General features: G+C 34.8%; 3 protein-coding genes and 1 long non-coding RNA gene across 7 annotated transcripts in view; 1 reads left to right on the forward strand and 3 right to left on the reverse strand.

Moving 5' to 3' along the window:
* Positions 1-7112: 7112 nt before the first annotated feature.
* Positions 7113-10516, reverse strand: LOC116419344. Its single transcript, XR_004229629.1, has 3 exons — positions 10226-10516; positions 9462-9619; positions 7113-8058 (listed from the first exon to the last, which is right to left on the reverse strand). It is a non-coding gene; the product is annotated as an uncharacterized LOC116419344 (long non-coding RNA).
* Positions 10517-10565: 49 nt separating this feature from the next.
* DLD (dihydrolipoamide dehydrogenase) lies at positions 10566-36872 on the forward strand. Its single transcript, XM_003771506.4, has 14 exons — positions 10566-10742; positions 13604-13682; positions 19217-19296; positions 20430-20498; positions 23210-23276; positions 25232-25332; positions 26253-26396; positions 26730-26831; positions 29066-29256; positions 30132-30302; positions 30616-30805; positions 31696-31833; positions 35770-35859; positions 35956-36872. The coding sequence occupies exons 1-14, from the start codon at positions 10704-10706 to the stop codon at positions 36019-36021; spliced, it is 1527 nt and encodes a 508-aa protein (XP_003771554.1). The 5' UTR covers positions 10566-10703; the 3' UTR covers positions 36022-36872.
* A 1575-nt stretch (positions 36873-38447) lies between these two features.
* On the reverse strand, positions 38448-122499 carry LAMB1 (laminin subunit beta 1). Of its 2 annotated transcripts, none has more exons than XM_023504795.2 (34): positions 122271-122499; positions 121980-122043; positions 120690-120871; positions 117549-117684; positions 113610-113683; positions 107657-107845; positions 107462-107525; positions 102878-103080; positions 97783-97903; positions 96187-96375; positions 95678-95857; positions 95438-95550; positions 93828-93907; positions 87179-87314; positions 85560-85718; positions 85195-85322; positions 84890-85013; positions 84315-84519; positions 83413-83556; positions 81997-82228; positions 78871-79034; positions 77133-77357; positions 75036-75250; positions 71626-71722; positions 53966-54335; positions 50926-51110; positions 49704-49945; positions 46727-46930; positions 45641-45785; positions 43530-43737; positions 43205-43346; positions 40542-40718; positions 39004-39163; positions 38448-38769 (listed from the first exon to the last, which is right to left on the reverse strand). In XM_023504795.2, exons 2-34 carry the CDS (start codon positions 122014-122016, stop codon positions 38633-38635), a joined length of 5367 nt encoding a protein of 1788 aa, XP_023360563.2. In that variant the 5' UTR covers positions 122017-122043; positions 122271-122499; the 3' UTR covers positions 38448-38632. The 2 variants fall into 2 exon arrangements, with proteins under 2 accessions (XP_023360563.2, XP_023360562.2); XM_023504794.2 differs by having other exon boundaries at positions 121980-122096; positions 122271-122374.
* Positions 122500-152565: 30066 nt separating this feature from the next.
* The window catches only part of LAMB4 (laminin subunit beta 4), a 138224-nt gene continuing 2431 nt past the window's right edge, over positions 152566-288358 (reverse strand). The window contains exons 2-36 of one of the 3 annotated variants that reach the window (XM_031938766.1): positions 285755-285825; positions 284298-284364; positions 275620-275777; positions 263932-264067; positions 260865-260938; positions 259551-259739; positions 258451-258514; positions 257485-257699; positions 253947-254067; positions 252319-252507; positions 248538-248717; positions 246032-246141; positions 243126-243205; positions 242323-242473; positions 237269-237394; positions 236015-236185; positions 227730-227851; positions 226157-226277; positions 222249-222423; positions 217750-217893; positions 214151-214382; positions 212949-213106; positions 211201-211425; positions 209430-209650; positions 204538-204634; positions 200471-200846; positions 193801-193961; positions 190917-191119; positions 189862-190065; positions 178768-178912; positions 177421-177628; positions 171075-171204; positions 168092-168268; positions 158093-158246; positions 152566-154142 (exon numbers count right to left, since the gene is read on the reverse strand). In XM_031938766.1, coding sequence (XP_031794626.1) covers positions 154003-154142; positions 158093-158246; positions 168092-168268; positions 171075-171204; positions 177421-177628; positions 178768-178912; positions 189862-190065; positions 190917-191119; positions 193801-193961; positions 200471-200846; positions 204538-204634; positions 209430-209650; positions 211201-211425; positions 212949-213106; positions 214151-214382; positions 217750-217893; positions 222249-222423; positions 226157-226277; positions 227730-227851; positions 236015-236185; positions 237269-237394; positions 242323-242473; positions 243126-243205; positions 246032-246141; positions 248538-248717; positions 252319-252507; positions 253947-254067; positions 257485-257699; positions 258451-258514; positions 259551-259739; positions 260865-260938; positions 263932-264067; positions 275620-275777; positions 284298-284331 — 5391 coding nt within the window. In that variant the 5' untranslated portion in view covers positions 284332-284364; positions 285755-285825 and the 3' untranslated portion in view covers positions 152566-154002. Of the gene's footprint in view, positions 154143-158092; positions 158247-168091; positions 168269-171074; positions 171205-177420; positions 177629-178767; positions 178913-189861; positions 190066-190916; positions 191120-193800; positions 193962-200470; positions 200847-204537; positions 204635-209429; positions 209651-211200; positions 211426-212948; positions 213107-214150; positions 214383-217749; positions 217894-222248; positions 222424-226156; positions 226278-227729; positions 227852-236014; positions 236186-237268; positions 237395-242322; positions 242474-243125; positions 243206-246031; positions 246142-248537; positions 248718-252318; positions 252508-253946; positions 254068-257484; positions 257700-258450; positions 258515-259550; positions 259740-260864; positions 260939-263931; positions 264068-275619; positions 275778-284297; positions 284365-285754; positions 285826-288358 lie in introns of those variants that run through there. The other 2 variants (XM_023504778.2, XM_031938767.1) reach the window with 2 other exon arrangements.

Here is a 288358-nt window from a genome sequence, read left to right on the forward strand (position 1 = left end):
AGTTCTCCTGTACCCCATAGATGGTTTATATAGTTTCATTTAGGCAAAAAATAAAAGGCTTTCCTTACCATAATCAGTTTAGCAAACATCATTAATCCAGGTTTGCAAGGTTAATAAATTTTCCTAATCACAATACCCTTATGATCAATAAGCAGGGAGGAGTTACAATCTGAACCACCCATGGACTAATGTTCCCAAAGGTCTCTCTCTCATTCCCACTTGAGTAGCAAGGTGACACAGGGGATAGAATACTAAATCTGTATCTAGGAATATCTGAATTCTAATCCATCATTAGACATTTACTATTTGTGTGATTCAAAGAAAATCACTGAATCACTGTCTGGCTCAGTTTCCTCATCTTTAAAATGGGGATGATAATAGCACCTAACTCCCAGGGTTGTTGTGAGAGCCAAATGAATCAATAATTGTAAAGTATGTAATATAAATGCTAGCTATTATTATTATTACTCTTAGTCCTTGTGAATCTGTCCAGCAATTAGATCTAAGTACAAAGAGCTAGTGCTCGAGGCTCTTTGGAGCATACATCCTACCATACAATTCACTATAACTTTGTGATTATATGTGGGAGTAAAGGTCTAGAGAGATGTATACCCAAAGGACTGTGTCCTCATTGTCCAGTCCCTGCTCCCATTACCTGTGAAATAAGAAAGTTGAACTAAAGGGCCTTTGAGATCTCTTCCAAATTCTCTGATTCTAAAAATAACGCACAGTGATTTTGCAATAGTGTTCTACAGAAAAACTTGATTCCTCGCAATAACTCAAGGTGTTCCTACCTCAAATTTCTGAAGCAACAGACACAGCTCTGTGCCAAGTATTTGCAAGGTGGAATTGCCAAACACACTTGTTTTCACCTGATATGAATTGAAGCAATTTGTGGTTTGGAACTTTAGCTGAATTGTTAGCACTTGACATCAAGAAAATAGTACAGTTAAAAGAGTTATACAAATTACCAGCGAAGCCCTTTAGTGGATTTTTGGAGAAGAAAGAATGATGACTTACCTGGTTTCTTTATTTAACATATTCTCCCATGTTAAGTATTAATCTTTGCTCATTTTTACAAAATAGAGTCTTTGGAGTACTGAATCAGCACTCCAGAGCTGGATCAGGATCAGGATTGTTAGGTTAGGAGTCAAGTAGACCAGGTTCAAATCCCTGACTTTTGACATTTACTATGTGATTCCAGGAAAGTCATTTAAACGCTTTATGTCTGAGGCAATATTGAAGACTTATCTACTAAGACATAGAATAATTATCCTATGCCTGGTTAAATATTCCCACATTAGGCGTTCCCTATGTTAATGAATATAGATTCTAAGGTTTAGGTTTGAAAGGGAACTAAGGAATTTTTCCTAAGTGGACCTGGACCCATGAGTATATGGAAGCTTATCTACTAAAGTCTCAGTTGTGCCATAGATTGTAAGAAATTCTATTATGACCTTATCCTTGTCTGAAGTCTTTGGTTTTATTTGAATCAGAGATGTAATCCTTTTTTTTTTTTTTTTTTTTTTTTTTTTTTTTTTGAGGAAACAATCAATTTCAAAGAGGGATTTCAATTTCTTAAAACTAAGAAAAGAGAGAGCTTGATTAGTATATGGTAACTAAATTAAGAGGGGAAATATCCTTTGGTTACTCCAATTAAGAGTGGTCTTTTGATCAGTTCAAGTAAGAGCAATCTTGGCTTTTATTTCCCAAAACCTCAGGTAGCCCATCAAAGAAGGACCTGGGCCTTTTGAAGCTTTTCTTCTTAGTTTGACTTCTGTTACTGAATTAGTTATTGAGTAATCCAGCCTTACAGTAGAAGTAGAAACTCACCTTTCCTTCTCCATGATAAAAGTTCGATTCCCTCTAACAAAGATGTCCCTCTAAGCTATGAAAAAACAAACCAACTTCAAACCACCATGGATTTGCATGTTTACACATTCATACATTAGTTTACTCTTTGGTAGAAGACCGCTAGGGGGTACAATGGATAGAGCACTTGACCAAAAGTCCAAAAGATCCCAAATTCAAATGTGGTTTCAGATACTTATTTTGGCCACATTTGCCTCAGTTTCCAAATGTAAAATGGGAATAACAGTTCTCTCAGGATTGTCATCAGGATCAAATGAAATAATATTTGTAAATTGCTTAGCACATAGTAGGCTACATCAGGGTTTCTTAAACATTTTCCACTCATGACCCCTTTTCTCCTGAGGAATTTTTACATTACTCCAAGTATATAGGTATATAAAATAAGCATATAAATCAAACATTTACTGAAAATTAATCTTAATTTTTTGATTCCCTCACATTCAGTTATGGGACCCCATATAGGGTCATGACCCACAATTTGAGAAGCTAGGGGCTACATATTAAGTACAATATAAATACCTATTCCCTTCTCCCTAAAAACTGTTGAGATGCATATATAATTGTAGTCTTGAAACCTAGGTCATGTAAAGTCTAGAGTACAGAGAGATCTATATGATATCATTATGGAGAAGATAAATTCTGAGAGAATATTTATTTGGGGTGGTTTTTCCATGGCACCACCAATCAGATGAATCTTCTAGGACCATCTGGAAATGACTGGGAGAAGTGGAGACTGCATTTCTTGATGAACTCACCAGAACCATCAGGTGAAGGAAACGGTACTTCTCTGGCCACCACATCTCTTGAAATAGAGTTACCTGGTATTTTTTAGGATTAGTAATGTAATAAGGAGATAATTTTGAAAAAGGGTATTACCTTCTACTGGTGATGCTTGGGTATAATGTTAGGCTTTTTACATCTTATGCATTTCTGTTTACCATACTTTTCTTTTTGGTTCTTATAATTACATACTACTAATCATTCATTCATTCATTTATTCAACAAGCGTTTTAAATGCTTAGTTATGGACCAGGTACTGTTTTAAGTGTCAAAGATACAGAAACAAAACATTTCCTGTCTTGCATCCTTGAAGTCAAAGATATAGTCCCTGAATCAATGACTTACATTATCTTAGGGGAAACAAAGATGAGAAAATACAAAAATATACACATTTAATATAAATTTAAAATATATGCTACCCATGTAAGACAACCCCATAGATTGTCTAAATATGGTTTGTGAGAGGTATTGATAGGTATCTTTGTAATCTTTTCTTCCCTTCTTCTAGAAACACTTTGATTCTAGCCTTGAGAAAAACATGAGATAAACTATAAGGCTACCCTGTTTTCTTATCTCTGAAATGGGGACTAGATACAATTGTACCTATCTGCTCCTTAAATATTGTTTGTCTAGGTGAACAATAGGTTAAAAACAAAAAAGCGCTTCCCTGAATACAATCTCTTGAGAGGAGGGTTGTCCAATACTATGTGGTTCAATAAATGGGTATTGATTATATCACACTAAGGAAAACATTAATAGTTTTACTTGTTGGGAGCAGGACATCTTTTTTAATCATTACTGATAGCTCTACTTTAACTGTATATATTCCAAACACACAATATTCTGTGGGAGATTTTTGTCTTTAATTTTCCTAGTCAATATTCCCCTTTCAGCTGCAACGATATTAGGACACATAAAGTGACTAAAGACTGCCACCTTCTGGTTACATGTGGAAAGACAGAAAGAGAAATTACTATAAATAATCAGAACTAGAATAAGAGAATCGTGAGATTTTAGAGCTTGGATTTTTCTCAGCTTTGTTGCAATGGATAATGTGCAAAACTTGAAATCAGTTTCAAATTCTGGTTCAAATTCTGCCTCAGACATTTACTAGCTGTATGAGTATGGACAAGTCACTTAACCTTTAATCTAGTTCAAGTGATTCTTTATCTGTAAAATAGGGATAACAATAACACCTATCTCTTGGAGCTGTTCTGAAGACCAAATAAATATTTGTATTTGTAAATTAAATTTGTCAAGTCCTTGTCACAGGGCTTGGCTTATTAAATGCTTATTTCCTCTCTACTTTTCCCTTTTTTCCTCTATTCTTTCTTTTTTCTTCTTTCCTTCTTTCTTCCCTCCTCTCTCTCCCTCCTTCTCTCCCTCCCTCCCTTCTTTCTTCTTTCCTTTCTCCCTCTCTCCTTCTCTTCCTTCCTTCCTTTATTTTTCATTTCTTTTTCTTTTTCTTCCTCCTTCCTTCCTTCCTCCCTCCCTCTGTCACTTTCTTTCTTTCTTTCTTTCTTTCTTTCTTTCTTTCTTTCTTTCTTTCTTTCTTTCTTTCTTTCTTTCTTCCTTCCTTCCTTCCTTCCTTCCTTCTTTCCTTCCTTCCTTCTGCTTCCTTTCCTCCCTCTTTATATACTTTGGTTACTACAATTAAGAATAGTCTTTTCTTCCTTCCTCTTTCCTTCCTTCTTCTGTTCATCCTTTCCTTCTTTCACTCCCATTCTTTCCTTTTCTTTCTCTTTCATTCCATTTCTCTTATCGTTCTTCCCTTCTTTACTCCCTCCCTCCCATATCTTTTCTCTCTCTCTCTCTCTCTTTTTGGTAGCCTTCTTTCTTTTCTTCTGACACTGTAAGGTACCAAGGAAGCCTTCTGGTTGTTCATGTGCAATTCTTTCCCTCTTGTCATATGACCAGTCCAATTTCTTGTTGGCAAGCAACTCCTTTCTTTACTTCTGCTCTCACGTGTTACATTTGGTAGCCTAATCACATCTATCTTGCATCTTTTCACTGCCCTCTGTGTGGTACATGTTTTTAGTTTTTCATAGGAGAGTGGTGTTCAATGCTATATAATAGCACTAGTAAAGTGTTAGTATTGAAAAAAGAAGCCTTTGTTCTTTTTAAATTTATTTTAAAATATTTTCCCCAGTTACATTCAAAATAACTTTTTTACATTTGTTTTTAAGATTTTTGAATTCTAGGTTCTCTCTCTTATCCCCACCCACATTTTAAAAATTACATATGAAGTTATGCAAAACATTTCCGTAACAGTCAAGTTGTGAGAAAAAAATGTAAATCTCCCACCCTAATGAAAATAAAAATCATCAAGAAAAATTAAGTTAAAAATAAAGAAAAAGAGAGAGAAATAGAGAATGTTTTGATCTGTATTCAGATACAATCAGTTCCTTCTCTGGGTATGGATAGAATTTTTCAACATAAGTCCTTTAGAGTAGTTGTGGAGGATTACATTGCTGAGAATAACTAAGTCATTTACAGCCGGTCATCACAAAACATTGCTATTATTTTGTATACAGTATATTTCACTTTGTACATGGAAGCTTTCCAGGTTTTTTTTCTTTTTCTGAGAGCATCCTGCTCATTATTTTTCAGAAAACAATAACATTTTATCACAAACACATACTACAATTTATCAAACCATTCCCCAACTGATAGATATCCTCTCAATTTCTTTTTTTTTTTTTTTTTTTTTTTTTTTTGCTTTGTGAAGAGAGCTGCTATGCATATTTTTTGCACATATAAGTCATTTTCCTTTTTAAAATCTTCTGGTCTGTTTTTTTTTTTTTTTTTTTTTTTCCGAATCTCACTTGGTTTTCATGCCCTAGTAGAAGTGTTTTAGGTCAAAGGACATGCATGAATTCGTATCCCTTTGAGCACTGATCATATCTTTTGATCATTTATCAGTTGAGGCATGGAAGCCTTTGTTTTTATGGGAATCCTGAAATCAGTAAATGAGCTTGGTGAGTTCTGAAAGTAATACAATTCACTTTCCTTCTGTTCAGCTCTGGGTTATCTGTATTTTCTGTCCTATGTGTTATACACACACATACTATTGTACAAGTTCTTTTACAATGTTCATCCAAAAATATGTTGAAATTTAGCAATAGACATTCTTTATCCACTTGGACTTTCCTGTGTGGATGAAGTCAGATTTTTTTGAGTGATTATAGATCTCTTCTATCAATGTTCTGAAGCTTGATGCAATCAGCACAATGCTATTTACAAAGAACAGCATTTGTAAAACTTTACTATCAATAGGAAATCTCTCTCTCTGACTTGGATTCTGCACTTCTTTATTTACCTTTGGTATCATTCCCAGCTTTCAATAAGATAAGAATTATCTTTGCTTCTGGAAAGAAGGATACTTACCATCTCTGTAATTCCCCAGACTCAAACTTCCTTCCTTGGTTATCACCCCCCAAAAGTGTTGTATCCTCCCATGAAAAATAAGATTCTTCTGGGTAGGAATTTTTGTATTTGTAGCCAAGGTATCTAGCATAGATCTTTGGTTTTTTTGCTAATATCAATTTTATTTTTAAATCTTCATACTCCATTTTCATTTTTGGTATGAGAGAAGTTACAAAATCTGTTTGTTCTTTTACTTTTTTTTTTATTTAATAGTCTTTTATTTACAGGTTATATGTATGGGTAACTTTACAGCATTAACAATTGCCAAACCTCTTGTTCCAATTTTTCACCTCTTACCCCCCACCCCCGCCCCCAGATGGCAGGATGACCAGTAGATGTTAAATATATTAAAATATAAATTAGATACACAATAAGCATTCATGACCAAACCGTTATTTTGCTGTACAAAAAGAATCAGACTCTGAAATATTGTACAATTAGCTTGTGAAGGAAATCAAAAATGCAGGTGGGCATAAATATAGGGATTGGGAATTCAATGTAATGGTTTTTAGTCATCACCCAGAGTTCTTTTTCTGGGCATAGCTGGTTCAGTTCATTACTGCTCCATTGGAAATGATTTGGTTGATCTGATTGCTGAGGATGGCCAGGTCCATCAGAAGTGGTCATCATATAGTATTGTTGTTGAAGTATATAATGATCTCCTGGTCCTGCTCATTTCACTCAGCATCAGTTCGTGTAAGTCTCTCCAGGCCTTTCTGAAATCATCCTGTTGGTCATTTCTTACAGAACAATAATATTCCATAATATTCATATACCACAATTTATTCAGCCATTCTCCAACTGATGGGCATCCACTCAGTTTCCAGTTTCTGGCCACTACAAAAAGGGCTGCCACAAACATTCGTGCACATACAGGTCCCTTTCCCTTCTTTATGATCTCTTTGAGATATAAGCCCAGTAGTAACACTGCTGGATCAAAGAGTATGCACAGTTTGATAACTTTTTGAGCATAGTTTCAAACTACTCTCCAGAATGGTTGGATTCGTTCATAACTCCACCAACAATAGCACAGATCTTCGTAGGTTCTTAAAAATGTTTTTTCACTCATTCACAGATGAAAGATACTAGCCGTTGAAAACTATGGCTGAATAGCTGGGATAACTTTATCATCAGGAATTAAACATTCATTTTATGTACTTGTAAAGCCAGAGCTGGCCCTAGGCAAAACTGAAGTCTAGGTGACATTTATGTTTGGTGCCTCCTCATCTGTTTTTTTTCTATTCACTTCAATGTCCCAGAGACTGACCTTCCCTTTTTGGTCTAACCCTTTGATTCCCTCTCCTAACCTAACCTAACCCAGTCTTGTTTCAAAATGCATTGGGAAGCCAGGCAGCAAGAAGACCCCTCACTATGGGATTTTGGGGAGGCTCTTCCTCTTTTCTTTTCTTCTCACATCAACCCTTGGTCAAGGCCACCCAGAACCCATCTGAGATGTTTAAATGTGGACAAATATAGATGAGAGGGATCACCAACTCTATTGTTTTTGCAGAAAAAAAAGGATCAATAGGGCTTATGTCCTGAAGCTGTTTCCTAAATTCTTCTAGAGCTTTCTTTCTGGCTTGGCTCTAGTAGTACCTGGCACTCTCATCTGATCTTCTGATATAATCTGAGGACTCCTAAGCCTTGCTATGTTGGGAGCAGCAGCCTTAGAACTTCCTGTTCTTGCCATTGACTTGGCAGCTTAACTTTGATGTTTTGTGTCTCCTCCACTGAGAGTTAGAACAGGAACTGAATCGCTTTTTCTATTTGTATTCCCAGTGCTTAGCATGGTCCTCTGCATATAGAAAATTGCTTAATAGGTTTTTTTCCTATTTTATTTATTTATAAATAAATAAATTTAGCAAACAAATTTATTTGTTCATTTTGTTGTAAGGGATGAAGAGCTGGAAAAATTCCATGAAGAACTGAGCAAGATCTTCAAATTAAGCCAATTTACTCTTTGGTACCAGGACTTCAATTCTAAAGTAAGCACAGAGTAAGAGGGTGAAAATTAAAGAAAAATACGGTTCTTGATGATGAAAAATGGGGCCAAAGTCTTTCTGTTTATCAGCTATTTGATATTTATTGTACATTAGACATGACATTGAGAAGGGCTACAGAAGAAATAATGAACATGGCATCTAGTCCTAGAGTTTATTTAGATGATGAATAGCAGAGTCAAAAATGTCTGGGAAGACTCCATAAAATCTGTCCATCTCGAGAAGTATTTTTTAAATAATATTGGCTCAGATTTAGAGTGTTTTCATCACTGGAACCTTTAGATAGTTAGCATGAGTATTATTAGTTCCATTTTATCAAGGCTCTTAGGTCTTCCTGCTATCATAGTCTTTGCCTGCCATCACACAATTAATGAATATCTGAGCCAGGTTTTGAATCCATGATATTTGAATTGTTAGGAATCAATGTCTTAGGCTATCCTGCTGGCATGGAGTGCTTAGTATGCGAGGGTTATTAATTAAAACACAACAAAACAAAACACTATATTCTCCACTTTCACTCCCACCATTTTCTTTTAAAGAGAATAGACAGTGTTGGAAAAAAGAAAGGAGTTTAGAACTCTTATTCTCCAGGTTATTGCCCTTTCGTTCACTTTGGAGAATTAGAAAGGGATGCAACAAATGGAGATTACCTAATATTTAATTACTGCCAACTGAATTTTTAATTAATTGTAATCTTCATATCTCTGCATAAATTATGTCCAAATTATAGAAAAGTACCTATTATTGATCTTTAAGGCTCTTTGCCAATTGGCTTTCAACATAATTAAAGTGCATCATGTCATGTTACTTCCAACTCATAATTTTAATTCAGCTAAGGAAACATCATTCCCAAAGATTTGCTTTCCCAGTGTTACTTGCTTCTTCTATTTAACACACATAAAAAGGAGTTCTCCATGCTTCAATGGGGAAGAGCTTTAAAAACCAAACAGATTTTATATTTGATCTTGGATGTAATAGGGAACCATGCGAGTTATTGAATGTCTGCATGTGTATGTGCACATGCATATTTGTATATATACATATATATACACACACACATATATGTGTGTATGATGGGCCAGCATATCTTTAGGAACTGCCATTCAGTAAGCACTTAATAAATGTTCCATTGTTCTACATGTAGGTATGTGTGTGTGTATGTGTGTATATATATAGATAGACAGATAGATCCATTTATTTATCTATCCTTATTACAACTAAGTCTAGAAAGATACTAGGGATTCTGAAACTGCTAATCAAGAAGAGTGTGCCATGGAATTTGGAGGATGGTTTTGGATATGGTAAAATGAAAGAGTGAATTTATCTTTTTTTGGACTAAACTTATAATTGCTTTAAAATTTCCAAGGTGTAATCTCCCTGTACCTCAGAAAATCATTATCTTCTCAGCAACTTGTCTTGGAGTCTTGGAGAGTTCTCTTGGGTGCCTGATTGTCACACGGTCACTCATCCATTCTAGTCTGATACAGGACCAAGATCTCCGGTATTGCTGACCAAGGGCAGCTCTCTATCTTTTATATCCCCTGCTTTGCAAATGAATGAGAAAGCAGGGAAGTCTGTAAGCAGAGATTTAACTTTTTTCTTTCTTTTCTCCTCTTAACAAATTTAAAAAAATTTTTGGTTTCAGGACCCTTTCACATTCTTACAATTATTGAGAACCCTAAAGAGCTTTTTAAGGGAAGAGGGAAGGGAATAAACATTTACATAACGCCTACTATCTGATAGGAACTGTACTTTATAGATACCTCATTTGATTGTGTGGGTCATAGCTAATAATATTTATTGTATTAGAAATTAAAATATCTTAATATTATTTCCAAAATAGTTTTGACCTCCTGGGATCGTTAATGTTCTACAACTCTTTGTAGCTACCCAACCACTGTTTTTTTTTTTTCTTTCCTATTTTTAAAAAAAATTTTAATAGCCTTTTATTTACAGGTTATGTGCTTGGGTAATTTTACTGCACTGACAATTGCCAAACCTCTTGTTCCAGTTTCCCCTTTCCCCCACCCCCTCCCCCAGATGGCAGCCTTGCCTAAATTAAAGTGTTAAAAAAAAAAAAAAAAAAAAAAAAAAAAGCAAACCAATTTTTGCAAACAGGAGATTCACGATCCCCTTTAGGTACAAACCCCGTCCTCGTGGCTGTTACGGCGGTTGAGCCGTTTTCCAGTCGAGTCCCACTTTTAGGGATCCCAAGGAGGGTTTCCTTACAAATGAGGCAAACGCGGCTAAGTGACAGTCTTAAAACACGTCACTAAAGGTGCGAGGGCGGATTTGGACTCGGAGCTAAGTCTCCCGGACCCTACGGAAAGGAGCTAGGGGATGGGACGGGTAAGAGAAAGGAGGCTTAAACCCCCAGCCCGCCGGGGAAGAGGGAGCGGTTCATTTAAGGACTCGGCCCACCCTCTCCCGAGGAAACGCCCAATCCCGGAGGACTTCACGCCTTTACGTCCCGGGGCGTCTCGGCCAATCGGAGAGCTCGTACAGGGCCGTCCGGATAGGCGCCGGGTGCGCAGGCGCAGCGACCCGAGTCCTTGGTGCGGCGGAGCTAGATTTTGGCGGAGGTGAAAATCGGCGGCGGCGGCGGCGGGGTCATCCGCAAGGAAAATGCAGAGCTGGAGCCGTGTGTCCTGCGCCCTGGCCAAGGTGAGGGGCGGTCCCGGCGTTCGGGGCGGTCCCGGCGTTCGGGGCGCAGGGGTGTCAGGGAGGGGGCAAGCCCGTGGGGACAGGTCGGTGAGCTAACGGGACTAGGCCCCAGGCCCGAAGGGCCAGGACCGCGGCCTGGGCTGCCCTCCCCCTTGGCCTTGCCTGTCCCGGTTTGGGGGTGGGGGAGAAAAGCGCGTCCTCGGCCTAGTTGCAGCAGGCGCGGCGCCCAGCCTAGTCCCCGGAAGCTCTCCGGGCTGCCTCGGGGTCACCCTCGCTCCCCGTCCCGCTGGTCTTGCCCTGCCCTACGCACAGGTGGGAGGAGCAAGGCCCCCTCCCTCCGGTCCCGCCGCCTTCCCGTGGTACCCTCTACCCGAGCTCCCCCGCGCCTCTCCACTCCCTCCCTTTCTCCCCTTTAACTTACTGTCCCCTCCCCGCTTCAGGCTTGGCCGGCCGGGACCGGTCCCAGAGCAGCTCTTCTTATAGGGAACTTTCCAGCAGCTCTCTCACACTATCCACAAAATGCACCCATTGCACAAATGGGGAGACCGAGGCGGAGTTTCCTCGTAGTTTCCCACCCCAGTGAGGATAGGAATTTAGACCGTGCCCCATTCCAACTCAAGTTCTTCCCGTTGTGTTTCTCTCCCTACTACCCACCTGGCTCTCTTTGGTGGGCACTGTTTGCTTCCCTTTGTCGTGTTTTAGAGAGAGATTATTGTTCATTTTCATTTCCAGCTCTAACTTGCTAAATGAACAGGCTTAGTTGTTTGATCTTGTGCTGAGGCACAATGTGTCCCCATTCATAAAACACTAGCTAAAACATTTTAAGAGAATGTTTTGAAAGTTATAATACAATTTGTTAGTGCCGGAAAGTCTTCTGAAGATTTGTGTCCTAGAAATATAAAATTTAACTGTTTAACTTATTTTTGGTTAGATTACTTCAGATGAATACAACCTCATTTCATTAATCTCGTTTTTTAATGCTTCCTCCAACTTTAACCTTTCTGCAACCTCTCCCTGCCTCCCATTTCCCACTTCTTTCCTCCCATTTTTCACTACTTTTGTTCTCGTTTTTTAATTCTTCCTCCAACTTTTACCTTTCTGCAACCTCTCCTTCCTCCCATTTCACACTTCTTTCCTCCCATTTTTCACTACTTTTGTACTCCTTTTATTTTATTTGGACTGTATTCCTTATGCCCTCCCTCTTTACCAGTTCATTAGAGTGAGATATAGTCACTTTTTCCATTAGCTTGATTAATTTCTTGTTTTTTTGTCTGACATAGTAGACACTATTGGGTACTTAATAGAGCGATTCCTCTACTAGTCTTCCTCCTAATTCAATATCTCTTTGTTTTGCTACTCTTTTGCCACAAAGTGTCCTTTTAAAAGTAATGTTGTAATATAGTTGTGTGTTTTACCTAAATTAAACTGAAAGGTGGAAGCCATATTTTGTTGAAACCTGTAGAAATTTCTCTTGTGATTTAATATAGTGCTCTGTACAAAAGTTGAGCTCGCAATGTTTGTTCCATAGCCAAAAAAAAACATGATGCATCTTCATAGGATGTTCTCAGCAAATATTTGCAGATTATATATGAATGACTTATTTAGGGAGAAAAGTCACACACAAAAAAAAGCATTAGGGGCACATTATAGAATTACTTAGGTAAAATGATAAATTAGAGTTTAAAATATTAGAAATTAGATAAATGAATTATTTAAAAAGGATTTTGACTTATCCTTTTAAAAGGATAAGAACATTTGGCTGTACTTCCTAAAATTTTGCCAGTCCTTAAACAATTAAATGCTTACTATGTGCTAAAGAACAGTGCTAGGCACTGAGGATACAAAGATAAACATACTCTTACCCTGAAGAAGCTTATTATATATTATTATTGGGGAAAACAATATGTACAGATATTTATTTATACAGAATAAATACAAAATAATTAAAACACTCAATTTGAGAAATTTAAAAAGGTTTCTTTGATAGCACTATATGGAGTCTGCCCTTCATAATAAAAGACTATAATGTGACAGACTGAGGATGACTTTCAGAAACTTTGAAGCCAGATATTAGTGCCAATTAGCTGATAAGTCTTTTAGGGGAAAAAAGTCTTTCATTTATTTGTTTTGCTAGGGAATTGGGGTTAAATTACCCAAATCACCCAGGATTAACACAACTAATATTAAGTATCTGAACTTCAGTCCTGCCTCCAAGGCCTGGGAGAAATTTAAAATTTTAATTTGGAAGCTTAAAAAATGGCAGGAAGGAAAATTATTATTGTCCGCTGCCCCTCCTCCACTCCTCTCCTTTTCCCTCTCCTTCCTGAGGTAATTGGGGTCAAGTGACTTGCCCAGGGTCACCCTGCTAGGAAGTCTTAAGTATCTGAGTTCTGATTTGAGCTCAGATCCTCCTAACTTCAGAACCTGTGCTCTATCCACTGCCCCACCTCCCTGCCCCTGTATTATTGTTTTTATAGTTTGTAATAGTTTATTACTTTAAAAGAATTAATATTTCAAATCTAGAATACATCACCAAACATGTTCTGACCATTTATATATAGTTTCTCTTTCATAGAGAATTCAATATGTTATTTTTAAGGCTGTCCCGCTTGTCTGTCTCCTGCTAAACTTCCCCACAATTCTTCTCTAAACATTTAAAATAAGTATTTCAAAGATCATTTTTTCTTTTTAAAAATTCTGATTAACCCTATTGTCTTAATGCAATAGAAATTATATTACAATGTAATTGGAAATATATTTGCAACCAATTTGTTGTATAAGTAATCTTACCAACCTTGAACCGTGTTTGAAATAAATATTTACATACTCTAAAATTCATTTTGCTTTTTTCTGTCTTCCAGAGAGGCCATTTTAGTCGAATGCCTCATGGCTTACAGGGGATTTCTGCAGTTCCTTTGAGAACATATGCAGATCAACCAAGTAAGTGCTTTTTTGGGGGGGAAATCAATTTCATATCAGATTAATTGATAGTTTCCTTATGTTCTGAAAATGGAACCAAGAAATATGTTATTATTAACAAAGGAATCAATTTGTGGTATAGAGTTGGCTATTTTAAGTGTTCAGGTTGTTGAAATTAAGCTATTAAACACATGCTGAACATAAGCAAGTGATTGAGAAATTTATTCTATATATCCATTAGGATAATTTTGGGGCAATGATTTGTTTGAGTTTAAGGTAGAATATCATTGATTCTTTCTCAATGTACATTGAATAACATATTGCTATTATTACATGTTTTCATTATAACTGATAGTTACCTATTACATTAAGGTTAAGTGTGTGTGTGTGTATAAATGACATTTAGGGACAAAAGTCACAAACAGAAGAGTAGGAAGGACATTATAATTATTCAGTAAATGATAAATTAGAGCTAAATATAAAAAATGAGATGAATGCACTATTTTAAATAAAGGGGAATAAAGGGATTTTGCATATGTGTGTATAGGACCAGATTTCTTGAGGAAATCTAGCTATATAGACTTAGCTATATCAGATCACCAGCTGTATTTGTAACTTTGTAGCTTTAGATCTCATTTAATTTCATTGTAATGTAAAGAAATTTTATGAGTTGAACATTAAAATTTAGCTTTTACTGAAACAGATCTCAAATAGAGATCATCTATATACATAATAACTATTTGTGGGTTATATCAAATTGAATGTGCTAGACTTAGTAAAAATTGAATGTACAGATTACTTTTTCAAATGTATAAAATAAAATGCACACCAGATTTAAATTTATTTAGTTCTCATATTAAACCTCATTGTTCTGTTTTTCTTCATTTGCTTTTAGAATTGAGAAACATCTTTGTTCAAACTCCAGTAGTACTTACTATCCTAGTTATTTGGCCAAAAAAAAAAAAAAAAATCCTATTACTTTGTGACATCCATTGCTGTTTTGCAATGTTATTTTGTATTGTACTGATTTGATGTTGAAGTATGTTTGTTGTCCAAGGATTTCCTAAATTTGGAGCAGTTCATCATCTGGTAGTGATCTATATCAACATGGGAAATAAATAAACTTATAAAACTGTAGATTTGTGATTTGTTATTTAATTTTTCATGCATTTTCTATGTTCCCTTAGATTGTAAATTCCTTTAAGTTAGGTACCATCTTTTAAGACTATATGTTTCTTTCCTTTTATGAATTCTTTTGTTTCTTAAATGTTCAGGAAATAGTTGATTTTGATTTAGTTGCTAAAACAGCTTCCTGTCCCCTTAATTGAGATTCTTTAATGCCAGAAAATTGTCATTGAAGGATACTTGTGTAATGTTGACTCTGATTTGGATCTCTATTGGTTTACTTTTTGATAAGCTCTTGGTTTCAAGGTAATGTTAGTGAACAAACTTGTTTCAATGGCACAATTACTGAGAACAATGTGTATATTTTCTTCAACTATTTTGCTTCCTCTCATTGATTCTCTGTGTAGTTGTGGTTTTGGCTGCCACATTTAAGAAGATCATTCTTAGTTTTACCCCGTGGACTTTAAAAGAGCCACTCTCCCCCCCCCCCCCCCCCTTTTTTTTCCCTTGGAATATTTTATTAAAGTAGCTTTTTTAGTTGGCTCATTGCCATCTGAAACATTTGATTTTTTCTTCTTTATTGTTTTTTTTTTTGTTTTATTTAAGTTTAAGCTCACATAGTTATGTTGTAGTACTTGGGTTTCCCTAAATGCTTAGTCATAATTATAGATGACATAGTAATTTGAATTGAACATTCCAAAATCTCTGAATTTCATATTGTTGAAAGAGATTAATTTTATCTATACTAGGAAAATGGTGGATGAAAAAAAAATGTACTTCACAGATAATAATAAAGAGTTGGTTAGGTAATCTGTTGAATTAATTGGATTGGATTACATTTGGGAAAAATATGAAGTGCTCTCAAAGTAGTTAGTGTGGTAGTATTTAAAATGAATATCGTTCTGATGTAATTAAAATTACATACAACTCATAGGACAGAAAAACCTCTAGAGGTGGAATCAGGCTGTAGCATGGTACCAAAAAGACTTACATACAAGGCATGGTCATATATTGAGAATGAGAAAATGAGGTGACATACTGTCCTCTCAGGTTATTGGGAGACCAAGAAAAAGGTCTTTGAATGTTTCATAGATCCTTTATGGCGCATTTATGATACAATTTAAGAGTCTTATGTGAGAGAATTTGTGGCAGACTCATGATTTTATTGGTGAAAAGATTATCTACTTCACAGGTAAAATAATTTCTTCATGATATCTTAAGCTCAAGCATCAAAGCGTGTGTTACCTCACTTGTTCTATATTGTCTGTTATCTTGAACAACATTTTTCTCATGATAGCAATATTTGGTGTGTGGATGGCATATTGTGTGCTTCCCAATGAAAATGGGAGTTTTTTTTTTTTTTTTTTTTTTTTTTTAAAGAAGCAGCAGCTGCATAAAGCTCAAAAGATTCAAATATTTTATCCAAAATCAACTAGTAAGTCATACAGCTATGGCGGTCTGGTATACCAATAATGCAGAATTTGGAGAGCCCCCCGGATTGGAATCAGGAGAGGTTATGAGTTCTTTTCCTGGCTCTATTTCTCTCTAGTTTTATGTGACCTTGGGTAAATCATGTGCCTTAATTTCCTTATCCACAAAATGAGAGAGGTTGAATTGTTCTCTAGGGTTCCTTCTAACTAGAATTTGATGACCCTATGAGTCTGTTGCTACTCAAGTACAGTAGGATAAATTTTTTCACAATAGTAATATGTTTTTCAGAGCTTTCAGTTACTAGATTGCAAATGAAACTATATATATCCATTTCAGATTGAAGACTCATAGGAAATTAACCTTTCCAAAACCCAGTTTTCTCATTTTTAATGTAAGAATAATAAATACCTAACTCAACGACTCACAGGTTATTGTATTAATCAAAAACTTAAATGTAGACTCTGTGGTTAACCTTGGGAGTTCTCTGTAAGCATGAAATCATAGGGCTAAGGTCCTCTAACTTTCTCCCTCATTCTTCCAGGATGTATTGTTTTTATTTATATTCATGGAAGGGGAGACAGTTTGGTATAGTAGAAAGAACATTGAACTTGGAATCAGAAGACCAGTGGGTTTTATGACTGGAGCTGATTTTTTGATTAGTAATTTAATATATTGGGGCCTCATTTTTCTTATCTCCAATATGAAAGATGGGTCTAGTTGATCTCCAGAAGTTCTTTACAAATGTGTAATTGATGTAATTAATGTTTTTTTTAGAGTGCTGCATATAATGGAAGAGATTTCTTGCTTTCATTTATTGTATAGATTTTGGTGTATAGAACTATTTTCACTTCAGTGAAGAGCTATATTTCTGGTAAATTAAATGATTACCCATGTAATCAGACAGTAGTCAGACAGCATTCAATATGTACAGGAATGGGATTCTTAACCTGGAGGGCATGGGTTTCTTTAATCTTTCATATTTTTATAGCTGCTTCAATATAACTTTCAGTATGGTTATCTTGGTTAATTATAAATATAAAAGTGTTTTATATACTTAAAAACATTCTTCTGAGACTTGGTTCATAGATTTCACCATATTGTCAAGGGAGGATCCATAACCAAAAAAGACTTAGAGTTCCTATTTTAGAGACTTACCTAGCGTAAAGAGAATGAGACTGTTCCTCCCTAAAAGGATTTATCAGGAGACTGTAAGGTGGGGTACTGAGAAATCTCCAACTTAAGAGGTTGTATTTTTGGGAAGAAGAGAATGGGAACTTATTAGCATTGATTTTTGTTCCTAGAATAAGGATTGTTTGATTAAAAAAAATAGTATTTATATCCTCAGTATCTGGTACATAACACAGTAATTCCCTCTTATCTATGGAAATATGCTTTTTTTTGGGGGGGGTGAGGCAGTTGGGGTTAAGTGACTTGTCCAGGGTCATACAGCTAGTAAGTAACTTTAAGTATCTGAGGCTGGATTTGACCCCAGTCTTTCTTAACTGCAGGGCGGTGCTCTTGTCTCATGCCATCCAACTGCCCTGAGGATGTGTTCTTTTTTTTGCTGAGGTAATTGGAGTTAAGTGACTTGTTTAGGGTCACACAACTAGGAAGTGTTAAGTGTCTGAGACCAGACTTGGGGCAGGTCCTTCCTGACTTCAGGGTTGGTGCTCTATCCACTGTGCCATCTAGCTGCCCTTCTGAGGATGTGTTCTAAACCCCACCCTCCATCTCCCAGTGGATGCCTCATATAACCTCATATAGGACCTTTAACTTTTAACACCTGTGTTAACCTTATAGTAATACTACATCTCTGCTTCTGGTCCTTAACTTGGTGCTCTATTGCCTCCTAATCCCCCCATCTTAACAAAAAAAATTAGGGGAAAAAAAACCCTAAAAAAAAATGAGCCTAAACCCTTCTAATGAAGGCTGAAGAACAGATACATTCTGGAGGGGAGGGGCTTGGCTTGAGACCCCTTAGGCTGAGAGAGGACACTTTTTGCTTTACTCTCTTCACTTGTTAAGTTCTGTGTCTCTTTTGAATCCTCGATGCTTGAGTACTTAATGTCTGGTTTTGGCCCCCATGTGTTCTTAAACCATGTGCTGATCTCTTCCCTCCACAGACATGTGACCCCTTTCCTGCTTTCCTTATAACTCCTGGAATTTGCAGTTGACCTCCTATAACTGAAACCTGGAAAAATAAAACTGCAAATAAGGGAGGACTATTGTAGGTGCTTAATAAATGTTTCTTGATTAATTGATAACCATGAATCTTAAAAATAAGCAATTTCTAATTTGTGATCTTTATAGAACTTCACATAACAAATTCCTCCTAATTTAGAATGCTTGGCATATTCGTTGTTCAGTCATGTTAGACTCTTGGTGACCCCATTTGAATTTTTCTTAGCAAAAATACTGGAGGAATTTGCCATTTCCTTCTCCAGCTTATTTTACAGGTGAGAAAATTAATACAAATTAATTAAGTGACTCATTTAGGGCCATACAGCTAGTAAGTGTCCTAGGCAAGTAGGTCCTTAATAAATGATTATTAAAATGAGTAGAATATTCTTGTTGAGTATTTTGGCCCATTACAGTTTTTATGCCAGACACAAATTACCATCTGTTAGAGAATTAGAATAGCTGTATTAGTGAATTTAAATTTTCTCTAAAGCAGTTTGAGTTTTTTTCGAGTTTTAATGGCATTACAAACACCAGCTATTAAACAGTAATCCTAGATAAACAGAAGATCCTGCCTTTGCAATCTACCTACAGGTTATGTGACCCAGAGTTAGTAATCTTTTCAGTGGTCTTGGCAACTCTTGGGCTAGAAGTTGATGAGCAGACAATACTTGCATTGTTAGAAGAAGCTTCTCAGCAAGAGCTTCTTAGCATAAAAGTACTTGTCTGGTTAAAAAAAAATTAGTAAATGTCTACTCATGGTATTGAATTAAAGAAAACACATTTCTCAATTTTTTTATGCCCACTTGGTTTTATTGTAGTTGATGCTGATGTGACAGTCATAGGTTCTGGTCCTGGAGGATATGTTGCTGCTATTAAAGCTGCTCAATTGGGTTTTAAGGTAAGACTCAGATTCATGTCAAGTGCCAGTTCAATATCAACTATTAATAATTATTAGTGTGATTTAAAAATTTTGAAGATCATAATGTGATAAATAACCTCTCCATTTTCATGAAGTAAATTGGAAGTTTTGAGGTGATGCTCCTGAAAATAAAGTTCTTTTGGGGGGGTTAGCAGTCTCAAAACTATTAAGTAAAGTGTACTTTTTTTTTTTTTTTTTTTTTTTTTAAGATTTTATAAACATACTAAGGAAATGATAGAGTCAAGGCATTCTCTGTTCTGATGTTTCCAAGTTAATGTCATAACATTTTCATAGAATTGATAGAACATTGCTTATAACTGTGGTATTGATAGATAATAATAAAACTGGAAATTTGTATATAGATTAGATTAAGGTTTTTTAAACTTTGTTCATTTGTGGCTCTTTTTTGTCCAAGAAATTTTTTCATGACCCTGGGTATAAAGGTATTTTATAAAATAAATATATAAATAAATCCTAATTTTGTGACATAATTTAGTTAGGAGACCCCATATGAGGCCATGAACTACAATTTAAGGAGTTGGAGATTAGATTATGAACGTATAGAGTTCACAGAATAGTTAGCGCCACCCCCCCAAAAAAAAAAAAAAAGTGTGGGGTGGGCAAGAACTAATTTGTTGAAATCGATTAAGACTATGTTCATATATATTGGTAGCTTTGGAGTTAAGACAAGTTTTCTTTCCAGGTTCTGCCTTTGATACTTCTGACTTCTGTGACTATAGACTTGTTTTATTTCTGATGGTCTAAGTCAACTCTTTAAGAATTAAAATTATAGATGAGTAATTACTCCTTGTTTGCAAAGAAAATTTCCACAATGGGAGTATATCATTTCACTGTGTTGAAGACACAGGTCTTCTTATTTTCACAGATTTTTTTTCAGAAGAACTGATAAAGCTGATGATTTTAAAATTTAATGATCAGTTTTAATTCTTTATGTAAAAGAACTTTACATATTTAAAATAAGGGTTGTTTTACTATGTGACGTACAGAATGAAAATCTGATTTTTCTAGAATAGTTTATGCAATTGTACTTATTTTAGCGAAAATTACATGATGCAAATGTAATCATGAATATTTGTTTCCTTTTATTGTAGACAGTCTGTGTTGAAAAAAATGAAACACTTGGTGGAACTTGTTTGAATGTTGGCTGTATTCCTTCTAAGGTGAGTTCAAATTTTGTATAATATGATAAGTTCCTGAATCTCTGGAATTGTGTACTAAGACAGAATGACTAGATTAGTTTAAAAAAAAAAAATTCTTGTCTGGAAATTTTTTTAAGCTAAAGAGTTTACTATTTTTTAGTTCCCCAAAGTGTATCAAAACTAAATTTCAATATGATGATTGTGCTTTTAAAGCTCTGCTTTTAGAAGACACAGCCTAAGCTACAAATTAAGTAATGCCACATACTAAAGGAACAGGTTGAATCAGAGTAGTCAGAATAGTGGCTAGGATGTTCTCTCATCTTGGTGTTTAGTGAAGCTTGGATGCACCCAACTTTGAGGTGGTGAGAGAAATTTTCTTGGAGAAAAGGGAAATTGGCAGTGTCTGCAGTTTGGGGTAACAGCTCTCAACCTTGGGAAGAATAGGTTGTCTTAGGTAAATTGTAAATATGTAAATACTGATGGTAAGATGTTACCAAGAAAAATGATAAATATTGGTGCCTATGGCCGAGTTTTAGGCATTGAATTACATTAAATAGTTCATGGGTTTTTTTTTTTTTTCTAAAATTTGCATCTATTAATAACTTTCATGACTAGAAAGTAGATAGTAATCTACTTTTGAAATGACAGTTATCCTCTTTAAATCCACTTTTGTATTCCACCTACCAAATTCTCTAGTAGTCTGTTCTGGAATATTATTATACTATGCACTTAGATCCCCACTGATTAGTCTTCATTGAAGTTTCAAAAATTTAACTAAATTAGTCCAGTCACCAAGAGGAAGAAATTTATAGTCTATTTTGAAAATCTTCTTTAGTTACCTTTATTGCATTTTTTTCTTTTTTTCACCCATAATCATAAAATAAAAAAATTAGAGCTAGAACGAACCTTAGAATTGATCTAGTCTATTTCATTTTATAGATTTAAAAAATAAGTTTTCTCAAATGTATCAAAGTTTTCATTGGGATTTGAGCTTGTTTGTTTAAAAATGTAGAATTGTTGTGTTAAAAACAGTTTATAGCAGGAAGGATGGGAAGGGAATAGTAATTTGTTTTAATTTCAGCAAAGAAAACTTTTGCTTAATTATTAGATGGAATAGAAAAAAATGATTTAGTATGTACTGCTAGTAATATACTTCTACTTGGAATTCTGATTAGTTGTGAGATGTTTTTTCAACTGTGAAAGCTATTAAGACCATTTATGGGCGGGAAAAGAGAGGCCTATGAATCAGTGTAGCACAAAGTGTTAAATTAAGATTTAGGAAAAAACTTGTTGATCTTTCTAAAAATAGTAATGATAAAGCTCTTTTAAGAAAACAATTAAAATTTCTTTAATCTTTATGTCATCCTTTAATAAAATTGTTTTTGTATGTTCTTATGCACATGAACATTAGTATAGTATTACATACATATAAATAAATTTACATATTGGCTTTAATTTTTTTACTAATTGACAGTGAACAAAAGAGATCACTTTCCTTTGGGATCAGTATCAAAATGTTCATTGAGACAATTTATGGTTTTCTTCATAAAGATTAGGATATAAAAATATATATGAAAAAAAAATAAGGAATAGTAGGGACTTAGCATTACCATTTCATAAACTATATACAGAGGAGCAATTATTTAAACCATTTGGTACTAGATAAAAACTGAAAAAAAAATCAGTGGAGTAGATAACTAGCACACATACAAGCAAATAAAAACAGCATTCTAGGGTTTGAGAAACACTATTTGACAAAAATTGCTGTGAAAATAAAAAGTCTAATTTTTTAAAATAAGTAGATCTTTACCATTATAGCATTGAATTGATTTACATTGTAATCACAGTGCCTGTTCTTTTGACTCTGGTTTTTGTTTTTTTTACTTTTTAATCACTTCATGCAAATCTTCCTGAGTACCTCTGAATTTGTAGTTCTCATTCCTTAATATACAGTATTATTATGTTGTATTGAAATGCCAGTTTCTTCACTGTTTTCCAGTTGTTAGGTGCATACTTTATTAAGTACATATAAAATAAAGCAAACAATATTTATCAATAGATAGATAGATATAGATATATATTTGTATATTGGACTTCTCTTTCTTTTAGCTTTTTTGGTATTGGAGTCCCAATAATGAAATCTCAGAAGCATTGAATATAAAAATTTAAATGACTTTCCTTGTTGTAATTCCAAACTTTTTCACAATGAATTAATTATTAGCTCAGCCCTATCAGCCTTGTCTTCCCATATCTTGTCCAACATTTAGTTTTGGGTAAGCTCCTTGAAGACAGGGATAGTGTTTTTATTTACTTTATATTCTCTCTCTCTCTCTCTCTTTTTGCTGAAGCAACTGGGGTTAAGTGACTTGCACAGGGTCACACAGCTAGGAAGTGTTAAGTGTCTAAGACCAGATTTGAACTCAGGTCCTCCTGACTTCAGGGTTGGTACTCCGTGCACTGTGCCATCTAGCTGCCCCTCACTTTGTATTCTCTAAGGTATCTAGAATAAATGTACTAAATGAATTTGAGTTGATTAATTAAATCCAACTTCCCTCTCTGAGTCTTCATTATTTTGATACCTTTACTCTTTTCCATGACTAACTAATAAGTCTATTCAGGCAACTCTTAATTGACACAATACTAGGCACAGTTATGAATAAAGACATCTATAAATGCTTTTTATTCTCAACTTTGTAAGTACTATGTTTTTTGAGTTTTTTTTTTCTTTTCAGGCATTATTGAATAACTCATATTTTTATCACTTGGCTCATAAAGATTTTGCCTCTAGAGGAATTGAAAGTAAGTATACAATTTATAGTTTAAAACTATTGTTAACTATACATAGTTTGACAAATTTAAAAAAAGATCTTTCTTTAATAGGGAAAGTTAGCATTAAAGAAAATATGGGGAAATTTTAGCTTTGAAAAAACAATGGCCTTTAAGCTCCAGGATTGTCACTTTTCTGGCCTTTGTCATTGTCTTTTCTGCATTGGCACCATAGCACTAGGCAAATGGTGAGAGATTCTCCATGATATAGGGATTTTTGTGAGAGGGGGCATTAAATTAGGAAAGGGAAGATGGAGGAAGTTAGAAAGTTTTTTTTTTTTTTTTTTTTGAGAGAAGAAACTAATTTTCTTTTCCTAAAGTCTTAATCTTTAGAGAATTAGAAGGGATGTTAATAAAACTACCATGCATCATGAGGAGGGAGCACTGACAAATATTAGAGAGATTTTGTAGGGAGACCAAGGGCTTAGAGTGTATCAGACTTGGTTTTGAGAGCTCTCTAGAGACCTCTGGCATAAACTGCTGCTTCTGGAGCAACAGCCAGAGCAGGTGAGACCTTGAGGCTACAAGGTAAAATACAGACAAGTAACCTCAACTAAGGCATTAAACTATGAAGAGGAGCAGTGGGTAGTTTTGCTGTACAGAAGAATGGCATTTTCACTGAGTTTTCTCTTCATATTTGTCTTCACCATTTTTTTCTCCAGCTAGTATTGCTGATAAGACTTATGTAGGAGAGGTATGTCAGAGAGAGAAAAACCAAATAGCCCAGTACTTTATTCTATCTATTGATCACAGTTGCCTTCCAGAAGTAGAGGCTTCAATCTAGGCAAGCCATGGTGAAGAAGACCTACAAGTATTGAGGCAAATTTCATCAAAGATATGATTAGACATAAACACGCCAGAGCAGAAAGAATATTTAGCTTTCGGTCAGGAGCCTTCAGGTTAAGTTCTGAATCCTAAGTAGAAAAATAATAAATATGACTTAACATTTGTATGCTACTGAAGGTTTACAGAGTTATCTTTGTGAGTCATATAGTATGAGTATTATCTCCATTTTATAAAAGATTAAGTTAGTATCAGTATCATAGAGGTTGTAGAGCTGGAAAGGTCTGAATCCAACTCTTATTTTACAGATGAGAGTTTGAGACCCAATAGATTAAATGATTGGGCAGCTAGGTGGCACAGGGCATTGAATGTTGGACCCGGAATCAGGACAAATGTGATTTCCACCACTAGCTGTGTGACCCTGGGCAAGTCACTTCACCCTGTTTGCCTCAGTTTCCTCATATGTAAGGTGAGCTGGAGAAAGAGATGGCAAACCATTCTAGTATCTTTGCCAAGAAAAAGCCCAAATGGGGACACAGAGTCAGATATGACTGAAAAACATCAAAGATTAAGTGATTTGTAACAAAGAAAATGTCTGAGTCCTACAGCTTGTAATTGAGAGAGCCAGTATTCAAAAAAGGAATTCCAGATTCCAAATGCAGTGTTCTTTCTTGTTATATACCACACAGGCAAATTTTCTTCTAGATGTAAGCAGTTCTTATTTTTATCCTTTCATATATTGGTCCCAGAGTCTCACATGAATGACTGGTGATTAAAACATAGTTGATCGTACTTAGATAAATCTCTACTATATTTTGAAGTTTTTCAGTTTTGCCTTTTTGTAAATATTTTTTACTAAAGTGAGCTGATTTTTTTTTTTTTAAGATTTCAAATATTTGTTTTGTTTATTATCAATCAAGTGAGTAGAGAAATTAGGAGATTGTAGACTATCTTCTTGGTAAATCATATTCCCTGGATAATTGTAATATAGTGTATCGCTGAAAAAATGTTATCCTGTAGTCTAACTTATTCTAAAAATATCATAAATAGAAATATGGTTTTAGGAAAAGGAATTAGTATTTTAATATTTATCTTTAAATATGACTAAAGACACCTGATCTAAATATCCATTTAACAAATTACAGTTGGAGAAATCCGTTTGAATTTAGAGAAGATGATGGAGCATAAGAATACTGCAGTAAAGGCTTTAACTGGTGGAATTGCTCACTTATTTAAGCAAAATAAGGTTTGTTTTATATGCAAGTTTCTTTGCTTTTTTATTTCCTGGAAATAGCTTTGATAAGTCATTTAGCTTTTCATAAAAAGACATGGCTTCAAATAATATATTGAAGAGTTTCATGCATTCAAAAATTTTTTAAATGTCCAATATATGTATTCCACTGTGTGGTAGGTATGAGGATAGATATTATATATCTGTTCTTAAAGTCTTTTTAGTCTAGTAGGAGTGATAGTCTTGATCATGATAAATTAAATGTGTTATATAGGGGGCGGGGAATCACTTCCAGTTGAAGTGATTTGGGGAAGATTTCATAGAAGAGGTATCATTTGAGCAGAATCTTGAAAGATGATTAGATGTCAAATCAAGAAATAGGTGGTTCAGGAATAGAGATGAGAAGGCCTAGGATCTGAATTGGGAATAAAGAATAATACATATTTGGAACCTAGGATATATGAGAGCATAATTTTCTATTTTAAAGGAATATTTAAACTAGATTCAAATTGATGCCTCTGAAATCTTTTATCAGTTATAGTCAATCTATTTTAATGAAAAACCACTGTGTTAGAATTTCATACTTTAGATAAAAGTATGTAGTGTCATATAAATAGACTGCTGGACTTGATCTCAGGAATACCAGCATTTGGATACCATCTTGGATGTTCCCTAGCTGTGTGATTCTGGACAAGTCATTTACTTTCTCTAAGCTATTGTTTCTTCATCTGTAAACTGGGGATCATAAATCACCTATATCTTAGGTTTGTTATGAGAATAAAATGAGATAACTTTGTAAAGTACCTTACAAATCGTAAAAGAAGTATGTATAAATATCAACTATTATTAAGTAATTTCATTTTTTTTTTCCTATTGGTAAATACATACATGCAAGTTAAGATTTACTCTTATATAAATGTTATCTTTTTTCAAAGGTCACCCGTGTGGATGGATTTGGAAAGATAATGGGCAAAAATCAGGTTACAGCAGCAAAATCTGATGGCAGCTCTCAGGTTATCAATACAAAGAACATTCTCATAGCCACAGGTTCAGAAGTTACTCCCTTCCCTGGAATCACGGTATAATTTATAACTATTACTGATCACTTTTACTAGAAACTTTTTCATATATTGTATTCTCTTTGATTTTGTTGAGTAAGTTTGGTCCATTACTAAAGAGTATTCAGAATCTTAGTTAATCATTTCGTTTCTAAACATAATAGCTGATACAAATTTCCAAATGAACTTTTACTAATACATTTCAATAAAATTAGATATATGATTAGTTTCAGAAGAAAGAAAGAAAGGCATTTTAGTGATGGCATTAAGTTATGTCTGTAATTAACAGAACCCAACTTTTTTTTTCATGGGTTGTTTATTTAATTCAGTATCTTTTTTTGCTTGGTTTTATAGGTTGATGAAGAAACAATTGTATCATCTACAGGTGCTTTATGCTTAAAAAAAGTTCCAGAAAAGCTGGTTGTCATTGGTGCAGGAGTAATAGGCGTAGAATTGGTAAGTGGGATGTTGTATGTATGTGTGTGTATGCATAAATGTACACATAAAATACATCATATCTGTATTGCATTGTAAAGAAGAACCTTCACATGATTTGGGAATTAAAGTGGATGACCTTTCTTTTTTTTCCCAACTCATATACATAAATTTTAATCATATATTTATGCATATATATATAGTTACAGATGCAAGACATTATCAGTATCCTACATCCTATTTATACTCAGCCATATCTTTTAATTTACATTTAGGTCACCTATGATTTTGTGTTTTCATAGATTGTAGTATTTCTGAAGATTGTATCATGTCTTGGGAAGACTATTTGGTTACTGTTAAAGATTTGATCTTTCATGACTGAGATCTTTGAAAAGAAACTTTTAGTTTTTTCCTCTTATGGGCCTGACCACTCACTAAGTATTCTTCAGTCGCACCCACCTCCACAGCCCTGCATGTGGTAAATGGGCATTAATGATTTTTTCTTGCATTTTGTTTTTTATTCAGGTATGCATAGTTAAGGTATGGATAGAGACCTTTTAGATATCAATAGAGGTACTGTAGTTTTCTAGGGCTCTGGGGCTTGATATATGTAATTAGTGCAGTGTTATTTATGACTAGAAATATGAATTCTTATATATATACACAGATATACACATAATTATGTTATCGGAAAATATACTTTGATTTTGGAAGAAATATCCATTTCTTTTAGCAAATGAATGTTTATGTAAAATACATATTTTTAAAATAATTATAATGTCGGTACATATTTGTCTAAACTTTATATTTAGCTCTTTTGTATTTTCATATGAAAATGGTCACTTTATTTCAAGTTTCTGGTCACTTTCATATCCCAAACCAGTTCTTGTTGGTGAGAACTAAATCTGACACAATTACCTTCTGAGTATTAGACTCATAAAACAGAGCATGACAGGAATTTTCTTTAGCAGAAGGAAACTTCAAAAAAATAACAGTAACATCATTAAAGTCTTTGCTTGATGCCAGGCCAATTTTATAAAATGAGTTTCTCATTCATAGTCTTTATTTTTTATTATGTAAATTTTATATGAATGTTAAAGTTTTATATATATATATATGTGAATGTGAGTGTATATACCTCAGCATTCTTCGCAATTGGAATTTAATAATTCGACATTCACTTAGCAATAAGATTATGTTAAGTTTGAAGTAAATGAAAATTCTGGTCATCAAGATAGCAAAATCTGGTGATTTATATAAACTGATTTGGGTGTTTTCACTATGGAAGAGGGTAAAGTCTTCTGACTTGTTTTCATGTATTTTAAGACTACAAAGAACTGAAGTCTCTACCACTAACCTTTTTTTTTTTAGGTTGTAATGAAATCTGTGATATAACTGTTCCATCTATCTAATAAGCTCTTAGATCACATTCTAAAAATTCAAGTTCTAAAACTTTCATTTATTGTCACTCAAGCAAATATTTTTCTTTAATTTAGTTGAAAAATAAAACTTTTTAATCTTACAGTTTACTTTTGAATTGTTAGGATAATAATTACTTCTAAATATTTGTTGCTATTTTTTTAATTATTTACTTATGCTATGAAGAATTGTATTCATCTTATTTCTTATGCATAATTTCTTGCACATTTGTTCAAGGTTCTGGGTAAAAATTTTTTAAAATATGATTTCTGTCCACTTGTTAAAAGTGGGAGGAAAAAAATCTTCCCTTTCTAAAAAAAAGTGAGCATAATTTTTAAAAATGTACTATACTCATAAGTTAAATTAAATATAAGCAGTTAACTTTGGGAATTGATTTTCAGTGGAAGTTGTATATTTTTTAGAACAGTCTTCATTAATAAAGTAAGTGTGTGCTCTGTTACAGGCCAGTTTTTTAGGCATAATTTCACTTTGGTAGTGCAACATCAATTGAAATACTGCATGGGAGTGGGGCAGGTAGATGGTACTGTGGATAGAGCCCCAGTCCTGAAATCAGGAGGACCCGAGTTAAAATTTGACCTCAGACACTTAATACTTCCTAGTTGTGTGACCCTGAGCAAGTCTCTTAACCCCAGTTGCCTCAGCAAAAAAAAAAAAAAAAAGTATTGCATAGGCTCAAAAAATAAGATACAAAAATTAAGATTTTGGGCTTCTTTATTTTAAACACACAGTATGTTATTTCCTAGTTTATTTTACCATTGAAATATTAGGGGTTTTTTTTTAGTTTTATATTTGTGTTCATGATTTATTATTTGCAGGGTTCGGTATGGCAGCGACTTGGTGCAGATGTGACAGCAGTCGAGTTCTTAGGACATGTTGGTGGTATGGGAATTGACATGGAAATTTCTAAAAATTTTCAGCGAATCCTTCAAAAACAGGGATTTAAGTTTAAACTAAATACCAAAGTTACTGGGGCTACCAAAAAACCAGATGGGAAAATTGATGTAGCGTAAGTGTGATGCATTTAATTTTATATATATAATATATAGATATATATATATATTGTTCTTTTATAAAGATTTTTGTGTGTCTCAAACATTCAGACTTTAAAGGCATTTTAATGAATGTTGATTTGAACCCTGACTAATGATTATATCATCTCCTAAAAGAACTTTTTAGCTTAGTGTTTTTAGCAAAATAAAATAATTTTTACATTTTTAAGTTTTGGTAATGAAATTAAGGTTTTAGATTTAAAAAAAAAAAAAAAAGAAACTAAATAAAATTAGGTGATAGTTAAGTGATTGAAGCATTTATAAAATTCTGTTAGGAACTAATAAATTTGTATTTTATGTTGAATTTATATAAGGTAATTCGCTTTTAGAAAGCTAAAGTCTCAAAATCCCTAAATGAGTTAAAGTTAGGAATATGTTAACTTAGGTTAACACACATAACACTTAGTGTAAAAATAAGCGTATTTTTCATATGTCTACACACAAGATCTTAGTGGGTATAACTGTAGTAGTTGTCTTGGAGCAAAAATTTCATCTTGGATCATCTCACGTTAATTTCTGTAATGTGTGGAAAAAAAACCAGTGTACCATAATGGATAAATGCTGAAGTAGGAACGAGATTTGGTTTCACATTCTACTGTGAGTCAACCTTTCTGAGCCTCAGTTTTCTTTGACTGACTTTTAAGTCATTGTGAACTATATCTTAAACTAGCAAAATCATTCTAATGATATTTAATTTTCTTACTCTTGGGCAGGTCTTTGTAGTCACAGAACTTAAAAAAAAAAACTAATTTTTAGGCATAGTAACATTTTAGTTAATTTAGTTAATATTTTGGCTCATGTTTACCAGGACTTTGTATTGTCTTTTGCATAGAATTGAAGCTGCTTCTGGTGGAAAAGCTGAAGTTCTCACTTGTGATGTGCTTTTGGTTTGTGTTGGCCGACGACCCTTCACCAAAAATTTGGGACTGGAAGAGCTTGGAATTGAGCTGGATCCCAAAGGTAGAATCCCAGTCAATAGCAGATTCCAAACCAAAATTCCAAAGTAAGTCAGATAGTTGTAAACATTTTCAGTAATCTTTTTAGATTCTATTTCAGACATTCCTATCTTGAAAATGAAATTTGTAATATATAAACATTTTAAAATGATTTATGTGGGGAAAAGTCAAGAATAGTGAATAAGATGTGGGTTCATTAAATGACTAAAATCAGATTTTATGGAATTTGGGAATTAGAAACTTAACCTATTGTAGGTTTTTTTTTTTTTTTAATTGATATGATTTGCTTTTAAATTATGTCAGGGCATTTAGTGCCTAAGATTTCACTAAGCACTGTTTTTCTTGTCATTTGTAATACAGTATCTTTGCTATTGGAGATGTAATTGCTGGCCCTATGTTAGCTCACAAAGCAGAAGATGAAGGTATCATCTGTGTTGAAGGAATGGCCGGAGGTGCTGTACATATTGACTACAATTGTGTGCCATCAGTGATCTATACGCATCCTGAAGTTGCATGGGTTGGTAAATCAGAAGAGCAGTTGAAAGAAGAGGTAATGAGAATTTAACTTCGGTTCCCGGGGCCATATGAATAAACTAAACTAAAATCATACAGTACTTGGGTTGGATAGCTGATATTTAGAAGTAGCAGTTGTGATTATCTACTTTATTTATGGGTATCAACATTATAATTCTTTGAGTAATTTTAAAATTGTTGAAGTTTTGGGGCAGCTAGGTGGAGCAGTGGTTAGAGCACCTGCCCTGAAATTAGGAAGACCTGAGTTCAAAATCTGGCCTCAGACACTTAACATTTCATAGCTGTTGGGCAAGTCACTTAACCCCAATTGCCTCAGAGGAAAAAAAAATTGTTGAAGTTTGGTCTGTAATCATTTTTTTTTTTTTTTAGTATTTTAAAAGTTGTTTCTAATAGATTTATAATTTATTTCACATAGTATAAAACTAGATTATCCAAATGTTATTCATACTTGTGTTTATCTAGTGAGCTCCATAGTGAAGAGCAAACTACAAAGCAGTAGTGGAAAGAGCACTGGCCCAGTGGGTGCAGAAGGGACTGGGAAGGGGGTGGTAAGAATCAAGTAGAAAAATTCTTGCTTTGGCTCTTTATTTGCTTTGTGACTACTTGTGATCACTTGTGTGACTATTTTTCTGGGCCTCAGTTTTCCATTCTGAAATATGTTAGTTTAGACTGGTGTTTAGTAAGATTCATTCCAGATTGAATGTTCTATGATAATATACATAATCATACTCACCAACGTTTTCTACTTGTAGTTTGTCCATTTAGATTTAAAGGTTCCCTTTATTTCATTTCCAAAGAAGTGCTCTGTATGAGCAGTATATTGAACCAACCAATAGATGTTTCGTCATAATCGAATGAGATTTTATAATGCTTACATATGCATTATTCATCGTCTGTTTTTCATAGGGTATTGAGTACAAAATTGGAAAGTTTCCTTTTGCTGCCAATAGTAGAGCTAAGACTAATGCTGACACAGATGGCATGGTGAAGATCCTTGGTCACAAATCAACAGACAGAATACTGGGAGCACATATTCTAGGATCAGTGAGTATTGTGAAACAGAAATTGCAACTGTTTGCAAAGTATAACCTCATTGCAGTTTAATTTTTCAGTCAGTTTAAAAACATTTAAAAATGTCTATTATGTACCAGGCATTGTGCTAGGTTGTTATAAATAAAAATAAAAAAAAAACCCAAAACAAAACAGACATTCCCTCCTTTCAAGTTTACATTTCTGTTAGGGAGATACATGTTAGCAGATAAGTAAAATAAGTAAATATTACTTAAATGTAAATGTGTGTGTATATGTGTGTGTGTGTATAATTTTGGAAAGTTTAGAACTTATAGGAGAAATTGGGAAAGAACTTGAAGGTACCATTCAGATTGATTATTGAAAGGCAGGTTGAGACAGCAGTGGAAAAAGATAAGAATTTCAGGCATGGAGGCAGCCTATGCAAAGGCACAAAGGGCAGAGATGGAATGTTATACAGGGACCAGGAAGGCAGTTTGATTCAACCATTGAATACTTGAAAGAGTGATGTGAAATTATCCTGGTTAAATCCAGATTTCCAAAAGGAGGAATTTGTAATTGTACAGGGAACTCCTGAATCTTGAGCCAGGGGAATTTCAAAATTTTGGAATGTAAATTGGGCAGCTCTTTAGAGAATAGGTTGGTGAGAAGAGTTTGAATGTAAGAACAAATAGATGGTTTCAGTAATTGAGACAAGAAATTTTGAGAGTTTTAATTATGGTGGTAGTGATGTGAGTAGAGAGGAGATGAATATAAGAGATAATTGAGATTGAAGACAAGATTTGGTAACTAATTGATTGGATATGGGGCTTCAAAGTGGAAAAATGAATAGAACTAGGGAGGTTAGGAATAGCTATGTGTTCATAAAGAAATAGAACAATCTATTTTGGACATTTTGACTTTGAGTTGCCTAAGACACCTACTGCCAAATGGAGTCAACCCTGAACAATATGCAGTTGGAAATGCAGGACTGGAGCACAGAAGAAAGATGAGGGAGGGCCTTATATATAGATTATTTAGATCATTTTTATTTACCAGGTGTTTTGACACAGATGTAATGCTGATTATACTGATTACTCATTGAAAATCTTAATCTATATATCACTTTTTTGCTCCATTTTTTTCCTCTAGTCAACTTATTTCCAATAAGGAAGTTTTTCTAAGATAACTCAATCAACAATTTGAGATTTGGACAAGTTTTTACTTAAACAGATGAATCGTAATCCAAATTATAAAATACTCTCTTTGCTTTACAGTTAATTTCCTATTCAAGAAAATTTCAATCAACTTAATTTTTTGTTATGGCTTTAATATGGCTTTCTTAACTTGTATATTTTAAATTCCTTTTTATGAAGTGCATTTTAAATATATCATTTGAGAGAATTGAAACCAGGATAGATAATATGAAAAACAGAGATCCAGAAAAATTGAAGGGAAGGAAGAATGACTCCTGATTAGTAAGGGGCAACAAAGCTTCTTAAACTGTTGGATCAAGACACCTCACATCAGAGTCATGAAATTCCATGTGGTGGTTGTGAAATTATGATTTATTATCAGTAAATGTTTGACTTGTATTCCTATTTTGTATATTTATATATCCTGAGTTGTGTAAAAATTTCTCTGGTGAAAAGGGGTTACAAGTGAAAAAAGTTTGAAGTCCAGGTACAGAGGAAAGGGAATTGAAAGTGAATTTGATAGACTTGGTTTTGAATCTTGATTCTGATATGTGATTGTGGACCTATAACTTGATCTCTGTAGTCTTTAATTCCTTCATTTATACACTCTAAATTAGGACACTTGCATTCTTTACCTTAACTGAGTTGTTATGAAGCAAATACTTTGGAAATGTAAGATTTAATTAGTGATAGTATTTACTACTATTTATTACTAATTTAGCTCAAATACTTAATACTAGTGGGTACTGTGGATATAGTCAATCATTTATTAAGTGCTTAAAGGATATCTAATAATGTGATAAGCCCTGGGAATGTAAAAAAAAGCAAAAGCATGGGCTCCATTAAAGGAGACATCCATGTAAATTATAATTTCAGAAGAAATTTACTAGCCATGAAAGTCTTCTGGGAATGGTCTCTTGAATAAAGTAAGATTTGAGCTAATTCTTGAAGGGAAGCCAGGAGGTGGAAAAGAGTGAGAACATTTTAGGTGGGGGAGAGAGTCATTAAAAAGGTACAGAGTTCTGTGTGAGGAACAGTACAATTTTTGTTGTACCTGGAGGAAAGTAAAATATAAAACTGGAAAGGTCTTTAAAAGCCAGCTGATATTTATAATTGAACTTGGAGGTAATGGGGAACCACTGAAGTTTTTAGAAGGCAACATGATCAGACCTGTACTTTAGGAAGAGCAGTTTGGTGGCTGAATGGAGAGCCTGGTATGGGGAGAGGTTTGAGGCAGGGAGGCCATCCAAAAGACTGTGTGAAATGGTGAGATTAGTGACAATATTGGAGGAAACAACAGGGTGTTAATGAAGATAAAGGGAGTAAGCCTTTGCAATAGATTGGCTAAAAGGAAGGCTGAGCATGGGAAAGTTGCAAGCTTGAGTAAATTGAAGATGATACCAAGTTGTAACCTTGGATAACTGGGAAGACTATGGTACCCCTATTAGCAATAGGGAAATTCAGAAGAATAGACATTTGGGGGGAATAGATAAAGGTATAAGATAATAAGGACTATGGAAACATTTCCTGTCCTATTTACTTTCTTTGGCATTTGCTTAGCTGAGTTAACCAAAACCCAAGATTTTGAAATTTTTTTTTTTTTTGAAGTTAAGTTTTTATGAGTTAGTAGAAGTCAGAAAATGTATATACTTTTAGATGGGAAAACTATCCAGATTTCTTGTAAACTTCTAGTGGAAGTGGGCAGAGGCCTGGGTAAGCATGCAAAAAAGTGGGTAGACCTTTGATTTCCATTGCTTTGCAGTCCCCTTTACTTAATCCCTCCTTGCAAAAATGAAATGCCAGAATATACTTCACAGGATCATAGCTTTAAATCTGGAAACGTAAGAAATCTCTAGTTTAACTAATTCATTTTACAGATATGGAAATTGAAGTTCAGAGATGTGATCTGGATCCTGCAGGTAGAATTCCTAGCTAGCACTCTTGGTGAACATATTCTCTTTCTCAGTAACTGTTGCTTAGTATTATTGTCTTTTTTGTCTCAGTTTTATTGTTATATAAACACTAATGGATATAAGTGAGTTCATTTTATATGTGCATTAGACTGATGGCTGCCGAGATTCCCTCAGAGGTTACTCTTCCATGATGTAAAGGGAGTCAGTTTTAAGAAAGATGGTTCAGTTTAAATAATGTACCTCAACATTTTGTTAGGTTTAAGAAAACAACATTGACTTTGAACATATTCTTTGAAAATTTTAGCAGGTAATTATAAAGTATGCATAAAGTAAGTTGGCAAATATATATAGCTTGTACTTTCTTAGGTGATCCTCTTCAGGCATAACATTTTTTTTTCAAAATTGAGTATAAAACTATAAACTATACACACTGATTCTATAGGATATTATCTTATTTTTAACAGGAGACATTAACTTAATAGCATGGTTTGAAATCAAAAGACCTGGGTCTGAACAAGTCAGCTGCTCTGAGTTTCAGTTTTCTCATCTATAAAAGGCAAGTTAGACTTAAGGAATTCCCAGCTCTCAATCTATGATTCTGTGAACATATTAACTACCTACTGTGTACTACAGTTACTTTTAGGGATATAGACTTGTTTAAATCTCTGTCCTGCCTTTAGGATGCTTAAAATCCAGTTAGAGGAAGAATAGGTACCAAAGCTTTGAAAATTTTATTTTTGAGTTCAGAGGGTATTGGTAAAAAGTTATCAGTGGATTTAGTAGGAAACAAAAAAAGTAAAGTGTGTATGTGTGTGCATATTACTCCCATAGAAATAGAATTATAGCATAACGTTATTTTATAGGGTGCTGGAGAAATGATAAATGAAGCTGCCCTTGCTTTGGAATATGGAGCATCCTGTGAAGATGTTGCAAGAGTTTGTCATGCCCATCCGGTAACTATTTTCTATGTATTTACTTGTAGAACTTTTTTTCTGCTACCACATTATCTTCTGTTCATTTTACTTTTGATATTTCTTTTTCCCTTACAGACTGTATCTGAAGCTTTCAGGGAAGCAAACCTAGCTGCATCTTTTGGCAAAGCAATCAACTTTTAAAATGAAATATACTTCTCTTCTGAAATATCTGAGAGATTTTCGTGGAAGGCTTCTAATGTAGAAGACTCACAGCTCTGAGACTTTTTAGGACTGAATTAAGTCATGTCTTTGTTCAGACAGTAAATATTTAATAAACGGGTTTGGATGAAGCCAAATGATCCCACAGCTATATATTAAATAAATTTAATAATCATTCATTTTCTGTGCATTGAGTACTGCAGAATTAAAACTTTAAAGGACAGCAGGTAACTATGAATTTGGTAAGAATTACATAAGCTTTCTGTAGCATTACAAAAACTGTTTAACTATTTTCACCCAAAAGCAATTGTTTCTTCTCTGAATTCAGTCAGTTGAATGTATTTGCATTGGTGTAGCTGGACTACAGTATGTGAAGTTAGTTACATTTAAAGATAGGTGGATGTCGTGACTTATACTTGGTTTTCATATTGGAAACAAAATGAATAAAAATTTCAAATATGTAAAATAGAACAGTGTAAATATAGGAAATAAATGTTAATCATTTAATTTTTATTTAACTGTTGAATTTTTACAATCCAGAGATAGAAATGTTTGGGGAAAAACTGGAATTTCCAAGGTCACATCATTGTAAATAAGAGCTATTAAGTACATTCAGATGACATTGCTATAATCTAACACCAAGCTTTTGGGGTTTGGGAGTTAATTAACTAATTGAAGATACCAAGTGTATTAGGGCAGAAAGTAGAGAAGAAAATATGGTAATAAAATAAACTTAAAAAGTTTTCATTCACTAAAATGAGTTATTACTATCTCTGGAATGTAATTTTTTTATAAAGTCTTAGATTTTCCAATTAAGTCTTGAAAAAGAACAATTTTCAAATCAAAATGTTTATGCTAAGGGTTGTACCTTCAGTGTTTTGAGAAAATGGCAATCATTCAAATGACCATTTTCTATACATGGATATATGTTCTATGAACAAATCTGAAAGTAGGTGGTAATCTATTGGAGGAAGCCACATTAGCAAATCTCTGAACTTATCTGTTCTCTTTTCTTAGTTATTTCATTCATTTTCCAGTGTATATAGGAAATAGGCAGATAAAGTGTTTTTCTAATTCTTTGTGAATTATTGTTTCTAAAAATGCTATAAAATATTATATTTGTTAATGAAAACAAAATGACCATTTTCCTCTTGTAATGATTACCCTTAGAATTATGCATTGTTAAATAATAGTTATATATTGAATACTAAAGGAGAAATAGGTCTGTACCTCATGTAACAATATAAATTACTGCTGTCTTTAGGGGTGAGAAGGCATTTATTAACTTTGGGGTAAGTCAAGAAAGACCTAGCCTAGGGTCACACACCCAGGGTATTTGAAGTGTCTGAGGCCAGATTTGAACTCAGGTCCTCCTGACTTCTGGCTGGTGCTCTATATCCATTGTACCATCTAGCTGTCCCCGAGACCTAGAAATTTCTAAAAGGAAAAAATTTATAGTGGTGGTTCAGAATGAATACAAACACCCACATAGGTTATTTTTAAAAGAAATATAAAAATGTTAAGATCTAAGATTATTTGCAAATCTCATTACTGAAATGTAAATACTCAGGCTGAGTCTAACTCTTAAATTTTAGTGGCTTAAGTTTAGTTCTTCAGCAGATTTGGAACCTCTGACACATTAATTTTATTTGGTGACATGGAATGGTAAGATATAATTATTAAACATTTATTTCTTTTCCTTTTAGATATGTACCAAGGTTACTCGACTTTCAGCCACATATGGAGTATTGGAACTTTATTTCAAATATAATTAAATCAGTAGGGGAGGAAGGGAAAAATTATTTACTTGGAAGAGAGTTGACACGATTAATTTAGAAAGAAAGAAATCAGAGATGTCAAACTTGGGACTCAAATAAGATTAAAGTGATATTTTAATAAAATAAAAATATAACCTACATAATATTAAACTTGTTTTCTTTATCAGTATGAGACTAACATCTGAGTTTGACATCACTGATAAAGGCCAATGCCATTCAAATTCTGACTCCACATCTAGCACATTTTTTCTAGTCTTTAATGGTCGTGATGGGAAGATTTCCCTTTTCTGACAGGACCTTCATATCAGTACCTTGGTCTTATTTGAGGTATCTTTGGCATAAGGAGGGAGTGCCCAAGTTTTAGTCACTAGTTTATTGTTTTGAACCACAAATTTCTGAATTTGTCCCTTTTAGCAGAGTGGAAAGAAAAATCAGTGTAACTTTTTTTTTTTATATATAGCATAGAAATCCTTATTGCTATTTTCTTTTGAAACTGGAGGTAACAAAATTTTTAAAAAGTTAAGAAATCACAGCCCCCATCACTGAAGTGTTCGTGGTTATAATAAGTTTTATAAAACTAAATGAAACTCCAGTTTGATTAAAAATAACAAATATAACTAGATGCACCTCTATACAAAAAGTGCATTTGTACTTTATTTGTAACTTCATTAAAAAAACATTTGGTAATTAAAAAAAATTAAATAGGCAAAGGTGGACATCATTTCATTTTAACATCGTTGTGTTAGCTACATTTTTAAAAAATACAATTGATGTAATACTTTGGTCTCAGCCATTTCTGTTCCTTCTGGGCTTTGTTACAAACAAGTGCTATAAACAGCAACTTTTTGGCTTATATCCTGTAGAAGAAAACGGACTTCTTCTTCTAGTTTCACCAATTCTTGAGCTTTATCCTCTAGATATTTTTGATTATCTTCATATTTTTGCTCCAAATCTGTAGAGATGGAAAAAAAGTAAGTTTTCCTAAACATTGAAATTAACTAATAATAGTTGTGTATTTTTAGATGAAAACAATCTTTTAGATACTAATTCTTGAAGGTCCTCAAAAATTTGACTTTTTAAAAATTATTTTAAGCATAAGGAGGGAAAAGCTCAGACTTTTAAAAAAAGTAATAAATAATTATCCTTCCCATAGTCCCAAATAGCTCTTTTTTCTAGAAAGATTTACCCTTCAAAAGTTGCAGCTTGCTGTTTGCTTGGGCAAGCAGCATTTTAGCTTCATTTTGTAGCATTTCTGCTTTCTTTCTGGCATCAGCTGATTCTTCTGTTTTCTTGGCTATTAGGTTTTCCACTCTTTTATACTTTCCACTAAGTTCACTGTCAAGGACCTGCAGTACCAAGTTTAGACACAAGATGGTAGTTAGTTGCAAAATCATACAACAAACACAAACATCAGATTCTGCAAGGACTAAGGAAGAAGATTCAGCTTACAGCAAAACTATTACATTAGAGTAAAATTGAGATAATACACTCTTTCTGAACCTGTTCATCTACACAATGGCTGACCGTTTTGGCTGTTAGTGAATCAAGTGGCTTAATAGACATAAATGCTGGGTAAGGTGATAGTACAGTGAAAAAAACATTAAAATAATGGAGGCATAGTTTAGCTTTACTTTGTAATTACAGATTTGGTCAGTTCAGTAGAATGAAAATTCAAAAACTGGGTTCATGGCCTCCTGTGACTAACTCTAGCCTTGAGTTTTGTCAGCTGTAAAATAAGTTGGGCCAAGTCCTATATGGTAAAAGAAAGATGTTTAGGTTTGGTCCTACTCTATATATTTTAACTAGGGAATTGGCGGGGAGGGGTCAGCCAACATAAAAACCATCAATTTTCAGAGCTAGATTTAGACATTAGATATGGGCACTGAATCTCTGAATTCCTGTTAGCTTGAGACTAGGGAGCACTCAAGCTTGGAAACTATAGATCAGGGTTTTTTGGGACTTTGATACAGCCAATCTTTTTTTTTTTTAATTACCAGTGGGTGCTTCTCAAATTCCATTAATTCAAACATCACATCAATGCTAAATTTGTAGAAAGGCACAGATAAGACTGAAACAGTATTTTGAAGATGTGGCAGGACACATGATTTAGGCTAGTAGGAAATTAGGAGGGCTTGAGTTATAAACTCCTTTGAGAAATGCAAACAATAGCTAGGTATATGGAAACGTAATTTTAAAGGGCTGTGTTCCTCACCATTTCATGTAAATAGTGTTTGAGCAAAAATAATAAATCCACCAGCACCTGGCAGGAAACTAAATACAATGAAGAAATCTGTTTTAGAGTGTGCTTTTTTCCACAGTATAATATTTTTTCCAAAAGATCTAGGGAAGCTCTCAAATGTGAAACATTTAAATCTATGTGTTAGTGACACCACTAATAGAGCTTTTTTCCATTAATAAAACCAAAAACTAGAAAAGGTATTAAGGACTTAGAGGTGATAAGTAAATTGAACTGGACTCCTTAAATCTTAATCTTCAAATTTTAGAAAAAAATTACTCTTTGTTGAATTTATAAAACTAAGGCAGCTTCTTTTTATTGTTAGTCTTTCATTTATCACAGTAGTTTTTGCAAAAACAGAAAGAAAGGAATTAAATTCTGCTAAGTAGCCTTAAGTGACAAATTTTTAGGCAGAGTCTAATTAGGGGCTTCTGGGTAATGGCAACTCCCTTGACACCAAAGATAGGAATTTGTAAAACTTTACTTACCTTCTTAACATCATCTGCACTTTGTTTTACAGTATTCACTACTTGTCCAATGTAGTCGGCCTCCCCAGCGTTCTGGGCAGCTTTGCGCTTAAGTTCTTCCACGTTCTTTTCCAACTCGCTTATGCGCTGAGAGGCATTGTATAACGTTTCCTCAGATGCTGCAGTTTCAGACTCAATCTAATAATAAAATACAAGATTCATCACTAATCAGTATAAGTAGTAGGGATATCTAAACATCTTTCACATAATTTTTAAGCATGTAAATACCTCAACACACAAAGTGTGTTAGATTTGGCAAACCTTTGTTAGTATTGTGGTGATGGGCAAACCATTTCATTTCCCAGAGCTTCAGTTTCTTTAATTGCAAAATGAAGTAGTACTAAATGTTTTTTTAAGTTTTATCTAATTCTACATCTAGGTGTCAATGAGACCAATAGCTGTAGACTTCAATATTAGTATGTAGTCTGTTGGCTGAAGGTTATACACTAAAACTAAATTGCATATTTTAAAAGTGCTTTCAGTGTGCCTTATTTTAAAAGATTTGGGGCTTCTGATGGATGACTTAGTCTGAAGTTACAAATGAAATGTTTCTTAGCCAATAAACAGATGTTTGGCAATAAAGGAGCCAAATTATAGGTTGACAAGACCAGAATGTGTCCTGAGAACACCTGCAAACTTTGGATTATCGTTTAAATAGTCGTCTCATGTTTTTATTTTAATGTTTATTTTAATAATGAATGAGGGATTAATTTTGAAATGACCATTCCTTAGAGATTTCCAATCAGTTATTAAAAGTAAAGAGAGTAAATACTCTCCCAGTATCATTCACATGCACAATATGTTCCCTTTCAGTAGCAACATTTCTGTTGCTGTCATAGCTCTACTTAACCCTAACTATGAAGTTTGCTGTAGATACACTTTTTTTAAAAACTTTAAATTGGACTTGCACTTTCCTGGGAGAACTCCCAGGGAAGCACCCTTATTCTCTCTGCTGGCAGATAAGCGTCTGAGAGACATTTAGAGTTGATGGGATATTAAGAAGTTTCATTAGTGACTAACCCAGGAGATACAAGTCAATTTGTTAAAGAATTTGAACTCAGGACTTGCTTGCTTTGAAGCTAGCTCTCTATCCACTCAAACACATCAGAGTGATTTAAATATGCCAAATTTTGCAAAGTTTTAATTAATCACTGTGAAACTAGATTTTCTGACTCATTTGCCAACATATAAAGCAAATTGCTTATGGACATATGAGCTCTACTAAAAATTAACTTTATTACTCTATTTCTAGGGATGATACTATCTAGGGCTTTAACCATTTACAAATTTTGTGCCTGGTAATCATGTGAAAATAAAATAAGAAAAGTAATGTAACTTTCCTGAACTCGGGTTTTCAGATTCTCAGGTTAGAGCTTTATTACAAAATTACCCTGGCCATTTCTAATTAATAGAAGAATCCCTTCTAACAAACTGCTCAAATCGTAATTCCATCTATCTTTAAGCAAATCATTTCACATTTGAATTGCCCTGCTTTGACAAGTAAAGACAATTCTCTTAACTGCTGGCAGAAACTTGGGACTGAAACAAGAACATAGTTGGTAATGAGAACTATTCATTTCCATTGGGAGCAGAATTGATAGTTATAAGGAAGATTTTTTTTTTTTTTGGATTGTTAAATCATGGAATAAGTTATAAAAATATAGCATAAAGTTCTTGGAGATTTTTAATGAAATTAGCTAGAAAGCTGTCTGGCAGAGGTGACTGGCAATTCCTTATAGCCTGTGAATCCTTGGTTGATTGGAAGGTGAACACTTGTAGGCATGGAGGGATAACCATATATCACTAAGTGGGAGGAGGCTCATTGTCCATAGTTGAGCACCCCTAGGTGGTGGACTTTGAGGCAATCTGTTCTAAAACTGGAGGGGGGAAAAGGTTCTGAACACAACTGCTTCATAAAGTAAAAGCCCAGTTAAATGGGATTCATCCTGTTATTTACCACTTCTGGAATGTACTTTGTAAAACTGACTGGAAGAAGGCTAAACTTGTGTAAAAACCAACTTACTAAGGAATCTTAATGCCTATTAACAGTTACCTATCAAAGCACATTGTTAATTAAAAAAAAATCATGCTCAATAAAGAAATTACCATCCATTTTCTCTTTTATGAGTGGGGCAGTTACAATTTCCTTTTTTTCTTCAGAAGCACCTTACTGGCTAAACATTTTATCCATCAAAGATGAGAGCTAGGAAACCAGTGGAGAGATGCTTTGGTCTCTAATATATTCTTCCCATAAGAGTTAGTCTTATGAATCATTCCCAAATGACCTGCATTTTTAGTGCCTTGGCTTATCACTGCCATTACACACCCTTATGTTTATAAAATTCGTTCTTAAAGAGTAGTATTCCTATTTCTGAACTTATCCCCCCAAAAATATCCTCAGAAAAAAAGGGTTGGGCCAACCCAAATATTCCCTGCTCTGGTTTGTTTGGAGAAAGATCAATACCAGTGTCACCAGAAAAACCTGTTAATATTTTCAATACTTTTTTCTTTACCTGCTTACACTGACAGCCTCAAAGTTAAATGGTATAATTCTCTTTTAGGTATTAAAAAACGACCCACTACCCAAAACTCCTGCCAAAACACTGACAATTGTTTTTACTTACTGAAGTCAGTAGGTTCTGAGTTCCTTGGATGTCTTCATCTGCTTGCTTAATGGCCTTTTCTGCAGCAATCTGAGCCTTTTCTGCTTCTTCCAGGGCTTCTTTGACCATGTCTGCAGTGTCTTTAACATCTGAAGCGCTTTTGCTAAAACAACAACAAAAACATCAGATTTTTATATGTATTTCTTCTCAGAACAAATTAAAAGTATTCAACAATAGTCTGAAGATATGTTAGAAATGCCATTGGTTTTAGGCCAATTGCTACAGCAGGATTGTCATACCAGAGATTCAAACTGACTCCACTAAATGCCGTAAGAGTCCCAGTTACCTGGCTCTCTTTGCTTCGTCTAAGAGCATCTCTGCTCTGGCAATGTCCCCAGCACTTTGCTGTAGGATGACTTCCACTTGGGAAAGGCTTTCTACTCGTTCCCGAATATCTTCGGTTAGGTTCTGTAGCTGCTGTGGAGTGCTTGGCATCTCCATCTTCAGTACTTCATTAGCCACAGCCTCAATGCTATCCAGATCAGCACTGTCCTCTGGAAAGGAAAGGAGCCAGCAGATGTGACCATGAGTTCATTTAGTATTTATAGAACGCATACGTATATGTGGGGTTGTATGACCTCCTATATGGCACTGTGTAGCAATTAGACTGTGTGGCCTAGTGTAAAAGAGGTTTAGCTTCAAAGTCAGGAAAACATGGCTTCAAATCCTACTAATGACACAAACTGCTTAACTATTTATCAATGCTCAATGCCAACTCTAAATCTATAGGTTGTAGTTAACTTTTTTTTTTTTCTTACATGACTCTTGGAATGTTTTTAAATAGCTAAAGGAAATGTTAAATTACAATTTTTTTTCCATTCAAGTTCATAGATCACCTGAAGTCTAATCGTGGAACTTTTAGGGGTTTATGGACTCCTGGTTAATAACTTCTGCCTTGCAAGAAGGTAGCATAGTAGATAGAGCACTAGACTTGAAGGCAGGCTTCAAATCCTGCTTTACACTGCCCAGTAAGTAGGCAAGTCTCTGTTACTTTAAGCCTCAATTTTCTCATTTTTAAAGTGATGTGACAGTACTCAAACTTTGAGGTGCTCGTCTCTACCTACCAGAATGAGACTAAATAGTAGGACATCAGTCTGGGAGTTGATGTGGCCCATATTCTGGTTTTAATTCTAATCTAAGAATAAAGAATCTAAGAAAATGGATCCTGAATAATTCTGTTAGCAAGAAGTGAGGAGAACTGGGATGTATACTATATCCTTAAGTCAATAAAATGTAACCTCTTTAAAGGCAGGAATTTTTTCCATTTTCTTTGGCTTTCCCATTACTATCAATGTCTTGCACATAATACTCTGGAGGTGATTTTGATTCAATCAATATGCAAGAGTAATCTATCAAAAATGCCATCTGACATTAAAATTTTGATCCAATGAAGATTATGACATAAAATCTAAAAATACTTTCTCACTGGGAAATGCCCTTGAAAACAATTTAGTACAATTTCTCATCTCAGAGAAGAGGAAACTGAGGGCCCAGAGAAAACAGTTAACAGCTGGATTCAAACCCAGACTCAATAGTATATCCCTTTCCTACTAAAGCCTGAGGTTTCCTTCAGGATAAATGCTATTTATTCAAAATCTTACATGAAACATGAAAAAGATTCAGAGTGCTTCATTAAGCACCTACTATGTGAAAGACACTCTGCTAAGTGCTTAGAGCTTTTGTTACATATGTATATCAAACCTTTTTTGTCAGATAGGTTCTAATGATAGAACTCAGAGTTTCTACTCTTAACAGTGAATCTGCAGGATATTATTTTGACTTCTAGTTTTTCATTTAATGCACATTTTGCTTTTTTGGGACAGTATACAGAAGTATATTTCAGAACAGCAAGTTTTTTTTACTATTTCAACTAGTAAGTTTGTCTTTTGTATATCCAGATATTTTTTTTGGACTGAGTTTCATTGGCACATTGAAATCCTTCTTCCCTCCTTCTCCATGAAAATATTTTCTTTATCAGTGCACATCTGCTACCATTTCTGCAATTTGTGGAGACTTGGAGAATTAGCCAGAGCACTGAGGTATTCAGTGGTTTAAAACCACATAGCTTGTCTGAGGCAAGACTTGCAGTTATATGGCTTTTCCTGGCTCTTGATATTGGTTCCTTAATATCATGAGGACTCACATGTGTGTATCACTGCTAAATAACTTTCTGAAGCTTATCAGTTTAAAGAAAAGGGAGAAAAATTATTATCTAAGTAGAAATGTTATTTTCATTTCTTGTCAAATTCATTTCTTTTTAAATTAATGCAGGCTTAGGTTTGTTTTACATCTCAATCATGAGGTTTTTGTGTGTGATTTATTATTTTAGGATTGGGATGTTTATTTCCTATTCAACATCAAAATGGAAACAAGGAGATAATAAAACATTTTTCTTACGAGTTAGAAAGTTTCGAATTTGCTTGATCAGATTCCTCAGATCCTCATTGCTCTTGTCCACTTTTTCTTTGGTGGCATTAGTTTTCAGTAGAACTGCCTGGGCACTTTGTTTTGCTTCATCTGCCCTTAGTTTAGCTTCAGAGACCTAAATATGGTACATAAAATTAAAAAAAAATCACTCCAACAAATATTTTCTGAAACTGCTGCTTCTTGTGATTTACAGTGGGGTTTGGGAACTAAGGCCAAAACCCCTAAAGCTTAATATCAGCATCTAGAATTTTGGCCTATTTGAAACAGATATTTCCTAATTCTCTAAAGAGTTTTTGTACCAGCAGGGAGCCTTTCTTTGAAGCCTGTTCTTTCAAGTTATTAAAATATGTAACACTTAAGTCACCAACAGAAAATATTGAGGCCTACAGATCAATACCAATTTTTTGGAATTGGCACTTCCAAAAGACAGGAATTATTAAGAATAATTATTAGAACATTAAAGGGATCTTGTCATTGGCGCAGTCTAGAGTTATAAGGCACCATAGAAGCCCTTAGAAATGTGGAAGACATGTAAAAAGAGCATCATTTCCTCTTCATTTTTCTGATGAAAAAACTGAAACTCAGAAGGTTTAAACCCAAAGTCTTTCATGAAGGGAGGAGCAGCACAGAAATTGGTTCTTGTGTGCTGAGACTCCTGTGACCTCAATCCTCTGTGTATTTCCATTGCACCACATTGTCTGGCTTAAGGTAGAGCTAGATGTTCCTTCTTATAAAAATGATTAGCTGGTAAAAACAGTTTCTTTCTGGTCTAGCTAAATGGCTTTGTGCATATTGGGCCTATGTTAAATTATAATCATTGAGATTGTTCTGGAATCAACACCATTTACTTGAGGGAGAGTATTTGAGCCCAGAAACACAACTTCTTCAGCTGCGTGAGTAAAGATCTCACTCACCTACTCATTTTGAGTGTGATACATGGCTGAAAAATGTCCATTTTAATCAATAATCATTTAAACACTATTTTTCCTTCGCCTCCATCTTCTACCAAGTTTTCCTCCAACAATAGCCAAAGGCTGCTCATGCTAAGTTACCTACCGTCTTTGAGAGTTGTTCCACCTCGGCCAGGGCACTGAGGACATCTCTGTCGAAGTCCATGGCCTTCTGCCAGGCATTATGTGCCACAGTGACCAAGCCATCACAACCAGGCCCACCACACTTCTTTTCCCCATCATCTGTCCTGCAGTTTGGCCCTCCACATGGTGTCTCAGCACAAGAAGCCCCTGGAGGAGTTCCACAAGTCTGCAACAAATACAGGTCAGGTAGAATATTTCAGATACTGAATCTTCTGCACAGTGGCTATGTAGATCTTAAACACCTTGGTAATGTCCAATAAGTATATAGAAAAACACTGTTAACAGAATGGACAAAGAAATGATACATTCAGAGATTCTTGAAGTAAACCAAAGAATTCACCAGTGAAGGATAAGGAAATCCCTGTGGCCCACGTTCTAACTCTGTTGACAATTTGCATTCCATCTCCCACCACCCTAAACAAATTCAGTTAAATTCAATACAGAATGACTAACTAGAGGCCTGCCACCTGAACATAAGCTTGGAAATACAAAAATGAAAAATGATAGCCCCTTCAAGGAATTTAAAACCTAAGGGAAGAGGGAAAGAAATTGCTTTGGAACCCAAACAAAGGTTTTTACCTCCAATGCAAATAATCTGTAGTCTGTGCTTAAGGGGTCCTATTTAGATGATGGCTAAGTGAAAAAAGAATAGGACCTCTGTAAATCAGTCAACCAGTAAGTAATCACTGAGGAGATAATGGTTTTTTTTTTCCTTTTCTTTTCTTTTTTTTTTTTTTTTGGACTAAGCTAAAAAGGAGATTCTTGCCTCAATTGTTACATAGCCTTAATCAATGAATGGGTACAGCATCAGTGAAACAGACCTGTGGAAGATCTTAAGTTAAAAAGGCCAAGGTCTCCCACTGCATCCAGGGCTGTCTCCAGTCACACTAATTTATATCTGGCTACTGGACCCAGATGGCTCTGGAGGGGAAAGTGAGGCAGGTGACCTTGCCCAGCCCTTCCTGACTTAAATACATTTCACTTGCAAGTCCTGGAATCACTTCCCTGATGTCATAGCCCTCTTAGGGAACAAAGGACAAACAACAACTTTTAAATGCAATGGAGACTGGAGAATTGAGAAAACACTTGGTTTGGGGAGGTTTCATAGAAGGAAGTGGGATATACTCTGAGCCTTGGTAGGGCTTGATTAGATGAAGGGGTGAGGAAAAGTCACTCTAGGATGTATGCGTGTGTGTGGGGAAGTGATAGCAAATTGCATTATGAATTGACTTATAGATGATATAGCCATAGATCTGGAAGAGAGGGCATCTAGTCCAACTCATTTTGCAGGTGAGGAAACTTAGACTCAGACAGATTGCCCATTGTCACAGAAAGAGTGACAGAATTGAGATGTTGAGCCAGACTTATTTCACTGCATTATATAGTCAAATATATTATTTTCAAAGAGCTGCTTTCATTCCTACCCCCATCCCTCACCCCCATCTACATCTGCCATCAAGGGCAGTGAACATGAGACTCACTTTGACTGCCATTCTTATTCAACAGTGACCAGAATACCCTGGAATGAATGTATTGAGAAAGCACCGCCTGAGTGCTATCACCTTTCTTAAGCCACTTTATTAATATAAGTATGATTCTGAAAGATAATGTGGGCTCATTCTTTGGAGGATTGGAAGTAGAGAAGATAAGTAGTAGGAAAAGAGAAAGTGATGATAGATGGCAAACACTGAAAAGAAGATAATGGAAATCAAGAAAAAGAAGATTCCATTTCCCTCAAAAAAAATTTACAGATCTATCTTTCTTTTGAACTATTCTTTCTTCATTTTAATCATTTAAATTTGAAAAATTTCTAAATATATTTCATTTCTTGGATTCAGGCTGAACCAGTGGCCCTAAAATACATTTGGTTTATTTCACATGAAATGCTTGAGAAATAGAAAACTGAATACTACATAAAACATTAACTTTATTCAAGAGGAGCAAAGAGGCACCAGGGATCCTTTACTGGAAAACAGCCTGACATTTAAATAGCTCACCCAGGTCTGTTTTGTTTCAAAAGACCCTGTGAGACAAGGGTAAAGGGAAAAATAGAATAGAACAGCTCCACTCTAGCCAAATACATGCAGAGATAAAGGACGAGGTGTACCTGAAAAATCAAGAGGAACATATATTCCTGCACTTCATGAGAGGTTCTAGGAATCCAGATTTGTAAGTAAGGAATGTCACACCTCATAAGAGTAGTTTTGAAGAAGAGATAATACATGGTGTTTCCATTGGCACTTAAAAGCAGTAGGAAATAACATATAGTTTGGAGCCAGAGACCCCATATGTCACATCAAAATAAGAATTCTCCAAAGGTTTTGTAGCTTTTCATTATTTTAGTCAAAAGAATGTTGTTTTTATTTTTAATATCTATTATGGCATAGTCAGTAGAGAGCCAGCTCCCTAATCAGAAAATCTTTGCCTTATACCAACTGTGAATCCAAGCATGTTTCAACCCTCAAAACTCTGGACAACTTTCTAAGACTGTTGCAAAGAAGGGACCAATCTAGTTGGTAGAAGGGGTTTCTACCTGGGAATTCTCTGTACAGATGAAATCAAAGCTAACAATCTAGTGAAGTAGGGAGCAAATACTGAAAGGTCACACAAGGATGCTGAAAACAGTTGCAATGTAAAACAATTTATCCAGTTTACTAGTGGATTTGATGAAATTCACAGAAATACTCTGAGTCTTCATTTTCCCATCTGAAACAAGGGTATCTATTTCACTTGGATGTTGCACTAATGTCTGTGAAGCTCAGTGAATGTGGTGTAATTCATCCATGAAAAGTGCCATATTGAGTATAACTTTTGTATCATATCCCCAGTACTTAGTACAATGCATTGACACAAAGTAGCGTTGCCACTTGTCTGTGGAATTGAAATGAATTTGTCTTCTCAGGCAGCACAGACACAAAATCCAAACCTCCAAAGCTTACCTCTTCAGCTACTGCAGAAAGATCCAAACTCTGTAATTTGCCTGCAAGTTCATCTAGAAGGCGAGACTGTTCCTCCTGTTTTTCCCTGAACTGGGCCTCTCTTTCCATCATTAAGTCTTCCACTTTGTTTCGAGTAAGGGAGGACTGTTCTACAGTGCTATTGGGATCTGTGGTGGAAGCATTCACTCTTTCCTCTGCCTCAAGAGACATCTGAAAAAATTTGGTAATACTGTCCAAAGCTCCTATGAGATTAAATGAAAATACTCAAAGTTAATGTTGATTTCTTATATTGTCTTGCCTTATACTTCTTCCAAAAAGAAATGAAATTCTCTTTGAAAAAAAGGAAAAAAAAGTCCCAAGAAGCAAACAGAATCATGTAATTTCCCTTTCATAAACATAATTTATTCTTTCATCCATTCTATCCCTGCTCCCAAACAATGCTCAAGCTGGGCTCACATGATGACGAACATCTGAATGAAAAGTGAAAAATTAAGTCAGTTATCTGGAATAGTTTTATTATGTGATGCTAGATACTGAATGTTTGGAAACATCTGGAGGGCTGGCATGTAGATAAAACATCCGGTTGGTTGACTTAATGTTTCACTTTTCATCCAGATGTTCTGTCGTTGGGTAGACAGGGCCAAAGTTAACATTTGTAGAGACTGATTGTGTACTCAACAGTGATGGGTAATGTGATATAGCATAGACTGGGATTTCTTTTGCTGTTTTTGGCACCTTTAAGTGGCCTGAAAAGTCAATAAGCTAAGGATTTGCAACAAAAAAAATTCCTGACTAAGCAACATCTTAAATTTAAAGTGACTTGGAGAAGTATCAATTTAATTCCAAAGCTGTGCAAGAAGATGCCTACCCCAAAAAAGCTAGGAGGGTGGGGGTAAGCTAAAGCCACTAACCAGAAAAACAGGAAATGTGAGTTTTATTCCAGAAATTGTGCCTCCAGTTGGTCTTTGTGAGGCCTTTGAGAAATCATTTAGACTTGTTGGCCCCATTTCCCACATTTGGCATATGGAATTTGTCATTCTCATCTAAACTATAAGCTTGATGAGAAGAGCTAAGAAAACAGAAAGCTCTTTATGGTGGGGGGTGGGGCAGGTGGGGAGGTGAGTCATTGAAAGGAAAGATTAGTTTGGTATTTAAACAAATTCTCTGTGTTGGATTATTCTTTATAGCAATTCCCTGACACCCCCAAAATCACAATGCTTACCACGAATGTCTGAGTTTTTGATAAACTCCAGTTGTTCAGCAAGTTCTTTTACTGTTTTGTCCAAACTCTGTGCATCCATTTGCAGGGAATCCAGCTCTTGGACTGTGCTGTTACTTTTTGAGGCTGTGTCAGACAAATTTGCTTCAACCTCTGACATTTTTTCTGTAACATCTTTGGTTAGCTTCCTGTGGATAGAAGGTAAAACTGCTCAAGCAAAATAAATACACTTTGATTTCTTTTGTGATAGAATTTCTGTGGAGAAAACATGGCCAAGAGTCATGCAGAATGAGCAGAAGTTGTGGTCTGCACTGTAAGAAGGGGTATCCACACAAATGAGTAATTATGGCTCTCCCAAAATTCTGATGAACATTTTCGTATTTCCTGGTAGTGAGGTTCTTTCAACTTGATAAGGATTAAAATCAACTCAGCAAACAATTAAATTAAAACCAATTCATCTTCCTTGAAATACCAGTTTTGTATATTCTCTCTCTCTCTCTCTCTCTGTTTTTATACTAGATCTAGAATTTAAGGCAGTGCTGTCAAGTAGAAATAGAGGCCACTTAAGCATCCACTGATTTAGAAAACTACATGATAATTATATTTACATTTTATTGCATTTTTGTTTCTCTTGCTAAATATTTCCCAATTACATTTTAATCTGGCTCATACCTCCTTTGTGAGTGTTGTAAATGGTGTGTTTGACACCTTTGATTCAAGGAATTCCTGGCGAGGAACATTCCTTTACACACACAGATCAAACTTGTTCTGCTATTTATTCAAATTTTAGAGAACTGCTTCAGGGCATATAGCCAGTAGGTCAGAAACAGAACTTAAAGTTGGGAAGTTAAATGGCACAAGTAGTTGAATCTTATGTCTAATATTAATGCTAGGATATTAGACAAGTCACAATCTCTCTGAACCTCAGTTTCTTCATCTGTAAAATAAGAAAGTTGGATATAATGACGTCCAAATTTCCTTCCAACAATTTCTTATGGTTCCAGATTCTGAAGATGGCTCTTTCCTTATGCCGTGCTACCTTGCTATTATATAAGATTATTTTAAAATCTTTCAATGGTTTTATTTTCTTCCAAAAAAATGCCATTTCTTTGAAGAAAAAAACAAAATGAAAAGCTCCACCCAGCTGTCTTGTGAAGATTAACCATTTAAGACAAATTCCAAAATACTACTGTCATACTCTCAAACCACAGCAACAGCATAGGTCAGAGTGTGGAATACCCCAAACCATACATAATTTGTTTCACATCCCACATAATTACAAATGCATTTTTTTTATTGCTACAAACTCAAGGGACATAATAGACTCCATTGTTAAACTGTACCCCCATTCCAAAAAAACTCTTCTCAGAGCTCCCAGAGAACTTTCTGACAACAGTGCTTTCAAGATGGAGTATGTGGGGAGGAAGCCATACATCCCACCTCTAGGAAGACCAGTAAGTGGCAGTAAAACTAAACTTTTTTTCCTTCCCTTTAAACAGAGCCCCATATAACTTCCTTTCTTCCTACCCAAACAAACAGCTCTTTAAGGGTAGAAGAATGCCATAAGACTTTACACAGAAAAAAATGTAGTGTTCTCAGATATTGAGATATATATGGCAAAAAGAATGATGAAAAGATTGCTAACTTTAAAGAAAAAACCAATCTTGTCTTATATCTTATTTTCTTTTGAAACGGAAACCTACCTTAGGGTAGGTATGTATATATCTACATGTATACATTTTCAGCAAGCTACCTTTACCAGAGAGTCTATTTATACATTCCTTTTGGGGCCTCATAAGTCTTTGCAGCATGTTTTTGTGAAAACTAATTAATTTTAAATGAATAATTAGCCTTAGTGCTCAAAATATACATTTTTGTCGGTCTAGCCTTGAATAGATTTTTTTTTTCTTGAGAAGATCAGACCGTAACTAGTTAGGCAAATACAGCATGCAGAATTATAGCTGTTAGAAAAAATGTAGTCCTGTAACAGACCTCCTGGCATCCTTTCAAAGAATAACAGATTGTGTTCTTTCCTCAGAGGAAAACTAGAAATCACAGAAGAATCTTTGAGTTCATGGGCTGGCAATGGGAAAGCTGCTTTTCAAAAAACTTGTCACTATTACATTCCAAAGGATAAAACCACTTTAGAAGCCACATTGAAGTAAATTTCTCCTTTACGTGCATTAATGATTTACACAGAACATCTGATGACTCTCTTGATTAATAATCTGTTCCCATAGACAGAATTCTGGTCTGGCAATTCAGAGACCACTGCTCCATTCCTGGATTTCTGGCATGTTATATTTTAACAAGTCAATTAGGTCACTTGGTGATTCAGTTTATTCTCTTATCAAACATATTTCCTTTACTCCTTTTTACTTTTATAGTAAAGTAGACATTATACAAGGCTGAATGAAAAATTATAGAATGAAACCATATCAGAGCTGGAAGGAGCCTGAGAGATTATTTTGTAGATAATGAAACTGGGTTATCATGGGCCTCAAATGAGATCCATATAAAGCACTTTACAAATCTTAAAAGCTTTATATAAATGTGAACTGTGCATTATTTGACATATAGTAATAATAAATGTTTAATCATTGATTGATGAATCATTTCAATCCCTATGTTTGTTTAGGGACACAGATAGAAATGGCCCTAGGATAATCTTCCTCCTTCATACTTAATGATCAGTGGACTTTTGAGAGGTGGACAAATGGCAGATTTTAAGATAAAAATCTGAATAAAAATTTCAGGTTTTCATCTCATCTTTAGGCACACTAAAAATATCTTGGCTTAGATAAGATAGTATATACTTTTATCCTATTCCCACATGATTTGATTCTCTTCTATTAGGTCTGTCCATTTTTTAAAACTTTTCACTCCTGTACTCTGGAGGCAATATGTATTTAAAAGTGTGATACTTATTAAAAATGTGGTTCTTAAAAAAAAAGTAGGTAAAGAGTTTCCTGGCAAGTTTTTGGTCTTTGTCTAAGATTGAAGTAATAGTACGAACTATTACCATCACTCAGAAGTTACTCACTCTGCCTCCTCAAAGAGATTTCCAATGTTCTTCAGGGGTTCTGCAGCTGGGCTCTGGGCAAGTATACTTTTTATCTCATTGACTTTCCTTTCCACAGAGTCAACTGTCTCTCGGTAAGGTCCAATCACACCACTGATTTTCAAAGCCTTAGCTTTCTCCAGGAATTTGTGAGTCCTGTTGGTCAACTCAGAGATGATGACATCCCATAATGCAAAGCACTGGTGGCAGGGAGTGCAATCAGGGAAGATGCCTGAATATCCACGGGTGCACTTGTCACAGCGTGTTCCCTCCACACCTTCAATGCAAACACACTGGCCTGTGGACTGGTCACACTGACGTGTCTCGATCCCTCTGGGGTCACAGTCACAAGCTAGAAAGGGGGAAAAAAGATATCAAAAATTATGTACAACAGCAGAAGGCACCACATGAAATCCCCAAAGGAAAGAAGTGTCTTTACATATGGCTAGATGCAGGACCAGATAAGGAACAATGAACAATAAAGGATTCCTGGAATAATTTCAACACTAAAAATTAATTGGGACAACTTTTTAGGGATACAATACAGTTGAATCATTTCCCTAGGGACTTGAGCACTTTGGTTTTTAAAATTAAGTGTATTTTTCTATGATCAAAGAATCATAAAGATTTAGAGTTGAGAGGGACTTAAAGAAGGGCATTGAGGTCAACCTACTCATTTTATAGATAAGGAAACTGAGACTCAAAGAGATCCAGTTACTTGCTTTAAGATTGCCCTGGGAGTAGGGTGGCAAAGCCAAGATCTGAAGTCCAATCTTCTGGCTTCAAATCCAGTCTTCTTTCTGCTTAGCACACTTGTAAGACTATGATTATAAGAATGATACTGGTACTGGAATGAAGGAACTTACCTGAACTTTAAAAAGCAAAAAAGACTTTCCTTTCTCCTTGACTTCAATATTAAAACAATATTATGTAAAACCTTGTGCACTTTGTTCAAAAAATTTACAGGATAGTTAGCTCCAACCAAGTATCTAGATTTCTTCCACATTTGCTTTTTACTAAGACTTTAATTACTGAGACTTCTAGCTCATCATCTTTGGTAAGGAAAGCCCATTAGCTTTGGAACTCTATCTCTGCCCCTGTGATTGGAGGGTGCAGCGACAAATTCCAAAGCGGGGGAGCTTGGCTCAGAGACTTTCTTGTGTGGCTGTCCTACTCTGGGCCTTCTTCACTATACCTGTGTTGAACATCTTTCTATCTGCCTCTTATTTAGCTTCCTTCTGTGAGTCATCTTTCAATACTGTCACCTGGAAAATGAGGATAATAATAGCACCTACTTCTCAGGATTGTTGTGAGGACAAAATGAGATCATATTTATAAAGTACTTTGCAAAATCTTTACATATTAATGATGCAATCATTTGTTCAGTCATTTTTCAGGAATGACTGATTCTTCAGGACCTCATTTGAGGTTTTCTTGGCAGAGATACTAGTTTGGCATTTCCTTCTCCAACTCATTTTATATAGAAGAAAATTGAGAAAAAGTCAAGTGACTTGCCAGACTCATTTAGCTAGTAAGTGTCTGCAGCTGAATTTGAACTCGGGTCTTTCTGACTCCAAACTCAGCACTCTATCCAATGTGCAACCTAGATGTCATACTACTATTGTGAAAAAGATGGAAGAAAAGAATTAGGCTGTAATACAATCATGTGGATTCAAAATTGGGGTGGATGGCAGGGCTCAAATAGTAGTTGGTAATGGTCTAGTGTTTCAATGTTTTTTTTTTGGCAGGAGATCTTCAATGAAGTGTTCCAGAGATCAGTACTTGGGCCTATTCTCTTTACCATATTTATCAATGACTTGGAAAAAGATTTAGGAGATATTCTTAGGATCTTGACTTACTAGAGCACCAACCTGAATCTAAGAACATGAAATTCAATAGGGATAAATGTAAAATCTTGCACTTGTGTGCAAAAAATAAAAAGAATATTAGTTTCATAAGTATAAAATGGGGGAAGCATAGATAGTAATTACTCTGAAAAAGGTCTAAAGATCTTAGTGGTCTACAAAATCAATCTAAGTCACTAGTGTAATACAGCAGTCCAAAAAAAAAAAAATCAATGTGATCCTGGACTGACTTAATAGGAACAAGAATGGGAAGATTGTAGGAACAGGAATGTCTAATTGTGCACTGCCCTCATTTATCCACATTCCCTTGCCCTTTGGTAATACAGTTCTAGAAAGGAAATTTGATAATCTGGAGACCATGCAGAGGAAGATAACCAGAATGACGTAGGGTTTTAAGACAACACCACATGAGCAACAGTGGAAGGAGCTAGGCAGTATATCTCTCAGCATTGTTGTGAATTTCAAATGAGCTAATCTTAAAGGGTTTAGCACAGTGTCCCGCACACAATAAGCTCTATATAAATGTTAGCTATTTATTGTTATTATTGATTCAGAAGAGTAATATTAACCCGGCAAATAACTCTGAACGGCTATATTACTCTACTAGACTCTACCAGAATACCTGGTCAAAGGGTTACCTATAACATTAAAAAGTCATCTAGAAATATTAACAACAAAGAAGTTTGTTTTTTGGTTTTTGTTTTTTTTAAACCAAGCCAAGGGCTAAAGTCTAAGACAGAATAGTCAGTGAATATTTTGTGGAATATAGTTTAATTGCCCTGGGATCCTTTTGATTCAAAGTCTCTAACTGTGTCCTCTCTGCCAAGAAATCTTTTGCATAGTATTCTCAGCTATTGCTAGGATTTAAATGGAGTTTACTCAGCTTATCTGGAAGAACCTCTTTTTTCCCATCTCTATATGTGCTGCTCTAAATGGCATAATAGAAATAGGGCAGGAGACGGAGGGCTATAGTAGACATTTTAGTCCTGCCAATTAAATAATACCACTATCCAGTATTCTGCAGAAGAATAAGGCACATGATGAGAATTCCATTTTGATGGGTAACATCACCTAGCCTTGAGGTTTGGAAATCACTTCTCCTAAACTGATAGGTTTTAACTAAAAAGCTCTTCTCCCACTTTTCTGGGCTCTTGAAGGTTAATTTTCCCTGTTATCTTTTTTAGATTACATGTCCCCCCCCCCCCACTTCCTAAAACAGTTGTATCTGTGTGAGTGTGTGTGTATGTGTTTTGGGGGGCAGACATTCTTAGTATGGATTAAGGAACAGATTTCAAACCTAACTACAGTCTACAACTCATAATGAAACAAATAGAAAGGTTACTCAATTTGGTTGAAGGAAAAAAAACACCTAGCTCTTTTCTTTTGGGCAAGTCAAGCAAATGAGTGAAAGACACTGTTAATCAATTGAGAAGATGAGGATAATCCTGGACATGCTTCACTGGGGGAGGAGGATGACAGATTTCAGTCATGGTACAGATAATCTTTTGGTGATTAAACAGGAATCTAGGATACTGAAGCCCCCTTGCAAAGGAAACCCATCTTGAGAGAATGATCCCATACATCACATTGGCAGTTGGAAAGAAATCATCCTCTCAAGTGTGACAATACTTAAATAGAATTTTTTAAAATATGAAAATTGAAAAGGCAATGAAATGTGCAAAGGGTTCGGCATTTGATTAAAAACATCTGAATAATGAAAATGACATACTGGTATCTGAAGGAGTGAAGAGAAAAAAGGCCCATTTCTTTATTTTTACAGTAATGTATAAAAAATAAAATAACCTCATCATCATCATAATGAAACAAGAGTTCATATTTATATAGTGCTTTGAAATTTGCAAGCTGTTTTACATACATTACTAGTAGACTGCAAGCTACAGTGGAGAATGAATAGCCTAGTCAATCTCTGACATGAATTTTATATTCTTTAAGCAAATTCCTTGACCTTTTTATATCTGTTTCCTTATCTGTACATTGGGTAGGGATGGATGAGACTAAATGGCCTCTAAGATCCCTATATCTTTATGATCCATGGTCATTATTTCTTTTAAGCTTTTACACAATAACTGTGTAAAACAACTACTCTAATTATTGTTATCCCCATTTTGAAGATGAGAAAACTGGAGAAAGAACAAATGCTTTGTATATTAGTGTGACAGAGATGAGAAGAAAGGGAACTATTATATGATGGCACTGTGTGATAAGTCCTTTATAAATATCTAATTTGATAGGACCTAACTAAAATCACATTATCCCCTGTATTATGCTGCTTTCCTAATTTCTGCTTATGATAAAGCATCACTGATAACAACAATAATGATAACTAGCGTCTATGTGACAATTTAAGGTCTATAAAGTGCTTTATGAATATCACATTTTATGTGGTAAATGCTATTATTATCAACCTTTTTAATTCACTTATTTTACAGATGTGAAAATTAGTTTGGATAGGTTAAGTGATCTATCGTAATCATGTAGCTGTTAAGTATCTGATCCTGAATTTGAACTCAGCTTCAAGGAATAGCATTATTATTAAACAGAGAAAAATCTCTAGAGAATATGATATTAAACAAATAGAGTTTTGTTATTGTTTGGCTGTCATATCCAACTCTTATATAGCACACCAATATGGTCCATGGGGTTTACTTGGCAAAGATACAGGAATGATTTGCCATTTTCTTCTCCAGTGGATTAAAACAAACTGCTTAAATGACTTGCCCATTGTTACACAAATAGGAAGTTTTTGAGGCTGGATTTGAACTCAAGTTTTCCTGATATGCTGAGGCCCAACACTCTATGCACTAAACCATCTAGCTGCCTCAGTAATAATAGTTTTATTACTTTTGGACATGTACAGAAACCATAAATGCTTGGGGTTTCAGCTTTACAGATGTATCAGAATTTGTAATTTAAATGACAGATATATAAAGTAGATGGACACCTCACAAAGTATTAGAGTTAGAAGGGATTTTATTCCTGAGTCCAAACTTTAATTTTACAGATGATGTTAAAGGGTTTTCCTAATATCATATATCTATATAGCAACAGAATAAGGATTTCTAAAGTGCTTATGAAATTTGATCAAGTAATTTAAACAATTTATTTCATTTATAAATTTTTATGCTATTAATTCATATAGAAAATATCTTCCTCCCCCCCTCCCTTTCTCTCTCTCTACCCCCTTCTCTCTTCTTCCTTCCCATAATGTAAAGATTAGCTTTTGCTTACTCACTGACCAATGTCACAGATTCCAAATCCACATGATTGTCTAGTAAGAGGTAGTGATAAAGTACCTGGAGTCTAAGAGGCCTGGATTTGAATCCCAGTTGAGACATTTAAGAACTATGTGAACTTCAGCAAGCCACTTAATATCTTTGCATACAAGAGGTGTAAATCTCTGATCCTATGAATTCCTATGAGTTTAATTACATAGTAGATGGCAGACACTGAGTGAGGGAGCCTGGGGTTCTGAAAATGTGGGCCACATGGCATCAGGTAAGGCACTTCTCAGTGCAGTAGGCATCTCTCTGATTCTAAGTGGCAGAGATGTTACCCACATGCCTTAGTAAAGGGAATTCCCTCACCTAGGAATGGTATGGGAACCACTCTCCACACCATTGTAAGCACAGATTCGGTCCCGGTCTCCAACCTTTTGCTGTCTATTAGCTTGAGTTATGGGGTTTGCCTGCGTGTTGATTTTATTTTTGAATTTTCCCATAAAAGAACTTTCCTTTTGTTACACTGCTTTATGTTTCCATGTTGTCAACTTCTCTAGAAGCTGTAATTCTATCTTTGGTGGGAGAATACCAGTTCAATATTATGGGACTTAAAAACGACGGTTACTTGCCAAGAATGGATTCCTCCCATGAAATGCTGCCAGCATCAAGGATCTATTGCAGCATCTGTTCTGGGGAAGATATGTCTAGGCAAGTATTCCAAAGGGAAGCCAGAGCTCAGGTCCTCTTGAGGCAGCTGAATTCCCTAGAACTTCACACTTGAAAAGTCAGAGTCAAATTCTGCAGATGGCTGGGACACAGTTCAACTAATGTTAACAGTTGATATTGGGCTTATTTTGAGAGGTGACCTAATGACTATCCTAAAAAGTATCATACTTTAATATCATCAGGGACAGGGATGAAAAGCTATTACAGGTATAGAATCATTTCTTTGCTTATCCCATTTCTGGAAATGCCTTTCCAATTGGGTCACTGGGAGGGCAAGTAGTCTTTGTAAGAGGAATGATCACCAAAGTCTTTTCAATGAAAATCATATTTTCATGAAGATTAAGTAGAATGTTTGGTTTACAGCTGGCACTTAAAATACCCCATAGATGCTAAAATTATTCAGAAAATCTTGCTGCAATGGGTCTAAATGTTGTAAATGGGCTTCAATAAGTAGAATGATTGACATAAGTGATTTTCTTCTGTTCTTGGAGTTCATAAAAGGGGCAAAGGTAGGGTAAATGTAAATTAATACACAGCAGGGTGCTTGCTTTAAAAGAGTAGGGTTATTTGGTACAGAATTAAATTGGTTCACTTTGACAAAAAGGAAAATGTCAATATAATGAGCATAGCCCATGGGCTGACTGAAAAAGGACCACTTGGATGTGATGGACAAGGTTAGGTGTAATCTAATGGGGATGGGTTTCATATACAATCCTCTTTTTTATTCTTCCTTGTGGACTGAGAGGTTTGGTGTTTGCTTATTAGCATTTAATCCATGCCACAAAAGTATTATAAAGGGAAAAAAGAGAAAATGAAAGATATATTGATAATATGACCTGAAAAAGAAGAACTGAGTTGAATTTCTTTTCTTTAAGTGTTTCTGAGAGGAAGAAAGAAAAAAAAAGAAAGAAAAGATTACAAAGAGGAAAGAAGGAAGGAAGAGGTTGAAAGAGGAAAGAAGGAAGATGAGAGGGAGGAAAAGATGGAGGGGGGAAATTTTTAAAGCATCTATTATGTGCCAATCATTGTGGCAATGCTTTCCATTTGACTTCCATTTTACAATTAAGGAAACTGAAACAGATAGAGGTTACCTAGTTTTCCCAGCATCATTCAGCTAATAAATGTCTGAGACCAGACACAAACTCAAATTCTTCCTGACACTTACCTAGTCACCTCTAAAGAGTAAAGGGGAATAAAAAAGGAACTTTTAAGGATCAGAGTACCAGGTAACAGTACCAGGTAACTGGTATTTCAATGGGAGACTGCAGCCAAGGACAAGGTGATTTGAATGATGCTAAGGATGAGCAACAAACGGGCTGGCTCAGAGAAGATCCAGATTTTTCCCCTTTGGGGCACTCTTCCCCTCTCCACGCCAGTGACCCTCTCTTACATGGGCCACAGCTATTCTCTGGCTCTGTCCAAAGTAGGCCAAAGATTTATAGTTGAAAGGGAAGTCAGATCATCTGCTTCATTTTATAAATGAAGAAACTGACATGGTAGCAGATGCTGACCAGTTTTATGAAGGAGTCATATCAGATATGGTCTTTATGCTTTTCATCTTTAAAACTGATTGCAAAGATGCTAGTGAATATAGGTATGTAGGAAGGAAACACTGTAAGAAATAACCTTGGGCTCTAAATGATGATGGAAGAGAAGAGACATTATAAAATATTTAATTAAATAGTTCACAAGTTCATAGATTTAGGTCTGGAAGGTACCTCAAAAATCATTAAATCCTAACTTCTACATTTTTATAGATGATGAAATTAAGGTTTTCCTCAGGATCACAATACACGATGGAGCTAAGATTCTGAACATATATCATCTGACTCAAATCTAATTTCTTTCAATGCTGCCTCTCATTTCTCCTTTTATTTTGTTATAGCATTATGTTTTATTTTATTCAACCAACTTAATTAAAAAATATAAATTAGCACATATTATGGGCAAAGCATTGTCCTAAGTGCTGACAGAGACACATTAGGTAAGATATGGTGTCTGTCTTTATGGAATTTACAATCCATTATGTTACAGCAGGGGTGGGCAACATCTGGCCCGTGAAATCATTTGGTCTGGCCCTTCCAAAGCAATTGTAGGCAATGATGAGCTGAAAGCTCCCACTGCTTGAATTTTTAAGTTGATAATTTTGTTTGGCCCACAAATGTTATAAAACAGTTGTGGGAAGAAAAAGGGTTCTCCACCACTGGGTTATAGTAACAAATGTTTGTCAGAAATATGTTATCAGGTGAATTGTGGTGATGGAAGGTTTGCTCTAAATATGACAAATCTAGTATGAGCAGTAGTCAGGTCATTAGTTTGGCCAATGAATTAATGCAAGACATTGGGGAGAAGAGTCATGAAACATTTACAATGCGTATAAGAACACAAAGCCAGAATATCTATTTACAAGTAGAGAAGAGATCAAGATGTTTGGGCAGAACTCTCGGAAAGACTAAACCAGTCAGTATATGTTGTCATTATATTTAAAGGACATGGAAATATATTCTAAGAATTTAGTATCCTGGAAATTCAATCAGGGCATTTGAAGTTGTATCCCGTCTGTCTAAGGTCTATTTATTCCTACACTTAATGTTTGCTGGACAGAAATGAACATAATTATTCAGACATAATATACAAAAATTAATTTCATTTGCATGTTTAGACATATAATCTTTTCAAATTTCTTAAAAATTTTTCTTTTAGTATTTCCAAGTATACAAACATAATCACCAAGTCTCCCTACCCCCTAAAAATGTTATCTCTGTGACATTGGTCAACAGAGCTAATTATGCCTTTAAAAACATATATAAAGAAGGTTCAAGAGCAATGATAGTGGGGAGTGCTAAAAAGTCAAATAACTTACCTCTGGTATTTATTCAATAATTAATATATTATAAAATGTGTTTGCTACCTTCCCCCTGCCCTCACTTCCAGGTCAAGCCATCTTTGCCATTTTGGAAACTTACTGGTCTAGATGACAAAAAAAATCCAAAAAATTCACATTTCTTTCTTTTTGTCAATATAAGTATATTTTTTTCTCTTAAACTACAATAATCACTATCTTTCCTTCTTTAGGGTACTGAGCTGACAGCATTCCAATATGGTATCCTCATCTCATCACTGATAAAGACAGCTTCTGCTTTCTGTCATTCTCTGTAAATGTTTTGTGAATAAATTTGTACTGTAAATAGTTTTACCTTCCATCTCTCTCTGCCTGATGAGATGATGTAAGTGTATGAGACCAGGGCAATAAAAAAAAAAAAAACACTTTCTGCTTCATTTTGGTAGCCTTTTGTAGTCAAATTTCTCTAAGAAGTAATGAAAATCATAGTTGATATTTTTAATTGTATTCATTTTCTATAAGTGATACCTTACTTCAACAGGATGGGATAAAGCTGTTGAGATCAAAAGCACTCACTTCTTTTCACTTTATTATTTTCTATTAAATTGGGGTTTATTTTGATTTTTTTTCTAAATAGTACATGTAATATGATTGCACAATGAAAGCTGATTTATGTAATAACTACTATCTCTTTACTTGTTTCTTGTCAAGACAACTACATTTTAAATTATTATGTCAATAGGTACTTGCCACCTTCAGTGAAGCTGGAGTTTCTTTTTGAATAAAGTATTCATGATGAACAGAAGTAAGTTTTCTGAGTAATTTACATGCCATTAGCCTCTTTTACTCCTTAATTCAAAATCACATTTTCCAACATAGTTTAAACATTTCTTTTCTATGATTATACTTGGGTAGTCCATGACCCTGATGCAAAAATAAGTTGATTTAGTTTGGAGTATCCTTTTGAATTCATAGTTGTGACAACCACGCTAGCACCCAGGATACCTTAGAATCAGCTGGAGTCAGGATAAGCAAAAGTCTTTAGTCTTTATTCTTGGTCTTTAGGGGTAGAAGTGAAGGGGATGGAAGCAGGATCTCTGCAACCGCCTTCTTCCTTGTCCACCTCCAAAGTGACCCTGGCTCGTCTTTACTCCACCCCTCTAGGCCCTCCTACAATCTTTGATATACACCAATCATTGAGCCAGCATAGGATAGTGGGAAGGGCCATTTTCCAAGCAAAGCCCATAGAGTATTGTCCATTTGGTAGTTAGCCTCAAATGCTTGGCTGTCTTGACCTCAGTGCAATGACTCAAGAGTTTCAGCCCTCTACAATAGTGATTGTTGACTTCTCCATCATGGCCTGAGAATCTCACTATTAGCTTTGGTACTTCACACTTCATCAGTACTCTCCATCCTTCTGACTGATGGGCACAGTGGAGAGACTGCCAAAACCTCCATTTTAAGCAGGGTCAGCCATTTCTTCCTTTCATTCTAGCACCCCTGAGTCACAGATACCTTCCCCACTCCACCTCTCTTTTCAGGTTTCTTTTGAGTGTTGTCTTCCCTCAATTAGACTGTAAGCTCCTTGAGGGTAGATATTTTTTTCTTTTTTCATATGTTTTATCTCCAGTGCTTAGTGTGCACAGTGCTTGGCACATAGAAGAACATTAATAAATGTTTATTGTCTCATACAATTTCTTCATTTATTTTCTACAAATTTGAAAACATTAATTGCAATTGTTTCAACAATGGTCTACTAGCTTACTCTCACACTAAACAGTGAAAAATGGTTTCTTCTTGCCTTTGGACATTCAGTCAGGCAAACTCCCCTGACTGCTTTAGTCACTTATCTGGAAATCTTTAAGTCACCTTCCATTTAGCCATAATTTCTTTATATCTTCTGCTTTCATGATTGGGAGAAGTCAATAGAAGCTTTTGGAAAGCAAATACTCTTCTGTTTTGGTCTAGATTGTGGGGCAGCTAGGCGGGGTAGTAGATAAAACACTGGAGTTCCAAAGATCTGAGTTAAAATCCAGCCTCAGATTTGCTTGCTGTATGTTTGTATGTATGTATGTATACAGCTTGCTAGCTGTATGACCCTCAGCAAATTGCTTAACATCCATTTACATCAGTTGCTCATTTGTAAAAAGGGGATACTCTGGAAAAGGAGATTGCAAACCACTTCATTATCTATGCCAAGGGAACTCCTCAAAAGGTCACAAATAGTAAGACATGATTGAAATGACTAAACAACAACAAAAAGAATATCTAAATTCTGGCACAGAGTTTTGCACATAGTAGGGATATAATAATTTAATATTGATTATGATTCAGTTTCTGTAGGAGAGTTGTCAATTCAGTTGTTGGAAGAAAATAAAATGAATTTAGAGACAGTCTAAGATCTCTGTGATCTTTAGTATTATCTGCACTCTCTTTTCGGCTATTTGACCATCATGGAAGATATTAATAGGACTAAGGTACATTTTGTATTTTTTGGCTGTTTTATAGATCAAGTGGCCAGAGTCATTCCTAACCTGGCCAATTTTTTTTTTTAAAGTTAATTTCTATGTTCAAACTATAAAGACCACTGGTTTCCAAACATTTTTGATTGGGCACCACATCAGTAATGTAAAAAATGAGCATGTGTCCTCACTATTTATATATTTACTTATTTATAAATTAGATAGAAATATTACGTGTATAGATAATTATGTGCATTATAAAATATAAACACAAGAGTAATTTCAAGAAAATAAAATAACATTTGACCCTCTAAGGTCAATAGAGAGTCACTGAAGTTTACTGGGTAGGGGAATCACATGTCAGATTTGCTATTTAGGAAAGTCAGTGTGACAGTTGTTGAAGATGAATTGGAAAGAAGAGAAGATTGAGACAGGGAGAGAATAGAAGAATATCTCAGAAATCTGGGCAAGAAGTGATGAAAGTCTGGTGACCATCCAAAGAGAAGGGGAAGGATGAGAAAAATGTTGTGGAGGCAAAAAGGACAAGTTTTGGCAACTGACTGCTCAGGGATGAGAAATAGCACCAAAATTGTCTACCTGGGTGATGATAAGGATAATGTTGCCTTCAACAGAAAGAGGGAAGTTTGGAAGAGTGATTGTTGTTTGTCTCTTCTTCTTGAGGACTATGACATTAGGAGGTGATGTCATAACATGCAAGTGAACCGTATTTAAGGTGGGAAGGGCTATGCAAAGTCACCAATCTACTTTCTCCTCCAGAGCTGTCTAGGTCCAGTGGCAAGATATAGATCAGAAAGAAGAAAGATAGGTTTGAAGAGAAAGGGGCAGATAATATAATGAAATCAGGTTGCTCACATGGTGAGACTTATTAGTCCCACCTAAAATGAATGGGTAAAAAGGGATTCTAAAACTTGAGGTGGTGAGCTTTTAACTCTGCCTTCCTTCTGCTACTTCTTAATCTATGGAGATATTATTTACTGTAATCACTTGACTCCTAAGAAGGCAGAATAAATAAAAAGCCTTAAGCTAAGCTCTTTCTTTAGCACATTCAGTGGTGGGTGGATAAAGTTCTCTCTCTCTACTATAGCACAAGATGGTTTTTGTTCGGACTTGGCACAATTGTCCGAAAATCCTAAACCATTTATACAATAATACCATTCAGCAATTTTTAAATTTGAGGTCTAACGTATTTGTCTTTTGAATAATTATGCTCTATTCCCCATCCCCAAAAGAGAATAATCAACTATTGATTTAAATTCTTCTATAAACATAAAGTTAACTCTGTGGCATCAGAAGTTTTAGGTTTGCACATTAAATACTTAAGATGTAATAAAGAATAGGGGATGAAATTTAAGAACAGAGAATTATATGTGAATGCTTTGGCACAGGAAGACTTTAATAAACATCTGTTGAACTTCATTTTATAATTAATCATAGAATTTAATAAGCCAAGAACAAGTGTTGCTTTTATGTTTTCACCCCTTTCACCTTCTGGCTTCAAATTGCTATCTAATTTATCTATGACAGGCAAGTAGTATATGTCATTCCTTAGATAATCTGTGATCTTTAATGTTTTTTTTTTTTTTTTCATTTCCTTCTCTCTCTTCCTTTTTTCCTAAACCGCTTTCTTTCCCCCTTTTCCTACTTCTACTTTCCAACCATTAGTAAAGGTTTGTGAGCTGTGATTTCTCCAGCCTTCTACATTTTCCTGATGACTAATCAGGACTGCTTTTTCTCCTTTTCTATTCTATATAACCAAAGAAAAGATTACAGTTGCCATTAATGAAATCCAGCTTGGTTGATTCGATTCTCACTGTCCTGCCTTGTGATTTGTAGGCTACCATACTGTATTAATTCAGACACAAAAAGGTGAGTAGTATGTAACAAAGACAAATTGTGACCGAATCATTTCAGTGGCACATTGAATGCTGGACCTGGAGTCAGGAAAACCTCAGTTCAAATGTTGCTTCAGATACTTATTAGTTGTACAACCCCACAGAACTTAATTAACCTCTATCTGCCTCAGTTTTCTCACTGGTAAAATGGGAATAATTACAGTACCTACCTGCATTGTTTTGAGGATAAATTGACAACATATTCGCAAAGCACTTTGTAAATCTCAAAGTACTATATCAATATTACTATTATTATAGCAGCAGAGCAACTTCTAAATGATCTAAGTATGTACATATTTACTCTCATACTTTATAGAAGGGAAAGAGCTTTCTAAAATTTGAAGGAAGAATCATATCCCATATAGAATTGGACAGGATCTCTGGGAGAGTTCTTAGAGTGAAAGACAAATTCTAAATATTCTCTAGCCTACACTAATATCATTGGAGAGATCAATAGTGCCTCACTAGCCTTGAAACTAGGAGTAAGACAGGGATCATGGAGATCAAGACTACTAGGAGATCATAAGTACTAAGGCCAAAGTTATATGTATTCTTCCTGGAATGGGAGATTTTGACTTTTCTGGATCTAATTCATACACATAGACCCAGAAAAAGAAATATTCAATTGATATCAGGCTACTATTTATAATTAAATTAACCTGGATAAATCATTTTGTCATCTACTTCTATATCTGGTTCATTTTTAGGCATGCTTCAAGCAAACAAAATATAATCTGATCTAAAGTGGCAAGACCTCTACATTTAGTGTAAAGCGTGATTAAATACCTTTACAACAATGTCCAGCATCTTCAGGCAAATCTCATTATAACCTTGTAGAAAAAAATTAATTTCCAATCCTATTTTGTGCCTGATGCCTTCTCACTACCAACAGTTGTTTCTCATTCACTTCATCTATTACTAGCGAAATCTCACAACTTCAGAAATTAGTCTCCTTTCTTCATTCATGTGTTTCCCCTTCTCAAATCTGTTTTCCACAGTTTCCAAAATTATATTCCTAAATCATGATCATTTTTTAGGCTAGGATGCTTCAGTGGCTCCCACATACCTCTAGAATCAAATATAAAGTCCTGTTTGGGGCATTTAAAGTCCTTAAAACCCAACTCTAGTCAGCTGATTACATATTACACTTCCTTGTGTACTTTATGTTCTAGTCGGACCTGTCTACTTACCATTCTTTTATGTGTTTTTCCACTTCCTGTCTATATCTTTGCACACATTGTTCACATGTATGGATGGCTTTGCCTCTTCACCTGTGCCTCATTTATTCCTTTTAACATGTAGCTCAAGCGCCACTTCATTCCAGAGGCCTTTCTTGATTCCCCATGCTGCAAGTTGCCTTGTTACTGTTTTATTTTTATATCCCATAGACTTATGAATTCTTAAACATGTTTAATCTCTTCCAATAGATATAAGCTCCTTGAGGGCAGAAATCATTTGACTTTTTGTTTTGGTATGATCAGTACTCAGCACAATGCTAGATATACGGTAGGTGCTTAATAAAATCTTCCCTACTGATTGATTTTATGATCCCAGGTCATTTTTTTTTTTTTTTTTTTTAGCATCAGCTGGCAGACCTGTGGGCTGCCACCATACCCTTGTTAAAGCTCCCTGCCATCTCCCTCACAATGCAACCAGACTGGACTTTCAAAACTACAAAGTTATCCTAGGTGAGCAAGTGATTGTTATATACATGATTTAGCTTAAACAACTAGAAACCAAAGCACTCCCTGAATCCAAAAAACAGTGGATTATTTTTCTCTCTTTGGCTTACTTGCCAAAGTAAGCTTGGCTATCTTAATTGCTCTATTAATCAAGAAGCAACCCAGTGTAATACAAAGAATACAAATACATAGATTTGTATTCTAGTCCTGACTCCTTTATTAACTATGTGAGCTTCAATATATGTTTCTACATCTGCATCATGAAGCTGAACTACATGATCTCAAAATTCTTTTTTGGCTTTAATCTTCTACAATTTCAGATTTTTTAAGCCTTATTTTCAGTTTCGACATAATGGACTGACCTTTTTCCCAAATGGAAGGAATGAATGATCAAAGAAATAAAAGGAAGAGGCCTAATACATACCATAGATCTGCCCCTAAGTCAAAGTTCCTAAAAGAAGGTCTATAATTTTTGACCTAAACAAGTTGGCAGTGTTCCTTTACAATGTCACCCTTCTGATGAATTTATAGCAGGAAGTTTAAAGCAAAGATAAAAGAGGGAAAGAATTCTGAGTAATAAATGAACAATTCTCTAATTCAATCTGACTTGGGGTAACAGGGTTTTCATGCTTTCCAACAAAAGTCGACCTGGAGCAAAAAAGGTCAGAAAATCCTGGCAGCGAACCCAATTTTGCCAATGACACATGCTGATAGAATCTGGAAATAAGTAGTTTTGGAGACAGGGCCAAGAGAAAATTATGCCCTTGGGGGCACTGCAAGGTTCCCCCCTTGCATTAAACACTAGATTGCACAAACTTTAAACATTAAACATTAAAACTAGATTGCAAACTGGACTTTTCTTTCTTCTTGGAGAAACCAATACCATTTGGAACCAACCTTCCACTGGAAGTAGTAGTTGCGTATTTGGGAGGTTCTATCTAGTAACAAATTCACTAACATTTCCACAGGAGGGAGAGCCACATATGAAGAGGAATTCATTTAAAAGCATAGAAAACACATTTTCCTCTTTAGGGAAAAAAAGAGGCTTTAATCTAATCTAAGATATTGCTACAAACACTCCTGGCTAAGTCTCAATTTTTAAAACATATCAGATGTTAAATTCTGGTTTTGTTCACTATTTGAAGAATTCCTGCTGTTAATGAAGAGATAGATTTAAAACAAAGGAACACAGAGTATCCAGTTTCTAAATACCACATCTTAATCACAGTTTAGCATTATGTAAGGGATCACAAATGTCTTGCTAGTTCAAGTCTGTGTTATTTCTTTCTTCACTCAAAACCAAAATAAGAAAAAATTTCCCCAATAAAGGTCAACAAAAGAAAATGCAACAAGTTAGGTATGAGAAACTAAAGAAAATAGCTATATCTAGTTCTGATTTACACTTTTTACTTAAGAATAAAGTTCTACAAATACTTTATTTAATTCTTTCCATAAATTTTTCTCTTTAAAATTCTCACAGAAAATTAATCTAGTAACAACCAAAAAACAATTGCTTAATCCCTATGTTGTTGCAACCATTGTGATTCATTTGGCTTTAATATTTTATCCCCTGAGAAAATGCCATTCTGGTTATGGAATACATTCATTTTTACCCTCTCTCTTTTCTCATCTTTCTGTCCCTCCTTTCTCTCTCCCTTTTATTTTTCTCTCTTTTCTCCTTTTCTCTCTCTCTCTCTCTCTCTCTCTTTTGTCTTCTAACCTCGTTTTTCCCCCTGGGCTTCACTCCTAGTTGGCAAGCTTAAGATTTCCATTATATACATTTCTTAAAAATTCTCACTATTATCATTCAGCCCTCATAATAGGCAAATATTGGTAGAATTAGGGATGGTGAGATTCAGGCAAGGGGATTTGAATTTACAATCTAATCTATATGCCAGTTGCTAAAAGTCACAAGCTAACACAAAAAGACCTTTTATTTGAAAGCTGAACCAAAGAATGAAAGCATTTCATAACTAGAAACAACTTTGATGATTATCTTGTAAATTGAAAAAGTTGGATTAATGAAGAAACAGGCCAGGATCATAGAGCACTCAAGGTGAAACTAAGATTAGCATCTAGTACTCCTAATTTCCATTCAGCAAAACAGTAAATAATAAGAAGTATTCTTCGAATGTATCATAATCTGCTTTTGTGTAGACACATGTAGGCAGATCCCCACTCTCTGAATACCCTACTTATCAAACTGATGAGAAACTACATGGTTCATTCACTCACAAGATAACAAGAAAAATGTATGAGAAACACAAGTTCCAGAAAGGTAAAAAAACAAACAAACAAAAACTTGGTTTGAGCATGAACCTTCACTGGCTCCTCTCTTTTTTATCCTCCCCTATTTTAAGCAACATCCTTTTCATCAATCCTCCTCCCCTTTCCAGCTCAAGTACTGAATACCAGCAAATGAGAAGTTCATTAACTAATTCATCCAAGAAATGTTTATGTTTGAGTGGCTACTGAGCATCTAGCACAGTGGGGGAACACAAAGAATTCTGAGATACAATCCCTGCTTTCATGGATTAGTGGAGAGACACGACATTCATAATTAGAAAAAGTCAAAGTAACACTAACAAAGTAAAATAGGTAATAGTGCAAGAATGTTTCCAAATCTGAATTAATAACAATATCTAATATTTGCAGAACACTTACTACGTGCTAGGCATTGTGCTAAGTGCAATTTGATCTTCTCATTTGATCCTCTCAATAACCCAAGGTGGTTTATGGTTTATGCTATTATTACCTCCTTTGAAAATGCCCTTTGTCCTAGTAAACAGACATAATAAGACATCTTATATCAATTTTATGTGTCCTTATTAGGTCAATAAATGCTTAAAACAAAATACTGCAGATACTGGGCATCTAACACAATGAATACAAAGAAAAGGAAAAAGGAATTACCTTGGCACTCCACATTTGGATCTCCCCAGAACAGCTCTTGGCACTCATTACAAGTTCGACCTCCAAAGCCGGGCATGCATTGACACTGCCCAGTGAACTATTATCAAACATACATACATAAAAAAAAAACCCACAAAAATTTATTTAGATTTTACTATAAAAGGATGTTTTACATTTTGAGTTTTGTGATTAGGTTGGTGAGGAGAAAAGGGGGATTAACCTATCCACAAATAAATAAATAAAAATAATTGTGTTAAGCGGATCCGTTACAGATTTATTATCTAACTTCAATTTGTCCTTCACTTTTTGTTCTTCAGTTGTTTCAGTCAGGGCTGATTCTTTGTGATCCCATTGGGGGTTTTCTTAGAAACAATACTGGATGGTTTGACATTTTCTTCTCCAGATTGTTTTATAAGGAAGAAATTGAAGCAAAGGGGATTAAAAGTGGCTTGCCCAGGATGACCTGGCTAGTTAAGTATCTGAGGCCAGATTTGAACTCATGAAGATGAGTCTTCCTGTCTCTAAGTTTAGCAGTCCATCTGCTGCACCACCTAGCTTCCCTGTCCTTCACTACTGCCAGGTAAGCCTTTTATTCCTGTTGCCCTGTCTCACTCCCAACAGAAGATATTCCAAATGCTCTCTCAAACCTTCTCTTCAAATTTTTCTTATTGCAACCCTCTCATGTTAGTACTTTTCCTCTGACTTCTCTATGAAAATTGAAGCTCTTCAATGTAAGCTCCTTTACGTCCATTTGTCCTCATCTCAAAAGCTCTGGAGAGCTCTCCTTCCTCCATTCTTCCCTTCAACCCAGATGAGGTAACCCTTCTTGCCAAGACCAATCCCTTTCTTCCACCTTTTCTCTTTAAAAAAAGAATTCATGAATCACTCATTCCTTCTTTCTTCTTAATCTTTAGTTTCTCTTTATTGCCTGGTCTCTCCCCTGCTGCTTTTAAATTTCCCCAATCCATCCCTTCAAGGTACTGATCTACATTTAACTCCATTGTCTTTCTCAAACCAAAATCCTAGGGAAAGCTAGGGAAACCAGCTAACACTGGTTTTCTCCATCCTGTTTATTCAATATATTGCAGAGTCTTCTGACTTCTTCACTAAACTCTCTTAAATGCTCATTCTGGTAATTTACTCTTAATCCTCATCCTTCTTGACTTTTCTCCTTTATTTGACACTGCTGACCACCCTCCCTTTTTAGCTATTTTCTCTTCGCTGTTTTTTTTTTTTCTTTGCCAGCTCTCTCCTGGCTTTTTCCCTACTTATCTCACTCTCATTTGCTGTTCCCACCATGTTATATTCACTAACTATAAGCGGACCCTAAGGCTCAATCCTCAGTCAATCTACTCTCTTATGCAGATGAAGCACAAATGTATAACTGATGCTTAATGAATCTTATTAATTTATAGATGAATAAATGGTGCCATCCCAGTCTATTTCCAGAGCTTCAGTCCCACCTATTACTGGACACCTCAAACTAGAAATCCTAAAGACATCTTAAACCTACTGTAGCCAAAAGAAAAAAAACATTATCTTTCCCCAACCCCTTTCCCCCACCCCCCACGTAGCAAACATCCTTTTTTCTCTCATTTTTCCAATCTCCTAGTTCTGTAATCTTGGTTTTAACTTTGACTCTTCACTCTCCCTTACCTCATATCTGACCAGTTACCAAGTCCTTGCCATTTCTCCTTTCACATCTCTTCCATTCAACTTCTTTCTACTTACACAGCCACTGCCTCATAGAGGTCTTTATCATCATTTGTCTAGACCATTGCATTGATACTCTAATTGGTTTTTCTCACTTGAATATCTTTCCACTTTAATCTGTATTCCAGAGAATCAAAGAATTTGAGAATCTAAAAATAAATCAGTAGTTACCTAGTCCAACCTTGCCACACAAACATTCCATTATAACCTCCCTAATAAGTGATCTTCTAGTCTCTGAAAACCTCCACAGTGGAGGAACCTATCATCTCTTTAGGTGGCCCATATTTTTGGCTTAATTATTAGGAAATGCTTATGTTTTGTTTTCTAGATTTGCCTCTTAGAACTTCCACTCATTGTTTCACACAGCTGACAAAACAATTTTCTTTACACAGAGATGTGAGTTCAAATCCAACCTCAGATGTTTATTAGTTGTATGATCCTACACAAGTCAGTTTCCTTGTGAGCTGGACAATGGCAAATCACTCCAATATTTTTGCCAAGAAAACGCCAAATGAGATCATAAAGACTCAAATGTGACTGAACAACAAAAGCAACCACATCACTTCTTTCTCTCCATTCCAGTGGCTCCTTACTGATTCCAGGACATCACATAAATACCTCTGTCACAATCTATCTTTTAAGCCCTGTATATATTACTCTTGTTCCTTCACTTTATGATGTTCCAAATGCCCTTTTCTCTGTCCTCAAATGCAGCATTCCATTTTCCCTCCCCAGACTGACTCAAGTGCTCCATCAAATGCATTCTCCCGCTCCTATCTCACAGAATCTCTCATTTCCTTCAAGATGCAACTCAAGTACCACTTTCTTCTACATGAAGCATTTTTGGACCTAACTTGTATTTTTTATTTATACTTTTCATTCTATTTACCCTACATATTTTATATGCATTTATGCTGTTTATATCATTTTATACTTATTCTATTTTAACATATTTATATATGTACATATTGTCTCCCAAATAGAATCCCTAAGCAAGGATTATTTCTTTTCTTTTCTTTTTTTAACCTTTGTATCCTCAATGCCTAACACAATATTAGATATATTTTTAGTCATATATATAGTCATATATTCAATTGTTTGGCAGTTTCTTGGCAAAGGTACTGGAATGGTCTGCCATTGCCCTTTCCATTAGATACATAATAGTTACTTAATAAACACTAATTAATTAATGGACGAAATATGGAAACATGAATGCTTTTCTTCTCCTGAGAAAGGCATAGCTTATATTAGCTAAGAAAAAAGGTTATTTTCCTTTAAGTGTTAAGGAATCCAAATGGGATCTCAATGGTCAAGGCAGTCTTTCCCTAGTGTGCTGCACTTTTGTTTACATCCATTTTCTGCCATGCTTTTATCTGCATAAATCAAAGCTGGAATTGAAGGTCACCTTTGACTGTATTTGATTTGAAGAGTTTATTTTCAGTGTGTCTCTAGGAAACATGACACTATTTGGCATGACAATGGACACAGATGTTTGGTCCCCTTTACAGCTGTGCTAGAAATCAGATTCACCTGACCAGAATCAAAAAGCAATTCAATTCCATTCAATATGAGGAGGAGCTTCCATTATAGCTCTTCAATACACACCAGTCACCATGGTATTATGATTTAGACCCAAGGGATGGCTCAAATAGGCACCTTCCATGAGCCACAATAATCAACAACTTCTGCCCCCTTACCTCATTGCAGGATGGGCCAAAAGAATGGGCAGCATCACAGCTGCAAGGTTCACATCCCATACCACTGGCCAGGTTCCAGGTGTTGGGTGCACAGTGATCACAGTTCTGCCCAATCACATTTGGAAGGCACAGGCATTGACCAGTTATCTTGTCACATTGACAGTCAGAGCCATCACAGTGCTCCTGGACCGTACCCAGATAATTACAAACACATTCTGCAAGATAAGAATAACAACAGAAAGGCAATAGGGAATAGTACTAAGCTTCAGTAGTATGATTCCTGTCCTGTTCCCCCTAAATTCTTTTAACAAAACCTTTAAGAGATAGGAGAGAAGTGAAGGGACTAAATAAAAAATACCAAGAAAAAAGACAATGACTAGAGTATTAGAAAGATTGTACCTAACATTATAGTCCCTCTGACACCTCCATGTCAACAGGGTAAAGACACTGTAGGAGATGTTAGGGTTCCTTTATGTACGATATAGATGAGATGGCCACTGAGGTCCTATGACAATATGACATTCAGGCTCACTATCACGTCTAAATTTATTATTCTACTGTCCTGTGAAATCTTTCCTAACTACCAGCCAGCTGTCAAAATGATATTTCTAAAGCATAAGTGTAAGTATATCACTTTTCTACTCAAGAAGCTCTAGTAGCATTCTAAACCCTTTAGGATAAAACTGAGACTTGAGAAAGACCTTATCTTAAAAAGGTCGAGGTCCCCCAATCATTCTGATCTATATCTTGTCACTGAGCTCAGATGCCTCTGGAAGAGAAAATGAGACTGGTGAAGGCACACAGAAAACAATTAATAGATGCTTTTTCATTCACTAATTGACTGTGACATGATTTTTGCATAAACAAAGTTTGAAGTTTTGATAAACTGGTTTTGCACCATCACCAGCAAGTCAAAAAATGTTAATTACGTGCCAGACATTATGGTAAAAGAGACAAAGAACGGGGGATGCAAATCAAAAAACAAGCAAATGGCTATTAAAATGTAATTGTGAATGCTTGCTGTAGGTAGCAAAGGGAAGAATATAAATTATGTTTGTTTAAGTAGATAAAAACCTCTCAAGTTAAGTATGTTTTGTTCCATATCTTCAAGGAATCCAGTCCTGCTGTTCCTTAACATACCAGAGATATTTGTCTAAAAGCTAGAGCCTTGGGGGCTTGAGTTTAATAGCAACAGGAAGTGACCATGGATAATCTCTTGATAAGAAGAAAACAATGAATTACAAGAGATGGAACAGACGCAAAGCCTGATGTTCTTTCATGGATGTCAGTCTGATTCTGCTCCTTCAATTGAAAGATTTCAAATCATAAGCTGTTAGAAACCTTAAAAGTTTTTCTATTTGATTGTTTAATTTGTCCAACTCCTAATCAATCCAGTGTCTAACAGTGTCTGGCACATAGTAGGCCCTTACTATACAGTTGCAGACTGACAATCAACAATGATTCTGCTTCTCCAATACATTTCCTTCAAGAACTTGCAAGTTATTCCTTCCTGTCCGTCCTGTGCAAAATTTATCTATGTCTTCCTATAAGTCTGATACTTCCTCGTACATGCTTTTTCACTCACTGATTCAGAGTGATATACATTTTGCATAAAGCAAATAAGAATATCCACCCAATAGAATGGATGACTTCCAAGTCTTCTACTCATATCATCAAATAGAACTCTCAAGTTATCTATCAATTATCTCTCATTTTTGTCTCATGATCACTCATAAATTTATAATCCAAAAGCCTCTTCTTAGCTATTATCTCAGAGGAATCACTCAAAATGAAAACAATAAAGGAGTAGTATATCATCTTATTAAATAGCTACATAAGTCAAGCTGTCTAACTCACCCAATGGGCTGACTGATTCCAGAGTCTTTGAGGTAGACCAGAAGATTAGGGTGAAAAAGGTAGCAAAATATGAGTCGCACAATTCTCCACATTTAAAAGAAATATTACTAGGGGTATTAATTCACATGTGCAAACACATATTCCTTAAATAAATCAGTACTATACAGCTCCAATCACTGAGGTCAGATCAATAACCGTTTTAATAAAAGTAGAGATGAAGATAGTATTCTGGTCTCTTACTTCTACAATCCTGTCGAAGTGCGTCTCCATAATACCCAAATTTGCAAAGCTGGCAGTTTTCACCCTCAGTATGATATAGACACTTGAGGCACCTTCCAGTCCCTTTGTCACAGGATTCTGGGTCAGTTGTGTCGATATTGTTATGGCACTGACATGGTTGGCAAACCCCACCAACATCTCCAGGGTTCCCAAAGTAGCCCGAGGCACACTCATCACATCTGGCTCCTGTTGACAAAAATAATCAAGAGCATTTCAGCAGGTTCCCTAAACTGTTCAAGGAGTCAGGATTGTGTAATGATAAAATGTTGACAAAGACTGAGAAGCATACTTCCACCCTTGAGGAGCTTATATTTTGTCACTGTGAATGTTCCCTTCCATTGAGGCACGGGGCAGTGTAAGCACACTAAGTGTATTTAGTGATAAGAGCACTGGATTTGAAGTCAGAAGGCCTGAGTTCAAATCCTTGCTCCTTCAATTCAATTCATATTCAATTAATATTTTTAATTTTAATTAATTTTAAATGTTTATTTAATTTTTAAATATTTTCTTTAAACTTAATTTTAATCTGATATGTTTAATTTTAGTGGATAGACTATATTTTTATGGGAAAAGACTTCTAAATCTAATCAAATTCTTATTGTAAAGGGAAAAAAAAAAAACATTGCTTAACCGTACCATTCTACTATTATTATCTAAATTGAAATGTTGTGTTTATTTTAACAGATATGCAAAAGGGGACAGGTAAAGCTTAGAAGATGTAGGATCACATGTTATAATATTTTAATTCAAGAACCTGCCAAGTAACTGGGAAACATTTTTACTTAAAAGCTTCAGGATTGTTAACAAGGAAAAGTGACATTGATGCTGAGTGTTTCCCCACAGGTATCTCACAGCTACTAGTGTAAATATTTGCCAAGAGCTACACAAGTACAAAAGTCCTGAGTGAAAATAACTTCAAGGATTAAAAATGGGGAAAAAGGGGGAGTGAAGAATTGATTTTCACAGTGAGTGAGCTAAACATAGGTCTTATTTTAAGTAAGGCAGATGAATTCAGTAAGCACCAAAGGATCATAGGTAGAAAGGACCTGTGATACCATATATTCCAATCTCCTTATTTTGGAGATGAAGTCAAGATCCAGGGATCAGAAGATGAGAATTGATTTGCCCAAAATCACAGAAGCACTTAGTGTCCTGAGTGAGATTTGATCCTAAGTCCTCTGACTCCAGAAGTTGTACTCTTTTCATTAAGATATATAAAACAAAGGTCCAAAAACAATGAGAAAATGGAATATATGTGACACATTGAGGCTGAATATGAGCATGGATGGTCCCAGTCCCTTGCTTTTCCTCTTTTTGCTTTCTATAGTGTACCTGTGACCATTTCATTACTTGTTATCATTATTAGAGGATGACTAGAGATAAGAAAAGTTAATAAAACTAAAATCCATTCCTCTTGTTATTTAATAACCACGGCAAAATATTTGATGGATTTGGGGACTATCCATAATCTCCATGTCACTCCTGTTTTCTGTTATCCATTATTATTATGCATAATCAATGTGTAAAAGTGGTAGAAGAATATGGTTACAACTTCCTATGACCTTAATTTTTATTTACTATGAAAATGAAACTATCTGACTTTTAGACAGGTGTGGTGGGCATATTTCACAGAAAATTTACCATTTTGTTTACTCTTTAGCTTTTCTGGACTACAAAGAAATACATGTCTGCCATTTACCTAGGTATCCAGGATTGCAAACACACACAAGCTGCAAAGTAATAGGATCTTGATAACAGGTATTAGCAAACTGTCGTCCACTTTCTGGACCATCTGGGCATGGGCAGGGCCGACAGTGATCTCCTGAACCAATGATAGGGTCTCCATAATAGCCAGGCAAGCACCTAAAACAAGCATGAACCAGTTAGAAAAATCAACATAGAATTACAGAAACTGAGAGGAAGAAATGGCCTCTAATGCAATATTCTCATAGTTAATACAACTAGTTAAGCACTAATTTTGGCAAATTCACTCTGTAATTTCTTCTTTTGAAAGAGAAGCATATTGGACCTAAACGGCCCAAGAAAAAAATAGATGATGGAGGCTGGTTCAAAGAATAAAAACATTCTATAAAATTAACTGTTGTTCCAAAAGATTAAAGGTATTTTCCTTGGCATTTAGGGTTATACAGTAGGAAAATCTGCCCAGATGCTGCAATTTTATAGTTATTCTTCAAAACTATTTTAAAGAGGACTTCCTAAGTGAAATCTATTCAAATAAAGTCTGGCAAAAACAGAAGTTAGATTTCCCTACATTCCCTACAGGGAAATCTGAGATCAGAGCTTCCCTGTCAAGTTCATAGGATTTGAACTCTGATTAACTTTGAGGATGAGGGGAAAAAAATAATGAGAAATTGGCTCAAACTCGAGCTCAGAATTCCAAACATTTATTAAAATTATATTTTATCCAGGCCTAGGCTATGATCTTCACTCCTCTCACACCCACTCCCAATCTCCCCCAGGCAAAATAAAACCCTTCATTATTTGAACATAAAATGGCAAGCATGAACAGCAACATCACAAATATTCACACAGGATATCCTTTCAAATGCTATTCACAATGTGATTGGCTCTGAACTAGAATTGGAAAAGTCATTGCTGGTTTTCCTTTCAGTGTATCCTTCGATCCCCTTTCCCATCTGCACCCTCCTGCTCTGCTCTTCACCATTTCTCAATAAAATGGGAACAATGAAAGAAACACATGTAGGAAATTTTCAAAAACAGCAGTCTTCCTCATCCGGCCTCTATGGACATGGAGAAATAATTAGCTATAGGCATACATGTGCCTTTGTACACATTGTTGAGAAAATAATAGTGGCAATGATGGTGATAATTAATAACTAGTATTTACATAGTACTTTTAGACTTGCCAAGCACTTTACAATATCTCATTTTATCCTTACAACAATCCTAGCAGGTAGGTGACATTAATCACCAATTTTTACATGAGGAAATTGAGGAAAAAATGTGACTTGTTCAGGATCACACAGCTAGTGCCTGAGATTTGATGTGAACCCAGGTTTTTTCTGATTTCAAGTGCTCTTTCTGCTGTGCCAACAGAAGAAAGGCAAAATGCTTCAGTGAACAAAGAGATGACTTCAGAATTAGGAAGATGTGGTTTCAAGTCTGGCCTCTGACACATACTGACTACGTGACTCTGAATGAATCATTTAACCTTTTACTAACTCAGGTAATTGGTTCTTTTTCTCCCAGAAATTCTTTATACTAATAAATCACAGATACAGAGTCCCCCTAATTCCTATTTCCTCAAAAAGTATTTTGACATGAATAATTTAATTTGAGCCTCACAACAACCCTATAATATATGTGTGTGTATACACAGATACACACACACATATATGTATATGTACATGAAGGATAATTGTTCCCATTTTAGAGATGAGCAAATTGAGATTGAGTTAAGTGGCTTGTTCAAGATCAAATAGTAAATGGCAGAACTAGAATTTAGGTCTCTTAAGGGCAAAATCAGGGCTAGGTCCAAGGAAGCACCTACCACCATGTGATAATGAACCACAAGACAAAAAAAAAAAAAAAAAAAAAAAAAAAAAAAAAACCACCTTTACAATCAAACAAAGAACCCTCAAGTATGATTCAGAGTCAAAGTCAAATGTCAAATCTGACATTATAATTTTAAGAAAGATACAATGAGATCCATTTCCTGGTATTACTTGCTTTTAAAATTTGATATGACAGCACTGACTGCTGTTCAGGAACTCTCAGGGAGGAAAATTTCAGAACGTTATTTTAGCAATTTAGGTTTACAGAGATGCTTGGGACACTGAGAGCTTAAATTCACAAGTAGGTCAGTGATGGTTCTTGAAACCAGGTTCTTCTGATTCTGAAGCCAACTTTCTAGTACACAACAACCATATTCATTTACATGAATCTTAAGTTCCCTATAAAATCGTTTCTGGATACTATGATCTTTAATATAGCATAAATATTATAATTTATATTTTATGATTATAATAATATAATGATAAATTATAATTTAGTATAATACAACGCTATATATTATATAATCATCATATTAATATTTAATATATTATTATATTTAAACTGTAGTCTTTATACTATAATCTTTAAACTATAAATAATTAAAAATATATCTATGTCTACATCTATATCTGTATAATCTTTAAACTATAATCCCTACTAGGCAAGTAGTCCTGTCAAATATCTGTGATGTTCTATATAAAGCAGAAACCAAAAGGCACATTAGGCTTTCCTCCTCATACTTTACAGTGGTAATGAGTTATATGGAGTCATGTAAATTCTTTTTATCTTCTTTTACTTAGTTTGCCAATCACCAAGGAGAGGCAGTGGTCATCCTTAGGTCTTGATTGCATTTACTCAGGAAGAACTAAGTTTAAATCCTTGCTTCAGTCACTAACTATATGACTATGCACAAATCATTTAACGTCTGGCTGCCTCGGTTTCCTCATCTGTAAAATGGGGATATAATAATAGCACCTATCTCTTAGGGTTGTTGCAAAGATAAAATGAGATGTTTATAAATAATTTTGCAATCTTTAATGCACCATATAACTGCTAGCCATATCTATCACCATTATTATTTCTTCCTGGGCCCAAAAATTTTGGATTATTTTTCTCAAGAGTTTTTAGTTCTCTAACAATGAAGAATAGAAATCAATAAAACAAAGAAAATAGAAAATGAATTCTGCAATCTGTAGGGAGATACTATTTGCAGAAAGTTGAATTTAATCAGTAAGTCAGTAATGTTTTACCACTCCTGAAGCTTGTTCAACAGGCAGCTCTCACATACCTTTCACAGTTATGACCTGAAGTGTAGTCCTGACAGCCAAAACATTCTCCTGAAATGGGATCACAATCATCTGCATGCCCGTTACACTGACAAGGCTGGCAGTTTGGAAAGCCCCAATAACCTGGGAGGCATCGGTCACACTGCCGGGCATAGACCCCTTGGAAACAGTGACACTGGCCAGTAACTGGGTCACAGAAGGCATTGATGGAACCTTGCATGTGGCAGTCACAAGCTGAGGAAATAAAGAGGTTAAAAAAATTCAGAAAGAATTAAGTAGATAATGTGAATCCCCAAGGTCATATTTCCCTATAAAAGACCTACTCATGTTGTAAAGCCCCACTAAACTTCTTTAAGAAGTTAGCTCACTAGTCAATGGTATAATCCCCACTAATTCCCTAAATCCTTTTTAGGGTTAACCTGCTTTATGGAGTCAAGGGTTCCTTAGGAACCTGTCATGCCTATTTGCATCTAACTGCCTTTATAGCATCTTCTTCCTTAATGGCATCTATCTCCTGGTTAATTATGAGTTCTGCTAGGGAACTTGTCTTTTCCCCTGTTAACTGCTAAAACCCTTTTCCTTGCTAAAAACTTCTGGATTTAGCTTGCTTTAAGCAGTGTAATAAAATCTTTGCCCCTTGGGGAAAAAAAGAATTTAGACAGAAAAGTTACTAATCCTCATTGTGCCATACTAGGATATATTAAAGGAAGGAAAGAGAATAAGGATTTATTAAGCACCTATCATGTGTCAGATGATTATGCTAAATGCTTTTATGAATATTATCTCATTTGATCCTCACCATTACCCTCTGAGATAGGTGCTATTATTATTCCCATTTTATAACTGAAGAAACTGAGGTAAAAAGCCATGTCACTTAACTTCCCCAACACCATCAAGGACATTTTTACTGGGGAAAATCCAAAACTTGGGGGGAGTTGGAAAGGGCTGAATAGGAAAGCAATTTTCAAATATTTTAAAGGTCATCCTATAGCAGTCATTAGGCTGCTTCTGCTAAATGTGAACATAAAACTAAGCCCCATGACTAGGAATTATAGTCAGGGGGATTTGTGCTTTTACATAAGGAAAAAGTTTCTTACAATTAGAGCTGTCCAAAATTGGAATAAGCTATCTAGTCAATTAGGAAGTTTCTTGGCCGTGGATGATCACTTCTGAGAATCTTGTAGAGAAGATTCATGATTTGGATAGGGGTTAGACTCCGTGAGCCTTTCCAATTATTTTATGGTTCTACCAAAAGCTAGGGTATGTAACTGAATCTGTCTTTGAATGGATTTGGAAACAAATGATGTATTTGGGGAGTGAAAAAATCAGCCTTTTGGAAATACACTGATAACAATATCTGGCATTACTCAGTCTTAACGGAATTAGAAAAAAGTTTAAATCTTTCCCGAATAACCTACGTTTGCATCCATTAGGGCCAAATCCAAAAGTGCCCGGAGCACATCTGTTGCATGTTCTTCCAACAACATTAGGGCGGCATTGGCACTGACCTCCATTAGGGTCACAGACAGAACTTAAGGATCCCTGAGGATCACATTCACAAGCTGAAAAGCAGACAGAGGGAACAATCTATAAAACAAATGAATTGCACTAAAAGAAATCAGCATACTATATTGCAAATTCCTTCTGCTACTCCATTACCCCTCATTTGCCTCAATTTTCATTTGCCTTTTTGGTATCATTAGTATGTTGCATTTCACGACATCACCTCTAAGAGGATGAAGACATAGGGCTAGTCAGACTGATACAAGGCATTCTGGGATAATCCCTATGAGGGCAGCATTTTCAGGTCCCTGGTTTCTTCTTCCTTAATCTGCATAACATCATTGGTTAGCACATGGATCCCTGGAACAAAGGCCTTAAGATACACTGCATTTAACTCTTATTCTGTATTTTTAAAAAATGGATTCCATTTCATTCTTCTGAACATATCTAAATTTTTTAGCATTTTTTCCTTTCCTTTTTTTTCCTCAGTAGTAGAGTTAAATCTTTGAAAATTCACCATTAAAACTCAATTCTGAAAAGTCTTTCAATGGTACTAAACTACTGAAAGACATGAAAAAAAGAAAGAAAAAATATATAAATTTCCCAAGATGTCCCAAGAATCCACCACCTTTACATTTGATATGTGACTAAGTGATAGATGTAGCATTAAGCCTGTCAAGCTGAGAGCTATAGTTTCCCTGGTAGAAACCTCAGTATGCTGAGTATACTATTCAATAGCAGCACAGTCAGCAGCTACTTCCTTTCAGCTAATAGTAAAATGTTTGCTAGCTCAGCAAATGAAACAACTTGCACCTACCCAGTCCTGTCTGGTGTAGCAGGGCAGAAATGCTAAAGATAATGTTCCTACACACATCTGTCATGGGGGTTTTCACCACACTTCTGCTATTCTCCAAACACCGGTATCTTTGAAAGGTCTCCCAAGCACTGTTAGTGATCACACCATCTCCTGAGCCTCCAACAGTGAATATATCCAAGGATTTACAGTACGGCATGAGAACCAGCTGTAGGGGGAAAGAATCAGTGCTTGAAAGATCTTATCTCATTATACTTTATGAATGACTGATATAAGGCATTCTGGGAAAATCTCTATAAGGACAGCATTCTCAGGTCCCTGGTTTCTTCTTACTTATTTTGTATAAAACTCATCTATCATTGGTTAGTGCATAGTAAGCACTCCACTTCTTTCCATAAGATAGAAAGTTTTTAGAATGAATATGAATCTCTGAAGCAAAAGGAAAAATAAAGTACCAATAATTACATAGAATTTAAATCTACTGTAATTGAAGTAAACAACATAGGTTTAGCTTTCTTTCCATTTGCTAGAAATATATATTTCACTTAGGGCAGCTAGGTGGTGCAGATTTCACTTACAGAATCAATGAGGGTATATGGGCTCTCTACTCCAGCATCAGAGGAAGTGTACTGAGGTAATTCCAACCGCACTGTGTAGTTCACACCTTTCTCAAAGCACACAGGACGTGGAAGGACTACATATCTATCAAAGAATAAAACAAATGTTATCTTTAAGAATTTTAAACAATGGTCAATCTGTATGCTTCCCAAACCATTAGTGAAAGTAATAACCAAAGAGACTCTACTACAAGGGAATTAGAAGAAGATAATGAACCAGCATATTACAATTCTATGAAAAAAAATGGCATCAGTGTCACACTGACCTGGATCCCGGCGACAATGATACAACCTGGTTGTCATCATCAGGAACGGTGTTACCACATCGGCTACTTGTGGGAATTCTTCCAGGACGCTGTACAGTGATGACAGCTTTTTCCCAGTGATCTGGCAACTAGAATAATTTTTAATGTTCATATTAGCTCAATGCTATTTATAGGATGTTCTGAACAAAGCATTTGCCAAAAGAAGAAAGATAAATATTTTTAGACACCTACAAGGGAAGTCAGCAAACTTCATTTATTCCAATGGAACATTATGATTCTATGAACAGAAGGAAAATTCACAGTTCTAACAGTATTCCCCTCTTGACTTACAGTATTTAAATGTGGTATTTTTTTTTTTTTTTTACCTGTGGTTCATAGCGAATAAGGATGTCATATTCCATGGAATATGGAATGTTGTCGATGAAAAATTCCAAATAGGCTCCCTCGGGTACTCTGACAAAGCCAGCTCCAGTCCAGGAAGGTATGCGATCTTGAATATACTGCCTCTCCACTATGCTGACTCCCTGAAAAATTGTGGGGGGAAAACAAAGAATTATTTTCTATTGGAAACTGTTTCAGTAAAAACATTCAAGGAGGGCAGAGAAATGTAAACTCACTAAAACATGTTTTCTTTATACCTATCCCTTCACAGTCAGATAATGTCTTTTATTCCTGTTGGCTGGGAAAAACCATTTGCATAAACAGACTGTTCACAAAGTATTAGTGCAACTTAAACTTTAATAAGTTTTGATAAGCTTAAAAACAGCCTGTGTAATGAAAAAAATTGTCTTTAAATCTGTAGTTACAATGGTTTTAGGGGTGGTTTTGGGAACATCTCCTATAGCATAAATTGAATAATATAAGTAAAGGAGAGGCAAAAGGAAAATCCAGCTGCCAGGAGGATTTAGGAGGACAATGTACCTCTTCTACTAATTATTTGGGGGAAAATATAAGCTAGTATTGCTTCGGAATCAGAGCAAGTCACTTAAATTCTCTGTGCTGTAGCTGGGGGTTATCAAATTCAAGTTAAAATGGAGTCTACAAGATTGTATACAAGGTTCCTTCTGGGCTACATATTGACTTAGAATACCACCCATTTTTTATCTCTCTCCATTGCTTCTTTCCTTCTATATCAATATTTTAAAATCAGCTAGGAACTACATTTTAATCTGATTCAGGTGTCATAGCTGCATGTATAGTCTTATATCTGACACCTCTGCTTTAGACCACTCTTTTAAGTCTTTAAGTTTCAGAGAAGGGAGCTTCTCTATTACAGCGGAGGGAGTAGCATTACCTAAGAGTTTGCTATTGAAATGTAATCAGTCTCCACTCCTACCTCTACCCTATAAAACTGCTCCATGAGTCTGGACATTTGTCTGCTTTTCAATTGGATTAGATTATATCTTGCTTTATGACTGGCATCTTTAATTCTCCAAGAACAGTGTGGCACACATCCATTCAATCCAGTAACAATTTTAGTTTTGAAACTCAGTACCAGAAGTTTGGTCAGCGATCAACATGAGCTTTCTCACAACATTTATGGGAAACCCATGGACATGAATGGGATTACTTGTTTGCATGATTATATACATGCCTATTTTGCTGTCAACTCTTCTGTCTCAGAACCTGGGGTGCTATGTTTGTTAGCAATTGCTTTGCAACACAAGTACAGGGTAGTGGATAGAGGCAGCCTCAAATCTAAAAAACCTTGGGCTCAAGTCTCACCTCTGAGGCTTACAATTGTTCCAGGAGGATGTGGGAGGTCAATGTGCCTCCTGATATTAAGAAAAAGTCTTTTAATGTCTCAGTGTTCTAGGCAACTAAGAGGACTAGTTGTGGAGAAGGTGCTAACCTGCGTTGGTACAGGGAATTTCCTACACCAAAATTAGCACAGATCTATTTTTTGTGGGTTATATTAGGTGGTCGCTAGGGCCCCTCTAAGACTTCCCAGACTTCTCCAAATACTAAGTGCTTTCCCACTTACAGGACCAAAGTGAGCTTCTTCTGCCTCATAAATGTAATGATCCAGAGTTGTGAAGTAATAACCAGATTCCACTTCATTGCACTGCCGACCGATCATATGGGACCTGCACAAGCACTGGCCTGATTCTGCTGAGCAACTGAAAGAGAAAATGAAAGTTATATATATTTGCTACAGATTTTCAGACACTGAAATATATTCATTAGAAGCTGTTTTATACTTTTATTAATAATAATAATGATAATAATAGTAACAGCACAATTTATATAGGGCTTTAAAGTTTGCATAATACATATGTTATCCTCGCAATAACCATGTGAAATAGGCGCTTCTATTATTTTTATAGATGATGCAATGGAAGCAGAGAAAAGTTAACACTAATAAGAGTTAACATTTAAATAGCATTTACTATGTGCCAGGGACTGTGCTAAGTGCTTTGAAATTTTTTTTCTCATTTGATTTTCACATCTACCTTGGAGGTAGATGTGACTATTATCCCCATTTTAAAGATGAGGAAACTGAAGCAGACAGAAGTCAAGTGATTTCCTGGGGGATGGATACAAAGTATCTGGGGCAGGATTCAAAATCATGTTTTTGTGATTCTAACTAGGTTCAATCCTCTATCTACTAAACCATTTAAAAATCCATCATAAAATTGATTGGAAAAAGACACATTTGAAAATAATAGCTTTTCAATGACTTTCAATTTTTTTAAGGATTTGTTTTATAAGGTTCTTGAGTAAGTGGCACTCCACCAATTTCTACTGATGTCTGTTCATTTATATATCCTTTTGTTTATCCCTATTACTCCAGGAACAAAGTAAAATTGGATCAGTTCTTCTACTTCCTCTCTTTTACAACCTTCCCCTGCCCCCAACTCAAAAGTTCTACTCTGATGTCTTGCCACGGAGCTGAGAAGACCTTGAGTTTTTGAAGTCTTTGCCAATGGAGGGCAAGATCTGGCAGGTAATAGACTGGGTTTGTTCTTCCATATAGCTCAGTCTAGACTCATCAATAAGTTGGTCTTTATGTGAATGATTCTGTTGGCCAGAGTGACAAGCAACACTCTCTCTTTTTAGAATTTCATTAAAGACATAATTTGGAACTGCCATCTAAAATTTAGGTCAACCTGTAGGAGCAAAACCTCAAGCTCTTTTAAGACATGTTTTAGATTAAGCCATTAGGACAAATTCCTTCTCATGGGATAGCTTATAACTGTGGTTCCTTCAAATGATCCAAAACTGCATTGCCACATTCCAGCTGTGCTCACATTCCTGTGCACCATGTAGGTGGTTGTTTTCCTAAAGGGATACAAGTTCTTAACATCCCTTAACCAATTCTCAGGAGAGGGAGACTTGTTTCCAATTAGAACCAAGGCCTCTTTTGGCACAGAATCCCAAGAAAAAAACATTTATAACAGTTTAGGCATTAGACATTACATCATAAATACAAGACAGAATCCTATTTCCCTTCCCAGCAGATGTGTAAAGAAGGACCAAATGAAAGAAAAAAAAAATTAAGGATAAAAAAAGAGCAACGAAATCCTCCATGAACAACAAGTGAAGCAATTATTAGAATAAAGATACAACAATAATAATTAGCTAGCATTTATGCAGTACCCTTCAAATTTGCAAAACACTTTACACAGATATCTAATTTTATTTTTGCAACACTCCTGAGAGGTAGGTGGTATTATTATTCCCATTTTATGGATGAGGAAATTGAGGCCAAAAAACTAATGAGTATGTGAGGTGGGATCTGAACTCAGGTGCTCCTAATTTAAAGTCAATCACTCTGTCCAATGTGACACCTAAGTACCTACTATGGAAGAGAATTCTTAAGTTGCCTTTTTTTTTTCCTCCTGAAACAACTGGGGTTAAGTGACTTGCCTAGGGTCACATAGCTAGAGGTTGCTTTTTCCCTAATGATCTACTACTGGCATAAACCATGAGAACTTCGTTATGTGGACAAGAATGGCTGGTCAAGAATAACACCAAAAGATTTGCCCTGGATAAATTAAATGAACTTGTCTTAGTAGTCACTCATTTCCTAAGGATCAACAATTTTAAGTCACTGTCCACGAGGACATGCTTTCAAGTCAATCAATACAAACTTTTTGAGTAAACTCAAGCTGTTTCATGACTTTAGCTAAATCTCTATAAGATGACTCCTATATTGACTTCCCTAGTCAGGATCTCTTAAATAAGCTCTAATTCTCCATTTCAAATATCTTCACCTGGATATCTTACTGTCGGCTCAAGCTCAAACAGTTCAACACAGAATTTATTTTCATCCCTCTCAAATGGGCTTTTCTTTATCTACAATGCCTTTTTTGGATAACGACAATACTTAGTATGGTCATAGGATTGGAGATTTGAAGTTGGAAGAGCCATTGAATCAAATACTTTCATTTTACAGATGAAGAAACAGTTTCAGAAGTTACATGATTGTTTAGAATCTCATAGATAAAACTGGAACTTGAATTTTCCTGATTCCAAAGCCAACACTACATTTATTGGCCATCTATCTCTATTGCCAAGTTCTATGCATTATTTGTCCCTTCAAATTTCTCTTGGATTCATCCTTTCCATTCCATTGTCACTACCATAGATAGTTGTTTTCACTTTATGCCTAAGTTATTCCAGCAGCTGCCTAAGTAGAAAAAGTATTATATTTAAGAATCAAATAACCTGAGTTTGGATCTTGACTCTAATAATGACTAGTTAGGTGATTGTCACTTTCATTACCACCAAAATGGGTAGAATGACAATTATACTCTCTATTAAATGGGACTGTCTTGAGCAGACTTCTCTGTAAACTATAAAGGAACATATACATGTATTAGAGAGGGAGTGATGGTAGGATGGAGAGAGAACTAGCCTTAAAGAGCCAGCCAAAGACCTGAGTTCAAGTTCTCTCTTTGACACATTGGTTGCATGACCCTGAGAAGTCAAATGCATCAAGAAAATTTCTAAGACTATTATTTACAGAGAAGGTGCTACTCTATCTGAATTAAGACTTTCCTCATTGAGAATTCCCCATGCCCATGAAATCACACATTTTCAAGCTTCCTGGCTAGAGTGAAAATCTTATGTAAGCTAGTCCCATTTTAGGTCCCACTACTCATCATACTAATTTTCTTGTCTCACAAATATTATGCTCTTTTGTTTATCTCATAATATGCAATCAATCCTTTCTCTCTATTCAAAGTTCACTCATTTTTCAAAGCCTAAATCAATTTCTACTTCATCCCACAAAGTCTCTTTCAACTTCTCTAATATAAATTTCTCCCTTTTTGGACTTGGAGTCAGTGCCACACAATTCAGTGATCCATTATTTTGCAATGCTTTGTAACTTTGATTTTTGACCCATTTACAACAATTAGACTGAAAATTCCTCAAAGGAAAAGACCATGTCTTAATACTCCTCTCTTGTGTTCCACAGTATGTGGCAATTATCAACACTTTTGTAGTAAGCATTCAATAAATATTTAACTGATTACAATTATCTGTTGATGCTCTCTAGTTTCAAAGTATAGTAAATACCTCATTAAGTCTAGACATCACTAATTTAGAAGGAAGGTATTTATACTATTTGAATAGTTATTAAACATTTTAAGAAACATTATTTCTATGCTATAAATCAATAGCCTTTGTTTATTCATTAAAGTTATACCAGAAAAATTTTTATGAGTTTAGTTCAAGGATAATATAAATTATTCTCCTTTAAAAATGTTCCAAAACTGAAATTAACTTTCTCCACAATTAATGAGCTTTCATTGTATTATAATACACCACAATGGGCTCAATATATTAAAATATTTTTAAAAACTTTTTACAAATCAAACTATTAAGCAGGAGCTTTAGATTCTATTCAGAATCTGCAGATTATATATGGGAGGTAAACCATCATCCCAGGTGTTTCCCTTCCTCAATACTATTTTTTCTCAAAGAGTCTGGATAAAAAAAGTCTGATGTTACTAGGATACTCTATAGATTAAATAGTATTAATCAACTGTCTGGGAAGAATCTTTTTTAAATTGGTGCACCTGGTTCCTAGACTAAGTAAAGAATCTTCTTTCCAAAAGAGTCAGTATTGCATTCTGGAACAGGTAACATCAATAAAGATAAACTTCAGAATCATAGAGCTGAAAAAAATGTGAAAGGATTTAGCAACTGTCTTCTATCTTATCCAAAAAGTAGAGTTTCATTTTTAATCATATCAGAGTTAAAAATCTTCCTTCCTTTAAAGGATCTTTACAGGAAGACTTCTTTCACAATTTTTCTTGGTTAACAAATTCCAGTGTTAACCAATCATTCCTCTTCATTGGAGAGAATAGACTAGGGGATAAAGAATAGGGTATAAAAATGACAGAGGAGAAAGGACAGGGGATCAGAGCTAGGAGATGAAAGACTCAAGAGAGAAAAAGCAAGAAGGCATAAGGGTGAGAGGAGAGATATAAAAAAAAAGACAAAAAATTCATGGGATTAAATGATACAAGAAATTGTTGTTAAGAAAGACTCTGAAAGAAGTGTATATATTCTTTTAATTTAAGTAGAAAGATTTTTATGAGACAGCCATTTCATATTGGGCAATCAATTACTAAATTAATGAACATGTGTTCTGGGAGTTTCAAAAGAAAGAAAGCCAGAGAAAGCATCCAGTGTGGAGAGTAGTGGGTAGAGTACTGGCTTTGGAGTCAGAGGCTATCTGAGTTTAAATCCCAGCTTGATGATTTGCTACCTTAAATGACCTGAGACAAGGCACTCATTTTCCAGATCAGCAAAGTAAGAAAGCTGGACTTGATCTCAGTTCTAAAATCTACACTCCTATGTTCCTTTCAGTGGACAAAGAAGTCTGTGGTCTCCCTTCTTTGCTTGGACAGGATTACTCTCATTTTTTTCTCTCCCTCTGTGGTTTTCTAAGAACAGAAGTTCATACTGGACTTTCAGATGCTACATGTTGTACTCAAGAATACTCCATAATCTATAACAGAGCAAGCCCTAATTAAGAAGCCAAATAGAACAAACTCGTCCCTTTCCACTAGACTACTATGAGCCTGAAAAATAAACTTGCAAAGGAGTCAGATTTTGTGGGTAAGTCAAGCTTGCTCAATGAATAGAGAATTCTTCTGGGAGATGATTCCAGAGCAAGAGGGAATTAACATCTGTTTATTCTCTCATCAGTCACTTGCACTATCTTTACCAGATGCTTCTGCTATATTTTCCAACAAGACACAGACTAGACAGAAATTCCCCTTTACTCTCAGAACCCCTTGCTTTTTTTCAGACACCACTTTCTACAAGACACATTTCCTGATCTTTCTAAGATTAAACTTCTCCTTTTGTGGAGATCATAAACTTTTCTTGTATTTATCTATGTATACTTATATTTGCACACATTTTCTTCCAGCAGTATGTAAGTTCCTTAAGGAAAGGAACTATTTAATTTTCTGTCTTTATGTTCTCAAATATATTCCACAGTGTGACACACAGTATTGCTTCATAAAATTCCCATCGATAATTGACCCAGAAATAATTAAGACAATTTCTATAAAGTTAACAATTCGCCAACCATAGCCTTTGGATAATTTAAAATAAGCCTTCACATCCAATTTATCAATATTTAAATATATTGTGAATTCACGGTATACCAAATTATTACAGACATAATTTTCACTAATGGGAGTATGGTTGTCAAAGGAGAATTAGGAGAAAAATACTTAAAAGTTACATTTCATATCTGGAGCTGAAACTAACTGAACTTTGGGCAAATTTAGTTGAGAGGGTAGTCAGGTAAAGCACAGAAGTGGGGTGACATGTAGTAGTCATAAAAAGAACAGTTCCATTGTGGGGGCAGGTTTTGAGAGGCACAAAATGGCATGTTTTGAAGTAGTTAAAAGAATTGGGGGTGTTTATCTTAAGAGAGGACACAGCATAGCACAGAGGCAATAAGAGAGGACAAATGGGGTGAGAATTATTTTCAAGTATTTCAAAGACTGTTAAATGGAAGAGAGATTAGATTTTTTTTTTTTCCTGCTTGGCCTTGAGGCAGAACTTTGCAAAAAAAGAAGCAAATTTAGTTTTGATATACAGGTAGAAAAGCCCACTTCTTAAAACTATGCTTATAGAAAACAGAAGGGGGGGGAGGGGAGGGGGTAGTAGGCTAATGGAAACTTCCCTCATTAAGGTCTTCAGCAAAGGCTAATTGAATACTTGTCATGAATATTATCTTGGTTTTTTTTTTTTTTTTCAGGAAAGGTTAAGACTATCTAGCTCCATTCTAAAATTCTGTGATTCTGTAAGGACCACAGATATGGAGACCAGAGGTGGGAGGATGCATTTTTTCTCCATGCCTTTATTCTACTCTATTTCAACACCATAAGATGAGCCATATTCATTTTGTGCAAATTATTATTGTAGTCCTAAATAATTCTTAGAAGCAGTATAAAAAACTAGATTATTTGTTTAAGATTTCAAAAAGTTATTTGGTAGTCTAATGGGAATTAATAGTTAGTTAATAGACTCAAAGTTTTAAAATATTTTCCTATCAGATGATGAGTTCCCCAGTATTGCTAAAATCCACAAAAATAGATAGCTACAATAATTGTTTATGAGTTGTGGTACAGGATTAGAAATAAAATTTTACTTACTTATTGTTTAATGATCCCCCTACATCACAGTCACAAGGTCGACACCCATCCAGATCATTGCTTAAACCCCAGTGTTCTTGCTGTAGAACAGAAGGATGACATGGTTTAAAGGTAGGTTTCTGTAATCAAACTAATGACTCAGCAAAAGACAGGTTATGATATGTTGTGGTCACCCTTCCAATATATTTTCATTGTGAAAGTAGGAAACCAATAAAAATAATGACTTATTGTTAAAATTAAGGGGAAAAACAACTAATGAATTCTAGATTATGTATAATGGTATGTTATATCGAATAGTTTATCTGACTGATATGAACTAATAATTAATCTAAAGAAGCAATAGAGATGTGAATTCCATTCATTTGTACTTGTGTTTTCCTTTTAAGGAAAAGGAAAAGCTGGTAGGAATTTGATGAACCGATTAAGTTTTTTTTATTTTTTTTTTTATTTTTTTTTAATGTTTATTGACCTCAAATGACTCGCAAATCAGGCTCAGATGTAGTAAGTGGAGGGACTACAGCTAAGAATCATTCCAATGGTCCTCGTGGAATAGGTTAGAGGAGAATTCTCCCTTTCCTAAACCACAGTTAGTAGCTGCTTTGTATTTCCTGTTTAAAGTTGAGGGGAGGGCTACTTGTGACCTTGAGTTTTATCCCAAGCACAGAGCAATGGTTTCCAGGACCCAGAGCTAAATTTTCTTTTTAGTATTTCTTAAGAAGCATACTTTAAAACAAAGAATAGTTGCATCACCACTCAGAAGCAAGACATCATTCAACAAAAGCCAGAATAAAAAGGGGCCCCTTTAGCCAAGGAAGAAAAAAATAGTTCCCTGTCTAATGAATAAGACAAATGGGCTCATTAATAACAGTTTCTTAGTTTCTTCCAGATTCTAAAGAAAGGTCTAGCTCAATTCTAGGCTAGACTAAATCACATTTGGTGTATGGATAATAGAGAATTATAGAGATGAAAGAGATTCTCAAGGTCTTTTAGTTTAATCCCTTAATCAGAAAAGGAGGTAATAACTGAGTCTAAGAGAGGCTAACTGCCTTGTTTAGAACCCATGATGAGAGACAGACCTGAGTCTAGAAATCAAGTTTTAAACTATAATCGTTACACCGGTATGCCTCTTCCCTCTGAACTTGCTACTTTCGTGATGTAATAATTCTGTCAACTATAACATAAGAAGATTTAGATTTCGGCAGATCCGGGTTTATCAGAAACTTACTAGCTATGTGACTTGGAGAAAGGTCACAAGTCCTTTAATTGCCATCTGCCTTAAGTCCCTCCTCTATAAAATGGGTATGATAATAACATCACATGATGTTCTAGCATTGTTTTTGTGAGGATAAAATGAAGTATTTGTAAAATACTTTGCAAATCTTAAAGTGCTGTATAAATGCTAATTGTTATATTAATTATTATTATTACTTGTTAATACTTATTAATATTAATTACTTAGGTAACCAGATATGATCTCTAACGTTGCTTTTGCTCGTATTTATGATTGTATTTGTATACCATTTGATGCCAGTGGATTCTTTAGGGGAAAAATGTTCCAAATTCATAAATTGCACAATTTGCTGTATTTCCCCAAAAACATAGAAACCTACCAGACACTGGTCACAATGTTGTCCTGTCACAAGCCGTTTACAGTAGCAATATCCTGTCTCGGAGTCACAAGGATTCCCTCCAGGGATAGTTCCCAAGGGGTTGCAAGCACAGGCTTTAATAAAAAAAAAATAAAACCAATAAACTGAATGAATGAGAATACACAATTTTAGTAGCCCAAGGTGTTAAGTAAATATTATTCCAAAAGTAAAACTTCTGCTTCCTATGCATGGTATACTTACACTGACACCCAAATGGATCATCAGCACTTAATCCATAGAAACCTTCTTTGCAAATATCACACTTCTCTCCTTCTGTGTATAATTTACACCGACACTGCCCAGCAATGAGGCCAGCAGAGAAATCAGTGTAGCTATCACAAATTCCACCATTTTGAGAACCAGCTGGGTCACAGGTACATGCTTGGGAGGGGGGAACAAACAAGGCATAGATAACATGATGTTAATTATAGGAAACAATATAACCTGGGTGTGCATAAACACATACTTTTCCTTTGTCTTTCCAAATCTTCCAAGTAAACTACTAAAACTAGGGCTTGCTCAAAGTGTGAATTTCATCCATAGGGTTCAAAAATGATTAAAAATGGGAAGGCAAAGCGTCATTTGGAATGTGGCCTAGGATTCTTACAGAAAGATGCTTATTCCTTAGACTAAATCCAGACTTTTAGATTATTCAAAAAGGAAAAAACACCTGAAAGATAGACCCAGAGAACTGACACTCCTCTACCTACCTTCACAGATATTTGGGTCTCGGATATCTCTCTCTGGATGCTGATAGTAAAAAGGTTTGCATTGTTCACAGTTCCGTCCCATTGTGTTATGTTGGCAATCATCACACACTCCTCCACTGATGTTGCCCGTTGCCAAGTAAACGGCCATATCGAAGTGACATGAGCCAGAGTGCTCATTGCAGTTACATTCTGCAGAACAAGACCAATAAGATGATAAGATTTAACTTCCAAAGGAATGAATTCTAAATCAAATTCTGAAAGATATCTTCCCTACCTCTCAACCAGGAGGGGCTGTGTTTGAAATACAGCATTAGATATGGGCAAGAAAAAGCACCCTCCTAAGAGTTTATTAAAATTCTAACAGTGAAACTTAGTTTAAGTTTCTATGTAAGGAGTTCTCTGGAAAGGACCTTTTTTCTACCAATGTGTATGGCCAAGAATAGCTTGGAAGTTCTGCAGCTTAAAGTCTTTCTCTGGGGCACCAACAGGTTTATTGAACCAGCATGCATTAGAGGGGCATCTTGAACCCACATTTTCCTTATTTTAAGACTAGGACTCCATCTACTATACCACACTGCCTCTCCCACAAAATGTACAGTAAGCCTCCATTTACTTTCCTGGGTAGGAGAGACGGGATCATTAGGAACCATCAGAAAATCACCTTGTAGAATCACACAAAGAAAACATATGGGTTTCAGGTTGCCCACTTCATTTAGAGGCATGGCTTTGGAGTAAAAATGCTGGAATTATATTCCTCCTTTAGCATCTAATATGGTATCTGGCAATCTCAATAAGGGATAAGGACTAGATTCCTGATTTTAATTGATCTAAGGAACTCCCAGATGGGGAGATTTCCTTTCCCAATATAAGTTGGCACTATCTCTGAAACTTATAATTTTAAGAGAGTTGCTTAAAGACTGGAGTCAAATTCAAATAGAACTGGAATCCAGTCAGAATCTCTGATTCTGAGCCAGTTCCCTAGTCACTTTGCACATTATTTTTCTATTAGTATATTAATATCATATGATGTATTATTAAAATAACACATGTGAACATGGAAAAATGTATATGAAAGAACAAATAAACAGAACAGAAAAGTTGATTGGGTGGCAGAGTAGATATATCAAGTGATAGCCTGGATTTAGAAAGTCCTGAGTTTGAATATGTTCTCTAGATGACACTTAGCATTTTTGGTCTCAGTTTCCTCATCTAAAGAATGAGGATAGTAATAACACCTACTTCCATGGGTTGTTGTAAAAGATTATAATTACAAAGCACTTAGTATAGTACCTAATATCTAATAGGTGCTATATAAATGTTAGTATTATCATTATTATCATTATTTTTATATAAAGAAAAATGTGTGCAGCTTTAAAAAGACAGAGTTCAAGAGGAAACACAAAGAGGATGTTATGTTAGTTGAAATATTTTTTATTAAATTCTGATTATATTGTTATTGCCCTGATTATATGATATCAATTTCCTTTTGAATCTTTTAACTTGTTTTTGAGGTCAAAGTTTGTAATAAAAATAATTTAAGAAACAAAAACAAAAAATTGAGTCCTACTTTTTTCCGTTGCTCTTTTCAGAACTTACTTTTGCATGCGTTACTGTTACGACCTTCAGCTGGCCTCCATGGTAAATCATGGTAGAAGTCCATACACAATTCACAGTTTAAACCTTTGGTATTATGCCTGCACATGCAGTGTCCATGTACCTGGGATAAAATGAGAGGGAAAAGAATCATTACAGTGGAATTCCTCATAGGATAATGTCTATGAGAACTCATGATAGCAGTAGATACTTCCTCAAATTATTTTCCATTCTGACACAAGGAAGCAAATTCAAACAAAAATGAATTTTTTTAAAAGTCAATATCTTCTTTCATTTACAAAATAGTTGGGATTTTATTTTTTTCCACAAAGAAATCCAACAAAAAATAAGAAAAAAAAAAAAAAAAAAAAAAACAAGAGTACACATTCTCTAATACAGACATATGGGAAAAGAAGTACCTTAAACTTTGTGTATAGCTCTCACGCTTCTAGACTCACTATCATGCCTCACACAATACAATGGAAATTTTGATGTAATTTGGAGAATATTATAAAAAACTCTCTAAACCCATGTGATTAAAATTATATACTTGCCATTTTCATGTTTATGTAATTGAAAAAAAATCAACTTAAATATAGTGAGGAGACCCCAAAGTCTCTAAAGATGAGTCATTTGGGAAGTATAAATAAGTTTGTTTTTGAAGAGAGAAGTCTTGTACTATACAGCAAGGCACATTTTAAACTCCAGGTGTTACACAGATAGGACTGCAATCTCCAGAGCAAGTACATGCACTGGACTTGGATAGCCTCTATCAGTTATTATGAATTCAAGATGGGGGGCAGGTTCATCTTGAACTCTATTCAGGATGGGGTTTGACTTAAAAGGTGAAGGCAATTACAAGACAGCATTCATAGCATCTGCATTGGTCTCTACATTTCCCATTCAAGTTAATATCTTTGCATTTCTCCATCATTTCCCCAGAAACCTCATGATCTGTTCAGATTGAGTCAAGCTTGGAACTCACATCTCATCAGTACCCTTTGAATGAAGAGCATTGTAAAGAGCTCTTCTCGGAGCCTCCAATTGTGAACACACACAAGAAAGCTATTTCTTCATTTCCTACCATGCCGCTGTCCTTTGAATTTCTCCATTATGCCCCTCTGACATTACCTTCTTCTCATCACCCCTTTTCACTTTTCTTTTAGGTGCTGCTTTCTCCAAATACATTGTAAGCTCCTGGAGAACAAGCGATGTCTTTCTTTGTTGTATTGGTAAACCTAATGCTTAGCCCAAAGTCTAGTACATACTTAATACATATTAAGTATCACATTAATAAACTCTGATACATCTTAACAAAATGGATCATTTTCTGCAAAAATTTCAAGCAGATATACAACATTTGCTTTGGGGGAACACATATAGTCTAACTAACACAGGTTTTTTAACCTTTTCTGCATCATGGATTCTTTTTGATTGTATGGTGAAGCCTGTGGACCCTTTCTCAGAAAAATGGTTTAAAATGCATAAAATACTTAGATTACAAAGAAAACAAAATTTGTTGCAAGTAAATAAATATTTTTTTCCTTATCCATATTATGGATCAACTGAAATCTATTCATGGGCCCCTTGGGAGTACATGGTTCCCAGGTAAGGGCCTTTAATCTAATATCAATTTAAAAAACATGGCAGTGGAAAGATTCCACAACTCTCATTAGCCAAAATTTTGCCTAAATATTAGCTCTTACAAACTTATTTCAGTAAAATATAAAAAAATCAATATCAGAATGAAAAATGATTAAGAAATCCATTAAGAAACTAAAGTTAGTGACTCCTTTCACTCTAAAAATTGTACAACAATCAATTATCACTCCACAGACAAAAGAAAAGGGAGCTATACACAAGAAAACGAGCCAGAAGGCTCTCTATAGGCACTGACCAGACAGAGTTCAAGTTAGCAGGGCTCTGTATCCTAAGGCTCCAAGCCAGAGAGCAGGACATCAACAGAGGGATCCTTGGAAATGACCTGAGTGGTTGTAACCAGTGCAGATATGGCAGTGCTTCAGACCTAGACACCTTTGGGCCACGGGTTCTGAGTCCCTAGCACTGACCCAAGGGTTCCACATATGGCTCTGAAGATCTAGCCCTCTGATTTTTCAAAGACCCAGGGGGATTTGACCTCATGACAAGGAAGTCAGTGTAATAACCCAGGTGACAAGGGTAAGAAAAAGCAGAGCCAATTACATCATCCAAAATAGCAGGAAGTAAGACCTAGCTGGCTCTGGAATAAAGCACCCCAATTCAGGAACAGGTGAGTAAACATAAGGTGTGGCTTACCACAAAAAATTATAATAGATTCAGAGATACTCCAAAATCTAACTAAGAAGAAAATAATTCAATTTTCTTCACAAATTCAAAAGGGGAAAAATGGATTTTTTTGCAATGACTATGTGAGCACCTAGAAGAATTGAAACAACAGATAAAAAAAAACCCCACTGGAAAAAAGAATTGGAAGGAGAATAGTTCAGAATAGAAAGTGGTAACTTTATTTTAGCAACAATATATTGGAGAACTAGAATACACCACATAGAAATCAATGACTCTATGAGTCACAGCAAAAACCCAAAAGATTGGGGAAAAAAATACAAGAAAACAAAGGATATCTTCTAATAAAAACAATCTGGAAAAGAGTGAAGGAGAAATAATTAATCATCAGACTTCCTAAAAATCATAATTTAACACCTCCCCCCCCCCAGACACTCTATTTAAAGAAATCAGAAATGGAAACTGCCCAGATTTATTAGCATCAAGGAGCAAAGGAAAAATTGAAAGATTTCACCACCACTTCCTAAAAGAAATCCTAAAATAAAAATTTCTAATAATATTATAATCAAAATCCAAACCTTTCAAATCAAATAAAAAAAAAAAGACTTCAAGCATCTAAAAGAGAGAATTCAAATACCAAAGTCAAGATCACGTACAAAACCTGGAAGTTTTCATTACAAACAAGAAATCTTAGAAAATATTTCAAAAGGCAAAACTTATAGGCTAACAACCAAAAATAACTTATTCTGCAAAGCTGAATATAATTCTACAGGGAAGAAAAAGAGATCTTTAATGAAACAGGATTTTTCAGCATTCCTGACAAATGGAACAGAAACTGAAATATGAGAGTCCAGAAAAATCTAGAAAGGTAAAATTATTCTATAAATTATAAGAAACTACTGTATATAAATAAGGGATAACACCCTAATGGGGTAAAACAAGTATCTCTTTAGAACTTTAACATTTTTAAATAAGGAAATAGATTTTTAAAATTTTATTTTAAATAAGGAAAAATTTGTTTTAAATAAAAAAAAAAAAACATAGGGGCTATGTATGGATTGGTTCTGGTTCTGAGGATTTTAAGATGATAAGTTAAAAAGGAAGTAATAGGCATATACTAATGGAGAAAGGAAAAAAGGGTAGAACTTGCTATTTTTTTATAACTTAGGTATGTGAAAAGAAGTACATACAAACATGGAGGGAGGAGTAGGGGAAATTGAGCATCAGATGAAGTTCTCTCTTACATAAAGTAAGGAAAGATTACTTTCCACAAAGGGCCTGGGGTAAAAAATACATCAAACCGAACAAATAAACAGTTGGGAATGGGTTAAGGGAAAGGGACAAAAAAAAAAAAGGGAAAATAATACTAGGGATGGGATGTTCATAAACTTCTTGATTCCAAAGCTGAATTAAAAATTAAAAAAAAAAGAGGGAGAAAAGAATGGAAAACAAAGGGGGCTGGAGTAGGCAGATCAATTGGAAAATTGCTAAAAAAAAAAAAAAAAAACTGCTATGACTATAATGAAATATTATTTTTCCATAAGAAATGAGATGATTTCAGAAACTGGGAAGAGTAATTGACAAAGATTAAAATGAGCAGAACCAGAAGAATTTTAATTAATGACAACATTGTAAAATTTGAGAACTCTGATCAAAGCAATAATCAACCACAATTTTAGAGGACCTGTAATGGAGCATACCATCTACCTCTTGACAAAGGTACAGAAACATGAACTTTAAATTTTTGTTTACAAAGTTTATTTGTTACAAGTTTTATTTTCTATTTTCTGTTTTTGATTAGGGCTGAGGGGGAAAAAGATTAAAAAAGGAAGATAACTGAAAATATGCAAGGTAGCACAGACAAACAAGGTAATTTTGAAAATAACAGGTTGAATTTATTATATACTTTTAAAATGCAAGTAGAGAGATTCCATTTCATATGCAATTTTCTTTTTTGTGTTTTATTCTGTATATAGAAATTTCATGGGTTTTTTTGGGTATTTGTTAAGTTCAGAATTTCCAAAACATATTTTATATCCTTATTTCCAAAATAGTAGTTATGATGGAAATAAAGGAAAAGGCATAAATCAGAAAAAAGATGATATGTGTTTGATACCTCATTCGATCCTCTTTAAAAACAACAACAAAATCCCCACATCATCATAAAGCTATGTATACACCATTAAATTTGCAGAATCACTTCACCACACTGTTTACCATTTGGAAAACCTCAGTAATTGCCAATTCAGAAAATATTGTTAAAATATCATGGAAGGAGAGAAAAAGGAAGAAGATAAAAAAAGGAAGAAGAGTGGGAGAAACCCAATTTATTAATCTGTAGTATCATATGGGTTAGATGCGCTTTCTCTTTCAGAGAATGATCAGTTTATGGCATCCACAGTGCATATTAAGACTGGGATGCCTCTGGTTTTTAATCCTCCCTAACATAAATGCAAACACTGTTGTAATTTTTGCACCTTTCTAATTTTTGTTGGCTAAAAATGTCTACTTCTGCCATAGCCTGAAGCAGCAAATCTCAAAAGTTAATCTGCTTTTATCCACTAATAAAAAACTAATACTAAGAAACTAAACACCCACCACCAGTCCTATCTGGAAAACAAACACAAAAATCTGGCAGTAGGGAATTGAAAAAAAACCCCATGCAAAGTAAAATGCTTACAAATCACTATAGAAAATTTAAGTTAAATTCTAGTTAAAGGATGAACAAAAAAATCCATCTGTAAAAAGGTTTAAATATTAGTGTTTCCATTTTCAATTTAAAATTAATTGTTTTCGAATGGCAGAATGCACTTACCATTCCTTCAACTTCTTCATTATGACCATCTACTGGAGCACATTCACTGGCATGTCCATAACAGAAGCAATTTCCACGGACCACCATGTCATAAACTGCATAATAGTATTTTTCTCTGATTTCCATTCTGGAATCCAACAGGTTGTCTCCCAAAGTGTGCAACTTGACGAACTTGATTCTTAAGTTGGTGATTTTTAAGAGGTCTGTGATGTAAACCAAGGACACACAAGACTTGGTTGATGGTAATGATATTAATCAGACATTTATGGTTTACAAAATTATGTTACATACTATCTCATTTGGTTAAGAAATAAGATAAGGAAGGAAGAAATGAAAGGAAGAAAGCAAGGAAGAAATAAAGAAGATTCCTTTCGGGGGCTATATTTTTGGCTACCATTTTCCTGACCCTGAAAAGAAAGGAAAACAACTTAAAACTGATATTAAGATTAAGTTTTCTCCCATAATTCATATGGCCACTGTGAGAAAAGCATAACAAAAACTCTCATTGGCTGGCAAAAGAAGGGATTGTCATTTTATCAACCAAACTCAAATGTCTCTCCTAAGATATATGATTATGTAAAAAAAGATGTGTAAAGAAAAGGGTGGCAGAGATCAGAGTCACAAGAATGTAACATGAGGTCCCTAACATTCACATCACTGAATATCTTACAAATGATTTAAACCAAACCAAATAAAAACAAACCAGAGCAAAATAAATAATATCCATTCTCACCAGAGAAGACTTCATTCAGGCTGGAATGTATATGTAGTAAAACAAACATACCAAGATCTGCTATGGCAGCAGAATAAAAAATAAACAATTCTAAGCTTACTTTTATGCAAGAAAATCCATGATACCTATAAGTTGCAATTTTTCTACCCCATAATTAAATCTAAAGGGTTATAAAAATTCTCCACTAAAATTTACTCCTTCAGCCCACTGGGGCACAGTGTATAAGCTCTGGCAGGTTTTATAAACCTGGAGTCTTTGAGAAAGGCCTGACAATGAACCTGGTCATCTAAAATTGGCCTATTAGGAGGCCAGTTACCAAAAGTTTGGCCATCAGGTGATGAATTCTTGGTCACAATGCCTCATTACATCATTTATTAATGGTATGGAAAGTTACCATCAGTGGAGGAAATGCTTACATTGATGAACATCCTAGTTCTTTGGAACCACTTGGACATTTTAAAACAGATTCACAGCATACTAGAACAAACTATCCAGAAATTATTCCAGACTGTCATATTTTTAGAAAGCATTCAGGCTAAAATATTCTGTATTGAATTTTAAAATTTTCTTTGGTTTTCCCCACATTTACCATATAATAAGTCAAACAAAGAGTATTTATCAAACATTGAAACCATCCTAGATATTGGGGATACCAATACAAAGAATAAAAAAATCATAAGATCATTGATTTAGAACTGGAAGGAATTTAAGAGGCCAAGTCCAATCTCTTTATTCTTAAATAACTTGCCTAAGATAATATGGTTAATGTCTAAAATGAGCTTTGAAGCCAGATCTTCTGAATATAAGTCCACTGCCCTTATCCTCTATGCCAGTGATTCTCAAACTTTTGTTCTCAGTATCTTCATGTTGTTAAAAAACTATCAAGGATCTGTTCAAAGAGTTTTTGTTCACATGGGCTTTATTTATAGCTATTTACTATATTAGAAATGAAAAATAATTTTGAATTTGTAGACCCTCTGAAAGGGTGTCAGAGACCCTAACAATTCTTTGGACTACACTTTGAGGACCACTGCTATGCGCCATATTGCTTATTCACAAGCATAATAATGCTAAGGAGATATAGTTATTAGTATGAAGGGGCAGATTCTCTATTTTGGATAAATCTTACTTTCTTTTATCCATATCTCTTTTATTCTAATTCTTTAGATTGGCCCACTACACAAACCCAGTTCTACAGTTTATATACCCATGCTAATTAGAAGGGCAATGACATTAACTATTTTTTAAAACTAGTAACTTAAAAATAACTACCACTACCACTCAATCATCTCCATCAAAGTTTTCTAAATTAATAACTCACTTGTACTCAAGCTGGATTCCAAAGGACTGATTAGCCCATTTGCCCTGTTATTATCCCTAGGTTTTGTGGTCTCAAATTGGTTCCACACTTGAATTGGACGTTGCTAGAGCCCTCGGGTAATAATTCTGAATACAAGAGTCACTTTTGCTCTTGGGTGAGTATAAAAGGTATGTTCCAAATGCAAAAATACCTTAAGGGGCTCATAAGTCACGCCCGGTTTGCCATGTTGATGGCAAAAGTTGGCTGCTGATTCAGGGAGAAAGTTCACACAATAAACTTAAGCTCTTTGTATGAACAGGACTGTGCAAATCCAAAAACTAAACAAAGAAACATTGGTACTACTCCACTGAATGGAATTTCTGAAAACCAACCTTGAAAAACACTGCCCTGTACAAAATTGAACACACACAAGCTTTGATTGAGGAAATAGTGGACAATGGGATAACCTTAAGAGTTGCTGAGTACTTGAGAAGCCCTAAAGTTAACCCTTGTGGAAACACTTAAAAAGACTAAGAGAGCTTCTCCTGCTTTCTTCTCCACTCTATGTTTAATGAAGTTTTGGACAATTAGATTTTACATTTGACTCTAGTATTAATAGAAACATGGCCATTTTTAGCTTTAAAAAAATATTGTCTGGTCCAGAGAATTCTATCTTCACAACATATTTCACAATGCTACCCCCTAGTTCAGGTAGGTAGTCAGGTACACCCTTTACCCTGATTATTGCACTAGCCTAATTGGTTTCCCTGCCTCAAGGCTCTCCCCTAACCAATTTATCCCTCACACAGCTGCCAAGGTGATATACCTAAAGCACAAGGGCTGACCAAATCACTCAAAAATCTGAGGGGCGGCTTCCTACTACCTTTGGATTAAGAACAGACTTGTCTGTTTTACATGTAAAGCCCTTTATAACCTGGCTCCAACCTAGCTCCCTAGCTTTATTAAACTGTACTTTCCTTTATGCACTTTGAACCAGCCAGCTTGGCTTTCTTGTCAGTCCTCCCACAGGGTACTTCATTTTGTATCTCTGTAAATGTACAGGCTATCTGTCTCCCTTGCTCGGATACACACTCTCCTTATGCCCTCCTCTTAGAATCCTTGACTTCCTTCAAACATCAGCTCAGGCACCCTCCTCTAAGTCATCTGTATGAATATTTTCCTCGTTCCCCCAGCTGCTAGGCTCTAGCCCACAGAATGCAAGCTCTGTGGTGGCAGTGATTTCCATTTCTATCTTTGCATCTCCAGTTGCTAGCCAACTATTTGGCACATATGGTAGACGCTTTATAATAGCTAGCATTTATATATATATATATATATCCCTTTAAGATTTGTTGAGGGAGCTATATAAATTTATCTCATTTGACTCAAACCATAACCCTGTGAGGTAAGTGCTATTATTATCAACCTCAATTTACAGATGAGGAAACTGATACTAAAGGGTAGAGGTTAAGAGGCTTGTCCAGAGTTAAAATAGCTAGAAAATGTTTGAGGCAAGATTGAAATTCAAGACTTTCCTGAACCCATATCCAATGAGAGCCCTGTTTATTATGTTACCTAGTGGATCCTGCTAATAACCTGCTAATAAAATTTTGTTAACTGATTAAGACTGAGCTCAATGAGAATGAGAAAGATAAAAGCTACAAAGTAAGTCGAAAGTTCTTTCATTCAAAATTGTACTGAACTGCCTTTACAAAAAACAAAACATATCATCAAGTGATAATAAAACTCTATAGTGGTCATAAAAAGACCTAGTTACCTAAGTCACCTCAGAAAGCATTTCAAAGACTAAGTATCTGTCAATAGGTAGCAGTATATTTTTTTGTTTTGGATTTTCTAGGGTTTTTGTGAGGGCAAGGGGTGGAGTAGACAGTAATCCTTGACAACCAGATTATATAAGCTTCAAATTTCTAGGAGCCTTTATAGTTCAGTACCCAGTATATTGCCAGATATACCAAGAACATTTCAATAAATACTTATCCAAAGAATAAATGAATGAATGAAGAGAATTGTACTTCTCACAATATCTTCTGGATTTCAGCCCATCTCTTCCCTTCTATATTCCAAACTGTTTTAGGAAGACCCATGGTTTAAAAAAGATCTATGTATAAATGAAGATTAAATAACAATATCTGCTCCCACCCTCCATTCTCATCACTGCTTATTGCTTCTGTAGTAGATAAACACAGATGTTTTAAGACCCACATTACAGCTGGTGAGGAGTCAAGATTTCCAGGGATCTTACCCAAATCCAGCTTCTTTCATTTCCTGTAATAATACAACGCCTGAAGTCTTTCCTAACAATATTGGACTAGGTCACTCCAGTTCTACAGGATGACCTAGTCTTCTCATTCCATTAACAAGAACCCTTTCCCACGATGGGAAGCATGGCCATAGTGGCTACTTGAACAGGCTCAAGGAGAACGAAGGAAGTGATTTGGTAGTACTAAGAAGGAAATGCTTTGTTGGTTCATGACTTTACTTATACCCTCAATCTTCCCAGTCTAAGCATTTTATTTTGAGACAAACTTACTCTGAATTCTTGGACTATAAGGATCTTCTATTTTGAAAGCAGGATCAAGAGCACGGAATATCACCTTAAAAAAAAAAGCAAAAGAGATAAATGAAATAGTAAGAATGGTCTATGTATTTAGCATAATCAATATCTGAAAGTCACTTCTCAAATAGATTCCCTACTACAAATAGGAATAAGAAACAATGAGCCAACCTCTCCTTCAGTTGAAGGCTCAATGTCAGAGTAGCGAGAATCACAGATAATATCATCCACTTTTTTCATTGGTCCAGTTGAAACACCTGGGAATGAACTCTCACAGTCGTATGCAAAGTATCTGTACACGCCCCAAGTTTTGCCAAAGTCAGATGATCTTTCTATCAGCATTGCAGCAGGCCGGAATGTCTAAAAGAATTTTTTAAAAAAAGTCACATTTTAAAAGTTGGAATTGTAAGCCTCTCTCTCAAACACCAGAATGAAATAATCCTCAATTCAATAGTCTAATGCTTTACAACTCCCGCTTTTCCATCCTCTCTGTCCCTCACATATTACATATTATCAAAGCTCTCTGGCTAGAATTTAAATCCTCTCCTTGACAGGGCAGAGAAAGAAAGTATGTAGTTTCATGTCCTACCACATAAACCAGCTGACTCTCCTCTTTAGAGAAGCCATGATTAAAGGAAATCTTTTCCATTAAAGAATTTTTCTTATTTGCAAAGAGTTGCTCATACACATACACAAGGCATAGTGAGTAGAGAGACTTTGAAGTATAGATGTATTGTACTGAGGCCCCAAGGCTAAAGGGCTTGCATTGAAATCAGCAAGACCAGGGTTCAAGTCGCATCTCTGACTACATAGTGGTTTTATAACAATGGGTAAATCATCGAACTTCACAGTACACTAAGTCCCAGCTTTTTAAACTGTGAGTTGGGACCCCATATGGGTTTTGTAACTGAAGGTGGGGGTTGCAGAATTATGATTTATTATTAGGAATATTTTATTTGTATACTTATTTTATATACCTATATACTGAGGTCATGTAAAATTTTTCTTTGCTAATATTTTATATAAGATTTATGTATCAATATTCATTAGGGGAATCGGTCTATAATTTTCTTTCTCTGTTTTGACCCTATCTGGTTTAGGTATCAGCACCATATCAGTGTTATAAAAGGAATTTTTCCCCTCCCCCTATTTTTCCAAGTAGTTTGTATAGTAATGCAATTAATTATTCTTCAAATGTTTGGTAGAATTCACTTCTACATGTAAAAATCCCTTGAAAAGGTATTGCAAGTGGAAAAAAGTTTTAAGGAGCACTGCTCTAGGTGACTCTCTAGGATTCAGCTTTGGAAAAGAGGCTGACCTGTACTGGTAGGGGGAGGTTCCTCAACCAGCAATCTCAATAAAACCACAGATCCAGTCCCTATTCCAATCTTATACAAAGTACAAGACACAGGAAAATGCAATAAATAAAATATGAATAAATATATTCACTTCCTAATTAAAAACAAACGGCAGAAAGTTGACAAGATGGTATGGATTAAGCTAAGTGGGACAATGTAACCCTTATTCCCTTCCTTTCCTTCTCTGTTCTTTCAATCTTTAATCTTCACTTTTTAACAAGAAAAGTCACTGGGAGCAAAATGCAGAGGACTGAATATTATCCTAACTTCCTGCCTTTTTTGTTTCTTACACTACTTCAACTTTACCTGCTTTTACATGTTAAAAAAAAACTGTTTAGGTTTATCAGACAATATATTTTAAATACATTTTTTTTTTTAACTCACCTGTTGAATCCTCTAGGAATCATGACTATTCGACATATGGAAAAACTGGCTTTTGTATCAAGTTAGTCTTGAGATATTAGGTTGTATTGCCAAAGGCAATAGCCAGGGAATCAAAACAAAGAAACAAAACATTGAACGGAGAGGGGATCTGGTTTGCCCAGTAAGCTAAGAAAATTCTCATTATATTCTCTGAGGAAGGAATCAGAGAGACTACTGTCATAGGGGGAGATGGGAATGCAGAATTTTGCAATTAACCACAACTGTTTCTCCTTTCCTTGTTTTTGTTCAGAGTCAATTTTCTTTGCTAATATTTTATATAAGATTTATGTGTCAATATTCATTAGATAAATTGGTCTATAATTTTTTTTTCTGTTTTGACCCTACTTGGTTTAGATATCAGCACCCTATCTGTGTCATAAAAGGAATTTTTCCCCTTCCCCTATTTTTCCAAGTAGTTTGTATAATATTGCAATTAATTGTTCTTCAAATGTTTGGTAGAATTCACTTCTAAATTCATCTGGCCCTGGAGACAAAGTCAATTGTCTTGGCTAATGTAGTGCTGGAAATGGAACTAACTTCATGTGTCTACCATAAAAAATGTTTGCAGTCATTTGCCTTAGCTTTTTAATTAGGGGCAGTTAGATGGAGGCTGAAGTCAGTTCAAACCCAGTCTCTGACACTTACTAGTTTTGTGATCCTGAGTAAATCAGTTAACTTTGAAAGTTTTTTCATCTATAAAATGAACTAAAAAGGGAAATGGCAAACCATTTCAGTATCTTTGCCAAGAAAACTCAGAGTCACAAAGAATTAGATATGACTGAAAAATGACAAATATCTTCTTTAAAACAGGTAGGTATGTTTAAATAGGGACCTTTCTTAAAATATTTATCATGAACAATTAGGCAATAAGATTTGAAAGCTCCATTAAATATGAAACCTATTCTGAATCCTCATCCTGTCTCAAAGATGACCCTGCATTTTCAAGAAGCAGTATGATCTAGTTTAGACAATCTTAGATCCAGACCTTAGCTGATCTCTTGATGGAACAGAGGAGGACCTAGCCAGATTAAGTGACATGATCACACAGGTAGGAGCTGAATGTAGTTTCTGACTCCAGGCCCAGTGTTCTTTGTTGTATACTATACTATAGTACTGGCCTTAATGTCAGAATGCCGCCTCCAACACTTACTAGCTACGTGACAATGGGAATGTTGAGAAACCTTTCTGAGCCTATTTCTTCTGTAACATGAGGATAACAATTACCCTAAGTACATACGTTGCAAGACGTTTTTGAGGCTCAAATGAGATAATATTTGTAAAGCATTTGACAAATCTAAATATTGGCTAATATAATTAGTCTTAGTATTATTAAATGGTAAACTAATGAAATACTAGCTCTAGTAATCATCATTCCCTCTTGTAGACTTTTCCTTCTGCCTTTGCCTGAAATAACTTGGGGTGTAAATAGGACTCAAGGGGAACAAAAGAATAAAAGAATAAACCTATCTTCCTTCCAAACCTGTTCCCCCTTCCCTATGTACAAATGTGTATGTACACACACACACACACACACACACACACAACCAATTTACCTTTGTCTACCCCTATTTCCAGGGGGGGAAAAAAACTATTATAAATTATCAACAGTAATTAAACAAAGTTAAAAGATATTCCATTTTTTATTTCCCATGCCTGGCTAACTGAAATACAGCAAAATGAAAATTTCATTTTACTCACTAGCTTTGATCTACTCAATAAAACATAAGCAGTGAGAAGAAAAAAAAGAAACAAAAGGTTTGAATAACCCAGAATTGACCAAATCCCTGGATAATTTTTTTTTGGAAAATGGCTTGGTTTTCATAAGATTTCCCCTTTTTACTCCCCTCTGACAACAAATATTACATAATCACGACCAGATGTGCCATGAGGATGTTCCAAGAACAGTAGAACAAGAAGTATTTCACCAACCCATTTCTTCAGTTGCTTTCAGTTGAACAAAATTAATTCCTTTCAAAAATTAACACAGTTTCTTGTAAAAAAAAAAAAAAAACCCAGAAGATATTGATTTAACCAAAAATCAATGATTGATTGGGAACCAATTTTTGGATGTTTTGAAATCTTTTCTTATTAGGAAAAAAGACAACCCAACCTTAATCTATTTAATGAGAATTAAGCGTGAACAAATAAATTACTAATTTCTCTAAAGTATAAAACAAAGGAAAATGTCAAGAAGCTTTTGTGGATAAGTAGAAAAGTTCCATTAATTTTCTTCAATCGGCCTTGACTTCAGAATCATAAGCAATGTCTGGGAACTCAGAAATTCTCCAAAGTACTTTAGAAGCTACTGCTACCTCAAAAGTGCTTTTTACTGAATTAATTATTTTTAAGGAAAAAAAAAATCCAATCCTATCCAATCCTCTCTTCCCTTCCTTGACTGACTTCTTTTATTGTTTTTTTTTCAAATTTTTTTTTAAAAATATGCATCTCATGCATTATTTTCAATTGTGAAGTTTTATTACATAAATGACTTGCTGCCTCGTTTCATACTATGTATTTCTATTTGAAAAAACAAACAATTCTCAGATTTCAAGGTCAGGGAACCAACTATACACAGGTCATTTCCCACAGAAGACTGTTGTCTCACAGTCTCAAACAAAATGTGTTTGAATTCTTCCAATGGCATTAAATACCTCTATAACTATGGGCAAATGACTTACCCTCTGTAAAATGAAGGTATTAACTTCAGTGACCTCAAGAATCTCTGGGCCCCAATTTCCTTATCTGTTAAATGGAATTTAGCTACAGAGTATATCCCTCACAGGGTTGTGAGGCAGAGATAAAATAATCTACGTAAAGGTCTTTGTAAACTTTAAGGGGTGTCAGCTATAACTACAATTACCCTGGTTGAATACTTTTCTCCTTTAGTATACTGTTATTCCCATAATTTTTTTTTCAATCTGCCTTACTTTTTATACCTAGATGTAGCATTTGAACAACTAAATGGGTATCTATCCAGATGACTTTTAAACAAAAATGTACTGAGATGAATTGCATTTGTAATCAGGCACCTTTCTTTCCCTCCCCCAAAATACATGAAGTAAAAGGTCACCATAGTAATAAAAACATTTCTAGTCTTTGTAGAACAGAACTATGAAAACAGTTTTTATGCTTCACTTGCCATAAAGATCAATATTCAGGGGCATAAGTTTAAATTTAACTTCTAGTCACTGAATATGGCCATGTGTTTGCACGTGGGGGAATGGGAAGAGCTGATCAGGTGCTTCTGGGAGAAGGGGGGCAGGCATGGGGGTGGGATGAAGGTGGAGGACTTTCATTGAGAATCTATCCCGTGACACCTCTCTATTCTGTCATAATTCTCCGTTCTGCCACGATCCAAAAGCTCCTGATTTGCCAGCAACAGCAGGCATAAGTTTATTAGGGAGGGAATACGGGAAGGGAAAGGGTGCAAGGAGGGCTACCTATGATATAGGGTATGGGAATACCATATATATGATAGGAATCATGCAGCTTATGAGTCAAAAAGCAAAACAAAATAAAAACTGCCACAGTCTGCTGAGCCAACTGGCACTGCTTTAATTTCTAAGCCTTAGTCCCTCAGTCACTAAGCAATGGCAGAGGTCATAGGGATAGGACTGATACCTATGGCTACTGGCCCATAAAGAAAATCAATACACATGAGAAGGTGGAGTCAAGGTTCCCAACTCTAATGGAAAACAACTCAAGTAATTTCAATGTACAATATAATTAAATGAGGGGTTTCACGTGCATCAAAATGTACTTTTAACCAAGTTGAAATCTATCATTACTAGACAGCTGCTCAAGGAGAAACAAAGGCACTTTGTATATAGACATTCTCTACTTGTGGAGTCACTTTACATTTCCAAACTGAAGGTAAAGAGAAAATTTATATTTTTACTCTCTCTCTCTCTCTCTCTCTCTCTCGCTTAAAAAGAATTTTCAAAATGTTCCTCAAAAGTTTCCAGAATCTTGAGAATCAAAAGACAACAGATCCTTTTTCTGTTAGAAAACCCAACGTTAAAATGTAAACAGAACAGAAACAGGGATTTAATCTCCAGATGTTTTATTGTGGTTTGGGGCAGAGTCAAAACTGGTTCTATTCATGTGCAAATAGAGATAACTAATTAAAAGTTTTTGACTGAATTACCTTTAAAATGTAGCCTGCTCGGCCTTCCACAGTTATTTGTCAAGTTTCCTTATTACATCCCTTGTTTTATAAGTTGTAATGGCATTTCAAGGTAGAGCAATCGTGATATATAAGCCCAGAGCAGTCATCAATTTGGAAAGGGGGATTACATCATGGCCCTCTCTTCTCACCTGGGAGAAATCTATGGATTCCTTACCTTGAAAGTCATGATGAGATGAGTGAAATGGAATTCAGCTTCCAAATCCAGCTGGATAGTAACATTCTCCACACCTACAGAAGAAGGAAGGAAACAAACTCTTAAGGCTAACAGGAATGTCCAAGAGCAACTTAGCTATTTTTTGTTCTTTTGCTCATTTGCTTCTTATCTATTGACAAGAAATTACAGGAGAACCTCACAACTATACAGTATTGTTAAGTGGCAAAATCCAAATCTTGTGTCACTTCTAGTTTTCAGGGCCATCATTCTGATTATGACTCTGTAGTTGGCTATACTGAATCAGATCACTGCTTGACAGAAATCTGGCATCCAGTTCTGCCAGAACCGTTATTGTTTGTTTAGGAGGAAGAGCGAAACATCTTCCCAACCATCTGTGCCAAGATATTCACAACAGGGAAAAATTCTTTCCTGCCCACTGTAGGTGGTCAGCTTGCATGCTGGAGCACCAAGACATAATAATTTTCCCTCAACTAGAAAGAAACACAGATAGTTCCTTCTTTTAATAGACAAAAGCAAGGAAAATAAATAAAATCTACCACACCCGTTAGTTATCTTCCAGTTTACAAAATTGGAAAAGCTAAGGGTGCATTTCCACAATTAAAAACCAAAGTCAAATTAAAGGATCAGATAGGCCCAAATAAATAAATAAACAAATACCTAAAACGTCCCCATTCAGGACACAGCCTGAACAAATTGACCTTTGCCCTATGCCCTAAAGGTCAACGAGTTCCAGCTATAACACTTTAGAAAAAGTCACTAAATTCCAGAGGTAGAGACTCCCATGAGAACATATTACAGAATCATGCCTCCCCAGAACCTAGCAATAAGAAAAGACCATATATCTGACTGGTGCTTCTAGAGATCTACTCAATATTTCCAAGGAATCTCAAAAGGCAGGAAGATCTCAACATGTCAGAATAAGTCAAGTCACAGCTGGTTGGTTTTCAGGAAATCACTAGGAGCTTTGGAATAAACTTTGTGCATTGGGAAATTGCCAAGTCTATTGAAAGAAGAAGAAGAAAAAAAAGAGTGGTCATTGAAACGGATATGAGTTAATTGAAATGCCAAAGAAAAACATTATAATCCTCTCTAACCAGCCTTATCTAACCTATTAAAAGTGTCTTAAGATAAACTTAGTTGAGATACCCACTTCTTGGGTGAGGTGTTAGTTTAAAGCACTAATGGGACCCAAGACATCAAACATTTGAGGAGTGGCTAGCTTTCCCAAAACTTCAACATAGATGTGCTATATATTCTCCTTTTCATTTTCTCCTCCTTCTCCATGAGAAAAAAGACAAAAAAAATTTTTGAGTCAGAGAAGCATCCAAGAAACAAAGATAATGCTGGTCTTCTATACTCTCAAAACTTCCTTCACACTTACAAATAGCACTACTAACTAGACAGGATCAATCAAAAGTCCTTGTGTAACTAAACTACTTCCAACATCTGGCTACAACAGCTTTAGTTTATCACCCACAAGAAAAATGTTTGCTCAGGGCAACAGAAAGAAAATAAAAATCAAATTCATGAAGATCCTTAAATGTGAAATCTCAAATTACAGGGGAGAAAATCAGGTAATAGTAAAAGTACGATTTACTAAATAGTAAAAATAAATAAATAAAACAAATATTTCTGTAGAAATAACAAAGGCTGTTTGTTATTCATATTTAATGTCCTGTAATACTGTCTCAAATCTACCAACTCTATACTATTTTACTTCTGCTATATGGGCTCCCCTTTGCCCTTAACTTGCAAAACTCTTCATGCATTGGCTGCAAACATGCAAGACTTTCTCAGGAAGAGGGCTATAGAGAAAAGCAAACTAGTTCACTGTTTATTTCATGAACAAACACTGAGGGGACTGTACTTTTGGGAATATATCCCAAATAAGTAAAAAACAGAAAAGACTCCATTTATACCAGGATGTTTATGGTAGCTCCCCTCTTTTTTTTTGAGGCAGTAAAAATGTGGAAACATTTTATCTTCAATATATCTTATCTCTACATGGGGTTCTCCATTAGATGGTGAGTTCCTGGAGAACACAGATTTTCTTTGTACTTCAGGGTTTAGCACAGTCCAAAGCACAGAGTAAGTAAGTGCTCAAGAGATCTTTGGTGACTCAACTATTTGGAGAATGGCAGAGCAAATCGAGGTTTAGGATTGCAATGGAATACTATTGTGCCATAAGAAACAAAGAACAGGAGGAATTCAGAGAAACCAGGAAGTGGCCAAAATGAACTGATACAGAGAGAATTAGGCTAAAGAGAATCTGGATAAGAGAATCATAGAACAATAGATCCAGTGACAATAATGTAAATGAAAACAAGATGAAAAGCAGACAAACTCTGGAATGCAGACTAATTCTATACATCAAACCCAATTCAGATAATAGATGATGAAATGCCCCTCCTTCTCTAGATAGAATTACATTCACAGAATGAAGAATGTAAAGGGTAGACGATATGACAGAAATCATCTAGTTCAACCTTTCATTTTCAAAACTGGGATGCCAAGGGGAGTCATACATAAGTGATAAGTTATTGACAGGCTAGAACCCAAATCTCCTTATTTCTTATCTAAAGCTTTGACTAAACTACATTATTTTCTTGCCCTGAAAACTCAGACTTCTGACAAACAGGGGTCATATAACACTCAATTATAAGCTCTTTCCTTTAGGGAGTATTTTCCCTCACATAATGATAAATGGTTATTTGGATCTCAAAGTTTCTGAGGTGTGGGGGCTGTAGTGCAGGGACTCAGTTAAATCAGGCAAAGCCTGGAAGCATTTTTGATCACAGAAAGCCAGGCCCATGAAATAGGTTTCTTATACACTTATTAAGCTTTAATGTGATTTTCTTTAAGAAAAAAATTTCTTCCCCAAACCAAAAAGGTACCATCATCTCATTTGCTGCCATTATCCATTTCATCATGCTTGAAATTAAAATGTATATTCTTAATATGGGTTTCTCTTTATAATAAGCATAATTCTTCAATGTGGTGAAGCAAATATAATGCAGTCCTTGGAGCCACAAAGATTCGAATTCTAATCCTTCAGAGACTTGCTAACTATTTGTCCTTAAGCAAGCCTTGTCTGTAAAATGGGGCCAATAAAAGCATCTACCTCACAGTAACAGTTTGTAATCTGAAATCGGTGAAACTGTTTTTTTTTAATGTTACAGTTTCAATATAATGTGTTTCTTTGTAATCCTATGAATTTTATTATATGAATTTTAAAACATTATTCTAAGAAGAGGTTCATAGATTTCATCTTTGACACAAAAAAGAGTTAAGAACTTCTCTAATAAGATAATGTACATAAAGTATTTGGCAAACCTTTTGGTTAATTTAAATGAAAATTATTTTTATTGTTATGATGACTAAAAAATAAATTTAGCTTGCAAATAAGTTTAAAGTATCCCAAAGTGGTAAAAGTCCCTGGATTATCTCATCATTGAAGACAGATCCTTAAAATTATCTAGTGTTTTTTCAGTGTTAAAAATTCTAAATTTAAAGAGAGAAAAAAAAGTTGTTAGAGATTGACTAATCTCTAACTTCCTATTTCCTTTGCCTCCCTTATTTCTCCTCTCATTGTCACTCTATTTTAAATTGCAATGCTCTGTATGAGTCTGAGGACAGCAGATAGTATGTAACTTGTTTCCCCCTCAGCCTATGACGAACTCATTTGCTCTATCATGAAAGAGCACTTTTTTTTGAAGAAAATGAAAGCTCCGAGGGGGAAAAAATCTGATTTTACCACTCAGGAATCTGATTTTAGCACTCAAGGCAATAAATCTGCCAAAGGCCATAATTACAGGACAGAGAAACCAAGAAATAATTATGAATACACAGGAGCTCTTAAATCCAACCAAAAGTTCCCATTTTCTCTCTATGGAACTTGTTCCCACATCAACCACATACCATTCTCAGATTGCCACCAAATCTTGAGGCGGTTTGGAGCAAATGTTGTAACCACATTTTCAATGAGATGACTATCAGGGTTGAATGTCTCATGGTAAGGATCCTGAGAATTGCATATGAAACATTTTTTGTCCTCCTGAAAAAAAGTTAAGTGGGTACATCAGTTGGGTGATTCAATTCAATATTCTTTTTAAAAAAGCAGAAATATTAGTGACAAACATAAATGAGCTAATATTATTTTTGTACCTAAAGCATGTCTTTTCATAGCTGGTACATTTTTAAATTAAATAACAGCTGAAAATGCCTCCTCTCCTTGCAAATAAAAGTTCAAAAGTAGGACATGATTTCTACAAACCTAATTTAATTAGAATAAATTTCTTGGCTTAAATTTTAATCCTACTAAATAACCTGAAAAGGTTTATTCAGAGGTACAATTCACAGATTGACTTTATGAACATATTAGACATTTATTAGTAATAGTGATGTTAAAAATAGCAATAAAAAATTAAAACATTTCAATACGTGTGTGTGTGTGTGTGTGTGTGTGCAAATTCACAAATTTACATAGAGATATGGAAAAGCCATATGGAGTAAGCTAATGGACATTGTTGGGCTTGAAATCAGACTCATCTTCCCTAGTTTAAATGTGGCCTCAGACACTTACTAGCAGTGTGACCCTGAGAAAATCACTTAACCCTGTTTGCCTCAGTTTTCTCATCTGTAAAATGAGCTGTAGAAAAAAAAGGGCAAACCCCTCCAATAACTTTGCCAAGAAAACTCCAAATGGGGTCATGCAGAATTGGATACAACTACACAATAACAATGTAGTCAAATATTAAACAACTAAAATGTTTTTTTTTTTAAAAGTAAACTTTAAAAAGAATGACTTATTGGGCTTCTTGAGTTCATAGGAAAGCAAACCAAGTAGAGGGGTGAGAAAGCACTGACTGTCAGTTAAGAAGGTCTGCCTTGGAAAGTCAGTTCATTTTCCATGATTTCCTCAAAAGTAAAAAATAAAAGGGCTGGAATAGATGACACCTAGAGTCCTTTTGAGTTCTGGGTCTACTACTGTATGGTACTAGTTTGATAAGGCCTGGGAACTTCAGAAAAACAATAATTAAATTTTGTTCCGCTCCATTACCAAAGAGTTATGGGAACAGGAGAAGGAAGGCAAATTAAAACCTCAAAAGATAACTGAAATGGTGAAGATAGCTTGGAAAGGGTTTATCCTCTATAGATAACTGTTATCATTAGGTTCATTCTTGGAAAGGCCCAGCATACACCTGGAATTGAAATTAACTTCATGTTCTAGAGTAGAGCACCATTGGGCCCCTTGATTTTTAGTCACCCTGGTAGCTGAGGCAAGAGTATTAAAGGTATAAATGGAAGAGTGAGGTTTGGGGAAATGTTTTCTCTGTCTTCTTTGATCAAATGTAACCTCCTAAAGAGTAACTGCCTTTTAGCAACCATACTGGTAAAAATGGTTTTAAAAAATAAAAAATTCACACAATTTCAAGGTTTACTATTTTAATTATACAGTCCGACTCATGACTGTGACAGAACTTTAGAAAGGTAGTAACTTTTTGTTTTAGAATGGGATGCAAATCTGTTCCCAGAAACTACAGAGGAGAAGCTATTTTATTTTATCATAGTAAAACCAGATATGTCCCAAGGAAATTTATCTTACCTCAAATTTGCATGTTAACAACAAAAAAAGTCAACATCAGTTACAGTCATTACCATGTAGTCAAGGAAATTAGTAATGGAGAACAATTACCAGAACTTTAAAAAAAGGAGGGGTTAATTATAGCCTCACTTCTAATCAGGAAGTGGTCTAGACATCTCTGTATAAATGTGGAAACCAATGAATGAAGTTCACTTTACCACATTCTTTCAGGTCTTTGGAATGGGTTTTTTCTTCCTTTTAAAAGTCGGAAATCTGTGCAAAGCTATAGTCATCTGTTTGTTCTTCTGAAGAGCTAATATGTTCTACTAAAGAGCTAATGTAATATTCAGGTAAGGGAGGGAATTTCTCAAAGTAATAATAATAGTTCAGGATTGAATTTATTCTACATTTGGAACAAGTATCATTTACTTACTGTTATCCTCCATGTTCTTCCTTTAAAAATAATGAAAACAATTTAAATATTTTGCTTTTTGAAAATGTTAAGCTTTTAAAAAATGTTTACCTAAAAATGTGAACTCTACAGATGAAGAAGCATGTTTTCCATCTCCTTGACAGAAAATTCAATAAAAAGATGGACTTCAATTGAAGAACCAGGCATATTTTTGGATACAACCCATGGAGGGATTTGTTTTGCTTGATTCTGCAAATTTGTTATAAGAGATTTTTTTTTCTCCTTTTCCAGTGGGAAAGGAAGAAGAAAAGGGTGGAAAAGAAAGAAAAAAAAAATTAACTTAGAAATTTGAATTAAAATTTATAAATTAAAATATCTCTGAAATTTAAAGTTTGAGAGTTTCTTCAGAAGCAGACTTCAACTTTCTGGCTACATTTTTTTTTATTTCTTGTTAGGGTAGGGTCCTTTTGTCTTCATAGTATAGTATACGGGACACTTTTTTGGAAAAACAAAATAATGGGGTGGTCAGGTAACTTTGGTAGGGGAATATGAAGAATAAATGAGGTATCAAATGCCCATGTCATCACTACCTTGTCACCATCTAAATATGAGTTGAACCCAACTGTGGATTGTTTTCTGTAATGATACATCTAAGGAAGGGGGAAAGTTTGTGTGAAATTTGGCAACAATGAAACTACCAGTACAGTCACTGTTCACCTCCTGACCTCCCCCTCCCCCCAATCAGATGTAAGGAGGAGGGAAGAGATTACTTGAATTCAAATTTTTTTTTTTTTAACTCCAGTTTCTCAGTGTTTCCAATTCAGGGGAAAAGAGGCCAGGCTCTCTTTCCAGTGGGACAGGAAACATTAAGCGGATGCAACTGTGCAAACACATTGAGATGGGGCAAAAGGAAAGGCTTCCCGCCGTACTCTCCCGAGGCCTTCCCAGACCTCCAGCTTCCTATTTAGGTAACTGGCTGGCGGAGGAAACCTGGCCCTTTTAGTCCCGTGGACCATGGGATTCCCAGCCCGGAGAGCGCCGCCTGGCAGATCCCCAGCCTCACCTGGAGGTGGCTGACGATGCAGTAGGGCTCAGGTTTGTGCAGTCCGCACGTGGAGGTCACTGAGAGTTTCTGGGCTCGGCCAATCAGCAGGTCTCCCGTGGCTGGATAGCAGCTGCCCTCGGCACAGCCATAACTGTACTCGGGTTCTTGGGCGTGCACGTAGACTCCCCAGAGAGCTGAGACTGAGGAGTCAGGCCCCCGATAAGCAGGCAGAAGTGAGAGGGGTAGAGAGGAGGAGGGGCGCACGAGAGTAAAACAAGTTAAGAGATCGAGAAAGGAGGAAGGAACGGGAAGGAAAGAAGCATTCGGGAGGGGGGCGCTCAGGTAAGAGGTGAGAGAGAGGGGGCGTAAGGAATGTTGCGGTCCCGGGAGCAGCAGAAGACAGGCAGATGGACGGGAAGAAAGAAGTGAAAGATCGTGGCAGATGAGAAAGAAATAAAACAAGAGATCAGCATTGAGCACCACCTTCCAAACATTCATTCACACACCCTTTTGACCCCCCCCCCATTTTCCAGTCTCTGGGAAAATGCCCTGATCTTGGAGAGTCCCGGTCCCCACCAGAAAGGATATTAATTGCAAACTCATTAAGTCGACTTGCTTACTGCAAAGCGCAAGGAGGCTGCGAATTTGCTCGCGTGTGTTTCCTAGGGACGCCTCGGGGAGCACATTAGCACGGCTCCTTCCCTTTAGCCCAGAGAGATGGACCTTTAAAGGGGTGGAAGAGGTAAAGAACTTCGCAACTTTCTGGTTAACATTTCGCCATAATCCGAAGAAGGAAACGACCAGCTAGTTGCCTTTTGGTACCACCCAGAGGCGAACATCAATCGCTAATTAAAGTCATACGGGGCGCCAGGCTATTCCCAGGATAAGCCTCCTTCGCTCCGCTCTAAGCAGTTTCCCAGGGAAATAAACTACAGGAAGAGGGAGAGAAAAAGATCGCCCTCAGGACCCGAGCTCGGGCTTTCACAGCTGTGTAGGAAGCAAATCTAGAAGTAAGAGCTTAAAGGTAAAAGGAAGAGCCACGAGCGCCGGAGAACCCGAGTTCTGGCTGAAGTCTCAAGCTCTCCACGCCCAGGTCCCGCCGCCTCGCGGCAGCTTCCCTAACTGAAGGAGAGTGAATGGCATTTGAGAACAAACGCTTAATTTCTAACCCAAATTCCTCCTCCGATTCATTTCGACTCCCAGCAAAGCCTGGAAAAAGAGTTTTTCTCCCTTTCTTTCCGCTCTCCCTTTCCCTCCCCTATCTCCACACCCAAGTCCACACCACCAGGTATGAGTCCTCAGAATTACCTAGGAAACCGAAAAGGTGCACCTGGAGTAATCCCATCTCCTCCTCCCTTCTGCTGGAGGGGAACTGCAGAAGAGAAAAGGGGAAAAAAGCCGCTTGTGGATCCGCCTGCCTTCTCTCTGCAGAAGTGGGGGCGGGAAAGCAGAAGACAAATTAAAAGATTAGAATGAGGGGGAAAGGGGCCGCTCTTCCCCCACCCTCCACCCCTACCCGCTGCTTCCAAGAAATGGGAGGAGAAAAAAGAGAGAAGGTGGAAAGGGGAATTAAAAAAAAGAGCACCGAAACTTTCTTACCCCAAACTCAAAGGCTTCTTCTCCCAGCTCCTTCCAGCCCCGGAGCCCAAAGAAGGGAATTAGAAAGTTTAGCCCAGGGAGGAACAGAGGGAGGCGCCTTTGCTCATGCGCATACGCTGGAAGATGGGGGGTGAGGGGGCGGGCTGGCGGGTGGCTGAGGTCTTTAGAGAAGCCTTTGGAGGGCTTGTAGTAGTGTTCCCACGTTGGAATGTTCCCCCTCTTACGGGGTTCGTGCTCCTGCTATATGCACCCTGCCATGGGGTGTCCCAGCTGCCCCCCTGGAGCAGAGGTTTCCGTTCCAGTTTGTGCACCTCTGGGGATGCCCAAGAGGTGAAGAAAAGCAGTCGGGGATAGGAATGAGTACTGTCTAGTCTAGGAGATAGGTCCTGGGATGAGAAGGAGGGGTAGGGGAGAAGACCTACCACGGACTCTTCCATTTACATTTGTAAGAGGTGAGTCACTCAAAAGAAACAAAAAAAACAGTTGGAAGCTAAAAACTCCCTAACAAGTAACTCTCCCAGAGAGATTCTTCTTTACCTTTCTAGAGGAAGGATGGAGCAGGAAATGGACAAAAGGCAGATAAATCTTTTGTCCCGTGAGCCTGAGAACATTTTAAATAACGATGTTATGTGTAATTCTTCTCTTTTTTCTATCAGACCTGGTGTCTGATGTAGAGGGGCACCTCTGTGCACTTTCCTTTCTGTTCTTATTGCCATCATCCCAAAATGGATCCTTTCCCCCATGCTTGTTGGATTACTGCAAAAGCCTCCATCAAGTCTTCCTGCCTACCTTCTCTAATCTATTCAGATGACAATTCTTCCTTCAGAAACTTTCTATGGATCCCAATTGTTTAGGGGCTAAAGTATAAACGTATTTACTTGATACGCAGGACTTTCACCAAGCTGATGCCATCCCTTCCTGCTCTTCTTCAGCCTTCTCTTGTATATTACCCTCCATGCACTGTATGTATCAGTCAATCTGGACTTTCTATCCTTGTATAAAGGCAATTGAGCCTTCAACTCACTGCTTTTGCTCTTCTTACTCCCCACCTATCTACATTTTCCTTCTTCCCATTTTTACCAGCTGAATTCCTAACCATTCTTAAAGCCCAACCTAGACACCACATCTGCCATGCAGCTAGAGATTGCTCTGTAGTTAGTGATTTTCACATTTTAACACCTCTCCAGATTCACTTTTGTATTGTCATGTATAAATTATTGTTGTTTTCCCCCTTCCAGACAAAAAGCTCCATGAAGGTAGGACCATGTCTTAGCGTCCTTTGTCTTATATCTTCCCTCTAATCTATGAAGAGTTGGTGCTTAGTAAAGAAAAAAAAATGTTATATTTATTTACATTTTTAAAAGGTACTATTTATGTATAGCTAAAAAACAATCTAGGTACTTGACAAAAATACACTTTTCCCTCAATTACTTGGCTATTTCAGTTAAAATGAGTTTGCTACGTGATCAACTAAATCATTTCTAATGGAGCAGTAATGAACTGAACTAGCTATGCCCAGAAAAAGAACTCTGGGAGATGACTAAAAACCATTACATTGAACTCCCAATCCCTGTATTTATGCACACCTGCATTTTTGATTTCCTTCACAAGCTAATTGTACAATATTTCAGAGTCTGATTCTTTTTGTACAGCAAAATAACGTTTTGGTCATGTATACTTATAGCGTATCTAATTTATATTTTAATATATTTAACATCTACTGGTCATCCTACCATCTAGGGGAGGGGGTGGGGGGTAAGAGGTGAAAAATTGGAACAAGAGGTTTGGCAATTGTTAATGCTGTAAAGTTACCCACGTATATATCCTGTAAATAAAAGGCTATTAAAAAAAAATAAAATGAGTTTGCTAGTCTTTCTTGCCCATATCAGGTAAGTACATTAGTTCATTTCCACTTCTTTTCAACTCACATTGACATATCTACAGGTAAATGTCTTTTGCTAATAAATGCAATAATTCTGAATTTCACTCTTTGGGAAGGGTTAGGAGATAAGCACTAAATCTGATTTCATTGGTAGAACTTACAGGAACTCACAGGAGAAGAAACTCCTTTCAGTGTAGATCACCTTTTCTGTCACAAGTCCCAAGAAGTTGCCCAAGTCACATGGCTAGTATACGTGAGAGGCTGGCTTTGAGCCCAGGAATTCCGCTTGCAAGGCCAGCTCTCAATAATCTGCCTTTTAAAAAGGGTGATTCTTGTGGATAGCACTTCTTCTCAGAACAGAAATGGCAGTGGGGAAGATAGTGGGTCATGGGAAAGTCCTAATGACCAAGTACCCTCTGGAAGGATTATGCTTATCTACTGACCTTTAGCTTGGTCTTCAGAGTAGGTGGAGCAGAGTGAGGTTGATGATTTTCTCAATTTGCTGAGTTGGACAAATTCTGCTACTTTATCCAAGGAGAGAATGAAAATTCATTTACATTTCATGTATTTTCTTTCCTCCTGCTGCATGTTGCTAAGAGCATTTGTGGGAAAGATAAATGTCTTTTTTTTTTTTTTTTTTTCTCCAACATGAGTTGGTTTGCTTCTTTGTGCATTAATTATTCTGGGAAGATGGTGTTGAGGGGATAATTGGTCAGTTTTTAACTGTATCTTTTTCTTCTGACCTAATTATTAAACTGCTGGGGCTGCAGCTGCAGAATGGGGTACAGGCTGGTTTAATTATTAAACAATACAGTCAAGCTACTATTAACAGAAAAGTTTCATTCATTTGTAAATGTCCATAAGTGGCTGTCTGAAGATACAGCTAATCTAGTGATAAGATGTTAATTATTCACTATATCAACATTTAGCTTGTCTATTTCTCTCTTTATCAATGACTATTTATAGGAATACTCAATTTGAGCACATTGAATACAGAGGATCATATTCCAAGTCAATATGGTGTTATAAAAATAGAGAATTGTTCCAAGAGTGAGAAAGACCAGCATTCAAGACTTGTCGCTGATATATACTTGCTCTGGGACCAAAGATGCATCCCATAATCTTTCAAGGCTGAGGCAACTCTATAAGACTAAAAAATATGGATGAATCCCTCATCAGGATCAATGAAAGACTTCCTACACCAGGACTTTTCTACTGGAATAAATCACAGCAGGAGACTAAAATAAACAAACAAAAGATCATGGCTGAATAAGTATTGGTATATGACTGGGATGAATATTGCTATGCTATGAGAAATGATGAATCAGTGGTTTTAGAAGAACATCTTGCCTGAAGATCAAAATGAGCAGAAACAAGAGAACATTTGTATACAATAACAATATTTTTTAAAGAACAACTTTGAATGACTGAGCCATTATAACCATTGTAAATACCCACATTAACTACAAAATACACATGAAGATACCATCTGCTTCCAGAAAAAAAGGAAATAAGTAGAAATATATGTGGAATAAATTTACATATATGTATATGTGTGTGTTTAATGGCAGGCATCTTTGAACTGTGGGAAAGAGGGAAGAAAATAAAAATAAAAAATACATGTAAATAGAATAATAATTGTTACATAGATTTTCAGTATCATGTACAATTTTTTTTTATTATACTATGTTATAGAAATGCTTGTTCTATCCCATTAGTTAAAAAAAATCAGAACAGTTTGATTCTCCTGAATTGGTCTTATTGCTGACATTGCAATGGTATAGTAAAAAGAGTGTCTTGAACAAGCTGCTTAACTTTTCTTGGCCTTGGTTTCCTTGTGTGTAAAATGAAGGGATTGAAGTAGATAATCTCTAAAATCCCTCTAAATTCTCAATCTATAATTTTGTAAACTTTTGATCTTGAAGATTTTACATGATTTAGGCTCCCAAGGTTGCATTTTACAGTTTCTTATCTTTAGATACTTATAATCACTAGCATCTTTATAACCAGCTTTAAAAGGATAAAAGAAGGGAAAGAACCTGCCCTGGTTTCCACAGGAGACCTGGACACATGTCAAGTTTGGGAGTGGGATGAAGTGGGGCTGTTTCCTTATCATGAGGGAATTGAACTAAATGATCTCCAAATGAACTGCCTGTTCAGTTTTAGGTGGTCTTATACTTTGCCACCACATTGTCAGTTGTGCCCCTTTTTTACTTTAGTGTTTTTTCTTCCCTGGTAAAGTTTCTGAAACTTCCACAAATCTTAGAGTTAAAAGAAATATATGAAATAGGTCACCTAACATCTTATAAGTATTTGACAAAACCTCTGATGACATACCTGACAAGTGATTGTCCAGCCACCATTTGAAAGGTTGTAGTGAAGAAATGCCCATGGCCAAATCTTGAATTCACTTTTTAACTTTTAAATAATTCTAATAGTTAGAAATATTTTTCTTTATATCATGCTTAACTCTACTACTTTATAACTCCCATTTATTTTTCCTAACTCTGATCTCTGGAATCAAGTAGAACAAAATGAATCCTCCTTCTTCAAGGCCACTCTAAGTGTCTGTGGGAAAAAAGCTTACCATATTGACTTCCCCGATTTTTTTTCTTTTTTTCTCCAGATTAAAAACCACCAGTTCTTTCAAATAATCTTTACATGTTCTGTTGATCAGCCTTTTCTGAATGAACTCAAGTTTTTCAGTGTCCTTCTTAAAATGTGAAGTCCAGAACTGAGTCAATATTCTAGATTTGGTTTGAGAGATTTATTTTTTTCTGATACATAAGCCTAAATTTATTTAGGTTTGGGGTTTGTTTTTGCCTGCCATGTTAACACTATTGACTAAGACTGAATATGCAGTCCACTAATATCCCTAATTTTTCCTTCATGTAAACTGTAATCTACTTAAAACTATAGTCGTGCAGTTGATTTGGCCCATCATTTAAGCTTAATGAGATTTGAAAAAAAAAAATAACAGCATTTCTAGAGACATAGATAGGTAGATAGGCTGACAAATATCTATTTTGTGCTAGGCACTGTGCTAAGTGCTGGAAATAGAAATAATAGCAAAAAAATAAAACCAGTTCCTACCTTCGTGGAGCTTACATTCTAGTGGAGGAAGAAGCACTTAAAGAACCAGAAGAAAAAGAAGGGTTGGGAAAGTACTTATATGTGAGAAAGAGAGAAAGGCAATCTGGGCTTCATGAGATGGCCTGAGATTAAAAATGATACGATGCCTTGTTTGAATGTTTATTCAAATAATTTTGATAGGTGAATTTTTGACTCACTTTGCTGGAAACTTCCCGACTATCTCCATACCATGTTATGTGTCAGGGCACATAGCCCAACTCTCTCCATCCCTTTCTAGTTGTCCTTTATGTATTGTCCTCTCTACCTCCTCTTTTAGATTGTAAAGTCCTTGAAAGCAAGAATTGTTGCTTGAAATAAGGGCTTAGCCAGGCACACTTAATTAATTCATCCATTTATCTAACATTTCTGTTAGTTTATCCTGACTAATTTTATGTCACTTACACATTTAATAAGAAGGCAATCTATCCCTCCATCTAATCTGTTCAAGTTGTTCCCAGATTTTTCCTACAGCAAATTTTCTTCTAGCCATAGTCTCAAAGAAACATCCCAATTTACTAGCTCAAATTCATTTTAGGAATTCTAGATTCTTTTCTTTGAACTGAATTCTACCTCTCAATTACAAGCTATATCCTGAGAAGCAGAATGGCATACCAGAAAGTACCCAGAATATGGAGAAGTAGCATCTGGATTCGAATCCTGTCTCAGATATTTCCTAATCTATTGCCCCTTCAGGTCTCAGTTTCCCCCTGTGTAAAATAAAAAAAAGGCATCATGATTAGAGGATGGCAAACCTGATTTAGAGTCAGGAAGACTTTGATTCAAATTCTTTCTTGGACAAGTATTAGCTGTAGGAGCTCAGACAAGTCACTTCGTGCCCCCAGTAAGTCCTTAGGACTATAAATCGCTCAGCAGATGCTGATCAGCATTGGTAAAGGGAGTTAGATTGACCACACAGAGCAATGAAATTAGAAGTCTAATAAAAAAAAATAGAAATAACATTTACATTACCCTGTTGTCATTGTGTATATTATTTTCTTGGCTCTGCTTTCTTTTAGAACCCCTCCTCTCCCCCCTACCCCCAATGAAGTTGAAGCATGGTAAAGAGAAAGCACGTCTTAAGGTCTTAAGAGAAGGGATATTAGAAGACATTCCAATATCATTCTTATTCCCTTTGCAGAAAAACAGATTGAATTTATTTTCCAACTTTTTTGATGTATTAACCATTTACACTGATTCTCCTGTTCTTTTTCTTGGAAAAAACACTGTTTCTTATATGGTATGGTTCTCTGGGAACAGAAAGGAAGGGGTATCAGGGAAAATTATGGAGATATAAAAAAAAAAGACATTAATTAGACTTATTTTAAAAATTGCAAAGTAAAAATATGTCTATTCATTTGTGAGATGTTTTTTACAGACCTTTAAGTTCTATATGTTAGTTATTATTGTTACATTGATTTATGTATAATGAGATACTTTATGCTTTTATTACTAAAACTCCAAAAGGTGTGCTCTAGCTCATCATACAGATTTCTTTTCCTTTCCTTCTGTTCATTTGGATCTGTCTAACAATGATACAATATTTTCATTTAAAGGACTGAAGAATTCTACAACTTATATAATTGTGAAAAAAGATTGCAAACTTTTGGTCTCTTTTAGGTGAGAGTGACTATTATCCCCCTAAAATATTCTTTTCTGGGAGAAGAAACCTTAAAAGAGTAGGAAGAATTTCAAAATCTCCTTAATCTTAATGTTAGAAGAACCAGATATGTCATTGGTGCAACATTTCATATTAATTTCACTTTGAAATAAAAATTTTCATCTTATCTCTATATTCATTACATTATGGATTTTAAAATTGTGATGCAGCTTGCTCTTTTGAGGTATTTTTAAATTCCCATCTTTCCAGTGGATAATATTAGAATGCCAATTAGCATTTCTCACTTCTAAATTGTGAATTCTTCCCTTCTTTAAAAGGGAGCTGTCTACCTTTGAAGCTTTGTTCTGTAGATACATTTGGCCCATGGGGTTTTGCCCTCTTTCCCTTTTATACTGGACTTGGAGTAAAGACTTGGGTTCAAATTATGACAATCTTTTGAAGCCTCAGTTTCTCCATCTATAAAATGTAGATAACAATCCCTATATTCACAGGATGATTATAAGGCTCTAGTTATATAATGGATGGATAGCACTTGGCAGAATTTAAAACACTATGAATTGATTATTAATCCAATTAAGTTAAGTTAAAAACAATTCAAAGTACTAGATACTACAGCAGGGATTCTTACTTTTTTGTATGTCATGGACCCCTTTGATGGTTTGGTAAAGCTTCTAACCTCTTCTAAATAATGGTTTTAAATGCAAAAATAATAAAACTATAAGTAAACCAATTATATTGAAAAACAGTTATCAAAATATTTTTAAAAAATAAGTTCAGAGATCCCCAGGTTAATGATACCTGAATTATAGGTATTTTACAGAGGAAGAAACTGATGCTTACAAAAGTTAACTGATTTATCCAAGGTCATACAAGGACATACATATCTGTGGGAGATAAGATATAAACGTAGGCCTGCCTCACTCCAAGTCCAGAATTTGGTCCAGTACACCATATTGTCTCCAAGCCCCCCTCCTTGAATTACCATGGAGAGGGCCTCATTGGGCCTCCTCAGCTCTCCTGTATAAAATGAAGGGGAAGGACTTAGATGATCTCTCAGATTCTTTCCAGCTCTAAATTTAGGATCAACAATAAAAAAAAATAGAGCAACAGTATTTAAATCTAGGAGGATCTTCAGGGTTTTGGAAATTAAAAAAAAAAATTAGCTCCAACAATCTTATTTCCTGGTTGCAAAAAGATCCTGAATCTGATTTGAGCTGTAAAGAGAGATTAAACATTTAAAAACAGATAACAAAACAATACACCTTTGTCAAGAAACAGCAATGAGCCACTATGTTGTCTGTGCTTTGCCCTGGTTAGACTGAATTGGGAGTATTGTATTCAGTTCTGGGTGCAACATTTTAGAAAGGCAATGATGGGTTGGATAATGTCATGGTCATCATGGTCACCCTGATGGCAAAGAGCCTTAAGATTAAGCCATATATATGGTTTAACTCTCTTTCCAGAGCTGTTCAAGCAAAAGTTGCTTGAGTATTTGTGGACTATAGCTGTGTTTTAACTGGTGTTAAACTCAAATTTATATACTGCTTTAAGGTGTGCAAAATTTTAAATTTTAAACATGTTATTTCATTTGATCTTAACAACACTGGGAAGTAGGTGCTATTATCCTTATTTTAAAGATGAGAAAATTGAGGTTTATCCCCTCCAGGAATCTGAAGAAAGATTTAAATTTTGATTTTCCTGACTACAACTTCCAGACTCTTTTCCACTGCTAGCAAGCTGTACATAAATGAAATAGTGGCCTTGAAGAAAAAAAAGGAGTGAAAAACAAGCAGAATTTCCTTTAAGCCAGTGGTTACAGTCCTGGGCCCCTTTGACAATCTGGAGAAACCTATCAGTCCCTTCTAGAATAATATTTTTAAACAAATGAAGGACATGCTAGACTTTACTTGTTGTTCAGTCACATCTGACTCTCTCTGATTTCATTTTGGGTTTTTCTGGCAAAGATACTGGAGTCATTTGCCATTTCCTTTTCCAGCTCATTTTACCGATGAGGAAACTAAGGCAAACAATCTTGCCCAAGATTACACAACTACTGAGTGTCTAAGGCCAGATTTGAATTCACCAATATAACTCTTGCTACCTTTAGGCCTGGAACTCTATCTACTATGCCATAAACTAAAAATAAAAATGTAATTCCCTATCCCCATTCAAGTTCAAAGACCCTCTGATGGTCATAGAGCTCCCCTGGTTAAAATTGCTTCGTGAAAGTGATTATCATGTGGGAGCTCCTCTAGAGATCAACATTGAATCCATTCACCAATTATAAGAGGGACTACATTTAAATCATCTTGGGGGAAAAATACCCATCCATCTTTTTCTCAGAACTTAAGAGTCATAAAGTAAACAAAGCAATCTCTAAATTTAAATTTGATTTTTTTTCAAAGTTTTGACTAAAATGGAGTTGGAAGATCTCTTATCAGAGAACATTTAGACATACCCTAAGGGTTGCAAAACCATTTTGTTTCTCCTTCCAAATATGCAGCAAGGTGATACCCTAGATCCAAGAGAAGATATGGTGGCAAGCTGTTCCTCCACTTCTCCGCCAGCATTTTCTGAATGTTTTTATAGCTGCATTTTGCATTTAATAGGCATGCCATAGAGACAGCTCAAATGGAGCAAAGGTTTGAGTTCTTTTTCGTTGTTTTTATGTTAAATGGAGTTCAGCATCTGATTGCTAATGTGGAACTTTGAAAATTTGATGGAGAGAGATTAAAATCTAACCAAAGAGTTAGAAAATCTTGGAATAGCTCTTTTAAAGGAAATATTTAGGCTCAACTTAAGTGAAGTCAACAAAGAAAAAGGAAAGTTCCCTCTAAAACCTAAGTATAGTTTATAAATCCAAGTTAAATTGTTCAAATCTACTAAATATTTCTATGGCCTGCTCTTTGATTGCAGAATGAATCACCACTAAGGTATTTAGCCGTCACTAGATTGTGTAAGATTGATTTAGGAATGAAATTTGTAGAACCCTCTCCCCCAATGGGAAATGTTTACTGAAAATGGTGAAGTCAAATGAAATAAGCAATCAGTTACTTGATATTTATTCTTCCAATTCTAAAAAAATATATATTTATTTTGTTACCATACATAAGATGCACTGTAAAAAAGCAAGGAGAGTACTGGACATGGGGCCCAAATTTCACTTGTGATCCTGATCCGTTGTGTGATCATGAGTACTCATTTTAAGTCTCTGAGCTTTTGTCTTTTCATCTGTAAAAAGGGATAATAATTTTTAGGATGTGTATCAAAATTTAGTGTGAGGCTCAAATAATATATTGTATGTATATTTTGCCAGCTTTAAAAGTATTATATAAATAGTATAATAGATTATAAGCTTCTTAAGGGCAAGGACCATCTTTTGCCTCTTGATTTCCCTAAGGCTTAACACCATGGTAGGTGCTGAATACATGTAGATTGAATAAATGAAAGAGTTGTGAAGTGTAATTGTGTTAAATTCAAATAGACCTGGATGCCTGCTAATGAAATATTGACTTGGAAAATCACAAATCAACATTATCTATGTTGTATATATTTTTATTTATTTTGCTAAATATTCTACAAGTACATTTTAATCTGGTTTGGGCCGTATTTGGGAGTTTTGTTGGCCACATTCTGCCTACAGACTATGAGTTTGACCCTTTAGGTATAGTGGATAGAAAGGTGGATTTGGAATCAGGAAGCCCGGGGAATCCTTCCTCTGACAACCACTAGTTGTGTGACCTTTGGCAAATAGTCTAATTGCTCTTAGTTTCAGGCAACTTTTTCTGACTTATTTATTAAATTTCAAATGAGTTATGACCTGATTTGGTAGAGGAATTTCCCATGCAGAGGAAATTCCAGTACTTTATATTATCATCGATTAGCCTTTTCCATTTGACATGCCCCTAGAACGGTTTGATCTTCAGCAAATCACTTTTCCTCAGATTCTTCTTTTGTAAAATAATTGGACTAGAGATCTCTAAGGTCCTTTTCAGTGCTAAAATCCCATGATTCCTATTTTAGCTACTTTTCTTATTTTCCCCAGCTCCACGAGCTAATGTGATTACACAGCCATTTTATAAAGTTGGGATAAAGGGGAGGAGAAAACTTTTCTTTATTCCATCAATTCAATATTCTAATCTCCTTTTCTTGCTTTCCTTCTCCATATTTCCCTCTGTTTCTCTTAATTTGATATCATAAACCCAGTTTACAATAAACCACTTATGTTTTGGACCTGACATTAATCTTCTCTTGCTTTTACTGATATTTTACATCCAAGAGGAATCAGGAACAATGCCATTTGTTGAAGACCACACCATGATTTATTGATGAAAGTAGTTTAGGAAACCTAACTACCAATCCAATGCTTTTATCCTGGGAAAGTGTTCCTTTTAATAAAAACATAGCCCTAAAGTGTCACCAAACTCCAATTATATTCTGCCCATTTCCAATTTAGCAGTTTTTTTCCTCTTCTTTTTTTCTTCTTTCCCCCATGATATGATGTTTCAGATGATTAAATATTCAGGGGAAAAAAGTTTTTTTTTTCTTAAGGGATTAAAACCCATTTTCTAGATTAGAACATTTCATCAAAACTCTTGCTCTTGTTGCTGCCATGGAGTTACATCAGTGTTAAAGAGTCTATCCCACCCATAACTGTGCTTGTATCATTGGAGGCAAGTCAGCACTGGAGTCTCTCACTAGGATTAGGCAGTGCTTTTGGATATTGGGCTGCTTGCCAGACATAGATGTTGTAAAATGTCTTTGCTCCCTTGAAGATTGATGGAGAAACATGACACAGCTGGCAGAGGAAAGGCAAGTATTAACCATCATCCACATAAGGCTCAAGGTCTAGAGATTTCTCATTCTATAAAATAGAAGATTGTCTTCTAATTGTTAGCTTTTCTCTTCACTAATCAGCAAGAAAGAAAGAATTTTATTAGGTAAAATTGGAATGGACTTTTCTGTTGAAGTTCAGATTGGGGAATCACAAAAGGAGTCATAAAAAGTTAGGGGTGATGGGAAAGTCAGAAAATTGAGTGGAATCTGGGCTATAAAATCAAGGGTAAGTCATTTAACATCCCTGAATCTCAATAGTCTTATCTGTAAACTGAATATACTCTCTTGCCATGGTTATTGTGAGGAAAGCACATTGTAAACCGTGATATGCTATGTAAATGAGGATCATTCTTATTTTTAATTTCAAATAGAACTCTGATCATTCTACCATGATATTGCTCTTGATTTACTTCTTTACTCATAAAGTTAAATGATATTCTGCCCCACAGACCATGAAATTAATGTAAAAGATATAATCTGAAATCTAGAACCTCAAACTTTGAGCTTATGTGGATCAAGTTAATTTTTTAGGGTTCATCCAAATGATCACTCTCTCTTTTGGCCTGAGTTTTCTCTCCCAATAAATTTACTTTGGAAAATCACACAATTTAATTTATGTCTCATTTGAACAAATGTAACAGGTCCCATATCAGTACTCATGATAACATGCAAATATGAAGTACAGAACATATTGGTTTTCATTCCACAGAAAATCTGAAGAACTCCCAGAAATATATGCAGAAAATATTTAAAAATACTCATAAAAGCCTATAAACAATTAAAATTCATACTCCACTAAGGTTATGACATCCTTTCTTGCTCCCTTGAGTACAAAGCAGCTTTGAGGAATTCCAGTATTGCTTGGATGTTTAGCTTCTGGAAAAAATGAAGGATAATTCAGGCAAAGGAGCTCAAATACTCAAATAGATCTATGATCTCATAGATTCAGACTTCTTCAGGAACATTAAAATTATTCTTTTCCTTTTCATTGGGGTTTTATAAATTCAACACTACTCTGTGGAACTCCCCAGGAAATTGTACTTCTAGACTATATCTGTAGCTTTTTATGTGGTCTCTTTAAAGGCAGCCTTTCCTTCTCTAGTCCATCATCAACTCAAATACTCAAATGGATCTATGTTATCATAGATTCAGGAATTCTTTAGGAGCATTAAAAACCCTTTGCATAGATGTTTTCTTTCACACATGATTATTATGAAAATATTTTGTTTGACTATACATGTATAAGCTATATTGAATTGCTTGCATTCTCAGTGAAGGGGATAGAGAGGGAGGAAGGAAAAGAATCTGGAACTCAAAGTTTTAAAAATAAATATTAAAATTGTTTTTATATATAACTAGGGACAGAATGAATACTAAATTAAATTTGTATTACAAATTTCCACCTCCCTTTCTTCCATCCCCTCCCCTACCTGGCAAGTAATCCAATATATTCAACAAACATTTATAAAGCATCTACTATGTATCAGGCATCATACTAAGTGCTAGGGATTAAAAAAAAAAGGAACAAACTAGCTCTTGCTTTCAAAGAGCTTACAGTAAAAGACAGGAGCCAGATTGCAAACAACTATGCACAAATAAGATACAGGCAAAATAAAATGAAGATAACTTTAACTGGATGGCATTAACATTAAGGGGATTATAAAAAAAGGAAAAAAGTCTCTATCTTCAAGGAACTCACATTCGAATGGGAGAGACAACAGAGAAGGATGTTACATACTCCAATGTTATTTTCCAATCTCTCCTCTCCATCTATCCCTCAACCATCACCTCTTCATTGCAAAAGTTCATCATATCCTGTTGAAAATCCACTCTCTCTTTCTCTATAGATTCAGAGTCTGGTTCTCACTCTCTATTATCATTTCACTTACCATTTGTAACAATATATTCTTTTATTTCCACATACCATTTTCTCTTATGTTTTAGTGGTCAAGCTGAGTCCTTGTACTCATAAAGCTAGACTTGGCTAGTTCTTCTAACATTTGTGTACAAGTCTTACTCTCTTAATCTGTATTGTATCATTAAGTTCTTTGAGTGTGCGATCTGTCACACACATATTCACCTATATTTAGACCAGAACTTAGCATAATGCCTAACACATAAAAGGTACTTGATAAATACTGAATCAATGGATAAATGGATGCATGAAAAAATACTTGGGAACAAAGAAGAACAATGACATTAACTAATGAATTCTAATTAAGGTTCTGATTATACTTCTGTTGTGAAGGATAGATATCTGGCACACTGTGATTACCTCTGTCGATAGCAGTGTTAACTGAATCTGAATCTTTGCTTTAAAATTCAATTACATAGTGCTAAAATGTAGATATATCATTAATTAGCCTCCTTAGCTACTGAAGTGATCACAGGGTATATCAAGTCTTCACTGCACAGTACCTTGGTTGTCATTTTTCTATTTTTACAGTTGCTTCTCTCTTATATATTGAATTTTAGATTAGATTTTTGAAGGGTTTGTTTTTGTTACTGCTATTGTTTCATTCTTATCTTAATCCATGGAACTCAGATAGAAATTATCACAATCATTATTAATATTATTATTTTTTTTCTTAGCTTTTTAGATGGGTTGTAAATACAAATAGTCCTGGTAAAAGATGCTCTCCTGATATTATACTTATATGATTGATGTCTTTTAGGCTTGAAGAAGATCTTATTGGTATCACCATGTCAGGGTCAAGATGCACTGTGTCTGATTGTGGCTGATTAGATCATATAAGCTCTGAAGACTCTACCACAGGATGAGCACAAATAATCCCTATGAACATTTGGAGTGGAGATGTCTCTAAATTTGCAAATCTATATATTCTTATATATTTTATATCCTATGTCCAGTTACTTTGGTAGATAAAATAACTGCTACTTATGGTTGAATAGATGTGTTAGGATCCTTTGTAGGCAGAGAACATCCAGATTTAGGATGACTCTAGTAAGGAGAGGGTACAACAAAAATGATACAAACCACATCTTCATTACACATTACATCCTCATTAGTCTTATCTCCTTGGCTTGCTCTTCATTCTTTGAAAACTTCTCAATCTATGTAGCTTGGCCATTGTGAGTATTTGGGATGGAAACATCTATTAGCATGGATTTAACTTTGTATGAATTGATGTTATTATATGTAGGTGATTATGAGCAAGAGTTCATTTGGTAATAATGGTCCAGTTCCAATAGAGTTTATTTGTCAAGTTCTTGAGGATGTTTTAATGTCTATATTTGCAATATTAGGATTTGTTATTTTTCAATCCATTAAAAATACAAATTTCTGATATATAATTTTAGCTACCAGGTCATGCTTTGCTAGGTTTTCAATAGGTGCTAAACTTTTACAATCTAGAACAATGTGTATATGTTGCACCATTTCCTTGCATAATTTATCTTGATCACCAAATCCAGGCTCCTTAAAAGTACTCTTCCATAACTTCTAGTGGCAGTGATCTGGTTCTGAATTGCCATAATAAATTCTCCTGTTTCAATAAACATATGGGCCATTATTCAGGCATTTGTCCAGTACTTTGTCATCAACATGTTGTTGAGTGAGATCACATAAACATAACCCATGTAGGCAGAGCCTTTTCATTCCACTCAAGGATCTTAATTGTTGCCTATGCTCCAGTGCAGAGGCAAATGTCTTTCATTTGCATTCAGCAAATCCAGTGACATTTCCATGTTATTAGCATTTACTATTGTTTGATGATATCTGCTTAATCCAAAAATATTCCTATAGGTTTCTGACTCACCTGTTGTGTGCTCCAAGAATATTTATCAGTCCTCTTTTTTGGTGAGGAAGTGTTCATCTTTTTAGTGTTGTTTTAGGATGATGGGCTCTATGCCTGATTAATGTCATGTTGGTTTTTGTTAAGATACTTTCAAAATCTATCAATGATATCAATCTATCATTTTGGAATTCTAAAGATATATCCTTAGATTGGTCTTACATAGAGGTTAATTGTTTTAAATGTGTTTTTGTCATTCAACTTTGATTTCAGAAAACTGATTGTTAGCCACCAGCTTTTCTCTGACATTATTTTTCTCAACAATTCTTGCCTGGAGGAGGCCAAGGTAGATAGGTTATACAGGTACAGCCTTCAGTCATTGGGTCAATGTGATCTTTATATCTCCGCTCAAAGCCTTGAGTCTTTATCTTTCTTGGTATTTGGGCTTTGGTAGTATTCAGTACAATGCTAAGTTCATTGGGTATCCAGGACTGTCTTCTACATGTTTCAATGCAAAGCAGATTGTAATTGTCTGAAACTTAAATTCAAGTCAATTTAGAGAATTTTTTAAGGCTTCAAAAGAATAGATAACTTGCTCATGGTGAGATAGTTAATAAGTACCAGAAGAAAGATTTGAACTCGTTTTTCTGATTCTATTGCTCTACATTCTAATGTAATGCTGTGTACTATTTACTAAAGCACAGTTTCATTTATATGGGTCACTTTTTATTGCTAGGGTTCCAATAAAAAACAAACAAACCATAGGCTGTGTCCAAAGTTGAAAGCTGAATGCCTTTTTTTTTCTTAGATAAAGAGAAATTGGTTCATGTAAACAGCTTAATTCCTTTAAGTGATCCAAGAAAAACACAACTGACCCTGAACTGGGTTGAAAGAAAACTATGTTTTTTAAGGAGAAAAATCAACCCAGTTTACATATTGCTCTCTGTTCAGTGTCTAATCATTTATAAAAATACTTTTTTTGTGCTGCTTCTATGTTGAAGAATGGAAGTAGTAGTTAATGTATAACTGCCATATTTAAGCACATCACATTTCTACCTTTAATGAAGAGAAATTTTAGACACTAACATTTTCACAATGGGAACAATTGTGCTCTTACCTTGAACATTTGATCTTTTCCATTAGCCCTTTTCCCCAGTTTGCCTAGAGTTAAGTGCTCCTGAAAATTGGGACAACCCAGACCTAAAGCAGAGTGCTCTATGGGTCACAAAATGTTTCTTTTAGGCATGGAATGTTTACACAGCACTTCCTTGCACAAGACCATCAGCTATAAAAGCTAATTTTAAAAAATTTCATGGTATGGAAACTTTTGAATTCTCTTTTACATACTGGTTTGGTTGTTAGACCCAGTGGCTCAGCTAAATTTCCATCTCTAATCCTGCCTGGAACATTCACAGAAATTTGATACCTTTAATTGGATCAACAAGCTGAGAGTCAAGATAGAGGTTTGAGCCAAATTAAAAAATTCACTTCAAAGGATAAAATTTGATGAGAAATCTGGACAGCTGTTGGATTGTCAATATAAAGACATAGCATATGGTTGCTTGAGACCAAACCATCATTTTTTTTAAAGTACTCATTTCTGATGTTGTAGTATCTTCCTGTGTAACCAAATATATTTTCATTTAATTCAAAGGTACCATTTCATAGGTCATTCTGGCTAAACAATTTCATTATCTAACAGCCAATCTTAGGATATCCCTTGGCAATCTCCCACCTACCACCTCTCTCAACTTGGTTTCCCTCAGGTATCTGCATTCTTGCCAGTTTTAACTTTAGAATCCTAATTGAGAAGGACCTCAGAGACCATCAAACCAACTCCCTCATTCTACAGATCAGAGGTCTTAACCCTGAGTCTGTGGCCTTATTTTAAAAAAATATGCTGATAACTTTTTTGATATAACTGTTTCCTTTGTGAGCTTATATAATTTACTTTATGCATTTAAAAGCATTATTCTGAGAATAATAACAAAAAGGTTAAGAATCTCTAATTTAGATGAAGAAAAGAGTTAGATCTCTCAGATAAGTATCTAGATGAAGAAAAGAGCTGGGTCTCTCAAGAAAGTATCAAAACTATGTCTTTCCACAAGGAGAGGTTTCATTTATCTATTCAGTGCCATACCAATTAAACAACCAAAAACCTATTTTGAACTAAAAAAAAACAAACTTTGTTGTTGTTCAGTCATTTAAGTTATGTCTGATTCTTTGTGGCCCCATTTGAGATTTTCTTTGTAAAGAATCTGGAGTGACTTGACATTTTTTTTCCCCTACAACTTATTTTCACAGAAGAGGAAACTGAGGCAATCAGGATTAAGTGACTTCCCAGCATCACTTAGCAGATGAATCTTCCTGATTTAGGCCCAGAATTATTCTATCCACTATACTACAAAGCTGTCCCAGAAAAAAAAAGGAGATTCATTTGGAAGAACAAAAAGTTAATGATCTCAAGGATAATAATGGGAGTGGGGGAAGTGGGAAGGGATAGGGGCCTATCAGCATCATGTTTTTTGATTGTTTGTTTTAGAAGAGGGAAAACCTGAGTCTATTTATAAACAAAGGAGGTGATAGTAGAGTGGGTTGGGTTAAAGATACATAAAACGGAGGATATGATTGATGGAGCAAAGTCCTGAAGGAGGCATGAGGCATAGAATCAAGGTAACAGGTAGATGGGTTAGCCTTGGGAAGGAAGAAGAAAATTGATTCTTTAGAGACAGAATAAAAGGTTGAGAGGTTGAGGGAAAAGACAAAGCTGTTTTGAAGTCTGGGGGAGGGGAGTCAAAAGAACTTAATTCTAGTACATAAGAACTATTTCAGCATATTTGTCTATATGTATTCTTTTAAAAAATTATTGCTATCTTTTATTTTTACATCACATTTATTTCTGAATATATCCTTGTCTCTTCCCTCAAAACATCTCTTATAAGAAATGGTTTCCCAGCAAACTATTTCTAGTAAAGAAAAGAGCGAGAAAGCAGTTCACCAAAACCTATCAACACATCAACCGGATCTGATAATATTGTCAATATTTCATGCCCCAGTTCTGCAAATAAGGGGAATTAGAATATAGGCAGTTTTCATTGATTTTTAACATAATTCTAAATTGCTTTCTAGTGGTTAGAGTAATTCAGTTTTACCAACAATAGAATAGCTTACATTTATTCTTAAAAGGTATTCCTCAAAAAGAGAATTGGTTCAATTCTCAGGGATACTAAGATTCAAGTTCCTATTCTGACAAATACAAATGAGACAAATCTCAAGTGAATCTTTTACTGAGAGCCTTACTCTCCCAGCATCTTAAGTAATTCTGAGACAGTAGAGTCTATTGGTAGAGGGATTTTTATCACTGGGAATTTTGTTATAGTAAATAAGTCTTTTTCACTTTCAGCCTACCTTCACCATACTTGGGAATAGTCATACTCTAGGATCTCTCCCATACTCTCACTACTCACCTGAATTTGTTCCAGATGTCAGACCTCTTTCCAGATTTAACTTGATTCTTCTTTGAAGAAAGAAAAATCCAAAGAGAGGACAGACTCAAATTACATAAAATTTGAAAGGGATGAATACAAGTTTAATAACCAAATTTTCAAATACTAAAAACTAGGATTCCTCCTTGAACTAAAAAATAATTAGTTTGGAAGAAAAGAAAAAATTCAACAAAAGGTACTATTTTATATAGATAGTTCCAAATGGATTTTCTAGCAATCCATTTTCTGGGCCCAATATGTGAGTTTCCTCACCTTGTTCTTTGTTCTCTTAAATATTGTTATTCTAGAGGAAATAATTTTTTATCTTCAATCTGTATCCTGATCACTGCCCCTTAAAAGGGAAACTGTGTCTCAAGCTATGTATCCAAAACTTGATTCCCTCCTCACTGAATGCCAGTTCTACAATGAACACACAATGCAAATAGCAAATAAACCCATTTATCTAAATCAATAGTAAAACAAGAATCAGAGAAAATATGCATAGAAGAATATATATCACACTATATATTGATCTCTCACTGGAACTTGGGTTGCTCAGTTCAATCAAGAAAGTATGTCAGATCTCACCAAATGAAAATTCTCTGAAGTCTCTAATGTAACAAGGTAGGAATAGAGAAGTAATGGAGGTGCTGGCTCCTCTACATATTAATTTCTTCCAAGTATTTTTCTCCCTTCAGTGATTTGAAGAGAGATGGAAGATGTCTTCTTTCTTTAAACTGGAAATTAGAAGTCAACCGTCTCTCTCCTCTCTAGCTCTCACCAACTTTACTCCTCACACAAGTGTGGAGCACTATGCAATCAATCTCCACTTGAGGATAGTCTTATGTAATTGACTCTTTGAGTCAAGGGTTATAATGAAAAAAAAAATAGACAAATATGAATGTAAAAAACCCAAAATTTCAAGAGCTCCGAAGAGATAAATGATTACATTGAAGATATCAAAGCTGCAAGGCTTTTTGGCATACAAAAGCAAATTGTTTTGGTTCTATATTCATGTATCTATTATAAAGAGGATAATTTAAAAATAATAAATCTATAAACAATTGGAAAATGAAGTATGATTAAGAAGACCATTTATGTTGTAGGGGAAATCTGGGAAATTGTCACTTTTTAAGTGAAAGCTAAATCACTAAGAAGCAGGAAGCTCTTATTTAAGCACTGAAGACATAGGAAGGGGTTGGACTGAAAAGCTACTCTGAAAACTGTGTCAGAAGCAGTTGACTTCTAGATAGAAGGCTTCGAGTAGGATTCCTTATTGATCAGACAAAAAAATTGACTTTCTTGGGCAAGAGTTTCAGTGACAAGTGCCCATCATCAGTGCAAATGAGAACTGGAAATAGAGGAAACTTAAAAAAAAAAAAAAAAAAAAAAAAAAAAAGAATTGCTGCCTCTGACCTGAGGAGAAAAAGCAGGTATGAGCAGGTAGCTTTACATCTGGTTTGATATTATAGTAAACTATCTTTAATAGTCAGTATAGTCAACCTTATTGCTGTGAGCTTTATTCTAATTGGACAATGCAGTGTCCAGTTCAGTGAATAATTGGCTGGTCTGATTTGTATAGCCTAGAGGTAGCAGGTTTGATAAGCTCTGTAGTAGTTTGGCTTAAAGAAAATTGCTGTTTACATTAAGAGCTAATACTTTCTAAATATCCTTTAAAAGATGATTAATTGAAAGTGCTTTGTAAATGATATATTCTAGTTAATCTCAGAAGATAATTTCTCTAGTTGCAAAGAAATGAGGATTAGTAGTCAGAAGCAGTTATCTGATACACTTATTGTTGAATAAACTTATAATATTGACCTGAACTCTAGTTTTGTGAATTATCCCAAGTAAAATGTTTTCTTTTCTCCTCATCATAGATATTCATTGTATTGATAGGTGTGTATGAGCTGGGTTTATATGTGTATTATGCTATATTTTATTATTTATGGATTTATGTTTTAAACTGTTAATATCTATATTTATTTTCCTTTATAGTTACAAAAATGGGCATATTAAAGATCTTTAAAGTGTCATTACTAGTTAATGGCTAGTTATATTGATAGAAAATGTATTGGGTGGAAATTGAAGTGATAAGTAGGGGAAGAGAATTTCCCCTCAACAGGATGTCCCACAAGACCCTTAGAGAGTTTGAATATCTCTGGGAAATTAAGACTATACTGTGAGCCTACTTGAGAGTGAATGGTTTATCAACACATACCCTGAGGTAGATTTTACACACACACACACACACACACACACACACACACACACACACACACAGATTAGTGACACTGTGAAGGTTTTTATTCTCTACTTTGTAAGCATCCCAAGAGAAAACTTGTACTCAGGTTAAATGTACAACTAACTCAAAGTACCCAGTGATTTTCTGTAAAAAGTTTACTAACAATGAGTCAAAAATATTTAGCTTATAAAACAGACCAGTTTATGGAAGGAATAGTTTAGTCATTTTTAAAAAGTGCTGCAGCTGTGTTTAAGCAAGACATAAATGTTAAACAAAAACATTTGTTTTTTCTACTTGAGGCAACATGGTACAATGTTCAGAGCTCTGGTTGTCAGGAAATTTGGGGCCTCATCCTGGATGTTACTAACTAGCAATGTGACCTTTCCTTCCCTTCCCTTCTCTACATAATAAAGGTGGTCTCTAATGTCTCTCTCACCCTTGAGTTCCTATAACTGTAGGAAACTTGAGCTTTCTCCCAGTATCAGAGCAAAAATTTGTAGGACTAATAATATTTTTACAGATCTTTCATTTCACTCATATGATCTCTCCCTTAACTGGTGCAGATCACAACATAACCACATCTTTTGGTCTCATAATTCTTTTCCAAGTTCTTCCATAAATCTTCCAAGAGAATTTGTATAACATTGTGGCAGTCTTCTTCTAAGTATTTGGATATTTCATGAATATCAATCAACAAATTGAATCGTTTATCTGTTATTCCTCTAGTCAATGCTTAGTCCATTTTTCTGTTTGTTTATATCTCACATATCCTATGTGGTATTTGATACTATTTTTTTTCAGGCAAATCATCATTGGTAATATGCTAACTACTAAGTCTTGAGTCTCTCTTCTTTCCTTTGCATCATCTACAATTTTCATTTCTCTTAGCTTGTGATGTTCCATCATTCATAACCACTTAACATTACTAGAAGACAACAGCTGATAAAAAGATGAGCTCTTGTGATAGTTTGAAGGGGCAATTTTGGAACGCTAAAAACATTGAACAACTAAATGAAACTCAATCCTCTCTCCTCTTATTTAATCTAAGTTCAAGTTGATTGCCCTCTTCAAGGCTTGTACAATATATATGTACTAATGAACCAGCTTAATACGTTATCCTTCATATCACAATTTGAGTAAGGAAAATGAAAACTGAGAGTTATACAGTATTTTAAGATTCAAAATCCTTTACTCAACACAATCCTGTGAAGGAGTACTATGGGGATCATCCCAAATTATAGGTGAAATCAAGGCTCTGAAAGATTAAATGAGTTGCTCAACAACAATGTAAATCTGGATTCTTTGAATATTTTATATGTACTTATTTATCTATATAAATAGATATATTTATGTCTCCACAGAATAAAGGGCCTCTAATTATTTTAATTTTTGCCTTTGTATCTCCAACACTTACCACAAAGTATGCACTCAATAAATGTTTGCTGTTGTTCAGTCATTTCAGTTATGTTTGACTGTTCATGACCCCATTTGAGGTTTTCTTGGTAAAGATTCTGGAGTAATTTGCCATTTTCTTCTGCAGCTTATTTTACAGATGAGGAAACTGAAGCAAACAGGGTGATGTGACTTGTCCAGGATTACATAGCTGGTAAATGTCTAAGATCTGACTTGAAATCATGAAGATAATTATGCCTTCTTCACTGCAGTTTTTGTTAAGCTTGTTAATTGACTTCAAATCTAATACTCTTCCCATTAATTAATATGTAATAATAGCACAGAGGTTATCACTATTTTTGCTCTTTTAAAGTTTCCCCATTTTATAGTCACTTCTTTGACATTATTTTCCCCTCTAAATCTGCATTAATTTTTAATTTTTAACTGATTGGATTTTTTTCCCATAAGATCATAGATTTGGAGCTGGGAGAACCTTAAAGGGCATCTAATAAGTCTCCTTGATTTTGCAGTTGAAAAAAACTGAAGTTCAAGGAGGTTTGATGATTTGCCCAATATTATACCTATAGCAAGCAGAAGAGTTGAGATCTGAACTTAGGTCTCATGACTCCAAATCTAGCCTTGCCTTTCACTGTATCATGCTCCAATTTAGCATGCTTAGAAATGTTGTATTTGGGAGTTGCTTAGATACTTTGCTCTATGAAAAATTTGTTGCCAACTTTTGTGGAAACCTAGATCAGAAGGAAACTACACAGTGAGTCAGTATCTTTACTGTATACTTAATTGTGATGTGTTTGTATGGCTTAAAAGAACTTAAAAATGTGGGTTGGTTGATTTGTTGTTCTTTGTTCTCAGAGGACCAAAATGATGTCATTATGTTAGAGTCAAGTTACAGTGTATGTGACAATGACTGATCAGACCAACAAGAAAGTGGAAGACTATCACAGTCCAAGTCAATATTTGGGGTGAATTCTCTAAATATGTGCATCTTGCATTTCTTCTGAGCTACTTCAATTCTGTTCTGCTCATAGAACACAGATTCTCCCTGATGAGGGCATAACATTCTGGGTGGTCCTATGCCAGTGTCTCCCATTTTATGTAATTAATTCCAAAGTTCTTAAGAGAGATCTTGACAGTGTCTTTGTATTGCTTATTTCTGACTACCATGTGAGTACTTGCCTTGTGTGAGTTCTCCATAGAATAGTTGTTCAAAATAGTTGTATAGTGTATATTTGGCATTCAAACAACATGGTTAGCCCATTGGAATTGTGCTATGCTTGGCAGTTTAATTTGAGAAAGACCCTCAGTGCACACCTTTCCTGCCAGATGATCTTCAGAATCTTCCTAAGATAATTTGCATGGAAGCATTTAGTTTCCTGGCGTGGCACTGTCATATCCAGGTTTCACATTAGTGATGTCAGCACAACAGCTCTGTAAACTTCCAGTTTGGTGGTCTAAGATCTCTTTTTTCCCACACTTCCCTTCAGAGCTTCCCAAACACTGAGCTAGCTCTGGCAATACATGTATCAAGCTCATTATCAATATGGACATCTCTAGAAAATGTATTGCTGAGAGGTAAGTGAACTTATCCACAGTATTCAAAACTCCATTTTCCTGTAACTGATAGTTCTACATATGGATAATGTGATGCTGGTTGGTGAAGTATCTATGTTTTCTTGATGGTGATTGTTAGACCAAAATTAGCACAAGCAGTAGAGAATTGATCCATATTTTGTTGTGTCAGATTTGAGTACCTAATCCACTGTGAACAAAAAAAATCATGTACCAATACTCCTTCCACTACAATCTAGCCTTTTCAAGTTAAATAATTTAGCAACAGCATGGTAGCTGACATCATTGAAGGTGTTTGACAATATGGCTGAAAATATCATGCTAAAAAGCCTGGGAACGAACATACACCTCTGTTTCACTCAACTGGTGAGTGGGAAAGCACAAGAGTATAGTCCATTATCCAGAACTTGGGCAAGCCTGCCATCATGAAACTGATATACAATACTGATAAACTTCTCTGGGCAAGCAAATTTTGACATAATGTTCCACAAGCCCTCTCAATTGACTGTATCAAAGGCTTTGGTTAGATTGACAAACATTATGTACAGACCTCTGTACTGCTCCTGGCATTTCTCTTGGAGTTGTTCGGCAACAAATACTATATTGATTGTTCTTCAATCCTTTCTGAAGCCACACTGGCCCTCAAGTAAATGACTACCTTTCATGTGAAATGTTAGAATATTAAGGAAAACTCAGGTAAGAATCTTACTAATAATGATTAAGAGAGATATCCTCCCTTTATCCCCTTGATTGTCTCAGGACAATCTATTTCCTTTACCTTTATAGAGATGGATAATGGAACTATCCTTGAACTCGCTTTTTGCCATATAAGTTGGAAAATTTCAGTCAGCTTTTGTATGAGCAATGGACCATTCATCTTGTAAATCTCAGCTGGAATAGAATCAGCACTAGGCATTTTGCCACAAGAGAGGAGCCTAATGCCATTCAAAACCTCTTCTTCACTTAGAAATTTAGTTAAAGAGGAAGTGACTTCAACCTTAGAAAAAGTAATTGGCTTCAAAATTGATTGATGACAGTCTGCTGAGAATACTATGGAAGTATTCAGCCTACCTCTCCAGGATCATGCTCTTATCACTAACCAATGTGGTTCTATCAGCACTGAGTAGTTGGAATGCACCATCTATCTTTGACCCATAAATAGTTTACAAGACATCTTTGGAACATTACTATCAGCATAAAACTGAATATCAGCTGCCTTCTTACTGAACGAAGAATCCTACATCTCTTTAAGCTTCACTTGTACTTTATTTTCAAACTATCCTGGTTTTAAACTTTGTGGAGTTTTTGTTTTTTATTTAGCAGCTTCTAAATTTCTCCATCATTTTGGTTGCCCAATTCTTTTCTGCTCCACTGTTGCCAACCATGTATTGGCTCAAATTTTCCTCCAAACTAGCAATGAATGTTCCTGTTCAGAGAGGCTCTCTAATATATTGACATTGTCTTCTGTGAGAGAGGATTAGTCTATGGTCTGTCCAGCACACAATTATACACAATGCCTTCATCACTCTTACATCCTCTGTCTTCTTACCATCACATAGTCTATTAAATGCCAATGTTTGCTGCAAACCTGCATTCATGATGCTTTATTGTGTTTAGGTAAACAGAAGACTATTAGTGTTGAGAAAGTCACAAGATGCACAAATCTTCAATATTAAGTGACCACTGCCTTTGCTTTTTCAAACTCTATTCCTCCCAAGGACACCCTACTATGTCTGGTAGTCAGAGTATTAAAATCACCCAGAATTATAAGTTTTTCCTCTATTGGCACACTGTTTATGAAGGTCTCCAGTTTTTCATAACATTTTTCTTTGACCTCATCAGAGTTCATCATGGTAGGAGCATAGACATTTATGATAGTGGTATGGCATTTTCCTGCAAATGGCAATCACATTGTCACAAGCCTTTCATTAGCTCCTTTTGATAGACAAATAAGCTTGCTGAATAGATTAGTTTTGATCGCAAAATCTGTACCAGCTTCATGGTGCTCCCTTTCACTGTGGCCACTCCAAGCTTTGGTGAGTTTTTGCCAGTCTTGTTTCACTCAGAACTGCCATTTGATATCTGTTGAATTCTATCACAACAAGAACTGTTATCTTTCAGGTCTACTAGATTTTGTAATATCTGTAAGTGTGCACACATTCCATGTACCAATAGTGAGTGGAATCATCTTTACAAAAGTTTTTGTGTTTTGACCACAGGGTGGAATCCCCACCTGTCACAGTAAATAGGTCGGGGTTGGGTAAGCAGACAATTTTTAGGGCACCTTTTCTATCCCTTCCTCACACCAGGAGATGAGCAAAAGGCTGCTCAGGACCCAGAGGGCTGCTAAATCCCACTGCTGCTTCTAGTAAGATGACCTGATGGCCTGGGCTGCCTGTGTGCAAAGTTGTGACTATAACTCCCAGTGGTTCAAAATATTGCTCTACACATGCTGCTTCCTCACTCACTTTTCTTCACAGGACTTTGAGATATAAAGATGATATGGATGATGTCTTTTGATTTGTGCATAAATTGGAATTAAATGAGGCAGAGTTGGACAAAGTTGCAGAGTACCAGGATCTTCACAGTTTAATGGCAGGACAGAGTCCAGATGACTGGTGATGGCTTGAGATAAAGTGGATGACCTTGGTGTCTTTGATGTACAACTAAGCTCTGAGCACTCCACAGCACTTACTTCAGCTGCCTTCATGGCCGTTTGAACAAGTTATTCTCATTTACCTATTCCACCAGGGGAAATCTTCACATGCTTGGGGTAGACAGCACCCCAACTCATCAATAGGTTTGAGATTTCTTAGTTACCCTTACCCTGATTTAGGTTGTCTGCCAAAATGTTTTGTTGGGATGTGGCTACAACTTCTTGGAGCCATAGGGGAGAGTTAGGTGGATCAGGTAGATGGCAAAGTTGGAAATCAATCCTGAAACGTCTTGTCAGCCTTTACACTAAAGTTTGTTCCCTGAAAAACCCTACCTCCTAAACTGTACTTTAAAATGTACTGATTTTGTATATCAGAAAAATACAAGCAATTATTAATTACCATTGGCATTACCATCACTTATGTTTTCATAGTTAAAAAGTGCTTTATATATTATCTCAATTGGCTTTTACAACAATCTTTGAAGTATATAGTGAAAATATTATCAGCATTTTACCCATAAGGCTCAGAGATCTGAAGCAATTTAATTAAAGTTACATTGAAAACTAGTGGAGGAATGAAAATTTGAAGCTAGTTATTTTAACTCTGACTCCACTGCTCTTTGCAATTCCCAAATTGATTTTCCAAATGCAAATGTTTGAGACTGGCCTCCATTTGTTCTATATGCTGTATTTGGAGGAAGCTTCATAGACTTACTTGGGTATATAAAGATTTTCAATTCACAAATAAAATCACTTCAGGCACAAACTGTTTCTATTAAGGTTAGTTCCTTATTAAAACAAGGGGAGCTTCATGCATCTGAATTGATGCTATATTCTTGCTTAATTTCCTTTCATGAGATTGTTAAATAAACTCCTGTTCAATGTTATATGATTTAGAAGTATCTCATTTCATTATGAAGCCAAACATCAACCATTGCCAAACCTGAACCCCTGGGTTGGTCTCAAACAAGCCTGATCCAAAACACCAGTAACAGATTTCATATGGATATCTCTCTTTTGTAATATGATGCTAAAGCTGGAAGAGACTTTTACATATAAGGAAATCGAGGGTGCAAAATGTGAAATAATTTGCCCATGGTTACATAGGTAAGAAGTAGGAGAAGTTAGATTTGAATCTATACTTTCTACTGGGACACAGATACATTGTTGGTGGAGCTGTGAACGAATCCAACCATTCTGGAGAGCAATCTGGAATTATGCCCAAAAAGTTATCAAACTGTGCATACCCTTCGATCCAGCAGTGTTTCTATTGGGCTTATACCCCAAGGAGATACTAAAGAAGGGAAAGGGATCTGTATGTGCCAAAATGTTTGTGGCAGCCCTGTTTGTAGTGGCTAGAAGCTGGAAACTGAGTGGATGCCCATCAATTGGAGAATGGTTGAGTAAATTGTGGCATATGAATGTTATGGAATATTATTTTTCTGTAAGAAATGACCAGCAGGATGAATACAGAGAGGCTTGGAGAGAATTACATGAACTGATGCTAAGTGAAATGAGCAGAACCAAGAGATCATTATATATGTCAACAACGATACTGTATGAAGATATAATCTGATGGAAGCGGATTTCTTTGACAAAGCGACCTAATTCAGTTCCAATTGATCAATGATGGACAGAAGCAGCTACACCCAAAGAAAAAACACTGGGAAATGAAAGTAAACTGTTTGCATTTTTGTTTTTCTTCCCGGGTTATTTTTACCTTCTGAATCCAATTCTCCCTGTGCAACAAGAAAACTGGATCTGCAAACATACATTGTATCTAGGATATACTAGGACATAATCAACATATATAGGACTGCTTGCCATCTAGGGGAGGGGAGTGGAGGGTGGGAGGGAAAAATCGGAACAGAAGTGAGTGCAAGGGATAATGTTGTAAAAAAATTACCCTGGCATGGATTCTGTCAATAAAAAGTTACTATAAAAAAAATTAAAAAACAAGATGTGAATCTTGAAAAAAAAAAGAATCTATACTTTCTGATGTCCAATTCAGCACTCTTCCCATAGTACTTACTAATAATCTTCTTTTAAAGTTTAACAATATAATAATTGGTTAGAATGATGTCTAGAGAGCCCAAAATTATTAATAAAAAAGAAGACACTGAAACAAAATTATGTAAATGATGTCCTAACAATAAAATAGGAGAATTATTTCTAGAAATCAATAAAGCTAAGTTTCATACTTCTATTCTTCCCAAAGAATATTATCTTGTTAGAGCATTTTGCCAACTGATAATATCTATTGCACATTAAAATTTTTTGTTGTTCCGTTGTTTCCAGTTGTGTGTGACTCTTTATGATCTTGGCAAAAAATACTGGACTGATTTGCCATTTACTTTTCCACCTTATTTTATAGATGAGAATCTTGAGGCAAACTGAGACAAAAAGAGTTAAGTGACTTGCCCAGCTAGTAAATGTATGAGACCAGATTTCCACGCAGGAAGATGAGGCTTCCTGATTCCAGGTCCATTGTCAATTGTCTTGACTTTTGTCTTGTTACTGGACTCCAATGACCCTGGAGGAGAGAGTGAAGTTGATAACTTTGTACAGCTCTGCTTCATTTAAATCTAATTCACTCCCAAGTAAGACATTAGGCCTGTGTTATCACTGGCTGATGCTCTTCAAGAAGGTATGATGAACAGCAACAATCCAAACTCTAGGCCTGGCACTATCCATGGTGACATCTATCTGCCCACATTAAAGATTTATAAGGACAATAAATTGAATTTTTTCTGGGTACCAGAATTAATGTGCAAGGGGGAAGGGAGAGACTGGCAAATGAGAACCTAGAGCATCTTGGGTTTGCTCCTCCTGGTGCTTGATAACAGAATGTGGACAATATTCCTTGACTAGTCCCAATCTAAAACATGGAAGCTTGGTAAGCCTACATTTGACCTTTTGTGATGAAGAGGCTGATATCGTATGGTGACAAGGAATCTTCTGGTTGGGCTGAAGAGCTAGAGGAGTCAGTGTCTACAGAGGCACTGAGCTAGAACTGAACTAAAAAGGATTAAGCCCTTCTTTGACCTTTATATGCTTTTCCTTCCTGGCTGTGAACTCCTGGGCAGGGCAGGGGAGATGCTGCCTATTTCTCACCTGGTTGCTGTGTGTCTGAGTGCATGACCCCTTGGTTTCTTTTTTGTTTATTGATCACAATTTCAATAACAATAAGAGGAAATATTTATCTGTTGTCAGAGAATGATGTCTTCCACAAAAATTGATTTTCCAAATAATTGAAGTTTCAAAAACTTTATGCACTGAATATCTCATTTTTGATAGAAACTTTTCTAAAATGCATTTCACATCTCCCTCTCTTATTAAAGAGAGTCTACTGAAATACAATAATTTAAACTTTTCTGGATATTTATTGTGACTGTTAGTTACTAACATTTATCCATTTATCCTTTGGATTTTAGTGGGTGCCTAGTTACTAGTGATTCTTGAGTGGCAATCAAATATTGTAGATACTAGGGTGTGAACCTACAGTCATGAAGGTGTGAATTTAATACCCATTTCTGACATTTAATAGCTATTCACCTCTCTGAGCTTCAATTTCCTCATCTGTAAAATTGGAACATGAAAATAACCTGTAGCATCTCCTTCACAGGATTATTGCGGGAATCAAATGTGATAACAAATAGACAGGATTTTGCAAATTTTAATAAATTACAAAAATGTTAGTTGATATTATTTTATGTCATCTCCCATTATCAGTTATTACCTCTTGGTGCATTGGTTTTGGGCAGCCAGTTCTCTATTCCCAGATGCTCTGCTGAAATGTGCAGTTTCAATCCAAGAAAATTTGAACCTTGCCAGGGAAGCCAGATACCACACTTACTAAACAGATAGTCCTAAATTGTTTCATGGTTCTAAGAATATTGGCAGGTTAGTTCCATGCTTCTCCTTCAGAGTAAAGTTTGAGACAACTCTTTTCCAACTTACTCAGAGACCACTTTTATGTACTTTGGGTTTATTGCTAGGTTCCAGATGTTTGAAGTGCCTGAAATTTTGATTGCTGATAGTGGGGCTTTATTACAACAGAGTCTCAAAGAAATTTAAAGAAATTTCCCTAGGAAATTTAAATATTACAAATTTATTCTTCAAGATCTCAAGGGAAATAGATTCCCTGTTTCCATCAGCTAAACTCACTGTAAGGAATTTCTTCTTTGTATCTAACCATGTTGCATTTAAATCGATTCCCTCTAACTCCACTCTCAGTAGAGACAGAGTCCAGCTGTTCTCCATCTTCCATATGCTTATGTTTGTACATAGTGTTTTTCATTCAAGAATATGGATCAGGTCCATGAAGTATAATTCAGCAGAAGGCTAACTTTCCAAATAATGTAAGTGAAATGTGATGTTTTCCAAACAGTGTAAGTAAATTGTTAAATTGCATTAATAAGTTGAACCACAATAAATGTTTAACTACAGATTGTGTTTGAAATAAGACAATTCAATCTTGACAGAATGATTGTGAATAAAAGGTATTGGGAAAGTAAGTCATCCTGTTTAAGTCACAAACATTTTATTTGGATGTTCTGCATTTGTTAGAATAAATGTGAACAATAAGCTCAAACAGAAATGAACAAAAATCTATTACATTCGGGATAATTATATATGGAATATTGTTTCCATCCTGAATATAGTACTTCAATAAAAATTAAAGTTAATTTGGCAGAAATTGCATAAGTCTAATTCCATGCTTATTTAAATATACTTGTTTTGCGTACCTAATTTCTACCTCACCTCCCCCCTTTAAACAAACAGAAAGGAAAAATGTCAAGAGGAAAAAGCTGCTTGAAAATCTTTTGTTTTTCCTTTCCTATTTTCATAAAATGTGACATTTTTCTGGCTTTAATTCTTTGGCTTACTTCAATACCAAGAATCAGCAGTACAGAGAGTGGGGAACCTCCAGACAGACCGATGTTACAGAGACAGCCCCAACCCTGCTTATCTGATCTCCATGTGTGGTGGCTGTTGTAAATACAAATTCCTGCTTTGGGGAGGAGTTGGACAAATGACTTCTGAGAGCCATTCCGATTTCCAGGGCTCTCTAATTCTAAGGAGGGGGCTTTAATCAGCAGCCAGAATATAAGAAAGCAACTCTAACCCTGTAAAATGGCCTAGATGTGGCAAGTAGAATATTTATTTTCTTGGGTGGTAATTTCATTTTTAATAGCTAGAACATGATTTTCTAGTTGCTTTAGTTGATTGACTTTCTCTTGTTTAGCTTGATTCAAGACTTGGATCTTCTTTTCTAAATCTAAAAGGAAAAAAAAACAACACAACAAAATGAAACTTTTTTTTTTTTTTAAGTTTCAATTCCCACATTTTTTCTGGGATGGAGATTTACATACTTCTTAATGACACAATTGTTTTTGCCATCTAATCTAATCTTTCTTTTATTAAAAATGTCAAGGTTATCATGAAAATTAGAGCAAATGCTTTATTGACATTGGGGCTTTTTGGACTTAGATAATAAAATCTCTATAGGGACATTAATCTTTTAGAATCTAATACATTTTTGGTTGCTAGAAATGTAAAAACAGGTGATGACTATGGATTAAGTGAATAGCTAGAACAGTATGAAAATTTTTTTTAAATTTTATTTTTACTTCATTTAAAAAAAGGCAACATTTATTTTGTATTCAGTGGATTTCTGATCATTTTTGTCTGTGCCTTTGGATCTTTATTATTTTAATCCTTTGATATTCTGTGTGTGTGTGTGTGTGTGTGTGTGTATGAGACATAGGGAAGGAACACGTGTGCTTCTAGACCCAAACCAGACACTGATGTACATAAGTAGAGTACTGACCTGTTGCTGGTTATTCTCTCCTCTCCCCTGGAATCCCTGGAAGCTTAAGAGAGGGGGATTCATTAGAGGGAAAGGGTATGACTATGGTGGAGAGAGTAAAGTATACCAGTGGGTATTTGGGTGAGAATTAGATTGAGAAGCTTGGTGGTTGCTACAGAATAGAAATGTATGGCTTAAGCTTTTGAAATTTATTGGTTGATTCTTATTCATGTACTTGCTGGGTACCTAGCTCTACACTTTCAAATCCAGCACTTCCAAGTTTCCCTTATATGAAATCTCTTTTTTTAAAAATTCACATTAAAATTTTGTATCTCTTGTTTTTATATTACCTTCATTTATGAATGTGTCTTTCCTTCTATTCAATAAGCCATCCCTTGCAACAAAGAATATAAAAGAGAAAGCAGTTCGACAGAATAATTATCTACTAAGTCTGATAATATATGTAATGTTTCACATGCCCACTTTTGAATAAAAAAAGGGAGGTTGGTTTATTTTCTTATCTTTTCTATGGGGTCAAATTTAGCTAAAGTAATTACATAGTTTTCAGTTTTGTTTTGTTTCTTTCTACTTATATTGTTGTATTCATCATGTGTGTTTTTCCTAGTTCTGCTTACTTGAATCTGTATCAGTTCATATGTCTCATGTCTATGTCAATGCATGTGTCTAAATACTTGATATTCATCATTTCTTATGAAGCAATGAATTACAGTTGATTTGGCCATTTGTGTATCTCCTATTCTTTGCAACAACAAAAAGTACTGGTAGGGATATTTTAATGTATATGAGATATTTCTTTCAGTCTTTTACTAATTTGGATTATATAGGCATCTCTTTTTAGCAAGCAGTGTCAGAGTCAAGAACATGTGGTTTAAACCTCTCTTACTGATAAGGTAGAGTGCAAAGTTGGCCTAACCTATTGTAAATGTAATACTACTCACCCTTTCAGTGCTCTAAGTGGGAGAAAAAGGAAAAAAAAAACCAGTGGGATGGTATATTGTAAGTTATAATACTTTAAGTGGATTGGCTTTAGAATCTTGAAGAGAAGAGTTTAAAACATTTTATTTGAGAGGCAACATGGCAGCTGGATAGAGTCCTGGATTTGAGAATCAGGTAGATCTGGATTTGAATCCCACCTTAGATAGTTACTTGTTATGTGACCCTAAGGAAGACATTCAAGCTCTCTGAGTCTCATCAGCAAAATGAAAGAATTTGGCTTGGTGGCCTATAATGTCCCTTTTAGTGCTAAATGTATACTCCTACTTCTTGTTCCCCCAATCTTAATTACTTATAGTTTTCTGCATGTTTGTGTAGAGGGTATGTCCAAGAAAAGTCTGATTGATGTTAATCCCTTGGTAACTAAGTTTTTAGATGAGGATCTTACTCTAAGCCCCCTAATGGTAAAAACCTCATAAATACCTTGGGATGAGACTTTTGCTTTCACAAAGAAGATGACTTCAGGGAGTATAACTTCTAGATGGGTGTATTTGCTTCCTCAAACTATTGTCTCTTTTGCCTCTTTTCCTTTACAGCCAAATATGTGGGAAGAATTGTTTGTACTCAATACTCCTTTCACTTTGTTGAAATTGTTTTTTGAAGGTCACTACTGTCCTATTAAATGTCATGATCGATGACCTTGCTCAGGCCTTATCCTCCTTGACTGTTATTTAGCATTTGGCCACACTACCTTTTGATACTTTCTTGTTCTTCGTTCCTTCCTTGACACCCTGATTTTTCTCCTACATATATCTCAACATTTATTTGTTTCCTTCACTAGTTTCTCTTCTTATTCCTACTCCAACTATTGGGTTTCTTTACTTATTCTTTCTACTCCTTCATCATTCTCTAATCTTTTTTCCCCTTGGTAATCTTCATTATCTAAAGCTTTGCTTATCACTTCTATAAGAATGATTCTCTATCCTTAATAGCGATTGTCTCTCTCCTTAACAATATTCAACATTTTGGGAAAATGTTTGATTCCTCTTTTCTCTCAACTCCCAATCCAACATATTTTCCAGTCCTATTGATTGTGTCTCATTTTTTTCCCCATTGCCACTGCCACCAACAAAATCCAGGAATGGATCCTTGTTTGAAATACCTCAACTGTCTCCTAACTGGCCTCTCTGTCTCTCCCCAGTCTCTCCCTTATCCAATTCATTCTACTGTTGTCAAAGTAATTTTCCTAATGTGAAATTCTAATTATATCTAATTATATACAATAAATCAGTTCAATTTATCAACTGAATTAGGAGTAGAGGAGATCAGTTAGTCATGAATCAAGTCTCCACAGACATAAATGTACATATAAAACATAAAAACAAACGTGATTTATTGGAGAAATTTAATTGACGAGAGACTAGCAACTGGGAGGGAAATTAGAGAAGATTTTCTAAAGAAGGTACCTGAATTGAGTCCTGAAGGAAGTTAGAAATTTTCAAGAGATATATTTTGGATATAGTATAACATAGCATATATTATACATCATAAATATAGTATATATATATTATAAACATAGTATACCATAATAGGTATAGTATATATACAATTATATACAATGTATAATTTATACTACTATAATATATTTATGATATATAACACACACATATTATGTCCATGATATGTTATATGACACAAACATATTATTGTATGTATATTGTGTATTATTAATATCATAATAAACCATGTATATTATATATTATAAATATATTATATATCATAAATATAATAGTATATAGTATCAATTATACATTATAAATATAGTATAATATAGTATGTACATAATATCATAAAAATAGTATAATATAATATATAATATATATTATAAACATAGTATGATGTACTATATAATATATATTGTAAATATAGTATAATATATATTATATATTATAGATATACATTATATATACAATATTATGCTATACATATAGTAAATATGATACATAGTAAATATAATTCAGAATGTTATTATTATTATTATATAGTACAAGTACAAATATTCTAAGCATGATGGTCAGCCTGTCCAAAGGCATGAAGACTGGACTCTCAAAATACTTTTATATCTCTCATACTGGCATCCTGTTTTACTTTGTAGTATAGTTATTTGTATAAGTATCTTATCTCCCCTGTAGATTATAAACTCCTTAAGGGCAGAGTTTGTGTCTTATTCATCATTTATCTCCATCAGTGTCTGGCAGGATGCCTTGTAGATAAGAGGAATTCCATCAGTGATTATTGAATGAATCAGTGGTGTAAAAAGTCATAGGAATATGTTCCATGTATTACAGAGATTTGTTATTATGACTTTATTCATACTTTGTCTCTTGTCAAAGAAAGAACTAAGTTATGTATAAACACACACACACACACACACATATATATATATATAAATGGATTACAGATACCTTTTATTCGTTGCATTTTTTCCTCTGTCTCTCCTGCCAATTTTTCTGCTTCTTCTTTTAGCTGCTTTACTTTACTGAGTGTTCCTTTCTTGGATCCTTTAGCGTTTGTCTTATTTTGAAGAATTGTAAATTGTTTTTTTAGGTCAATGAAATCCTACAATAGAGCAAAGACCACCATCAATCTTCATCATTAGTATTTATTAACCACCTACCAGAAGCTGGTCATTCTTTTGCTATGATTTGAAAGTCGACACATGGGACACATATTCTAATTAATGTTTGATATTTGAACTATCCTCACATAGATAATCTGTGACACAACAGAAAGAATCCTACATTTGGAATTAGAAGACATAGTGGGAACTTTAAAATTAATACCTATTGGAACAAGAGGTTTGGCAATTGTTAATGCTGTAAAGTTACCCATGCATATAACCTGTAAATAAAAGGCTATTAAAAAAAAAGAAACTGAAAAAAAAGATTACATTAGCTTTTTATAATTGCCATTTCATAATATAGACTTATATTACAATTCATTAAAATCCTCAAATCTTCAAAAAAAAATTAATACCTGACATATCTTGGGCAATTCACTTAACCATTTTTTGACTCATTTTCCCCATTTGTAAAATGAATTTATTTGTACTACCTACTTTAGAAGTCTGCTGCAAGAATAAATTAGGGTAATGAGTGTAAAATATTTTATGATGAATATCTAGCATTTAGATAATACTTTAAACTTAACAAACCAGGTTACAAGTGTTATATCATTTGATCCTTACAATTCTGGGAGATAACTACTATTATTACCTCCCATTTCAATAATGAAGAAACTAAGGCAGATCTAGATTAAATGAACATAGATGTGACATAGCTAGATCTAAATTTTGTTCTGTCTGACTCAAGATCCAGTACTCTTTCCATTGTACCATCGAGCTACCTATCTGCTTTAAGAATGGGTGTTTCTTGGAATTTATAGTCCATATTCCATATATAAAGGATAAAGCAATATCAGAGGCAGCATGCTGGATTTGGAGTCAGGATGATGTAGGTTTAACCCCACTTCAGATATTTACTAGCTGTGTGAAGAAGCCACTTACCCTCTTCTTAGCTTTAGTTTTCTTATTTGGAAAGCAAGGGGCTTCAACTCTATGATGCCAGGGTTTCTCTAAACTCTCAACCTATAACACAATGATCCTAAAATCAATTTGACCTGATACTCTTTCTGGAATTCCTCTGTATTCCATCTCTTATTTCCGGGTCTTTTTTTCCTAGTATATTTATTTATTTTTTAATACATATACATTATGAATCATATTGGGAGAGAAAAAATCAGAACAAAAGGGAAAAACCATGGGAGAGATTAAAAAAAAAACAGAAAAAAAGAAGTGAACATAACATGTGTTGTTTTACATTCAATCTCCTTAGTTCTTTTTCTGGATGCAGATGGCATTTTCTTTCTAAAGTCTGTCAGGATTGCTTTGGATTACTGAACTACTGAGAAAAACTAAATCTTTCAAATTGATCATCGCACAGTTTTGCTATTATTATATACGATGTATTCCTGGTTCTGCTTGTTAGCTCAGCATCAGTTCATTTAAATCTATCTAGACCTTTTTAAAATCAGCTTGTTCATTTTTTCTATAGAAAATAATATTCCATTGTCTTCATATACCGCAACTTGTTCAGTCATTCACCAACTGATGGGCATCTACTCATTTTCCAATTCTTTGCTATCACAAAAAGAGCTGCTATAAATATTTTTGTATATGTGGGTCCTTTTCCCTCCTTTAAGATTTCCTTGGGATATAGATCCAGTAATGGCACTGCTGGGTCAAAGGATGTAGCCCTTTGGTCATAGTTCTAAATTGCTCTCCAGAATGGTTGGATCATTTCACAACTCTACCAACAATGCATTAGTGTCCCAGTTTTCCCACATCCTCTCCAACATTTATCATGCTCTTTTCCTGTTATGTTAGACAATCTGAGGAGTGTGAGGTGGTACCTCAGAATTGTTTTAATTTACATTTCTCTAATCAATAGTTATTTAGAGCATTTTTTCATATAACTATAAAGACTTTAATTTTATCATCTGAAAATTGTTCATATCCTTTGATCATTTATCAACTGAATTTTGGTATTTTGCTATCATAATTTTGCTATTTTTTCTAGTTTTATAAAATTATTTTTTTGGCAGTTTGATTGGTATGGCACTGAACAAATAGATCAATTTAGGCAGAATTGTCATTTTTATTATAGTAGCTTGGCCTACCCATGAACAATTGATATCTTCCAATTGTTTAGATCTGACTTTATTTGTGTAAGCAGTATTTTGTAATTGTGTTTATATAGTTCTTGGTTTTGTCTTGGCAGGTAGATCTTCAGTATTTTATTTTGTCTACAATAATTTAAAATGCAATTTCTCTTTCTTTCTCTTGCTAATGGGCTTTGCCAGTAATATATAGAAATGCTGATGACTTGTATGGGTTTATTTTATATCCTGCAACTTTGCTAAAGTTGTGAATTGTTTCCAATAAGTTTGGGGATGATTTTCTAGGATTCTTTAAATATATTATCACATCATCTGCAAAGAGTAATAGTTTTATTTCCTCATTGTCTATTCTAATTCCTTTAATTTATTTTTCTTTACTTATTGCTAAAGCCAACATTTCTAGCATAATGTTGAATAATTGTGGTGATAATCAGTATCTTTGTTTCCCCCTGATCTTATTGGGAATGTGTCCAGCTTCTCTCCATTACAAATAATACTTGCTATTGGTTTTAGATTGATACTGCTTATTATTTTTTTAAAAAGCCTCCTTTATTCCTATGCTTTCTTGTGTTTTTAATAGGAACAGGTGCTGTATTTTGTAGAAAGCTTTTCCTGCATCTATCATCATATGATTTCTGTTGGTTTTGCAATTGATATGGACGATTATGGTAATAGTTTTCCTGATATTGAACCAGCCCTGTATTCCTGGTATAAATTCCACTTAGTCATATTGTATTATCCTGCTGATAAATTGCTGTAATCTCTTTGTTAATATTTTATTTAAATTTTTCCATCAATATTCATTAGAGAGATTGGTTTGTAATTTTCTTTGTTTTGGCTTTTCCTGGTTTAGGTATAAGTACCATATTTGTGTCATAGAAGGAATTTGGTAATACTTCTTTACCTGTTTTTCCAAAGAGTTTACATAGTATTGGAATTAATTGTTCTTATGTTTGGTAGAATTCATTTGTGAATCCATCTGGCCCTAGAGATTTTTTCTTAGGGAATTCATTAATGGCTTGTTCAATTTCTTTGTCTAAAATGAACTATTAAATAATTTATTTCTTCTTTTGTTAATCTGGACAATTTATATTTTTGTAAATATTCATTCATTTTGATTAGATTATCAGACTTGCTGTTATACAGTTGAACAAAATAGCTTATAATTATTATTGCTTTAATTTCTTTGTTATTGATGGTTAGGTTCACCCTTTTCATTTTTGATACTGATGATTTAGCTTTTTTCTTTCTTTTTTTTCTGATCAAATTAACCAAAAGTTTATCTATTTTGTTGGTTTTTTCATAAAACCAACTTAGTTTTATTTATGTTAACTAGTTTTCTCAGTTTCAATTTTGTTAATCTTTCCTTTGATTTTCAGAATTTCTAATTTGATATTTAATTGGGGGTTTTAAATTTGTTCTTTTTTTAGCTTTTTTAGTTGCATGCTCAATTCATTGATTTCCTCTTTTTTTCTATTTTATTCATGTAGTTATTTGGAGACAAAATTTCCCCTAATAACTGCTTTGACTGCATCCCATAGGTTTTGGTTATGCTGTCTCATTATTGTCATTCTCTTGAATGAAATTATGGATCGTTTTTGTGATTTGTTGTTTGACCCACTCATTTTTTAGAATTAGATGATGTAATTTCCAATTGGTTTTTAGTCTATCTTTACTTGCCCCTTTATTGAATATAATTTTTATTGTATTGTGATCTGAAAAGGAAGCATTTACTACTTCTGTCTTTCTGCATTTGATTATAAAGTTTTTATGCCCTAATACATAGTCAATTTTTGTGAAGGTACCATGTACTGAGAAAAGAGTGTATTTCTTTCTATCCCTATTCAATTTTCTCCAGAGGCCTATCATATCTAAATTTTCTAGGATTCTATTAACCTCCCTAGTTTCTTTCTTATTTTGTAATTAGATCTGTCTGATCCTGAGAGGGGATGGTTGAGGTCCCCCCTCCTCCGCCCCAGTATAGTTTTGCTCTCTATTTCTTCCTGTAACTGGCTTAAAAATCTTCTTTAGGATTTTTGGCTGCTCTACTACTTTCTGCATACACATTTAGTATTATTACTTCATTGTTTATAATATTCTTTATCAAGATGTATTTTCCTTACTTATCTCTTTTAATATGATTTAATATTACTTTTGCTTTATCTGAGATTAGAACTGCCACCCCTGCTTTTTTTGTTGTTGTTGTTGTTTTTACTTGAGCTGAAGCATAATCAAGTCTGTTCCAGCCTTTTACCTTTACTCTGTATGTGTCTCTCTTTGTCAATGTGTTTCTTGTAAACAACATATTGTAGGATTTTGTTTTTTAATCCACTTTCTATTCATTTCTGTTTTATGGAAGAGTTCGTCCCTTTCAAATTCACAGTTATGATTACCAATTCTCTATTTCCCTCTATCTTATTTTCTCCCCTGTATATACTTTTGTTCTCTCCACCATCTTTAGTTGTGTTTTTTTACCCACCATTCCCCCCTTGTCTGTATTTTTTTTACCCACCCCTTCCACTATCTTATCTTTTATCATCCCATACCCAATTCTCTTATCTTTTCCCCTATTACTTCTGTCCTCTCTTCTATCCTGCCTCTTCCTTTTCTTTCCTCTTTCTCCTCTTACTTCTTTATAGAGTTAGATAAATATTTATGCCTGACTGAATGATTAAATTATTCCTGCTTAGAGCCAAAACTGATGAGATTCAGACAAGGCTCATCCCCCTCCCTTTTCCCCCTAGATTGTAATAGGTTTTTTGCCCTCTTCATGTGAACTAATTTATATCTCTCCTTTTCTTTTTCAGTACAGATCTTTTTCATAAAGTTAAGGGGTAACCCTTAATGTCTTTTTCTTTGATGTTATCATATCAGAATCCATTCATAACTACATCTTCAGTTCATGTGATGTCTCCCTTTTTCTCCCTAAGTGTTAGATACAGTTCTCAAGAGTTACAGATATTGTTTTCCCATTTTGGGATGTAAACAGTTTGACCTTTAAATAATAGATATTTTCCCCCTGTTTACCTTTTTATGCTTCTCTTGAGTCCTGTGTTTGCAGATTAAATTTTCTGCTTACCTCTGTTTTTTTCTGGTTTCATTGAAGCTCCATCACTTCCCCTGAAAGATGATGCTGAGTCTTGATGGGTAGTTAATTCTTGGTTGTAATCCCATGTACTTTGCCTTCTGGAATGTGGCATTCCAGGCCTTCTGATCTTTTATGGTAGAAGCTGCCAATTCTGGGTAATCCTGACTGTTGTTTTGTTTTTGTCTGGCATATTGCAGTGTTTTTTCCTTGAGATATGCTAATTCTGGAGTTTCACAATAATGTTCCTTGGGGTTTTCCTTGTGGGATCTCTTTTCAAAGATGATTGATGGATTCTTTCAATGAGTATTTTTCCCTCTATTTCTAGAATATTGGGGAAATTTTCCTTAATGATCTCTTGAAGAATTCTAATCAGGCTCTTTTTTTGATCATGGCTTTCATGTAGGCTAAAACATTTTAAATTGTCTCTTCTGGATTTATTTTCCAGGTTGGCTGTTTTTCCAATGAGATATTTCACATTTTCTTTCATTTTTTCATTCTTTTTAGTTTGTTTGACTGATTCTTGCTGTTTGACAGAGTCAGTTGTTTCCATTTGCCCTGTTTTAATTTTTAATGAGTGATTTTCTTCAATTAGCTTTTGAATCTTCTTTTCCATTTGGTTAATTATACTTTTTAAGGAGTTTTCTTCATACAATTTTTTTTCCTTTTCCAAACTGTTGCTCCCAGCTCTCTCATGCATACTTCTCATTTCCTTTTTTTCTTCTTCTACCTCTCTTATTTGCCTTTTAAAGTTTTTCATGAGCATATCCAAGAAGTCTCTTTGGGCTTGAGACTAATTAAATCACTCTCGGGGATTTCTTTTGTGTTCATTCTGTCCTGGTCTGAGTTAGTGTTTTCTTCTGCCCTGTCACCATAGTAAGGGGGGCATTGCCTCAAGCTTCCTGTGAAGTTCTGAGCCTTGGCTTTGAGCACAGGCACACCTAATGGTTGTTAGGGAGTTGCTTTGCCTGCTCTGTTCAGGAATCAGCCTGCTTTCCCAGAGTTTGCCTTCTGTGCTGGGATTGGAAGTTGCCCCACTGATTTGCTTCTCTACTGAGCCAGGTCTGAGGTTTTTAGTTGATGATTTGCTGTGATTAAGATCCGCTCACAACTTTCCCAGACTGTCTGACCTGGGCTGAACATCCTTTTCTCTCCAATGAGACTGAACTTTCTTGAAGTTTTTTCAGTCTATCTTGAGCTGAAGAGTGGTTTCATTTGGTCAGGTTCTGTTTAGTGACTTGATATCATATGGTTTTTGAGGGAAACTGGGTGAACTCAAGCTGCTTCCTGGCTTCACTCTGCCTGGCTCCAACCCCCTGAAATGCTATGTCTGGATCTTTGAAGAGCCTGTTCCTCACCCCTGGAATTCACTTCCTTTTCCTTTATGTTTCTACTCCTTAAGTTTTATCTAATGCTCTCAGTCTTTTCAAATCATCTTATATATACTTGTCTCACCAAAGACAAGCACCCAAAGTCTTCTGTCCCAGTAAACCTCATTGAGTCATTTCTTTTTTTTTTTTTATCCCTAAGTCTGAGTACCATGTCTGATACTTAATATTTATTTAATTGAATCATATGTTAAAACATGTAGTGCACAAAGCTCTGTAGGAGCCCAGAGAAAGGATGGATCAATGTGAAACAGAAAGAAAAGAGTTTGGGTGACTTTAGCTAAGGCTTGAAAAAGTCTAGGATTTGGTCTTTTGGAAAAAAAAGCAGGAAATTCTTTTAGTCAGAGGAAAGACAGAGGTAGGAATGAACAATCTCCTAGGAACAATCATTCTGACTACAATAGCAGTTATAAAAGGAAGTCTGCTGATTTAAGAGACTTTGGGGGCTGAAGGAAGTAGGAATAATCAAGAGGAGGAGAAACAGTAGAGTAGATTATAAAGGAAGCCAAGTGTGAAAAGAGGTTTGAAAAAAGCAGGGGGGGGGAAAGGGAAAGAGGAGGTATAATAGTAGTTAATATTCAGAGCTACTGAAGAAAATAAAGACCTTTGTGTTCAGATAGGTAACCTCTGAGATAGCAATTGAGGTGAAGGGTAAGAGGTATGAAAGTAAAAACAAAAGGATTTAAGAAGGAATAGTAGATGAGGAAATGAAACCAGGGGCTATAGATTTTTTTGGCTGAGGAGTTCAGCTGAAAGGAAGGGAATAATAACAATAAAAAACAGTAACAACACCAATATTAATGTTGGCTTACTTATACGTCTATTGATTTACAAAATACTTTCCCTGAAACAACCCTGTAACACAGATGATGTTGTTCAGTCAATCCAGTCAGTTCTGACTCTGTGACCCAGGTAATGTAGGTACAGTAATGTTTTGTAGGTACAATATTGTTAATATTATCTCTATTTTACAAATGAAAAAATAGAAAAATAAATATATGGTTAGTATCAAGGTCAGGACTCTAAAGTCATTTATTCTTATGGTCAATGGGTATTCTCTCCATTATACTGTTAGGATAAGAAATGGAAGGGGTAGCATGGTGAAGCAGCACTACACAGAGAGGCAATATAGTGGTGAAAACTGAGTCAGAATCCATCCTGTGGCACCTACTAAAGGTGTAATGATGGGACAGTTTTTTCCTTTCTCTGACCCTTGGTTTTCTCCTCTCTAAAACAACCACAGTCAAACACATCCTGTCTGCCTTACAGGTTTGTTGTGAGGGAAGTGTTTTGGAAATACTAGAGCATCTTATAAATGCGAATTATCATTCTCTAAATTTTGCCTCTGTAACCCAAATGTGAGTTCTTTGAGATCAGCTTCTATTCCCTATAAATAATGACATTGATAACATTTTATCAATACTTTTAATTACTAAGATATTTACTGTATAGGAAGTATTTTCATATGTATGATTACATTTTTATAATACTTCTCTGTTAGGGAAGCAGGATACTTATTATTAGAATCACCTGATAGATGAGAAAATTGCCCGGAGGGGGGGAAAAACTAGATCTGGAGTCAGAAGACTTGGATTCAAATCTTGCTTTTGATACCATCTGTATGATGACAATCTCCCTAAGTCTCAATTTTCTCAATTGTAAAAAGAGAGAATTGGATTCAATAGTTCTAAGATAATTTCCACCTCTTAAGTCTAAGATCCTATGATCTAGTATAGTGTTTTTGTTGTTCAATTGTTTTTCAATTATGTCTAACTCTTCATAACCCCAACTGGGGTTTCTCGGCAGAGATACTGAAGAAGTTTGCCATTTCTTTTTCCACCTCATTTTACAGATGAGGAAACTGAGGCAAATGGGGTGATTTGCCCAGAGATACATAGCTAGGATGTGTATGAGGCCTGATTGGAATTCAGGAAGATGAGCCTTTTGACTCCAGGCCCAGCACTGTCTATTGTGCTATCTAGTTTTTCTAGTATCGTAATAGGCACACAGAAAACTGTCAATTAATATTTGTTCAGTGAATGAATGGAACAAAAGTCAGAGGGAAAAGAACCTCCACTTTTAAATCTTTATATTTTCACAGAAAATCTTAGAGAGTATCTTGAAGTCAGAAAAAAAAGTTTACCTGGGCATCAGGAACTTAAAGCTCGTGGCTATAGATCAGAATTTCATATTTAAAAAAATGTGGCTTAAAAGAGCTATATTTACATGGGGATGATTGTCTTTGAAGAAAATGAAACAATACAAAGAGGAGAAAATGGGCTTTTAAGGAAATTGGCTCCCATAAGGAATGGCTTTCCTGGGTCATTCAACCTGCCAAAGCTTGTTTTAATGGCTAATTTTCCACATCTGCTTAATTAAACAGTAACTCTACTCCTGATTTCATGTCTAGATCTGCATCTTTTGGACATGTGACTGTCTCCTGCATTGTTTTGTTTCTGTATTGTGTCAGCCAGTCAATAAACATTTATTAAGTGCCTACTATAAGCTGGATGGGCACTGTAACTATATTATAGTTATTAGAATTATTAGAAATAAACATTAGAATAATGTCCAAGGTGAGAATTTGGGATTTTATTTTGAAAATGGGATGCTACCTAAATGAAGACCTTCATTTGAATTTGGAAGCTCAAAAAGGATTTGAAATAGGGAATGTATGTAAAGGTTATGTTCTAAAATATCAGAAGGATTGATGGCTCTGGGTCAAGGATGAAGTTCAGGGATGGTACCTGCCACATAGTAGGTAGGCACTTAATAAATGCTTATTTCCTTCTTTCCTTCCTTCAAGTTTGAGGGAGTGAAAGAGGAAGTTCCTTGATGGGATTCAGCTGGAGGATTATGATGTCCACAGATTATTTCTGAGTATTCAAACTTTTCCCCATCTCTGTTGTTATCCCTCCCTCTCTTAATTCCCCCCTCAACACATATAGGTGCGCACGCGAATACACACACCAGACACACTCACATATGCACACACATACTTCTGAGGGTCAGCTGGGAACATACTGTTTGTCTGCAAACACTGATCCTAAAATTTAAAGTTCAAGGATAGTGCTAAAATATAGGTTAATAAAACAACAAGGAAAAAATTGGGATTAAAGATATAGAACAAGGCTCAGTCAATAATTTAATTAAGCGCTCATTCTATGTCAGGCCACTTGTCAATTTTCAGGAAGATGTTATTTAATAGGAACTGCTCCTTTTCTTTGATTAGCTCTTGAAGGACTAAAACTAACCTTCTCAGTGATATTAGCTTGATCCTGAGCTGATTCTGCCTGGGCTTTCACACTGAAAGCCTGGTCTCGAGTCCTTAGTATCTTGGTTTGCAGGTTAGAGATTTCATCTTCTAGTGTAGACTGTTGGCTTGATATGTGTTCCAGCTCACCTTCTGTCTTATTGGTGAAATTTTCAGCCTATTTTTTAGGAAGAGATTAGAAAGGCAAAAACTCTTATTTGTGTCATGTGAAACAATTGGAATCTGAGGCAGCAAGCTTATTACCCTGATTCCCAAATCTTTCAAGAATGAGAAAAAGCATATTACTGTAAAATAATTTTGTGCATCATTAAGAATAGAGTCCTGCAGTATACTCTGAAAGATTTTCCTCCAAATGGGTCAGATATCTAAAGGAGGAAAATAATTTCTTAGTTATCTAGTCTAAATTCTTCATTTTGTAAATGGGGAAACTGAAGCTTTGAAAGGTTAAATTACTTATTTAAGATCACTAATAAGTAGTAGTTAGGATTTGAACTAAGGTTCTCTGACCCCATTTAAAGTTTTCTTGGCAAAGATACTGGAGGGGTCTGCCATTTTCTTCTGCAGCTCATTTTATAGATGAGGAAACTAAAGCAAACAAAGTTAAGTGACTTTCTCAGAATCACACAGCTAGCAAATGTTAGAGGCTGGATTTGAACTCAAGAAGATGAGCGTTCGGGTAGCATTCTATTCATTGTGCCACCTAGCTATCTCAAAGATGGTACAGAATGAAAAAATAAGACATTTTCATTTCTTCCCACTTTGCATTCGATTTTTTTGTTGACTGAATAAAACAGTATCGGATTTCCAAGGACCAGAAAAATAATTCACCTGGAATAGCCTGATCTCCTTATGAAGAGTTCCTTGACCTTGGCAATAAAGAATAAAACTTGATATCCCAGGATCTCAAACTTGAAAGGGGTCTTAGAAAGCTCAAGTCTATGAACCTGAAGAAGCTCCACTATAAATGTACTTGACAAGGGGAATCTCTAGTGAAGGTGGAATAAGAAATACCCACCACTTCCTAAGGCAGCCCATTGCACTTTGGGTTAGCTCTGATTGTTACGAATCTAATCTACTTCTCTGCCATTTCTACCTGTGGCTTCTAATTATATGTCCTAGAGTCATGCTGAACAAGTCTTTGCTTGCATCAAGGCATTCACATAATTGAGGATTGCTAGTAAGTTCCAGCTAAGTCTTATATTCTCCAGGCTAAATATTCTCACTGACTTTAATCAATCCTCACATAGCTCAATCTCAAGGTCCTTTATCATCCTAATGTAATTAAGTTGAGGGTCAGAGCAACAGCCCAGGATTAATCTTATAAGTTGAAATGCTCTAAGATGGAAACTTGGAAAAAATAGGTGTGAAATTAGTAAAATGGATACTTTCCCTTCAGGTATCTTCTCATTTACCACCACATTGCACTCATTTTAGACTTCTTTGGCTTTTGCACCATGTCCTCCAGTGAGATACCTCTCCTTTGATCACATTCCAACTTTCTTTTGTGTATTGTCTTCCCCCCCATTAGATTACAAACGTCTTATATTCAGAACAATTATTTTTAAATTTATTTCTCAGATTTTTGAGTGCTAGGTTCAGCCCCCATCCCCATCCACAATTAAGAAAGCACAATTAATGTGAAGCTATACAAAACATTTCTATAAGTCAAGGTATGAAAAATATTCCCACCCTAATGAAAATAAAAACCCTCAAGAAAAATTAAGTTAAAAAGAAAGAGGGAGCTAGAGAAAGAGAATGCTGCAATCTCTATTCAGACACAATCATTTCCTCCTCTGGGTATGGATAGGATTTCTCATCATAAGTCCTTCAGAATAGTTGTGAATGATTGTACTACTGAGAATAGCAAAATCATTTACAGCTGGTCATCCCAGAACATTGCTATTACTTTACATACAGCATATTTCACTTTGTTCATGGAAGACTTTCCAGTATTTTTTTTTCCTGAGAACATACTGTTTATCATTTCCCAGAGAATGATAATATTCCATCACCAACACATATACCAAAGTTTATTAAGCCAATCCCCAATTAAAGGGCATCCTCTCAATTTCCAATTTCTTTTTGTCCTGAGAAGAGAGCTTCTATGAATATTTTTTGTACATATAGGTCATTTTTCTTTTTTGTTTGTTTGTTTTTCCTGAATCTGATCAATTCCCTTTCAATTGCTCAGACTAGACACTTCATCTCTTGCCTTTGGGCATCTTCATTTGTTGTTCTCATTCCTGAAATTCCCTCCCTTCTCGTCTCCCTCTCTTAATTTCTGTGGCTTCTTTCAAGTTTCAGAAAAAATTTATCTCCTGCAAGAAGTTTTTCCCAATCTCTAGAGCAAATCTTTAGAGTCCATTAAGTCCAACTCTTTTATTTTACAGGTAAAGAAACTGAGTTGTTGGGAGGTTTGTCTAAGGTGAGAAAAGTTGCAAATATAGAGGTGGATTTCAATTCAGTCTCTGATTCCAATCAGTGTTCTTTTCCTACCATACCATGCTGTCTAGCAAGATAGATAGGATTCAATTCCTTCAGAAGCGTGTCTACTTGTTGGCCACTGGGCCGAGGTCTTATATTTATATTAATTAAAATAATGTGTACAGATAGTTTAAAACTGGACACCCAGTCTTTCCTCCTTTTCCTTCCATTCTGATTATTACAGAAGACAAAAAAACCAGAGGAACATGAAACATTTTAAATTTTTCTAAAGTTTTAAGCGTTGCCTTGGCTACATCACCACCTAGTGAACTTATCAACTGATGATGATGTACTATCCTGATCCAGTGATCACTTAATCCAGCTAGAAATGGAATTTCTTTATTTGTATAAGTGTTGGGCCTGCCTTCTAATACTGTGAGTATCAAGTGAGAGAGTTAGTACTGCATTGTCATTGTATTCTATTCACGTTATCATCCCATACGAGAATTCAGGACAGTTTCAAAGTAAATGCAAAATACCTTCAGTATCGTCATTTCCATTTTTTGTATCTCATCAGTCAGCTGTTTAACAACAGAGTTTGTTTGTCTTTGGATGCTTTCAGCACCTTTCAAGTTTTTCAGCATTTCTTCCAGGGTGTTCACAGTTTCCCTACATCAAGAGAATAAAATATCAGATTCAAGCCAATCTAAAACTCTGATATTTTGATTCATCCTGATTCCCATTTCATTTAACCAAAAACATGAATGAATTGGTTAAAAAGTATATTTAGATTATTTTTAAGTAAAGAAAAATGATAAAAGTGTCTATGTTTTAAAAGCTAGATATTTATGACAAAACCTAGATACATACACACATATACATATAAAAGCATATGATGCATATACACATATAGTATAAATATTAAGGACAGAGTAGTGTTGTGGATAGAGAACTGACTCCATAGCCAGGTGAGAAGCAGAAGGGGAAAGGAATTGACACTCATTAAGCATTTGCTATGTGCTAGGCACTGTACTAAGCACATTATAAGTATTATCTCATTTGATCCTCACAATTACCTTAAATGGTACAATCATTATCTCCATTTTTTTTTTTAGCTTAGGAAACTGAAGAAAATGGAAGTTAAGTGAAATACCTACGGTCACACAACTAGTAAGTGTCCAAGGCCAGATTTAACCTCAGGTTGTCCTGAATCCATACTGAGAGTATTTACTCTTTTTACTACCTTGCTGCCTTTGGGTTCAGATTCTGATTAGGGCATACGCTGGCAAGTCAGTGTGACCATACATGACTCTCTTACTTTCTTAGATCCCACATCACTTTAAGATTATAACTAGCAATTAAGACAACTCTTAGATACCACCTCTCAGATTGGCTAAGATTATAGGAAAAGATAATGATAAATGTTGGAGGGTATGGAAAAACTGGGACATTAATACATTGTTGGTGGAATTGTGAACTGATTCCAATCTTTTTGTAGAACAATTAGGAAATACATAACTCAAAGTGCTATGAGACTGTGCATACCCTTTGATCTAGCAATGTCTCTACTGAGTCTATATCCCAAAGAATCATAAAAGAAAAAAAAGGACCCACATATGCAAAAAGGTTTGTGGCAGCCCTTTTGTAGTGACAAGAAACTGGAAATTGAGTGGATGCCCATCAGTTGGAGAATGGCTGAATAAGTTATGGTATACGAAAGTAACGAAAGTTTATTGTCTATAAGAAATTATGAGCAGGCTGATTTCAGAGAAGCTTATAAAGACTTACATGAACTGATGCTGTGTAACGTGAACAGAAACAAGAGTACACAATAACAACAGCATTATGTGTTCATTAAATATGATGGACTTGGCTCATTTCAACAATGAAGTGATTCAAAGCAATTTCAGCACTGAAAGAGAGAACCAGAGACTGAATGTGGATCAAAGCATAGTATTTTCACCTTTTTTTCTATTGTTGTTTCTTTTCTAGTTTTTTTTTCTTTCTCATGTTATTTTCCCCTGACAATTATGGAAATATGTTTAGAAGAACTGGATGCTTAATTTATATTGGATTGCTTACTGTCTTGGGGAGAGGGGAGGGAGGGAGAAAGGGAGAAAAATTTAGAACACAAGATTTTACAAAGGTGAATGTTGAAAACTAACCTTGCAATATTTGTAGAAATAAAATATTATAATTTATAGAACAGGTTTTGATCTGTATTGGAGGTTGGTCTTTCTTCAGGGAGAATTCTATATACCAATGAAATAACAGACTCAGACCCAAAGTGAGAACATAGGACATGAGAGTAGAAATTAAAGATACATATCTCATTAAAAAAATCTGTCATATGTTGAAAATTTGGAAATTCATTTAAATTGTTCCATTTTTCACGTCCATAAAATGGAAATAATATGTCCTTTACTTACCTCCTTCCCCTCCATTCCATATACACCCCTGGTTCTAGTGCCTGCCTACACCTCCAAAATAGCCTTACATTTATTTTGTATTTCTTTTTTAAATAGAAAAAGCAAAGCATAGTGGACAGACAACTGGCCCCATCATTAAGAAGTTGGATTCAAGTCCCTTTTCTGACCCATACTGGCTATGTGATCCTGAGCAGATCATTTATCTCTTCATTATCCCTAGGTGACTAATACTCTAAGCTGCAAAACTGTTACTGATCTTCACTGGCAAAGGGGGTTTCTTCACTGTGAATTGCCAACACTGACAGAATCCTACGTTCAGTTCCTCCATATTAGGAAAATGGACAGTGTGTACTTTCTGATTCAGTCTCCCACAGGGATGTTGAATCAGCCTGTAAATGACTGCTTCTTGTTCTCTTACTATGTGGTGAAGAGGAGCGTTTTGATTGGCAACTGAGCTAGATACTAATTAGCCAAAATTTATCTTTCTTCTTTGGCTCTGTATAAATGAAAAGGATGACCTGCAGTGGGCCAAGGGCAGGAAACAGTCATAAAACATCTACATTAGCCCTGAAGTAGAGAGCAGGGATTTCTGTTACACATTCCCAGAAGCAGGTTCACCAAACATCCATGTGTTGTTTAGTCGTTTCAAACTATTTATGGCTCCATTTAGAATTTTCTTGGCAAAGATACTAGAGTGTTTTGCCATTTGCTTCTCTAGCTTATTTAATAGATGAGGGAATTTAGGCAAACAGAGTTAAGTACCCAGGGTCTCACAGCTAATAAGTATCTAAGATCAGATTTGAATTCACTCAAGATGAATCTTCCTGACTCCAGGCCTGGCTTTCTCTCCACTGCAACAACTAGCTGCTTTAAATATCTGGTGGGAGATTTTATCAGTCAGCACATACTGCCCACTCCTGGGAATTGGGAATTGGATTCTCATTGATCAGTCCCTTGTTACACATCTCATTTTCCCCAATAAAATGCAAATCTTTGGGGGGAAAAGTGTTTAATTTTTGTCTTTGTTATTTCCAGTGTTCAGCATAGTGCCTGGCACAAAGTGGGTACTTAATGGCTACTGATTGATTTTCATGAGGATCAAAAGAGAAAATAAACTGGAATACTATATAAATGCCAACTGTTATTACTGTCTACTTTATAAAATGCAATATGATCATCATCATCTGATTCAAGTTCCCTAATTCCTAAAACTTTAAACAGCAATGTTAACAAATCCTTAATGGAATGGAGGTTGGGGGTGAGGAGTCAAGAGGTTTCACAGAGAGAAAGAGTGTTTTTAAGGTTGGGTATTTTAAAGCTGTGTTTATTCAGGTTTATTTGAGCCTGACTGAAATTCCATCCTTTCAGCAGCCTAGTCAGAGGTTAAAATGAAAAGCATTTCAAGTGATACCAGTCTGTTTAGTTGTTGGTCTGTCTCTCACTTAGTGATCTCATCTCAATCAATATATATGGGATATTTAGAACTGAGCATTTAAAGTTATATGAAGAAGAAAAATACTAAAACTTTAGCAGAAAATGAGAACATTTTTGTTAGCATAACTAGATATTTTTGTACCCAGATAAAAATCAGAAAAATTTCAATTCAATTTTAATCCATCACAGAGTCAAAAAGTGTTTAACTACTTGCTATATGCCAGGACCTGTGTTAAGTGAGGGGGAAATTAAATGATTCCTGCTTACATTCTACTGGGGGAAGCAACTTATATGTCTACAAATAAATACTAAATATCCACATGGTAATTCTGAGATATGGAAGCTGGCAACAGTTGCTGATGGTGTATATGCAGAAATCAAACATGGCCTTGTATTGAAGGTTATTCAGTCAGTGAATAAGTATTTATTAAGTGTCAGTGATTATGCTAAATATAGGAAATACAAAAACAATTCTGGTCCTCAAGAAATTTCCATTTTAATGAGAGAGATGCAATCTGTGTGTGTGTGAGAGAGAGTGTGTGTGTGTATGTGTAGATATAGATATATTCACAATCTGGGGCTTCCAACTAAGTCTGTAGTATTTAGCATGAGAATTGAATTTCCTAATTCTTGGAGAAAATGTTGTTTCAATGAGGCATCTGAATAAAGTCAAGCTTTAGTATGAGAATTTTAGGGAGACGGGATATTCCTTATTCTTCAGAGTTCATGTGTGGTATCATATTAATTTGGGGACTGATTTTAGATATGTGGAGACAGCAAAACAGAAGCTGCAGATGAGTAGGAAAGATGGTCTTGAATATATCTCCTGATTTCTAATAGCCTTTCTGCAGACCTTGGAGAATTTTTTCTTTGATGAGATCAGGGCCTCTTTCTTGGTTGATGTGAGATCTCATCTCCTTCTCATTAAAAGAACGCTTTCATTCGGTGCATTTTCTATTATAATCTCTATAAATTTTCCAATTTCTATTTGCTTGGGTAAATAGGTTTACTCACTATTCATTATATGTGATGATCTTTTGTGTAATGAGCATTAGAGGCAAGGGGCCAAATTGGTGGGTATAAGCTTGGAGCAGCCATTCCTGTAAGGGAGATCAAGGAGGATGATTTTTTTGGCTTGTTTGTTTAGTTTTGAATTTTTTGTATCCACAGACCAGCAATCTTAAGTGTTTGTTGGGGGTGGGGTGTAGAGAGGTATAATTTTGGTCCAATATCACTGGAGAAAGGATGAAAGAATGCTCAGATTAGTGGTACTTGAGAGGCTTACTTGTACCTACTTTCCAGATATCATGCAAATGCACCTCTTTTGAACTACAGTTAGACAACTCATCTAGGTATACAAATCTTACAAATCACCATACGTAAGTATATATAAAATCTCTAGAAAATGGCAAAAAGTAATTCTGGGAGGGAACACCCCAGCATTTGGGGGAGTGGACAAAGTTTTAAACAAAAAATGATGCTTAAACCTGATTTTTGAAGCAAATTTTAGGGAACTTAGAAGGTCTTGAACTTAGGGCCTCATCTTCCTCATCTTCAAATATGGCCTCAGACACTTATAGCTGTGTAATCCTGAACAAGTCACTTAATCCTGTTTATCTCAGTTTCCTCAAATGTAAAATGAGCTGGAAAAGGAAATGGCAAATCAATGCAGTGTCTTTGCCAAGAAAACCCCAGATGGGATCAGGAAGAATTGGACATGACTGTAAACATTGAACAACAACAACAACAGGGAAAATAGGTAAAGATAAAATTCAATTCAGGCTTCAGGAACTGCTCCATATACCATAATTGCCCTATTTTTCTATATTGCAGAATCTCTCTCCAAAATAAATTTCCCCTCTTCTCCTCTAACCTCTAAAATTTCCTCCTGTACACATTCCAATAATTTTCTCTTCAGTTCAATAGGCACTCACTCAACAATAGTTGAGTGTTATACTAGGTGTAACACATTGAACTACATGAAATTTTGTCCTTTCTATGCCCTTTTTGTTCAACCTCCCTAAATCCCTTCCAGGCTATTTTCATTGCTCATTTCATCTCTAATTACACTGTTTTTTTATGTTAATATAAACCAGTATGGCATAAAGCAGTTAGATCTTCAATTGAGTTCCAATAAAATTGTAATAAAAGTTTATTTATATAGTAGATGCTCAATAAATGTTTGCTTTTAATCTTGTCATTGATAATGTAGTCATCCATATCACCTGATGGTGCTTGTGTAGTGAGCCACAGTTTCCCATGGTTATAAAAACAACAGGATGGAGGTTCCTTTTTGCTTGGCTAAGTCAGCAAGGACAAAGGAAATTCAGAGCTGGTTAAATTGTTCATAGTCTGATGTAGTATAAGGAGGTAATAGACCATTAGAAAGGAACCAAGTCACTAATGAAAACAGGAAACAAGCTTCCCTGCTCTGTCTTATTATTATCGTCTGGGATATTGAGTCACCTTGTTCAAGAACTTGGCATTCATTATGCAGCTCTGGATGCTGTACTTCTAACTCCATTTAGATTTCATGATGCCCTTTGGCCAACACTTTTCCAATTGCTTATAAGAAAATTCCCTATTAGGGAGATGTTGGTGGGAGAGGAACACTACAAACCAGGCCATTTAAAGGTCACTTGGAGAAATTAGGGCTATTTAGGTTGAAAAAGAGAAGTCTGAGGGGTAACCTTTATTTTCAAGTATTTGGAGATTTATCATGTGGAAGATAAATTAGTTTTGTTTAACCACAAGAGGACAGAAATGGGTGCAAGATGTGGGAATTGCAAAGATGCAGATTTAATGTTATTGTAAAGGAAAACTCCCTAACAGCAGCGACTCAGAGTGCCTTGTTAGGTAGTAAATTTCCTGTTACTGGAATTCTTCAAACAGACAGTGTGAGGGATATTGTGGAGGGGATTTCCTCTCAAGATTTAGGCTGAACTTAAAGGCTTCTGAAGGCCCCTGCCAATTCCATGATTCCTTAAGAACAATGGGAGAACTTTACTAAAAAAATACTTACTCGGCATCTTTAGATTTCTCTAAAAGCGTCTGTGTTTCTGTGACTTTTAGTTTTAAGCTGCTCCCTGATGCTTGGTCGTCCTCACAGAGTTTCATAAGCAAATCTATTTTGTCAAGCTCTTTAGTTAGATTTTGTGAAGTTATTGGAAGGTTGAGATCAAGGACATGATTTGCAACCTTTTCTATGTCTTCCGGTGGAACGTTCTCATCTTAAATAAGAATGCAAACATAGTTAAGGGGGATTTTCTTTTCTTTTTCTTTTTTCCTTGCTTTCTTTTTACCAAACTCAGAGTCTCTTAAGGATATTTAAGCCAAAACAATAAACATTTATTAAGTCCCCACTATTTGCCCACTTCACTGTGATAATATTGTGATCCAATCACAAATTAGACCATGTGACCCAATGAACTAGACAGGTAGACAGAGCACTCAGAATGGTGGTTCTGATTATATCCCTGTTACTGTTCAATCACTTTGACTTTCTACCCTGTGAATAATGAGACAATTGGGTCCCCTTCATCGCTTATAAAACTATGCCAAAAAACTAAGAAAAGAAGGGTTTTTTTTTCCACCATGAAGAAAGTTTAAGAATTGCCCGTTTATTTCTATAGCAGTAATCATTCAATTCAATATAACAAGCACTTACCGAATGCCTCCTTCATTTTAGGCAATGTGCCAGATATGGAGGTTACAAAAAATGGTCTCCGCCCTCAAAGAACTTACATTCTTTTTCAAGAGCTTATATTTTATCTAGTATTTATGTGCTTTCATACTGATCAAAGTGAAATGAGATTAATCTCTATTTTGTTATTATGGAAAACATTATCCTTTAATTGTGGTATAAATTGCTGAAGCCCAAATAGTAGATTTCATTGACTGAACTCAAGGAAATTTCCTCTTTTAAAATATAAAACATTTTTTTTAACTAAGTAAGCTTGAGACATTGAGTTCATTTGTGTGGGTTGTATGTTACATTCTAGGATTTATTAGTGAATTATGCTTACTCAAAGAACCATAAATAAGAGCACAGAATTTAACATTTTGAGAATATTCTAAATGGAAAGCTGTATGACCTTGAACAAACAATTTAACCTCCATGGCCCTTGATTTCTTCGTCTGTAAAAACGAAGGGGTGAAACTAGATGAGTTGTAAGGTCCCTTGAGTGAACAAGAGTTTATTATTTCAAGATTACACATGACAGGCCATTTCCTGTCCTTGAACTACATGTGTAATTTCTAACTAATATAAATTTGCTTTTCTTATGAAGCAAAAGCAGTTGGATAATAAAAATGAAATTGAGATGAGAAACCACCAGCAGCAAGCACACTCTTTTCACAGATCACTTACCTAGCAAAAAGTCCTTTGCTTTGTGGATGAGGGCTTTTATCCTCTGTTCTTCTGGCTCTATTTGGTCTTTCATACTCTCTAGCTTCTCAGTTAGCTGCAAGGCTTTGGTCTTAGTAAGTTGAGTTAGTTTTGTTATGTTTCTTATCTGGAAAGAGATTTTAAAAGTACACAGTGAGAGAAAAGAAAAATACAATTGCTGAGCTCAGCAGTTTTGTTGAACAGAATAAAATCACTCATTAAGGACAAAGTAGAAAGCTGAGTAGTCACATTTTAGTAGTCCCATTAGGGCAGGGACTGTGTTGTTTTTCTTCTTTGTATCTAGAGTACTAATAATATTAGCTAATATTTATATAGGACTTTAAGGTTCACAAGGCATTTTACATATCTCATTTGATCTTAATGATCTTATCTTACATATGAAGAAACTGAGGCTGAGAAAAGTTAAATGACTTAAATTTCTGAGGCTATAATCAAACCTGCCTGGTACAAAATTATGAACATTTAGATTATTTTTTAATTTATTTTTTCAATTTTTAAAAAACAATAGTTTTTTTATTTTCAAAATATGTGCAAAGATAGTTTTCAACATTTATCCTTGGAAAATTTTGTGTTCCACATTTTTCTCCTTCATCCCACCCTCTCCCCTAGATAGCAAGTAATCCAATATATGTTAAATATGTGCCATTCTTCTATACATATTTCCACAATTATCATGCTGCACAAGAAAATCAGATCAAAAAGGAAAAAAAAACTGAGAAAGAAAACAAAATGCAAGCAAACAACAACAAAAAGGTGAAAATACTATATTGTGATCCATATTTAGTCCTTACAGTCCTCTCTCTGTGTACATATGGCTCTCATCATCACAAATCTATTGTGATCACAAATATCACAATATCACAAATCACCTTGTTGTTGAAAAGAATCATATCCATCACAGCTGATCACCACATAATCTTGTTGTTGCTGTGTACAATGATTTCCTGGTTCTGCTCACTTCATTTAACATCAGTTCATGTCTTTCCAAGTCTCTCTGAAATCATCCTGTTGGTCATTTCTTACAGAACAATAATGTTCCATAACATTCATATGCAATAATTTATTCAACCATTCTCCAGTTGATGGGCATTCTCTCAATTTCCAGTTTCTAGCCACTACAAAGAGGGCTGCCACAAACATTTTTGCACATGTGGGTCCCTTTCCCTCCTTTAAGATTTCTTTGGGAGATAGGCCCAGTAGAAACACTGCTGGATCAAAGGTATACATAGTTTGATAACCCTTTGGACATACACAGATCTGAGAAGTAGACTATCCTTGAACAATTAGATTCTTAACAAGTATTTGTTGTTTAACTTTTTAAAATTATTACTAAAAAATAATCATGATCAATTTTCACTATAATGTATTATTGTACTGTGGAAACATTATCTTTGAAACACATTTCAGATCTAGGTTTATGTTTCCATGATCAAAACCAATATTGAAAAAAATACCAATTTAACATAGATTGTCTTTTCTAAGAAATGAAAATAAAGTCAGTTCAATCTGACATTTATGAGCTTCTGCTATGGGCAAGGCACTACAGATAAACAAACAAAATATGAAACAGACCTAACCCTCAAGGAGTTTAATTGTACTGGGGGTGTGTGAGAGAAGATACAACAAATACATAAGTGAAATCATACCAAAAAAAAAAGAAGAAAATGTTCATAACTGGTGGGAGTGATTCAAGGAACTTAGGAAGCTCTCATGTAGAAGGTGATATCCGAGCTGAGTTTGAGTTCAAGATTTAAAAATGGGGAGTTTAGGAGAGAACATGTATTAATCAGGCATGCATGGTAGACAATACAGATGCTATTGATAGAGCAATGTGTCTTGGGAAAAGTCAGCAGGTCAGTTTGACTGGAATGGGTAGGGACATTTTGGGTGAAGCTATAAGAAAAATTCTGGAAGTTTGTTTGGAGCTCAATTGAAGAGAGCTTTGCCAAACAAAGGGTTTTATTCTGGAGACAATAGGGAACCAATAAAGTGTCTTGATTGGCATGAGTGACATGTTGTAATCTGTTTTAGGAATATTACTTTGACAGCTGTGTGGAGGATGGAATGGAGAGGGGAGAGACAGGAGACTGGATCAAGTTGGAAGGCTATGACAATATTTCAGATGAAAAGCAATAGAGTCCCACTCCAGAAGAGAGGATATACAAATAGAGAGGAGAAATGTATGCAAGAGTTATTACATAGGAACTATCAATATGAGTTAGCAACTGATTTGATATAGAGATAGAATGATATTTTTGTTTTTACAAAACTTTATCCAAGATGAACAACAAGTAATGCAATGAATAGAGTGACAGGTCTGTCACTCTGGAGTCAGGAAGATCCAAATTCAAGCACTTACTAGCTGTGTGACATTGGACAAAGTACTTAATCCTATTTGCCTCAGTTTCCTCATCTGTTTGATCCAGAGAAGAGGCAAATCACCCTATTATCTTTGCCAAGAAAAGACTAAATGGGACCATGAAGAGTCATACATGACTAAAAGGAATAAACGATAATGATCCAAGTCTTAGTAGAAAATAATTGGTTGTATTTATAATTGTCACTATGAATAATATGTTGAAGAATTTTTATTTAATTTTACTAAAAGCCTAGACTATAGGAAAAATTTTAGACCCCCAAAGTACCTTAGAAGTCATCTTGTCAAACTTCCTCACTTTACAGATGTGGGAACTTAGCCTAGAGAGTTTAAATGACTAGTCTAACGTTACATAGCTAGTCAATCCCAGAGCTAGACACAAGTTTCCTGATTCCAACTACAGTATCGTTTCTGCTGCAGTGACCCCTCTGTTTAACTTGACTAATCCCTCAAATTCTACTAATACACAGTATTTCAAAGTGAAAAAGAAAACATTCAACTTTTTAGTAAATGATTTTATCTGGGAGTGAGCTGCAGAAATAAATTACAAATATTTGGTACACTTAGATTTGAAATTAATTGTAAAAGGCTTGTAGTCTGGAAAATAAGATTCTAATCTTTAAACGTGTGACTTTCGACTGACATTCTTGTGCTTTTCTCTATGATACATGGAAACAAAACTGGGTTGGAATAGAACAATGCTGCCATTAAGTTGGATGTAATCACGTAAATCAGTGTCAACATAAGTGGGGCTAATTATAGTTGGAACATCACCCTTAACCTGGATATAATTCGAAAAAAAGGCTTTAGTTTTTTTTTTTTTCATTTTTGTAGCTTTTTGTTTTTGCTTTTTATATTTTTTTTTAAGTTCAACACAGTTTAAGTTATGGCCAGTGGTGAATTTTAAAGGAAGAGAGAAAGGAATTTTAAAGGAAGAGTGAGCAAAAATGTGTCTTAATTTTATCTTTTCTGGGGGAATATTTTCCTAAATTCCCTAGTTTCTCATTCTAAAGGACAGTATAAAGAATTTAGGTATCAATCATAAAAGTATGAGTGATAGAACTAAAGATAGTGGAAAAGAAATTCAGTAGTGTAGCCTAGTGGGTACTCTATTGTATAGCAAAATAAATTGTTGAATGGTTTCATTTTTCAGTCATCTGATGCCTGTCATTATGGGTTTCTAAGTCATTCTCCCATTTTCATTTTAAAATTGTCCATTTTCCTTCCTAATCAAGCAGAAGATAAAACATTTCTATCAGTCAGATAGCTTTCCCCCCATTTTTCTCCTTCAACACTACAATTCTGTTACATTGAAACTAAATTTTGTTAATGATCTTTATGGATTATCATTTAAAGCAAATTATTTGACACAAAAGAAATAACAAAGGTTAGTTTTGTGAGATAAAAGTCAAAGTTTGTTAAGCCTATATCCACATAATATTTTTTTAAGAAAGGGATAGTTTTAGCATAAAACAGTTAAAGATCAAGTTTAAATGAAAATAAGAAAAACTCAACGTTATTATGATTTTAAATATCAATTTTCAACAGTTAGCTTATAATGGAAGATTATAAGTAATCATAAAATAGAGAAAAGCAGTATGTATATGTGTAAGGGAAAGATTCCTCAGAAGAGCTTTATGAGATACTCTGCTAAATTCTGATAACATCAAGATCATTAATAGATAAAATCAAATGGAGGACAAATAAATACAAAATGAAAAAATATTCTCATATTCTAGATGAGAAAGTGGAAATGCCATGTAAAAAGATAAAGTTAGGAAGAGGGGCTAAATCTGACTAAATCTGGGCTGGAAACACGATAATTTCAAAGGCTCTAAGGCATCAATTTTCAAGAAAATTCAAAGAAAGACCATAATAAATGAATGAAAAAAGGCACAAGTGCTACTGCTATCAATAGAGACAACTGAAAAAATTCATTTTTCTACTTTCTTATCTCCATAAAATCTTTCTGAAAATCAGGTTCCTTGAAAAAAGGAGGAGGGAACAACACCTTTTTATAAATTATTTTCAACAGACGATTTTCAAGGTCACATAAATGACTGAAAAATGTGGCAAACCTAACATCCCATTATTTATTGTTGATTATATGAAAATCAGTTTCAAAGATTAACAGACAATCTCTCATGCTTTTGTTAAGATCATAAAAGAATCCTTGATAAATGAAACAACCAAGATATCCTCATTCACTGATCCTTAGATCAATATCAAATGAGGCACAAAATAAGGAGGCTTATGCTTGATAAAACTATTAATCATTTGTGTGTGTGTGTGTGTGTGTGTGTGTGTGCATAAGATATCCTGAACAGAATTTAGCTGGAAAAGGAAATGGGTTTCTCCAGATGTTCCTATAGGTGGATGACTTTGTATTGATTGTATTGAGCCCTGGAATACCATAGGTTCTCCTCAGTTAAGTTCTTGGCCACTCAGAAGAGACTGTTCTTATTACAGAGGAAAAACCAAGTGGATAAACAATTTTTATTGCCCAGATTATGACACAGAATTGTGTGGTTAACTCACTAGGTTATATAAGTAATTCTCAAACTTTTTGGTCTCAAGACCTTTTTCAAACTAAAAAATTATTAAGGCCCTCGTTGTTTAGATGAAATATGGGTTGTATCAATTGATATTTGCCATACTGTAAATATCATTTAAAAAGATTTATTTTTTTAAGTAACTATAAACTCATGTTAAAAGATAGCATATTTTAAATGAAAAATATATTTTCTGAAACAAATTGTGTAGAGTAGGATTATTTTACCTATTTTTTTTGCAATGCTTTTAGAGATCTAGCTTAATTGAAGACATCTGGATTCTTAGATCAGCTTAGCCATTCAATTTATTGTGGCTTAGTTGAAATATATGAAGAAAATCCAGCTTCATAAAAATATGTAACTGGAAAAAAAGGAGGCATATTTTAAAAGGCAAATAATATCTTACCACTAATGTGAAAATAGTTTTGACTCTGGACTTCCTGAAAGAGTCCTGTTGTTCCACAGTTTATGAATCATTGAGTTAGACCATCAGTCTGTACTGTATATGTTTGGATATCATTGGAGATAACTCATGAACTGATTAGAGGATGGAGTAAGGAAAAGGACAGTATATTGAACTGTGTTTGGGAAACTACATTGTATATTTAATAATCTGACTTTCCGACATATACAACCATCCCCCTTAAAGACGAATATATTCACTGGGTGATGTTATGGCTTTAAATCACAGAATATCACAAACACTGAACAATCAAAATTATGGATGACTCTAAGGGCAATATGAAGAATCATATTGTTTAAGTAGATTGGACCACACAATGATTTACTCACAATAAGTGATGCAGAAGACATCATTTGGGAAATGTGTATTCAGAAAATAATGTGGGTTAGTCATGTAAAGAGAGGGAGGAATAAGAACTAGATAGCGTGAGTGCTTCATTGGTACTTATGAAATGGAAAAAAAAAAACGTTTTTAAAGGAAAGGAAGCTCCTTTAGGGATTGTTTAGGGAAGGAGATGGATGAAATTAGGATAGAATGAGGAGAGATAGATGGCATGTAATGGCCATTAGTATACAAAGGTCACTAATCCATTAAAGAATCCAAGTAAAGAAAAACAAGAAGTTAAAAAATTGTGTTCTTTTGTAAATAAAGCTAGAAGGAAAAAATAGGATGGCTCCAAATTAGTATCAGTACCAATATGTTGAAATTTCTGATAATATATTACAAATTGTTACCAAAAAAGTAACTTGAATCACTCTTTTATGTTTTCGTGAAGTTTAAGCCAAACTGATCCTTGACATTCTGAATGGTTTAAATATATTATATCAGAAAATTATTGGGTTCTTTCTCCATTCTTTCATGAATTCATTGCACTGTGAGGGCACAGCAGTCTTCTCACTTCTTTTTACATTGGTATTTAATGAAACTATATTTTTCTGTAATGTGGTTAATCTCTTTTCTGGTATAGATAGCATGCCTTCTTTTTCCTGTCTTCTTTATGGAACTCTGGCTCTGAAGTTAAGGAACATCTGAGATTAAATCTGAATCCAAGCATTAACTTTGTAGCCAGAGGAAGATTTAAAATTCTCTCAGCTCCAGTTTCCTCATTTGTAAAATAAGAATAATAGCATCCATCTCACAAGATTTTTGTGTAGTTCAAAAAATATATTTGAAGCACTTTGAAAACCTTAAAGCTGTATAAAAATTATGATGGTGTTGATAATAATAATGTCCTTCAATAAATTCTCTACCAAAGTTTTAATTGATACAATGGAGGACCTTTTCTTGTTTTGCTTCCCTGAATAGAATACCATATACTGGAATCAAAAATTATTTTACTGTTGCCTCTATCATCTGTTTCTAGCATGGTGTCTAGCAGAAACAACAATAACAACAACAAACATTTTTGTGGCACTTTAAGGTTTGCAAAGAACTTTATGAAGCATCTTCTTGATTCCAGGTCCAGTGATCTATCCAATATGTTACATATCACTTTATAAATGCTCACTAATTGATTTTTTATAAGTTCCTCATTAGATTGTAAGCTTTTCTATTAGATTGTAAGCTCTTTGAGGGCAGGGACCGTTTTCTTCTTTTTTTGTATTTCTAGTGCTTAGTATAGTTCCTGGCATATAGGAAGCACTTAAATATTGATTGATTGATTGATTGATAGGTACTAATGCACTGATATTAAAAAGTACTCAGTGTATGCTGTTGCATCTCATTTTTGACTGGCCCATCTACCTTTTGGGTCTTGTATGTTCTCAATAAGATTTTTTAGGCCATTTTTTCTTGACACACATCTTAGGAGAATTCAATATCTTGCTTTGAATGAGGTAACAAAAGTTATCAAACAATAGTTTCAAGAAAAATCTTTAGCCTGCTATAATTATTTACTTCTAAAATAATTAATCTGATATTCTAATGTTGTTTCTGAACTATTAGAAGTGGGTTTTTTTTCTTTTGAGTCTAATCCTCTTACTGTAAAACTATTCCATTCCCCCACTCCCACTCCACTCCAAATCTTTCTCAACTGGGATTTAAAAAAATCTTCATTTCTCTATTTTATGGCTCCCTAACTATATTGATCCAGTTAGGTGACCACAGGGCTAAGATTAATACTATCTTATCTATACTTCAGCATTCAAAATTGGCTAAAAGATGTTATGTACCTGCCTAATTGATGATTGACTAAGAGTTGAAACAGTTTCTTGACAGGCTGTATCCATGTCATTTAGATACAAATACAAAATCTTCCTAATTCTTGTCCTCCTTTCTTCTCTTCTGTAAGACAACAATAGGCTAGGATTCTCTATAGAAAAAGCACAGATATGATTATATTGGTAGATTTCTTTCTACTGCAATCATGCAATGCATGATCTCTTTAAGGTTTGCAATATACTTTATAAATATGTGTAATCTGACTTTCTCTGACCCTGGTTTTTCAGCATGCAGGTGGTTCTAGGCAATTTGAATAAGGAAACTTCCCAATCTAGTCCTCTTTGCTAATAAGTCCAATACTCTGATATTCATTTGATTAATATGGTCATTATTCATTTATTCTCTCCCACTTTCTCTCATTTGGTTTTTTAAAACCCTCCAAAGAAATGTAAATCTAGAATGCAAGTAATGCTGCATTGGCCAAGACAGTTCAAATTAATAGCTTTCTTTAAGACCTGGAGTTGGAAGGTCGACTCTAGAGAATCACAGAATATTGGAAGTGCATTCCCTGAATTCAGAAATGAGTTATCTAGTCTAAATCCTTCATTTAGAGATGATAATACTGAGGTCTGGAGAGGTCAAACAATTTGTCCAAGATGGCAGCTTTCTTGACTAGTTGTTGCCAAAAGAACTAGTTTGAGTTCTGGCTATGGCATTTACTGGGTGAATGAACCTAGGCAAGTCACTTGTTTTTTCTCCAAATAAGTTTCATCATCTATAAAGTGGGATCCTTGCCCTACCCACCTCAGTGGTTGTGAGGAATATGATTTGTAATCTGTTAGGTGTGATTGCAATGTGAAGGATGTTGTTATATATATGCTTACTTACTAACTAGGAAAGGGAGGAAAGGCCAGTACAGCAGGTATCCAATCCCAGCCCTTTTCTGATACTGGCTGCTGGACTCCATTGCCCTAATACTTCCTCTTTGTACAATATGATGCTTAAAATACTTAAACATCACTTTAATATAATCCACGAACCCACTGTCCAAAGAGGGTTAGGTATCCAAAAAGCTAAAGGATTCCCTTATGGTCTAATCATACCTCTAGCACAGATCAGTGGCGTGGTCCTTCAGAATAGCCCAAAGAAGATGGAATGTGTGATTAAGAAGCACGCAAGTCAGCTGTTTCAAAGGCTCACGGTCCCGGGGCCAGTCAGAGTGTCCCACATTTTTGGGTTCACTTGGGTATGTGAAGGATAAAGGTTAGACAGGGTTATGCTTAATGGGGATTCTAAACATAGTGCAGGTCTCTAGCAGGAGATCAAAGAACCTCCCAGGCTGTCCTGCTGACAGGGAAACAGCTCTGGAATCTTTTTTAGCTAGACTAGGGTATCTTTAGTCGCTTCTCATATCATTGGGAGCTGTTGTCATAATGAATCCTAGATAGATGAGGAGACAGAAAAATAAGTTCAAGCTCAGATACTAGCATATTGGGCAAACCTCTTGAGTGCTCTCAGACTCATTTTCTTCATCTATAAAATGGGAATATAATAGTACTTCTAGGGTTGATCAAATGAATTCACATATGTAAGGTACTGGCTATTATTATTTAAATCAGTGCTCTGAACGGTCACTTTCTGTGACATCTCCCCCAAAATATGCTGATGGCAAATGTATATGTGACTAAGATATCACCAATATTTATTATTTGCATGTTATAGACAAAATACTCAAATCTCCCTTGCCCTTGCTTCTCCCTTCTTTTCCCTCCCCTCCTCTCCTCTCTTCTCCTCTGTCTTTTATTTTATCTATTTATTTTTTCCCCTCTTTTCTTCCTTTCTCCCTTCCTCTCTCCTTTTTTTCATTCTCTTCCTCTCTCCCTTCCTTCCTTTCTTTCTTCCCTTCCTTCTCTTTTCTTCTTTCCCTCCCTTCCTCCCTCTTTCCTTCCTTCTTTTCTCTTTTTCTAAAGAGATATAGATATAACTATAGAAAGATAAATATAGATAGATATCTGTTTGTCTCTATATTTATCCACACACATTGTAAAAAATAGTTCACTCATTAAATTCAGGTCCATCTTATTGAACAGATGGCAGGCTTGTATCCCTTGGGCCATATCATAAAGTTTTGTGAGTATTTTGCACATTGAGCAACTAAGAATCCAAATTAAGTCCTTGTATACACAATCCCCAATGTAATCCTTATATTCTTTGCACTTGGCCTGGGGGCATGGCCCACATTTTTGACTTCAGAAATAATATTCTCTGACCAACTCTGGGAGTTGTATTAGCATTTAAAAATTTTTTTCTCAAATAAATCAGCCCAAACTGACTCAATCCTGATTTGTTCCTTAGAATTGTACTAACCAAAATTATTAAAGTTGATCCTCAAGGAGCTTACACTCTAGGTGGGAAAAGAACAAGCATACAAAAAGAACCAAGAATGTGACTGAAATATAAGTAAGTACTAAATGACTAAAAGTAGAGTCTGCTCTCAAGTAGTTTACAATTTAGTTCAGAGAATGAAAAACTAAGAATTCAACATCGGCCATACAAGTGAAATGAATGGTAGTAATTCAGAGGAAGTTGCTTTGATCTACAATGTCTGAGAAGGCTTCAGAGAGTTAACACTTTGGTTGGAACTTGAAGAATGTATAGAATTCAGAGAAATAGATTGGGGAATAAAATAAATTCAGGCACTATGTTGAAAACTTAGTATATATGCCATCTTCCTCATAAAACCTTTATGCCTTAGAATACACATAGTACTGTGTTTAAACTTTTTTATGTTCTTATTATATATTATTTTATTTATTTTAAAAATTGTAATAAATCCTTTTGCATTATAGTTTGTGTATGCATGCATGCTTGCCTAGTGCAGTGTAAGTACTTAATATTGACTGAATCAAATTAGTTTAAAAGTTAAATAATATGATCATATTTGATAAGTATGGACAAATGATATAAAAGCTGAGACTTTCCTTCAAAAGTCCCTTTTAACATTTTGTAATTTGTGAGTTTCATAAGATTGCCAATAAGCGCTTGAATTCCTAGAAGATTATTTTTTTTGCTTAGAGACCTAGAGTCATGTCCCTTTAGGGGGTAGGATTCTTGTAAATTTCCGTATGTTGCTTGACTGAAAGAATGCATGACACAGGTACAGTAAATGAAAAAAGAAATAAGCACACTTCTGTAATCTAAAGTATAGATAGTAAATCAAAAGTTTAATCTTTTACTCTTGAGAATATCCACTTCAAAAAATCACTGTTGTCTTTTCTCAATTCAGAGATGTTTACTTCAGATAATCTATGTGCTTAGTTAATTATTTTCCTTGGAAGGTAAATTGCATGAAGGGAGAGTCCATTTTTTAAACTTTGATAAATTTAGTTTTTGAATAACAGAAAAGTTATATAGTTTCATTTTCATTCACCTACTTTTTCTGAATAATGTCACATTATCATTTTACTGTTCAAGCATAATGGAATGACATGGGATTTAATTACCTGATTCTCTGATAGTTGTAGCTGATTAGTCAAATTATTAATCATAGAGTCAGTTTCCTCAGCTCTCTTGGCAGCATCCCTTGAAAGGGATAGGGAACCATTACAGTTTGGACCTCCACAAATCCTGTGCTCATCTGCATCTTTACACAGAGCTCCCCCACAGGGCGAAAGAATACATGACAAGTTACCTGGAGTTCCACACACCTAAAAAAAGAATATGTTGTCAGAAACTTGTTTGAAGTGCAAAAGCTCAGAAATTTGATACTGATACAAGGCATATTAAAAATTCCATTTAATGAAATATGAAGTAGCACAGCAAATTGTTAATATTTGCCTGAAAGCAATCACTGTACATGGTCTGCTATTCCAAATTTTATTACACCTAAGCATTTTTAACTTTTTATAATAGTTTTAAGGGTTTTATATCGATTAACATATTTTACTTTTCTAGCTGACTTGTAAAAAAAATTAACTAAAGTAAGACAAGGCTACCAAATTGCTTGATCAAGTTTTTATATTAATACATTCCAGTGTGATGAAAAAACACTCATGATGTTTCGGAAACAATAGATCAAGAAATTAATAGGTACCATTTCTATTATTTGGATTTTGAAAATATTGCCTGAGGAAAGTCCCCCCTGAGTTTTTTAATATTGGGGGTTACTCTAGCCCAGGCTGAAAGTGCAATGGCCACATTCAAGACCTGATCCTGTTAGTGACTGGCACAGGAGTTTCAACCTTCTCCATTTCTGAGTTGGTCTGTTTTATCCCTCCCTTGGGCACTTTGTTGTTTTTATACTCCTGGGGAGTGAGAGAGAGAGAATAACCATATTGGTGTTGAAGTTGGGTTGGACACCCAATGGACTTAACCCTCGGCAGGGCAGAACTCCAGAGCCCAAGAGAACCACCAGCTTTACCCTCCACAGTGGCAGGGATTACAGATGCTGTACCAAGCTAGAGAGACTTTCCAAGAAGAACAAAAATGTAATGGAAGAAAAACTGAAGAGATGAGATAGAAATCACAGAATAATTTTAATGTATAATGTTTTGTTTACCTTTTCATTCAATTTTTGGATATCTGGTGTCTGGATCTGTTTTAATTTTTCCCGTGAGAAGTTTACTTTTGAGGTTAGTCCAGCTATCATAGTAAGTAAATCATTCTTGGTATTTTCAGATTGTTTTATGATAAATATGGTATCATTAATTTTCTGTTCTGCAGATAATGACATTTGATAATATTTCTCGATCATTGAGGTATCTGTATCAATGTAAAATGTAGTGAAAAGACAGTTGAGAGGAAAGCTTGTTCTATATCAGCCATCTCGATCCATCCCAGCAGCCTTTGTCTTCCCTCAAATTATTTTGAGTCTATTTTGCACATACCTATATAAGTTGTTACTCCCGTACAGTACAAACATTCCTACACTTTAAGTTCCTTGAGGGCAGGAATCTTTCACTTTTGCTTTTGTATTCCTAGAACTTAGTATAGCTCCAGGGATGCATAGGATCACATCCTCTAAGTTTAGAGATGAAAGACATCTTAGAAGTCATTTAGTTCAATCCTTTCATTTTACAGATGATAAAGCAGAGTCACAGAGAGGTAAAATGACTTTAATCTTTAACCAATATCACAAAGTAATTATCATCAGAGGTGAGATATGAATTAGTGACTTCATTGGTATTCTTTCTCTTGATTATCTGAAGACAGTAGAACCATGATTTATTTCTTTTCTTCTTCAACTAACTCTTCCCCCCAACATTGGTTCTTTCATTTTCTTTGAACTTGCATTTAAGGCTGTAGAATTATAGACTTATTATACTGAGGAAGTTTGCCTAGCAGTATGATGGACTTTTTAGGAAAATATAAGGAAGGAAAGAAAGTACTCTGGCCATGTCCTCATGGTCCTTGAACATCTATGAGGCTGTTCTTTATTACATCTACACTGCATATTTATCGACTGGTGGAATAACTAATCTTTAGATGTACTCACTTCTCTATTTTATCCGAGTTCATCTTTTTAGTCTCTGCCATATACTATAGTTTAATGTGTGCATATTCTCTTTCCTGATATGAAAAAAATTCTGAGAAAGGCTTCTTATCTCTCTACCCCATTAAAACTATCAAATAAATACAAAAGAAGTATGTCTTTCTTTTGTGTGTCTTTTTACCATATTTCCTTCTCCTTAGCAATCCAAAAATTCTGCTGTAACTAAGATTGTGATTTCTTCCTTTGCCAGATCCTGTTATTTTGACTATGATAGTAGCAGACACTATAATTAAATCAATTTGGGTCCCAAGAGCATTTAGGTTCCAAGGAATTTGGGAGTCTCTTATGGCTCTTGGTGTTGAATAATGAATAGTTATATAATTATACCATGAATAATTAAATAATCAGTGAATAATTATATAAAATGAGAGGCAATGTGGCATAGTAGTTGGTGAGAATGATCCCAAGAAAACCTAGGTTTAAATCTTATCTTTGATCATAACTAAGCTCTTGTTGACTTCATGTAACTCTCTAAAATTGTAAGTTGTAGAACTATAATAATGTATCTTGAAGAGTTTCTTACTTGGAGTTCACTATAATGATGTGTATAATTTTTTATATGTGTGCAATTCAATAAATGTATACATACGTGTTTATGCATACATATATGCATAAACATATGTATATGATTTATTTATACATATATATAATTATAAGTCATTACACTTATTATAGCAATACTAAGATTTGGCAGTGTGGCCAAAAAAAAAAAAAAAAGAAAAAAGAAAAAGAAACTGGACAGAAAACAAAGGATTTGGGTCCCTGACTTTGTTACTTATTATCTTTGTGATCTTTGGATAGACAGCCTCTCTGATCCCTAGTCCTTATTAAAATAGGGATAATATTTGTACTACCTGACTCACAGGATTTTTGTAGGACTCAAATGAGATAATGTAAAAGAAACGGGAAAAGTCCTTTGTAACCACTAAATATTTATTGTAGAGGTTTTGATTTATAGAGGTAACATTGTAATGAGGAAAAACTCTGCTAAGACAGATTAGTACTTTGCCTGTAGTTTGTGATCTTAGAGGGTTTTGTGGGGAACTGAGACTTGACCAAAGTTATACAGCCAGTATATATCAAAGGGATTACTTGAACCCAGATCTTTATGGCTTTGAGACCAGTTCTTTATGTTTTTTAATACTATTTTTAGGCACTATTGTGAATATTACTAATAATAGTTAACTATATCCTTATATAAGCTATAAATTATAATTCTAGATTTTAGGAAGCTGGGAATCCAAAAATTTTGTCCTCTCCTCCCTACTCCAAGCCTTATTCATTCAGGCCATACTTAAGACTACCCAGACATTCACTTAATCTCTACAAGTGATTGGATCTTCCCAGTGTCTTATGAGAATTTTAATTTTTTTTTAGTGAATAATAAAACAGGGATCTTGCCAAAACCTCATACTCTTTTTTTTCTGAATTGATGGGAACTTAATAATTAGTGTTATACAAAAGGAATGAGAATGTGTTTTGTAAGGATGAGAATATGGTTTATAAGGATGAGAATATGGATAAGAGCTGTTTCTGTTATTTCCCCTGGGCTACAGGACGTCCAGCAACTCTGGGATTCTTCTTTATCCCAGACCCTTCATGGGTTTATAATTACATACTACTTTAGTTAGTCTCTGGTGTATGTTTAGGTTACAAATTGTTGGCTGTAGTTCTTCATTTAAAGAAAGAATGGTTTTAAGATCCCAGAAATGTTTAAAAAGCTGAAATATTCATGTGCAAATAATACTTTTAAGGGGTGTGGTTTTGCTTTCCAAAGCGCTTAGGCACTATGGCAATAGCACAGTATAAGTAACTGATGGAATGCAATGGTATTTCATCAGCTGCCAAGGGGGAAGTTCACCAGATGACTGAAATGCATTTGGTTTCTTACCCCTGATGCTGGAATTGCTGACATGGGAGGCCAAGTGTACTTTTTTCTGCAAGTCTTCGAGTAGATCATCCACTTCTTTCCCAATGCCCACCAAAGTTCCATTCAGATCTTGGAAGTCATACTCTCTATTCACTTGTTGACTTATCTGGTCAACCTGTGTTCTAGAGAAGAAAATCATGTTTTAGTTTAATGATGGTTCTTTTCATTTATATAGCACCTTCTAGTTTTTAAAGAACATTATACATTCTCTCATTAAACTTTCAATACATTTAATACCTCAGGGAGAAGAGAACTAAGAAACATTTCACAGTATCAAAGTTGAAAGGAGACTAAGCAATCGTTTAATCTCCTGTCTCTGACCCCTTTTCAGGTTCTCAGGAAGAAAATTTAAGATTGCATTAAGTAAAAGGTGTTAGGTATTGTAAAAGTCTCAGTGTGGAAGTTTAAGGTTGCACTAAGTAAAAGGTGTTAGATATTGTGAAAGTCTCAGTGTGAAAGTTTAAGGCTGCACTAAGTAAAAGGTGTTGGGTATTATAAAAGTCTCAGTGTGAAAGTTTAAGGTTGCACTAAGTAAAAGGTGTTGGGTATTATAAAAGTCTTAGTGTGAAAGTTTAAGATTGTACTAAGGCTTCTGGGACTTTGCTGTGAATGGATATATCCTCTCACCTAATATGAAATTTATACAGATGGGTACAAAGGATCATGGATCCAGATGGGAAGCTTCCTTGGAAGCTATCATTTTATAGATGACGAACATGAAACTTAGGCTGGTTAAGTGATTTCTTCAATTTGTCTTTTGATTAAATTTATAGTTTGAGGATTTGGGTGCTAGAAACTCACTAGCTATTTGATCTGGGGCAAGTGACTTGGCCTAGCTGAACCTTGGTTTTCTCATTTTAAAAATGGGGATAATTTTAAAATATACAAACTATTTGTAAATAATATAGCCTTATATAAAATGCATGCTATTAGGACTAATGTGCCACGTTGCTTTTAAATATTTGGGAACTCATACTTCAGTTAATGCATCATAACGAACCTTTATGATCCATGCATTCTCAGCTGCTCAATAATGAATGAATTGAGTGTATTAGAAACATACTATGTGCTAAGCAATGGGGCCAGTGCACATTTGAACTAACACTGAACAAAAGGCAGAGGAAGGAGAGGAAGTAACACTTTTCTCAGTCAGTTTGCTTTCTAAGTAGTATCTCTGGAGAAAGAGTAACTACAGATAATTCTTGCTTTACAAAAAAGAGCCTGTCTGCAGACCTTGGATTTGCTTGAGGATGTGGGAAGGGAGGCAGGGAGGGAGGAAGGGGGCCTACACCTGTGGAGTAGGAGGAAACACATGTTGGGCCAGGTCAGTCAGACATGGACACAGACAGGGAGTGGAGACAAGTAGGAACAAGAACTCGGACAGAGAGCAGATATGCAGGAGTGGACATGTGGGCAGGTGGGCAAGGGGTGCTGGAGATCTCAATCTAAATCCTCAATTGTACGCTAAATCTCTTTGAGCAGTTTTGCTTTTACTTGAAGGGTTTTCTTTAATTTTTAATTAAAAATTTTTTTTTTGGTGGGCTGAAAGTGTGTGTGGGGGGCAAGGAAAACCAAAAGGAGGGACAGAAGCACAGACACATATCACACTAGCATACCATACTGTAAAGTTCACACAGATGTTTTTCTGGAATACCAATTTATTTTAGAATTCTTTACTTAAAGTCAAATTTGTGTAATGTGAATTTAATTTATTTAAAGTGAGAACTGTCTGTGCTAACGATAAAGAAAATTCACATCTATTCAATTTTTTTAGGTTATAAAATACTTTCTTCACTATAAACATGTTATTTAATGCAATGTAATATCTATTTTATAGACGGGAAAACTGAAGATAGGATATTTGCTTAGGGTCAGAGAGTTTCACATCAGAAGCAGGGTTTGACCCTAGATGCTGTCCATTGCTCTACCCACTAAATCACATTTTCTCTTCTAGCAAGATTTTGCAAAAGGAATATCCTTTATCAGATTCTATGTCCTCCTGATTTTTGACTTAGAAAAATATTATTGTCATCCTCCATTCCTACTTCCTAATCTGAGTCCAAGCTATTTCTTTTGGTCTCTGGAAGAATACTTTCCTTTCCTGCCTGGGTATAATAGGTCCATTCCTTTGGATCCTAGTTGAAACCCCTTTCCTATTCACCGCTTGCTGTAGGGCCCTGCTTGTAGGGTCTTGCCAGACCCTCTACTCTAGATGACTGAAGAGCAATTTGTCTTTCATTGCCTTATATGGTAGGAAGCATTTTTTCTCAATCTCTTCTTCCCTCCCACATTAGCCCAGAATAGCTCTGAGTTGTGTTTATTTTAGGCTACTTTTTAGGAGATACATATAGATATACATTTAAATAGATATATTTAAATATTTATATATAGGTCAATTGCAATCTCTTCTCCACCCTCAATTGCTATTGCCTTTCATTAAAATGTTTTTAAATCTCCACATTCACAATTTAACAGGAAATCTATTTGGATCATCCTTTAATTTCTAATAACTTTTGGGAGAGGAGGATGTTTTGCTATAATAACACATTGTTTTGGTTGTGAAATTGAAACCCCTTTAATCTTATATGTTGAGACACACTAGCTGGACAAATTTCCAGGGGAAACAGTTTAGCAGAGTAGAAAGAGGACTAGTTTTGGAATAAGGGAATCCTAGTTTAAATACCAGCTCTGACAGAGGCTTAACAAGTTAACTTCTCTGGGCCTCTCCTTCCTCATCTGTAAAATGTAAATTTTGGGTCAAATGGTCTGTAACATTTTTTCTATTTTTAAACCTTATGATGCTGAATTTCAGATAACCTTAGTAGTAGGTAGATTTTTGGTAAAATTGGAAAGTTTAGTAAGACTGAATAAACTTTATTGGAGTATGGTTATAGTAGCTTAGAGGCACAGTAGGTAAATAATAAATGCTTGTTGATTTGCTCTTTATATTCAATTCAATTTAGAAAACATTCAATTATTGCAAGCTATGTGCAGGACATTATCCTGGATTCTGGGGATACAAAGATGGAAAAAAATGCTTATTGTCTTTAACTTAAGGAATTTATAAACTAATAATATGTAAAAAATTAAGCATGATATGAAATTAAATATGATGAAGGAAAAGTCAGATTTGATCATAAATGTGAAGAGGGAAACTTCTGACAGGAGATCTGTTTTACCAGAGGTTGTCAGCAAATTATATGACAAACGCTATCCAACTTTTTTTATGGACCAGTTGAAGCAAAGTAAAGTAGATAATAGATTTTAAGTGGATATGAAACTACTTAAATGATACCAGACCCAAAGAGTACACATTATGGAGTAGTACTAACTTGGAAGGAGGTCTGTAGTTGAATATTCCAATCAATCAAAAACTATTTATAAAGTGCTTACTATTTATGTGTGAACTATTGAGCTAAATGTTAGGAATAAAAATAAAAAGTAAAAACAATCTCTGTCCTTAAGTTGTAGAAGTACAACAGGTTTGTACCTACTTATTGACAAAATACCTTCAAAGGAGGTACAAGGTAACTTGGGAGGGGAAGATCCTTCCATCTGAGAAGGGGTAGGAGTAAGAAAGGCTTCCTGAAAAAGATAGTACTTAAGTTAAGTCTTGAAGGAAGTTAAATATTCTAAAATACAGAAGTAAAGATGGAAAACATTTGCAGGTGCAGGAGACAGCCAGTGCAAAGGGATGGAAACAGGAGACAGAATGTTATATGGGAGGAGAAGAAAGACAATTGGGATACATAGGAAAGCATGAGGCTTGGGAGAATAATATAGAATAAGTTTAGAAATATAGTCTGAGACCAAATTGTGAAGGGATTAAAGGCCCTTTAGCTTCTTGATAGGACATACCAATAATCCTAGCTTTTAGGAAGGTTAAGGCTGGTGGATTTATTTAATTCCTTGCTGTAAAGTGGGCTAAGCTAGCACTTCTTAACTTTTCCCACTTCTCTCACCTTTTGGACTGAGAAATTTTTAATGCAACCTTGGATATATAGGTATATAAAATAGATATACAAATCAAATATTTACGCATAATAAATCATACAGAAAACAATTCTTTGGTTTACCTATAATATTACCATGTATTAAAGAAGGAGGTGTTTGTTTATTTTTACATAAATTTTTGCAGCCTATTTGATACTGTAAGACATAAAGCATTCAGAAATCTTTTATTGTTGCCAAATTTTTCACAACCCCCAAATTCTGTTATGCAACTCTATATGGGGTCACAACCCACAGTTTAAGAAGCTTTAGGTTAAGCCAAATGGAAATTTATACTAAATCTGGCATTACTATAATAAATCCCTGAGATTGAGAGACATGAATGTGCCCAGATTGGAAAAAAGATCAGAGCAAAACCTATCAATTTCAAATCTGTGAGAAACCCCTGTGAACTTCTAGCCTGAGAAATATAGGGAGACCCAGTTTTTTTTTTTTAAAAAAGCTTTATAAGGAAACTGAGGCAGCTAGTAATTAAATGATTTACCAAGATCATTTTAGTTAAGTACTTGAGGCTGGATTTGAACTTGAGTCTTTAGTAGACTGTAAGTTCAATGTGAGTAATCAGTGTGATATGGCAATAATAAATCTAATATGATTTTAGGCTTCATTAAGAGAAGTATAGTATATACAACAAGGGAAGTGATAGTCTCACTGTTTTCTGCTGGGTCAGTTCACTCCTTCAATTAGAGTATGTGGACTAGTTCTAGAAATTACATTTCCGGAAGGACATTAAGGAAATGGTATGTATCCAAAAGAGGGCAGCCAAGAGAATGAATGAACTCAAGACTTTGAAGGACTTGGTTGAATGATAATGAGTCTGTTTAGCTTGAAAAGAAAAGACTTAACAATGAACTGTGATTAATGTTGTTTTGTGTAAGAGAAATTAGACTTGGTCAGGTTAGGCCCATAGGGAAAAACTAAGGATGATGGGAGAATTTGCAGAAAGGTTAATTTTGGCTTGAGAGAAGGAAAAAAAAAATGTAACAGCTGTACCAAATTGGAATCAGTTCTTCTAAGTGGTAATGGATTTCTTATTTTGGGGGAACTTCAAGGGGAGACCAGATACTATTTATTAGTGATATTATAGAGGGGATTCCAGTTTTGGAATAATCCAGACTAGCAATGCCAAACTCATATAGGAAGAAGGACCATTATGCTACACATAAAGATCCCTATGGACTACATATTAACTTGGAAAGCTAAATGTTTATATATTTTTAAAAACTTTATGAATATATCATTAAACTAAGGATAGCTAGCCTAAAATCTTGAATTCAAATTTGACAAGTCAATTTACCCTGTTTGTCTCAGTTGCCTCATCTATAAAGTGATCTGGGGAAGAAAAATGGCAAACTACTTAAATATCATTGCCAAGAAAAATCTAACTGGGATCATGAAGAGTTGGACATCATAGGAACTGCATTTTAATTTAGTTGAATATTTGGGAGGATTGTGGACCATGAGTTTGGTCTAGAGTTGGTATAGAGCTGACATCTTTTGATGTTAAATTCTGAGATCCAGTGATGTTCAGTTGTAGGGATTAGGGAAGCCTTCATGGAGGAGATAGCTCCTGATTCAAAAGGAATATGATATGAACAAAGATAATATTGAGGGAGGACATAGCAGGAAGTTTCCTGTCTCCATGTCTTTGCAAAAACAGTCTCCTATATGTGGAATGCATTTCCTCCATTTTTCCGCCTCTAAGAAATCCTTTAAGGATCAGCTAAAATGCCACCTTCTACTAGATGCCTTTCCTAATGCCCCCAGATGTTAGAACTCCTCTTTGAAATTTGGTTGCATTTATTTTGTACGTCTTATATTTTCTTCTCTGTATATTTTTCCCTTTCTTTTCAATTCCCCCTTCTTTCTTCTCCCCAGAGTCCTTTGAAGTAGGGTCTGTTTCCATTTTGTTTGTGCTTCACCAGGGCCTAGAACAGTACTCAGTACATCACAGGTAATAATACTAGTTTGTTGAATTGAATCACTATCATTATTCTTATCATTTCTCAGAAGTTGGTAATCCAGGTTAGAATCTAAAAAATTCAACTGTTAGTTAAAATATATTTGCATCTAGGAAAAACTTGCTGTCAAGTGGGTTAAGAAGGAGGCAAACAGAGTCAGCAAGGTGCCACAGTAGATAGAGCAGTTATTAAGTGGCAATAACTTTTTGGCTCTGGGCAAGTCACTTAAACAAATTGTCTCTGAAAGGAAGGGGAAAAGGAAAAAGAGAGGGAGAGAAAGAAAGGAAGGAAGGAAAAAAGAAAAAAGAAAGAAAAGAAAGGAAGAAAGAGAGAGACATAAAGCGAGAGAGACAAAGAGAGAAACAGATAGAGACACAGAGATAGGCAAAGGCAGAGAGAGACAGAGAGAGGAGAGAGAGAGAGAGAGAGAGCCAGAGCCAGAAAAAGAAAGAGAGAGAGAGAGAGAGAGAGAGAGAGAGAGAGAGAGAGAGAGAGAGACAGAGAGAGAGAGAGAGACACTTGCATGTCATGGTTTCACCTCCCTGATGATTTCCCTCTGCTTTGAGAACAAAGGACAAACAATAAGACCGTTCAGATGAAAAGCCCAGTAGGAGTCCTGGTTGATAGTGAGTTTGGTTCTGCTATTTGAATACTCTTACCTAACAGAATCATGATAATCCTTGACGTTTAAGAATTCCCCAGATGAGAAAACAGGATGTTTCCAAATCCTCTCTGCTTCAGACATGCTATCTTCTAGGCGTTTGAAGTCTGCATTGCAGCCAGGCAGGGTCTCTCTTTTATCTTCCAAGTTTGCAGCCAACCTAATTAACCCTTGTACAGCCTCAGAGAGGGAAGAAATCTCATTGTCCCATTGATCAAAGCACAAGGGACACCGAAGACAGGTGGGAAATTCCTGGAAATGACCCCGGGCACAACGATCACAGAAGTGGCCCATGACACCTGCTCGGCACAGGCAGGAACCAGTTTCCTGGTCACAGATGGCTGTTTGTGTTCCTTCCTTATTACACTTACATTCTAGAGGGGAGAGGGAGAGAGGGATGAAACAGAAAAGGACACTTTTTCTTAGCTTGGGAGAAACCTGAAAATAAAGTGATTCTTTGCCCAGGTTCCCGGCCCAACCTTCTTTAGCCCAACCCTCTTTACCCTTTTTAGTCCTTCATCCTTCCCTCCCATCATAATCCTGCCTACAATTGTCCAATAAATATTTTAAATAAGTTTAAACTTATTGGATAGTGCAATGGCTTTTAGTATACAACATTTGTCTTAAAATAAATTAAAAGGAAAAAAAAGTAAATGGATCAAAATAAATGCAAGTTGGCTAATGTTTTAGATCTTGAAAAGATGAGATTACTTTGACAAGTTCTCAAGGGAGTGACTATGTCCTCTTAGCCCATCCAGAATTGGTCAGGAGGGCCAAGCCTGTGATTTCTATTTGGTTCTTTGCTTTTCTATTTGGTTTCTTGCTTGACTCCCAAAGATTTGATTAAACTGCTTAGCTGCTTTTGCCCTATGGCTTGTGTTGGTACCTGTGATCTCACCAAGGTAACTTGTTTTGGTTAAGTTCCATTCTTGATTGGACAGATTAGGTTGTTTAGGTCCCAAATATAAATACATAACATGTAATACATACATACTGAATAAATAAAAGAAGAAATGTGTGGTAAAATTAATTTTAAATAGCTTTCAAGAAAAGAAATAGACATATTCACTTTTTAAATATGTGTACCTGTATGCATAAGAGGTAGCATAGCCCAAGGGATGGAACACTAGGCCTGGAGTTAAGACTAACTTCAGAGTTCAAATTTAACCCCAAATACTTATTGGCTATATAAACTTGGGAAAGTCTCTGACTTCTGTCTGCCTCAGTTTCCTCAATTATAAAATGGAAATAATAACAACATTTAAATAGGGTTGTTGCTATGAAGGTCAAATGAGATATTTATAAAGTACTTAACATGGTACCTAGAATATAGTCAGTGTTTAATAAATATTCATTCCCTTTTCTCCCTCTTAAAATTAAGGAAATTTTGTGTTGCAGGCCTGCTTCTAGCTTACATTTCTTCTGTGACAGTAAGTCACTTAGTCTCTCAGTTCTCCAGGCAACTTTAAGACCTGTAAGTTGTTAAACATTTGCGGATATGAGAAGAGTTTCCTCACTGGGAATTTCTTATATCAATGAAATCACTGGTCTAGCACCCCTCCCTCTTTATAATTTTTGTTGCTCAATAATATATATATATATGTATATATATGTACACATATATTTGTATACACAAACATACACACACACAACTTGTGTGTAGCTAGATAGGACATTTTTTTCCTTCTTTAAATCTCAATACTTTCTAAATGGGTTAGAAAGTGGGGAGTAGGGAAAACAACAAGCAGATATCCAGGTACTAATAGCTCTCCTTATCTGCTTCTCTAGTATGCATGTATGTATATATACATATTTTATTTAAGATGGCTGAGACTAGTACCAGGTTCTAAGCAAGTTTTTTTTTTTTTTTTTTTTTACTCTGTGAGACACTATATCTAATGGATCTAATCTTACTTTTTTAAATAATAACACATGCATAATTTATAATATTCATCCTTGCAAAATTCTCTGTTCTAATTTTTTTTCTCCATCTCTTCCCCCCACCCCTTCCCCAGATGAAAAGTAGTACAATATATGTTAAACATGTACAGTTCTTCTATACACATTTCCACAATTATGCTGCAAACACACAAAAAAATCAGTAGATCTAATCTCATTTCTTACAAACACCTGCAGTTGATCTTATACTTTATATTTTCTTGTATTCCTTTGTTTGGGACATAGGAATACTGTGAGACAGCTTTGGGAGTCACATAGGAAGAATGACCTTTCCTAGGTAGTCTGGGCAGTGATTCCAACCTCCCTCCCCACTAATTTTTCACCTTATTGTCAAGGATTTTTCTCTAACTTAGAAAAGTTTTGTGAACTATTTGTGTTTGAGAACTATACTTCCAAAGTCAGAATAACTATGATCTTGGATCTTTAAATCATCAGAGTACGAACTTATGCACTGTCAATTAACATTTATTAAGTTCCTACCATATACTAGGCACTGTGCTAAGAGCTGAGGATACAAAAGAGGCAAAAGACAGTCGCCGTTCTCAGTGAATTTACAATTTGATGGGGGACACAACATGCAAAGAAACATATACAAAGCAAGCTATATTCAAGAAAAATAAGAAATAGTTAATAGAGGGAAAGCACTAGAATTAAGAAGGGTTGGGGAAGACTTCCTGTAGAATCCTCTACTTATTAAATTGGTACTAAATATCTATTATTTCACTCCTTATAGCAAGTTAGTAAAATAAATGCTATAGATACCACCCTCATTTTATAGATGAGGAAACAGGGTGAGAGGGCTTAAATAAATTGCCTAGTTACTCATCTCCTAGGTTATAAGGCAGGATGCCAACTCAGGCCTTTATAACTCCAATTCCAATTTTAGCTACTAAACTGTGTACACTGCCACTCTCTCCTCAGGGTTACACTAAGGACTGAGAAGGAATAAACTGACATAACTGAATTTTGGAGTAAAAATAATGGCAAATGCTAATGAGGACTGATGAACTAATTAGGCTCCTCAAACAGATGCCATCTGTCCAATGCTTTCTGTTCTGATCCACAGAACTCCTCAGGACCCCTTAGGGCTCAGCATTATGTCAGTTTTACTAGCTTGTGGCAAGTTCTGTTTTCTTACAATGACACTCATCCTTAGCAGCTCCATTCATGATGAAGCCCATTTTGTCAATTGAGTCTCTATTAGTTGCATCTTTAACCACAATTATTCTCCTGTTGCTAAGAGCCAGCATTTTTCAATTTCTCCTCGATTGCCTCAGTATAAGAGATGAAAATCATTTTATGAGTACAATGAAAGTCTCTTGTCATTGAAATGCAAGAGTTGACACACCCTAAGAGACACCATAAACCAGATTTTCCAGATGTCCTAACATTTCCTGAGTTTAAAATGAGCACTTCCATTTAAAACCAAGGGAGTTGTCTTCACACTGGGAGAATTATTGAGAACCCAAAGCTGTAAATAGAGTGCAACTGGGAAACATTTGAGTTAATAGCTCATTGGAAGCCAACATGAAAACATTCTCATGATACGGAGATCCCTTGACTGCCAAATGAAACATGTCATTGATAGCTTTATCAAGTGTTTCATTCTTTACCTTCTTTAGATTCTGGGTTAGCTTGATTTGGGAGTTGACTAAGAAATCTATTTCCTGGACTGGAGTCAGAATAGAAGAATGACAGACAGGTTATGGACATAGAGTTTTGGGAGATTTTCTACTCTGCTGATGACCCTTGACTCTTTCAGAGAACTCCTTTCTCCCCAACTCACAATGATGTTAAGATTCATTCTCAGTGCATCCTTAAAACAACAGAAAATCAATGCAAAGGTATATTTGCATTGCTCTTAAGGGTCTGATCCATTATGGTCAACCCATCTCCTTTGAGAATTCACTTATTTTTAAGGTTACAAAAAGAATTAATAGTGTCAATTAAGTCCACACTGTTAAAAACCATTCATCAAATTTTCATATAAAATAGGATATCATTTGAATGGACATGTTCATCAGGGCAAAATTATAGAGAATAAAGATTTTTTTAAAACAAAAAATAACTAAGCACAAAGCTTTTAGAGTAATTGCTAATACTTACCAATGCATTGCACCTGGGGATCTCCATAGTAATTTTCCTCACATTTGTTGCAGTGTTTTCCACCATAGCCCAATTTACAAGGGCATTGGCCTGTAAACTGTAAAAACAGTCATGGGTGAGGAACTGATGAATGTTATAATCCCTGAAGAACTTCATTCTAACAGAAACCATTTATTCTCTCTCCTGTGATTTAGCCTATACAGCTGTGTAAAGACAGGGGAGGGGTGGTTCCCATGGCTAGAGTGAGCAATGGAAAAGAGACAAGGAGAGGAGGATGGGGCGGACGTGCTCTGGCTTCCCCATTTCTGATATACCGTCTGCTCCCAGCTGCTCAGGGACAGGTGGTTCCCAACTGAGAGACATACACAGATGCAAATGAAAACAAAACAGATTAAGGGAAGTGGGCCAGATTCTTTTCTTATATAATTATGGGAGTTTCCCGATAAGGATAACAGAGTCCAAGGATCTGGTGGAACACTCAATGTCTCATTTGGTAGAAGATTTTATACACTCAATTTGCAGTTTCTAGAAATTGGCTTGGGAATATTTTACTTAAAATGCAACAGTTTTATATTTGCTACAAGGGTTTTGCTTTGCCTTATCTTTTTTTTTTTTTTAATAGGGGAGGTGGGGGAGAAAGAAATAGATGTTTTTAAATTTAAAAATAAATAAATACATAAATTTAAATGCAGCAGTTTTGCTTGCAATTTCACGCAAGATAAAGATAATATATGGGGTTAGAAATAAACTTTCATGTCACCACACAAATAGAATTCTGCTCCTTGTTTCTGAATGTAGTAGAGGGAAATAAAATTTTTTCTCTCTCTCCCTTCTCCTCTCTCTCTCCCCCTCTCCCTTCCTTTCTTTTTCCCTTTTTTCCCCTCTTTTCCTCCCTTCTCCCCATTTCTTTCTCACAGACACACACACACACACACACACACACACATACACACACACACACAGCTGCCCTATATTGAGTGTATGTATGTAATTGGACAAATGGTTGATAGATTGCCTATGAAGAGAGAGGGAGGGAACAGACAGGGAGACTCCATCACACTATTCAAAGATAGGTAACATGTATAAATATATTTTTAAAATGAGGTAAATCTTGAGAGCCTACAATATAGCCATTGTCAACATAAATTGATAGTCATTTTTTAAAGACTTGTTCCAAGGAGTGGGAGTATAGATGGGATGTATAAAATTCTTATCTAAAGTATGTGAAAGGAGTTTTTAGAATGGGGCCTTGTAACTGAAAAACACATGAGGGTGTTTAAAAAGCCAGGCAGACAAGCAAGAGCAGAGAAAAAAGCACAGGACGCTCACATCCTAAAGTAGGAAATGTCTATGATGTATTGTTTCCTAACACTGAAATAAAAGCATAGTTAATTTTTCATAAGATCAAAGATGGAACTGGAAAACCCTTGAGAATCACTTAGTCACAGGGTTATAGCTAAAGAGCTGGAAGATTTAGACCCTGTCATCTAGTCCACCTCCATCATTTTTACAGATGTGGAAACTAAGATCTAGAAATTAAGTGGTATATCTAAGATTATGCAGAGAAGTGACAGAATCAGAATTTGAACCTCGATCTGAGATTCAAATGTAAAATTAGTACAATACTCCGATTCTGAGGATGAGGAAGACAAATCCTAGATTTTAAAAGTTGCATAGGTGATGATTGAGGCATAAGCCAAACTTCTAACTCCAATTCCAATTATTTTCCTTTACTGCTTTCCCTTGGTAGCCAATTGCCCCCATTTTATAAATAAGACAATAAATAATCAATTCTATCTCTATCTTTTTTCTGGATATAGTTAAGGTCTCCCATTTCATCCAGGGCTGTCTCCAGTCATCCTGATCTCTATCAGTCCACTGGACCCAGATGGCTCTGGAGGAGAAAGAAAGTGACTTTGCACAGCCCTTCCTCATTTAAATCCAATCCACTTAAATATCACGAATCATGGTCTTCTTCAAGAACAAAGCACAGACAACAACCTATGTGTGACCTAACAAAAATAATAAACTGCTATCTACCTTTTCTTTCATTTTTTGGTACTATTTTCCTGTATGGATGTCAATTCTAGTTTATAAAATTAGGAAATCACAAAATCTTAGCATTACAAAGTACCTTTCAGGATCTTAACTAACTCAACCTTCTAATCAATGGAAGATCTCTTGCATGATACTATGAAAAATGATCACCTATCCTTTGCTTAAATATTTTTAGTGACAGGTTTCAATCTATTACTGGTTGGTTCCTTAAGTTTCTTATTTTGTTGAACTCAAATCTCTGTTTAACTTCAATTCATTAGTATTCATCCTGTCAGTGCAACCCAATGTCTTCATCACCATCCACTTTTTGGTCATTCAAATATTTGAAGACAACTAGTATAATTTTCGTTAGTCTTCCCTTTTTCAAATATTCCTAATAAATATTCCTAATTTCTTCATCTGACTTGTTTTCGTGTGGATGAACCTTACTTTGTCAATAGAACCTTTAAAATATTGTTTTTTCTCAGAAATTAACACAAGATTACATATATGTGTTAACCAGGGAAATAAATATACAATGTGATGATTACATTCATAATCTGGATACTATACTTCTGTTAATTTAGCCTAAGAGTGCATTAGCTTGTCAGCAATTGTCTTACACTCTTGGTTCATATTAAGCTTGAAATAACTTAAAACTCTTGTATATTTTTCATAAGTTGCTGCCAAACCACATTTTTCTTATTATTGTCCAAGTGACTTTTTTTTTAAACCAAATACAGAATTTCACATTTATTCCTGCTAAAGTTCACTTTGCTGTTTTAGGCTTCCTATGACAGCTTGTCAAGATCACCTTGAACAAAAGTTCTGCCATCTATCCTATGATCTATCCCTGTTTCTGTGTCATTTACAAATTTGACCAGCATATCTTTCCTGTTTTTACAGAATTTGTTGATAAAACTATTGAGGATGGTTCATTTATATTCAAAATCCTGAGCATACAACTTGAGAATTTTTTCCTAGGCTGAGCTTGGAAACATTAACCAACATTTTTTGATTATGGCTATTTAAACGGTTTTGAATCTAGCTATCAATCCTATAAATCTTTCCACATCACTCCTTTTCATTCTAAGGACATTTATTCTTTAAATGTGGAGGGCAGAAAATCTTTGGCAGCAATATAAAGATCAGGATGCCAAGCTAAATTTTGCAAAAAAATTGCAAAAGAAAACTCCCCTCAAAAACCCTTGCTATGTACCACCAGGATCTTCCCTTGATGGATTCCAATGGAATCCATGGAATCTCATGGAATTTCAGGGATGTATTGTCAACAGCATGCCAGTTTCTTCCAGTTTTTAGCACACAGGAGTCAAGTGTTTACACTAATATCAGGGTCAAATTTCCAACTATTCTGATTGTCAGTGCTATTTATTCCTATAGTACTTTTCCAGTCAGATATTTAATAGTTTGCTTGAAAATCAGCCATTTTATGCTGTAGCTCAGGTAACCTATAACTTGATCTAAAACCTTAATGATTAAATTACATAGGGTTTAATAATTCCAGTTTTATCTCGATTCTTCTTAAACTCAGATCTTTAAGGATTATAACCTTTTTTTAATCCCCTGATATTTCTAAGTGTTTCCATTGGATTTCACTACTGTATTTTTTCTTTTCAGTAACTGCCCAAGAGACATTTCTTTAATCAAAAACCAAAACATATTATTTATAAACACTAAATTGTTTTGTTTTGTTTTGTTTTTTTACAAAAAAATTATGCCAGTCGTGTTCTTTTTTCCTTTCTTTCAGAAAAAAGTTCTGTTATGGGCCAGAACTCTGAACTTGAAATAAGGAGCTAAGTCAGTGGAATTGATAGAGACAATGGTTCAATACCCTTGAATAAGCAGTGAAAATCATTTATATACTTTAGTATAATTGAATATGCAATGAAATAATGCAACTTTTTTGAACAATCACTGGCCTATATTTCTCAGTGATGGTTGAGGGCAAACAATTAATTCTTCAATGGTTCAAGGGTTCTTTCACTCCTGTAGCTAGGTATTCCCCCTTCTGACATTTTAATCCCTCTACTGTGTGAGTGATGATATAATCATAGCTTTATAGCAGGAAGGAATATCAGAAGCTATCACATCCAACCCCATTATTTCATAGATGAGTAATTGTGGCCCAGAGAGATTAAACAATTTACCCAGAGTTACACAGCTAGTAAGTGAATGGGAAGGGGTTTGGATGGTTATTCCTGACTTTTAATCCATTTTACTTTTCATAACAATATGCCTTTCAGAGTCTTCTAGACCAAAGAATTCTGCCTCAATTTGGTAATAGACTTCTTTGAACTTAGGGAGTCAGTTTTCTGACAATATATAGTCTATCTTTGGACTTGTGTTTAAACTTTATAGTAAAAGATCCTGATTTTATTTTGTAAATAAGTACCGTTTGTCTAACAAACATTATGGAATGACATTATGGTGTAAATTAAAAAACCTTATAAATCTGATGTGTTAGTATGTAGGCAAAGGCCCCAAGTTCATTGCCTTATATTATCTATTCTACTTCAAAGTCCTCCTTTTATAATATTATCAGATAATGAAAGGAAAATAATTTTTGTTGTTACATTTCACGTTCACCTTCCAGAAGTGGGATCTAGACAAAACCATACACTTGGCAGATTTTGTTTCCCACAGCTTTTCCCCTGCCCATCTTTTTCCTCTTCTATCCTGGTTCCAGCATGAAGAAGACATTGCTCAAAGGTGATTATTAAGAGCAATACAGCAAAAAGCAATTAGGATGATTTGGAATAGATATTGCTCTTAAGGTGTTTCATCAATTAAAGTTAATATACCACATGCAAGTTTTTTTAAAAAAGGGATCTTACCTGGTCACAATGAGTACTGTGAGAATGTTGGGGGTCACATTCACAGATCTGACACCCTCTCCTAGGGACCAGATTCCAGTATCCTTCGGCACATTGGTCACAGGTCAAACCTATGACATTTGGCAAGCAAGGACAGGATCCTGTTGTTGGGTCACATAGGCATTCTGTATCACCTATTGCACATGCCGTATGATTTACCCCAGAAGGATTGCAAGTACATTCTGGGAAAATAAAGACAAGTATAACTTAATTAAAAGAAACTTGTAGTTATTGAAAATAAGAAATAATTGACTGGAATAGGGTAGTGCCCTTTCTCCAAAGAGCTCGAAGAAGAGCCATGCTTTCTTCAGGATGTGATTTCCCATAGTCTGAATATGTTCTAACTAGGACATTATAAGATACACCAAAAATCTCTTTCTATAGTTAGGAAGGAAGGTGCTCATTTTTGCCAAGTTTATTAACTTTTTAAGCCCACTGAATTCCATCTGATTGCTCTAAAATAGAGAGTTATTCATCTTAACTTTGGCATTCCTAAAGTTTCCATTCTTCCCCCCCAAGGATGAACAACTTATTGTTTTAGGCATAGGTCTTAGTCCAAGAAACTAGAAATTAAGTGGATGCCCATCAGCTAGGGAATAAGTGAATAAGTTATGGTATATGAATATCGTGGAATATTATTGTTCTCTTAGAAATGATCAGCAGGCTGATTTCAGAAAAGCCTGGAAAGACTTACATGAACAGATACTAAATATAGTAAGCAGAACCAAGAGAACATTGTACACAATAACAAGAAGATTATGTGATGATACACTGTGATAGATTTGATTCTTTTCAACAATGAAGTGATTCAAGACAATTCCAATTGACTTGTGATAAAAAGTGCCATCAGCATCCAGAGAAAGAACAATGGAACCTGAATGTGGATCAAAGGTATTTTCACCTTTTGTTGTTGTTGTTTGCTTGTTTTTTTCTCATGTTTTTTTCTCCTTTAGATATGATTTTTAATGTTCAGCATGACAAATATGGAAACATGTTTAGAAGAATTGCTCATGTTTTGCCTTTATGGGATTATTTGCTTTTTTGGGGATGGCGGGAGAAAAATTTGAAACACAAGGTTTTGCAAAGGTGAATGTTGAAAACTATCTTTGCACGTATTTGGAAAAATAAAATATTGCATAATTATTACAAACAAACAAAAGGAATAGGCCATAATCTTGCACTAAATCCATAGGGAAATTTTTATTAATGACAATATGTCATTTACCAAAGGTGAAAATCAGGAATACTTGCATAATGATATTTTACCTACTCTTTCTTTTTTTGATTAATTATTAAATTAAAATGTTAATTTAAATTAATGTTTCATGAATCTATAGTAATATTAATGCTATAAAAAGCTTCCAAAGAACATTGTTTATAGCTGGCTTTATAAAAGGCAAATAGGTAACATAGAGAATTGAATTGGTTGGTCTTGGAGACAGAAAGATCTAAGTTCAAATCCTTTGATTGTCACACTTTGCTATGTGACCCTAGGCATTTTAATTAACCTCAGTCAGGCTTAACTTCTCCATCTGAAAAATGGGGGTAATAATTGCACCTTCCTCATAGTTTGTTGGGAGGATCAAGTGAGGTTTCATTTGTGTATTGTAAATCTTAAAGCTCTACATACATGTTAATTATTCCTAACAAGTTCTAGTTAAAGAGAGTATCCGTGTGATGCCATGAGAATGACAGGTTATTATTTTGTGGCCATTCTGCACCATCAACTTACTTCTGCAGTTTTGTGTGAGTGCTGATCCAAAGTAACCTGGTTTACAGAACTGGCAGTTAGGCCCATGAGTATTATATAAACATTTAAGGCATTCTCCTGTTACCCTGCTGCAGGATGCTGGGTCTGCTCCATCTATATTGTTGTTGCAAACACATGGCAGGCAAAGGTCTCCTGATATTTTTGGATTTCCATAAAAACCACTTGAGCATTCATCACACTGAATACCTATGAAAGGAGAAGAGATTGAAAGGAAAGAGAATGGGGTGGTTAGAAGTATAGAAAATAACTTTAAAATTGAATAGGAAAGTGAAAAAGCTCCTTTAGGTATTACAAAAAAGGGTTTGCACATTAGAGTAAACAAGGAAAATGCTTCGATATGAAATATGAATCCTTCAGCATTTACTCTGTAGTCTCCAAACATAGTTGAGAACATATTAAAACACTTAATAGTTATTTAGAACAAAAATTCCTTAGAGGAAAATGCCTTCTCCAAGGTCTGTTTCCTGTGTCTTTGGGAATCCAAGGATAGAACTGAAGCATTAGCCAGGGAATGAGTTTGATAGCAGATGGAGAGATTGCTATCCAACAGCATTCCAGTAGAATATTTTAATGGAACTGTGATTTTATTGGCTTGGATACTCACTCTATTGACACAGATCACAGTACTTTGCTTCTCATGCTCTAATCCTTCTTCATGTTGGGCCCATTAAACTTCCATAGAACACAGAAGTGTCAAACTCATTCATGGAGCCAGGCACGTGCAGCCGACAAAACTCTCTTGGTGTGCCCAAAATCAGATTAAAATGTAATTCAACAAAATAAATAAAAGCACAATAAAACCTAGATAATGCAAATTTGTGGATTTCTAGTTAATATATGGCTCATGGGGATTATTTATTTTGCTTTGATACCACCTTTGCAGCATGATGGACATATTGTTGGACTTGGAGAGACAAAATGCGATAAATCATACCTCTGACACTTAATGAGCTCTGCAACTCTATGCAATTTATTTACACTTTTGAAGTCTCAAATTTTACAAATGAAAAAATACCCTTTCCTGATAATTTGCATATGAATGTGAAGCACAAGACACCATGATCTCAGAAAGAGTTAAATCAAACCCAACGAACAGTGGAAAGACTGTAGCAAGTGAAAGCAAGTTGTAGTTTGATGATATATATGTAAGTATCAGTGTAAAATACATTATTAAAAATTTGAGCAGAAAAGGAGATAGACTGGTCTTGTGGCAGGAATGGAAGAGCATTAGATGATGGGTGATCTGAAGAATACATTGATACTTCTCAGCTACTAAAAAGAATGATCATGAAATATTTATATTTTTCTAGATGCTATATGGGAAAACATGGATTAAAATCACAGAAGATAACAGACAGAGAAGGATTTCAATCTGCATTACTGAAAGAGGTATTTACACAAATGAAGTACAAAACCAAATGGATTTCATTTGACTCAAATACAGTTTAATCTTTTGGTGCATATTAACTACAGAGCTATTGCATGGGAGGAGAATGGATTTCCCTTAATTAATTTCTTGATAAACACAATTATTCAACTCAATAAAGCAGAAATTTGAAAAGTTTTCTCTTTATGTCACTTTATTTCATATTCTTCATCAAACATTTGTATAAGTCAAATAACTGATGAAATTGTGGTCTTGTGTCAGCTTATAAATCAAGAACTGTGGAACAAGGGGAAAGGCACATTGGATGAGCTAGATTCCATACCTGTATAACCCTCCTGACAGTTGCAGATTACTTCTAAATTCCAAGAATTCTGATAACAGGAATGGGCAAAATACTGATTACTTGAAGGAACATCAGGACACTGGCAAGGAAGACATGGTTTTCCAGAGAGAGGATTTCCATAGTAACCATCGATGCACCTATTAAGTACATTTTCTTAGAGATAGATCAAAATATATACCTGAAAAGTACATATATAGGCAAACATCCTGCCTTAAGGAAACGTGATTCCCCCAAATGTAATAAATTAGAGAATGACTATTTACTTTGCTAAAAGATTCCTTATTTGACAAATATATTCATTGTGGAGTCCTTTTAAATATTGTGCTTTTCAAGTGTCTCAATTTCAAAATTTTTTTATTATGTGCTACTTTTTAGGAATGTGTCATATAGCATGGCTATGGGCAAGTCAAAAAGTCAGTGAGCTTAGTATTAGAAGACCCAGGCTCAAGTTCCATCAGTCATTACAATAGGCAAATCACTTATCTCTTCTAAGTTTCAGACTTACATCTGTCAAAAGCCCTACCTCAACAATAACTCGAGTGCTACCTACCTGAAAGGGTGGTTGTGGGGAAAGTACTTTGTAAATGGTAAATCTTTATATTAATGTGAGCCATTATCATAAAGAGAGGCACCAAAATATAGTGTATACAAAGATGGGCTTAAAGTCAGGAAAATTGGGGTGTAAAATCTACTTCTGACTCATGATTGTGTGATTCTGGTTAAGTCAACTTAACCTCTGAACATTATAAGCAACTCTTCTAAGACTACAGGTTGCAGAGAAGGCACCAATTTGCATTAGTAGGGGGAATTTCCTCATCTAAGAGATTCTCATAACAATTCATAGGTTAGAGTCTATCTTTATTGTCATAAAGCAAAGTCTTTGATAAGGTCATTTTATCTCTCCTCTTCTCTGTCTCCTTCTCCCTTTCTCTGTCCCTCTCCTTCTCTCTCTTATGTAGCAAAGTCTAGCACAGTTCCTTGCCCATAGTTGGCTGCTCAGTAAATATTTACTGCTTTGAACAGCGAGCTAGTAGACTGCCAAAAACCTCTATAACAGATGTTTTAACCTCCATTCTGCTGTATAAGTAAACATCGACTCAGTAATTTTTCAGAGAAGTGACTCAGTTACTCAAAGGCAAAACCAGAACAGATTCTTTTTCAAGTTTGTTCCAATTTCATACCTTTCACAATGAAGTCCAGCTGTAAATCCTCTGCAGTTGAAGCATGACCCAGTCTCTGGGTCACAAAGTTCTGCAAAACCATTGCAAGGACAAGGACGGCAATTGGGAAATCCAAAATAACCAGGTAAGCACAGATCACAGCGATGACCTCCAATGTCCCTGTGGCAGGAGCACTGCCCTGTTATCTGATCACATATGGTACTCTTGGAGCCTTGAGGATGGCACTCACATGCTAGATAAAGCAAAGAATCAAAGTATAGAGTACAGTTTCACTGCTTTCTTTTTTGGAGAAGAACAATGGGACAAAGGCAGAGTAAAATAATTTTGTAATCAAAATGAGGAACAGTTGTCAGACTTAACAAAGTACTTTATACACAGCTGACAGCTAATACTTTTTTGAAAACAAGAAAAAAAAACCAAATTTCTTATGACTTAAAAGTTCCTCTATGTAATCCAAATTAATACATTTTTCTAGATAATTCATTTTTCTGTTTTGCACTGAAAAATCTTGATGAATTATCTCTCTAGGAAGATTCCAATTTACATACAAAGTTTTCCAGGTTAGATCAGGGTGTGCTTACTTTTTAATTTTTTATTTTTTTTTTTTTGGAGTGAGGGGTGGATAACTGAAAAATCACTGGAATGTCATATATGGAGCTTTGCTTTCTTAGTTTCCCCAGCGTTTATCTCAGTGCTTGACACATGTTTTGTGACTGACTGAGTAAATTTCCACACATGCAAATGAAACCATTTCTCATTTGATAAAATGACATTTGGATAGAATGATTGTTTGACTTAGGTAAGTTTATTGTGTAACAATCATTCTGATAAGGCTTATGAGGGTGCTTCAATCATTACAGACCCCAGGAAGTTGTATTTCTTCCCATCTTGAAAAAAGACAGAGCTATTATTGTGTAATAGGTTTGGGAGGGCAAGGTTTTCTGCTACAGAGGTAGTTTTTACATTTCTCTGGAGAAAGACACAATAAGAGTGAATTGAAGAGAGTAAGAGATAGCAGGAGAAGCAGCAGCAATAGTAGTAGATATAGGATACTTTTGGGAAGACTTCATCTAAGATTTGTGTATTAGCTCAAGCATTTTCCTTTCCCTGGCATAATGGGCTTATTAAGAAGATTCAGCAGGGGGTGAAGGAATTATGCCTATTTGGAAAAATCACTAGAACAATGGTGAATTTACCCCATTCTTTTATTTTCCTTTCTGTTTTCATTTCTGCATGCATATAATTGGTGGCATCATTTATTACTAAGTATTTCTCTGCTATTTTAAATTTTGCTTGCTGATTTTTTTATTTTTTTACACAATAGATTTCTCTACAAAAATAAGAATATATATGATTAAGAGTGTCAAGAGATCTGTGGGTAAATGATTATATCACATTCAACTTGCTAAGAGACCAACCCATCAGCCTGGAAATCAAGAGATTGCTTTGGGGCTCAGAGTATTTTATCACTTTTATTTATAATCTATATTTTTAAAACTTTCCAAGTCAAAAAGAAAGATAGTCATGTAAAACTGGAACTTTTCTTTAGACTAAAACGTTCATAACCTAATCTCATTATTACTAAATAAACGTGTGGCTTTGTATACCCTTCTTTTGCCCCCAACCTTGAAGGTAAGAAAGGAAAAGAGGAATAATAGTAATGACCTCAAGAAATGGTCATATCTTGAACCAGGATAGGAGGGGAGAGATTTGATCAGTGAGAATTAATTCTATTCACTCCCCTCAAGGGAAAGGGGTAAAAAACACAATTCATCCAAATTGTTCTCAGTGACTTTTGTTAGACATGAATTGTATAGAAAGCTCTACCTAAAACTCTGAGGTGCATTGCTCATGTTTTAGTTTGGGTACTTGACCTTTGAGGTCTATTATAAATCTGAGATTTTGTGTGGAAAACAGATAGACAAAATCCTTCCATTTATAATTTGTACCATGGAAAAGAAATCCCAGCCTAATGATCTGTCTAGTTATATGACAGGTAAGAGTAACATGACACCTTCAACACCTTGAGGGATATTGGAAGGTCCATCTATTCAATTTCTTCCCTCCTTTTAGTACTTAAAATTCTTACCATTATGACCACCTAGAAGAATTCAGGATAATTGAATTCAAGACTCTACTGCTTAATTCAACATAAAGAATATTCTAAATATAATAAACTATATTAATAAAATGAGTAATAAAAACTATATGATTGTAAAACATAAAGAAAGAAAAAAGAAAGTTCTACCTAAGTAGAAAATTACCAGCAGAGTATACCAACTAACTCTCTGGCTCATTTATTCATGCTTTTACTGATTTTCTTTTAAGGGGAATTTAATTGAAGTTCTTAGAAGGATTCTGGTGTGAATTATAAATTATACATGATATATAAATCATATATGTTATATATAATATATGAATTACAAATAAACTATGAATTATAATAAGGACTAATATTTCTTCAACTTTTTAAAAAAACTTTTATCAGAGAGTATGTTTTATAATCATTTAATCAACTAATATTGATTGAATGTAGGGAAAACACAAAAATGGAGAAAAAAACCATTCTTGCTGTCATAGAGCATCAAGTCTAGTAGGTCTTATATTCATATAATTTTTCATTCCCCTCCAAACTGCATTTCTTATTTTCTGGATTGTCTTTCCAATACCCTAGCAACCTGTTAACCTTGGAAGCTTACTTTATCTTTGGATTTCACACATTAAAACTACCCTTTGGCCTTTCTCTCTGAATGGCTGCTGATTTTTCCAACAATCTCCTTTTTAAGGATGAGTCCTAAATTAGCAATGTCCTCATTCGTTTTGAGGCTGCACTCCTGACTCTCCCGGAATTTTTGTATAATGCCCTATACATAGGGTATCTTCAGCTCCTCTCCCCACCTCCTATCCTACCCCCCCCAAAGAAATACAATTCTCCTCCACCACCAAGGTGGTAACAATACTTGCAGCCTTTCAGGAAATATTGGACTTCAAGCAATGATCCCACGCCAGTGTTCCAGGGTCACCATTCCATTTACCCACCTCCAACTGGATTTTGGATCTGCTCTCCAACAACTGGAGTAGCCAGTCAGTCAGTCAATATTGCATGTACCAAATACCGTGTTAAGAGCTAGGAATACAAAGAAAGGCAAAGATAGCTCTTGCCTTCAAGGAGCTCACAACCATATGTAGATCTAATAAGCAAAAAAAAAAAAAATGTGCCAAAAAACTATGTGCAGGATAAATAGGCAGTAATTAAGAGAGAGAAAAGGCTTTTCACAGTCTAACCCATAGAGTTTCTGGAGTTTGCTCTAAGTGCAAACATTCCTAGTCACAAGTCTAGTCAAATAAGATTGAGATTTGACCATTGTGACCAGTTTATCTGTGTAATTTAGTTCAATTTTACCTAAATCACCCATCTCACTTAAAAAAAAAAGAAAATTACTAAAACATTCAATTATATTTTGACAATATTTGATTTAAAATGTGTTTGTATGAAACATCTAACTATACTTTGACAGTATTTGATTTAAAATGTGTGTGTGTGTGTGTGTGTGTGTGTGTGTGTGTGTGTGATCTTCACACTGTTCTTTGGTACTTACGGTGACATCCATGATGGCCCAAACCATAGGCTCCTGTGGAACACCGATCACAGCAGCGTCCAGTCACATGGGGTTTACATTGACACTGGCCTCCCACTTTGCTGCAGCTTGACCCTATGGAGCCCTGAGGGTGACACTTACAGGCTATAAGCAAAAAGAAAGGAGACGGAGGCAATGAGCAAAAAAATCGCTTTAGTTCTCCTTTGGGTGATTTTTAATGAGAACTACAAACTCCTAAGCAGGTACAAACTATGAAGAAATTGCTATTTCAGTCTAGTTCCTGGATCTCAAGGAACAGAATAAAATCATATCTACCTTTCATCTAATTATAGCCTTTATTGAAAATATATGTCAGTCATGAAATATTCATTCACTCACAAAGGATGCAAGGAAACCTGGGCTTCTATTTCATCATCATTATTGAAATTCCTGTCTTGGTCTGGTTCTGAAAAATGAAGCTATACAGAGAACCACAATCTAGCACATCAGAGCCTGGAGCCAGGAAGACCTGAGTTCACAAATGACCCTACATATTTTAATAGCTTTGTAACCTTGGAAGACTTGTGTAAGCTTCAGTTTCCTTATCTGTAAAATGGGGATAACAGTATTTACCTCCCAGGGTTGTTGTGAAGATAAAATGAAGTAATATTTATAAATTGTTTTGTTATAGAAATATAACACTAGAAGTGTTATATAAATGCTAACTTTTACTATCATTAGTATCCAGACTAGAGACAGTGGCTGAGGGAATTACAATCTGGGGCTTTAGGTCACTATACTGAACTAGATCTTATTTGTTGTTATTATTCTTTTTTTTCCCCTCAGGCAATTGGGGTTAAGTGACTGGCCCAAGGTCACACAACTAGAAGTGTTAAGTGTCTGAGACCAGATTTGAATTTAAGTCCTACTGACTTCAGGGCTGGTGCTCTCTCCACTGCCTCTGTTGTTGTTATTCTTAATGAGTCTATCTTTTGGCCCTAAAGTAGCATTAAAATCTTTGCCAAATTCAAAATTGATAGAATATTTGGCATTTTTACCTCAGTGGCTATACAACTTGAACTTGTTTTAGATAATAATGGTCATCAATATTTATTTAATGCTTTAAAGCTTGCAAAAGTCCTTTACATGTATTATTTCCTTTGAAACTTATAACCATTCTGAGAGACAGGTACTATATGTATTATTATCTGCATTTTATAGATGAAGAAACTAAATTTAGGGCTCTTAAATGACAGCCGGTAAATGTCATCTTATTACCTATTAGAATCTGGGTCTTTCTGACTTCAGGCTCAGAGGACCATCTCCTATGTCATGTTGCCTCTCCCATTGTGCATTGGACTTTGTGATTTGTTTCATTATTAACACATAAGCCAAAATTAATATGAGATGATAGTACAACCTCTCTGATAATGAGATGTTGGAATATAGCCAATTCATTTGCACTGAAGCAGTATTTGATATAACCAAATACTCAAGTTGACAAGTATGATTAATAGTGCATGGAGATATTAAATAGAATTTAAAAAGCCCTCCATTTGTCAAATGCTTAGTCTGTGCCATACAATATCTTAAGTACTGAGGACAGAAATAAAAATTTGAGCTTGTCTCTGTACCCCAGGAATATGTAATCTAACTGGAGACACAGTTAAAAAACGGTTCCTTTTTATAGCAGACAGAAAAGCCAGGTAACAGGCAAGGGGAAGGAGAAAGGCAGATGGTAAGACTTCAGGGACAATTGAGAGTAATGGCAGAGCAAATAATACTCTACTAGTTAGTCAAAAACATTTATTAAGCACCTACTGTGTTCCTGGCACTTCTAAGTTCTGGGGATACAAAAAAAGAAAAGAAGCAGATCTTGCTCTTAAGGATCTCATAATCTAATGAATACCCTACCAGTCAGTAAAAAAAACATTTATTAAACACCTACTGTGTTCCAGGCGCTGCAAAGTTCTGGAAATAAAAAAAAAAAAGGAAAGAAGCAGATCCTGCTCTTAAGGATCTCATAATCTCATGGGGAAAATGAGATGTAAATAACTATGTAGAAACTAGTACATACAGGATAAAATGGAAATAAATAAAGAGGGAAAGCATTAGCATTAAATAAAATTAAGAAAAGATTTTGGTAGAAATGGGGATTTTAGCTGGGTTGACTGAAGCCAAGGAAGCCATGAGGAGGGAGAGCATTCTAAGTATAGGGGAAAGCAAGTGAAAATTCCTGGGATCTGGAAATGGAATGTCTTATGCAAGGAATAGCAAAGAGGCCAATGTAACTCACATAACATAATAAGAGGGGAGCTGTATTAAGAATGGAAAAGGGGGAGTAAGCTTTGAAGGGCTTCTAATACCAAATGGGGGATGGCAGGTTCAATGGTTAGTGTGGAATGGGGTTCTGGGATATATACACCAAAGGCAGAGATATGGGGGTGAAAATGCTGACAAGTGGGGACTAATCAAAGAAGCAATGAGAATTGGTTAGAGAAGAGAGAGGGTCATAGCTTCTCTCAGTGGTAGCAGCTGGTGCTGGTCTGTCTTCCTGCTGTGGGTAGGGCCATTTAGCCAACTTATGGGAATGCCTATGAACAGAGTGGAAAGTAGGATTATAGGAACAAAGATTTAGATGAAACAGAAATAATGTAGTTAAATCCCTTCGTTTAATAAATGAAGCCGAAAGAATCTATATGGTTGACCTTAGATGACATAAATAATAAGTGACAGAATTGGGATGGAAACCTAAGTCTTCTACCCAAAACCAGTGTTTTTTGTTTTTTCATCAATGTACCAAATATTTGAATGACACAGTGAAACATAACTATTGAACATCTATGAGAGAATGAGTACTCACTAAGGATGGGATAACTGACAAAACAAAATAAAAATTATTATTTTAATTATAATTTGTTGAAATATAAATTTACTGTATTGAATATTCTGATAGAGAATCATAGTTAAAATTTGGAAAGCACAAGAGTGGTCATGAATCCAAAGAATAGAAAGAATTAGTTGGGGGTAGGTGGGAAATATCCATTTATTAATGTATAAAAAGTGCTTTGTATTTTAAAAGTGCTTAATAAATGCTTACTAAATTAGTATAGTTTTATTTGATTGATTATTATATGGAACAACAAAAGAAAACTTTTGGTTATCAGAAGAAATTATCCTTGTTCTTGATTTCTTTAAGGGATATTTGAAATCACAAAGTTTGAAAGGACCTTAGAAATTATCTAGTCTCATCTGTCCATTACCTTTGCAGTTTCTCCAGCAGTTCATACCTAGCCTTTAAGATTTCTAAGGAAGGAAGATCCCAGAACCTTTAAAAAACCAATTGTGAGTAGAGAAGATAAGAAAGAGCTAAGAGAATTCCTTTGTTTACAGGGGCATAACTCAGGGACTCATCAATCATTCTAGCTTTTCTAATCAGGAAAAGAACCTGTCTAATTAGCTTATATTAATTCTTTTTGGCTTCTTTCCCCCCACTTATGTCAAAAGAATCTATATAAAGGTATTCAGAAAGATTACATTGTACTGGAAAGAATGCCTATTTGGAAGTTAGGAGATGTAGTTTATAGTCTTGGCTCTATCATAAACTATGATCTTGTAAAAGTCCCTTAACTTAGCTGGGTTTTATTTTTCTTTTTTTAAAATGTGGGAATGGATTAGATGATCTTCAAGGTTCCTTTTTGTATTTATTCTAATTCTATGAAAATACACCCATGAGTGCAGGATTGAATATTGTTACCAATTAAGAATGTAAGACAAATTTATATATACTTGAAATATTTTATGATGAGACTGGGATGTTGGGAGGTACAAATTGCTTATACACTGTGATGAGATGCTTCTTCTAAAGTTACTGAAGAAACAGCTGAGGTAGGGAGTGAATTACTAATTCTTTATATCTTCTTGGGTACTTATGAGAACTGGATGGTAGGAAGAGCATTGGTTTTTGAATAATTTGAGTGTATGCAGAAGTTTGTCATAGAGCTAAGGAAATAAGGTGGTAGAGTACTTGGAGAAGAAATAGAGTAAATGTTGGAGAAATTTGGGGAAAGCTGGGAGGAGCAATGGAAGAAGGTGATGGTATTTTGGTTGTTTGTTCAAAGATCTCCTCTTCTTGTGGTCATTATTGGATATAGGGGTATCTGTCTTAGTCCAGGCTTCTCCTTACTTGACTATGAGCATCAATATTCCCTGTACTAATATAGGCAACTAGTGATGATAGTGCTATGAAATAACTTCTGCAACACTTCATGTCTGCATGATATCAGATAAGCTCGTTCCTTTTTTCATCTTTAAAGCAGCTGAAGATCTGCAATTTGCTTAGTGTAATAAACAATGGTACATCTCATGCACAAACTCTTCTTGGGACAAATAGATAGTATTTATATTTTCTTTTGAAGGACATTTGGAGCTGTTGTTACAGAAATTCTTTCTGTTCTCTCTTTCTAAAAAGCACATCAAGATGACAATATCTAAGTACAATTTTTTAAACATGCACTTACCAACTGCTCCATTGTGTATCCTAGCAGATATGCTAACTACAAGTCTTTCACACCAGTCAGGCAAAATTTGATGATGAGGTTTCGAAGCAATTTCTATACAGTTGTTTACTTGGTGCTCATCTAAATGTTTACTGCAGAAATTCTCTACTGAATCAATTTGAGGAATAAGGCCAAGCTTTTGATATAAAAAAAAATCATAAATATGTAATTAAAAACAGCCAATAATCTTATACGACAATACTTTTTAATACTTTAAACTGATCACTTCTACAATATATGCCAAATATAACACAATTAACCTATAACATATCAAAACTTCAAGGATATATAACTTCATTGATATGGATGTTTCCTGTACCACTTAAGATATCACCTCCATTCCCACTATAGATAATGATCCAGATATCCTTCCTCTCTCTGCCAACTTTGTTTGTCAGTTGGCACATTCTTCTCATTTTATAGATGTACCAAACTGAGGCCCAGGGAGAAGGAATGTGCTTAAAATCATGTTCCAAAAAACCAGGACTGGCACCTAGATCTATGAATCAGAATGTTTTTAGCAGAAGAACCATTTCTTTTTTTAATCAAATATTTTTATTTTCAAAACTTTTGTAAAGATAATTTTTTTATTTCTTTTTTATTTTGCTGAGGCAATTGGGGTTAAGTAACTTGCCTAAGGTCACACAGCTAGGAAGTGTTAAGTGTTTGAAACCAGATTTTAACTCAGGTCCTCCTGACTTCAGGGCTGGTACTCTATCCACTGTGCAACCTAACTGCCCCCTCCAAAGATAATTTTCAACATTCATCCTTGCAAAACCTTGTGTTCCAAATTTTTTCCCTTTCTTTCCCCCCACCTCCTGCCCTAGATGGCAAGTAATCCAAAATATGTTAACTATGAGCAATATATTACCACAATTATCACCTTGCACAAGAAAAATCAGATTAAAAAGGAAAAAAATGAGAAAGAAAACAAAAAACAAGCAAATGACAACAAAAAGTGGAAAATACTATGTTGTAACTCATACTCAGTCCCCATATTTCTCTCTCAGGATGTAGATGACTTTTTCCATCACAAGATCATTGGAATTGGTCTGACTCATCTCATTGTTGAATAGAGCCATGTCCATCAGAACTGATCATTGTATAATCTTGTTGTTATTGTGTACAGTGATCTCTTGGTTCTACTCACATCACTTAGCATCAGTTCATGTAAGTCTCTCCAGGCCTCTCTGAAATCATCCTGCTGGTCATTTCTTACAGAACAATAATATTCCATAACATTCATATACCATAACTTATTCAGCCATTCCTTAACTGATGGGCATCTACTCCATCTACAATTTCTAGCCATTGCAAAAAGTGCTGCTATAAACATTTTTGCACACATATGTCCTTTTACCTTTTTTAGATCTCTTTGGGATACAGGCCCAGTAGAAACACTGCTGCATCAAAGTGTATGCATAGTTTGATAGCACTTTGGGTGTAATTCCAAATTGTTCTCCAGAATGGTTGTATCAGTTCACAACTCCACCAACAATGTATTATTGCTCCAGTTTTCCCCATTCCCCTCCAACATTCATTATTATCTTTTCTGTTATCTTATCCAATTTAAGTGGTACCTCAAAATTGTCTTAATTTGCATTTCTCTATCGATAGTGATTTAAAGTACTTTTTTCAGATGACTAGAAATGGTTTTAATTTGTTCATCTGAAAATTGTCTGTTCATATTCCTTGACCATTTATCAACTGGAGAACGGCTTGAATTCTTATTAAATTTGAGTCAATTCTCTATATATTTAAGACATGAGGTCTTTATAAGAACTCTTGGAGGTAAAGATTTTTTACCCCAGTTTATTGCTTCCTTTTAATCTTGTCTGCATTGGTTTTGTTTGTACAAAAATTTTTAACTTAATATAATCAAAGTTATCCATTTTGCATTCCATAATGTACTTTGGTTCTTCTTTGGTCACAAATTCCTTCCTTCTCCACAGATCTGAGAGGTAGATTCTCCTTTGTTCTTCTAATTTGCTTATAGTATATCACTCTTTACATCTCAATCATGAACCCATATTTCGATCTTATCTTAGTATAAGGTGTTAGGTGTGGGTCAATATCTAGTTTCTGCCATACTAATTTCTAATTTTTGTTAAATAGTGAGTTCTTATCCCAGAAGCTGGAGTCTTTGGGTCTACCAAACACTAGATTACTATATTCATTTTCTATTGTGTTTTGTGAACCCAATCAGTTTGACTGATCAATTATTATATTTTTTGGCCAGTGCCAAATAGTTTTGATGACTGCTGTTTTATAATATAGTTTTAGGTCTGGTACAGCTAGGCTACTTCCATTTGCAATTTATTTTCATTAATTCCCTTGAAATTCTTGACTTCATTTTCCAGATGAATTTTGTTATTATTTTTTTCTATCTCTGTAAAATAATTTTTTGGGAGTTTGATTGGTATGGCACTGAATAAGTAGATTAATTTAGATAGTACTGTCATTTTTATTGTATTGGCTCGGCCTACCCATGAATGCTTGATATTTTTCCATTTGATTAGATCTGACTTTATTTGTATGGAAAGTGTTTTGTAATTTAAGTAGTACTGTCATTTTTTATTATATTGCCTTGCCCTATCCATAAGTACTTGATATTTTTCCAATTGATTAGATCTGACTTTATTTATGTGGAAAGTGTTTTGTAATTGTGTTTATGTAGTTCTTGACTTTGCCTAGGCAGGTAGGCTCCCGAATATTTTATATTATCTACAGTTATTTTAAATGGAATTTCTCTTTGTATTACTTGCTGTTAGACTTTGTTGGTAACATTAAAAATGCTGATATTTATGTGGATTTATTTTGTATTCTGCAACTTTGCTAAAGTTGTGAATTGTTTCTTGTAGTTTTTTAGCTGATTCTCTAGGATTCTCCAAGCTTACCATCATATCATCTATAAAGAGTGATAATTGGGGTTAGAGGAACCATTTCTACTGGAGTTAGAGAATATAGTTTTGAATCTAGCCTTTGACATTTGGAGGCAGCTAGATGGCACAACAGAAGTTAGAAGCTTATCTTCATAAATTCAAATCTGTTCAGATTGTGGGCAAGTCATTTAACCCTATTTGCCTCAGTTTCCTCATCAATAAAATGAACAGGAGAAGAAAATGGCAAATCATTCCAATATCTTTGCCAAGAAAACCCTAAATGAGGTCACAAAGAGTTGGACATAACTGAAAACAACTGAACATTTGACATTTAGTACCTCTGTAAACTTGAACAAATCTTTCAGATGGTTTCATCATCTTTAGACAATATTGAAGTATATGACTTTTGAAATCCCTTCCAGTTCTAATTTCATAGTCTTATGATAGAGGTATGCATCCTGGCTTTGCCATTTACTATCTATGCGATCTTAAACAAATCATTTTACTTGTTTGGGTTTCATAAAAAAATTAATAATTCTATTGGATCAGATTACATGATTTAAAACTGTGATTATGACTCCCAATTTCCTTCACAAATTTCCACAAAGAAACCAAATTTAGCCTAGGAAAATCAGGAAAGTATTTCTGGTATTTTTTACCCTAAACTTTGCTTTAATTTAATTTAATTGTGCTCAAGTATTATACCACATACTATTTTGTGAATGAAAACCAATTATAATTAGGATATATTCATAGTCTAAAGTATTAAAATAGTTGGGATTAAAATAACTAAATTCTTTTGATTGGAGTATGAAATGGACCTGGCCTAATGACGCATTCTAAAGTAGTAAGTATAATAAAAAAAACTCTAGCCCATAATTGCTTTAAATTTATAAAGGATGCAAACATATTCTCTCTAGATAGTTTATAAGTAAAGTTACCAAGGGATTTAGGTTCAAAGGAAGCAACATTCAGGTAGCCACTTACCGAATCAATCAAAATATGTCCATGAGTCTGTGAATTCATAATAAATGGCTGAGAAAAATGAACATCTATAGAATACTGTATGCCTGGTTCTAGACAGACTGGTGTGGCAAATAGTGCTATTCTGTATAAAAAAAAATTTACCTGGATTAGTGATAGACATCCGCACTTACTGTTATATAACATTGTCATTCACTCATTTGTTATTTCCTTATTCATTTGATCAACATTTTTGCAATATCTACTATATGCTAGACAGGGCAAATAGTTAGCACAGGAACTGGTGTGTAGGGTTTGAAATCAAGAAGACTCTTCTATCTTCTTGGGTTTAATTCTATACTCAGACACTTTCTAATTGTGTGACCTTGGACAAGTCACTTAATCCTGTGTGCCTCAGTTTTCTCATCTGTAAAATGAGTTGGAAAAGGAAATGGCAAACTCCTCCAATATCTTTGCCAAGAAAGCCCAAATGAAGCCATTAAGAGTCAGGTATGACTGAAAAATAATTAAATAACAATAACAATGAAATTGTAAGTCTATAAAGCTGGTACATGGACTTTACTATGAATCCCCCCCAAAATATTTTAAATTAAAACATATATCTAACAATCTCTACAGCAGATATTCAATGTATTTTCCATTGATGTAATTTCTCTACTTGTTAAAGGCAGAAGGGATAGTTCAAAGAAATTTCTGAAAATAGCTTTTAGATAATCCTAAGTGTTTTCCTAGCTGAAGGAGTCAGTTATGGTGTCTAGGACTGATGCCAGATCTATTTTAGTGCACCTGGATTATAATGGATTATAAAACCACCAACTTCTGTTTTTTCATGACTAATATCTCTGAATGTGCTACATGCTAATATGCTAGAAACTGTTTCAATATATTAGCACATTCAATATGTTGATATTGCATAATCAGTCATAAACAGAAGCTTAACTAAAAAAATTTGGACCTACCTAAGTCAACTAAGGGAGGAAGGAATACTATCAGGTTTTTGTGGGGAGGACAACATGCATGGTAAGAGAGGCACAGACTGGGAGCTTACCTGGGTGCAATCACTGGTAGAAAAAAATTGGGATCTGGCAGCTTCTTTTTTATTATATTCAGATATTTCTACATTATAGATGATCTAAAAGGGCTATCAGTACCCCTTATATTTTAACACCATGGGACAAAGCTCCAATTGGCCTACCTTAGTTATGGCCCTGCATATGGCTATAGAGAATTAAAACAAGTTGGAATATCAACTTGGATATGTGGAATGATCCATGGAATGATATTCCATTCTTAGGGGAACAGGATAGGACAACTGTTTTGATCTAGAGTTCTGTTTGTCAGGATGGCTTATGTTTATGCTCTGTTAAAAGTCCTCAATGGAATCCAATTACTGATCTCAATTTCTCACCTTAATCTTTTTTGGAGTTGAAAAGAATACAAAAACTAATTGAATATGTCTTTTTTCATCCTAGTCATATTTAATTTCTCACATTTCAAAGCAACTCCTATTTACAAATTTTTAGCATGCCAATAATGTCCAAATATATAACTCTGGAATATAGGCTGATAGTCCTACCTCCCAGAAGCTGGTAAGGTCAGAGTCTGAGGCTCTTGTAGGTGTGCTTTATGTCTGCAATATTCACTTCTTGAAGGTCCAGAAGGGAGAATCTCCATGCGGGCTGTCCAGTCAGCTGAAGACTAAATATTCAATAAACAAAAAGTTATATTGAGGAGGGGGGAGAATTCTATCAAGTATATGACATAAATAGACATGACATATGACATTCATGACATTGAATAAAGGCATGGAACTGAATTTATAATCAATGGCTCACTTGAATTGTGAAGTAGAGAGAAGACACATTTTTACTGGCTGTAGCTGTGCTCCAGACCTAGAAAAACTTGACACTGACAACTAGTTTAACCTTAATTATCACCCCTCAAGACAAAAACAATTCTTGATAACACCCTCTGGATTCAAGAACAGTCTAGTAATTTGGAAGACTCTTTGGGATTATTAAATGATATTGCACAAACATAGGCTAATTGCCCATATTCTGGAAGCTGTTCAAATTGAGGCTGCTTACAAAGCTGTTAAAGATGTGTCTAGTCTATGGACAAATACATAATTTATCATCTTGGGAAGGCTTTTGTGTGCATTTGCCAACTCAAAATTCATTAAGGTTCTTTGGTTGATTTAAGATAGTGTGGGAAGATTAGCATGCTCATCATTTCAAGATAACCAGAACTCTAAATTCCAGCTGCAAGAGTGAAGGTGGTTGTGAGTAGAGCTGTAAATTAGTATGGTACTAACTGTTCTGTACTATAGTTACCCTTAGCCAGCCCTCCTTTAACCCTTCCCATTGTCCCTGTGTACTATAACTTATATGAGAACTGCTTTCTTTTCATTACTATTATTTATTTATTTGTAAACATTCTTTTCTTTTTTAATTTTAAGTTCCAAAATCTCTCCCTTCCTCCTACTTCCTCCCCCACCCACTGACATGGCAAATAATATGACTTCAATTATACATGTGAAATCATGAAAACATTTCCATATTAGCCACATTTCAAAGAAAAAAAGAGAGGAGAATAAAGTTAAGAAAATTAGACTTCAATTTGCCCTCAGAGTTAATCTAAATAGGAGGCAGCATTTTTTCATCATAAGTCTTTTGAAAGAGACTTGGATTGTATTGATAAGAGGTGTCAAGTCTTTTACAGTTTCATGGAATTATAAATAACTTTGATTTCTTCTTCTGAGAATTACCTTTTCATATCCTTTAACTACTTCTTTAGGGAAATGGCTCTTTTTTTTTTTTATAAATATGACTCAATTTTATATTCACCATATACTTGAAAAATGAGGTCTTCCAGAGAAATTTGCTGTAAATTTTTTTTATATTATTTCATTTTCCATGGTAACTTTTTAGAATAATGTAGTTTCTCTGATTATCTCTTTAATTAGGTATATTTTTGCTTTTGCTTTGTTTAAGATAATTATTGCTATTCCTGCTGTTTTTTTTTTAAATTTCACTTGAACCTTAACAGATTTCATTCCAGCCATTTATTTTAACTCTCTGTGTTTTTCTTTTTCAAAGGTGTCTTGGAAAAAACCAAACATATTGTTGGATTCTGGATTCTAATCCATTCTGCTATCTGCTTCTGTTTTGTAAGTGATTCCCATTCACAGTTATGACTACTGTGTATTTCCCTCCATCCCATTATTTTCCTTTTCTTTCCAAGCCAAGCAAAGGGCATTTATTTGAATATTTCTTTGGGTAAGAGGTGATGCACTCTATAGGTCTTCTTAAAAGAAAGGGACACCCAAGGAGAATAAGGGACACCCAAGGATTTACAGGAGAATTGGGACTAGAGAATGACAAAATAATTGGGGCTGAGGCAGCAGTTAAGTTTCTATCATTCCCCCCTCAAAGAACTGGGACTTAAATTCATTTATGCCAGGAATAAAGGTCTTATATGAAACTTCTAAAAGCTGATAAGGGGCAGAGAGCTTGCTCTGCCTAAAAGTCCAGTAATGACAGGGTGAAGATCATCTCATAATCAGAAGTTTCTTCCTTTCTTCATTCTGTCCTTTCTCAAAAGTCCATTTTGCTTCTAATTATTGTCACCCTTGATCCCCTTTCTCCTTTATCATCTCTCCCCCTTTCCCTTATTCCTTTTTCCTCCTTTCTCCTATTGGATAAGTTACATTTCTATCCATAACTGAGTACACATATATATTCTTAGCTCTTTGAATGAATTTTGGTGAGAGTAAAATTCAAGCATTGCCTGCTAAGCCTCCATTTCTTCCTCCACTGTAAAAGCTTTTTCTTGTCTAAAAGGTGAAAAGAAAGTCACCATTTTATCTCTCCCTTTCTCCTCCCACTGCATCCCTTTTCCTCACCCCTCATTTTTTTTGGAATGACTGCCAACTATTTTTAACTATTCTAATAATCATAAAATTCTTAGAATTTATAGTTATCATTTTTCCATATAGGAATGTATTTAGTATGTTGTTTCTTTCCAATTAAACATAAAAATAATTTTAACATTCATTTTTAGATCTTTAAGTTTGAAATTCTTTCCCTTCCTCCTTCTCTACCCACCTCATTGAGTAGCATATAAAATATATTTTCATATTAGTCATGATAAAAGGAAAAAGAAAAAAAACTCAAGAAAAATAAAGAAAGTTTTCAAAGAGTATTTCAATTTGTATTGAGACACCATCAGTTGTCTGGGAATAGATAGGATTTTCATTTCATCCAGATTGTTTCTGGATCATTATATTGTTGAGAATAGCTAAGTCATTTACAGCTTACATCCTACAATTTTGCTGTTCCTTTGTACACAGCACATTTCACTTTGCATCAATTCATGTAAGTCTTGCCAGATTTTTCTGATAGCATCCTGATAGTCATTTCTTAAGGAACAATGGTATTCCATCATAATCATAATAAAGCACAATTTGTTCAATCCTTTCCCAAATGATATCGTCATACAATTTCCAATACACTGCCACCAGAAAAGAGCTGCTATAAATATTTTCCTACATATAAGTCCTTTTTCCTTTTTTTGTTAAATCTCTTTTGGGTTGCTAGACTAGTAGCGACACTGTTAAGTCAAGTATACATAATTTTATAGTCCTTTGGGCATAGTACCAAACTATTCTACAGAATGGTTGATTCAGTTCACAATTCCACCAACAGTGCATTGATGTCTCATTTTTTCCACATCCTCTCCAACATTTGATATTTTCCTTTTCTGTTATATTAGCAAATCTAACAGGTGTGAGGTAGCACCTCAGAATTGTTTCAATTTGCATTTCTCCAATCAAAAATGACTTAGAGCACCTTATCATATAGCTATAGATGGCTTTGGTTACCTTATCTGAGAATTGTTTGTATCTCTTGATCATTTGTTAATTGGGGAATGGCTTCTATTTTTATGAATTTGACTCAATTTTCTATATATCTGAGAAATGAAGCCTTTATCAGAAAAACTTGCTTCAAAAATTTTTCCCCATCCCCAGTGACAGCAAAGAGACCCTTGCATTTTCCTTTTGGCCAATTTTCAACCCTCTCACTTGGTGAGCTGATATGTCTGGGAGTAGCAGTTGCTGCTGCTGCTGCTGATTCAGTAACCCCTAAGACCTGCTCTTGGTTTTCTGGGGCCTGGTCTCTGCTGGAGTGGTCCCTGAACTGTGTTTCTCTGTAACCCAGATGTAAAAGTCATTTTGACCTTCTTGGTTGTCTTTGGCTGGAAAATTATTTCACCCTGTTCTCCTGCTCATCTAAACTTTTAAGAACTATTTAATGGCATTATTTTAAAGTGTTTGGAGGAGTTTGGGAGAAAGATCAAGTAAGTCACTATTTCTATCTCCGCTTATGGTCACTCTTTCATGTTTACCTTTTTATATTCCTCTGGAGTCTTCTGTTTCAATATCAGATTTTTCTATTTGGCTCTGTTTTTCATCAGGAATGCTTGAAAGTGCTCTATTTCATTAAATATCTATTTTCTCCCTGGAGAATTAGAGTCAATTTTTTTTTCTGGGTACATAGATCTTAGTTGTGGTTCTAGCTCCTTTGCATGGAGGAATATTATATTCGAAGACCTCTATTCCTTTTTCATGCAAGCCACTAAATATTATGTGATTCTGACTGTGGCTCTGAAGTATTTATTCTTTGACCTGGGAGTTCTGGGATTTGGCTACAGTATTCATAGGAGTTTTCATCTGAGAATATTTTTCAGGAAGTTATTGGTGAATTCTTTCAATTTTGATTTTACCCTCTGGATCTAAGATATCAGAACAATTTCCTTGATAATTTCTTGAAATATGATGTCTAGACTCTTTCTTTGATCATTGCATTCAGGTAGTCCAATAATTTTTAATTTATCTCTCCTGGATGTTTTCTAAGGCAGTTGTTTTCCTGATGAGATTTTTCACCTTTTCTGAAATTTCTTTCATTCTTTTGACTTAAAAAATTGTTTCTTGATGTCTCATGGAGTCATTTGTCCAATTCTAATTATTAAGAATTTCTTTTCTTCAGTGTAATTTTGTACCTTATTTCCTATTTGGCAATTCTCTTTTTAAGAGTTTTTTTTTTAAAGTGCATTTTTATACTTCTTTTACCACATTATGCTAATTTTTTTTGAATCTTCTTTTACCAAGCTTACATACTATTTTCATAATTTTCTTGCATCAATTTCATTTCTTTTCCTAATTTTCCCACTACTACTCTAAATTTTTAAGAAATTTTACAGTTTCAGTCCAAGCATCAGTTTTGAGGGTTTTTTGTTTTGTTTTGCTTTTTTTTGTTTTGTAGCTGTCTTCACATTATTGCCTTCTTCTGAGCTTATGTTTTAGAATAACTTTTTATGTCACATTCTTTTTGTTGTTGTTTGTTCATTTTCTAGTATATTTCTTGACTTTGAATTTTTTCCCTTGGGGGAGGACAGGAAGGGAACAAACTGCCCCAAGTCCTAGGCTTTTTTGTGCTACTATTTTCAGAGCTAGTTCTGGGAATCTACATATTTTTGGTTCTTTTAAGGTAGTGTGATCCTGGAGAAGGCGTTGTCACTGTTTTCTGGGTCTGTGTTCTGGTCTTTAACAAGGAAGAGAATTGATCCCTTGCAGCTCTAGTTCTCTTCTTTACGGAAAACTATTACCAGAGCTCTTGCTTTCTTTGTACTGACCACCAATGTTCCTATCTGCCTTGGAACTTTGACACAAAATGTCTCTAAAATTGGAGCTCCCAAAGCTGCTGCTGCTGTGGTCATTGTTGCTCTAGACAAACCTCTACCAGACCTCCACCCTATATGGGCTGGAAAAATATCTCACCCTACTTCTTGTTGATTCTGATGCTCCAACATTTGATTTGAGGTGTTATTTTAAAGTTATTCAGATGACTATTTGAAAAAAATTGTTGGGAAAATTGGAAAATAGTATGGCAGAAACTAGGCAGTGACCAACATTAGTCATAAAGGGTAATAATATAAGCAAATTTGGAGAGCAAGAAGTAGTTTGCCTGTCAGATCTGTGGAGAAGGAAGGAATTTATGGCCAAGCAAGAACTAGTAAACATTACAAAATATAAAATGGATAATTTTGATGATATTAAATTCAAAAGTTTTTGCACAAACAAAACCAACACAGTCAAGATTAAAAGAGAAGCAGAAAGCTGAGGTTTTTTTTTTACATCCAATTTTTCTGATAATGTCTTCTTTCTAAAATATGTAGAGAACTGACTCAAATTTGTAAGAATACAAGTCATTCCCTAACTGATGAATGGTCAAAGGATATGAATAGACAATTTTCAGATGAAGAAATTAAAGCCATTTCTAGTCATATGAAAAAATATTCTCAACTATTATTGATTAAAGAAATACAAATTAAAACAACTCTGAGGTATCACTTTATACCTCTCAGACCAGGTAAGATGACAGGAAAAGATAATGATGAATGTTGGAGGGGATGTGGAAAAACGGGGACACTAATACATTGTTGGTAGAATTGTAAAATGATCCAACCATTCAGGAGAGCAATTTGGAACTATGCCTAAAGGACTATAAAATGGTGCATATCCTTTCATCTAGCAATTTCACTTTTGGGTCAGTATCCCAAAAAGATCACAAAAGAGGGAAAAGGACCCACATATACAAAAATGTTTGTAGTAACCCTTTTTGTAGTGATAAGGAAGTGGAAATTGAGTGGAAGTCCATCAATCTGGGAATAGTTGAATAAGTTATGCTATAGGAATATAATGGAATATAAAGGAATATAATTCAATAAGAAATGTTGAGTAACAACAAGATTATATAATGAACAATTGTAATGGATTTGGTTCTTTCCCACAATCTGATGATTCAAGAAATTCCATTAGCCTTGGGATGGAAAATGCCATTTGTATCCAGAGAGAGAACTATGGAGACTAAATATGGATTGAAACATAATATTTTCATTTTTGTATTTGTTTTTTTCTCTTTTGTTCTGATTTTTCTTGATTAACACGAGAGATATGAAAATATGTTTGAAATGATTGCACAGATTACTTGCTGTTTTGGAGAAGGAGGAAATAAGGGAGGGAAGGAGAAAATTTGGAACACAAAGTTTTACCAAAATGAATGTTGAAAACTATATTGACATATATTTAGAAAAATAAAATACTATTGAAAATTTTAAAAAGATAGAATTGTTTGGAGGAAAATGTTGGGAGCTGTCTCTAATTTGCCATCTTGACTCCACTCTCTCCAGGTCTGCTTTTCTCTCATTTTAGTGTATATGGATACAGATTCTTTAGATAACAGGCATCAGGTTTCTGTTCATAAGTACCTGCATATTTGGTCAGATTTATTTCTTTGTTTCTATTCCTACTACTACTTTCCTTGCTTAACTGAATTTGGGCTAAGTACAAAGATACTTAGTTGTGACTCTGATCACATGATTCAACAATGGAATCCTGTAGAATAGAAGTTTCAAACACTATTGTATATAGCCCAAATCATCATAAATGTTAATTGGGAAACATTTAACAAAATAAATAAAAATACAATAAACTCTAATGTTTTCAGTCCTATTTAACTCCTTGAGACCCTATTTGGAATTTTCTTGGCAAAGATCCTGATATGGCTTACCATTTTCTTATCCTGTTCATTTTACAGATGAGGGACTTAGGCAAACAGAGTAAAGCAACTTGTCTATAGTCACACAATTGCTATTACATCTTTGAAGCCAGATTTGAATTCACAAAGATCAATCTTTTTGACATCACATCTGGGGCTCTATCCATTGAACCACTTAATTATCCCACAATAAAACATAAATAACATTATAAGATAATGAAAAAGTCAATATCTGCTCACAGGTATCCCTATACCTGTGAGCCACAGTTCAGTGGTCCCTATTTCAATTTGAATTTGACACTATTCTTCTAACTGTTTTCTCTCTCTGACTCATCTTTTCCCTTTACAACAGTAATTCTCTTATAAGACTAAAAGCAATTCCCCAATTGATAAATGGTCAAAGGATATGAACAGCTAGTTTTGTTCAATTATGTGTATTTGCTACAAAGATTTTGCTTTCCTTTCCCTTTCCTTTTCTCAGTGTGGTAAAGAGAGAGGCAAGAAGAAGAGAAAATAAATTTTTAAATGAAGAAAAGGAAAAAAAAACAGAACTAAAGTTCTTAAATTATGAAAAAGCTTATTGAGGGGTATCAGGAAATATGTTGTAAAAAACTGCATTTTCCTAGAGAAATTAAACTATTTCCTTATGCGACCATGAACAAATGACTCCAGAATTCATTTCCTTTCACACTTGATACAGGATACAGAAAAGTTTACCAAAACCCAAGAGATATATCAGTTAAAAAAGGTTGGATACCCTTGTCTTAGATGTTTTGGTAAAGAAAGGAATAACCTTTTTCCTGCCTTTTTTTCCCCCATTCCTTATGAAGGTTAGGCAAAAGTTAAAGTACAATTTCTTCTTGTCTCTTTTCAGTGTATTGAATCAGCATATAAGTTGTGTGTGTGTGTGTGTGTGTGTGTGTGTGTGTGTGTTGACTCATCTAATAATGGAAAGTCAGAGAAAGGCAAGTCTCGTTAATTCTTAAAATGTTCTTATTCAGATATTAAATTACCACTTCATTAGGAATCTTGTGCTTTAAGTATGAAATTTTTATTTTAGTTTTTTCTCTGGAACAAAGTAAGCTTATAGCTTCCTGTTCTGTTTTAATGCTTTTGAATAACCTCTTACCTTTGGAATAATATTCATTTGCCCTACTTTTCATCATTTCAAAAGTATGAATTTGAAAATGCTTAATTAGTGAAGGTTCTCTTATCAGTTTCCCACATAAGAATACATTGATACCTGAGGCTCATAACTAATTGCAACAGCATAGTTTGTAGCATAGGGAATATTGTTGATGGTGAATCTCAAGTTGGTCCCACTGAGAACCTGGGAAAATCCAAGCCCTGTCCACGTAACAGGTTTTCCAAGAATAGGATCTTTGATGACAACATGATCAAAAGTGCTAGTGACCTAGAAAGATCAAAGAATACATACAATTATGCTTATTGTCAATAAAAAGAAGTTAGAAAAAAGTCTTTTCTGGAATAATAAGTTCATAGACTAAGAACTGAAAGGGGTCTTATAGGTCCCCTTATTTTATATATGGTGAAACTGAGTTAACAGAATCTAAAAGACTTCTTGTGATTGGAATTTGAACCTTGATCTTTCTGATTCCATATCCAGCATGCTTTCTATTATGACAGATTGTTTTTGCCCAAGATACAATCTAAGCTAAAGTTCTTGGGAAACTATTAAACCTTGGAAATAGTTTGTGACAATATGAATGGGCTGAACTTGGACATATATTACTATATGGAATGAGCAGTTTAAAAACATTCCCATTGAGAGCTTTAACTTAAACATTCTACCCCAAAATGAATCTAGCAGATTTCATAATGATGGATTAAATTCCAGATGTTTACAGGGATTCAGGCCAAAAGAGCAAAAGAGAAAGAACTAGAGAGCATATTCCCACGATCATATGTAATTTCTTTCCTTATTTTACATCCTATATATGACATTATGGAAATTCATTTTGAAACTGACTTATGGACTAACAGTCTTTGGGGCTTTGAGACTGTGATACATTCTTGTGGTGGTCTTAACAAGAAAGCATAATTAGGTTATGGAAAATATGGACTGTACAGACCAGCTACAATGACATGTTCTTCCATATTGGAATTGGGTAACAGATATCTTCGAAGAAACCAACTTGTTGCTCTTCCTTTCCAACTAGTTACAAAAAGAGCCATTCCTTAGTTCTCCATGTTCCCTTGCTGAAAAATTAGTAGCTTTTGTACTTACTCTCCCTGATCATGGTGCCTCTGTATTTTCAAAGATTGTGCCTGTAGATGATATTATATCAAAATTTTCCCCATTAATGCACAATGGATGAAATTCTTAAAAGTAGCAAGCTTTATATATATATATATATATATATATATATATATATATATATATATATTTACACAGTGAAGCAATTTTTAATTTGTTTTTTGCCTTTTCAGTCCATGATGACAAAATAAACAAGTGATAATAACAAAAATGTTTTACTTCACTCTGTTCCCGTGAACTTTGTATTTTATTCCTTTCCAAAACTATATTTCCACTGTCAATTGTGAAACTCCCTTCTTGCTTGTGGAAATACACTTCACATTCAGGTAAGGCTGTTGCTAGTATCTGAAAAGAAAAAAAAAAGACAGTTTAACTATTTAAGGCTCATGTCGATAACTTCAATGTCTGACATGTCATGTCATGCCATGACAAAGCATAGTATGAAAGTGACCTTGAATTCTCAAGAGCTATATAAGCTATAATCCTTGATATTCCCTGGAGGGAGCCTGACAAAAAACCTGCCAGGACTTAATAGGTAATTGTTGATTAATTGATTGATTGGTTACTTTCTGTCTGTTTTATATTTATTTTGTGTATACATTGTCTCTCCTAATAGAATGTAAACAGTCCTTAAACCATCTATGTTACTTTTAATTTATTTTTCCAATAATCAGTTTACTGGACAAAAAAACCCCAACAAATCCAAAGTTATATCATTGTAACAAAAGCAGATACAATTTAAAAGTTATAGTTAAATAGGACAATTTATAATTTTTTTCTTCTAGAGATGAATAAAATAGTTGTTGGGATTAGTTTCATTGTACTCCCAAAGGCAATGAGAAACATTCTCCTATGGTATGCTTGGTTTAAATAAGCTATTATTTTGAAGTGCTTATGATAATTATAAGCAAATAGACCACCGTGAAGATAATGGCAGTTTATGTGTCAACAACATTTATGGCAGAAGATCAAGTAGAGAATTCCTATGAAGAATTTGACAAGATCCTCAAAGTGAAATAAACACATTCTTTGATACCTCACCTGATGTTTTCAATGTGAAAATGGACATCGGAACCATTAATATCAATTTTAATGTGTTGAAAATAGGGATTATATATATATATATATATATATATATATATATTACTGTAAAGAATAAGCAGTTTCAAAGTAGTGTCCCAAACTATCTTGGAAAATCTGGTACTATAGTATGGTTCTTTGCCAACCTCTATAAATAAGCTGTCAACTTGGAAAAGTGGGAAGTGGACAAATGGGATGACATAAACTCTATCAACATTTCTTTGAGAAGTTTTTACTGATGCCAAAAAGCTGCCACAAGAATCTGAAAGGCTTGGAAACCACTGTGGCTAGCAAACACAATTTCTTTGGCAAACAAAAAAACATGGAAGCCAAGACTGATGATTATGTAGGGTCCTAACTCATTTACAATTTAACAGAGTAAAAAAGGATGGAAGATTATGAATAACATTGATTCTCAAAATAGTTAAGGGAAAAAAAAATTTAAAGAAAGCTTAGTGTGAGACTCAACTAAGTTAAATCATCCCAAGAAAATGTAAAAGTGTATTGGATTAAGAATTACAAACAAGCATGAAATAGAACAGAAGCAGTGACATTTCTATAACATCTATTTTCGTCAGTCATGATAGTGGTTCCACATTTGAACTATATCACCTTAGTACCCAATGAGGTAAACAAAAATTGAAGTGGGCACTTAAGACAATGATGTTATCAGTTTAATCTGTTGTTATTCATCCTACATTCTTAAACAGGATCAATGATATCAAAAGTATGATGTCTTGACTTGTGTGTGAATTGGATTTAAGTGAATCAGACCTGAGTAAAGTTGTCAATCTCATTTCTCCAGTCATCAAAGTCAAAGTAATGACCCAAGATACATTGAATGACAATGATTTTTTAAAATTAAAGTATTTCCCAGGCTTCAGTTTGTCTGAAGTAATGTGCATTCAATGTCTAGGGCTAGGTAGGAAATGAGACTAAAAATGGACTAATTTGCCATCCCCAAAATATCAATCTGACCCTTACAATTTCTGGCCAGTGCAGAAAACGATTGCTATTTACATTCATAAAATAATTACATACTATAAATATACAGTATATAATATACAACACCATAGAATACTATAGCATACAGTATAAAGTGCTATATACTATGTATAATACTAAATTGTCAAATAAGTTTTTAAAACATACAAAAATGCATGTAATGTTGTTGGTCCTTGGGCACTGAAAATATAAATCATTATTTAAAAAGTCTTTTAAGTTCTTCAGTTTACAAAAGGAACAATATAATCCTTTCCATTTTAGCAGAAGGGGAATGTCCAGCAGTGGAAACACAAATGTTGGGGTTGCCCTACTCAATGTACCCTCTATCTGAGCAGCAAAAAGGCTAGCTAGCAGGGAGAAGCTGTTCCATCTGTCCCCGCTCCTCCATTGGTCTGTATCTGATCGAATACACACAGAAGAAATCAACATAGGAGTTGACATGATTTTAAAAACACTGAAAGATTTTTAAGATATCATAAAAAGGTAACTTGAAAAAGAAAAGATCAAAGATTATGCTTTTACAAATAAATCTTATGAAGAAGACATTAGAAATTGCTAATCTAAACGTATTATCTTACTTCTACAATATTATTATAACAATGACTTATTGTGACATAGAGAAAGCTTAACAGGGAACAATCAGTCTTTCACAGATGATTTTTTTCTGCAGTACCTCACATTTATATGGTCACATAATTTTAAATTCATAACAAATCCCTGTACACACATTTTTTGGAATAAAAAAATGTGTTTATTATGTATTAAAGACTGTGCTAAAGTCTGTAAATAGAAATATGAAAGTGAGAGAGCTCTTGATCTTGAGGAGCTTATATTCTTTTTTTAAAAAATAATTTTACTTTTTTCAAGTATCAAGTATTTTTCTCCATCACCTCTTCTAATGCCCCCACTTAGAAAGATAGAACGCACACATATAAGTATAGTCAAATAAAACAACTTCTTGTGTCCATATCCAAAAATTTTCTCATTTTGAATATATTAGTAGTCTATCATTTGCCATTCCTACTTTCCACCACCATTTTATTTAACAAATGAAAATGAAATTTGGATGGATCCCCTCAGACATGGTGTTTCTTCTACAGTTAATAAATTTATGTAAAATTCTAATTTTTTGTATTTGACTACAGCCATAGCTTTACTGAGTAGGGACATTCTATAAGATGTAGAACAGGAGGGCGTTTTTTTCACCTAAGGATTTGATGGCTGCCATGCAAGATGTCTTGCACAGAAGTATTCCCTGTAGGCAGTGAGTTTCTCTCTCTGGGCCCTTACTGGGAATGTTATATACAAAGGGCATTGCACTAATGTAAGGAGCCCTGGAATACTTCAGTACTTTCTCAAGAAAATCCAGTATAGTGTAATATAGATTGGTTTGATCATATGCAATGGAAAAACAAAATAGTTTAAAAATGCATAGTTCTCAGAGACTGATAGGGTGGGCAGTCCATATACAACTCATCTTTCCCTTGGTATATTTTGGGCAGATCCTATAGATGGACAATGATCTGATTCCAGAACTCAGTAAAGAAGGAAGATCTTGGGCTGGATCACCTTTGGGAAACTATGTTGTACTTTTAATTATTCCAAATTACTTGTCATCACAAAAGAAGCAATAGCTCCTCATAATATTTTATATTGACATGACATTAGATATAAATTATGTGACTATGACATATACAATCTTGGAAGATTCAAAATAGCAAGTAACCCAAAGGGCAAACAGAAAGACACATCTTATCAACAATAATGTGTTACCATTATTGACTTACTTGCATGTGAACATGGCATAAAACAGCTATGTTTATGTTTTGAGAGATTTTTTGTGATCTTATTCATGAATGAATGAATAAAAAGATTTATTGAGTGCTTACTATATGCTAAAGATAACAATGTAGATTGCAATCCATTAATGCTTTCTCATACTGATGAGGAAGAAATTGAATATTGGTATCTATTAGAATATCAGGAAGTCAAGTATCATTTGTTCAAAAAGACGGGGAAGGTCAAACCCAGAGGCAGCTTACATGGATACAAAGGATATCTATAGGATTTGGACACTATGATAGTATAACTCAGGATTGAGACTATAGGCCATAGGTTCGTCTTGCTGATTATAAACCTGAGCCATCTGAATAGGAGTTTGTATTTTAACCAGTGTTATCTTTGTCTGCCTGCACTTAGCAAAAGAAATAGTGTTTATTAATTAATATGATTTTTAAGCCCATTTAGCCTCTTTGTTATGGCAACTGCTTTACATTGATTAATTTTTTTTTGTAGTAAATATTGATAACCAAAGTCAATACCTTTACCTTTTCTTATTTCTTTTTTTGGGGGATAAATAGCTTGTTTGAATACATCAAGTTGAAGCAGCTGAAACTGTATATCACATCATATCATCATGTTTTGTTATTTTTTTTTCAAATTTGCTGTTGATTTTATCCTTTGTTCCAAGTAACAGATGCTTTGATTGATGGAAGGATTGGATAGAATGGGAAGGAATTGATAGGTTGTAATTTGAACCAGTGGAGGAAATGCCCATGTTGATAATAACACAGGTTCCTTTAAATATCAAGTGTTCTAAAATTTAAAATAATTTTAAATTATTAAAACTAAAAATTATACTAATGTTTCTGGGATACATTTTATAATATAGGAAGAAATAATTGCAAAAAAAATCTGTATAACATAAATCTGAGAAACTGCTTAGTTTATGACCTGACTCTCAAAATTCTTTCTTTGCTTATCCAAATCCTATTGATTCTTCAAATCTCAGCTCAAGGACCATCTCCTCAAGCATCCAGTCTCTATTCATGTACTAATTTCCACAGCATTAAACATCTGAATAACAACATTTAGGCTTTTATTATGATGCATCTTGTAGTGTTACTTTTTTGAGTATATTAGTTTAATCTGTCTATGAGAGTGGAGGGGCTATGAAAATTCTTTTATGTCTCATCTTATACTTAGCAAGTTTTAACAAATATTTAATTGAATAAAAGTAACTTCATTTTTAGGCTTTAATGGGTTTCAAATGAACCTCAATTTTGGAATAAAGCAAATCTCTTATAGATACTTCAAATATAGTTTTAGAGAACATGTTAGTATATAGGTAGATGGGTATATATTTACTAACATTCAATCCAAGGGTAAGAATAAAATTAAGTACAGACCAAAGGTGCAGATCCAGAGATGGGCATGGCATCCTCAGCTTCATATATATAGAAATCCAAAGGCACAAAGAAATATCCAGGTTCTGGTTCTGTGCATTGATGGCCGATAACGTGAGGACGACATTCACATTGCCCATCATTAGGGGAACACCTTATAGAAAAAGCAAGGAAGAAAATGAAGAGCATTGCTCACTGACAGCATAAAAAAGAGATAATGGATCTATATGATGAATAGAACTATGGGAGTTCAGTGGATCAGGTATTGAAATAAAAATTAAAGCTTGTATTTATTTAGTGACTATGGGAAACTAGATTTTCCCATTTTTATGAAATGTATGAAGTAGCATTGTCACCCTATTTTTGGTTATCAACACAATCAGCTTTTAAAAAATTTAATTAATTTATGGAATAAAATAAACATTTCTATAGCATGCCATCAGATTTTTGCATATGAAACTACAAATCTATGCACAACTTGCTATTTTTTTTAAATGTAAAATAGGTAATAAATAAAATTATCTTGTTTTTTTTTTCTTCTTCCCCCTCCTGCCCTATGACCATCATCTGATCAGTACAGTTGTTCATCATAAAATTGGAAATAATGAAAATCAATAAAATCATAGTGACTTATGTAGATCAATTAATTCTTTCCCTAATATAGTAGCTCACTCAAGATTATAGTAATGTTTGATTAACCGTACAAAATATGTATTTTATGTGGGTTGTGGGTAAAGAATGTATGTATTTTATTATAATATATAAAATATAATAATGAAATGCCATCATCTATTACATTAACTTACAGGTTGCTATAAGCACCCCCAATATCACAGTCACAAGGAGAACAACTGTGTAGATTATTTTTAAGTCCCCAATATCCAACCTGGAATGAAAAAAAAAGGGTGATTTTGGGTATGCAAATATTTGTCATTATGGACAATGGCATAACAATCATTACAATTTGGTAGAAGAGTATCAAAAAACCAAGTAATGTCAACAAGTCACAGTATAGAATATAACTGAACACTTCTTAAATCAGTATTTTTTAGTATATGCTGGCATATTTTCCTATATCTGCTGCTTGACATTAGAATAAAGAGGGAGATTAAAACTGGATTAAGACTTTTAGAACACCTTGTTTAATATATAAAAAACATTTTCTACTATTGTCATATTGCCAATACATAATATATTAAAACTGAAAAATACATGAAAAAGTTTGGGATTACATTGTGTATTACATATAGCAAAGAATATCTTTATCATATAATAAATAACATTAATATATAATATGCTATATTACATATTAATGTTATATGTTAATAATATATAACAAAATGTACATTACATATTTTATACAGGGCATTCCAAAAAGCAAAATCTACAATAAAATTTTTGGAAACTAAATATATATCTATATCTATATCTATATCTATATCTATATCTATATCTATATAGATATAATGCTTTTAAGCCACAATTTCAATTTACCATTTCACTGTACATTTCACTCCCCTTTTTCTGTTCTTCATTGTATATGAAATGTTTGCATTTGCTTATTCATTTTATTGATATCTGTCAAGGTCATGACACAAATGTGTTTTTTAAACATAAATGAAAAAAAATCTGCCAGATCTTTATTTGGACAATTTTGGAGAATTAAGAGAATTGTAGATTTGGGAGTTAAAGATCTAAATTTGTATCCTTATTCAGGTACCTGTGACTTTGACACCTATTATTGGGCTTCATGAGAGGTCTTAAGAGTTGGGTTTGGAGCCAAGAAAACATGGGTCCAAGTTTTGTCTGTGAAATATACTAGCTGTGTGATCCTGAATAAATCTCTCAACTCAATGATTTAGCAAACTAAAAGTTCTAAATTTCAGAGAAGTTGTCAATCTGCATGGTAAAGAAGAGTTTTTTTTCCCTTGATAACATTACATCTTTCCAAATATGTGTAAAGACAGCCCTCGAAATCCATGCCTGAAAATTCTTGTGTTCCAAACCTCTTCTTTTCCCCACCCCACTATCCTCCTCCACAAGACAACAAGCAATCCAATCTAGGCTACAGACGTGCAATCTTTCTAAGCATACCTCTATATTTGCTATGCAATTCAAGAAAAATCAGACCAATGGGGGAAAATACTATGAGAAAGAAAAAGCAAATAAACAAATTAAAAAGGTGAAAATAGTGTGTTTCAATCTCCACCCAGTCTCCATAGTTCTCTGGACATGGACGGCATTTAAAAATTTATTCTGAGAAGAGATCCAAAGTCTTCACCAAACTTCTAAAGGGGACCATCACACACACACACACACACACACACACACACACACACACACACACTTGTTAAGAACTTCCAAAATAGATTATCTCTAATATCCATTCTAGCTCCCCATTCTTTGAATTTTGAATTCCGTGCTTTGTAAATATAGCTGTAGCAAATGTTTTTTATGAATTTCCAGGGTAAGCTAATATGCTGATGAGCATGGACAAGCACCCATATAAAATTCTAGTGTTTCTATTAACATTCTTCCCCTCTCCCAAGACCCTTCCCATCATGTTCCTTCACATTTATTCCCATTAGTTCTTTTCTTGTTAAAAAGTGATTCCACTTCAATATTTAAAACACAACCCTTTCTAAACAGACATATATTTCTTTTTTCAACCAGATTTCTTCAGACACATTAAGGTCACTATTCCTTTTTGGAGACTAAGCTGGTATTTTTTCTTTCTATAAAGTAATGGCTGGCTGTCAAGTTGGAAAGAATAAGAAAAAAAAACAGTTTGGGGTTTTCTGGAACCACAGCAAATTTCTATCTTGAAAAATATTTTTATGCCACTTATTTTGATATACATATGTACATTTTTGGTGAGGTCTCTGAAAATAACCATGTTTATTTAATAAAAAAATTATGTTTAATTTTCAGGGATGTTTTGTGCCATTTCAAAAGACAACACAAAAGGTTATTGTCCTTAAAGTGCCTGTATAGGGCATTCCTCTCTAAACTGATTCTTCTATTTGACATCCTAGAAAACTAGAATTTCTTTTTTTTTCTTTTTTATTTTATTTTCTTTTTTTTTATTTAATAGCCTTTTATTTACAGGATATATACATGGGTAACTTTACAGCATTAACAATTGCCAAACCTCTTGTTCCAATTTTTCACCTCTTACCCCCCCCCACCCCCTCCCCTAAATGGCAGGATGACCAGTAGATGTTAAATATATTAAAATATAACTTAGATACATAATAAGTATACATGACCAAAACATTATTTTGCTGTACGAAAACTAGGATTTCTTGATCCAAGTCACTTGATATGATAGCTTTGTGATAGAAAAACAAATCCTTCAGTAGAATTATCACTTTCTTCCCCCATTTTAATTACTCATCTCCACTCCCTCTCTATTCCATACACATACCATTCCAGTATCCCACTTTCCCTAAATACATTCTGATACAAGAAAGCCATTTTAGTTACTGAAAAGATATTTGAAGCAATTTAAAAAATATTTTTACATGTTAAAAAATCTCAAATACCCCAATAGTCACTTCTAGTGGTACCCATTCTGAAGTAAAACAATAGAGAAGAGGTAAAGGAGTGTAAAATACAGGGAAGATTCTACTAAGGTTGGGGTTAAAGTAGAAATACACATAGTTGGCAATGAAAGAAATCACAGGAAAATCTTTTATATAAAAGTACATACAAGACATTCATCACACTGGGGTCCAGTAGCAAACTGTTGGCACAAGCATTGGCCAGTAACCACATCACAGGTAGAGAATGGTACACTTCCAAGGGGGTTACAATTGCAGGCTGAAAAGAACAGAATACATAATTATCCTTAGGATTACATCTCCACCTATAAAAATGTGCTCTACCTATACAAATACCTTACATTAAATTAAAATAGAATCTGGCTTTCCAAATTTGCCATTTGAATTGTTTATTGAAGTCCTGAATAAAACTTTGGTTTTTGATTTTTACATTTTTTTAGCATAGACTTTTGTCATAGGAAATATAATAACAATCATCCTCAAAGCTCTTAGCTAACTAACTGATAATCAGAGAAGAAGAAATTAGGAATATGGTACAACTGAAAAATGACTGATGGGATAATGATTTAAATTAATGAAGGCACAGGGAGAAAAGGGAATACTCATTTATACTGCACCTACTATTGCTAATCACTTTTACAAATATGTCATTTGATACTAAGGGGAACCATTGAGTGGCACATAAATCAATTGTAGGCAACTTTCTACCATTCTTTACTAGATGTATCTTCTTTTTCCCTCCCCCTCTTTTGTCTTTTTTCTCTTCTCTGTCCTTTGCTTCTTTTTTTTCTTTCCCTCCCTCCCTTTTTCTCTCTCCTATTTTTCCTTTTCAGTATTGCTGAACATTGGTGTTGGTCTTCAGGACTACAAGGTTACAAACTTCTGTCTTGGAATAATATGTATATTAGCCCTGCAAATTTCATTGCATACAAAATAAGCATTTAAAAAGTATAAACTTAAGTCTTGTCTGCTTTATTATTGGATAAAGAGTTCAATTAGGGAAGTAACAAAAGTGATTCTTTCTAGACTTCTAAAAGCCAGCCAGGTGAGTTGATGCAGATGGGACACAAGGGTGGCCAACATCTATTTCCATGAAATTTTAGCTTTTAAGCTAAAACAAAACAATTTCATGAAATAGAAAATTCCAGCTTATTGCTCTCTAAATAATTAAATAACATTCTTCCTCATATGGGCAAAATTTAGAGATAAATAGTGACCTAGTACAAATTGTTATGAACTCTTGTTAAATAAATGTTGATCCTAAAGCTCTCTTCTAACTCTAAAATGCTGTGAGTTTATAAATCAGTGGTTTTTTTTTTTTTTGGTCAGTGATTCTCATGATCTCCCCTGCTATGTCCCTGGCTTTTAATTTTTACATTTCTTAGCACAGACTTTTGCCACAGGTATTTTCCAAACTTCAAATGATGATACAGGCTCATGACAATGGATATTACTTTTGTAAAATCTTGTTAGAAGTGCATTTTCCTTAAAATAAGCCACTTATTTAAAATTTAACTCTCTGGCAATATTTAAGCAGTTATTTAAAAATACTTGATATTTTTTATAAATAGTAAATTTAATTGCAAATTCATTTTCACAAATGTGCTGTTTTTCTCACATTTGATTTAGGATTTCGAGTATTCTTTTTATGTAATAATTTTTACATTCTATTCCAGTTATTTTTTATAATGTAGAAACTTAAAATGTGTAATTGGAATGTGTATTGCATAATAACTTTATCAATAAGGATGCCTGACAAATAAATAAAAAATAAACTTTTTTTTTCTGTTGATATCAAGATTTCTGGAAAAAGTGTGATGTATGGTTGTCTGTACAGTTTAAATTATCTGTATTTACAATAAAGATAGGAAATAGACTTATGATTTCATTGGTATAATGAAAGTCCTTATACCTATTCAAGTCAGCCCCTTTTCTGTAACTTGTTGTCTTAAAGAGTTGTCCTGAATGATGATATGTATAATTGTTTTCCTAAGTTCGCACAGTCAGGGTATTTTAAAGGTAAACTCACAACTTCCTAGCTGCTAGGCCAACTCTCTATCCACTATGACATACAATTTCCATGCATCAATAATAATGAGTAGAAAAGGAGAGAAAAAATGGAAAACTACAAATAAAAAAACAGCCTAAAGTTTATAATAATAATAATAATAGTAATAATATAATTTTTATAATAATAAATTTTAGATGCCAAAATATTTATGTAAATGTTATCATTTGATTTAATTATGAAAGTAGGATTTCAAAGCTGTCTGAGACTATACTTCACAGGTATGTATAAATTGTGTGTAGATTTTTGCTCATTTATATCTGTGATCCCTCTAGATGTTCTGTGAATTTTGGTACAGCTCTTAGGAAGACTTCAAAATACTTTGCTGGTTTAAATGTTTTGAAGCATAGCACTACATTTCTGGACATTTTCCCAATTTTTTTTTCTTTTACTGGGGAAAGAAAAAAATAAAATTTGCATGGTGACTTTTTTATATTAAGTTTAGAAAATCACCAAGAATTTCCTTTGATGTCAGAAACAGAGAAAGTCTGAGGCTGGTTAGTTAAGAACATGGTTCTCCAAGAAGAATGGTTTTAGGCAACAAGAGATGTAATTAAAAGAAAATAATAACTCAGTTATTTACTTACATTGACAACCCAGAGGATCATTGGCATTCAGTCCATAATACCCAGACTTGCACTGGTCACATTGAGGTCCTTCAACGTTATCTTTACAAAAGCATTGACCAGCCTCAATTCCCAGGACTGGATCTGGATAACTTTCACACATACCACCAGACAATGACCCTTCAGGATCACATTCACAAGCTGGAAACATAGATATTTACATATCAATTTTTAAAACTATTTCCACAAAGATCTGAAATTGATGTACTTTGTCCTTTCTCCTGTGCACTTTCCTTTACAGTTAGCCGAATTGTTGAGGGTAATAATTTGTGTAACATAGTGGAGTTTTTATAATGGATTTTGGGACTGGGGTTACATTTGTTTGGAGTGGACACCTCATGTGTCACTGAACTTTCAAAAATACTGATTATTTGAAATTATTTATATTTTAAGTATTTATTATTCTACTTTTTTCAGTTGAATATGTTCAGAATATGAATATCTCATGACCAGTGATCTCAAAATGCATTTTTGTCAGCCTAACAATTGTGCCTTGCAGACTTTGGTACTGTATTTGTTACAAATTTACAAATACAAATTACAAAGAAATATTTATAACATTTTAAGAGCTTCAGTACCTTAGACCTACTAGGCCTCTTAATAAATGGTTAATTGGATTAAATGGAATTTTAAGAAAATTCTTTCTTCCTCACCACAAAACAATTGCCATTTGCTAAGGTTAATACATACATAGCTATATCAGCTAATTCAAATACTTACAAAGTCAAATACATAGCAAAATCAGCTAATGCATAATTCAAGTGAACTCTTTTTTGAGAAGGAAAGGAGAGTTTAGTCTTTAGAAGGATAGAATCATGGATTCCATGGAAACCAGAGTTTCCTGGTGAGGTGCCAAGTGAGTTAAACAGGATTTTGGAGATGGGGCTAAAGTTTCTCAATTCAATGGCCATTAGGGAGGTAGCATTATTCTCAGGGGAAAGTAACCTTAAACTTTACCTAAACTTGTATAATTCCAGGGAACTGCTCTTTGAAGAAATGAACTTAAATTAATAGAAACCAATTTCTATCTGCTTAATTAAAAAAAAATTTTTAAAAAGGAAATCCAAGATTTTGTTTACACATCAATGACTCAACTTAGAGCATTTGGTGGAAACCTTCATTTGGGGCAGTTATCTAGTGTCACTGAAACAAACTACTCAGTTGAATAACTATATTTTTACTTCTTTTTTTGTTATGGTGTTCATGAAATCTAGATACAATCAAATATGGAAAAACAGCACCAGATCCTATTTAGCATTGCAAAACCACAACTTCCTCCTAATTCGATCCAGTTGTCTCCACAATAGGAGGATCAAAATGAATTCATTTTAGGACTGTCCAAAAGGAAGCAGACTTTGCTCTTCTTGAGAGCAACACAAAGAGAATAGAATTGAATCCCAAAGGGCCCTTCCCATGCAGTAAAAAAAAAAAGTTTGGAAGCATCGTTTTTTTGAATTAACTTCACTTAGAAATAACCCTCTTACATGGATACAAGAATACAAGGCCAATGATGTCTATCAACACCACATGACATTATTTATAGGAATATTTATTACAGATGCGGCTACTGATTGGTTTTTGTGTTAAACTTGAACAAAAAATATTCCTGCCAGGAACCTAGGAACCAATTGATCTTTGATCTGAAACCTAGTCCAACTAATATCTAGGCTCTAACAACCATCCTCATGACCCCCACCATCTTACTTGTTTCAAATTATTACTTAATGTTTATAACTTTAATTATCACTTAATTTTAATTTTTTTTTCCAAACACATACAAGGTGCCTTAGGTTAGCAGTAAGAGAGGCTGAAGGATTTAGAATTGGGACTGGATCCTAGCTAGCTTATTATTTATTTTTACTGAAGAAACTCAAACTCTTCTGCCCAGTTTTTGTATGACCCTTGAAACTAATCAATCAACAATAATTAATAAATCAACAAGCAGTTAATAAGTGCCTACTTATGCCAGAGGCAGAATGGTGGCTACAGAGCTAACCTTGAACTCAGGAGAACCTCAATTCCAGACTTACTCACTTCTGACATACTGTGTTATGTGACTTTGGCCAAATTACTTAATGTCTCCTCACTTTTGGAAACTTTCTAATAACGTAAGTACTGAGAAGAATGACCTATATTAATAAAGGAGATTTCCTTATTTGGCAGTTCCTAATACCAATGAGATCATAGGTCCATTCTCTGTCCTGTTTCTGTGTATTAGACATTATGTTGGGCTCTGGGAATATAAATTTCATGCCATATAGCATAGGGGCTTGTTTTATATTGTTTTTTTCCCCTTGTACAAGAATGGTGACTGGCACATGGTAGACATTTAAGAAATATTTGTTGGCACTTTAATTGACAATAATAATATTAATTCACATATAATTTTCTTTACAACTCCACGGAATGAATATATAAACATTATAGTCTATATTCCCCCATAGGAAGAAATTGGTTTATAGTTGGCATGGTGAGAGCAAAAATTCTACCTACCTGCTTCCCTGTAAGCTAGGTAAATTTTTCCTTAAAAAGGTCCTGAAAACAACCTTTAGATAATTGGCTCAAGGACCTAAAATCTCCAGGCTGTTGATATCATTTCCTGATCTCTTGAGTATAGAATAACTCTGAAGTTTGGCTATGATGGGCAACTTAAAGGCAGAAGAGTTTCACTCAGATGAGTCAATTCATAACTCAATGTAGATACATTTGTTGAATATTCTTCCCCTACCATAGCTAAGTAAATGTCTTTTTACTGAATGTTTAATAACATATGATGGCTTCATTTTGTACCAATATGGAATTTAAATTGCTGAGTTGAATTACACCCAGCCAAGAACAGCTGGAAATTTGAGATCTCTAGCAAGTTATTTTTCAATCATCTTTAGGATTTAAGAATTTAGAATTTAATTTCATTTAAGAATTTAGACTTTAAACCAAACTGCTCACATATGTGAAAGTAAATGAGTATATGCAGAAGGGAGTAGGGTGAAGCCAGCAAAGATTGCGTGCAATCATTGTGGTCAAAGGGGTTGTCAGAATTTCTGTTTTAGCTACATGACAAGAAAAACTGGTTAATAATAAACACACAACAAAAAGCTATGGCGTGGCAGTACCTTAACATGAAAAATGGATTGTCCAAAGGCAATATTTCACTCAAACTCAGATATTTTCCCAAGTTCATCTGAAGGATCTGTGGTTCATGCTGACTTGTTCTTAGACTAATTGCTGTCCTTGAATTTGAAGTTGTATAGATTAGAACTTACCAAGAGAAACAGTCTTCCTTGGACATACCAGAATGAAACCATATTGTTTGGCTCAAGGTCCTTGCCACTTCAATTATTGTCTGAAGAAGGAAAGTCTCCAGAGAAAATGTTCTCATCCCCTGCAGAGCTGCCATAACTAGTAAATTTGGCACTCTGGATAAGCTGCATGAAATATACTTTGGGCAAACAGTATGAACTGTTCTTTCAAATCAGTTTTGTAACTCATGATGTGAAAATAAAACAAGAAGCAATTAATAAGAAGTCAGTTGAGTGAGGGGGAGGGGGGAAATTAGTCACCAAAGTAGTTTCTATGCAGCTGGAGTTTGTTTTAACTTTTTATACCCTCTAAATGTTGCAGCTTTGTTTTAAAGTCCCATTTACCCCACCCTAGTTACATCTCTGATACAGCAGAGTTTGGAAATGCTTGCTTAACGTTAAGAACTGTTAGTTTTTTGAAGATCAAAGAGCAGCCTACTCACGAATGCAAGCATGGGGATCTGAAATTTCTTTGAAGGGGTCTCTGTAAAACAGGGGTTTGCACTGATCACAATGTTGTCCCATAGTATTGTGCTGACAGTCTTCACACACTCCACCGCTGACACTGTTACTTGAGAGGTACAGAGACATATCAAAGTGACAGCGTTCCGAGTGACCATTACAATTACATGCTGTGGAGGGGAAAAATATAATTAAACTTTTGCAGGTCCCAGTAAATTAATTAACAAGTCTGACTTAGAAGAAAAGCCTTTGGACTGCAACTCCCTCCTCTATCTCTGGAAAGAATTTCTTTTCCAAGGTAGATAAAATTCAAGGAATTGGACTAGATCACATTTTTGATTCCTTCTAGTCCTACTAATCTATGAAACTATAATTCTCAGTCTAGGTTGTGACCAATAGATATTAAAAAAATAAAATATTAAATTAAAACTCCCTAATTATATTTTAAATACTTTGGAAGTTATATGTTTCATACAGTCCATCTTTTCATTCAATCAAAACAGGATTAAACATATTTTAACTTTCACAATATAAATTCTTGCTTTATCATTTAAAAAAATGTTTAAATTTCTTGAGATAGCAAGTTTTCTCACACACATGCTTTTCGAATACCACACTTAGAAGAATTTGGTATACTATACTTTTTTGTGTCTTTATTTTTGTATGAGGTATTTCTTGGAAAGAAATTTCCTTTATTAATTTAGGTCAGTACCTGGCAAGTCCCTTAACTTTTCTAGCATCCTCAGAAACTCTTTTAAGACTATAAAGTAGATGAAAGAGTGCCAATCTGCATTGGTAGAGGGAGCTTCCTCATCTGGGACTTCCTTATACTAGTAAAATCACAAGTCTGGTTCCTAATGCCCTGACTACCTGGGTTACCTTGAACCTTTCCCAAGCTTATTAATATAAAACTGAAGAAAGGAAGCTGAGTAAAAGCCTTTGGCTTTATTTTGCATGTTCATAACAATTCTGGGATAGCATTATTTATAGTAATGCAAAAGTCTGTCTTGCTCATGTGATGAATTCTTATTTCCTGCTATTAGAAAGTGAGATAAGCTCAGTTTCATGCAGCTGGATGAGATAAATATATGGCATTTGAAGAAGTAACTGGGATTAGTGTGTATATTCTTAGAATCGTGACATCCCACCATCATTTACTTCATTTGTATAATGCTTATTTTCTTTTTGCAAAAAGGGCAAAACAACATGACTTTTTTTTTTAAAGAGGCAATCAGGTTTGAATGATTTGTCCAGCATCACACTGATAGTAAGCATATGAGGCTGGATTTGAACACAGGTCCTCCTGACTCCAGAGCTGATCCTCTATGTACTGTACCACCTAAGCTGCTCTGGCATGAATTTTTTGGAAAAAAAAATGTGTTGAGTTAAAAATTCATTTTTCAAGAATTCGAGAAATTTAAAGCAGAACATGAAACAACTGGAAACTGCAAACCTTGTCTGGAAGTTTTGGAATTATAGCACCATTTCTTTGTGAAGGACCATACTTGAATTGGTATGTATGTATGTATGTATGTATGAACATGTATATAGGACATGCATGAACTTACATCCTACCCTTAAAATAAGCTGAGTATATATTTTCACTCACATCTGCAAGCATTATCCTGGAGACCTTCAGCTGGCCTCCAGGGAACATCATGAAAGAATTCCTTGCATCTCTCACAGTTTGGACCATCTGTATTGTGCTGGCAGATACAGTGACCATGAACCTGGTTTAGATAAAGAAATAAGCATTTTATAAAAGAGGATTTTTCTGTTTTGGTGGCTTTTTTAATGGAAAAATATTATCTTTTGATAGACATTTCAAAGCTGTGGCCCATTTGATGTACTTGTAAAGGCACACTATATCAGCCTAGTGAATGACCATTTTTAATACAGATAGAGAACTGCCCTGGAAATTGGACTGGGGCAGTCACTTCTAAATGTTTTGATTTTCCTGTTTCTAAGATGGAAGAGAATAGCAACAACAATAATAACTTAAATCTATATAGCACTTTAAGTTTTGCAAAATTCTTTTTGCATTTTTTCTGTCTATCCCTTTTTGTCTCATAGTAATGGAACCTTAAATAGTTCATTTTGATATTATTATAGGGAGTATAGTAAAAGAAGAATATTTACCTGCCAATGTGACTAAGCCATCAGAATTAATGACAAAATCAATATACAACATGATAAACTGATTCTAACTTAACTTTCCATCAAGGTCAAGGGTATGTCTGAGGTGTAATGACTCTTCTGGCAAAGTTATTTGTGACAAGACAGTAAGTAGGAAGAAAGGAGATAAATGCTGTGCAACTAACTGAAGGAATATTAGGTTCACATTAGCTTCATGAAGTTAGCATCTACTCGGTCCTCCTAAGAATGTCCCAATTGGCTTTCTTTACTCCATTTTTATTCTTTACTTCTCTGTTTTCCATTTTAAAAAATAATAAAGATTCCATCTCCCAGCCTGGGATTGGTTTTTAAATATTCTGCCACTATCAGAGTCTGATATAGAATGAAATTGAAATTGAAATTTATGGGTATTGGGAAAATACTTGGCAAGAAATGGATAAAAGGGTAGAAATAGAAAAGCAGAGTCTTTTAGGCCCCTCAGTAGACCATGTTCAAATTGTAAATAAAGTCTTAATAACTCTATCATCATTATCTCGATGACACTTACTAGATATGTGACCTGGGCAAGTCACTTTACCCTGCTTGCCGTTTCTTTTCTGTAAAATGAGCTGGAAAAGAAAATGAGAAACCTTTCCAATTTCACTGCCAAGAGAACACTAAAAAAAGAGTTAGACAAGACTGAAAAACACTCCTACTTACAGTGACTAATAAAGGGAGCTAACAGTGTAGATGATCATCCAGTCTAATGTAACTATGAGTAGTTATTAATTAAATTTTAATTAAATATGGAAATATATGGATTAGATGACAGTTTAATCCGTTGAATTAAAAAGTGATTGAATAAGTAGATTTAAAGAGTATTCATTTATCAGTTATTTCAATTGTTTACAACTCTGTGACCCCATTTCTTGGAAAAGATATTGAAGTGATTTGCCTTTTCTTATCTAATTCATTTCACAGATGAGGAAACTGAGGCAAACAGGATTAAATGACTTGCCTAGGGTCACATAGCTAGTAAGTGTCTGAGATCAGATTTGAACTCAGAAAGCTGAATCTTCCTGAAGTACCTGGTCTGGTACTCTATCTATTGTACTATGTACTTGTTATTAATGGTTCAATATAAAATCGGGATATCTCCAGGAATGTTACTTAGGAATCTACTCTTATTCCTATACTGTTAACTAATTTTTTAAATTAATGATTTGAATGGAAGCATAGTTATTATGTTTATCACATTTGTACATTTGGGAATAGCAAAAACTGGATGACACTCAGAATCTGAAAAGATCTCAACAGGCTAGAAAACTGGGCTGAAGTAGTACCTGGGACATTAATAAATGCCTGTGGATTTACTGAATCTAATAATATAGAAACCTATAAAATAAATAAGATTTAATAAGGATAAAGGTAAAGTACTACATTTGTATTCAATGAGGGAGACATCATGTAATATGTGTATGTGTGTATGTACATATGTGTGTCTTTGTGTAGGTTGATAAATACGCACATGTATATATTACATATATATGTATTTGTAAATGCAATATATATAGATATACACACATATATACATATGAGATGGGGGAAAAGTTAGAGGGGGGAGAGAGGGAGAAAGAGAGAGGGATGGATGGAGAGACAGACAGACAGAAAGAGAGGGGGGGAAAGAGAGAAAGAGAGAGAGAGAGAAAGAGGGAGAGAGAGAGAGAGAGAGAGAGAGAGAGAGAGAGAGAGAGAGAGAAGAAAGGAGGGAACAGAAAGAAAGAGAGAGAGAAATTTTGGAGGGGCAGATACTAGCAGGTAACCTCCACTTCAGTCCTACTCCAATGACTTATTACTCTGGCAGGTGCTATTAAGCCATATCTAGCCCATACAGGCTTTTAGTCCAGCCCCAGTGATAGAGGGTTTTTTCCCGTGTGTTTCTTTCATTTGAACACCAATGGCATTTGTTGTTAAATGGCTCATTGGCAGGTATCAGGGCACTGCAGATTTTAGATATAGCAACTCTCAAATCCTATCAGTTATCAGAGATGGTTTGGGATCTGTGTTCCTGGATTGTCTTCGAGACTGAAAGTTATTAGAGTACTGATGTATGGGCAATAGAGCCTATTAAAAACAGAATATTGTACTTTCATAATGCTGGCAGTTTTTCAAGGCAAATGACAAGAATCAGAAAGATCCACAACGTGGAAAAACAAACCTTTACCCTTGAAAGTTGCTTTGCTTGCAGCTGATGATAGTAATGGCTACAGATGAGAGGACTGGCAGGAGTGAGCTCTCTGGACAGCTGTGGAGGCTGAGTCTTTGCTAATGGCAGCCCTTTGCTGGGGTCACCAGAGATGCCAGGCTTTGTTTTTTGTTTTATTGTTTTTGGTTATGTAGGTGCAGGAACTAGACTTTATCAGACTATTTAGAGGTGATCAAACTCTGGCAAACTGATCAAATTCCCAAAGGGACTGACTTAAAAACCAGAGACCCACTTCTTTATTACAAATGCTGCCCAGAACAGAACAAAAACTGCCCAGGCAATAAGTTCTTCAACAAATGATTGAGTAAATGAATGTGAAGTTCCCTCCCCATCCTCATTCCTGCCTCTTGAAAGAACAGTTCTAGTCTTGAAATATTTTTCTTTCATTCTCATGTTGGTTCAAAACTGTCAACTTTGCAAAGAATCAAGCAGGGTGTGTGTGTGTGTGTGTGTGTGTGTGTGTGTGTGTGTGTGTGTGCGTGCGCTTTCATTTCCATGCTTATGGAATGGGGTACATGGAAGAAAGAATTTTTTAAAATGTCTTTTTGCATACAGAAGTATTAGAGGGATATTTGGGAGTTCAAAAATTATGCCCCAAAGGGATTACCAATTAAATCTGCATAACTAAGTTGAATTCTATCTGTTCTCTCCAAGAACAGACATTTTCCTGCTGATTTCAGAATGATTCAGTGACAATATGCATTTGTGTCAATGCTGATCTATCAGGATAATGAAAGGAAATATATCAGGAGGGTCTGGAACTTACCATTCCAGGTGGGCTGAAGACATCTCCCCGGACATCCTGTGTGGGGCCACATTTGTTAGCATGACCATTGCAAAAGCATCTTCCCCGAACAACCATATCATAGAGAGCATAGTAATACTTATCAAGGGGATCATTTGGTCTTCTTCCAAGCAATGTATCCCCCAAAGTGTGTAGTTTGGTAAAGTTTATCCTTAGATTTGTTAGAGTCACTAGATCTAGAACAAGGAAAACGAACCAAAAGAACATATAAGCTACATCTATGCAAAACATCTTCCTTAGCCAACAGGAATTTTAGGTTGAGTAAACACCCAAATGCAAGGTCAGAATTTAGAGAGTTTGAATTAATGAAGCAAATAGTAAAAGCAAACAAAAAACCCCTCTCTTTTGCTAAATACAAATACCTAAGAAGGATACACAGCCATAGGCACAAGCCTATAGTTCCCCACCAATCATAGTGTACCTGGATTGAGAACAACAATCCACAAGAGAATTTAAAAAAAAATACTGAGACTAAAGAGCTTAAGGAAAATGAAATAAGGTTTGCCTGCCAATTTCTATTATGTATATTATTGATAAAATGTTTAAATATTCATTTTAAAATACAATTTTTGACAATAACAATTACTATAAAATTAAGCATTTTTATTCCCATCCCCTTCCTGATAATGGTTTACATAGGATTCAAACAAAATTAAGCTTAGACATGTTTACTTTATTTGGGTTTTGGGTCTTCATGACTAATGCAATGCAGCCTAACCAGCTCCACTGGGCCTGAGCAGAATGAATAATGTAAAAGACAAACTTCTTTTAAAATATTTAGAGAAGATCCAATTAAATATGGCATCAAATTGGAATTTGTAATATGGAATAAGAAAGAATAAGATGCGCCAAAAGAGCAAGACCATAACACCACCAAAATGTATCAGTAAGGATAGATAAGGATTAAAAGTCCAAAGTTACTCATACCCTTTATGTAGGGGCTGTAGGGATTTTCTATTTCAAAGCTGGGATCCAAAGCTTTTAAAACAACCTATAAAATAAAGATGTACAAACTATCAATATTTTAGTTCACATTCACAATTGCAAGATTCAACCCTAATGAAGGTATGTCTGAACACACAAAATGCCTTCTCACTTCAACTCAGCTACTCAGAATGCTCTAAAAGAAAATGAGACTAAAACAGAGAGTAAGAAATGAATATGGTCCATATTTTGTAAACATAAATAAAAGGCAGTATGGTATAAAGAGAAGGAAGGAAAGAAACAAGCATTTAAGTGCCTTCTATGTGTCAGGCATTGTGCTAAGTACTTTGCAAATATTATTTTATTCTCACAACACCCTTGGGAAGTTAAGTGCTATTATTACCCTCATTTTACAGAAGAGGAATCTGAGGTAGACAAAGGTTAAATGAATAGCTCAGGGTCACACATCTAGGGTCTGAGAGTCAAATTTGGTCTTGCATAGATATATTGCCTCTATGCATAGTATGGCTTTTATACTGCACATACTATATACTATATGTATATAGTATATATGTATATACATAACATAAACACACACACATACACATATGTTTTTGTATTGCCTAGATTTTATCCAGTATCTCTATCCTTCCTCTTTTGCCTTCAAGATTATTTCTTATCATAAATTTGTGTTTCAGATGAATTTAGGATTAATATCAAAATATCAAGCTTTTCATCTTTTTCTAAAGTCAACAGTTGAAGTTTCAATAATAACAAGCCAAATATTTCTCCCCCAGATCTACTTCAACCATATAGATAGAAAAGGGAATTCAATTTAAATAAAAGAAATCCAAGGGAGAGTTAGGTAGTAAAGTGGCTAGAGTGCCAGGTATAGAGTCAGAAATAACTGAGTTCAAATCCAGCTTTAGATACTAGTTGTATGACCTTGGGAGTGTCACTTAATCTCATTTGCCTCAGTTTCCTCATCTGTAAAGTGAGCTGGAGAAAGAAAATGGCAAACTGCTCCAATACCTTTGCTAAGAAAAATGGGGGTCACAAAGAATTGGGTAAGACTGAACAAAAGAAATCCAAATAAATTGTACCTCTCCTTCAGTAGAGGGCTCAATATCAGAATACTTGGAATCGCAAACAAGGTCATCTACTCCTTGTGCTTGGCCAGAGGGGATGTTGGGAAAAGATGTAGCACAGTCTTTTGCAAAATATCTAAAAATTTTCCACGTTTGGCCATAGTCCACAGAACGCTCAACCAACATGGCTGCAGGTCGGAATGTCTGTAAAAGAGGATTTCAACAAACTTCTTCAGAAAGGTGGAATTTAGTATTAATCTTAAATAGAATTCTAAGATTTTCTATTGCACATTATCCATGGTGAGGCCTATAGAATGACTGGTGGTTAAACCCAAGCTTTGAATATTTGGTAAGGAAGATGCTTTATAGATCCAAAGGAACATTGTGATTAGGACCCTAGGACTTGGCTTTCTCATCACAATAGTTTGACAGGGAGTCTTGAATTTCCTTTAATCTTCTGTCTCCTAATCCTTATAAGCTCTGATTCTTTACATTCACATTCCTATATCCTCTGCTTAATTATCTGTCAGGTCCTCTATCTTTTTTCTCATGTAGGGCACTATACGAATACTTGAAAGATTTGGCCTCTGGTCCCATCTCTGCCAATAAATAGATCTATAACTTTAAGACAGTCTTCTTATCTCTCTGGACCATATTTTCTTTATCCATAAAATGAGGGGATTGAGGGTAGGTTCTTAAACCCCTTTCAGTTTACAGGTTCTATAGTTCTAATCCCCAGGGTCCTACACATACACACTTGGGAACTTAAAAATCAAATACAATTTCTACATTCATAAAAGAAGACCAAAAGAGAATTGTGCATGAAACTACAGATCTCTATTATGTATAGCTTGCTTTTCTTTTTCAGGATATAATAAATTCAAACTTCAGCTTTCAAAGTTATCTTGCTTGTCTATGCTTCCTTCTGGCCTTTTTTCTATTCTCTTCCCTGATTTTTATTATTTTCTTTAAAGATGCCTCAGTGACTTCCTTTTCTACTTCTTTTTCTTCCCTTTTTTTGTTCTTTTCCCCTCCAACCTGGTCCTCTCATTTTCCTTATTGGGAAAAAAAAAGAAAATGCAAGTTTTTATAACTATATATATATACATCTATACTTTTTAGATAGCACATTTTAAAGATTTGTCCCTCTCAGTCATATACACCTCTTCCTTAACATAAAGTTTCTTTTCTTTTCATTGAGAATATAAAAAATAAGATGGTTTAAGTTTGGATTTATGTAGCACTATAAACTACAGAGGAATAGTATAGATGAAATAAGTGTTCATTGGTTATTGTCTAAGGAAAGGATCAGATCTTAGACACCTATACCTTAAAAGTCATTATAAGATGGCTGAACTGAAACAGTGTCTCTAGGTCCAGTCTGATGCTGACATTATCAAGACCTAAAGAGAAATTAAGAAAGAAAATGAGTTATAGTCATATGCAATAACTTACCATGTAATGTCTGTATCTGGAATTTATAATAATTTTTTAAAAAGACAAATAAGATTAAAAAGTGCTAGTTAAAGCAGTTTACTATTTTAAAAAATAGTATTAGAGTGCATTGCTAGGACCCTAGTTGTGCTCCTGGAATGAAAATCTGAGTATAAAATTTGCTGGTCTTGTCCAGTCTCTGGCTACAATCCATCTTTGTGGCAGAACACCACTGTGTGGCAGTATTGTCAATAAATGGGAAAGAAGGAGTAGTCTACTATTCTGTCGTAGGTGGGAGAGTTGGATGTATTTCTCCTTTTCTAAAGAGATAGGACCTGATTAATTAGATATAAATGGCTTTTAAATCCACAGAAGGACTGTGTCTTACCCAAACATTGGATCTTCCCCAGTTTAGCATAAGTGTTCTGCACACAACAGGTATATATATATATATATATATATATATATATATATATATATTTTTTTTTTTTTTTTTTTGAAAAGCTGAATGAATACATTTCTATTGAAGAGATGCAGACTTGGGAGGTATACAATTCACACATCAGCTTAAAATCATCATCCCAAAATGATGTCAAAAGTTGCTGAGGAACAAATGAAATAACTACCATGCAGGACCGTGTGTGTGTGTGTGTGTGTGTGTGTGTGTGTGTGTGTTTGAGAGAAAGAGAGAGAGAGAGAGAGAGAAAGTGACAGACAGATGTAGACACAGACATCCCTTTGGCAATCTCATGGATTCCTCTAGAATAATATTTTAATATGCATAAAATAAAATAAGTAAACATAAAAATAATATACATAGAATCTCATTTTACTATGCTTAACATATAATAAAAGCCTACAAAGGAAAACAATTATGTTGAAGAAAAATTTTAAAAGTATATATTTTTTAAGTCAAAGGACCCCAAGTTAAGAACTCTTGCTCTAGAGGAAATATTTTCAGCATCTGAAGATAGCTTAGAAACTGAGGCAGAGGAGTATAATTAAGAAGGATCCAGGTAATGCAGGAGTATTCTTTAGGATTGCCAAAAAGATAGCTGGGGTTTCAGGCCAATGAAAGAGAGATTTGAATCTACCAAAGGCAGATAATAGGACTATGACATTATAGGTATAGATCTAGAAGATCTATAGGTATAAAACCTCCAAGGTCATTTCGTCCAATTCCCACATTTTAAAAATGAAACTGAATAAAATGTGTTAAAGGAGATATTTGAACCCAGACCTTATTCGTATCACCCTACCATACTTCCTCCTTATGGAATAGGAGGGAGAACTGGGTGAGATTAAAAATAATTATGGGTCTTGAGGAATGATGGGAAAAATAGTTGAGGTTCTGTGCCAACAATGAAGAGAGAACTGAATTGGACATGATATTGTAGGTCATTAATCAAGGTGAAGCTATGGTTTCATGGTTAGTTTATTTGTATTCAACTCACTTTTTTGAGCTAAGATAGTAAGGTAGTAAGAAAAAAATTACATTATCTTTTTCCACTTTCTCTTGCTTATCTATGTCATTAAGTCAGAAAAAGAGTAGTGAATTATATAACCTGGGTAGACAATAATAAATACTGCTTCTATGAGATTCCATAGAATTTCATAGACATATTCATTTTGTGGCAATTCATTTCATATGGGACTTTTCCCAACATTTTTCTGTTATTTTCAAGGAAAAATGACATACATGTAAGGATCAGATTCCACCTGCGTCCTGATCTCTATAAATTCAAGATGATGAAATTTGAAATGTATAAATTAGATGGGTTAAATCTTATAATTTATCATCTTTGAACCCTTTTTATTGGATCAAGAAGGAAATAGTTAATAGGTGCATGAAACAAGCTAGCCATGCCTCTGAAGGTCTTGCCTTAAGAGTTGACTGAAGTTAGAGTGGGAGAGAATTCTGTGTTTAAAGGTACCCTGAGGAAGCTGACCCTGTGCCTGAGCAAAAGGCATCATAGGGAGGGTTAGGGATGAATAAAGAGAGATTGTTATACCCTTCTTAAACTTTCCCCTCTTTTATTGACCATATAATTGGAGATATTGGATCAGTAGTTAGCAGTACACTCAGCCAGGGGTATGAGAAGATACACTGAGGACAAAATTGGATCCAGCAATAAAAAGATCCAAGAGGGGAAGCTCCAGGGAGTCTAAACTCTTATAGCAGAGAGAACAATAGCTATGAATTGTTGAACGCACTATCCCTAGAACCCAGATGAAAGCTCTATCTGAGGGGAACTTCATGAAGATATTATGACGAAAGCAAAGTATTTTCACTAACTAGAAGTTATGAGATACTCCTTTGCCACACATGGCCCTTATATGGTGTCCCAGTACGTCTGATAGTGCAGCGGGGAAGGTGCCCCAAATTTAGAGTGATTTTTTCTTCCCAACTGTTCTTACTATCAGTCTTTAGAAAATATTTTTGTAATTGATTCAATAGGAGAAACACACTGTGTAGAACAGCTGTAATAGAAACCCTCCCATCAATCTTAGAATACTGAGGAGAGTAGTAGGCAGTTGAACTTCTGGGAACCCCAACCTGTGACTTCAAATTCCATTTGGTTGGGAGAGTCCCAAGAGAGTGCTACACACAAAATTTCTTTTAACATACATACAACAATCAAATGTATCCAACTAGAGTACTGATCAGTCAATCCATAAACATTTATTAAATACCTACAATAAACCAGGCATTGTGCTAAGCAACAGGAATACAAAAAGATATGAAAGGCAGTCACTGCTTTCAAAGAGCTGTATTCCTAATGGAAATTAATCTTTCCTTAATTTTTTGTAAGTTTTCTATCTATACATGGCTCTTTGATTTTTGCCTATTTTATTCTAGTCAAATATAATATCATTAAAATTATTTTTAAAAACTGCTTTAATGAGGATTGATTAATAATTAAAATATGTAAAAATTAAAAAGTATATAATGAAATAGTACCATTTTCAGATTGCCACCATTTCTTTTTTCTATCTGATTCAAATGTTGTAATGACATTCTCGATTGTATGGCTGTTGGCTTGTGTATATGGATTATATGGATATCTAGAATCACAAATGAAACATTTTTGTTCACCCTAGAAAACAAAACAAGTCAAATTAAGACAGAAATATAATTATTTATTGTAGAACTAAATTAGAAAACAAGTAGTGCCTATGTTTGTTGGCTTTCTGATCCATCTAAAAATACAAAGATGAAAAGATATAACAAACATTTTTCCACCAGAGGTAGCTTAATTAGAATAACAAAGTGAATTCAAATCCAACTTTTGCATTTTCATGATTTTGTGCATTTTTTTTTGCCTGAGAAATGAATTTACATGGAACTGTTCCTTCCAGATGCAATAGTCAGGGGATAAATAAAGCAGTTTAAATTTTTTTTTAAATGAGATCATGTATATCCATTTCTAGAATCACTTCGTTTATTTTTTGATTGCACTAACTTAACTTGAAAGATAGTCAAAACAACTCATATTTTCTATCTTAGATCTCTCAAAAAGAACATTTGGAAGAAGAAACTTCCAAATGAATATTGAAACTAATATTGTTACATATGTGTGTGATTCTTATTGTTAGCTTCTGGAATCTGTTCCAAGTGACCTTATTCTCTGCTATATCCTGTAAGGGTCTCAAATCAATTTATTTGAAGTCAATAAACATGGATTAAATACCTACTATGCTGTCACCACTAATATAAAGACAAAAACAAACAAAACCCCCAATCCTTTTTGGAGCTTACAGTCTACCAGTGAGGAAATTTATAATACACAAATAAAAATGCAAGGTAATCTGAATAGGAAAAAAAAGTCCTAATAACCAAGACTATTGAGATAATGGATATAAAAGCTCTTTGGAAAGTATAAAACATTATTCAAATGTAGTATAACAATAATGATAATAATCATTGTTTTAGTCCCTGGATTCCAGATCTAGATTCAGTCTTGGAGGCATTCCACAAATTACTCTTTGACTTACGTTCCCACCCAAAATTTCCTCCAGGAATATCAAAATCCTGCTAAAGTCTCAGATTAACAAAGCAAGAGCAAACACCCATGAATTTATTGACCCTATGTAACTCTAGAAATAGCTATAGAGCTGCCAATTCTAACTTGGCTTCAGAACATAAGTTGTTCTATCTATTGTGCTTCATTCTCTTCACCATAGTTCATCAATCATTCACCAGCCCTGGATGGATGTCTTGCTGTTGTTTAAAAACTTTTTCAAAGATTCTGCTCCTAAGCATACAAATAAAAGGAAGGGAATGTGGCCAAACTAGTATGATCATAGAGTCATTGCTTTAGAGTTAAAAGAGACTGAACAGGTCATTTAGTCTAATAGTTGAAGAAACCAAGGAAGGGAGAAGAAATGATCTGTTCAAAGTCACAAAGACATTAAGAGAAAGATTCAAGATTCAAACTCAGGTCTTCTGACTCCAGAAAGAGTACTTTTCTCCTACCACAGAAAGTAATGTCTTTGCCCCTTAATCTTAGTTTTTTCTCTATGCCTTTCCAGGAGACTGGAATGAGTGTTGAAATTGATAATTTGGGTGATCCCTAAACCGAGGGTGCTAACTTCTATATGGATAATGACTAAGTGCTATATATTCTTTAGAGATTAAAACCAAGAGGAGAAGAGAATGCTTATGTGAAGCTAGAATGAGCTGACAGAATTAAATTTTTCCATCATAAAGTTGTTAAAAACAAGAATCCTTAACCTCTTTTGTATTAGTTCTTTCATGAAACTCATGCAATTATTTTTAGAATAATGTTTTTAAATTAATTAAATACAAAGATTACAATTATCAAAATAATTTTTAAAAAGCTAAGCAAATGACTTCAGGTTAAGAACTCCCAACTTAGAAAGATATACTTGACCAAGAGAACAATAGATCTTTTGCTAAAATCACCTGAATTTTTTGTTCTAAAAAGCTTGGTGCCTGAAACAAAGGATCTTTTTTCAGAAGAGTAGAGGACTAGATGTTAAAGGGATTCATAGGATCAATTCATAGGATCAATACCCTTTAGGGGGAAAAAGGTGAAGAAGAGATAACCTTTTTTCCCCTAAAGGGTATTGGTCCTATGAATTTTTTCAGCCTCAGCTTTTCCACCTGTAAAATGGATATAGTATGTCCCTCCCAGGGTTATTGTAAAAATTAAATAAGGTAATAAATGTCAAAAATTATCTTTGTAGACCTTGAAGCATTCAATAAAAATGACTCATCATGATCATTTCATTCTTCTCATTTTTAAAAATGTAGTTCAGATAGAACCAATCATGAGACAAATGTTTATCCTAATGCTATTTCTTTATCATCATTATCATTATCATCCTTGCATTCACATTTAGGTTCTATGCTTCTTGTTTCTCTCTTTATGTCTAGTTGCGAGGGAGTTTTTTTAAAATGTCATCATCTGTGTTTTTATTTTGAATGTTCCTCAAAGTTCTTTGTTTTCACCCCCAAATGCTTATTGTTGGGCAATTATTAATCAAGCATGATGTTCTAGATGACCACTCAGAATTTCAGAGTGGAGATAATTCCTACTACCCTCACAGTACAAGTTCCAACAAAATGACCACATTTGGAAAACTACTTTACAGCCAACACCTGACTTTTATTTTGCTTAGTTATCTATCATTTGTGACTACACTTATAATTGCATTTCATATTACATCAATAATTTTCTAAAAATCTTGACTGGTCCATGAGGTGTTTGCTTTTGAGCATACATAGGATGATAGTGAAGTGATTTATAAGAAAGAATGCTACAACTCTTAATGAACAGATTATGGGATAATAGAATATTTGAATTATAGTGGACCTTGTCTGGTCAATCAATCAACAAGCATTTATTAAACATCTACTTGTGTGCCAGACACTATGCTAAACTTTGGAAATATAAATCTAAAGAATAAAGCAATGTTTACTTAAATGAGTTTACATTCTAAGAGGTAGAGAAGTATACATAAAATATTGATAGTATAAATGTAAAGCTAATAAATACAGAGTGGTTAACTATAAGGTAGTTTTTAAGAGTGGACACCAGCAGTTGAGGGAATCAGAAAAGGCTAGATGCGGCATATGGTACTTGCCTGTGTTGCATCTTAAAGGAATGGAGGTAGGCTGATGAGACTGAGATAGACAAAGAGTGCATTCTATGCTTGGAGGACCACCAGAGCAAAGATAGAGTCAGTGACATGTGTAAAGAACAAAAAGGTCAGTTGGGCTGGATGGAAGAATAGGAGAGAGAATGATGTTTAATGAAGTTAAAAATATAGGTTGAAGCCAGGCTGACTTCAAAAACTAAACAGAGGAGTGAGTATATGTTATATCTTAGAGGCATTAGAAAGGTGCTAGATTTGACTGGAATGGTAGGACAGTCCCATACTCAGAAATATAATTAAGGAAAATTATTTGAGCAGCAGCATGTAAAATTGATGGGAACAGAAAGAGATATGTGGTAAGGAGACCAATTAGGAAGCTATTGTAATGACATAGGTAAGTGGTGATATGGTTGAAATTGCAGTGATCATCCAACTTGAAGCATAAAATTCCTCCTGATTGTCCCCAGGAAGTGGTTCTCCAGTCTTCCCTTTGAGGAACTCCAATGAAAAGAGTGCTTTACCTGCCTTAGGGTCCCCTGAGATCCTTTTAAGCAATAGAATTAATAGATTTATAACAAGGATGGCTGGCAGGGATGATCCATTGAATTGAGATATTCTTATGGAATTGGTCATGCATGGGAACATATGCTCTGGAAGGGGTACAGCAAAAACCTACGAGCTGAGGTGCCTCTTGTGAAGGTGGACATATTCAGTTCCATGGAGGTATCCCAGTCCAAGAGACCAGGGAGTTCCTTTGATTATCTTTGTTGCTGGAAAAATCCTGTAGTTAGAAACAAACAAACTTCCAAATCTTGACTTCCTAAATCTTTTATGGTCAGAGTAATATTATGGCACCAAAATCACTTCTTGCCAGCAGATGTTGTTTCCTGACACCAGAGAGAATATAATAGCAGCTCAGAGTGAGTATCTATGTGTTATAGTGTAGAAAAATAACAGAATAAGTTCCTTCTTGGGAATAAAGCTAGAAGCTTCTTTTTCTGGTCAAAAATTTTAGAGCTGAAAGGGAAATTAGAAGTCATTTAGTCCAATCTGATCATTTTTATAAAGTAGCTGGGTCCTAGAGAAGTGACTTGTCAAAAGTCACACAGGATTTGAACTTAGGTCCTTTGACTATAAGTCTAAGAGTTGTTCTTTTGTACTTGGCTTCCTCTCTGGTTCTACTGAATTTTGTCATGGGCAGAACCTGCCTTGTTCTTGGCCCAGGTAATTTCCCTATGTGATTTCCTAGCATAAGGGAGTAACTTGCAGCTACCAGCACTCCCCAACATGAGAGAAAGATCAATCTAGGCACTCCTCTTTTTAATCAATAGATTAAATAAATTAATAGAAGTCTTCTTTAATGTAGAAAGTTTGCCAGTAACTGAATCAGCTTCCTTCCTGCCCATATTCCATTTCATAGAGTTGTTATGATTGTCTTAAACCATTTAGGCAGGTATGAGATATAGCCCTACTATAGCTTCTGTTTTGCTTTGCTCCTTGTGTAAAGCCACAAAAAAGGCATTTTATCCTCTCCCCCTTAACTCTATCAGTATGTGTGGTTGACTCCTTGCCTATTCAGATTGTAAGCACACCCAGCTGTACTTGGCTCCCTATTTGGCATTAAGAATATCTAGTATAATCCTGGCACTGGAAGTAATTATAAAGGGCAATAGCATAACTATAGCAAAAAGGTGTTTTAAAATATTTACATCATGAATAGAAGTAGTTGCTGAGGCAACACGTTTTTTCATATCTTGCATCAAATCTGCTCCCTCTCAATTTTCAGGCCTTGACAAGCATTTCTTAGGGGAGGGTACAGAGGAATGATTTTGGTTTGTGAGAGACAAACGTATATGCCAGTGTTAATTTTGAAAAACACATGGCCAAAAAAAGTAAAAGACAAAGGAAATATGCTAAAGAATATATTATAAAGTTATAAAAGAAGTTCCTGTGAGTAGCTCATGACATTTTTCTTTATGGTTATGCATGTAGCCTATTTGCAAATTCTTACATGTGTATTAGTTCAGAGGACCAATCAACAGGATGCTAAGCCAAATAAATAAAGCTCCAATAATTTACTTTTCCATCATTATTAAATGACAGGCTATTGATATACAAGAGGAAAACAACCAAGATGCATCTTCTTTTTTGTCTCTCTGTTTCTAATCACATCTCCAATCTTAAGAAACCTAATTATGGCCTGGAATTTCAGAATTTGTAATTAAGCATGGCAAACGTGGGTATGAGGCTAGGAAAGCAATCAAGATTCCAATAGTAGAGGAAGAGATTGGTGGAACAGAATTAAAACATATGGCCCTTATTTCACCAAGTAAAATGGGGGTTCTTCACTTGGGGTGTATGAATTCATTTAAAAATATTTTGGTAACTATACTTCAATATAATAGGTTTCCTTAGAAATCATTTTTATTTGATGTATTTACAACAATAATTCTGAGAAGTGGTTCACGGACTTCACTAAAATGCTAAAAGGATTCTATGGCACACAAAAAATTTGAGCACCCCTGAAGTAGAGCATCTTCCTCTATATGGCTTTGCTTTATTTAGTTGTGGTTTGTTTTCAGTCCTACTTGGAGTTTTGAAATTCTTTGACTTAAAAATTTTCCACAAAGAATTTTTGTGTTCTTTTTCAATATACAGACATATCTATTCATGGGTGCATAGATACATACTCCTTATTGGACAACTTCATGGGAGCTGTGCGAAGTTTTGTGGAATACACAAAAGAATAAGCAGTGAGGAATATGGTAGCTATCCTCCCAGTCACCTTCAAGAATAATGTGGAAGCCTAATCTGTCATGGGACAACTCCAATGAAGCCAGAATAATGGTGTAGTCAGGGGGATGAACTAGGCATCCAGGGGTTCTTTTGAGAGATTTTGGATAGAGTTCAGCCAATGTACATGAAATACATTGAATTGTTCTCCATTTTACCAAAGAGCATTTTTTACCAAGAGTTAAAATTATATCAATGACATAAAATGATAAGAAACTCAGGTAGGAATTGACTAATAGCTTCAACTTTATATTTAGGCAGCCTATATAAACAATACTTCTGAGAAAGACAAGCAAATGCTTGTCAGTATTATACCAACTGCCAGATTCCTTTTATGACTGAAGCTTTTAAATTCTGTGTTCTCTCCCATAACAAGTCAAATCTTTTCTCCCATTCTTTGGGTCTATAGAGTTCTTTGCAAATTACAAGCCCTAATTTCTGGCTTATAGCAATTTGAAGGTTCTGATTTCTGAACTCCAGAGTTTCCAAGTTAAATAGTTAGGATTGTTCATTTTGTTATGAGAATGGTTTCTGTTTATAATCTCATAAAAAGGAAACTTTCAGCATCTGGCATAGATTACAATTTTTTGTGGATATGTGCATCATCCTTATGGAATTGTGAGTGTGTGTGTGTGTGTGTGTGTGTGTGTGTTTAAATTGCCTGTAATTTCTGGGAGCAATGTACAATTGCCTGTTACATGAAAGAGAAATACAAGAAAAAAAATTTTAATTTCCAAAGCTGTTTTTAGGAGCTGGACCATTGATTGCTACCTCTTGCTACCTTATGCCAAAGGGGTGTTGAAACTTTGGCAGAATTCAACAAACCATAATGAACAGATTATTGGACTTGGATTCGGAAGGAACAATAATCATTTCCTACCTGTAGGATCCCCCAAAACCACTTTTCCTTCCTGGACTTAATTTTCCTCCTCCGTAAAATAAGTACAAGTATAGACTGTAGTACTTGTCTCTTAAGATTATTGTGAGGCTCAAACCATACTTTATATAAAGAATTTTATAAACTTTAAAGCATTATGTAAATGCCAATTATCAATGAGTTCTGGTGACAAGTATGTACACTTAATATCTGTACAATTAATATCAATTAATAAAATATTAATATTTTTATTGTTAGTCTTTCATATAAAAACAGTACATGCTTGTTATCAAAACTCAATGATAAATATGTTCTAGGAGGTATCAGACTCCTTCCTTCTTTCTCTCTGATTCTTTGACTCTGTTACTGTCTATTTCTCATAAGATAATAGTGCTGGCAAAAGTGTTTCTGAAGAAAAATGAATGAACAACCCTTGTCTAGGCTATTTATGATTGAGTGATCCAATCTCTGTCTTCCCCCAAAATGACCCCCCCCACTTTGTATATTATCTTTGATAAGTGACAAATCCGGCTCCATTCAATGAGTTCTGGTAATGGGAAATTCATAACAGGAATGAAGAACAATAGAAACTTACTATGCAATTAATGCCAAACTAATAAAAAATCCAAGCAGTATTGTATGGTAGAAAGTGCCTTAGTCTTAGAGCAGAAAGACGTATATTCAACTACTGGTCTAAACATTTACCAACTACGTGAATTTGAACATGTCATGTAACTTCTCTGACTTCCTGTTTCTCATCTGTAAAATGAAGATGATAATCTTTGCACTACCTATATTATGGAACTTTTGTGGGAAGAGCAGTTTATAATCTTTAAGGTGTTTTAGAAATATGAGTTCTTGCTTTCCCTCTAGGGTTCAATAAATGTATTTGGTTGAAAAAGAAACTTTTATGCAAATAACATAAAGATAAGTCAAAACTGTTTTAAAAGAAACTTTTTGTTATGTTAAATGTTTCTGAAGTTAGATGTAAAAAAAGGCACAGCAAAGCAATCTGTTGCTACTGAATTCAAGACTACTATGGAAACTCAATTATCAATTTAGCTCAGACTCTACTTTCTTTGTAATCTCTCCATCTGAGAAAGATTTTCTTTTGTGAAGACCGTGTATTTTTAAAATCAGCAGGAGTCAGGAATTCAGGTTAGGGGAAAATCGTCAGTCTTTATTCTCAGTGAAGAAAGATCGGAGGTGGAAGAAAATCGGCGATAGCAATGTGTGCAGCTGAGTCAAGAAGCTAGCTGGATCAGTAGCCACATGACCAGCAGCCAGGAGAAAAGGAACCCAGGCCCAATCTCTCCCAGTTTCTCTTCCTGTTCCTCTCTCTGCTTCCACCCACCAAAATCGTCATTTCCTCTACAACACATCAGGACTTGCACGGAGAGTGGGCAGGGACCATTCTTTATCCAATCATGTATATTAATAGAGTATAGCCCAATTACTATTTAGCCTCATGTACTTGAGACCTCAGTGCATCAACTCAAACTTCAGCCCATTACATTCTTTCCCCTCAAATATCCTTTGAGAATCTGGTCCAAGCCACTAAGCCACCAATGATATTCCTAAAGTACAGATGCCCTATTACCTTTAAGGTCAAATAGAAACTCTAAGACTTAAAGTGTTTCACAATTTATCTTTACAGATTCCTTGTTTATCACTCCCTTTAATGTGTTCCATGTTCCTGCCAATCTAGTCTCCTTACTGCTCCTCAGATGAAAAATTCCATTTCCTCTCTGTATATTAGACAGACTTGAAGTACTTGGAAAGCACTTTCTCCTTTCCTTTGTCTCTTAGAATCCCTAGTTTCCTTCAAAACCCACTTCAAATGCCACCTTTCCTAATATTCTCAAATTTTAATATTCCCCATATTATATTTATTTTATATATACTTTGTATACATTACATATGTCTTTATATCTGACAGAACATAATCTCCTAGAGGGTAGAGAGTGTTTCATTGTCTTCATATCCTCAGCACCTAGGGACAGTGTTTGGTGGTAAGCAACTTTGATTGCTCTACTGATTAACCTTTCTTTTCTTTGTCTATCTAATTGACTGGCTTTTGTTTTTTCCTGGTCAGGTTTTTTTTTTTTTTTTTGGAAAAAATCAACTCTTGTCAAAGACTTTTTGGACAAAAAAGAATTCATTTGAGCTGTGTCCTGATTTGAGGTTATCTTGACAAAAATACTGGAATGCTTTGCCATTTTTTTCTCCAACTCATTTTATAGGTGAGGAAACTGAGGCAAAAAGAGGTAAGTGCCTTGCCCAGGGTTATATAACTACTAAATGTTTGAAGCTGGTTTGAATTCAGGAAGATAAGTTTTCCTGAGTCCAAGTCTAGGCACTTTACCCACTGTACCATTAGCTGCCAAAAAAACCAAATTAAACCATAAAAAAACCAAGGCACTACAAGATCTTCAGTCATTAAGGAAAGATAATTTAATTAAGTTCACTATACTGGGCTCACTAAGATAGAAAAGTAGAATGGGAGATTTTAGAAGAAATTTTCAACAAGAACTCATCTGAAAAAGATTTTCAAGTTCACATGGAACCAGAAATGGAAAATAATAAGACCATGAGAAAAGAGCAGAAAAGGGGGGATGGCTCAGAACAAGAAAAGACTTTGCAATGTAATATACAATAAATCTAATCTATACCATCTCCATGATGATGCTACATAACCAATCAATCAACAAGCATTTTGAATTTAAAAGTGTACTAAAAACTGGAGATTTAAAAAAGGCAAAAACAATCCCTGCCCTGAAGGAATTCACATGCTAATGGGGGAAAAGAACATGGAAATAACTAGGTATATACAAGATATATGCAAAGTATATGGAAGTTAATCACAGAAAATGCATACAGAGAACTAAAATCCATCATGATGACCCAGAGGCACTACAAGATCTTCAGTCATTAAGGGAAGATAATTTAATCAAGTTTACTATATTGGGCTCACTAAGATAGAAAAGTAGAATGGGGGATTTTAGAAGAAATTTTCAACAAGGAACTCATCTGAAAAAGATTTTCAAGTTCACATGGAACCAGAAATGGAAAATGATAAGACCTTGAGGAAAGAGTATAAGGGGAAAATCATTGAATTTGGAGTTGAAAGGGACCTAGATTCAAATGCCATTCATGATGCTTCATATGTATATCACCAATTACAAATCATGTAACCTCTTCCAGTCTCAGCTCCTCATCTATAACAAGGGGGCTGATAACTTATCTGAGGATGCATAAGAGAAAAGTTCACTCCTAAACAAGGATTAGAGAAGGAGATAAGAGGATTAAATAGATAATTTTTATTACATAAAATTAAAACTTGCATATTAATTACATAATTACATAAAATTAAAATATAAAAAATAAAATGTGCACTGACAAATCTAATAAAAAATAAAAATAAACAAATTTAATAAACATCAAATTATTATTTTTTAATAATAATAAACAATAAACTGGGGGAGAGTCTTTTCTGTAACTTTCTTTGATAAAAGTTTTATTTTCAGGATATATAAGAAACAGATAAGAATTAAGAAAAAGGACCATTCAGCAATTGACAAATGATCTAAGGATATAAATAAACAAGAAAACCAGCCTATTTATAACCATTTGAAAAAATATCCCAAATCGCAATCTATTAGGAATATGCAAATTAAAGCAATTTTGAGATCATGCCTTTCAGAGTAGCTAAGATGATAAAAGAGGAAATTATAAATATTGTAAGAGCTGTGGGAAAACAACCATTCAGGAAAGCAATTTGGAATTATACACATAAAGTCATTAAACACTTCATTCCCTTTGATTGAAGTATACATTGTTTAATATATTTAAAAGAGATAAGAAAGAAAGGAAAAGGTCCCATAATATAAAAATATGTAGAACAATTTTTTTTTGTGGTGACAAAAATTGGAAACAGAGAAGTTGTTTAACAATTGAGGAAAGACTAAATTAGTTGTCATAGATGAATATGATAGAGTATTATTTTAGTATAAAAGATGAGAAAATGGGTGATTTCAAAAATATTTGGGAAGACTTACATGAACTAATGCAGAATGAAATAACAAAAATCAGAAGAGCAATTTTATAATGTCACTTATAAAAAGGAAGATTTTGAAGAATGAAATGAGTAGAACCAGAGCAATTTATACAACACTGTAAAAAGAAACAACTATGAAAGCTTTAAGAATTATGATAAATATAATGATCATTCATGATTTCAGACAAGCAATCATAAAATATGCTATTCATTGCAGAGGAGCAATAGATTTAGGGAATAGAATAAGACATATATAGCTTTATGTACAGTCAGTGGGGGGATTTGTTTTACTTGACTGCATTTTAGTTATAAGAAGCTTTATTTTTCCTCCTTTTCTTTCAATGGGTTGAGGAGGGAGAAAGAAAATAAGTTGATTTCGATTAATATTTTAAAAAGAGGTAGAAGTGTGAATTTTGCTTGAACTTTCAGATGAGGTCATTGTATTTATTATTAATTTTGTTTAATGGGTTTACTTTGTTACAAGAGACATCTCAGAAAGAGGGTAATGCATAAATGGAATGTTAAAACAAAACTAAAAATTAAATAAAATGGTGGGGTTGAGTTGAAACTTTAAGGTCTTTCTAAACTCCGAGTTTTTCCACGTCATGATTTCTTTCTCAAGCATTCTGATTAATCAAGTTTATATTGTAGTTTTATGTTTCCTGGCAACATTTTCTTTTTCCACTTGAATGAAGGTTGCATTGTTTACTTTAGTCTTTTCTGTGATGTCTATAGGCATCCTGGAGCAATCTTTCCATTTAACTAAGGAATTCTCCAAAAATAAATCAGAATCAACCTACCTCCAAGTAGCCTATGATGCAATATTTCTGTGGTCCATCCAATCCACAGGTAGAGGAGGCTGTAAGCTGGGCACTGCGACCCAGTAGGAGATCACCAACAATTGGATGACAAGAGCCACTGATGCACTCATCTTGAGCTTTTGAGAGCCTAAAAAGCACTTGAACCCAAAAGAAACAAAAAGAAAGTTATAAACAGAACACAAACTGAAGAATTTACTAGTAAATATGGGTTATTAATAGACTGCTTTTACTCAGCAGTTAAAATTTGATTTAAAGGGGAGTTAGCCCTTTCAATATCACTAAAAGATCAATGAGGACTAATACCGAGATCTCAGGGCAGCTAGGAGAGAGTAGTAGGTCTGAAGCCAGGGAGACTCATCTTCCTGAATTCAAATCTGGCCTTAGATACTTAATAGCTGTGTTACTCTGGGCAAGCCACTTAACCCTGTTTGCCTAAATTCTCCATTTGTAAAAATGAGCTGGAGAAAGAAATGGCAAATCACACCAGTATTTTTGCTAACAAAACCTCAAATGGGGTCACAAAGAGTCACACATGAATGGAAAATACAGAGATTTCAGCAGATATTTAATCTCATCTGTATACAAATTGTTGTTGTGTTTATCACCATTCTGTAAGCAATTATTTGTTATTGTTGTTGAGTTGTGCCTGACTATATCTGTGGACCATATTGTTCATGGGATTTTCTTGGCAAAGATACTGGAGTGGTTTGCCAGTTCCTTCTCCAGAGGATTAAAGTAAAGAGAGATTAAAGTAAAGAGTGTTGCCAGAATCACACAGCATAAGCATCTGAGACCAGATTTGAGTTTAGCGTTCTAGTTACTTCTAATCTATTTATTAGATACCTACTATGTTCTGGGCACTGTATTATGAAATAACCCTTAAGGAGCATATATTCTAAAAATAAATTGTAGGATTTTCTCCTGAAACTTACAAATAGGATCAATTATACAGACTCAAATACATCATGAGTCAACTCATGCTTCCTGAATCATAAAAGTATATAAAGTACAGAATACATAGGACTTATTATATATTACTGGGGATTCACATACATGCCATTACCATTTTCACAAAAGGAATCATTTATAAATAAGGTAAGGGAATTGGGAACCAACATCACCATTTTCACTTGAAGTGTTTATCTATAAGTAATTGTTTTACATGTTTGTTCTTAAACCTTTATTCTATTTAAGATGTTTTAAAATATTCTGTTCTAGAAAAGAGATAAGATCTTTTTAAAAATCAGAAATGGGTGATGGTATATCATTGTTGTCGTTCAGTTGTGTCCGACTCTTTGTGACCCTATTTGGGGTAATTTTGGAAGAGATACTGGAGTGGTTTGCCATTTTTTTCTCCAGCTCATTTTACAGATGAGAAACTGAGGCAAACAGTGTTAAGATACTTGCCAGCTAGTAAGAGTCTGAAGCTGGATTGGAACTCAGGAAGATTAGTCTTCCTGACTTTAGGCCTGCCATTCTATCTATTGTACTGCCTAGCTGCCCTTGGTACATCATTACTGAAGACCATATTGTTGATTTATAGAGATATGAGGGGAGTGGTTAACATGAACAACTTAGAAGCTACTAAATGAAAAAAGAAAATTGAAGGTATTCATTATGCTGCTGTCGTACATAAATGTTTCATGGCTATAATTTTTTCTGCTTTGTCATAAAGGGCAAATGAAGAAGTAGCTGTTAGCAAAGAGCTTGGAATGCAAGCATGGCCTTACCTTAACAAATTATAGCCATGAAGTTCAAGATTTTTTTCTGGCAAAGAAAGTTCAAAGGCTGGAGAATAAGCACTTAAAATGATTTTTGGTGACAAATTGCCCTAAATCCTTGAATTCATAGTGTTAGCTTTCAATTCTTATAAAAGGTTCTGGACAAATTAGAAATTTGCTTGGGGAATTTAAGATTACCTTGAAGGATCAAGCTGTATCTGTTTGATACAGTGAAATTTTTTTAATTCACAAGGTAAATAAAATAGATATTACAAGGTGAAAATTTTTATTCCACGATAAAATTATTTCTGCTCTTTAAATTTGTGTTTAAAGTACCTTTGCAAAATAGAAATTATAGTAAAATTACAATAATTTTTGATACTGGGTCCTTCTAATACGTCAAGGAGAAAACCAAATAATCATTAAACACTTATTAATCACTTATTACATGTCAAGCTAGGAAAGGCAAAATGAATACAAAGATAAAAAATTCAAATAGTCTCTGCCCTCAGAGGAAATAGAATATATTGTAGATGCTGTGCAAATAATATTTAAATTTAATAGCAAGTAATTTTAATGAACAGGAAAGCTCTACCAATTGGGGATAGGAAAGGAATGAGCAAAGGCTTCTAGGAAGTGGTACTTAATCATGCTTTGAAGGAATTTAGGAATTCCTAAAGGGGGAATGTAAGGGAGCAGGGCATTGCAGATTTAGGACTCACACTATGAACAGATTGTAGAGATAGGAGATGGAATATCATACCATCAGAGAAACAGTTAAGAAGATAGTATGGAATCACTTTGTGATGTCTTTTAAATATCAAAAGGAGGAGTTTATATTTAAGTCTAGAATCAATAGGGAACCATGGAAGTTTGCTAATTGATATAATCACACTTGTGCTTTGAGAAAAATCACTTTGGAAGCTGAGTAGATGGTAGATTGAAAAGGGGAAAAGGTTGGAGGCAGGACCTGGACTCAGGAAGAATGAGTTAAAATCCAGCTAAGTGTCTCTGTACCAGTCACTTAATTTGTCTTTATTAGAAAAGACCCTCTTTACTCAGCTTACTCAAATGTGAAATGGGGATATGAAAAGACCTTCTTCCTAGGGTTGATATAAAAATCAAATACAATATTGTAAAGTTCTTAGTACAATGCCTGGAAAAAAGCAGGATCTTTAAAAATATTTCCTTCTTTCCTATTTTAAATAACTCAAGTAAAGGGGAATGCTTATCTGAACAATGATGTTAGTTATGTGAGTGGAAAGAAGGGGAAATATGTAGGAGATATCATTGAGACAGAGTCAATAAGACTAGTCAATTGACTGGACATAAGGGCGAGAGAAAGGAAAGAGTTAAAATGATTTTGAGGTGAAAAATCTGGGAGAACAGATAAAATTAGAGAAATTAGTAAGTGGGCTGGAATTAAGAAGGAAGTTGATAAGTTCTAATTTGTATATAGTGAATTTGAGATGGCTACAGAATGTCTAGTTGGAAATATTCAACAGATATTGGCACTCCAGTACTGGAACTCAGGAGAGAGGCTAGGACTGAATATATATAGATCTGGGAATCACTTTCATGAAAGATGATAATTAAACCAACGAGAAGTGATGAAATCATTGAGAGGTATTAAAAAGAGAATCAACCATAGTTAGATTTAATGCTTATCAAAAATAGTTAAAAGATTTGTGATGGTACCCAAGTTTTCATATTTTTTTACTCTCATTTAAAAAGGACATCTTTGGAATAACTCAGTAACCTTGGGCAGCACTCAAGTTATCAGAGTCTTTGTTGTCTCATCAATAAGATGAAAGGATTAAACTAGATATTTAAAGTTTAACTGTTCTCTGGCTCTATCTTAATTCTTATATTTAATTAAATAAAATGTTATATTTATATTTTAAAATGCTTACTTCTCTGTAAAAGCACACTATCATCTTCAACCCAATTAACCGTGTTTATGGATCAGAGATCCAGCATTAGAAGGGACTTATTAGCTATATAGTGTAACCCTGTTATTTTACACATGAGGAAACTTAGGTCTTGCCAAAAATCACACAGGTTCTCTGACTCTCAGGCCACTGAGACCTCTACCATGCTGCTTGATTGTTCATATTATGAGTCTACTGTCAAGGCAACACCATTCACCTGATGGTAATTTATTTGGATTGTAAACATAGAAACTTAAAGAAGACAAGATAACCTCTGGAGATACAGCAAATACAAACCTGTAAAAATATGACAAAGATTGGTAGCTAGATAATACAGTGCATAGAGTGACAGGCCTGAAGTCAGGAAAACTCAAGAGTTCAATTCCAGGCTCAGACAGCTATGTGACCCTGACCAAGTCACTTAATTCTGTTTGCCTCAGTTTCCTTATCCATAAAATTAGCTGGTAAAGGAAAAAAGCAAACCAATTCAGTATCTTTGCCAAGAAAATGCCTAATAGGGTCATGAACAATTGGATGTGACTGAAACAACTGAAAAAGAGCAAAAATGGCAAAAATCACATGGCTAAAACACAAGCTATTTTAATTCAGAGTTTTGGTTTATATGACAATGTGATTTTTATATTGCTTACAGAGTCTTGCAATTTTATAGGGAATGCTGTTCTCAGTAGATGAGTGGAGTAGGATAGTTGAACATAGGAATTGAAAAGAATGTGAAACAAGATCTATTTTTCCTATGTCTGCCATTTCTTCAAGAGTAAAAAATGAATTGACAATGAGAGATTCTAATTCTATGTGTAATTGAATTCATATTGAAAATGAATGATTGTAAAATTATATACATATATATATATGTAAATTGTTATGTTCTACCCATTAATCCCTTCTTGATAATTCCATTCAATTTCTCCATCTTGGGACTATGACTGAAGTCCCAAGAAGTTCTCTGAGGCACAAAAAATTCAGTGATTTACCTAAGTGTCACATATCTAGTATCAGAAGTAGGATTTGAATCTAGATCTTCTCAAGTCCAAGTTCATCATTCTATACATTATGCCTACCACAGTATCTGGCACATAGTAGGTATTTAATAAATGCATGCTAATTAAATTGAATCGCCTCCAATCCTCATCATACAGTTCCAAATGATAGCATAATAGGCTGAATTTTCCATTTTTAATTTTCTCCCTTAATTTTTCGATTCCAGATTTAAACTTGATTTTAAAAAATCTTTTTTTGTTGTTATTTAAGGATATGAAGGAAGTTCACGTTATCTTTATTCAGAGTCAGTGCAACCTTTTCTCCTACAGAATTTTCCTCTGTTGTTTGTGCTGTCATAAATAACCAGAATTATGTGAACCACTTATAACCTGGACCTCTTTTCATGGTCCTGAGTGAATTTTTAGGATACATTAAGCTAGAAGCAAAGATTTGGGGTGGGAGATCCATTTGGACAGGACTATTCAAAAAAATTCAAGCAAAGCAAATGTGTTATTGCTGCATTTAGATTGTGTAAGACTTCCCTTCCAGGGTTTTACCCTTTTAGGCAAGTTCTGTCCTGAATTCTTCTGCTGGAATGGGAGCCTTTGAGGCTTTGCCTGTTTTTATAATTTGGCTTGGCTAAACTTGCTCTGATAAAAATGTTTGTGCCTCAGAAATGAAACCACACCAGGTTCATGATGACAACTCGAAACATTATTTATACAAATTTATAAGTGTTTACGTGAAATACTGATATGCAGTGTTGTTTGGGAGGTTTGGGGAAGAAATGAACATTGGTAGTGAAAGCTTCAAGCTTAGACATAGGCTCAGTCATGATTTTTCTGGGCAGATTAAAAAAATTATTCGGCTTAAAAAAATATCAGCAATGACTTGGATTTTACCTAAAGTATATAGATGTGCCTATGCTACAGAAAAATTGCATCTGAACTGTGTTGTTAGTGGTGTTTTAAAATATCAAGTACTTTAATAAATACACTTAGCAGAGATAATTATTTAAAAGCACATAGTGGAAAACCCTTTTGTAAGATTAAAAAATTAAAATATATGAATTTATATGTTTTGTAAGGATATCTATTTTAATGTTTACTTTTCATGAAACAAAGTATACTACACACAAAACTATGGCAATCTCTCTGCAGCTCACTTCAGGAACACACAATACATTAACTTTTTGAATAGAACAGAATGTATTGCTAGATAATAAATGAAGCTTTTGCCTTTCATCCAGTTTTTTTTTAAAAGCCCAGGGGGCCTAGTGCATTTAAATTTTTTATTGTTTCTTCTGTACTTTTATTTTTCGTTTTCTTGGCATTCCAAGGCCTCAGTTATGACCTTGTCAACATGTAGGACAAATGAAATATTTCAATATACAGTTTATTTCTGAACAAAATTTTCCAGTTTTTTGAAAAAAGAATCCAGAAACTTCCCCCTGAGAATGGTAAGCTCTCGGCTACTATTTATCTAAGTATTTAGACAGATCTTTGTTTGGCTGGGAGTAAAACAATAATTAGGGTGGGATGATTTGGACTTTATGTCGTATCACTGAAATTTAAGAGTAAATTTTAACACATGGGCTACACTTTTAGTATCAGTCGATCTAGCAAGTATATTTTACTTACGACATGACCCAAGGAAATTAAAGACAAAGGTTTATATCCCATTTATGGTAACTTTTTTGTGTGTGGTAATGAATTGGAAACAAAATAGGTATCAATCTATTGGGAGAAATGACTATACAAACTATAGTATAAAAATATAATTGTATATCATTTTGTAGTAAAAGATGATGAATATGAGTTAGCAAAATATGGCAAGATTTTGTGCGAACCAATGCAAATGATAAACTAGACCCAAAAGAATAGTATACAAAATGGCTATAGTAATAATATAAATGAAGAGATTGCTAAATGGGGACTACACTTTTGAGTAATTTGGAAATAGGTCCTGTAAACAGATAATGAAACCTACTTCTCTCCTTCTAGAGGAATATCAAGAGACTTCTAGGTTAGAGTCTAGCCTAAACAATTTAAATATTTTTGCCAAAATTTCTTGGTTATAAGAGAATTCAAATCTGAACCTGGAAGGAAAGAAAGGGGAAGATATTTCCAGAAATGACTGTAATATAAAATAAAAAGCACTAATAAAATTGATTTTAAGACTTTTTTAAATGAGTGTACTCCTTTAGCAATGTGAAAACAACTGAATATGGCATGTAATTAGTCACTGTTAATAATCTTCATCTGTGAATCACTATTGTAAATAATTTTCCCTTCCTGCTATACTGAATTTATCTCATCTATTTGCATTGTTTTTAAAACATGAATTTACAAGGTTAATTTGGTAAAGTGAGAGGTTTTGAGGATGAGAGAGACAAGAATGTGTTTGTAGGCAGTAGGAAAGCAGTCAATGGATAGGGAGAGTTTGAAGAAAAGTGAGAGAGGGGATGATAGATGAGGCAATCTGTTGGAGAAGATGAAATGGAATCACTTATGCATATAAAGGGATGATATTTGGCAAGGAGAATTGTTACCTCTTCATGTGAGAGAGAGATAAGAGAGGAGCTAGTGAGGGGAAGACAATTGCATTATATGAACTAAGAGGGAAGGGAGACTTAATTGCCAAAGATGATGAACTTTCTGCAAGTACTGTGTGATTTTTATGGCTAAAGACTTGGTATTTGAACCCTTTATATTGAATCTTTGTATTGAACCCTAGAGGAACAATATCTTTTCTTTGTCTTGGAAGCTCACAATCTGCAAACTTTCAAAAAGTTCCTGAAATTACCTGGGGGAGGAGTTATAAATAGAAGAGTTTATTATGGTTACAGGATGATGATAAGCCAGACTTTGATGTTTTATGGACACCTAGAAGATGTCAGAGAGCTTTGGGAAGGAATCACAAAGGAGTTTACCACTACTCGTGGCACCACTACAAATATATTACAACTACGATTATTACTGTCATCAAAATACTATCAACACTACTACTATGACCAGCAGCAGTCAGCATATAAATAACACTTTCAACTTTATAAATTATTTGCATTATATATGTTATCTAATTTGATCCTAATAACAACCCTGTGAAGTAGATACTATTATTATACCTATTTTATAGATAAGGGGAGTGAGGTTGATAAAGGTTAAATGACTTGTCTAGGATCACAGATTTAATAAGCATCTAAGGCAGGTTTAAAATTCAGGTCTTGATTCTATGTTCAGCACTTTATTCACTATACCATCTATTAGGTGGTTAATTTCTAGGAATAATGGTTTGATACTTTTCATTAAGCAACTATAGTTTGGGAATAATGGTTGGATGAAAACTGGAAAATGGTAAAATTAAGGACACTCATTTTCAAAACTTGCTTAGAGGAAGTAACTGTATGATTGATCATAAATATGTGTGCACATTTGTGTGTACAGTGAAAAAACTGAATTACTTATTTAGGATAGTTCATCAGTTATTATTGGTATTATTGTAATTATGTAGTAGCATAGAGATGGTATTTAATGTTACAGAAAATTTGTGATTGATGAGAGTAATTATGGAAAATACCTTTCACAATGACTGATATAATGTTATCAACTTAAAAAAAATAAACACACAGTGAACTTAATACCTCAATACAAAGCCTTCATTTACCTAGAGAAGACAGTTCCCTCCCCCACCACCAAAATTTTACCAAACCCCTAACATTGGGACAACCACTTTTTCAGAGCTAGTTTATTTTTTAAAAACACATTGTATTCATAAATTCATAAAATGACTCAAAACGATGGATTGCCAGAAATTGCTCTTTTGATAGTGATCATAGCTATATAGAGTTTCCAACTATTTGAAATAATTAGGTAGCTGGGCAGTCATGTAGAAACCATGCAGAATGGAAGAAATGCAGAGAAAGCTGGAAATTTCTCCTAAATGATTTGAGGCATTGTGGGGGGAAACTAGAGAAATGAGCTTTGAAAATAATCTTTCTACTTACCAAGATGCATAAAAAAGGTCAGATGAAATTTCATTCTTTTGTCCCCAAAAGATTATTACAAATGCTTCTAGATGACAGAAAACATTAAGGTTAGAATCAGTCATTGCCAGAGTCAGTCACTGTCACCCTTGCATAATGTTTATTAAGCATCCAAAGTGTCAGTGGTGTGATTGCCCTGCTAAGCAAATTCAGTAAATATGTTCCCTACCTAGGAGACAGCATGGGTATGAAATACAATGCTGCATCTGGAGTCAGGAAACACCTGGATTCAAATCCCAAGTTTAAGAGAGAGAAAGGATGAATTCCAGAAACCCAAGTGTGAAAGATGGAGAAGAGGAAGATTGAAGAAACTTTGCCATCTATAGCAACCACTATTGGGATTGGGAATAATGGTTGGATGAAAACTGGAAAATGGTAAAATTAAGGACACTTTCATTTTCAAAACTTGAAATTGAAGAAGTTTTCTGGAGGTTTTCTAGGAGAAAACCTAGACTGGAGAAGTTTTCTAGGTTGTCTTCTTCGAGAAGGTTGCAGAGGAAATGAAAGGAGACAAAAAAAGAAAGAAAAGGGAGAGAAAGAAGAAAAAGGGGAAGAGAAGAGTGAAGGGAGAAGAGAGGGGCAAAGAAGGGAAGAGAGAAAAAAATGTGACCTATTAGTACATTGCTTTTTCAAGTCATGAGGACAAAAAAAATGGATCTTTCTTGAGTAACATCCTGTTCCAACTCTAACTTTCAGCATCTTCAGATTCTTAGGTTTCTTTCACCTTTTTGTTAGCCTCTTCCCCAATCCTAACCAGGTACCTTATTCTTATTTTGGATATACTTGTATCTGTATAATTGTCTGTGTCTTCTGATAGATATATTTTGGTTTTTGCCTTTGTTTTCCTAGCAGGTAGTGTTACAGTTTCCCTAAATTGTCCTGCTTCAGTTTCCCTAAATTGTTCTGTCTCAGTTCCTAGAATTGTTCTGCCTCAATCCTCCTAGTTGCAACCTTCCCTTCCTATTAGGACTGATATAATTTAAGGCTGGCTACTCTAGGGTCATAAACTGTAAATGTTTAATCTCAGTTAAGGGGGACTTCAGACATCCTAGCTCCTAAGCCCTCCTAAGTAATCAAGAATTTATGGACCTACCCCAATCTGTCAAAACTGAATTGATGGTTCCTGACTAGAAATTCCCACACTTACCAGTGTTCAGACTCCACCCTTTGCCTTTGTCTTCCCTGATCTCTTGCACCATATAAAAATCATTGGAATCTCACATTCAATGCTGAATTTTTTGAGACAAAAGTCCAATTCAGCCCCGGGGTGGGGGGAATGGATTCTGATCTGCCCCCCCCCGAAAATCTCTCCCTCTCAGAAACTCAAATAAAATATTAAAAACTCTCTAATCTCTATCTTGCCTCAGTTTCTCCAGCATTACAGTAGCATAGTGACTAGAACATAAAAAGGTACTTACCAAATGTTTATTGGTTGATGGACAGATTGATTACACTGAGTAAGCTTTGGCTATAATATAGAAAATCATACCTGGTGGAAAAAAGCATGGGAATGGGAATCAAGTTTGAATCCTTATATAGTTGACACTAATTCTGAACTTATTTTACTCCTCTGTAAAAACAAGGGGTTCTAAGGCTTCTTCTTGTTCTAACATTTAATTGGTAAATTTATTCTGCTGGGGCTAGATTTGACTTCACTGTAACTCAGCCTTATTTTCAGTAAGAGGTGATGGGTCATCATCACTGATCATGGCAAATCCCTCCCTCCTCTGGCTTCATTTCTTTCTTCTATAAAATCAGAGTTGGACCAGATAATCCCTGATGTTCCTTCCAAATCAAACATTGTTCAGAAATTTGAAGATTTGGGATAGAGTTGATTCAAGCCTTTTTTCTTTTATCTTCTTTCCAAAAAAAAGTATGTTTGCTTTAAAAGTTAAGATTCTACCCTTTCTGCCTAGTAATCAGGATTCCTAGTTGCCAAGTATGAAAAGACAACTGGCCTTAGTGTCTAGTTATTAAGACCAATTTGTTAAAATGGAAAGTTTCCTCTTTCCTTTGGAGCTGGGTATCTGGCGGCAGTCTTGACTCTTGGGACCTGTTGTTCTGGAGGTTGTGGCTTCCCCCAGGAATTTCCCTTAATTACTAACCGTAATTTTGTCTGTAGCCGGTTTCTTGTCCCATTGCTGATCTAGCATTTCTACTTGGATTATAAATGGCTTTTTGTAATGTTCCTTTGGTAATGTTCAGGAACTGGTCAATAAGAATCCAAGATAGAAGAAGGAATTATCGTCTATTTACAATGTACAAGGGAAGCACTTTGGTCTAGTGGAAACATAATTGACCTTGAAATCATAAAAAATTGGCATTGTGTCATCCAACGTTGGTTGGTCCTGGAATCAGGAAGACCCTGGTCAAATTTCCCCTATCCTTCATGCCCCCAGGAAACTCATTAGCTAGGTGACTAAAGGCAAGTTACTTTAGCTTTCTGTGTCCCAATTTCCTCATATGTTAAATGGGGACAATGTAGGGCCTGTTCCATGGGATTATTGTGAGGAAAAAAAAGACAATGTCTGTACAACATTGCAAAAATCTATAAAATACTATATAAATGTTAGTTATTATTCAGTTCACTTCTTTAGCTATATGACCTCCAACAAATCACTTCTCTGAGTCTCAGTTTTTTCATCATTAAAATAAAGGGGTTGGGTAATATAATTTATAAGATCATTTCCAATACCAAAAATCCAGTTGTCTTTACATGGAATTTCTTAAATTCATGGGATTGGGATAGATTAGGAGGCAATTTAACCCAGATCTTACCTATAAATGTAAATGTACTTAATCTATTTCAACACATCTGAAAAATCAATTCTTTTTTTTTCTTTCTATATTTTTTTATTATTATAGCTTTTTATTTATAAGATATATACATAGGTAATTTTTCAGCATTGACAATTGCAAATCCTATTGTTCCAATTTTTTCCCTTCTTCCCCCCACCCCTTTCCCCAGATGGCAGGTTGACCAATACATGTTAAATATGTTAAAGTATAAGTTAAATACAATATATGTATATATATACATGTCCAAACAGTTATTTTGCTGTATAAAAGGAGTTGGACTTTGAAATAGTGTACAATTAATCTGTGAAGGGAATCAAAAATGCAAGTGGACAAAAATAGAGGGATTGGGAATTCTATGTAGTGGTTCATAGTCATCTCCCAGAGTTCTTTCGCTGGGTGTAGCTGGTTCAGTTCATTACTGCTCTATTGGAACTGATTTGGTTCATCTCATTGTTGAAGAGGGCCACATCCATCAGAATTGATCATCATATAGTATTGTTGTTGAAGTATATAATGATCTTCTAAAGTTAAAAGATCAATTCTTTTATGAAATAAATATATACAATGAAGATTAATTTACAACTTTGCTTAGGCTCCCATTTACATAGTATAAGAATAGCAGTTATGGGACAGAAACATTTCAACTGTCTCATTCTCCATTAATAATTAGAACAGGGCATATGCCAAGAGACTTGCATGTCTAGGACCCAGTTGCATGGTCCATCCATGTGGTCAAACTGTGTTAGTAGCCCATAACAAATATTTCAATCTCATTGAAGTTAACTGAGTTTGTAGACAGAAAGAAAGTAATTCAGCTCTTCAATACCTTGAAGAAGTATAATTCATTGGTGTGGCCTTTCTCAACCAGGCCATGATTTCTCTTCAACTTGACAAATGGTCTTTAAGAGTTCCTTCAAGGGTCAAACATTTTATCAGGTTGTAGTCCTCCAACTTCTCTAAAGTTAACTGATATTTGACAAAGACTTATCCTTAGACAACAGACATATATAGCCCATCACTGGGATTGTTCTCCAAGCTTTTCCATTTTAGGAGATCCTAAATAACCTTTGAGAACCTAACCTAGATGACTTCTCTACAATAAAGCACTAGTGTAATATGTTACTACAATACTAGTATCCTTTTATTTGATAGATGTTAGTAAAGTGAAATGAATTTATATGTATTTGATAATTTAAAATGCAAAAAAATAAAATTCTCCCCTA

This window comes from Sarcophilus harrisii, chromosome 5 (genome assembly GCF_902635505.1).
Source record: "Sarcophilus harrisii chromosome 5, mSarHar1.11, whole genome shotgun sequence".
Lineage (NCBI taxonomy): Eukaryota > Metazoa > Chordata > Mammalia > Dasyuromorphia > Dasyuridae > Sarcophilus > Sarcophilus harrisii.

Coding starts and splice junctions, on each gene's coding strand:
- LAMB1 (XM_023504795.2), bottom strand. CDS start 122,016: ATGGGATTACTCCAGGTGCACCTTTTCGGTTTCCTAG. Junction 85,323..85,559: donor TTATTCGCTATGAACCACAG/GTAAAAAAAAAA, acceptor AAATTATTCTAG/TTGCCAGATCACTGGGAAAA. Junction 85,014..85,194: donor TCATTGTCGCCGGGATCCAG/GTCAGTGTGACA, acceptor ATTCTTTGATAG/ATATGTAGTCCTTCCACGTC.
- DLD (XM_003771506.4), top strand. CDS start 10,704: ATGCAGAGCTGGAGCCGTGTGTCCTGCGCCCTGGCCAAG. Junction 20,499..23,209: donor TTGGCTGTATTCCTTCTAAG/GTGAGTTCAAAT, acceptor TTTTCTTTTCAG/GCATTATTGAATAACTCATA. Junction 23,277..25,231: donor TGCCTCTAGAGGAATTGAAA/GTAAGTATACAA, acceptor AACAAATTACAG/TTGGAGAAATCCGTTTGAAT.